Below are 288,358 nucleotides of genomic sequence, written 5' to 3' on the forward strand. Positions count from 1 at the left end.
TAGTCCAAAGGGAGCAGTGGCATCAAGGGATTGCTGTGTGGAGGCAGCAAGTGAAGGATTAAAGTGGCATGATGAGAGGAGGAGGGCAAAGGCTTGATTGTTTACAAGGCCCAGAAACAGCTTGGACACAAGGAGCTGCATCTGAACAAGGGCCTTTCTATTCCCCGCGGCTCTGTTTGTATAACTAGGTTACATCTGAAACCCAAACCCCAGGCCACCACACTGACAGCCACTGAGCTCCTAGCCTACCGCTTCTGCAATGGTGGGCTGAAATAAAAAAAAAAAGTAAAACAACGGCAAAAAGTGTACGAGTGGCACTCCAGCACTGCATTCTGTCAGGGCTCAAAAAATCGAGCTGTGTCTCTGAATCCCGAGGGAGCTGGGAGGGAGGACAGTGATTAAGCAGCCCAGTGATTAAGCAGCCACTTGGCCAGACTGAATGCTCATTTTGATTGGGCTGGAAGCTTGCAAAGGGTTCTGGGAAAGGCCGAGGAGAGGCTAGCACCATACCAAACGATAAAATACACTGGGGTGGGGGGAGGGGGAATTTCTTTCAAGCCCATTGTTGAAGACAATTGTTATAGAAAGTTACAGTACTAGGTACATTGGACAATTAATTTCTAGTAGAAATCTATAATAACCTGTGAAAATTCCAGTTCACAAATTTGAGATCACTTTTCAACAAATGGGTATTCGGGAGAATTCTGTTTAACACGCACAAGCCTTGTAAAGATGACAGCTGGCGAACCACATGCAGTTCCTGTACTGAAAGTGCAGTACGTGGGGTTTTAATGTGTATTCTTCCACATCTGTTTCTGTTCCAGGGAGAATGGCAATAGTGACAGAGACAGGAAACATTTGTTTTGAGATTGGGTGCTTTTTGTAAGGAAGTTATTCAGTTGTTACTTTTTTTGGCACATCACTGTAGTGCTCACTTTATGCACCTATTTTATATTCTTTGCAATCTGTAATATTGATTGTCTGTTATAATAACCAGAACATTGTGTCTCTTTCTTTTCCTTTCAGCATAATCCTTGAACTGTTCTTTATTGTTTGTTATACAGTATATTTAAATACAAATATTTATTATTTTATGTGCATCTCTTGGCCCATTTACTAATTCCTATCAAAGTCATAGCTGTAGATTAGTCACTGGTGGAGTGGTTAAGGCTCTGGACTTTGTAAATGGGTGGTTGCAGGTTCAAATCCTAGGAGAGCCACAGCTGTTGTCCCCTTGCTTAGGGGCTTCACAATTGGATCCCTCTAGCAAAACACCCACTGTCTAAATGGATGTAAATATGTAATCTTGAGTAAAATTAAGTTAAACACATTTGCATTTTGGAATCGAAGTGCAAGAGTTAATTTATTTGTGAAAAAGGAGGGAAAGTTGAAAGGATATGTGAAGGTCAAAGAGAGGAAGCCATAGGGTTTACTGAGAGCTCATGCTGACTGCTGACTTCATTGGAAGTAGCAATGAGTTTTGAAGCCAGGAACAAGAAACACAAGCAAGAGGTTACCATGGAAGTGTTATGCCACTGTGAACAGATGTATTGCTTGCTGAAGCTGATGTTAGACTTTATATCTCAGAAGGGGAGGAAAGCACTTATATAAAGTTATTTTGATGGATCCAGGATGTAAAGCACTCAGAAACATTCAACCAAGTACAAAATATTGCACTAATTAAGTGTGTGATATCCTGAGAGCAAGCTATTACATAAAAGAATATGGGACATTTATATGCCAAATATGCTTTTACTACTGTATATGCAGCAAAATAGCATTAATTAAAAACAAGGTGTTATAAAGTCTATTTTACTCAGTATTAAATGTTCTTACAGCTTTCAATACTAAACAGCTTGTTTAGGGATTTTTGACTATATTGAAAAAAGATAAATCTGTGGTTTAAAGACGTATTTAATTAAAATCAAGATGTTTTGAACATATTGTCTTGCTAATTTGTGTATAGCCAACACACAAACACAATCTATATCTTTCATAAATGATACCCATTACTGTACTTCTTGACTTAAAACATTTATCATTTATTTAATCTTTAACTTTTGTAAAAATAAAGAAAAAGTGCATTAGTTCATACCCACTAGGTAAAAAAAGTAAGACTATAGAGGCAGCAAGATAATTTAAATTTTTATTTGATCCTTCTGGATCAGTTTATTTTCCCATTTATGGCTATTTAATGTATATGCTCAGTAAAACCGGTTCTTAAAAAGGTAATGGGGCTGTACGCTGGTGCAGTAGTTTGTTTGCTTTGGTTTTTAAAAGCTGAGCTAATCTATGCAGTTCAGTGGTGATGAATACATGTCCATCATTAGACAGAGGTGGTTTTTCAGTCAATGGTAACAAGCAGCATTCACTCAAACACAGTCATGATGTCACCTCTCCAGAGTCCTATATACAGTAGATGTAGAGGAAAGGTACTGTAGGCATTCAGATCGAATCTGAAATTTTGTCTTGAGCTGTTTGGACTCAATATGCTGAGGCAATTATACCACTGAGTAGGAATGATTGTTTTTAGATGCCAGGGGATTTTCATCTTTGTCAGAACTGACCTTCGCCTGTTGAATTATACCAGTGCGCCTACAGGCATGATTCCTCCAGTACCGGGCAGGGGAACTCTCCTTAAAAACAAAACATCCCACAGCCCTGTTCTCCTGACACAAGACAGAGATTTAAGACAGCAAAGCAAGGCAATGACTGCCGCATAAAGGAAAATCACAATACTACGTTAATTACAAGGAGGCCACTATCGATCATTCCCCACAACTGACAGTTAAAATTCCTTCTTGGCTTAGCCGGCTTCCTCTGCCCTTCACAGTCCATAGCCTGCATTGAGCATTTGCAGTCCCAGAGCTTAGCCCCCAGCATCCACCCCATCACCGATAGAGTTACAATCGAAATCCTCCAAAAAAGGTAAAGAGAAATCAAGCCGTTTATCAGGATGGGGGCACGGAGGGGGAGAGAGGGAGAACCGGGCGGGATGTACGTGGGGGTGAGAGAATTTTATTTAATCTGGTGTTTTCATTAAACATAAAGCAAGAGATCAATAGGGAAACAGCAGGAGCATCAGCAAGGACCATGTAGGCAAGCCACTTGAGCAAAATAAATAAGTAAAATGGCCCTACTGCTGCACAGTGGTTTCAAAAGAGGAGAATTAAAGGCGTCTTGTTGACATGACAGCATTAGCCCTGTTTACCCAGTGCTTAGAATTAAGTAATCAAAGCAAATTGCCTTAGAGAAGCAGTTGAAATATTTACCTTGGGGGAATTGCTCTTTGCATTCAGGCTGTATTTGAGTGCTGAGTGTAAGTATTGTTTTTATCTCCTTCTTACTCTATCTGTTGTGCTAAGGAATGCATCATACAACACAATTATTTTAAATGTTGCTGAGATGGATTCTGGTTGTGTACACACTGTCAGTGTAAGTTTCAGAGAATAGTGTAACACTATGCTATTCGGAATCCATTGTTATGACAGTATCAGTATCAAAGAATGTCATTGTGCCAAATAATATATAGGCAAATTCAAGGCTTTAAACATGAACTATTTCAAGTACTACTAGTTCTGTTTAACACATCAGTACTGTAAGTCTTATGATAATCTAAAAATGAGATAGACAGAAAGACGAGGACAGAAGTATATTTTTCAAAAATATGTATTCACTGTTGAAACAGCCTACAGTTCACAACTAGCAACCCACTGAAGCTCAGCAGGTGTGAGCCTGGTCAGTACCTGGATGCTAAGGGAGTGTACTGGTGTACTTTGGCTACCACCACATCATCTAGGTGTGGGCTGCACATTGGTGGTGGTGGGATACCCATTACATTTTAAGTGTCCAGAAAAGCAATATGTAAGTATAAGGATTATTATATTATTATTAATTATTTGTTCTTAGAAATGATCAAATAACTGTACTTTTAGGAATAAGCTACAGTCTATGGGCAAACAGATATAAATGAATGTAAACACGTGCAGTGTGTTACATGCAGGTTGAAAAAACATTACCTTTAAACATAAAATGGGAAACGCCGAACCATTATTACTCAGAGTAAAATAGCTGTATAACATCAGAGGGCTGAAGCAGATTTCGAATTCTCAAGGATTAAGGACCCGACTGTGCCTTTCACAGCAGATGGACCTTATTATAGAAAGAAAAACAGAACAGGGGACTGATTTTAAACTAGGACCGTTCAGGCCCCTGGGAAGCTGTGGTCTGCAGGGATTTCTGAAATACAGGGGCACACCTATACAAAAACGACAGATTAGCTTCAGGGGCGCTACACAGCTGATTGCCAGTCTAAACCAGACAGAAAAGGTTCAGTGAAATGAAATTTCATTATGTACTCATGAGACTGAGAAATGAGGCACGGAGCTCTTTGCATTGTTCTCCGTCTGCTTGGCTTTATGCACTGAAGCGGTATTTTAGTCCAGCATGATCGCATCTTACTAATGTTTCTAGTGTGCAGTTTTCTGTGCCCTTGTCAACATTTTAGACATTATTACATTGCCAGGTCAACAGATAATGATGTATGACAGGGAGGACTAATCTGGGAAAAATCTGGGATTCACAGTTGCTGTCCAATGTGTTTGCATTTGGCAGAGGTGCTTATTTTAACAACTTGGGACCAAATTTAATTCTGAGCTGACAGAATGGGTGATTCTGTCATGAACAAACTAAACTTTTTAAAGTCTCTGCAGAAAAAGCAGCCTTTCAGGACAGCATATAGAGAAAATTCTTTAACATTCGAGAATCTGTGGACTTCTTGTTTTCACCATTGTACTGTATATCTATCCATTTTTCTAACCACTTTATCCAATACAGGGGTCACAGGGGAGCCAGAGCCTATCCCAGCAAGCAAAGCGCACAGGTCAGGAACACCCTAGATGGAATGCCAGTTCATCACAGGGCAGACACACAAACTCAAACACGCACACACCAGGGCAAATTCTCCCAGCAGCCATTTAACTTTCCAGCGTGCCTTTGGACTGTGAGAAACTAAAAAGAAACAAACTCCATGGAGATAGCACTTCAGGAGTTGAACCCAGGGTCTCAGCACTGTGAGGCATTAAACACCTCTCCCCACTGAGAGCTGATGTGTGGTGAGCTTTGTGGCGCACTATGGCTGCTGTCGCATCATCCAGGTGGGGCTGCACTCTGGTGGTGGTGGAGGGGAGTCCCCATTACCTGTAAAGCGCTTTAAGTGGAGTGTCCAGAAAAGCTCTATATAAGTGTAAGCAATTATTAAATTATTATTATTAAAGTAGAAAAATAAGTTCCAAATGATTAATTTTAGGCCTATAACTATGAGGAATAAAGAAGGAGCAGGTGGACAAATCTCAGTGCACTCTTATACAGACAAATCCAACCAGTAACCACTTAACAGCTGTTTACTTGTTTTGTAGCAGTGTGACAAAGGGCAGTGCTAGACTCCTGAAGCATGGCCTTTGAGGCCTATCATAGGACATTTGTACAGCATATAGTTTTATACCAAGTCTCTGTTCTTGTTATTTCTGTGTCATATACTGTTTACCATCATATTTTGTTGTGTACTTACCTCTTGTGGATCCCCAGTGTCACCGTGTGCTGGTCTATTCCACCATCTTGTATCAGATTACAGAGCTCGTCGACCCACCCCTTTAAATGGAGGTTCACCTGTCCATCAAGAGTTCCAGGGGCGGGGCTTATAGTACATAGAATGGCCTTGCTGGTGGAGTAGTTGCTGGTTAAGTTTTGTTCTATTGTTTGTTTGGTTTCTCTAATTAACCCTGTATCAATTTATTCCCTGATGGTACAGTGTTGTTTCTGCTTGGCTGACTACTTAATGCTGGGTTAGTTAGGCAGAAGCAGCATTTTATCCAGCAGAGAGAAATAAACTTAAAACATGAAGAACAGCCAAGTGAATTTGCAACATAAAAGACAGTGTTAAGAATAGCATTCTTTGATTGTAATTCATGATCATCAAGTTATTACATCAGAAAGGCTCTATCCTTAACTATATGTAAAGAACTTCAGGTGTATAAGCAGAATGGACAATAGAAAAAAAAATCAAAATATAATGAGAAAAAAGGGGTCTGATATAGTGGAGAAAAAAAAATGAAAACCTTAAAGTGACCCAATTCAGTAAATCCAGAATAGGTTTTTTTATTATTATTATTCCATTGACTTAATGCTGCATTGTTGAAAATATGACTCAAATAGAGTATACCGCCAAGCTCTCTCATACACAGGTAATGACATTATTATTGGTGTTGTAACTAGTAAGGTCCACATGGTATTGAAACTAATGACTCATACAGTTCATGCCATTTACTGGTTCTGGAAAAAAAAACTGAACAATACCTATGAATATGTAATGTAATAGTTCTAGATGTAATAGTTCTGGTTTCTGACCTTCGCATGAATTTTGATCTTAAAAAAACCCTTGTCATTAAAATTTTGTTTCAGGCATTATTTCCATCTCACTTGTTACAGTTCTATTTAAATGCACCCAGCAGCAAATCATCATGTAAAGAACCCATAACGTGGCAGAGTGGCTACTGGGGTGTTGTTCCTATATTGATGAATACTTCAGATTGCTATGGATTGCATTCCATATGAGCTTGTTGGCCTCCATGCGTAATTAAGTTCTGCATGGAAACATTTTTCAGACACTGCTAGGAAACTTGTTGTGCAGAGCATTTTGTGTAGAAAAGATTAATATGCTTAACAAGGCTTATGAAGCACTTGACAGACATAATTGTTTGTTGGTCAAAATGATTTAGGTGAATGGAATGCATGTTTAGAATGTATTTTATGTCAGTGTTCATGTTCTGCAATGTGCACACAGCATGTTAGCACTTTCCATGTCAAGCCCCCTTGATATCAAAGAACAGTCAAGTCTTATGCCAACAAAAATGGTGACCCGATGAATTGAAAAAACCTTTCCCAACAATCTTAATAATAATAATAATAATAATAATAATAATAATAATAATAATAAACTTTGTTTTATATACCGCCTTTAAAGGTGGCTTCTCAAAGAATAATCATGCCGGTTAAATAGAAACTTGGCAGACATCATCAACAGACAAAGCTGTATAAAATTTGCACCTGAATAATTGCTATGTTCATTTCTGCACCTGCAATGCATTATAAACTGTCCTCGGAAAAAAAAAAACAGTCTTGTGCTCCAAAAATGAAAAGTTAATTGATCAAACTTTATACTGTTCATACAGTATGATGCTAATACCACCAGAATGAACATATGTGGGAATAGAATTCCTGCACTTCCTTTGTCCTACGTACTATTTGTTCAATTAAAACAAATTCATGAGGAGAATACCATGGGCTTATGATTTACATTGATTCCTGAATAAACCACTGTGGCTGAGCAGCTGCCATTTAATTTTCACACCTCTAGCTATCGAATCTCTCGACCTGTTACCCACTTGAACCAGCTTCAGCCTACTGCAGCGGAAGTCGGCAAATTCCATGGAAAACCAAAGCTGTTTCTGATTCTTCTCCTCCCCTTTAAGCAGCTTGGTAAGTTATGGCCTCTTACACTACTTGCCAATGAGCCACATTATCTTCCTAACTGCCATTTTGTTTGGAAAATTAAAAATCAAAGTCAAAATCAACATTTCATCTCCGTGTTGCCATTTCCTTTCCCCTCAAACAAACTGCTAATGTCAAAATTTTTTTGTTCAATTTGTTTTAAAACTTGATAGGGTATCATTGTAATGTTTGTATGTTTCATTTTTGTTATAAGATCAAAGTAAGCAATTGGTGCGCACAGTGCTTAACAGAAATTTACTTAACCAAAAAAGCTTTTCACTCAACTCAACTCATTTATTTTACTTTGAGACCACGGTTTCAATACAGTGTGGAATACAGAAACATTTTGAACAGTTACACAGCCCTCAGATAAATCTTTCAACTTTTAAGGTCTAATATACAGTATACCACACAAAAGCCTCAACTATTACTAGGATATTAATGTTGATTGATAGAGATTGCCCATTTTAAAAGAGCATCTGAAAATATCATCATTCCCATCTTCGACTAATGTTTCCTGTGAATGTGATCTGGAGGTTAATTAGACAATAATTGCCATTTGAGTTGTAAATGGTTACAATAATTTTGCTTGAAGGACCGATAGGAAAATGTCACATTAACATGTAGTAAAACCATTATTTAATTAATCTGCCCTTTCACTGTGGGAATTTATGCCACCATCCTGACAATTGTCTAAAGCAGCAGAAACCGTGCCAGATTTAATGCCTTGGAACAAATCTTTTGTGCAGATGTAGCTGCTGTGTTAACATGTCATACTTAATTCACCATGCAATACAACATTAATGATATAAATATATACAGCCGCCGTTTGCTTGAGGGATGCATTGTGTTTAGGCCTTCATTGGTGTCAAAAATCAATTCTAGTCATACTAATCTGAATGCTGGTGCCTAAGTCCTAATGCCTAGATATGGTTTGTGACATTTTTAAATATAGTGTGCGTTCTGAAAATAAGCTGAATGTGATCACCAGTTTCTCACCTGTTGTTGTAAACAATGATCCTTATAGTAAAAATAAAATTGCATTTTGATTCTTCTTGTGAGTGCTTCTATTTATTTTCTGTTTTTTTTCTGCGTAGAAGTATTCTATTTTGTGATCAGATTTTAATTAGCTGAAATACAGGCACCTTTGCCTTGCAATCCATATCCATTGCTTCTGTTGTAGCGCAGCACTGCTCCTTGGCTTTACACAATTCTGTTCTTTCAAATGTTCCACCAGGGAAATATCCTTGGTTTCAGCATAATAAAGCTTGCTTAAAATATAAAAATCAGGGCTTTATTTTTTATTTTAAATAAAATATTTTAATTTCTATTTATTCCAGGGAAAAGGTAAAACAAGGCAAGAGTGATGCTGGCAACTTTTAAAATGCTTATCTCATTTTATTTTTAATAAGCTTCATTCTTCAGAAGCAAGAGTGAAACTCAAACCAAAGGACAGGAATAGAAACTACGTATAAATGCTTTTTAAACTTTCTTGCACTAAGGATTGTGAAAGTTTCAAATAAGCTACCCAGCCATCCCACAGAAGCTGAGATCTGGCATTTTTCATGAAACAGCTGGACAAAATCCTGGTATCAACAAGTGAGAGGAGCTTGTTCAGAACATTTCTTAGTTCAATAGTTTAAAATGGCTCTTCAAGCACTGCAACCAGAATGCATTATTTATCACTAACATTCCTGCTTATCACTTACCTTTCCAGTGTAAGTTGAACAAGTTGTTGGACAACTCCTGAACCTGCAGGCATGCCATCTCCATTTTCTGTATGTCCAGTCCAATACAGAAGGGCAGACACTCTCCAGCCTCATGCAAAATACAGCCCACTGAATCCAGGTTCACATAACATACAGTAGGTTATCAGGTTCACAAAACCAATAGGTTTTCCGCAACTGTAATACATGCCTAACTTTCTCAGCTAAAATGTCAAGATTTTTTTTTATTACCATAGCATTTAGATTTGGCTGATTTTCATACTGTGAGTGACATAGCAAGTATCTCTAATTTGGGGAATTTTTGTAAGCCAATGTTTCTACGGCGGTGAAGACTTCCTTTCAGGGTATTGATTGTTTAAGGTGCATGAAAGAGGAATGATTTGGAAGACTAGATTAATTCACTAAAGTACTCAGTACTATTTTGAACATTGTCTACATTTTAATTGTCAATACCATTAATCCAGCCTGTTATTTCAGTTCCATTACCTTCAATCTTTAAATGTCTGTCTTTCTGTATATTTCTAAATTACTGTACATATACAAACCCCAATACAGATGTGAGCAGTATTTATACAATTAATTATAAAATACTTATTAGGACATTGAAAAAAATCTTAAGATGCATTGAAGAATAAAATGTTTAAAATGTGAACATAATAATATTCACTTTGTTGAAAAAGATATTTCTTTTAATTCAACTTCATGATACCAGTAATTACTTTGAACTCGGCATTCATCAGATACAGACTTTCATTAAATTACATTGGTTCAGTATTTGATACTAATACAGTTAGGTTTCAATATTCCTCAGAAGGACTCTACTGAAAGGAAGTCTGAGGTGCTACAATGAACCTGCCTATAACATTGGCAAAGTAACAGAAAAATTATGAGAAAAGTTCTCAAAATGAAAGCAAAATCTGAAAATTTTCCTAGAACTTTCTGCATAATTTGTCACTTGGGAACAGAAAAAGATCCTGAACAATCAACATAACAAGGTTATTCAAAATGTGGACATTTTAATGCATGATAATGTCACTGTACCTACAGTAATATACTGTAGAAAACATTTAAGGCAGACAAATGACAGTCTTTTGGTGCCTCTTGAATACCCAAGACACCCATTTCTTTAATTAGATCGGTTTCTTTCTTAGCAGCCTCAAAATCATTTGATATTAGACTTGCAATTCAGTAGTTTAATTTTTTTAGTTTCTTCACTTACTGTACATCAAAACAGGTTATTTTAAGAGAAATGGGTGGTACCATAATCAAAATAAAAATCAAATCTTCCTTCATTAAGACAGTATGTCAAGTATTTTTTAAAGAAAAAAGCATTTGTATCTTGAAAGCACAGGCAAATATTTAATTCGTACTGGCAAAAATAGTCAAAATAAAGTTGCTTTTTATTACCTTCCTTTAATTATTTAGGTTGCCGTATTAAAAGCCTGATTAAAGGGGAAATTCTATATTGGGATTGCACAGATGGCTATTTTGGCAATTCAGTGTCTAATTATTATTTACCGGACAGAGCCCATTTCTCATTAAATTCTGCAAGGCATGCCAACTGAACAGGGCTGGTGTTTACTTCTGTTTCAAATACTTCAGTACTAAGCTTTTGTCAAAGACTGGACATTTTGTAAGTTGGGGCACGGGTCAGACAATAAATTGTCAATTATCTCGACACACTGCAGTCTCACTGTGGCAGTTCTTTCATTAAAATAAAAGCCAAAGCAAAAAAAGCTACTCATTAACCCCACAAGAGAGTGAAGGGAGCATTGGTGCTATCACCAAAAGTCATTTTAAATGGAGCAGCTTTGTAAAGGCATTTTCAGCTAGATCTACTTGGAATTCATTTATAATCTTTATTCAACATTCTCCGTTCATTAGTTCACAGTCTGTGCTCCCTTGTGTTGTATTATGAATGATAATGGAGTAGTAAATACATAAATCATTAATATATAAATATATCAGAAAAAAAACATCAGTATATTTTTTTTAGAGCCAGGCAGAGAAAAACTAACATTGGCATTAGGAAATGAAAACAAGAGAGGTCTTGAAGAGCTGTGATCTACATGTGTGCACCACCACAAAAAAGAATATGAATAGCATTGTGGGACTTTCTGGTTACAACATCGTGTTAGTCTTCCAATTCTTTAGCCTTTTAAACATTTCATGCTTTTTTCTATTTCCTACACGCCCTACAGAACACCAAAGTGGTTACTGTACATGTTGAGGTAGTGGGGGGTTTTTAAAGAACATACAAGCTCAAAGCAGATTTACTGCTTTTCTAAGGGTATCGCTATACAATACTTTCAAAATAATTTATAAATCGATGTGTGAAGCTTTGACTCACTTAAAATATTGTAATCATAACTGATTTTAATTCATTTTTTTCCCATTATTCCTGTTTGCAAAGACAGGAAGAAAGACCTAGTAAAAATATAGCTGGGAATAGACTCTTACACAGACAAAATACTGTTAGAGATAAAATGATATATTTCTTCTTTGGGTAGAAAATGTTCTATTTACAAAGTTATTTAGTCTGAAAATTGTTCCATCAAAAAAGGATCCAAGAAAAAGCTTTTCTGTTGCATTTCAACACCCATATGTTGAACATCAGTTCACTTCTATTTCCACGTGTGTTTTTTATGAATTGCACAAGGACTAAAGTCAATCTATAAGATGTAGTAAAAAATACATTGTCAAACCATTCTATGTGCATTTTATTTACAAGTTTTATACTTGAACAATATTACATTCTTAGAATCTACAATTCATCATCTGCATATTTTTAACATACTGTAATTGTAGTCAACAAATTTGCAAGGTTGGGAAATCTGAAGATTTTTCACTACAGCATGAACAGTAATAAAAACAAGTTGAATGATGTTTAGGAGAGAATAATGCAATGCCTTATTGATAAAACAAGGAAGCCGGCTCATATCACGTGAATGTGATTCTTATATTCAGTTCTTTAAGTTCCCCAAATATTAGCCATATTGTATTCTTCTTTGCTTAGTTATGATGAATGGGCCTTTGGCAGTTCCCATGGCAACAAGGTACAATTTAACGTTCTGCCATGTTGTCAGACTGAGGCACCTCCTATTATAGATTCAGTATAACCACTTTAAAAAGGACAGCCAGGTCCACCTCCTTATTCTGAAGGCATAAGGGTGAGTAAATAACAGTCCACCGAAGGCTATGCAATATCCTTTAAAACACTGTCATTTAGCCTTTCCATGTAGTTTCTTAGCTCTTTGGAATCCCCCAGGTCTATGTCTTGGCAAACCCATTTAATGTCATCATCCTGGGCCAAGATGATAGGATTAATGGACGGGCAGCCATCATCAGGTGGGATTGTAGTAAATGTTGTGAACTTCACGCGCTTTCTTTTCGTCGTGGGTGAATTTAACGACTCGCTTTTGTGGTCTTTTCCATTGGTACCACATCCAGAGTCGGCTGACCGATGCACTTGTCCCTGTACGTTTTTCTGAGCCGACCCACCATTCAGGAGATGGCTCCCTTCCTCAAAGCTGGCCCCTGTGTCAATCATGGTGGTGTGTTCATCCTGCTGTGGGGACATCCCAGGGGGATTCTCAAGAAGCTCTGTCTCATTCCCAAGCCAAACCCAGTCGTGGGCATGGTTCATGGTCTCCTGCCCTTCCATGGGAATTTGCTTGTGTCTGTACTTCAGGGCGTATGAGATACAGTTAATGAGGAATACCAGGATAGCCAGGCAGAACACTCCCAGCAAAGCATACATTCCTATCTCCAAATCGGTCAGGCCTCTCGGCGTTTGCACAAGATCACTGTCCTGCATGTCCTGGTTACGGGGAAGATCCACCTGTGCAGGGAAGTTAGAGAAGTCAATGGGAATGTTTTGGATTTGGCTTCCATCGTCTGAAAGCTTGTCACCATCTGATGTCCTGGTTATGGTGGTCCTGGTGGTTGTAGTAATCCTTCTCAGGAGACTGTCCTCCTGGTCAGAGATTGAACTCCCGTAATAATGCATGTCCATCCCCGTACGGTCCTGCACCGCTGGTTTTTGCCGCCGGTCGCTGGCACGGTTCTCCAGCTCCTCTCCATCCACTCCATAGTCACTGCTGCTCGCTTTGGAGCCACTGTCATTCTGGCCAAACTTCACCCTGACACTTCCACTGCCGGAGGCCAGCACGCTTCGCCGTTTCGACTTCTGGCAGGGCTCACAAATGGTCATTTCCACCTTCACCAGAACTCCCTGCCCTTCCCCTTCTGTGATAACCACGGGCCACTTCCACACAGAGTCCTGCTGGACAGACACCACTTTTTCATTCAGGGAAGCGGCTGTGAGGACAAAGTAGTCCGAATTGTAGATGTCTAGAGGCGCCATTGAGCCATCGCTAAACTGGATCCAAGCACTGATCACTGCTTCCTGTTGAGAAAATGAATAAAAAGTCACCACGGAGAACAAAGATTAATTCATTCTTTCATTCTTACAGGATGGGATTGTACAGACATGTCAAAGATTTAACAAAACATATAAAATGTATAAACTCTCAGGTTCTAGTATCATCACATTGCCTGTGGTCAACAGGCAATATTCATATTTTTAATCTTAAATAATCTAAAATAGCAGCCAGAGTAACAAACTGATTTCTAGCAATATGCGATGTGCACATTAGTGAAAACAGGTAACACACCAATTTTACTTGCATAACAATAATCAGTAATTATATGACAATAAGTGATTATCACTACTATTACACTAGTAAAAGAGCTCTAAACCAAACAAACTGAGTTGAATTTCTGAGAACGATTCTTTTTGACATTAAGTCATTTTAAATCTGGGCAGTACAGTGGCACAGTAGTTATGGTATATATAAAACCTTCATTTTCTCCCACAAATTTCCAGCTTAGCCTCTCTTTTGAGATCTCAATTAAAAGTACCAATGTAAAACCTCTTTTGTTTACTTACTGTATCTCCATCGCAACATCTATTATTCAGCATTTCTGTATCTGCTTCATTATTCTTATGTCAGTAGATTTGTTTCAAAGCCATTTCTAGACGTGACGGTATGAAAGCTGTTTATATCTTTCCATAACATTCTTTAAATAATGGATTAAAAAAAGACAGAGTGCAGTTTAAAGGGTAAGACTGAGCTTTGACAGCTGTCTCTGAAATAAAGAATTAGTTTTGAAACATGACTTTTTACTTACAAGCCAGTAGATGGTAAGTTTTCTGTCATCACATAGCTAGAATATGATCTATGTTGCATCCTGAGGGTGCACAACTCTATACCCTGCTCTTCTGTTTCAGCAAAGATGATGATGTCAGCGCACCGGCCTCTTCAGAGACAAACCTGTGAACCCACTCTTAGGACCATTTGTAAACTACAAAAATCATTGAGTTTAACAGAGTTTGTAGGATTATTGATCATATCATGTTAAAAACAAGCCTCAATTGTTTGCACACTAAATGTTTGCATGTTTGATCCCAGTGTAGGTCGATGCCTCTGCTATTCCTCTCCTTGTCCCTGTGGTTAATACTATTGGCTGAGTATCAGTGTTTGCGCAGTGAGGGCTCTGTTGTCAGTGCTATGCAGCTCTCAGTCAGTAACATGTCCCTCTCCTGTTTTTGGTCACATGTTTGTGTTTTGTTTAGAGTTTATTTTTAATTATGGCCCAAATGTCATAATAATTAGTAGTAATATTGCAAGAAAGAGACGTTTGCCTGCTCATATTACCATGTCAGCCATTTTCTCTTACACATTTGTATATTTTCCTTGATTTTATTGTACCGTCACTCACAAAATTTAATGCAGCAGCGGCCAATTGCATTTTGAAAAAACAAACCCAGTTTATCTGCTGGTACAATACCCTCAGTGGTGTATTTAAACTGAAACAACAGGGGGCATCACAATGCTGCACAAGGTTTTATACCTATCCTTGGTTCTAACAAAATTATACAGAGAGGGTTTAAAAAGAATGAAATGAGTATTAGATAGCTATTGTTATGTTTTTAATGCCTCTCAACATACATAACACCGCTCCATCTCCTCTGGGGTTTTTGCTACATGGTGCATAACAAAAACTGATGTTTAATTCAAAAGCACTGACAAGTTATGTCTGATCATATCGAACTGTCAAAAGGCATTTTTTATTTTTTTAATCATATTGATCATAATACAAGAGCTCAACTTGATGTTTTGAACATGTAGCTTTTCATTAGTAATAAAAATATCAAGAGCCTTAAAAATAATTTGTTTTTTCTGTCTTTAGAGAATCTACAGTAATCCACACTACGTATGCATCATACAGTACCTGGTCGTTCCCGGGAAAGCATGCTAAATAATCCAGGAGCAAAGACAATGTGAAGAGCACTTCCTACCTTTAAGAATATTTTTTTGAAGATTAATTTGTTCTCCGGAAGGTATTAAGATTTTACCAAATAATACTAATAGTGTTTACCTGTTTTATGTGTTTTTTTAAAATTGAAAGGAAATTGTCACATCATCTTGACTCTGTCTGATCTAACTATGTTTGTAATGTAGTAGTGAAGGGCAGAAATTCTGTGAGTCCAAACATCAAGGTCTATAATTCATAGAGATGCTCACTGCTTTCACCTACTTCAGACCAGCAGCATACCATGAATGCAGTGACTGAAATTAACCTCCAACTGGCTACTTTTTGCTTTTTTAACACAGAAAACTATTTTTCCGCAGCACAAAGCAGGCACGAATTTGGACTTTTTCTTTAAGATCCATTCCAGGAACATGTTGAATCAATTCTATTTTTTTGAAGGAATCTTTTTTCTTAAATAGGCCTTTTGGTATTAGAGAGATGTCAGGCGCATTCAGAGATGTGCTCAGACATTTAGCAAAGAAGGTCAAGTGCATTTATTTTTTGTAAATAATTCTTGTAACCATGTCAGGGTTCCGGGGCAAGATGCAAAGGGAATGCAGACATTTGAGCAGTGATCAAGAGTGTCAAAGTGATCTGCCTCTACTTTGGACACACAGAAGACATAATATTAACAATGCAGAAAAGCAGGACATTCTTAGCAGTGGAATTTTAATGCAAATAAGGATTTAAAAGCAAGCAAGCACCCTAAGCCTTTCTGCCTGTAATTTAACAGTTAACTCCCTAATATGCCATCTCTACAAATCCCATGGGCTTCATCAAGCAATACCCTTCATTCTATGACAGGGCCTTCTAGTTATGAGACAAGCGGGAGGAATTATTTCCTACTTATCTGCATAGTGGACACTCTTCTCAGGAAGATTGTGAAGATAAATGGGCTTTTAACTCTATCCTCCAGTGCCAGTCACAGACATAAAAAAGAACAACATGAGTTACTTAAGCTGAAAATCTTGTTTTCTTTGAACTTCAACACTGTGCTGCTTATCCTCCAGATTAAACTTTTCCCTTCATTCCGACCACCCTAAGAATACACTTTCCTTTAGAGTACAGCTCATCGTTGAAAGCTAATACTAAGTAGGTTAGCAAAGCAGTAAAAAAAAGAGGTAATCCATGTGATATTTTTGAGAACTACTCTTATTAATTTCTAGTATAATAATAATTCAGCAATGCAGGCGTTTGGGTACAGAACATATTCCAGAAAGAATTATTTTTACTTTTTAATCTCTCAAGGTCCCAGGTGGCACATTATGAGGTATAAAAATCAAGGAGTGGAGAATTTTGCTGAACCCCACAGATCTTTGTCATTCACAACACTTGGTTAGCTAAAATGCATTTTTAATTGTAATCCTTCCCACACCAGTTTATGTAAAATGCATAAAATGAAACCATGCATTATGGTGCTGAAACACCAACAATAAAACACAAAATTAGGTTATTTTTCCTGTAAAATTGCTCTTTGATTCTTGAACTACAGTTACCTTACAACTCTACAGGAAAGACACTTGGCAAGTGTTTATTACCAGAATTGGTCTTTTTTCAGTATGATAATGCACTGCAATGCTAGGGGCTGCGGTTACTTCAAAATCCTCAGATAAGAAAATAATGAAAAACAAAATAAAATTAAAATTGTTTCTGCTGGCTTGCAACTTTTAGTCTTCAAATTGCTGTCAACAAATTAAACTTAAAATAAAAAAAAGAAAAACTGTAAATTGTAGTGTCATTGCATGTCTGAACATTTGTTTGATGCTCCTTATGATTTACAATTTCTTACACTCATCCCCTGTCTACTGACTTGTGAGAACATGCTCTGTGCTTTCGAAAAACAAAGACATCCCATCTTGTTGGTAAAGACACTAAAGTTTACATTTTTTGTAAAAAGTTAAAGAAATCTGTGGTACTATTTCAAATAAAACTCATTATTCAATGGAATAACCTTCAAACAAGAAAGTTACGGGACGCAAGAACTGTGAGATTTTGATTCTGCGGGCAATGTGTACCTGTTTGGGGCTGTGCAGAAGTTCATGTGTGGTTGCCGTGGCGATGATGGCCCTGTTACTTCCTGGACTGAGCTGGAGGGAGAGGGAGAGCCCTGTGACCAGCTGCACCCCCAGCTCTGTGATGGCCACCTTGTCATCCAGCACCGTCACCGTCTTCTCCGCCAGGATGGAGTCTGACAGAGGGGACAGCACCTGCCAAGCAACAAACAGTGAAGGTTAACCTATTTCTAAAATGCTTTATTTAACCATATAAGTAAAAAGAGCACATACTGTACAGTATATGCATTTACGATGACCTGGATTGTATACATTTAACAGTAGAGAGCTTATTAGTGAAATATGTCTCAAGTGCCTCACTTCAAACAAGGGGTGTTTGAACTTCACTGCATCACTGTTCCCTTTTTCCTTTTTTGTTGATATTGGTATTTTTACTTTTTTTCCACCCTATTTTAATGGTTTCCTTTTGGTATGTACTTTACAGTATGTACAGTAGCACCGTATACATTGTTTGTAACTCATCTAGGGAAAAAAAACATTTCAATGTCTTAAATAACACTGTGGATGGTTATAAAACAAAGTCTGATCAATTTTATTGTCAGAGACTACATCATTTCTACAATTATACATGAAAATTCTCATACTTTCAGCTATTATCCACACATAAACATCACAGAAATCACACACACAAACACTTTACATCCAAATTACACATAATCTATGCTGTACATTATCTGCATTCAATACTTTACAATTTTCTATTCCGCCTGAAAAAGCCTAAATACTCATGTATGCCATTTTCATAGTTCCTAGAAATATCAGAAATAGTCTCACAAAAGTATTGTGATTGTCAATAAATCTACATTTATGAGGATATTTGCTCCAGCAAACAACTACCCTAAGCCATGTCTCAATAATAGAGCATTATTTATTCATTATCTCAGAATAATAACTTATTTTAATCAAAAGATCAATTTATCTCAGCGACCATGAATTACAAATGTACCCATCTTAGAAAATAAAAGGTCAGATGACAAACAAACAAATCTTTTTAGATCTAGCTTTGACAGAAGTATTTCAGATGTAAGACAGTACTCAAATGCTTTCCTTTCAGAAAAACAGAGCTGAACAATAAAAAGCAAAAGCTGTCTACACACAATGTAAGACAATTATTAAAATGTCATTGTAATATTCATAGCTGAGAATCTATGCCTCTCATTAAGCTTAAAATGTGAAACCAGTAAAAAATATAACTGATTAAATATCACATTGCTTTGCCATTGTGGTTGAACTGAATGTTTCCATCTCTAAGGCACCGAAGTAGACACATTTCCCCTGGTCTTTAGAAATGTGCACTGTGTCACGCACAGTTACTTTACAGACACTGAAAACAAAGTATGCTTTCAGATTTAAGTGTCTTATTGGTCTCTGAGCCTAGTGACAGTACTCCAAAATCTAACAAGGTAATCGAGGGCTTTTGCCAGCACTTGCTTTATTTCTTTTATAGGATTTTAATTTGTGTAATTTGGGATGCGATCGAGTTTCATTTGGCTGCTGCAGCTCACAACTGCTCCCAGTCTTGCCTGTCAATCAATACACAATTTTCTTATTAAATAAATTTTAGAGGCCTCTAAGAGAATTGTCAATACTTTAACCTCACAGCAGAAGGTAGAGAGAAAAACAGGCATTGTGAGCCATAGCCATTTTTATTAGTGATAAATTACTGTTATTTTCTTCTGTCGTTTTTTTGTGTTTTTTGGTTGAAGGCAGGAGGGGGTTATATGAAACAACAACATTCAGACAGGAACAGATGTGCTGAGAGGTAAAGTTATGTCTTCGAGGTAGACAAATGAATGACTGCATGCTGTCTGGGATGTAGATAGGTCTCACACAGGTATTAACAAGGAGCTGCAATTTCTCCAGTCAATCAAAAGAGACAAGTAAATGAAAGAACTCTATTCACGAGAAAAGACAGGTTTTCTGTCTTTCCTCAAGGGAAATCTTACATCTTCTGTCAAAAGACTCCTTTTAAATGAAATAGGTACATTACTGTGGCCTTGGCAGCAAGCAACATTTTAAAAATGTAAAAATCAATTGCTTCCTAAAAAAGCCTAATCCCTTTTGCTCTGCTGCAGGCACTGTAGCTTCTGGCTTAAACCTCAAAATGCATGAGCTTCACAAACAAATACTGTTTGGATTCTCTCAAAAGCCAGATCAGTCCTCCACTTTCACCATGCCATATGTCACCACATCTTTCACAGTGATAAGATTACCCAACACAAAAATAAACACTGGATTTGCAACAGGAGCTTCTGAATTTAGTCCCCCTTGTGTCCTACCTGGATGGTGGTCATGCCCACATCCATTCCCATGAGGATCCTCCCATCCTGGAGTTTCGCAATCTGAGGATCCTCCACCTTCAAGAAGTCTCTCACCAGGTCCGTGATGTCCATTTGCCAATCTGTGCCCAGCATGTAGGTCAGCTGACCACCTGGGTCAGCGGGCTCGGCTACAAAGTGTGTGAAGACGCGCACCATGGCATTCTGGTACTGCAGCATGCAGCCCTTTCCTTTCCTGTCATCCTCATCTTCATCGTCACTGTCCCGTGCTGACCTGCAACACAATCCACACACCACCTTTGGGTTGTTCTGACTTCAATGCAGAGCAATATTACTAATATTGATGGTATTATTTGGCGTAGCAGCAGTATTATGTGCATTTTTGCAGTAATAGCAGAGGGAGGAGGGTTATAGTAGCAATAGTAATATACATTTTATGAGCAAGATTAGTATATCGCCTTTTTAATATAGGTCTCTATATAAATTCTTCTGCCCATTTGTCAAACAGGAAAAGAGATGCTACACAACACAGTTAAAGTCCCCAAAGGACATTCTTCTCATTTTCAAGCCAGACAGAGGATTCAGTTAAACTAATTATTTGCTCACAATGACATTTAGGATTTATGTCTTTATGTCTTATGATCTTCACACAGCCGACAATTCATACAAGCTAGGGTACCAAAAAAATGGGGAACAAGCAAAAGTGTTAACGTTATGCAATTAATCAAGGAATTAGAGCAATTCGGTAGCAGGGGGCTCAGGTGGAGCACAAACTGGAAAGCACAGCACCCTGTAGGATGCTAGACACCTTTGATCTAAATCAAGTGATTAAATTTAGTTAAGAACAAACTGCTGTAATAAAGTATATATTCTAAAGGACAGTGTGGATAAGACTTCAGCATAATGTTAGAAATTAATAGATTCACTGCAACTACAAATATGAAGTATTTCAACATCATTCCTTTTTTGTGAGTAGGACTGCTTTCAAGTAATAAGACCGAGGACAATTTTTGCTTTCAGTTAAAGCTATTCACATTTTTGTGCTAAAAAAATAAACTCAAGAAATTCTCAGGCCTCGTCTAAATATTGTTCATCTAAACCGATACATCATCGCTGCTTTAGAGGCAAAACATGTTCTTTGCTAAAAGTTTAAATTACCACCCAGATACATCTTGTAGAAAGACTATGACATGCATCCTACAAACCACGAAACACTTTTTCAGACATAATCACTGCATTTCAGCTAAAAAGTCAATCAATCATTTTTTAAGGATGGTTACGATCTGAGATCCCAGGTATGAAAGAAAATTAAATTGACAGCCCCCATTAAGTTTAATGAGGAACAGCTACTCAAGCGGAAAACAGGAGAAGGTTAATATCATCGCTCTGACTTGTATAAAGACCATGCTACACAAAAGGCTAGGGCTAACGATTATGACATTTACAGCTTGTAAGTTCAAAAGGACATTGTAGTTTAGTGTGCAATGCTGTCAGTGTGCATTTTCAAAATAATGAAGCCTATTCCACTGAGAAGGACCTTTGAAAGCTTGTTGGATAAGCAATACATTCAAATTAAATGCAATCTTTTAGAACTCTATCTAAAAACAAGAGACTTAAGAAAAAGGAAGAGGGTCTGAGGTCGTACTGACAGGATGAAAGAAGGATTTGCCAATATGTTCATTTTGCACTCATATTGAGACATGGTCTTTGATGTCAAGGATCAGAAACAGATAACAACTTTGGAGAGGGTTGCAGGAGGATGAAGCAGGCTGATCTGGTTGAGGATAACTGAAACACAAAGGGGGGAGTTGGGGGGGTGGGGGGCTCTGCCTTGACTGCTTCATCCTTGATTCAGTATTGTCGAGACTGGTGTTACCGTATTTTCAAAGTAAAGGGAAAACAATGAAAAAATTACTCACAAATAATAATAAAAAAGCTACACATTTTGATTAATACATGACTTTGTGTTTTTTACAATAAGAATCTACTACCAAAATGTATGATACTGTTTATATACTGTACATTAATCAGACAAATACAGTCTATTCTGTGTGACTGCATAAAATCTACATTTCTGATTGCTGCCAGAATGGGTAATCAAGTCAAGACTAATGGAGAAGAAAATATACTCTAGCTGAAAGAGAAGACTCCAGAGCTCTGTAGCAGCAGTGAGCAGAGGTCACACTGGGGCACATAAAACAGTAGATCAGCTGGCCAGGGGCAATGAGATGGTATAAAATGGCCCCAGAGGGGCTGGATAACCAGTGCGAGCAGCATGTTTCAGGGGAACAGCTTTAGGAGATGATGTCTTTGAAAAGTAATTCTGTTGACATTTCAGTTTAAATCAAACAACAATTTATTCAACAAAATGTGGCAGAATACACATCTAAAATTAACATCTAAAATTAACAAAATTAACGTTGATTTAGTTTCATAAGGGATTCATTTTTATGTTTACCTTCCTGGGATTAATATTTTTGTAGGTCTTTATGGATTTTAACTATGTGCATTTATTGTAAATGTAAATCTGTAAGGTCACATAAAGAGGCAAAAATAATAGCAAAAGTCTATTTTAAAAACTTTCTGCATCCTAAAACAGGGCTGGTGGTACTGAAGGGCAAACTAATCTACAGTATTAAATGTCTTCCACAGATATGGAAGTAAATGATAGAAAAATATGCATTAGGAAGATGAAAAACAGCATTCCTGTTTTCGTATTCAAACTAGCTCTCTAAAGAAAAACTGTTATATTGCCATGTCTATCCAGTCTGCTACAGAGAAAAAAATGATGACAAGACATAAACCCTGAAAATAATTTATTCCCATATCCCTTAAGTAAAGAATTTAATTCCAACAACTGTAAAACATATCAGGTCAATATACCCAGGGAAAGACTAAGCACTACACTGCAAAGGGAATTCTGGCAGTTTCCTTACTCTGTGGCTTTGATCCATTTTTGAACATTTAGTAATCTGTTAAAAGAAACCAAGTCTCTACACCCCACATGCAATTGTAATAGCCCAAAGCAGCACATTTTACTGTCATGTTCTCTGGCTGATTTCAGACTGAGCACTGTGAAATACTGCCTGATGTCACTTAGAGCATTGTTGCTACTTACAAGGTCGTGCCTGTTATTCCCTGATAAATACTGTTGAGAGAAGACAAAAAAACAAGTCACTTTGTCTATATTGTCCCAAATGCAGACAGCAGACAAAACGAATGCTTTTAAAAAGCATCCAAAACATAGAATTATGTACGTACTTCAAGTACTGTATTTTCTCTTTAAAAAGTTTTGAATTGAAATGTTTTCAAAAGTTGCACTGGTATCAGCCAACACTTTTTCTAATTACAAATTAAGATCATAATTGAGCTGCTGGAGAAGCTGATCCTGTCTGGGGACAAAGCAGGAAAGGTAATGGGACTCACTTGGCAAGATCAGGTGTTGGAATACAACTGCCTCAACAACAATGTCAGACCCCAAACTGCCTTAATTATACTAGTGCTGCCAAAGGGTTATATCACACTACTGAACAAGATGTATGGTACCTTATATCAGCCTGTCATAGTGATATATGGCACAGGTAGCGGTTTTTTATTGTAATCCTCAGCTCAGCACTCCTCCCTAATACTTTCCTATAGAGTAACAAGACAGGTTTCAAAGGAAGAAAATCCTTTTCACAAGACAATGTGAAGCACATCTCTCTAGCCTCCTGGTGCCATCTATATCAGAAATGTCGAAACATTTTAGCTGAGCAGAGTACACACATGGCCAGGCCGTTGGTCAGTGGCTGGACGAACAGATTTTGGGTTGAGTTAAAAAAAAAGAAATGACTTATCGGACCACACCAGCAACATTGCTGTTATCTTTCAGCTTCATTGCTTTTTAAAAAAAAATAAATCTTTTTACCACTTGATTGACATGATTGGACAATCCTGAGTGGGACACTTCTGTTGTACCCTTGTGCTCTAGTAAATGCCCTATAAATGGAGCTCAATGGGAGAATGATGGCTATGGCTTATTACTGTATATGACATATTCCTTAACTAGTAAAATAATTAAGGTTATGTATGCGTCTCACAAGTGAGTAAAATTTTATGCCCACTTTGCACAAGCAAACAAAAGCCAGGTGAGGGTTAGGGGCACTCCTGTACCTCTGGCTTATTGTGTGCTAAATCAAGTTCAGGCTCATCCATCTCTCTAGCTGGGGATTTATCTGGATCCGGGCAAGACTGCTCAGGTGTGTACAAACAACTTAACAAACAACCATGTGCTTTGTAAATGCTCCCTTGGGGCTCCATGAAAATGAGACATTATGCAACGTGCCCGCTGTGAGGAATTGGAGAGAATTAAAACAGAATCATTTTCTTATACAGTATGTGAGTTTGTTCTGGATTGATAATGTGGCAAAGGCCTAGAGTTACAGCACTAAGTGAATGACCATGGGATAGCAGCAAGGACACAATAGAAGGACAGGTTTAATATCCCATTCTCAGGGCTGCTGTTGACCTACCTTTTGCTGGTGGAGATGGGCACCCTCCAGCCTTTGATCTGACTGAGCTCAGTGTCAGACACCTCTATCTGCAGGGGGAGGCGTGGGATCCAGACAGTCATTTCCAGCTGGGCGCTGAGGTAGCCATAGAAGAAGTTCACTGCAATCCTCACCTTCCCCCTCATCTCCTTCCCGTTCACAAAGACATAGTCACACCTGTCAGACACCTGAGCCGGGGAGAGAAGCAGAGCCTCAAGAAAATGACCAAGTAACAGAGTTAAGAGAGGAGAATGGAAAAAACAGAGTCACTGGACTGGTACTAAAAGGGAGTGAGAATCATCTCAGATTGCTAGTGTTGCTGCTAACTCAACAGCATGAATAGAGGTTAGAATTGCTGAGTAAGTGAAAAATCAGTACTTAGAACAGGAGGGCCATTGTAACAAAATTATCTGTGGGTGTATGAAACACCCTGCCAAAACCGCAATGTAGAACCTAATTCACAGAGATCTCTCTAGAAACAGATGGAAGAAATGCTTGCACATTATGTTTCTGTCATATAAATAGGCCTATTGGGACATATGTTCATTTTTACTTTTAGGCAAAATTGTACATCTTTTTTTTCTGTCTTTCTTTGAAGTTAAAAATATTAATTTATCTATTCTGTCAACTTGGGTTCTAGTTGGGGTATCAGTGGTCACTTGATTGGCAATTTGGGCATAACAAAATAAAAGACAGGACTTTACAAATGAAAATACAGTCTGAGTGGAAATAGCAATATCATACTGAATCAACCTTGAAAATGAAGTGTAATATTAAGGTCCATAAGTGTTATAAGTGGTAGGTGCCATGTAAAGCGATCAAAACACCATGCCAGTAATTCATGCTGTATTCCCTCTAGTTGACAGGCAGTCCATTGCAGCCTCATTCAACAGCCTTGGTACCCTACAGGGCATCAATGAATACTTCACACAGAGAACAACTGACAAACTGGCTGAGTGAATACCAGGGAAAATCTTCTTTCAGCGCTAGTGTAGACAAGGACAAGTACACAAACTAAAGATACTGTAAAAGAAATCCTGTATTCTAACATACACAGTCTCAGCTTTTGAAGCCTATTCTATTTAATATGATTTCAATATGATACACAGTGGTTTACATTGTCTCAAAAAAGCCTATCTTTGTCTGAAACAATTGTCAAGGAGAAGACATCTGTAACTGTGTGAGAAAACCAATTTTTCTAAAACTTTTTTTCAAAGTGGTCTTTGCCGTAACACAGGCTACATAATGTCTTAATGTGTCATTCTATTTTTCCTTTAAAATGGACGTGCCTTTGGGCAGATTGTTTCCATGATGAGACAAACACTTGATCCCTCATAATGTCTGAGACCATTAGCAATAAAATGGGTGTATTTCTTTACCAAACCAACTACCACTTGCTCGAGAGTAAAGCAGGGGAATTTTACTTTTGTCGGTCAGCCGGGATACTTGTGAGCTAACTGTAGTGCTTCTACTCTCACACATGATTCAGCTGTAACATTGTTCATGAACTCCCACACATGGACACCCCTTGGTCAGATCTCAGTCTTCCTTGGGGAAAGTTTTATCTCCATCGTTCTGAGTCTGTGATATGAATGCTGTGGAAAGGAAGATGGAGAAAATGGAAACTTTGCTTTATTAAAGGGTTTTTTAAAGCTTTACCTCTTTGCCATGGATCCTTCTAAGAACGTACTTACAACCACAAAGGAAAAAGATGAGTGGGAGGTTGCCTTGAAATCGGTAAAGCCTAGTCCCACAGCTAACAAGACAAACAACAGATGGGACAAGGCAAATGGCAACATCCTCACAAATATAGACTCACTAACAAAATACTGGAAACCATATGCTCAAAAATTTTCATTTCAGAGAAACACTCCAGCCTTCATTTGAGGTAACGATGCCTTGATTTAGCTTGTTGATACTGACTGATTTCCTTCCAGCTTTTACTGTTTAAATCAGCCTTCTTGAGGTGCTGGAGCCATTTAAACACACTTGTGAAGGGACCACAGACACAGCCACATGACCAAGAAATACATTTTGGAAGAAAAGCAGATCGAGCCTGACGGGCATATCTTTGCACAAAAAGTGCAAGTCTTGTACAGTACATAGCGTACACCTCCACCAAATTTTGGAGCAAGCTCAGCAACCAAGCAAACATTGGTTGTATTGAAATTGTACCAAATGTTTAATATTATCTCGAGAGAAGATTCTAAAAAGTATTATTAAGGGTTTTGTAAATATTGTATTGAAGAAAAAAAATAAACAATGTGTACCTCAAGTAAATTGTAAAAAATATATTTATTCAAGTTCATGGAAGTCTGACATGTTTGGTTGTTTAGCAAGATGTACTGTAGCTACTTTCCAGAGAGCAATAGCAATAGTTGTAGAACCGAATTTGCAATACACCAAAATGAGAAACACTACAAATAATAGTATGTAATGGTCTGATATTTTGATACATTAAGGTATGCATGGCTCACATGAAACACATTGAAATCTGGCCAACCATAAAAAAATAAGTCTGACACCTTATGGTGCGCCTTATTGTAATTCAGTAATGTGCTCCTTTAAATTGTTCTCTCAGCAAAGTGTTTTTACGAAGAACTGGAATGGACAAACTACATAAAAGTAGCTTGATTCAAGGGGAAAGGGGACAGAATGACAACTCTGTTTCCATGTGATTTATTTTATATTCAATGTGAAACAGGAAAGCAGTATTTTAGGATTTATTTCTGGAGCACATATTTGGAACAGAAGAACTACAGTAAATAAGTCAATGTAAATATGTTCATCATCTTTGGTATTAGAGACAGCCTAGGCACATTATCCAAAGTAAATATTTTAATGTACATTTAAAAAGCATATAAAGTAAACCTTTGCTTCTATTTTACATGAATCCCCAAATAATTCCCTGTTTACAAACTCCACCTTTAATGTGCCAGCAAATGATTGACCCTGCCTTCCTGGTTCCACAGTCCTGGAGGTTTTATCTGCAAACTGATTAAAACCTAGTAAATGTATTTTGACCAATTAAGTAAATAGATCAATCCAGTCATTTAAATAATGAATGGCATGTGAGTCAGCAGTCTTTGCAGTCCAATAAGAAGTTATTCACCCCTGTGTATTTTGGCTGTATCCCAAATATTAGCCATCCGTGTGGTATAATTAAACAAAAAAAAATATTCATACATGAACTTCTTTATCAAGAACAATGATTTAATGAAAATCTCAATCCTAAACATTACAAAATGCACTGCAGGTCAGCTGAGAGCTGACAATGTTTTTTAATACACATCCATACTGTAAATGTGCCTTAAAAAGGCAGTTTTAAAAAGAAGAAACCTCCTTTTCCTGCAGTATTCAATTTCTGATCATACTAATTCTTAGATATGCCTAGAAGATTTCTTTGAAGAAAAAAAGTGGGCTAGTTCAACATTAACTCAATCAAAACTCAGCCTTTGTCTTAACATGTAATTTGAAGAATTCTTTAAAGAAGAAATTGAGCTTGCTCAGTTATTAACACAGTCAAGCTCTATGTTTTTTCCTGAACAAGCAATCTTACCTCCCATCGTCTGACACCTTCTGAATGGGAAAGACTGACTTACTGCTCAAACACCTTCGAGGAGGAAAGTGATAGATGCTTCGGCTGATCATGGCATTTTGTAAATTCTTTCTGACCAGATGTGAAGGGCTAGTTAAGCTCTGTAGAGTCTTACTACAAGCCTTTTCCAAGTACCCGTTCAGACTTGATCCTTTCCCATATAGATTGGAGCTCCAACAAAAGCAGCCTGAAGCCAGCAATCATCTAAGTGGACTGCTTTCTAGAGATATCAGAAAGTCATTACCTGGAGTAGATATTTGGTATCTTTAGTATTAAGTAGACCTTGATACATTTCTCTACTTAATTGTTGACCTCAGACATCTACAATTAGGGTCCCCCTTACTTCTAACTTTCCCTTGCATAGTTGACATGACTGGTAAAGGGGGGATGCAGTTAAAACCAAGGTTACCAACTCTGTTCCTGGAGGGACATAGTTTATTGGGGTTCCAGTTTTAGTAATGATCCACAGATGATGTTCTAGAGAAAGGGTATTAGGGGAAATAGGGAAATTAGCTGAAAGGTAAAATGAACCTTTAACTGGACAAACATTATAGGGGACTTTTATGTTTCCCAACATTTAGAACTGGGGATTAAAAGCATTAATTCACTGGAAATACATATAATTTTAAAACAGGTGAATAATGTTTACTAAGCTAGAAATACATATTTAAACATGAATATGTTTAAATATGTATTTATAGCACAAACATATCATGAGTACATAAAGCAAGGTTACAAATACATAGTTCCTCCCAGGTATCTCATTTGGTTTACAGTAACTGATCTGAGAAATCCATTCAGGCACTCTTTGAAGTAAACCTTTCTTTCAACAACATGGCTTTCTAGTCGCTTCACAAAATGTAAAATGTTGGGTATCATTAAAGCTAAAGGTAGAAATTAATTTACATGCTGAAAAGAAGGAAAAACATGAGAACATTGTTTCAGCTTTGGTGTCATGTTTACGTGACAGTGGTAGGCTCCACAGCCAAAATATTGTTTTCATCTTTTTTGTCTTTTTAGCATGGAATTGACCTTTACTTATTCCTTTGAAGTTCACACTCAAATCATTAAAGTTAGTCACACACAAAAAAAACCTGCTCTGGATCTACATAATGCACCTCCAATTATAATTTGTGCCTTGGGAACAAAATGATTTCTGTTAGTCAGTCCATTATTTAGTGTGCATAGTCTAATATTAAGTTACTTTTAAATCTAATCAATTAAAACATGCTTTTCAAAATACAGTATTTCATCCATTACACATGCAGGCTGTTGCAGTTCATGTTAAGTATAAGCACCTTAATCAATAGCTCTAAGATGTGTCCTCTGATTTATTATTCTGTCAAATCGTTAATGGTAGAATTACAGTCAACATGAAGTAGAATTTCTTCACATGCATTTAACAGAGAAGTCAAGATGTTAAACAATCAAAATTACACTGTACCCAATGCCAGAAAATGTTATCCAGTTGAAAGGAAAAAAAAAATACAAACATCTGTGACATTCCAAGAGCTGAAAGATCTGTCTGGTTAATTAAATTGTACTGATGTGTGATAAGTTGTTTAAAAAATTCATTGCAACAGAACCCTCTTAGATTCACATCTCATTATATCACTGAACATGCATCAGGACTCCCCACTCTGAGCCAAGGAAAGATGTTCTCAACAGGCTAGAATACATTAAAATCTTTAAGACTGATTAACAAGCCATACGTCATTGTGGTAGTTTTCTGAGAATTAATTCCATGCTATGATATAGTATCCTAATCTATTCAGAATGCCTGCAATTTTCAATGAATAGCACTGCAGTATTACAAATAAAAAGGACTCTAAAAATTAAGCCAGAATTTTCTACATTGCTCCCACAATAGAGAAGGACATACTTTGCTTTAGCCTTGGAGTAGCTGTATTAATAATTTCTTTGTTGATCAATACTCTGATTTACAGAGACATTCCATTGACTACTCTGTTCTCAGAAATAGGAAAATCTACTTTAATAAAAGCATGAGAAAGGACAGGATAGGTATGACTCCACTCTGAGTTATAAACTCATTGTCATATCCATTCCTTAAGGTATCATAAATGTCTCTGTAAATCTCGTGTCGCATTAATCAGACACATTAAGCAGCTAACAGGAGAATACTTACCAAAGACATTAAGGCTGTCTCTGGAGCTGCCCTGGAAATTAATGACACACCAGACAGATACAATCAACACAAGATATGAGAGATAAGATTATAAAGCATGAAGGTGGGCCTGTCTATGTGTTAAACATAGAGTCAGCTTGACAGAAGCAATTAACCAGTCCACAGACTACATCAACTGAGCTAGTCACTTCGGTGGAGCAAACTTTTATTTCTCCTACTGACACACAGTTCTCCTGTCAGGGGATGTTCCCCAAGTTTTAAATACTCAGATGTGTATTTTGGTGCGCAGATGTTCTCAGATTTGTTGCAACTCCCAAAATCTGACACAAAAAAGCGGATACATTTAAGGGAAAAAAACAATGGTACTTTCTATTTCCTTACTTATTCATTTTCTTAATACTACTACCTCATTCTTTCAGCCAAGGAAGTCAAGTTCTGGCCTCAGCTTTGTTTCAGTTCAGCTCTCATATGTGTATTTTCATTATTTATTATTTTTATTATTTGGATGGCTTGAACAGCTTTTTCACACTTCCTAAAGCACTAATGATTTAAAATGGCATACAAAACCTGCTGGACTGAGGCCCTCCGGGACCAGGTTTGAACAATCCTACTATAAACAATCAATAACAACTGATAGTGTGTAGAATTTCCACAGCCTTCAGTCAAACATACATGCTATTGGGTCTTCCTTCCTTGTCAAATCAGCCAGAATCTAGGAAATTCTCTGCCTCTTGCATACGGTATATTTTGTGTAGTGGAAGGCACTGGTCAGATGTGAAATAAGTCAAATTATTTAAAAGTAGTAATCAAGATTTGCTGAGTTACAACCTTTGCCCCCTATTGTGTCCTTTTCAGTTTTTGGGGTGAGGGTCTGCTTCATATCTTTAATTTCTGGGGGGCTCCAATCATCTTCACTGTGAAGGGTGGGGTTCCCTGTTAGAAGAGCATTTGGAGGAGGGGGTCACCATCCTTTTTCCTGTCTTTGCCTTGACATTGCCATTGGTTAGTAATCCAATGAACACTCCACTACAGACATCCAGGTAGGTGCTTAACAGAAATCAAAATGCAAAACAGCCTGTGGCGGTGGGGGCTTGAAATATTTTTTTTTTCATCCATTCAGTAATTTCAAACTTCCTTTTAAAGTAATAAAATATCTCTTTCAAAATTCTAGCATCTGTTCGTAACTGAAACCCTTCGTGGCGCACATGGCTAACTGATATTTATTGGACTTGCTGTATGGAAGACTTGAAGACTTGTGGTAAAATACTTATCTCTGTAATCTATCTTCATCAGACTTTAATACAACCCCAAATATGAACCATAAACATGTATGGTAGTTTACTTATGTACACAAATATTAGCTTTAACTAAAAAAAACAAGAGAAAGTATAAAATGCTTTATAAATAAATACATAAAATTATAAATTGTGCATAGTGCTTATACCTACAGTACATGGTTTTTCACAGCATTGCAAAGGTATTGTTCAATTATTTCAAGTGTTGACCTCACAGAACTCAGGTTGGGTTAACATCGACTGACCCTAATGTTAAATAATTAATTCCTGTTTAATAGTTAAATTAAGTTTTATGGTGTTGCTTATTCAGTGCTTTATAGTACAAGCAGGAGTAACATAATTCTCACTGTACAAGCATAAGCAGTGAAAGTGTATGTCGGACAGTTCACCAAGCTATAAGGTCAAAGTATTACTTTCTGTACTATTAGTTGTTTCAGAGTACTGCATCTCTGACATGAAATCAGAAATAATGCTAAAAGAAATGTCAAAAAAATCTCTGTCTTACTATGAAATATCACAAATAGCTGAATATATACAAAACAATATGTAACTTTTCAGTCTCTCTCTTTATGCATGGATTCTTCATTTGTTTGGGTTATTGCAGTCTCCTGAATTGCCAAAATAATGGTTTACATTCTGTTTACAACACTCTTCATTATATACACAGTATTTATAATGTATTTAAAGAATTCAGATTAACTGTATTATAAACCATTTTGTATTGGCAAAATATTTTCTTCATTCCGAGTTTCTTTAGCTGTCTAAAAGGCTGATGAGAACAAATATTTCACATTCTGTTTTATTATCCACTGTCATGAAAATTGATTTTCCATGTGTCCTGTTTAAGGCGACTAGGAAGTGTCTTGTGTTAATTAGAGCATGCATACTCAATGTTGAAAATCTAAATAGCTAAGCCAGACATAACTTTCTGGTGACTTTTCTCCATTATTCTCACAGTTTTAGATATCATAAATGATTTATATTGCTCCCCATTCTGTCTTAATGATAAACAATAGATTTGTTCTCCAGAAGCCATGCTTATTATCTAATAGTTCAAGCTGGGGAGAACCTTAAAACGGCACACAATCTCTTGCAACTTTGTAATAAAATCTATCCACATTTAACAAAAACACTCAGATGCTTTGACATCAATATTTCATATGATTATAAAACAACAAATGATTTTCATTTCAACAATGAATTTGATTCACTTTAAAAGGTATGAGTTTTTCATATAGTGTAATACTAACTGCATAGAATACTGTATACAGGACCTGTTATACTTACAAATTATTTTAGTATGAGGGTATTCAAACCATAGTAAGCAATAAACGGCACTGTGTATTACCCAAAATAGATCTTAATTATATGCATTATTCCTTATAGATAGATAGATAAGACTTTATTGATCCCAAAGGGAAATTGATTAAATTGGTAGTAGGTTTATTGCTACAGTATGTTCTCACATTTTAAACAGAGCAATACTAAAGAATTGCTATCATTCTCCGTTCCATTTCTTACTTTTCACTTTCTGGAGTCTTGGGAGGAAGTAGGAAGTGCAACTAGCAAATTAGGAGGAAGTATTGTTTATTCTTGTAGCAGAAATGAAAGTCAAACGAGATGTTAATATTTGAAAAACAAAACTGAAACTAGTATTAAGATCAATATGACTGGATAGTTCCTCACCTTCTTAAAAGAACAGTGAAAAAGTAAAAATGGTTTTGTCAGTTTAGCCTGATATGAGAACCAATCTTACCACTTCACATTGGTTGACATACTGTATATTTTAGGCTAACTCCAATCAGCATGACTGCATAACAACTAAATAAAATGAGTAAACATGTGTGATACTAGAAGTCTGAGAACATACAGATGCAATAACTGTTTTAAATTTAGAATTGAAGTCAATTGCAGGAAATAGAAATCAATGTTACATGTAAAAAGCTTTTTTACACCTTGAAACCTTTTGAGTTGTCTGGAGTTAGAATGTTTGTTTAACCAAAGTCAAGCCGAAGTTCAGTTCTGATCACAGTGACACACAAAACCTCTTTGGGTATAGTTCTGAAATTAAAATACAGTGCTCCCAGCTACTGCATACAGTGCATACAGAAACATGAACACGAAATTTATTTGGTACCTAATCAAGTTACACTAAACTTTCACCAGTAGCACTGCATAAAGCATTGTTGTGACTTTGTTAGAAGCATATAAAAGCACAATCTGGACCAAACAACTAAGATGTGATCTTAAAAGAGTGAGAAATGAGCCAGGCATACTGTATATAGACTATGACTATGATGGTTTTTGAAACTTAGTGGAAAGAAGGGCATTTTGTCTGTACAAGACTTTTACTTGATTTTGGCTTTTATTGAAAATCCTTCTATCCTATGTGATTTAACACGCATTTCAGATGTTAAATAGAAAAAGAAAGCCTAGGTTTACCCGGCGAAGCCATCTTTTAGTGTTTGTGTTTGCAAGAGCCCACTACCATCTCCAGATCGCTGATAAAGAAAGACCTGGCTGGGCTTGTATAGAAAGCTCCATTGAAGAAGCTGGCGCCACCACACTGAAAATCATTCTGGGCTGCCTTCCAGTTCCAGCAGTCTCTTCACTTAATTGCTCTCTCGTGTGAACAGTGTTGGGTCAATCAGAATATTCACAGCATGCAGTGCTAGCTGAATAAATGGAGCTTCCTTGGTAAGCAGAGGAATAGCCATACACTGAGCATTAATAATGGATGCAGGATAATGTTCAGTGTTTAAAATGTTAAAGCTCAACAGCAGCAGGAAAGCATCAAGTGTGAATAGACCGTATTAGTCATTCACCAGTGAATTATCAGTCACCAGTGGAATAATAACTATGACAAACAGGATGGGATGAAGGAGGGTGAACGATGTGGGCTAGGACGTCTGGTCAATGAGACAAAGCATCAATGAAGTCCTAAAAGAATACTGAGATGCAAAGGAATACTGAACACAAATCTTTTTTAAAAAGACATACATATTTGAAGACCTTCTATTGCCTTAATGAACAGAAACAGCATTGAAAATAAAGTGTGCAACATAAATTCATATAGCATTCCTCTTTACCTTGAAAGTCATCACTCACAGGCTTTTCAATTTTGTTCATTTATGATTATGATTGAGAGGTTGTGGGATTAGATTGAAGAAGTAAACATACTACTTAAAGTAACCCTTTTAAAGAAACATTAATCTCAATTCTAAATAATAAAGGATAAGTTGGTACAATTAATTATTCAGGCTAAATGTCACTTGGTGTTTATTTAACAGGCAGCATCCTACCCCAAAGGATATTAATGTCAGTTTACATCAATAATCTGAGCCTGTCCTACAACAAACGAAGACAGAATCTGACAGCCCTGCAGAGCTTATTTGTATCTGACTCTCTTCTTTACCTTTCTGAACAGTGATCTTTAAATTCCCTCACTTCATGTGTGTTGACTTCTCTCCAAGGAGGAAGGAGTTAGCTTGAGTTCATCCACTCAGTAGTGTTTTAACTGAACAACCCACTAAAAGAGCTTGATTTCTAAAAGCAAACATAACGCTGTACATTCAAACTACCACAAGTACAAGATTAAGTTTGTTGTCTGAAATGTGAAATTATATAATACTAAAACCCTTGGTAGTATCAAAGCATCATGTGCTAAGCAGATAATGGATTTTGTTTATGTGCAAAAAACAGCATACTGAAATCCCAGTGGAAAACTGAAGCAACATAATGTTTTTCATTAACATCGAGGATAAAAACGTTGAAATACATTTTAGGAAATTGAGGTGGGAATTGTAAAAGCCTTATTCTCTCAAGTGCCATTAGGGGTGTTTTCTTCTAAAATAAGAAAAAAAACATCTACTAATGTATATAAAAATATTAAGCCTTTTCACACCTACCTCAAAAAAAATACCTACTCCATTTTTTTCCCAGCTCTATGGCAGCTACCGCTAATTTAACTGTGCTACTGTATGTTTAAGTTAACAATATGGATATAATTGATATGCAATTTTAAAAAGAACAATCAAATAACCAAATGCTACAGTACATTCCTACACCTAAAGGAATTTCTGCCCACTCAGGATAAGGTGTCCTTCGTTATTCTCCCAGTTCTACAGTACATTTGTCATGGAAACGGATAAGATCTATTGCAATTTATAGCACAAGTGAACAAATTTAGAAAGGATAACTTGTTTCACCTAAAAAAAGATCACAGAGCTCTAGTATACAGAAAAGGAAGAAAACAAAGGTGGAAGAATGAAAGCTATTGGCTTTACAATGTTGGCTACACCACTGCTTCTCCTGACATACAAGTACTGAGAAATGCAAATTGGAAGAGACAAAAAAGTGTCCCTTGTAGTGTCAGCTCCTTTTAAATGGCCTTTGCTGTGTCTATTCTGTGGTAATTCGCAACTCACCCAGCTGACAATGCAAAATGCCACGCAGAGATGGAAGACCATCATTCTCTTCTTTGAGTATCGAATTACTGCAGGAGCGGGTGCTTATTTTTTCCTTAGCATTTAATTTTGGCTTAATTAAAGACGTGTTACAGTGAGCACTGCAGACTGACTAGAAGTGACACTTCAAGAAGAAAAGAAACGACAACAGAAAGCCAATACATCAATCACCTTGCTAATTCTACTCACAGCTGATATGCAGTACTAAAAACTTAACTCCCTTTGTACTTGTAATACGTTTGACAGACTCATAAAATCTAGGGTTTTCTCTTCTTCTTTTTTAAGTTACATCATCAGACTGACACAGTGTATTGAAGTGTTCAGCAGATAATTAAATCCGTAAGGAATTAGAATATTCCTTTCTCAGAGCCTGTCACTTGCGTTGAAGTGGGGTTAATAGGGCAGCAAACTTTGTGAAATCTTAATTCTGTCTTGGTGGTTATTTCAAAAAGTTTTGCAGGAAAGCAAAGTTGAAAAGAAAGTGCCTTGCGGATACGTGCAGTAAATGAAATTCTATTCAGGTTTTTAAGAAAATGTAGAATTTTTAGAAAACTCGTCTATCTGAACAGAAGAAAAAACAAAAACAGGTTTTGCAGACTGACTGATGCCCCAGTTGGGAATCCCCGTCTCAGTGACGTTTTCTTCTAACCTTTGATATTTTTTACTTCTGTTGCACAGGCTGCAAACTCTTCTTTGGAGTGCACTATACGAACCTTCACCACATCCTCATCTGCAGAGTGACACTCCACAGATTCGGACACATCGGTCACCGCGCTGTCCTCTCCGACTGACACCACTTTCACCGGCACTGCCACCGTCTTCCCCGTCAGCACGGCCGTGTTCAGTATCTCTGTGTCCTGCAGGTAGAAGAGCAAAAGTCACCTATACATAAGGAATCCTAAAATTCAATATGAAAATGGACATTACAGCAAGCAAGATGAACTGATAAAGGGTGCGAAAAGGGCTGTGGAATACATGAGCATTAACAATAAAATAATTTGTGTCAAAACTAGAACCCAAAGCTAATGATTGAGATATTAATTGAAACTTAGGTATTTCTAGGTTTCTGAAAGGACTTATTTAGCAATGCTCGAGATTTAACTATGATTACTTACGCATTTTTTACCTTAACTTTGACATTAAGTATATTAATTTACTGAATCTACTGAGTAGGCTAGAATTTGGATAGAATAATTGGACTGGGTACAACCTTAGGCTTAAAAAGACAGATCCCCCTTAAAATGGGCACATATCAAAGTTTCAAGCAATTAACAATCTGGAGCTCACACTCTTATTTTCAGCATTTAAAACACAACTAAAAGTTCTGCTTACAACCGTGTGGTTTCCCTAATACTAACTAGCTTATGCTAGGTTCGAAATGTTCTTGGAGTCTTTTCAACACAATCCTCAATTTCAGTTAAAATCCACTTCTAGGACAGAAAATAATACTTTCCAAAGAACAAGATATTCTCTGGCTTTTGAAATTCGATTGAGTCGATTGAAAACTAGTAACCAATAGACTAAAGGGTCAAGATATTGTTTGAATCTGGGCAATTTTACAGTTTTTTTCTCGGGTTACTATAAGGATTCCTCAAAGAAATGATTGCATTTTTCTGTCAATACTACTACATGTAAAATGGTATTTTGGTCCTGCATTGCTAGTTTTCTAGGTATAGTATGAGGTCTAAGAGTATCCAGTACCCGAATGTGGACACATACTGTAAATTATAAGATGAAGTTAGGTACGGCACTGTATATCTAGGTTTTAGCCTACTGTATATCTAGGTTTTAGCCTAGATATACAGTAGTAGTGAGTCTAACAGGAGCTAGTAGCTTAATATGGACACATCAAAGTTTTAAGCAGAGATTAATCTTGACCTCATACAATCATCTTTTAAACACAACATCAACAATAATTTTCTTAACAACCTTCCTGTTTTCCTAACCCTAGCTCACCTCAGCTCTCACCTCAATGCCCTTTTAACACTCCAACTAATAATCTCTCCAGTCATTAAAAAAAATAAATTTAAAACGGAAATTATGAACTTCTCTTGCATTTCTTCTCTTCCACTCGATTTTTTTAAAGGCTTAAAACACAGTTTTCCTAATTGACTTCTGGTTATAGCAGCATAACATTAACCTACTGTACAGTATATCCTATACCCCAAATCTTACCTCAATGCCTTTTCAATACCACAGTTAATTTCAGCACAAAAATGAACTTGTATTTAAGGAGAGTAATACTTCCCAGGCACCCAGATATAGTCTGATGAAGTTATTTTTGAATACTATTGCAGGAATATGATTCCTACATGTTCACATTTGTGGCGCCCACCCCAGTTCCCTCTTAGTAACATATGAGTAAATATACAGATCACTGTAAGTAAAAATAAAACTTCTTATACTAGTTAAGTTCTACCTGAAAGAAAAGGACAGGGCCCTTAAGCAAGCTGATTAAGAAGACTATAATCCGTTTAGGGCTCAGGCCACGGTGAATGAGGAAATTACTATATTCAAGACCTCAGTGTCCTCTGGAAAACCAGCAAACATTAGCCTGTTCAATAGTGGCTGTCTTCGCCTGTCCATTAAAGCATAATAACAGTGTTAATTCACTGTGCTGGAAACAGAAAGCTGAGTATTTCAGTCAATAAACCAGAGTCCTTCGTCATCCATTACATTAGGCCCCCATCCACTGTCATCCTCATAACTATAAATAAAGAGAAGAGCACACGACTGATCTCCAAGCTTTCCTGTAGGGACTGACAAAACCTCACTTTCACAGAGCCTACAGAGGCAATGGTGGCCATGCCCTATGTACTGTACTGTTAAGTCAAAACAAATACAAGAAGGACTTTTTTTAGCACAGGTATATTTATAAGACGTATAAACCTGCTAATTTTCTTCAGGACTCAAGGACTGATTTTATATGATTAATCCACAGAGACAGCAGAAAAGCAAGCTTCTATAATTTCTTCCATAGTGTACTATTTTATGTTGAATTGATAGAGATCAACAATTGATAGAGATACTATACTACCATATATACTATGATAGAGTATAACTGAGAATAATGAACTCTAAGGAAGGATATTTAAAGTTTTGTCATTTCCCATGGTAAGCATAAGAGTCAACAATTGTACTTGTCAAAATCTGCCATGCACATGAACTACTCTATATAAGGTGTAACAAACTACCATAGCTGAGCCAAAACTTGACCCACCTGCCATGATATCACACTTATGCTAAAGAAAATTAGCATGAAGTTAGAGATTACAGATCTTTGTCTTGAAAATTAAGATTATAATATGATCATTTTCCTTCCTGCAAAGTGTGTTTTTAGGAAGAAGTAAGAAAAAAACTTTCAGCTGCCCTAAAATGTACCTGTCCCCAGAGAGAGATATACATTAAGCATTTAATTCATAAATCATTACTGTGCTTTCAAAGCCATCAGGATTGAATAGATTTTGTTTTAATTTTTAAAGCCTTTACATCTCTTTTGTTATGATAGGGTCAAAAATCAAGTTCTGTTAGCCAGTGGACAGACTATGGGGAATTCATTTCCATGAGACAGCGAAAGGGCACATCGTCTCATTGTAATGACAGAATAGACAATTAGGGCAATTAAGGCAGGCATGAGCAAGTTCCTATTGTCCTGAAAATTAACACAGAATCATTTAATTATGTAGACATTTCTGTTCATTACTTCTTGTCAATTAAACAGTCAAGTAGACTATGCAGTACTTCCATTATATGTATAAGACAAAGAGACGAGGTCAGCCTTTAATTATTTCATAGTGTTCTTTTGCACTCTTACTTTTGCAGAAATCTAGCTAACATTTAATTTTAAGCTATTATTTACGAAATTTCATGCTCTGTAATGTATCTGCAGTCTTTTGTCATTATTATTCCTTGCAATTCTATTAGAAAGTCAATTCCTAGTTTAAAACACCTCAGATAACCGTACAGTTTTGCAATAAGAGAATTTGGCCCGTTATTGCTGTTTGAGTGCACATTATTTCCAAAATGATAGACTACATCTATCCTTTTTATTTTTGGATACATTTTTCTAATTCCCAAATTATACTAATGGTAATTAGCTAATACAGAATCTTTGAATACCAATAATCCTGACAGGTATTCTGACAAGGACTAATCTGATATTCACCACCCTCTTTATACTGAAGCAAAATGTTTTGTTGATATTTATTAAAACGTAACCCACATATAAAATACCTTGAAAGCCATAAATGCAATTTCACAGTTTGTTTTTAGGTTTTTGATTCAAAATGGAGAACATGAATCGGTGGCTGAAATTGTCCCTTTAGTTTAATTTGGAAGGAGAGGCATCAAGTGCTCTCAGTCCTGCATTCTGTTCTGTGTTTCATAAATAGGCTCTGGTTTTCACGCTCCTCACTAAGGTAAAGGGCAGTCCTTGTGATCACAGATGGATGGTCAGAATCACATTGCATTATAATAAAATTCTTTATATATTGTTCAGCTGTCGAGATCTGTTTTTGCAAGGATAATGTTACGTTATATAGCATAATAAACGCATAATAAAGTACAAATTGAACCAATTTCTATTATGTTTATATTGGAATATAAAAAGAACAAATACAAAACAAATGAGCATTAAAATAGACTCTAAAATTTTAAATTTTGCATTTTAACTGAATGAATAACGTGTACTGTGCATGTGTAAGTGTAATATGCAATATTTTAGTAATTTTTATGTGGGCTGAACTGGGGCAAATTCCAGTCAACTTTATCAACATTGAAATAAAGTTTTGAATCTTGAATCCTGTTTTTTTTTTCATTACTTTCTTCAAAAAAGGGAACCCCTAAATACTAAGTACTGCGAAACATGGATGCCGGGAAATGTGTTTTCACAAGAGATTGAAAATGATTTCCATTTCCCCCCATTAATAAGATCAATAGAGGACTGCTCTTAAGTTCGAGTCCCAGATAAAGCATTCAGTCCACAGATTCTCTGATCCCGTTCTCCTAAGACTTGACATTTATTAGCATCTATTAAGTAGTCTTGGAAAATTGATGGGGGCAATCTTTAAAGATTAGAAAACCTTCAAAAAAAGCCTTCAGAGACATTTGGGAGAAAATTAATATTTTACCATTTTACAAGCCAAAAGATACCAATGAATCACAAATTCATTTATGTGCTCCTATTATGAAATACCTATTCATTATCTTTTACACTGAAACTATTATGTGCATTATAAAACTTCTTCATTTTATACAAAGGCACTAAGTCCATTTCCCTAAAGAGGGAATGAAAAAGCACTGAATTCCTGATTTACTGGGATTTCCCATTCCAAAGGGCATTTTATAGTACGTGACATGGTTAATGGTTCAGTCCTATAGCAAAGCCATGCTACAGTATGTAGTTTAAGTGACCCTGCCGGCAGAGAAATGCTGGAAATTATGGATCACGTTATGGAAGTAATAAGTCGATTAAGGATATAATTGCAAGGCTCACATGGCCTTCATAGCGTTAGACAAATGCTGCAATTAAAAGCCATGCTTGGACTGTTGGCATAGAGAAGCACAGCAAAAGTGAAGTTTGACACAGCCTAAGCACGGTGATTTCTAGCAGTGATTGAAAGTATAAGATATAAGTATAAGAGTACAAGAACAATAAGATAAGATCACTTTATTAGTCATATACAATTTCTTGCATTAGGATTTTTTCTTTTCACATACCCTTGCTCTCCATAAGATGCTCAGGCACACAAACAGGGAGAGAGAAGCCTTGGGTCAGAGCACAGGGTCAGCCATTTATCCACACCCCTGGAGCAGCTGGGGTTAAGGGCCTTGCTTAGTTAGGGGCCCAACGGAGTAGGATTCCTTGGCCAGCTGTGGGATTTGAAACAGCAACCTTCCAGCCACAGGTGCAGATCCTTTTCCCCAGAGCCACCAAACCGCCCACAAGGTCACACACAAATATATAGTGGCTTTCAGAATGCACTGCTGTAGTGTTTAGCCCGAATGGAAAGCAAAACCAAGGAAAAACAGCATAAAAAAGGTGTACCTTTGAAAGCACTTGGCAAGAGAAAGCACTTTTGTGATTTTTTTAAAATTCATTACTGTATATAATTTGCAAGTACTCAGTACCATGCTTCAATGCAGTTATTGTATTTCAGATTTATACCAATTACCATATGAAACGTTATTAGCAAGCAGGGACACCATGTTAGAACTATATCTGTCAAAATGCTGCAGATAGTGAATATTTTCACTTTATACATGTATATAGATATTCAATCCAGCTCATTCCCTAGACAAAAGTTAAGCTTAGGACCAGTAGATCTTTAGCAGTTGTGCATATTTAATTTCCCTTGCTAGTCTTGCCTTGATACACAGGGCCTCTAGCTCAGCCATCTTAGTTTCTAACACTAGAAGTTAAGATTCAGGACACACTATGAAGTGATGTACTCCAAAGCATAATATCTTTCGGTGTAATGCTTGAATCTAAAATTAAATAAGATTTATTGTGTCAGCACAAGTGATGTGCAGTGCATTAAAATCAATTGAAGCACAGGGCCGCACCCCAGCTGCTGTGTGCTAGCCTACACACCACCTATGAGCCAGTATACTTAGCCATCACAACATGAAAAGATGGTTCCTCTAGATGAGGACAAATGCCTACTGGTGGAATGTCAACTGGAGATATGTATTATTCAATCAATTAAAAAATGTGGAACAAATGCTAAATTCATTGACATATATTGTTCACATCTGTCTTTCTTCGCAAAGACCGTGACAGATGATGCAATGCACTTCATATACAGTAATTCACAAACATGAGCCTTTAGAAAAACCCCAAGATGCACACGATCAAGAATGAAGAAAGAAAGAAAGGAGAAATAGAAATGATTCTAAAAACAAGCATGCAAGAATACAATCAGATTTCAAGGCCAGTGATCCATCTAGATGAATAAGACATCATGTTGACCTAATGTAAGTAATCTCATCTCTGACAACGCTGTTTTTGTGTGTTTAACCCTGTATCGATCATGTGCACCCACGTAACCTACTGTCTAAAGGCCATTAACAAGATCCTCTATACTCCCATTAAAACATAATGGATCTGCCTTTATTACACTTAAATAAATGATATTAAAGCAAAATAACAATGTATGTGAACAAGGTTATATGCTTAACAATCAGGACATAAATGGAAAGACCAGAATACTAACAAACACTAAAAGTTTAGATGTTCTTCGCCAATTCTAGGTGAGTTTAATGATTGCTTTATTCTTATATCACTGTTAGGTTAAATAATGCATCAAACACAAAGGCAACCCTAGGAAGCATTATTCCTAGATGTCTGTACCTCATCTCTCTGTGTGTGATTGTTAAAAAGAACATTATGCAACTGAAATACTTCAGAAAAAGTATGATTTCCAAAATGAACGTTTTGAAAAAGAATGATTCTATCCTGCAGACACTATGCCATTTTAATTATACTGTAGTATACTGCCGAATTTATGCTCAGAACTGAATAGTAAAAGGCCCATTTTACACTTGTAATATAAAATTTTAAAATTGTGTGGCATACTGTAGGTATTATGATAATTCTACATAAACATTAATGCAAGAGAGGGCTTTTTGGCAGCATTCTTACAGCAGAAAGAATAATAACTAGCACAGTAGGAAACATGCAGGATTGTTGCTGAGTCTGTAAATGTACTCAAAGTCTGACTTGTTTAGACTACAATTTATTAACTGTAGCAGCTGTAGGATTTTCGATTTTCTTCTTAACTCTTCTTTGAAAAGTGCTTTAATTGGGAGAAACAGGTAGTGAAAAACAAGCAGAAAGAGGTACAGTAGAAAGATGATATACTACAATAGATCACTGCATGATAGCATGTTGAAATGCCAGAATCAATAACATGACTGAATGAAGTACTCTCTCCACTCTAAGTTGCAAAAATCTTTGTTGAGAAGAGGAAACACAATGCAAATGATGATGCAAAGGTTCCTAAGCAGCTATTTGGATTGTCATCTGTACTGTTGAGAACTTACATGTACATGGTGGAATTTGGTATTGCCCTCTAATGTCAACAGTAGCATTTTCATGACCAGCCCCTCCCCACCACCACTACCAGTGTCTTCCATACACCAAAATAAAAAAGGATAGATATAGACTATCATTTTGGAAATAATGTGCATTAGTACACTACAACAGAAACAAGTCCATTTTAGTCCTTACAATAGCATTTTTATTTAAAAAAGCCATTTTATTTTTTCTTAAAACAATGTATTTACTCCAGTGATACTATACGACAGAACAGTTAATGACAAATATTACAGAAAAAAAAAGGTTAAATTGTTATTCTGGGCAGAATCAATAAAGTTCTGATAATAAACTAATTCAAAGGGCTAGACATAATGTACGAATATCTATTGTAAATCATAGCAAACTGCTCTAATGGCTTCAAGCAAGCACTTAACCACTTCAAAAGAATGGCATGGATTCCATTTAAAGTCTATGGGACTTTGAAAAAGCAGTCACAGGGGACTATATCAGAAGCAATCAGATTCCACTGCTCCATTTTAGTTTGCAATTAATAGCCTTAACACCCTCAGCTTTGGAGACAGAAGGCATGTCTTAACCTCTGGTTGCACTTCCCATCTGCTTAGAACTGACCTTGCTCTTCCACCAGCCTCCCTCCGTTAACTTAAAAATACATACTGTAGCTCTACTGAACTGCGAAGACCAGCCAAAGACACTTGTCAACCTATTTAAATTCTGCAGCTCCTGTATTATTTTGTTTGGGAATGTAAAGGTGATGATTGTCATCTGCACTTACAGTACCAGTTCCCACAGATCTACATGATTCTGTTTCAGAAATTCCGCACAATTCTTTGTGGTTAATTGGCCTCATAGCGTGAGCTACAGTAGTTAAATGTCTACTGAGAGAAATGACTGAAAATGAGAATTTCTAAATCTGATTAGGAGGGATTAAACAAGGAAAGTAAACAACTGTCACACAAAGACCTGAAACCTATTGGCAGAACACCAAAACCTTAGATCCCTGTGTCATATTCTTACATTATTCACTGTTGTTTTTTAATTACTTTTTCTATATCTGTCACTCAATAACAAACAGAGTAGAAAAAATAGAATCCAGCAAAACACATCAGGAAAATCAAATATTAATGGTTCAAACAAGAAAACACAAATTATAAAAAAACCTATCCGGGCTGTAAACCTTAAGTAGGTTGTATTTTTTTAGCAAAATTATTATGAAAGTTACCACAGTTTTTTACAGTTTTTTGTATTGCAGTGCCATATGGTGGGTACTTAAAAAAAACATTAATACTTTTTTACTAACAGGTTACCAGCTCATGATTGTATCACATTCTAAGAAGACAAAAACTAAAATAAATGCAATGTACACATTTGATTATCCTTGAAATGGTATCATTTCACAGCATTTTAAGTGTACAATTAATTGACCAAGCCTAAAAACTGAAATATATTTCCACTGCTTTGCACAATACCAGGAACAGCACCAGTGTTGTCTTAAATAGAATAAAATACAAATAAAAAACAATTTCTAAACTCACTCTTACTTGTAGCTTAGTAATCTTTACTGTGTAATTTGATTATTACATTTGGGTCAAAGCAGAATGAGATCCACTACAGTCTCATCCCACTATGGTAAAGATGGACCTGAATTGACTGAAATTCCTTAATCTGCATGAGGAGATCGAATCAGATTTTGCCAAACTTTAATACAAGACAAGACAACTTGGAAAGACTCTTTGATCGCAAGCAGGATTCTGCTTACATCAGAACAGAGATGTTTCCATTATAAAATACAGTATATACAGAATAAGAAGAGTTAAAAAAAGAAGAAATTTTACTACAATGTATTTCTACTAAAATAAATAAAATACATTAATTTCTGTATATATTTCACGAACTACACCAATCAATCATGCCTGCCAAAACAGCTTCTGCAAAACAACTAAACATACACCTAAATTCTTTAGATTAGTGGTTATTTCAAATTCTGTCTGCATTTTTATACTAATAGAGTGTTTGCAAGAATATTTGTGATATAAGAAAAAAGGTGTTGAAAGAGTATCTGTTGCCTTTAACAATTTTTAAACATACAGTACGTTTAGATGGATAACTGGATGTAAGTTTCTAGTTTTGTAGCGTGCCCGTGTGTAACCTATTAAGGTATATCATTGTAAAATTTAAAAATTAAAAGAAAACATTTAAATTATAGTTATATAGTATATTTAAATTATTAACTTAAAGTCTTTGAATGTAAGACCCTGTTGATTTGTATGCTTTGGAAGTCAGAGAAAATTTAAGATACAACACTTAGGTGCAGGTACAGTAGGTACTGTAGTACGCAGCTCCAGGATTTGAAATTTATAATGTTCGCTGTTGAGGGAACATAAAAAAACTCAAGTAAAGAATACATGAAGAAACCCAATTTAATTCATAAGCCACATAACAGAACACTTGGATAGCTCCAATTTACACAGAATATTTTAAGGGCTCAGATAATAGGTTTGATATCTACAGATATAATTATAGTATGTAACCTTATGGTCTATGGACCACAATTTGAGACTTTCTGCTTCTGTGAATTGGTTCACTAATGTTTTAACATCGATTTTCAAATGTACTGTTCTTAAGTATAGTGATGTTGCTTGCTTTAAGAAAAATATAGCCTTCATTGAAGCCTGTATATATTTGTAATAACAAATTTGTATTTTTGTATAATTTAGGACTTGCCAGTAAATCATAAGTCCTGAAATTAGATATCATAAGACACAACACTACAAAATGAAATATGTCAGCAAGTTTCAGTCAAGCCATGAAACTGAAGAGCTATAATACTGCAGCATGATGGTCTTTGGAGAAAAATGATAAAAGTAACTATTATTTTCTTCTGGAAACAAAAAGATTTGTGCCATATTACATAATCGGAAAACACAATTAAGACCTTAATGGAAACAATAAAAACTGTTCTACAGGCAACTCTTAAAAATGGATTTACTAGAATCATCCTATTCTTTCCCTGGAAGAATGGTACTTAAATTGAGAATGTAGAGAGTAGGAAAGAAGACAGAAGACAACAGCTTTGTGTGGCCCATAAAGAGTGTGGAACATTAGTCTTTGATCACCAGCTTCATCTGCTTTATCACTTCTAAAGCATACTTAACAGCTAATGGCATTGTTTTTCACACGATACACAGAAGGAGAACACAGCTTGTCTCATTAAATGAGAACAGGAAAATAAAAACTGTAACAGGAAAAACAATACAGTGTTCTCAAAAGTATCAAAGCTGGATATCCATCTTGTGGTCTTGAAAAATCTTTTCTAATTCTTAGAAAACTGCATGCTTTCTGAAAGGTGTTCTGTGGTTGCTGCACTGCAAATTGCCAATGAGCTATTCAGAAAAAAGAAGGATTTTCAGCTACTGGAAGAAGAGCTACTGTATAAAAGCTGTGTGGTAGGACGTATGTGAGGGGGGGTATTCTGCATTTCACCATGTTGAAAAGGTCGTGTAGCGATGCTATGTTCAGCACTGATATCCCATCATATTTTCTGTGAGTCAATAATAAGAAAACTTTGATATACAGCACATTTCAAAAGCTTTGCTGAGAAAAATAAATAACATTATATAAAATAATGTTGTTTCCTGGGACAGTTATTTTATTTCAGTCCATAATCTAAAAAGGGAGCAACAGAAGAATTATAAAGATCTGAACTGATCATAGAGATTCCAGGAATCTAAACGACAGGGAAATTCACAGCAAATCAGAGGCTCCTTTAAGCTGCAGTACAGGTACTGAGAGAACACATAGGTGGTCTTAGGACTATTACTACAGACAGTAGTCCCTTTGTTCAAAAGGAATGTTCAAATAACATGTTTAGTTCAGAAGTAGATGCTGAATAAAAGATGACAAAGGACTGGCACTGGTATTAACTTCACAGGATAGAATCCTCATGATGCTTGTGAAAAATACACCAGCAATACTGTAGAGATCAGAGGGTCAGGGATGGAGGGACTATCCCTAGTGAATATAAACTAGAGTGGGTTTTACAGTGCTCTCTGGAGCACATCAAGGTCGGAACTGAGGAACGTGAGGGACATTCTAGAATGTCTCAAGGGTGGATGATTTTGCTCTTGGGGAGAATATAAATGCTGAACTGCAATGCATCACAACTCACTGCACACACAGGATAAAGACAAGACATGCTGTCCATAGCCTGAACTACAATGTACTCCTTCAAGTAAGGCTGAGTAGAGACTGATCAGATAGCAATATCCATTTAACCATTTCAGATGAAAAAGAGGTTCCCAGTGCTGTTCAAGGTTGACATGTGAGGGTTAAAACTATAAAGCCAGCAGCAATAGCATGTGATATGCTTCAACAGTTTCCTGATTTACTCTCAAGGTGTTTAAACCTGCAACCCAAGCCAGGTTTAGCCACATACTGGCCAATAAGTGCAATCTAAAGGTTTAAACCACTCACTGGAATAAGAACAACTTACTGCTGCACCTACAAATATAAAAAATCACTTTACAGAAACACTGCAGTGTTTATTTTGCAGCATTGATGCCTTATATGGAGATTAGCTGCAAGTCATCCCAAATAAAAGCATCAGTCAAACAAACAGAACATAAACTAATGAGCAGCACCATGCCAGGGATGTGTTGTATGGTTATTTCAGGAATGAAAACATTGATAGTGCATGAAAAAAATCAAAGGCAAACCAACAGGTTCAGACTCAGCTGCAAAAATCTAAAGAGGGCTGTTAGATTGTCATCTTTGCCTTAAAACATTGCGCTATCATTGTGATCAATTATCTAAAGATGTAAAACCCCTGGGTTACAGATTACTGTACAAGAATCATCCTCCATTGTTTCATTTTCCCCTCAAGCTTCTGTCAACTGTTTTTCTTCTGGACCTGTTGAAACAGGCACATTTCACCAGCTTTGCTGAGAAAAATATATACCTTGACAACAAAAAAAAACAGGTTGGTTGGTAGCCTTCAAATATATTTGGCCCTACTTTCACACTCATTTATGTAATAGCCAGGCAGAGATCTGTGAGTAATGGAATCAGACTGGAGGCATCTTGCCCTGTGGGCTGACAATGACTTAATGAGGCCATGATGTGCAGCAACAAATAAAGGAAACTGAATAAAGAGCTTCTGTCACTATGTGACAAGACATGATACTTGTGACATCGTTGGCAAAATAATGTCACCATCAATAAAGGAAGGCAAAGTTGATCAAGGAGAACACATTGAGCTCTTAAGTATTCTCCACTGTCTTGCAAACCATACCTTGCATCTCCTGCACAGCTCCCCACAAAACAACAGTTAACAAGGAGCTTATAGAAATCTTCAGCAAGTGCTTCCACCAAAATCAAATCAGAGACTGCAGGGGTACAGAAAACACTGTGTTTGCTCTCTGTAGAAATAGTTTTACAACTGGCTTATTCCAAACATTGTACTTAAAAAAGCCTTATTTTACAGACATATTTTTAAATGTCTACATGATGGTCTGATAGCTTCAGTTAACTGGTACAGGTTATCCTGATAATTCTGGCCCCTAGCCATGAAGATTAATGAATAATGCATCGTAATGGATCTGATACACATGATCTATATAATCATTTTTCCTACATCTGTTTTAACAATTGTATTTCATAAACAACTGGTTGTGACCCATAAACAATGTAATGGAATATATTAATTTCCATCAAACAAAGTAAGCAATTTATGTAGAACTATGAACGGAAGGCAATCCCATGGAATAAAATATATATTTTTTTGTTTAAAGTGAATTTGTGTACATTTCTATATATACAGTATGTAGTAGGAGTCACTAGTGTCAAATGGCAAGTTCAAAGTTACATTGCAACTAAGCAAGCCGACTTTTATGAATATAACTACTTCTGAGAACTTGTGTAGTGCTTTGTGTAACTTTACTCATCATTATGAGTAAGGTTAATTAAAAAAAAAACACCTTTAAGTGATTTTTCTTTAACTTTCATTTGTACTGAGAAAGGCCCCATGCTTTAAAGATAATTCTTCAAAGCAACCAGTGGCTCATTGATGCTTTAAATGAATTTCACTTACAGCATAACACACCTATTTTAACTTTGTTGGACTGCTGCATAGTAATTAACAAACCTGCTTTTTAAAAAAAAATCATAATTCATCAAATTCATTAAAAATAATTTATTCATTTCAGAATGTCTACAAAAGGCTGTACTAGTATATACAGTAGCATACTTCATGTACACTCTGATATGTATTTTTAAGAATACGAATGCATATTGACAGAAGGAAGGGAACCTGGCAGAGATAAAAAAAATAAGTTAATATGCATAGAAATAAACTGTGCATTCACTATATGTGTAGTTTTCCTCTTTTGTAGACATTAAAGGTGGACTTTAATCCTATTTTATCATGAAAGTCATTTTTCTTCAATCCAATTTGTATGTACTGAATTTATCATCCTTTAGCTACAGTTAAAAAAGAACTCAGAATAACGATGTGCTGGGTAATGTGTTTTTTCTGCTCTCATTTCATTTTGTCAGGATTCTAATGATGATAATAATAATGAAAGGACATTGGTCAGGCTTGCAGTATTTTGTGAGAGTGAAGATAATGGACAAACCCCCTACTAGGATGAAAAATAACATATGCCTTAAATTACCAACACTAACATCCATCCTCCAGTGGCCTAAAATACACCAGTCTGCTGTACTATATGTTAAATAAGCTGAGAAATGTCTGGGGAATAGAGTGATACTGCAATGAACGCTGTCACCTGTTGCCCTTCTGCACTGCACAAAGAGCTTGCTACTGCAGGCGCACAAATGCCATTTTCCCTTATCCATTTCTCTTTTTATTATTATTTTTTAAAGCAAGTGGGGCATGTGCAACACTGTGCTTGACTGGGAATGGGTTTAGCATGCTAAACAGTGCTGACTATCAACTCTGCCGCGTGCCAAGATGATAGGCTGACACTCGGGGAGAGCTGATTTCACAGTGTGTAACAGTTTCATTTAGTATGCACAAGGTCGTTTCAACTCATTTGTCATTTAACCCTTTGGGGTTAAGACGCACATTTTGCATCTGGAGATGGTAAATCCCCGGTGCATGTGCAATCTTCTTTTCCAAAAACAAAAAATTGAGACAAAAGATTTGAGAGCCTCGTGAATGAACATGATTCAGGTATGATCGAACCTGGAACAGCTTCAATAATATTAATTAATATTCTCATCATTACTGTGTTAAAGCCCTTCATAGCACTTTGACTTATGGATTCCTCTCCCGGTTTAAAAGGATTATACCAGGCCTGAAACTCAATTACCTTTTCAATCATGGCAAAAGACAATACGGCCTATTAGTCTAATTAGAAGTAATTATACATGAAAGCGTATGCTTAACCACAGCAATAACACATTTGTCTCAGCAGATGTCTGCAGTCTGTCTTCTGAAGTCTGCCTTGTGCTTTTCCAGCTTATCCGAACACTGAGAGGAAACCGTTTCTCATTGGCTTTCAGACCAGACCAAGTCTCTCAAGTTCCTTTCCCCTTGTCTTCCTCTAGCCTTGCCATCACTTCATATCAGCTGAGGGAAGAGAAACAGAAATGCCCGGAGGGCATTCCCAGAAAACAGCAGCTTGGCCTTTTATTAAAAAAAAATCTAATTGGGCAGACAGCACACATCACAGTTTAATGTAGCTATGTACTGTAGCCATGTATCTGTATTTACATATGTCTGTTGTTGACACGTTGAGTATCTTATTCTGTTTTCAGTTCTGCATTAATGTCTTTGCTTGTTTGCTCTTTAAATCTTAGATGATATTCCAGTGCTTACCATCAAGAACACTTGATCAGGATGTTGTGTGCTGTTATATAGGCCTATGTGTTCTGAATTGTGTACCCATGCTGTGCTCCTCTCCTAATGTACGTACTGTACTGTGCATTAAGCTCCTAGGAATATTTTCATGAGACTTACACATTATAGGCACATGTTTACATCATTCAACTGTTTAAATCCCCCCCCCCCCCAAAAAAAATGGAAAATGGCAAAATCATTAAGGTTACTCACGTGCAGAAAGAATTGAATGTCCTATTTATGGATACAAATTACGACCGTTTAAATTAGGTCGTAAAGCGAGACTACAATGAAAGCAGGCATGAGTCTGTTACAACTTTCAAAACCAAAGATGCCCATTAGCAGAACACTTTCCAGGTTGTTAGGTTGTTAGATATACTTCTTGAACAAGTGACAAGAAATCAAGCAACAAAAGGACCAGCAAATGAGGCAAAAAACTTAGACTTTGGGCTGCAGCGAACTGTCAGAATCCTTACCAGGAATAAGCGACTCACTGATAATGGATGGATATCCTGTTCTCTGTGGAAGAAACAAACTCGAACTGCACAGGGTAGTTAAAAAAGTGGCCAACCCTTTCAGTGTCTGCTCAAACCTATTTAAGATCTCATTTAAGATCTTGCTTAACTCTCTTTAAATATGCTTTCTAATCTTTTATTTAACTAGATAAGAAAATCGAGAACAAATCCTCATTAACGATGATGACCTGGAGAGGATCAATTTATACACCATATTTCTGCATTTTGCAGGAGCAATCTAAGTGAAATTCTTTGCCCCAGTGGTCCAGCACTCCACAAGAGGTTTGAACCTACGAGCTAGGCCCATGCCTAACCACATCTCCAACACTGCTGCTTGTCTGAGAAGCACAGCCACATTCAACACAAAATATATTTTTAATGACACTAATTTTAATTTATATTATCCAAACTAGATTTATTGCATAAAACAACTGTGTAAGAAGTATCTCAAATCCCTCAAAACCCATTTTGCACAGAACCATAGTGGTGCACTAGAGGAGAACTCTGTCGGCTCTTTCACATACTGGACATTACTTTGTTCCATTGGCAGAGAGTGATGGGAGACATCTATAAGGGCTCTTGCTTTAATGATTACTATTAAATTAACTATTAAATCACTTTCTACTTCAGCGTACCTGTATACGGTATATATATATTGCTTACACACTCACACACATACAGTATATAGGAAGACAGGAGAATTAAAAGAATGGCAGTATAGCACCAGGCAAGCCATGTGAGAACACAAACTGCTTCTGATGGAATGCATAGACCTGTGTTAGAATAGGAGGTGTTGCTGGGAATTCTCGGATGACTGGATGTACCATATGCTGGAGTTCAGAGGAACACCATGGGATAATTCTAGTCATCTACAGTACATTCCACTTTTTATAGGCCAGTTCTGTAATGATCTGTTATACTGAAATGCATTCATCAGTGTGCAAATGCATAATCATTCACCGTGCCAGTGATCTGAAAACATTGGCCAACATACTGTACAGATGTGCGATGCATCCATCCTTGAAAAAGTCTGCACCTTTCAACTCCTTCTAATGTACACCCACGAATCAGACAGTGCAGGGCAGCAGCACAGTTTCATTTGAAATTATTATTTTGAAATTGAAAGGTCAAATTCAGATTAATCTGATAACTGTGAAAAAAGTAAATAATTAAAAAATCTTAAATTATTATTTCATTACAAAATATTTTTGTTTCTAACATTTGCACAGAAATACTCAATGGGAATGCGCTCTCCTGGTAAATTCAGGCATCATAACCATGGGAATTATACAGTACATGAACGCTAGATGCTCACAGATTTTTGTACAGACCTCTAATTCATAGGAGGGGTGCACAAGAAAAATATCAGAAACAAAGGATTTGTGGTGAACTCTCAACTGTATGTGATCAAGATGTTCAAAGTAGTGCTTGAGAGCTTCAGTTCAAGCAGTCTCGGTTGCTGTACATTACCAGAGAACACAATGGTCTTTAATAACCAATGGTGTTTAACACACAGTCATTGCCTTGTGTGCTATGTTAAAAAGGACTGAAGCTTCTTAAATGCACAAAAGAAAAATAACATTTCAGGAGCAAGATAAGCTTAATATGAACCATTAGTACCAAGCACTTTTTAATGACAGTTTCTTATTAGTTTTAAGTTTTTTCAAATAATGGACCAGAACTACTGTACATTTCCTGCTTCCCCCTTCCCCTTCAGAGGTAGCCCATCAGAGATTCTACCAGGAGACCCTAAAATAAAATCAGACAGCTATATTAGAAGTCCAATGTTATAAGAAATCAGCAGCACCCAGACACTCCACCATCTCCCCACTGAAACCATGGAACCGCAGTGGATATAAATGATAATAAAGGCCACATTTGTTAGGCACTGGATCTATTCTACTAAACTGGCTCTTTCTCTCATATTGATGTACAGTATGGAACCTACTGTAGCATATTCACTGCTGTGGCTAAGTAAGATCATATTTATTTTTCACAGCTTTTAAAATAAAGTATTTAACCTGAAATAATAAAAAAAGACTCAAAATTATCTGCAAATATACTTAAACTGAGTTTCACATCTCTGGATTTCACATTTGTAGTGCAAGAGTCCCTTTGTTCACCTCCACTCCTTGAAATTACCCCTTTGTTCACATACATGCCTTGTTCTTCTTCATTTCCTCGGAGAGAGGAGATCTGGCCTGAACTCTCTGTTCTGCCTGCTCTTACAAGCAGCGATTGAACCAATGGTTTTCAATTTGCAGGGAAAAAGACTGTTTAAAGACCAAATTAAACTGAACCAAAATGAAATAATGCAAAAACAAATTCCAAACTACTAATTGAACCTTATATTGCAAAACAACATAATTTCACCATTATCGATAGCCACTTTATCCTACGGAGGGTCATGGCAAACTGAAGTCTATCCCAGAAGCAAAGAGCACAAGCTAGGACTACACTATGAACTGGATGCCTGTCCATTACAGAGTAGACACACATACACCTGTATGGGACATTTAGAGACATCAATCAACCTGGTCATGATGACATGTGAAGGTGGGAGATGGCAGGAAAACCCCATGCAAACACATAAAGAGTATGGAAACTTCACATAGAAGTCACCCTAGCTTAGAATCAAACCGAAACCCCAAGTGCTGTGAGGCAACATACTGAAAGAACGTTTTCTTTGTTAACCATGTGAGCACAATTGTGTTTTACAAAGCTTTGTTGATTAATGTAAATGATTGCTTTTTCATTTATGTGACTCAAAAATACTATTTATCTTACTGCTCTAGCTCTTCACTCAAGTGTTTGTTTTCATTAAATAATTGACTTGACCACAAACTATAGAATCCATTCTTTAATAGTAGATGAGTTATTATGTATCTTGGCAATTATTGAATAAGCCTCCTAATCAATTTGCTTCCTAATTCCTAAAAATCCATATTGTGAAATATGCATGATGATTTTACCATTTAACTAAACAGAATTAGTATTGATATGAAAATTCTGAGGTTGGGTATAAATAATAAATGTTAAGGCACACCGTCTCATTACATAGCCTCTATTAAAGGCTCCTTTTCAAAGCACAGACTGGCAAAGCACTGCCACAGTGATCATGATGTCAAAATACTAAAAAGAATGTGTTGCATTTGACACATAAGCAAATGAAAAAAAAGATGTAAAACACAGGCCTCAATATCTAACCATTTTCAATACATTTAACCAATTCTAGTAAGTAGTTTAATTAGTCAAAATAACTGGGGCAGAGCAGTGGCACTGCGGGTAAGGATCTGGGCCGGTGGCTGGAAGATTACTGGTTCGTATCCTGCGGGCGGCAGAGGAATCCTACTCTGTTGGGGCCCCTGAGCAAGGCCCTTAACCCCAGCTGCTCCAGGGGTGTTGTATAAATGGATGACCCTGTGCTCTGACCCCAAGCCTCTTTCTCCCTGCCTGTGTGTCTCTTGGAGAGCAAGCTGGGGTATGTGAACAGGCAAATTCCTAATGCAAGAAACTGTATATGGTTAACAAACATATCTTAGATACACATTTCATTTCCCGCAGACACTTTTGAGCTTTTAGAAAAGCTGCAGGATTCAAGCTCTCCAGGACCTTGGCCAGTCACCCGCTGTTGTCTGCTCTCTGTGTGTGAAGTATGGACTCACCATGGCCAGTGGAACAATAGCCCCCAGGTCCTTCTGTGCCAGGTGGATTTCCGTCTCAGCTTCTTCAGTCAGGGTCCTTGTGCCTGGATACTCCACTTGCCATGTCACAGGCCTGGTCCCTAAAGGGCCCAAGAAGCTGTCTACTTCCAGATCCACCTGCAACACTTTCTGGAATGCTCCTTCTGCCCTGAGGAAACAAAAGAAAAGAGAGCCATTGCTAATTACTGCACAAATGGACCTGGTCCAGAGCATCCCACATTTTAAGAGTTAATTCAAGGAAAGAAAAGACAACAAAACACTTAAAAAACATACAAAAAGAAAACACTCATAGATCATAGGCAGTTTCTTTTAATGGGTACTGTATAATAATAGCCCTTAGGCTTTTGCTTGGGGAAAACTTATTTGAGCACTTTGCCATGTTTATAATAACACAATTAAACTACACCATCAACAGTGTTCAGCAGAACTATATTAAGTCTGGTAAATGTAAAGCATCAATAAGAAAAATTCTCCATGACTCTCTGGAGCATGGAGTTTAAATATAGCCTAGAGGCACGAAAGGTCAGCCTTACATGTAAGCTACAGTATAAGAGAGGCCAAATGGCATAAGATCTATCAGTTCTGTCTGGTACATCAAACACATACTGTGAGTCTCAGCCGATAAATTCTTATTGACTGCTCCATGCCATACTGATGTTTAAGAGTGTTCAAGTTGATACAAAGGAGGTTAGAGAGCTTCCTCACTAAAGTCTAAAAAACATTTGCATTTCTTTTCTGCTAAAAGAGAGCAGTGTCAATTGGTTTGGAGCTTTTATTCCGGTTTACACCTCACAAAAATTGATTTACTTATTTTTTATATTAAGGCTGGGAATATTGTCACAGTGGATTGTGTTCAAATCCATGATGCTTAGATTTTCGGACCAATGTATTCAACTATCATAAACAAAACAGAAACAAGATACATGCTGGCTGATAAATGGTTTATAACAGAAGTGGGTTGTAACAGTACTATGTTTCTTACAATATACTGTACATTAGACACTCTACTTGCCCATAGCACACTTTGTCAAAACATATGCACTTGTAGATACGCCAAACAAAAGCCCTTCATTAAATTTCATGATACATTACACTTCAGAAACGCCAAACTGCTGTAAAAGAAAGTGTTAAAAAGTGTCCAGGCCAATAGTCAGACATCTGAAGAGATGGCAGATTCATTGAGCAACTCAGCTCAGTGCTCTCTAGTCATTCTTCATCTGGATAGACAACGAGGAGCTTTAGGTAGATCAAGGGCAAGTTTCCAATATGAGACAATATGAAATGCACCAGCCTTCCAGTCTACAAGGATCTCTGGATGTCTGTTTATGTCTGTATGGTCATTGAATGCAAACATCAAGTAAGACACTAGAGGCTTTAACCATCCAATAATGCTGGAAATTAAAATCAAACAAATGCAGGGAGGTAGGGAATGAATAAGAGTTCACCTTGGGGTTTGAAGTACAAGCTACGGTTACTGAGCATGTTTGTGCTTGTGTGCAGAGGCCCATGTCTTTATTTTTCTGGCCTGCGGACAGCGCTACTGAAATAAACAGCATCACTGTGATTAAGCACCCAATGAAAACCTTTAGGCTGTGCATTTCCTGGGAGAGTGGCCTCCTTTTTTTTTTTTAAACGCCACTCTTTGCTCCAGACCATTTTAAGTCTACTGTTTTATTAAAAATTATTTGTACAAATAAATGTAAGTTTATTTTTTCAGATAACATTAAATATAAAGCATTAATGCATTAAGTCAGAAGATAGGTAACCTAATAAAATAGTTCTTAAGGCTAAAACATATGCAGCATTTGTTTTATTTCTTACTCCATAATTGTTATGTACAGTACAGTATCTTACACTAAATCTTAATGCATAGAAAGATTTTAATGTGAATACAGAACAAAGCAGAAAATGACTCAAAAAAACAAAACAAATCTACGGTGTACTGAATATAGACCACACTCTGCCTGTGGAGTTTTTAGCTTGCTCTTGCATTGTGATGTGATGCCACACATGGTGGTGGTGGAGCACAGAGTTCTTGAACTTGCTAAATGAGAAGTAAAGTAATTTCAACCTTCAGGCAACTGGAAATTTAGAGCGACATTCCCCAGGATTGTGTGTGCAAACCTGCTGACCACCTGCACCTCCAAACCCATCAGAATCAACTCCTCTTAGACATGGGGTGAAGTACAATTCCCTCCCAGTGTGGTTACAGGGCATCTTACTACCTCAAGAGTCGTTACCCAGGCTGACAACGATCACAATGATGTAGCTTTTTTTCTCAAAGACTCCTGGACACTATCACGTTCCATTTTCAAGAGTAAATAGAAATGTGTGCTGTCCCAGGGTGCACTACTTTTTCAACAATCTAAGCCCATTACTGAACAGGCAGTACTCAGTGTGAATCAATATCTCACATGTAAAAGAGAAACAGGGTTTTTCACAAACCATTCTGAAGGGGGGAGGGGGGGGATTTTCAGAAGAATATTCCATATTTCAATATGTGGAGTCTTCCAAACACTATTTAAATTACATATAAGCTCCGGGTGCAAAGATACTTTTACATCAATGACTCACAATATAGAAATCTACAAACAGCTATATGCTTCATTCATAATAGATACCTTTTAATGTATTTTATTAGTTAAGTCAATGGGAATGATCAAATGCAAACCTTATCTTAAAATCAACCTTAAATTACAATAGAATTGATTCAAACCAGACACCAGAGGAGGTAATAATCCTCCATAACGCATAAAATCTGATTGTCTTAGCTCATTTAAAACAAGCCCTAGTAGAGTTACTTAAAGAATCAATATTCACAAATAAGGTTACATTCAGTTTTTCTGCATTGTTTTTGGCTCTTGGGAAAATAATACAACCAAATGGCATTTTTGTATTCTCAAAAACAAGTGCTTTGTGGTTTGCATTATTTATGTGACAGTAGTGATAAACACCCTTTGAGGCAGAAAATTGTTTACACTGCCCAAACTCAGGCAAAAAAAAAGAATCTGCCTACAGTCTACATTATATAGTTTTTACAATACCCCATTTTCAGGTTTCAAAGAGCTGGTGCTCATTACAGATTCAGACTGAGGCTCATTATGGAAAACATTAATAAGCAATATCCTGAAATCATCCCATAAAGTGTCTAATTCTTTTTAAAAGCATTTATGCTTGCCGAACTATTATTATTTATTTAAAACTAATGATGTGTTAGACTCAATGAAGCTTACAGTGTTCTTGCTTGCACTTATCCAGCTATTAATGCCAGGGATCCTTATGTTCATGATGGAAAAAATAATACACACAAAGCTAAAGTGTAATTTCATGTGCAACTAGTTAATCAACAGTGAAGGAAAAGTAAGCCTAACATTCAAGGAGTATTTGCAAGCGTTGAGTGAAAAGCCATAATCAGAAATATAGTATAAAGCTGATAATACAGAGACCTTCCTCCCATAATTCTCGCACTTCTGAGATGACGTACAGTATCTGTTGCATCTTCTTATAGAAATAATAAACTCCAGTGAGTCAGGCATGCAGTAAAAATCGTATTAGGATGAAACACTCTAGTTTAGGGGCATTTTGAATAATTCAATGTTGACACTATTATTAACGAACACAGGGCTTATTCTACACAAATTGGTCTTCTAGACTATGTAATTGCTGCCTGCACTGCCTTATAATTTGTTTAAGCTCATAATTTATGTTCTAGTGTAGGAATCTATCTAGAATATTATTGCTGGTGGCCCCCAATTAAGATCTATTTGAAATTCAATACAAGACAACCAAGAGGTCAGAAATGGTTTCGTTATTGGTCTCCATTCTCTTATGCATTAATCCAAGTGAATCCATGTGAGGCACAAGTTATTAGCCATTATGAATCTCATGGATCATGTAAAGCAAGGCTAACAGTCCTAAATTTCAGCAGTCTGTATGACTACTGGTATGCAACCATGAAACATTTTAATCCTTGATTTCTGCCTGTAAAGCAGCACAATAAAACCTGTGTAGCAAAAAGTTGAATTAGGAGAGTCAGATGACTTCAAATTTTCAGTACTCTACAGCAAATGACCTGGTGTGACCCCCTTACTTGAGTTGCACTGGCTTTTAACCTTCTTGCAGCAAAGCGTCACAAAAGGTAACAGTATAATTACTGTTGCAAAGAGTAAATTAGAAGTCAAATACTCCCTTGTTGTATCAGCAGTATTCCTCAGTAATGAAAACAGAATTAATTCCTAATGTCAGCTGCATCGTAATTGTGTACGGTGCTCCACTGTGACAAAAAGTGGTCCCAGTGTCAGCGCCGTATCAGGGTTGTTTCGGCTGCCTCAGACAGTTGTGAGTTATAGTGCAGATTAAGGTTAAGATTTTTAAACACTGCCAAAATCTGCTTCCATCTTCCCCCACGGTGTCAGGCTGCTCTGGTACGCTGTGAGCTGAGAGCAGGTTCTGCCACCTAGCTGCAGACGTGTGCACGCCAGGCTCAGCCATGGGGGTGTCTGGGCAGCAGAGGGCGCCCTTCTGTTGCTCTTCCCTCCGAGTGTCGAACACGGCAGCTTGTGCCCAGGATGAGGGTCTGACGAGACACTTCCTCCCAGCCGGCAGCCGGCCAACTGCTCCTGCTTAGCATACAGCAGCTATCATCTGAAAAATCCACCTTATTTGTTGAGGAGAAAAAAGGAGTTTATACAGTATCTACAGTGAATCTCGAGAAAGGGCACATGCACTGCACTAAATTACATGTTTTGGTTTCAGCTTGTTGAGGTAAATGGAGCATTCGATAGGAATGTTAAATTCTGGCATTAATGTAGTTAATAACCACAGCTGGTCCTCTGAAATGCATAAAAACAGATTTGTCTTTTCAGTAAAAGCTATTCATGCCAATAAATCACAATGCAATGAATGACATTCAGAGGTCATCTTTAATGAAGGCAGTCTTGTAAAACACATATAAGCAAAACAGTAAATTTCTGGCTGTCTTACATGAGAATTATGACGTGCAGGTTATATAAGAGCAGAACAAATGAGCTTTAGAAGAACTTAAATCTCTGGGAAATACTTTGTAGCTTAACAATTACTTGTTATTTCCAAACAGTTTCTCTATTACATGTACAATATCTTTCTGATGTGCATGTAAAATAACATTACAGAAGGTACACATAAGTTTGATGTCTGTCAAAGGAAGTGTTTTCATATCACAGCACAACTTACACTGCCTGGTTGCTGAGGCAGTCTGTCTACTGTCTAATAGACTCCATAGACAATGCTCTTTGAACAAAGACATCAAGTCAAGAAAGATATAAAAGGCTTTAATAACAAACATGAAAACAACTACCATTGGTACAGTAAGTATTTTTGGGAATATGTCCTTTTAAATGAGAATAAGAATAAGAAATAAGAATTATTTGAAGAAGAAATTAAGTTATACATTGAATAATGCAGATATAAAAGTGCAGATATACTGTAGTTCTCTGCCAGTTTACAAAACACAGAGTTCTAGAAGGGGATTCGAAGGCTGTTTAAAATATTTCCAAAATATTAAGCTCTGATGGGTAAAAGGAGAAAATGGTTCAAATTCAACAGGAAAACCTGTCAGGGGGTGACTATTAGTGATGTTACATCTATGCAATGCACGTAAGTATGGTAATAAACCCATCTTCTGGAAAGAATAAGACTGCAGGCAATGCACAAAGAAAAAAAACTACTGTGCACTCTATTGAGTAGAGGCTAGTGTATTAAGAATTCCCTCAATTCTATAGCGTTGAATTCAAAGTCAGTGAAATCATACACTGGACAAAGCAGGCAATATAGTAATTCTAAATAAAATGAGACATCCTGTGATCCCGTACCTCCTTTTGGGAGTACAGAATTTCCTTTGGAATATTCACATGGTAGATTTTGTATATGCTTTTTCTCCATCTGTTTTGTGACATGAGTATCCAGTGCTCTCCGTTCTTCAGCAGATGAGTAAAAATGAGTGGGACTGCTGTTCAGTCTCATTTTTCAGGATGAGCCTGGAGCTAATGGATCATTGGGTGCAAATGTACTAACTCAGTCTCAGCAATTAAGCTAGACAAAGCTGGAGGGCTTCTCATTTCAGCCCCTGTAGAGTCTAAAGTCAACTATGAAAGGGAACTGGAGGTTTTATGATTACCAAATGTAACTGAGGACCTTTGCATTTGGTGGTTTGTAATACAATTGGAGACCTACTGGTATCACAGAGGTGAAAGAAAAAAAAACCTTGTTTAATTTTGGTGTTCTCGGATGTGCTACAGAATGGGCACAGGGGAAATAAAGTAGATCTGTAACCGTGGCTGGTAGTGTATAGTTCACTGTGAGGAGAAGGGTAGTTAAGAGGATTCTCTGTCCTCTTGATTTAAAAACTGCTACCAGTTGAGGGATACAACCACACTCCACAATTAACCCTGCATGTAAGTAACAACTTATATTTTTGTCATTATATAGCAAATCCCTATAGAGTACAGGTATACAGAACCTGTAATGTAAAAAATATGTATGAAATAAAAATCAAATTGACTTCAATAGTATAACCTGAATGCAATTTTAATGTGTTTTTTAATCTATTTCTAGACACCAATTTCACAAAGAAAAGTAGTTTTTCTAAACTGTTTTTCCCAGCAATATCTCCAGGAAGATATATTGTATCTGTTTGTCTATGTTTGCTATCAGCTTTCATTTTAGAGAGCAATGTGGTGAGATTAAACGCTTGCAAGATAAGATGGGGTTTGATAAGCATTTTCTCTCCAATTGATCAGAAAAAGCTTGAATTAAAACAATTGTAAAAAAGCAGACCACAAAAGCAAATCTATGTATTCTGTCTCTAGTGAAATAAAAATTGTAGTTTTGAATGATATTTAATTAAGATGCTAAAAACGTTAACATTTACCTGAAATATTTAAAACGCCATTTGCAATATGCCAAATCCATGAGCCCAGTCTATAGCTATTGAGTTTAGGGAGGGAATTTCCCCTCAAGGCCTCTTGAAGAGACCGAATAAGAAAGATTTAAATGTCACAGAGAACAAACTGACAGAAAAAATAAACAATTTCACGACTGAGGTAATTTATTTCTTCCAGTCTTCTCCAGGGAAAGCCATAATTGAAACTGGCTCCATTGTCCTATTATCAGACCCAATGTTTCACTGTGACACTTTCATTTAATCATACAGAAAGATCCGATATGGCCTCTTCTGCTTTCTGTCTAGCACCGCTGGGGTTCACACAGAGCCACATATGGACGGGATTCTTGCAGCCTTGGCATTTGGACTGGTGCTATCTTTTCTCCAAGATCTTAAGGGCCCTACACACACATTTCAAAGTGTCTACTCCTGGCGGTTCAGCAGCTACTTAAGAACAAGGCACAAATGTCAAAAGAAATTCTCTTATCAACCAGGAAATCACATTAGGTGCTTCTTCTTTATCTTGGGCTTTCTTCTGATGTTGTTATTATTTTGTTTTGTTTTGTTTTTTTTGTCATTTCACTTCATTCAAGAACTATAAATCAAGCCCTGTTTCATAAACATTATTACAGGGAGCATGCAAAGAAACTGGTGCCCAATGCAGAACCACGTGCAGTTTTTATGGTTTACACGTGTACCCAGAAATCACCTGGTATACAGAAAGCTGAAAAGAAGCCAAGAGACAATGCCATGTGCAACATAATACTACCAGGCTGAAATCAATTGCAAAGAAAGAATAATCTAATTTTGAGCTCTATCAGAGCTTACCAACAACACCCTTAACAATTCTGAGCTTTACCGATTGAGATCGGTATTGAGGCTGCATGTAAACAAACACATATTATGGATAATTCAATACTGAATTTTATTTTTAGCACAAAGGTGGATTTCAATTTTTTTATGTCAAATGTAATTTTGAGTCTCAGCATCTACCAGTTCAACAATTGAATCTATCGCATATCATTTGACATTTTACTTTCCACATAAATTGCAATCATTTCATTCATGGACTAAAACATTGTGATTCATTTCAAATTATCCAGGCTACGCAGTTAGAGAGAAAGCCTAATCACCAGTGCTGATGATTACAATTAAATTTAATTGTAAAAGTTGATTTTGGCAAAACAATATGTTTAAAATTGCTAAATATTTCATTGCATTCACTTGATTTATTGAAATACATTTGTTTTTCAGTATTTTCAGTGTTCTTTTACAAAACTTACTGCAGAGGTACTCTCATTACATATCAACATGTATTTCACATAAACCAACTCCATGATATATGTTCGCATTTCATAATTAAAAAATAAATGAATTAATGTTAAATATATATAAAAAATACACAGTTAAGGTTTTTAGCTTTTAAAAAACTAGTGTGAAGATATTATTAAAAAATGCTCAACTCTATCAATATGCACTATAAGGAGCATATGTAAAATCAACTTTGAGAAAAGTCTAAAAATTATTGTAATCAAATATATCTAGAATGTATATATACACCTTTTAATAAGGTTGGAGCTATGAGTCAGGAAGTGACCTTCACTTCATGCAATCTGCATTATTTCTCCTCAGAAGAAGACACCCGGTTTCTAGTTCTGCAGATCTATTTTAGGGTCATAAGTATGCAAAATAAAAGGCCAATTACAAGCAACAGAATTATAGTCCCCCAGCTGAACCTGAATCTGTTATTCACACATTAAGCACAAAAGTCCTCTGAGGTGTTGGCATCCTGAACATGCCTTCAACTGTTCTGGAGATATTCTGCAGTAAGCCTGAGATTCTCCCTATTCAGGATATTGTTTTTCCCCTCAGTGGGATAAACACCTGAAAAGATGAGAAAAATTCAACTCATGAACTCATGAAATCCTCCAAGGTTAATAAAATGGAATTTTCTCATTTACAGACAAAACTGCCCCAAAAGACATCGCATTTATTCTTTCTTTTAAGTATTTGAATTAATCAAAAAATCCGCTTTGCTCTGATACGTTTGTTGGCTGTTTTCATGTGCTGTTGCAATTTTGTGTGCTGCGACAACAATAATATATTACTGAAATGGAATCAATTTTCGCCACAGTGCATTAATCGAAAAACAAACAACTCTGTGAGGTGAAAACAGGGAATCCTGGAGGTAATGACTGCTGAAGGCCTACTTAAACATCAGTTTGTTAAAGAATTTCATTTCAGAGGCCAAGGGTAGACTTTAGATGTCCATTATGTAGGACTTGTTCTCCCAATGTTCAGTGTGAGGTGGAAGCCCATCACAACAAAGTGCACTGTGCACCTGGGATCCTAAAGCTGAACAATGAGGGAGCAGGATGCCAATAGCCGATTTGGCTTTTAGGAGTTATGCTTTCAGGGTCACTTACAAACATAAACCAAAAGACAGATCATTTTCAAATACAGAAAATATATTTGAAAAGCAATTGTTTCTTAAGACTGGAGCAAAAGGAAGAAAGAAAAAATCCCAAGTAAAAATTCCCAGCAAAGCAGGCTGGGAAGGCGGACTCCTGAGCAGCTGAGGTCATTCTCCGATCCCCCAGTGCCTCCTCTCAATTGACAGGACCAACGTGGAAGAAGGACAAGCTTTAGCTTACCGTGCTCTCCAGAGCACCTCAATAGGGTTGTTGAACAAAAGTAGCAAGAGGCGTATTAAAAAAAAAAATCCCTCAGAAAGGATCGCATGCATAAAGAAAGAAGAAATTAATAATGATAAATGTCACTGGGTTGTTGTTAGCTGGTGGTTGAAATAGAACAGAGAAATAATTTGTGCTGTCAGGAGATGTTCAGCAATATGAAATAAAATAATGGCAAACTCCGGTGGGTAACATAAGGCTGAAAGCTATGCTTCTACAGAGACCACTGAATCTTGTGTAACTACTCCATGAACTTAAATCACGGCAATTAACCAAATGAAAAGTTACACAGATGCAATTTCTGTAGCTATTTAACAAATATGACAGAGTAATTTATTGTTGTTTTCTTAGAGGCATTCTGCTTCCGAGGTATAAACAGTGTGGTCTTTGCTTTTGATTGGACTGCTCTCAGCAAAGCAGGCAAGTAGCCCATTCACAATCCCTGAGTCAGAGAACCTCTGCTGCACTGGCACTCAGTTCACTCCAGCTTCACTTCAATCTTGTTCTTTGCCTGCACCACGGGAGATTAACGGCAGATGTTAAGGTGGATTTTAATAACAGCTGCTGTCTTAATGTGTTTTTTTTAACATGCAACAACATTGATTACACTTATTACAGGTGCAATGCTGGTGCATTCTCACGAGCATGTGTGTGGCCTTCTACTGTATGTGATTTATTAGGACTAAAACAGCGAGGTGAGAAGAAACCTGAGACTCCCATGTTCCTCTCCTGTACACAGGGCAATTGTCCTTTCAAACCTGCCTTGCATTCTTACAAAGGTCTGAAGAAGATTCTCCAGATTTTCAGAGTAGACGTGGCTCTGCAAAATTTGCTCATGGTGCATGTACAGTACCAAATAAAAGCCCCCATCCCCCCATGCAGGGACAGCCTCAAACGTTCAGATATAAGACGCGTCGACTGCGTTGGAGCCTCAGGGCTCAAGTACCCACAGCGCAAACGTGGCTGAGCATCCAATCCGAGGAGAGTCTGAGCACCCACAGGATTAGTGTTAAGGTTTCACGAATGTGTGGCTTAAGTGTGCTTATTTAAAAAACACAACACTTCTTTAGGTATGATGAAGAAGGGGCATTTCTTCATATACAATATGAATTCAATACTTTACTTTTGAATAACATTTGTGAAATTATTAGTGCAACAAATATTTTATCAACAATGACTTTTCCTTACTATTATCCTAAAAAACCGTGAACAGTCCTGATCCTGGAGGGCTGGTGTATCTGCGAGTTTATTTTCTAAGTCACCTGAGCTAAGTGAGTGCCAGGAGAAGTAGTTAAATCAGTCCCAGTAAACTGGTCACCAGCTGAACCACTAAACGGCTGAACCGAAGAAACTCGCTGAACCACTGCTCTAGCGTTCAGAGATGAGTGGGAATGAAAGGCACAGACACACTGGGCTTCCAGGAGAAAATTTGGAAACCCCTTCCCTAAAGCTACAGCGGGTCCTTTTCTGAAATAGGGAACATGCCCATCCTCCTACTGTTCTGCCATAAAACACAGACGCATTGATCAAGCAAGTCTGTTAATGATTGCCTGGGGCATCATTAGGTTTGGCAAAGGTAAATTACAATGGAGTCAACATCAAGGTTTATCTTACAGATACTGAATGAGTGCCTTGCCAGAGACTAGGGCTGGACAGAAGTGTAGGCATGTTCTAAAACTCATGTATTCACTTGAACACGTGTGTGGCCACACCAATGCAGAATTCACATGTGTGTTGTCATAGCAATAATCTTCACAAAGACACAGGGATATTTGTAACCAATCATTTTCAGCATGACAAAAGCTGTAAAATTCTATAAGAAAATGCAATTAAAATAATGACTAAGAACAGCCATCCTCTTTGATGAATATAAATGTCCTTATTAATTCTATTTTAAATACTCCACTGACCAAATATGACCCAGGGAATTTGCTGAATTTTGATACAGTGAAGATGTCTTACTGAAAAGGCTAAAATGATAAATCTGGCTACCTGTACAGTGCAGATAACTCCTTGCATTTATATAACATTTTTTTTTCATTTCAAAGGACCTCAGAATGCTTTACATATAGGAGGGGAACAATTTCATCGACCACTGAAGTGTGACACCAGCCTGGGTGATGCGCAGGGGCCATTATGTGCCTGCACTCCCACTGCAGATTAGAGAAGGTAGAAATTGTATTAAACCTGTTCAATTAGGGGGGGGACAATAAGAAGGCCGGATTTACAAACAGAGGGGTTTGGGATCTTTAATTGACCGAGTAATCAGGGCCTTGTTTTAATGTCTCATCAGAAGGACTGATGGTGGAGGAAGGATGCATGAGATGGAATGCAAAAAGAAAGGGATTTTTGTCTGATATATAATCATTCAAGAAACGACATTGGGAATGATTACAATTAAGAATATTTGGGACAAAAGTGGCTTACGTATGGTCATTTAATTCTTATTAAAGGTGGCAGGGTGGCAATGTAATTAGTATTGCTCCCTTGCCACTGTGGTGGGGCCCTGGGTTCAATTCCTGGGGTGCTGTCTGTGTGGGGTTTGTGTGTTTTCACCATGTTTGTGTGGATTTCCTCTGGGTGCTCTGGTTTCGTCTAACTGTCCAAAGACAGACTGGGAGGTTAATTGGCTATTGGGAAAATTGGACCTCATGTGGGTTAGATCTCAGAATCCTGGAAAACCGATTGCATTTATAACTAAGAAAGTCTATTTCTGGTTTAAAATACACTTCCTGGGTGCTGGGTTTGTCAGCTCTACTTCTAGGAACATTCCAGTTCTCTCCAGGAGTTTGGAAAGGAAATGGTTTGGTCCTGACGTCTGCGGATTACTCTTGTTTGAGGCATACTGTACAGTAGCTAACATTTCACAAAAAGCAAAGCTAGAATACGAAGTAGAGGGATGTGAGTGATGACATCCTTCTTCCTATCATTTCATTCAAGATCCCAAACTAATACCCACGATGGATGGCTTGTCTGGTGCCATTCATTTGGTCCACTTTTACACAACAGAAATAGGGAAAAACAATATTGTGTTGCAGCATCCAAAGAGGCCAGCTGCAAAAATGGTTGCTTAGGCAAAACAAATGATATGATGCTGCTTACAGATAAAAAATATATTTTTAGATTTACCAACTTAGTATTTTATAGATTGTTATATAATATTTCTGGTGTTTATTCCAGACTATAATATGCATCTCAACGTACTGATACCTAGCTGACACAGCTTAGAATGTCTGCATTTGCTCTAAATTCATGTGTGATTCACAGACATCACATCCCATCTCCTATGTTCATGTAGCGCACAAAGCTTTCTCTTGTGTAATTATTGTTTTAGTCCTTAAATAAATCAACATTGAGTATATCAAGAGCACATGAATTGTCAGAAAAAACAGTTTTACATCTCTTAATGACTGATTACTGATGGATATACAGAGTCAGAGTGAATTTGTACTGTGGATATCTTTCCTTAATTTCTCTAATTTGAATATAATAAGTCTGTAAGACTTTGTGTTCGTGTGACAAAATCAAGCACACATTTCAAAAATATTAAAAACACAAGAAACAAATAAAATTCCTGCAGAGCGTACTGAATATTACATTTATGATCTTTATTAAGAATGAAGCTTCTATTTTAACAACATATCCAATGGTCGCTTCCTGTGTCAGCCTAGAATTGGCACTCCCTACTTCCTGTCGGAAAGTGAGGACCAGTAACATACTGAGCCACTAAGAAGTTTTGATTTTCTCCCACCCAAACATTAACCAAACTCATATTTTCCTTAGTTTTAGAGGCATGACGTAATTAGGCACCAAAGTGGTGTGATTGCAGGTTTCAAAGCAAACAGCCAGCTCCAAAATAGCCATTAACAATAGATCTTGGTGTTCATTCACTGGGACAGACTAAGGAGAAGATTGCGTGTGGATTGCTATGGGGAAGTCTCCAACCATGAGGGAAAATGCAGTAACGAAGTGCACACAGGAGGGAGCATCAGTAGGGATTGTATGTGTCCACTGTTATAGGTACAGCCCCTTTCTTACATAATGATATCCCTATTGCAACTGAATGAGGAAATTGGGATTACAAAAGCAACAAATCCATCCATCCATTTTCTAACCAACTAACCATCCCATCAAGCAACAAGCAAAATGTGGGATACAAAGACATAAACACACACACACTCACACCAGGGCCATTTTTCACAGAAGCCAAGTAATCCACCACAGACACAAATATAAAAAGAATATAAACATCTCTTCATTAGTCAAGAGATGTAGATATCACGTTATGCATTACAGTTTTTTTAATGTATTCTTGAAATAAAAGCTCCCTGTATTCCATGCTTCCAACATGTTTAATGCTAATTTAATTTAAATACTTATTTCACTCTTAATTTGCAATAAAATGATAAAGATAGACAGTGCCACTACCTACATCTGTAAACATATATGCAGTATGTTCCTTGAGGTGTATTTTAATATCCAACTAAATTTATGTTAACTCAAGCAATTCTGTACTAAAAAACAGGATGAATTGAAATCCCATCTGTCATTTTCTTGTTTCATGTAAAATAGATCTGGCGATTACACTCCTGCACTGTAGTGGAATTAAAGCTCTATATTAATATTCATTAGATTCTTTTAAATTAATCATTTATTTTTCATCCTCCTATACTGTAACTCATCAGGAAAAGTCGGAGAGGTATTAATTATACTGTTATAATGAACCCTGGGCATAAACCTAAAGGGCTATGAGCACAAATGAAATAGTGTGTATTAAATACAACAAGAAAAGCATATTTATATTAAATATGTCATGCAATACTGGTCACCCAACAAACAAACTAAGGCCTACCAAACCTAGACAGTTTGGCAGCAATTCCTTTTCAATCATGTGAAAAAAAAAACTAAATCCAGGTAAGTCACTTACAGATATCACTAATCCAGAAAGAAAAATAACTGAAATTTGAATTGAACACTTATCACTCATCAACAAGCATCAGGCTCACACCAGAGAGCAAGACAGTTCTCTGCAGCTGGATCAAGAGTAGCTATAAATACTCAGCATGTTTGTAATTATATATATCCAATATATAAAGGTAGATTCTCTTTGACTGTTTAATAACAAGCTGTTGGACATGAAAAGACATCCTGACCTTCTCGTTTGTAGTCATGTGCTGTGAATGCTGTTGTCCATTCACAGGTTCTGAGAATGTGCTTGAGCTATGATCACACACCACATCCATGGAAATCCTTGCTCAAAATCTGGGGACAACATAATGTTTGATTGCCTGCTTCCTACATAATACTAAAAAATGCTCATGCTAAACCTAGTCTACTGATCATTTTGTGAAATTGCTAGCACTATTGACAGTGCTCCTGCTGCCCCTGATTTACCGTCACAGCGACAGACGCCTTCACCGACTTTGACACAAACGTGGGGAAGCGCTCACAACACATTTCACTCTCTGCCACTCACAGTTGGAACTTAAACAACTGCTTTGCGAACCGACTTTCATTTCCAGAAAATCTGGCAGAATATGCCTGCAAAGTCAATGAGAACAGTATTGAAATCAAGCCACTACCACCCTGGGGAGAAAGAGCAAGCTGTAATACAAAGGGGAGCCATACTGAAGTTTAGCACCACGTTTTGAATAAATTAACCACAGTAATGAAAGTAAAAATATGTCCCCCAAGCTGTTCTTTGAAAATGCAATGTTACAACAATGGCTTGATTGATAAACATTGTGATAGCTGGCTCAGACTCCTTAATACACATGCCTGTTGGACTGTACATTGCTGTCAAGCAACTGGTAAACAGTGAAGTTTCAAAAGAACAGCTAATCTAAATGTACTTATCTCATATTATCTTTAAATAAAAGATGAAAGGGAAGAAAGGGATTGCAAGGAAATAAAAGAATATCTGGAAACAATTCAGGACCTTGAAATATTAATGCAATTTTAAGGGCCTACTGTAATTTATTTAATGACTTATTAATGATGGAATTTAAGACAAAATTTGTTTTTAGTCTTTCAGTTCATCCAAATTAAAGAAAGAAATCAAGTACATTTCCTTAGTCTCAGAGTAAACAAATCAAATATTACCTGTAGTAATAACATTAAACATCTAATTTAATTTCAGTAAAGGATTAGAAAATAGAACACAAATAATATAAAATATAGTTATAAGAAGTATCTTCATACTTTTTTCTATTATCTGTCACAGTACTTACAACAACAACAATAATAATAATAGTCATATGAAATAAGAAGTTGCTTCTCTAATCAAATTCAGGGAGAAATTTAGGGAGGTCAAACTGTCCAAACCTAGATTGAAATAGAGCCAGGAAAGAGGAGTTAACAATCCTACACTTACAAACGGTGTCCAGAGATCATTAATGACCTAGTAGTCAGGACTTCAGTTTAAGGCCTTGAATTACGCCATCTCCCACAGCACGGTGTCTTCAGTCACCATACTGGAATATTTTTGCTGAGACTGTTCCTAATTCTGACTGCTTACACAAACATAAACATGCAAATACATCTTTTCACAAAATATTGCACTGTACAGAAAGAAAGCAGTGCTTGATGTTGTGGACACAGTCAAGAAATAATGTGCTTAATTTGGCTTTTGGGTTGACCAACAAAGAGTCAGATGTGCAAAATGGTCTCCAGTGACCACTCATTCATTATCTTTATTATATTTTAGTGTTCTTACATAACAGGACCTGTGGAAACCGAGCAAATGTTCTTTGTTCTCAGGGACTTTTAAGACTTCTTAGCTCAGAAAATAGATATGACACATGTAGCAACCTTGATTAAGGCTCATCTGTCTCTAAGGAAGAGAAAAAGTGATGCAAAGAAACTATCAATGTTCACCATGGAAATAGGGAAGAAGGTAAACTTCATTGGAAACCACAGGAGAATCTGTATATATCTCAGAAACAAAAACACACAACCATTCTTTCAACATGAAGCCAGATATGTGTAAACAAGAGATTTAAGATTTTTCTTTTTGAAAAAATGGGACAACTGCCAAAATAGAAAAATCTGACCTTTGATAGAATATATGAAACAGTGCAGGCTTAACTGAAGAGTTACTAATATTGCATACCGCCTACAAATTTAAAATACACACTTTCTGAGAATTAACGCAATTTCATCTCATTATACAGTATAAGCTGTGTACATCAATGCATTAAATACCTACACTGATGAATGTCTTAGTTCTCACACTTCAGTCAGAAAACTTGGCTTAATTAGCCCTTGAACTTTTTTCCCTACAGAAAAAAAGCATCATTTAAAAAAATAAGAATAGCTTTTTTATTTCCACTGTGATTAAGCTTGTCCACATCACTAAACCGATGCCTTAAGCACTTTCATTCCAGATTAAACAGTCAACTGGCTTCCAGCACTGTGAAAATCACTGCCAGCTTCCAGAGAGGAAAGTTAACATTACTGTCTGTTGACCACATCGCCAATGAATGATGGCCGGTCCTGGATTAATATTGATTAGTGTCTAAGAAGCCAATGATACCCATTACAGTCCCATGTGCAAACTGTAGTTTATCCCAGTAGTCACCAATATCTTCATGCTTCAGGACCCTAGATAGACTGGCAAAATATAGCCAGACTGCCAGTACCAGTACATTGAGTCATTTAATCATTCAGACATGATAGATATGGGGCCTAATGTAGTAGACACATAGCACAAAAACTTATTAACAGGCTTGCTGTAACACACTTTTGCATGAGGAAGATCTGAAAATAATTGACTCACTTTCTCTAAAACAGGTTACTTTTCTCCAAGCACACAGCCATGGGGCAGTTCACAACAAGGGCACTGGTTCTAGGCAGGACCCAGACCAAAGACGCACCCCACACACAAATCTGAAGTCAAACCATATACCATACTGGCTCTGTATCCAGCACAGCACCAAGGGGGTAGATGTACTAACCAAAGCATACAGGGCGGAAGCAGAGGTACTGTATCACGCTAGATAGTAAACTAGAAAGTAAAATCCACTGAGAACACCTTCTAATGTACAATGATACCCTGGAGACCCATTAATGCAGCAAGGCATTTAGTAGTATAGCATTTTGCTTCGCAGTACAACAGCATTGTCCCAGGCAGGATATGAACCCACAACACTCTGATCCAGAGTGCAGAACCCTAACCACTACAACACATGGATTAAGCTATTGAGTTTATACATGACGAAACAGTATCTGTAGATGGAGAGAATTTCACAGAAATGAAGAATAGTCAGTTTAGTGAGAAAAGACTGTAATGTACACCATTCAGGTTAATGTTTCAGCTACTCTATGTAAGCCAATGAAAAATTCCACATGATGACCTATTTGATTGAACTGCATGCTGCAACTTATTCTGTGCAGGATTACAAAGGAACGTTCCATCTGAAAACCCTTTGTACAAAAAACAAATGTAACCTGGAGTATGCAATTCACAAAACAGTGCTTTTTTAATCAATTAATATGATTCTCCTGTCGGTTGAGCCAAGCAAACAATAGAATTACACAGCACATGTATTTGGTAACACCTTTCAGGACTGTGATGTTTTTTCACCTCACTGTCAGAGATTTGCTAAGTTAGCAGTAAACTTAACATCATGCTACAGATTTGCTTACTCTTGCCTCTGGGTCTGAGACAGAGGAAGTCTGTCCCAGCGAGGTTAATGAGGTTTTATGCCAGAGTTAAATGTTTATTGGCAATAATGCTAGAGCGATTAGACCTGGAGCAGATTGGGTTCATTAATTTGAGCCACAGAAACTGAAATCAATGGTATTATATTAAATAACAACTTCCTGCTGGAAAATTATAATTAGAAATAAATAACCTAGCATTCTGGGTGGGATGGTTCCTCAAACAGGTTTTAGCCTGGGGGTAATTCTAAAGTACACAAAACGACCAGCAGAAGAAGAAAATGAGTAGCACCTCAAATATGTAGTAATTGCACCTAAAAGTAAACAATTACATTTAAAAAGAAAATTAAGTTGGTGCTCAGTGGAACAAAGAGGAACACATTTACCCAAAGGAATACACACTAATATTGCTTAATCTGGTTCCCTAACAACATAAAAGACATGATTGGATAAGGAATAACAAGATACAAACAACCAAAGAAAACCAAACAAATGTTAAATTTGTATCCTTTTTATTTTCTAATGTTATACAAGAAACATCTTCACATTGTTTTTATGGTTTTTCTTAATATATTGGTTAGCTTTTTAATTGTTGATTCTGAATTCTATTCTTCTCCAGTGTCACTGTGATTCACTGGAGCATCGTTTTAAGTGTAGTCTTATGTCCTATGTGTCCTATGCTCCCAGGATAGGCCACAGGTTCCAGAGACTCTTAAGAGGAATAAAAGGCTTCAGGTAAAGGGAAGGATAAAGGATCTCTGTTACAGTATATCTATTTTTGGTTGTGTGTCTGTGTTCTATTACCATCTACCCCAAACTAATTCTAAACCATGCATTTGTGCTTGTGTTTCTCATTTCTGGACGTTGAATTCAAGCACTGCATGGTGTCTACTATATCGAGCAAATGGTCTTATCCATCTCTTAGCTTTCTATTTTGCTAAGCACAGTTCGATAGCAAGATCTACAGCACGGATAGGGGAGGGCTGGGACGTGGGGGTTGTGGGACGAGGCGGTGTGGAGAACAGGTTACCATGTTACATAACTACATTGAATAATTCTGACCCGAAGATCAAATGCTACCATCATCAACACGTAGCTCAGTTCCAACACTTAGCGTAAGATTCCGCTCATATGTAACTGCCACAAATGTTGAATTTTTGTTCGCTCTTCCACCCAGCATATTTTAGGTTCAGACACAAAACTGGATATTTCAGAGCCTTTAACTCCACTGTCATAGCTTGAAAACTCCTGAAGCCCTCTGCCACATGAATAAGACTTCTCCGGGGTACATATGATAACGTTATACACAGAGTAATGTACATACTACAAGAACACTGCTTTTGGGGATTCAGCTGTGGCCTTCTAAGCTCTTCAACATTCGGCAGCCAACAGAGTCTCAGGGTCTCCTAACAACGCTACTTACTGTACCTTTCCTACGGCTGGAGACCTGAAGAACTTAAGTAGTTGCTTTGGCACAGCAATTTATTTACTAATAGACTCATAGAAAGGCAGTGATATAAAGCATGAAGCCAAATGAAAACTTGCTACAAAATATCACGCGCAAGGTAATTTTGGCAAAACTGTTCTCAAACGACTACTTCAGCACAATTTATGCTCCTTTCATATGTTCCTAACAAGCTAACACATTCATAAAATGTAATTCTTTAGCTTCACTTTGCATTATTTTTTAAATGGAAAAGTACTTAATCAGCTATTGTTGCTGACTAAAACTGTGCATGAACTGAATCACTTGTGCTCATTAGATGCAGCCACACATCTGAAACTACACTAACAGACAACTAAAGTCAGCAGCGGGGGTTCTTTTAGTCAACATAATGCCCGCCAGTTAATATCACCCACTTATCATCTTCACGCTTCTTAATTATTTCTCGTTAATATTTGATATTCTTTCTCTTTGCAAAATTTTATCTCCTAGAAGGAGGTCCTTTCATGTGGTTAGTGAAGGTTAAGAACACAGAAGCCTTTTTGTCAGGGGATTTCAGCAATTCACAAAGCCCACAGCATGCTCCCAGTTTAAAAATATATATCCACTATCCTCAATATTACTTCTCCTGTCTTTTTCCCGCACCACAGAAATATCTGGCAAACTTAGGAAAATAATGGATAACTCTGTTCTTAGCCTGAGATGTATACTTAGCAATTAATAAACCTATTACTTGTTCCTTTGCAGCCTACGCATGCTGACGCAGCTACCCACCTGAATTAACAATTCATTTGTGTTAGACTCTGCTATTAAATCTAGTTTTGGAGCAGTCTGTGCCCACAGAATAGTAAAAACATCCAAGAAAGGACAAGTGGACAACTACGATATTACAGTTGTCCAGCACTTACAGTACAGTTGAAGGTACTTATTTTTATGTCGGTCTTCCTTTGCGTATTTTATGATGGGACTTCTTAACCTTGCAAGGCATCATCAGAAATTGCTCTGACCACATGGCAGCTGTTGAGGTTTAACACTGAGCGGAGGGTGACATGCAGTGTATGTGACGTTTCATTTTGCACAGCCCAACCTGGCACACAGACCCTCCAGCCACTCAGTGGAGTGCAATGATGAAGCACAGCGCTCACTAGTCAACCCAGAAACACAGTGCACCTCCATCTCCTAAGTGATTAAATGCCAAGATCAGTAAATGGCTGTGAAATTGGTGCATAGTTGGAAACGAGAGGAGCATTTAGTGCTTAGGTATTTACTTTATTCCATCAGTAAGCTACCAGTTCTACTGGTTAACCTCTGTGGCCCAAAGTAATAGGGTGGGAATTCACTTTTCTTGACAGTGAATGAAGCTCTGTAATTCCAAGTACAGAGCCAGAGCCAAAAGTTCACTTTGAAGCTCTGCAACAGCCCCCATGTGTGATTCTAAGTGCCTTTTCAAGGAATAAAAAAAGAAGGTGCCTATACTTTCTAACCCAGGGACAGGCAAACCTGCAGGAAGCCAAAACGTGAGCATTGAGCACCGTGAAGCACGGTCACTAGGGTGGACACCTCACTAACCAAATCCCTAGAATATTTGTCCATCAACTTTATAATGGTTTAATTCAGGGAAAGTACCCAAACTCTGGATCAGTCTCCCAGACATACACAATTTCCCTGCTGTGTTGATCCTAAGCTAATGCAAGTACAAGATGCAATTAAGTACAAGTGCTAGACTGGGCACCTCATATTGCAATATTGCATTCACTGTTGTTGCGGAAGCTGAAATAAGATCTACCTAAATATAATTTTCAATACAGCTGCAATGAACCTTTCTCTCTGTTTTATGTGAAGAATCTAAATGTCTTTATGAAGTGTTTCATTTTACCAAGGGAAAAACAGCATAAGACTACAATTTTCATCTGCTTTTGATCAGGAGGTTGGAGTTCCCTTCCCTTCAAAATTCTTGTGAAGCTTAAAACTGCCATCATAAAAGCCAAAGACAGCAATGCTGAGAATAATACAGCAATGATGCTAATGAGGTTTACTGTGTCTTCATTTTTATCTCATTGTTATTATAATGACATTCATAGGGGGAACTCTGAAGGCCCGCATCGCTTTTTTATTTTCACAACCCTAGACAATAAGCCCTTTTGAAAATGCAAACCGTTTTGCAGCACTCTCGATAGCATTATTGCTCGGAGTGTGTGACTATTAGTGTGCAATATGAGGCCTTTTCACTTTTTATTGTCTTCCAGTAGAGTCTGATTTCCTCACACCCCCCACAAACCACTGCACTGTCACCTGGAGCTACTTGCCCTTTGTTTAAACAGGGTTTACAATTTCTATAATTTTATTTTTTTTAAATCCACCATTCACCATTCTTTATTGGAAGCTGTGCAGGAATGTCACCAGGGAACAGCTAGTAATAAATCAATTTATGAAATAAATGCATTATAAATAAACCCTGACAGGCCACTGCATATCAATTTTAAGTTTATTTTTTTTCTTCAGCAATCACATGCAAGGATGCTGTTATTTTCCTAGTCACGCAAACCATGCATGTTTGTGATTTTAGCTGAGTTTTTTTTTTAGAAAAATAAAGTAACGCTTTTCTCCTTGACAACGCGTTAAAACTACATAGCTGCTGGTAAAACGCTGCCAGGCCAAGAGATTACTCTCAGAAAGGCAGGATTCCTTGAAAATCACTCTCTCTCTAACCTCATAAACCCTTATAAAACCTTGAAGCCTACTTATTATACCCTACTCCCACAAAAAACAGTGAACAAGTTATGGATGGAAAATAGCTACCATTTTCGGTCAGAAGGTAAAAAAAATCAGTTTTGTTCTAGATAATAAAACATAATCCCAGTTATAGAATATCTACACCGCAATTTGAAAATCTCACCAAGATTACTTGAATTTATCTGTGGTCAAAGCAACCCAGGAAGGCTCACTTGCAATCAGGTGTACCACTGCACGGACTGTAATGCACTGAGATAGCTGTAATCAAGCACCAAGGCTGGACGAGATCTTGTGCTACATTTTTGTTCTCTATTCAGTTTTTTTTTTTTCATGCTGGCAAAGAAAAACATAATTTTACAAGCTTATATTTTAACACAGCAAAGCCTGGTCTAATGGACTAACAGGGAGGAAGGGGTGTCCATTACTGCTAAATGCCCATTAAGCCGACAGGATGTTTTTTCAGCACCTTTTTTATCATACATATTTCACGTGCCATAAATATACAGTGTAAAATACACTAAAGCAGACTGAATGAAACACAAACAACACCTCTCGTACTCAATTGATGTACCATTATAGGGTACCATTTATATTCCTGATTGCTAAACCTACACAGTATTTATTTTAACCTTCATTATTTGTGCATTTTACTGAGCTTTTTTGATGTATTGTTAGCATTTTAATGTATTTTTCTAACCGGCTGTTTTTCAAACATATGCTAAAACATACAAAACACACACAAGACACATCATAATCAATTCACCTTCCTTTATTTAAATTGTCCTATACTTTGTCCATTATTGCAGGGAAAGTCCATTGTTTCTTATTTTACAGACAACATTCCCATTTATCAGGATCTAACTCCCACATTAAATCCTGAGTCAACTAAAGAGAAGTATGTTAAACTGAGGGTTTACTATAATTCAATTTTATTATTCTTGGTAACTGGCACTGGTATTACTTTACTTAAAAACTATGCAAACTAATCAAAAGATAATTATAATACTAATCAAGTACATCCAGGTAGCACTTTTCGTCTCAAAGAATCACTAAGTGCTTTACAGATAGGATTGGACCCACAGGATCTACATGTACCATCAAAGTGCAGCTCTCATCTGGGTGACCAAGTGGTTGTCATTACATGCCATCAACTTTTAAACACAAACCAGGGGTCACCAAAGGAAACTACAGGAAATTGCATTTCAAACTGAGAGTTCTTTGCAGAAATCAACTGTACAGTATGTAGGCCATTAGGATGAAGCCAATAGCCTTGTGCTTGAGATCTTAAGATCAGGTGGCTACGAAAAACGAAAAATAGTAGAATGGCCCACCTTGCAAACAATAGCAAATTCTCTTATGTTCTTACATTTCAACATTATACAGCAGAACATATAGAATGCTGATGGAATCTAATACAGCCTAATAAGGTGGTAGAAAAGGATAGAGTGAAGGTTGTCTTTAGGCAGCAGGCATATCCCAAAACACCTTCCATGAGAGATACTGCCTTCATTTCTGTAAAGATCAGATCACTTTATTGGCCATATACAATTTCTTGTATTAGGAATTTGTCTTTTCACATACCCCAACTGTCAAGGAGACACACAGACAGGGAGAGAGAAGCCAGGGGTCAGATCGCAGGGTCAGCCATTTATACGGCGCCCCTGGAGCCATTGGGGTTAAGGGCCTTGCTCAGGGGCCCAACAGAGTAGGATTCCTCTGCCGGCCGCGGGATACGAACCGGCAACCTTCCAGCCACAGGCACAGATCCTTAGCCACAGAGCCACCGCCCCGCCAAGCAACCCTATTGATATCTCATACCAGAGTTATACTCAAGGCACTTTTGGCAAGTCTCCCATCCCAACAGTGTCAAGTCAAAGTGACTGGGTGATGTGTCAACCCCGAAGCACAAAATGTCCAAGAAAGTGCCACAGAAAAAGACATGACGACTAATTGTTCCAGTGAACATGTTACCTTTCTACAGATGAGAAAACTGCATAATTGCATAATAATTAACTTTTGCATAATTGTGACGACAGTCGTGGCTTAAATTAAAATAAGCATATGAACCTGTTTGGCTAAGCCTCTCCACTCTCGAGGGAATTACATTTGAAGAATATTAAATTAGACAGAACTCTATGTTCAGTTTGAAGCAGCTTTGCTTATGACTAATATTCTTTTTTATAAGCACAACTTAATGACTGGCTATTTCGAAGTGAATGAGTTTTGCCTTCTTTTCAAAGTATTATGTTATTACAATACAACTGTAATATGTACATTCTCTGGTACAAATGTGAGTCAGATAATTATTGCGTGGGCAGCTGCAGTGTATCAACCTGCCTCTGATAGTGGGACCTGATTGAGAATAAGTGAATTAAAACATCCTAGCATTTGTTATTAGACATATTTGCTTCGGTTTATTCCACTCGTTGTAGAGTTTATGCTCAGTTTATGTGTATTATTTTAGATTTCCATGTCTAGAAGTTACATTAATAGAAATTGATTTTTAACATCACTCAAGGTTAACACCCACTTGCAAAATGAAGACAGTAATGACAGAAAACTAGAACTGTGTTCAAATAATAACTGTTTTTCAAAACGTACCGTCCAGAAAATGAATGCCAGTAATTTAAGACAAACCAGTATACTGTAAACAGTAATGGATAACTAGCTATGTGAACAGCAGAATAACCATGAGATTGGTCACTTCCTGGCAGCTGCAAAAATTGGGGAAAGTGAGGGAGAATGATAACACAACATGAGTGGTTACACTAACATTAGAATTGTGACTTTTTTATCAAGTTTAAATTCATGTCTTGTGTAAGCTCGTATAAGACTTATGTCACAGTAAGAGAGGCTCGTGTCTGAGCTGAATTGACAGTACTGTATGTCTTGAGTCACAAGTCAACAGCTCTGTAGTCTGTTGGAATACAGATCCAAACCCATACTGCAGGCTCAGACACAACATCTTAGTGTTGTACAAGCTGCTGAAGCCAGACGTTTCACCCAGGTGGCTGCTGCACTTCAGTAGAGACAGAGAGGGCCCAACCCTGTACCTAAAGTGCTTTGGATCCTTCAGGATAAAAATCTAAAAGCACTACAATATCCAGTTATTACTTTTTTGTTCAGATCACACTTCTGTTCAATGTCACAGGCACATCTTATATTTTCTGGGCTACAGCTACCTTACTTTCAAGTTGTTGGTTTTTTTTTCATAACAGTGTCAGCAACAGTGACAAAAGAAGAAATTCTCCTTACAGCATTTTCTGGCTTGCTTTTTTTCCACCCATTTGAGCACTACAGCAGCGCCACTAGGGCATAACACACTCACAGGAAAAAGCAAAGCAAGCCACATTTAAAAATGAAAGGTAAGCCATCACAGAAAAGATCAGTCATCTCACTGAAAAAAAAAAGATCAAAATAGGAAGAAATGAACATTTTAACGTCTGTTAGTTCACTTTCTGATCGCATTATATTATTTAGTAATCTTACTAAAGCAAGTATACAACATGTATATCTGTTCTGGGTATCTTTAAGATTCATCTGTCTCTTGGTAGCTGCTCAATAAGTGTTGTGTAGCTGTAGCAGTTTCTGAAAGGCTTATCATTCAATAGAATACTGACCTGAAGGAATGTGATTTTGCATAAGTCTGTGGAAGTGGGACTAGTTCCTCTCAGTGCTTGAAGGATTAATGACCTAATGCTACTGAAAGAGAACCATCAGTTTATAGAAGGTCAGTGATCTAAATGAACCAGGTCCAGAAGCACTGCTTTTATACTAGACATAAGAGAAAGATCTGGTTATAGAGGGTAATGACCAGGGGGAAATAATTTTTATGCCTTGATTTTAATGGTCACCTCCATGCATTTTAATTCCATAAAGTGGTCTCTGAATGACACAATTTAGGTGTCACAAACTACGAATATAAATTTGATGAAGGATGCAAAGTACTATTTTAATTACATTTAAAACATTAAAAAGATCTCAGTTGAAAGCATTCTTGGTCATAAAACCCCCTTATAGAAAGAATAAATAACAGGGAAAATGCAAATAAGTCATCATTTAAAAGCATTAGGCTGCTGTGCTTGTTCTGAAAGAAGAAAAGAGATCATGTATTCATAAAAGGTGTGGATTCATGAGATGGTACAATCATTTAGGTACCAAGAATTAGCAAGGAAAATGCAGGATTGGTGAATAATGGCTGAAAGCATATCAATTCAATTTACATCATTGTAACTCCCCTGGAATAAAGTGCTCGGCAGTATTTAAATAAAATCATGTTTAATGAATAGAACAGCCATGCTAAGAACAAGCTATGTGATCGAGAGAAATGTCAAGACAGAAGAGCATTGCTTTTTTTTGTTCAAAACTTGTAGCTCGAGAACAATGAGTTTCCTATCTATCCACTGAACCTCTGACTGCTGTTGAATAACTATGATTCAGCATAATTCAAGTTTTGGTGACTACCATCACAGCTGTATGTGAGGAAAATGCCGCCTGATCCTCTCACGTGCCAAAGCAGAACATATACGTATACACAACTGAGGATTAAAATGAAAAATAAAATACCAGCTGCAGTGTTTATGCCAATCATTGATAGAGAACATAGGTCAACCATTACCATGGTCAAACTTCATTTTCACTCTGGCTTTTATCTATTCACAACCAGCAAGATTTGCTCTATAAGACAGATAACTTAGATATCTGAAAAAAAAAAACTTGGAAAAGCCTTCAGTTTTCTGCTGCAGTTAGCAAAAAGAGTAATGATCACGTGAAAAACCTTAATGCATCTGCCTTAGTACACATCTGCACTATGCACTTTTTACATAGTCTACCATTTTTTTGTCTCACTACCACATATTTATTTATTTTTCTACAAAATATGTATTGTTCTTGTTGTCTGCATTGCATGGTGTTGTCTGTTGGACTGTGGATGTGAGTAGTGAGTAGAGGTTATTGTCACATGCACAAGTGGACAATGTCCCAAGAGATGAACGTGATTAAGAACTCCAATGTACGTGTACATATGGCAATAAACTACTCTACTCTTTCTTAAATAAACTTCGTGGGATGCTAAAGCCAACAACATAATTTGTTTTTATCCACACTTCTGCCACTGCTGTATCAGAGGTTAACCAGCGTGCCATTTCTCACAAAGCTCAGCTCAATAAACAATGTTCACAGAGGCAGTTTTTTTTGTAAAGATAAGCAGTGAAAGAAACAATAAGCGCAAAGTTCTCTTCCAGAAGCGGTGTAAAAACCAAACTTTAATAAATCTGAGGTTAGCGGCAACAGCACTGAGGTAATAACCCCCTTGAATTTCCCCTGGTATAAAATGTAATAAACTGGAACATGAGACAAGGTGCAGGCTGCCCTGCCAGGGACCACAATCCAGTCAGTCCACGTGCGATCTCATCTTTCAACCCACCGTGGAAAAAAACAGAAACGAAGCCATTAAGCAGAGGAAAGGAGAAATGGGTGACAGTTCAACAGATGAGACAGCTGAGTCTAATCTTTCTGAAGGAGCTTCAGAAAAAAAAAGAAAGGAGAAAAAATAATATATATATATATCATGTATAGACTTAAGTTCAGCTTCTTAGGAGTCTTTATGAGCCATTGGTGACAGCTGGGGGATTAGAAACGAGCCCAGCAAACAGACCTGAACAGACAGGGATTAGATATAATATGTTGTCTGTTGAAGACCCCGATTCCCACGCTTAAATCAATAAAAAGCCTTGATATACAAGCAGTTCATGCTCAATGCGCTCATAATGTATTTACAAGATATTAGCCATTACCATAGTGACAGGTACTATAATGTTAAATGTCAGGAAGTACATCCCCTCATTATGACATTTTCAAATCATATGTCCTGCAGTACTCTTTCTACAGGATACAGCTGAACAACATATCGCAGCTGTCTGTCTTATTTTTGCCTTGCTTGTACTCATTGCATTCAGTCTTTTTTCAAGGATAAACTGTTGACTAAACCATGCTTAGAACTGTTATCATCCTTGAAACACTGACATTAGTGACAGCTTCAAATTCTAACAACACTCATGAAAAAAAGTTCAACCAACTGCAAGTAATCAAGCCATAATTTTGCTGAGCAATAACAAAACCCTAGTGCTAACCTGAAACACTCTATACTATTAACAGTATATATGTACAACCTGATGTATAATGTTTGTCACAAAACTGTATTACACAGAAAAACTTTGGACAAGCTTTTATCAGACTTGCTACAGGCTCTAAAGAGCTCACATGTTAATTTTAGAATCTGTCTATTCTGACAGACATTAACAGTTACAGTGTGTAGATATAACAAATGCAGAAGCACAGATAGGCTTAGAGACTCTGTGATGAGATTTTAATACATGCAAGTGAGATAGTGAACTGAGCTGAGAAATCAAGAGCATGAAATGTTTATTTCAACAGTTCATAAACACCAGGTGCAGTTTTTTCCTAAACACAACCTTAAGATTTATATGGCACGCAGAATGATGTGTATTTCTTTGCTAAGCTGTTAAAGTTAACCTTCCAGTTACTGAGAACACACCACAGCTCCACTAATGACTGACTCCTATCATATAATCATGAAAAGCTGCCATCTGGGGAAGACATTTCTTTAATGTAGTAAAATATCCAGAGGTAAAAATGACATGATTCGAAATGGAAAATGCTCATGTACAGTAGTGAGTCAAACAAGAAATTGACCGCAGAAAACACCCTGCTGGGAACGATAATACTTGTACACAAATCTCATTAGAAAGAACGACTTGGTTGCTAACGAAATTGAATTCTGCATTTATATTTATTTTAAACAAGACAGGAGCATGAAGGCTCTGGGCTTTGTAAAGAAAGTTTCCTTGCCCCTGTGCATGTCTCACTAATCCGTAAAATTACACCTGTCACTGGATGTTAGATTTATTAACACTATTTCCTGATCCATGGAAAAACTATTAAAACACACAAAGGCACAGGATCTCCAGTTAATTAACATCACAACCTTTTTCATTCTGGGAATCGGTTTCTTATTTATGAGATTAATTAAAGTATGTAAATACTGTTAGGAAATGACCAGAAGATTTAAAAGTACAGTAGTTACAAGCAGGGAGTAAATATATGTTAATACAGTATAGGGACAGCAGGGGTGCTGTGCTGTTAACCCTTCTGTACCAGAGCAAGAAAGAGAGATACATCAAGAAGCATTAACTTTCAATACATTGCTTTCTGATTACTGTATGTGTCATCCAAGTAAAGGCATGAGAGCGTGGTACTGCTAACTATATAACTGTATATATGCTCACATGTGCTTGCTGAGCACTTTAAAAAAAAGGAAAGTAACTTTCCTTCTAAAAGTTTATCAAAAAGATTACCCACAAAGATCTGTGAGTTCTGTGAAGAAATGCGCTCAATGTGTTTAAGGAGAACTACTCTCTTACCACCTGAGGAACAACATCAACTCAATGCCTGTCCAGGCAAAAGAGTACTGCTGTGCAATTTTATACTTGGATGATGGACAAGCAGTTGGCAAGCTCTGACCCTGGAGCTCATCCCTTGAATTGAAATGTACTACCCGGCACATGACATTGTTTGCTACCATTTTTTTCCCTAAATGAAGCCAAATGAAAAGGCACGTTTTTATTATAATTTCTTAACTAACTTCTTCTTGAAGCTCTATTCCGGAGATCGCATTTCTTCAAAAACGGTAATTGAGGACTCCGATAAGCCCCCACAGTCAGAAAACATCAAATAACACCGAACACCCTGCTACAAACATTTCACTCATTTTACCAGCTTGATTGCTGTCCAGCTCAGAGATGCTTGACAGCAGATGTTATGAAAGATTTTTTTTTTTTAGAAGTTAAGAACCCCGGGTAACGGATGCCTTTGACATGAGTTTCGTGCCTTGCTGAGAGCTTCTTCAGCAGCATGTCTGTGAATCATGTTTCCTGAGGAAGTGCCAAGTGACACTTTAATGAGCAATACTGCGCCTCCCTCACCCAGGGTTAAGTGGTCAAGCAGGTCCGAGCTTTTGCTTGAGGATGATTTTCTCTCCAGCCATGGGATTCTATCTGACCCTCTGGCATGGAAACAATTATGACATCATCAGGCTAGTTTCTCAGGCATCTGTTAGCTTAAGAAGGGCTGGATTGTGATCTAGTCCACTATTTAACTGACTGAACACCCAGTATTTCAAGCCTTTTTTTGCAAATAAAAAAAGTTAATAAGATTTTTCAAACACCTGTGGTACAGAGAGGGCTTTATACCTAACTATCCCTCAAGAAGAAAAGGCACAAAGGCAATGTTTTAAATTGAAACACATTTCCTTTGGCTTTCATGAAGGGTGAATTTGTATCATCTAGCATACTTAAGAAGATGAGTAGCTAAGAGCTGAATAAAATACCACTGCTAAAAAAGTCTTTTCAGGTCTTCCCTGAACAGCTGAGGTGTTGCAAGGTTGCCTGTAGAAGAATCAATCACACAGTGTTAAACACTACTAACAGATGCAGATTATTGATTTTACCATATTCACCAAAGAAGTAACCACATCCTCTGTATTTTTTTTGGGAAATATAACAAAGAAAGGAGAACAGAACAGCACAGTGCGTATGTCTTTGATATCATAACTGATAAGTCGTGAGGTCAGATCCCTGTTGCACACCCTAGTGTTGTAACTTTGAGTAAGTTACTTTATCCCAGTTTTCCCCACAGTTGCAAGATATTATTATTATTGTTGTTTTTTATTATAAAGCACCTTTCCAAACCCAAGGACACAGTACATAGTGATAAAGAAGACAAAATACAAAACAAAAAAGCAAAACAAAATGACAAAGGGACATACAGGATAAAGGGTAAAGCAGTCAGACACAGGCCCTCGTAAAAAGGTGAGTTTAGAGTAGGTTTAGAGTTGAAAACAGTCAAAGATGTTTTTTTCCTGATGAGTCAGTGGAAAGACTTTGTATAACAGTGGCTTCAAATCCCAGATGAAATACTGTTATTACACCCCTGAGTCAAATATTTCACTCAGATGGCTGCATTATAAAATGCCAACGATGTGTAAAGTAGAATAGATGGAAATTCACATTAAATAGCCAGCCTAATAATAATACAGTGTGGTTACCTAATATTACATTATTATTACATGGTTATGGTTTAACATTACAAGGAAACTTACCTTTCCAGTGGACTGTTTTCTTTCCTCCGGCAATGGAGAGTGATGACTCTATGTCCTTCGCTCCTTGTGTCCTGACTGACTGTCCATAACACTGGGTTACTGGACCGTGCTCCCAAAAAAGTTACCCCTTCTTTTAGCTTCACCCTGTTCAGAGAAACACAGACACCCAGTTTCAGGACAACGGCATTCCCAATCCGGGGAGCAACTTCCCAAACACTCATTTTTAATCTTGCACTACTTCCAAATCTCAGGCCTGCTATAAAAACAGGACTTCGAATAATTGTGTTCATCATCAATACTTTCGGCTCTTGCAGAACCGCAAATTAAAAATCCACTGTGTGATTTGAAACAAACATTGTATAAACTTTACATACAGGTTCTGTATTTGACTCAAGTAGAGAAAGAATATTATTGAAATATCTCACTCATTTTGGTAATCTGATTTAGAAATATTCTCCTTCCACAATGTAAAGTGTATTCTGCTGTTCTGGTAGTACTGTAGCTTTGAAATCAAATGCTAGATATTGGGAAATTAACAAACCATTTAACTGTTAACCCTCATCTGGGATTTAAGAATGAATTCCAAGAGCAGAAAAACAAAAACATCCTATGTGAACCTTTAAACTGGACCTCTCTCTTACTTAATTTGCTTCCTAACATTTTAGTGAACCTTTTTTTCTAAGAAAAGAATGAAGAAAGATTTTCTTTTTGTGAGGTCTTTTTGCATAATGTCTAAACTCAAGGTTGCATTTTATGGATAACGCTTGACCTTTTACTCCACTATCATTTTAGATACTTAGCCCCATGCTTTGTCATGTGTTACACAGGCTGCATTCTCACAGCGTTTCGGATAGCAGTGATCCTTTGAAAGCATCATCACAGAAAGCCTCACGCACGCTTTCATTAACATTGGAATTTCTGTTCATCATGTCATTGCAGAGGTTTGCTTTTCAAACTCGATAGTGGACCAAGGATTAAGGCCGTGTTGTCTCTGATTTTGCCAAATTTGTCTGTGATTTTGCTAAAAAGAAAACCTGTTTTTCCTGCCTCTTTCCCTGCTGACAACTGAAGAAGCAACCCAAAAGCTTGACAAGTGGTAGTAATGCCAGCCACCAGGCAAGCTAAAGCAGGCACAACCTGTGTGCGAATCAGCTGCATTCCAAACACTTGGCACTAAATATTAATAAGCAGGAGTGATGTGTTAAACAGGTATCTCACAGACATCTGCTAGCTGCTTTGCTGTTTATTATAACAGATGTACAGAATAAGTCTGTTGGCCTACATTATCTGTGGGTATAAAAGTTACAACTACAAAGTTACCACCTGCACCCTGGTATCCGATTTAGCAGGGTGGAACAGGTTGTATTCAATAAATATTAAGTCAGTCAGCAGGGTAGAGGAAATAATTATACAAGACTTAGATCTGTGATGTGTATGGGGTATTCTTGTGATTTGAGAAAGCAAATATACACAGCACTCTATTTCAGTCAGGTTAGTTTGCTAAATATAAAACCGGTGGCAGATTTTAGAAAGAGGGGGACATGTAGAATTGGGATTTGTGATGTTTGTAGAGTTCTGTAGATTTCAAATATAAAACAAGGATTACATCTTGTGCAAGAGGCAGATGGCGAGAGTGTAAATGGTCAACTCCTTTTTTTTATTTTGGTGTTTTTATGTTAAAGATAAAACTTATAACTGGAAACTAACTTCCAAAAGGATTTAATTCCCCCGATTGGTAAGGGTTGATTATGATGGAAAATAAGAAGTTTCTTTATTAAATTAGATATTTTTCCCCATACTTTTTTCTCATTTTGCATCAATGTTGTTTTGACTAACTTATAGACATTTCTCAAGGTCGGTGATTATAGGGCTTAATATCCAACCAATATGCTCATTATATATTGGCATTCACACACTGCTGCTGTTAAACAGTTAAGAAACAAATTCACCTTAAAGCTTTCAATTATGTTCCAGCTGAAGAGTTCTTAAGTACTATCATATCATAAGCAGGCACTGTGAAACTTTTAAGCTATGAGTTTCTCATCTGAATTGTCCTGGTATAATAAAAAAAGATTAAAATACATTTTATTTTAAGAGATGTTTTAATCATTAGATCCGATCAGATAACATGCCCCAAGCTAAAGATCTCCTAGCCTTTAATTGTTTCCTAGCCTCAAGTATTCCACCTGGTGCTTTTTGAAATTCACTGAAATAATGAGTGAATAGCTTCTTTCTTTTCAAGCATCTGATTCAACAGAAGTATCCATCTAATGATTTTAGATCAATTATGCTTATTCTTTTACTTATGCCTACCAAGCACATTTAAGCAACATTTCTCTGACATGTTAGATGTGCGTGATTAATCCCATGACACCAGGATTTGGAAGTTAAAGGTCTTGTCCCCAGGCTTGGCAAACCTTAACACCTCTAAGGAAAATATTTTATGTAAGCCGTGGGTAGACCACAGCTTCTGAATCGGAGAGACAGAACTCCTCACCTCTGAAAGGTGCCGTGCAATTCTACACTACTGTTATGTCTGAAGGCAGTGAGGAATTTAACACTGACACCCCTAGTGCAGGACATCAAAGAGTATCCTGCTCAGGAGCACAGGAAAGGCTTTCAGCACTGCTATGAGGTCGCCCTTGAACTCTGACCTCCTCCCTTCACAGCTCTTCAGTCAGCATGTCACTTTCATCAGAGACTTAATGAGATCCTCAGAGCCATGAAAAGTTTTCTGATTACTTTCAAGAACCTCAACACTCCCTTTTCTCCTCTCTTGCTATAACTTTCTTTTGTGAATGAAGAAATATGTAATATGTATGCATATATCATCAATCATGAGAAGCATTAAGTAACACAACAAATAAGCATTGGAACCAATAGCATTTAAGGGCATTTTTAATGGCTACCAGTGTGTTTACAATACAGTACATCTATTACATATCTTGCACATACTGTCATTTTAATATCTTTATCCCAAAAATTGGAAAGCCAGGTTTCTAAAATTTAAAGAAATACCAGAAACATAAGAAATTGTTCTACCAAATGACTACACAAGGCTTGCCAAATGGGTTTTCAAAATTAACAGAATCAGTCCACTACACTTTTGAAAATTAAAACCTCCATCTACCAGAAAGGAAGAGGACATATTTTCTCAGTTCTGACATGCATGATGCACAGAGTCCAAATGAAACTTGCTAACAGCAGAAATTTATGGGAAAAAGAACCAACAAAACATGCAGAAAAGGATGCAAGGGTTAATTAAACATTGCGACACTTGATATTAGATTATAGTGGTCAATAATTCTAAAAAGTACATTCAAGCCACCTACAGCATAATCCAATTTAAAAGGAGGTCTGTCTTCCAAAGCATCAATACATGGATGTAATATAATCCATTCTTAAGTAACCTCCACATTAATTAAATTATTATTTACGATCTCAAGACCACAGTAAGGGTCAACTGGCACACAAGCAATCTACCAAGATAAAAGAGGCTGGATTTCTGTAATTGATTATAATAATACAGATGGGTTGGTTTTATTTCACATTGTCTTTCAATACACACAAGCCCGAAGGTGGTATTTTTCCATCCCTGTTTCCAGGTATCTTGCTCTATTATATTCAAAGTAGATTTTTATACATAAGAAACTATGCTATAGAAAAATCTGTTAGAATAGTGAACCTTCAGATTACAGCAAGCACAAATTGGAAGTCTACTGTTATTAGAAATAATGCTTAATTAAAAGTAGAACTGCAGTTCTCCAGAGAACAGCAGAAATGAGTGTATTGATTTTGTACACTACCAGACTAGAAGTGTACTCCTTTGTTTCTGTGGTCTCACTTGGGCCAGCTGAAAACTTGTAGCAGCACTGAATGAACTAAGAGTAAGATTTTTCATGGTCATTTTAGGGTAGGAGCTCTCAGTCTTCTGAGTATATTCATTTTACGTTCTGCAGAAGGAAGTGGGATGAATATCTTGAACTATCTGTACATGAAGTGTTATTATACTTACAACAAATTTACAAATAAATGCATTGTTTTCTCTAACCAAGAAATAGAAAGAGAAACAGAATTTTGATTATTTTCAATAATATATACTGTATGCAACCCACAACAGCAACAAAGATTAAGTCTATACCTTTTATAGACATACAAATAAAAGACATTTGTGATTTATATTACAGAATATTACTGTACAGTATATTGTGTTACCTGTTATACACATTCATACTGATTAGTTGAATTTGTTTCTAATTTTATTTCAACAGGAATGGCTTATGCTTACACATAATGATGTTTTTTTTTTTCCCAGACCAGAAAAGGTAAGAGAACTCAATTAATATGGATTTAAAACCAACGGCCTCGTCCTGAAAAGGAAGTCTATGACATGGGAACAAAATAAAGTAAAATATACAGTCCATACATGCAATTAAAAAAATACAGTACAGATGATATAAAACAGAATTCTGCTTGGGGTGATTGACACAATCCATTCAAGTATATACAGTATGGTGACATAAAACTACACTGGTATATCTGTGCAAAGTGCAGAAATCAGGTTTAATCCACAGACAACATTACACATTAAAATCTGTTGAAACCTGCTTTCTCACTCTCCTCAGACAGGGTGAAGCAGTTGTGAATGCCGTCTAAATCTGACCACTTAGCCCTGGTCTATAGGGAACAACGAAGCCCCATCACAGCCGTTTCCTCAATAAATAATGACTACATAACTGGAAATGGAAAGCTGTCTCTCAATGGAACCGTGAGAAATAAATTTGTTCAGATGAAATCCAATAAGTAAGTGCCTGAGAGCGTTCCAATCATGAGCCGGCTTGTCCCCTTAGCGGAGACTTGCTCCTTTGGAGAACAGGGGGTCAGGACTCTCAGCCAGTGTGTTCCTGTTCATTAATCCGTCCAGCGCAGCATCGCAAATCAGCAGGCCCGGTGGGACGCGGGCCGCATCCTCATCAGGGCAAAATTTCGCACGCTTTCAGCTAAAGATGAAAAGCGCTGTTAGGAAATATGCCGAAGTGTTGCCGGGGAAGGAAGGGGGGGGGGGGCGTCTTTCAGCGTTTCATCAGAGGTTCTTAGGACTGATTTTGTGCACAGAAAATTGTTTCGGCCTCCCCAAAGCCCCCGGCAGCTGCTGCTTCGGCGTTGCTCCACGGAGCTGCGCTTGCCCTCCTTCGATCCCGCCAGAGAAAGAACTGCTGGCCACACTCATTTCCAGCGTTCGCTCCCATTTTCACTGGCCGCGGCTTCATGGAGCAGCTTTCTTGTCACTTGCTTTCTTCTATTTATTTACTTTTTCCCCAGGTGCAGGTGGCAGCTGAAAACCGTCAGGAGACGGGTAGGTGTGAGATACTGGATATCCATTCTGTCTCCACCTGCGGATTAACCGCGCAGCCTGGGCCCTTCAGGTTAATGGCAAGTGTGTTGGTACTGTATGAAGGGAGAGGCTGGGGACAGACTCTAAGTAGCTGAGGCAGAATAATTTCTGACTGGTGCTAAGAGAGGAGCTGCTCGGAACAAAGCTCTTCAGGGATGTAAGGCATGACAGCACCGAAGAATTCCCCCTTCCACGCCTTCCTGAGCTTCGGAAACTGCCTTTATTCGCTGAGGGACGAGGCCACGGCTCGGGCCCCTGCAGTTTGGCATCTCCATTGGCAGCTTGTTAAATCAATTTGTCGCCCTGTTTGTTTCTTGTTTCTCTTTGCAGATCAGGCCTTTCACAGAAGTGGAATGACCAAATAAGGAACCCAAGCTAATTAGAGGAGAGGGAATGTGCAAACCATTCAGGTGGGTTCACCAAACCACTGGCACGTCTTCGTGCTTCTTTGCTCTTCTTGTTTTAAAAATATAAGCAATTGTTAAAGGCAACATCTTAAGTGATGTATATGAGCAAAGAAATGTAGACTCCTGTAAGGTTTTAAAGTAAGGGACACTTTTAAATGTCCTTGTCTTTAAATACAATCGCTACTGTATGCGTTACGTATTCGTTAGCTACAACACTATTAAATCTCAAAATTGAGCTTTTAATTCTATTTTTTTTCTGAGCATGCAACAGATTTACCATTTAAAGAAAACCCCACGGAAATTGATCATCATAAAAGCAAAAAGAAGTCCACCTATTTCAGCAGCTATGCAACACAAAGGTACAGTTCAGCAAATGCACTGAACTTCAACGTGCTGGTTACATGTTATAAAATCACAAGCAAAAGGACAGTGATCAAGTTACTGAATCAATTTTACCTGATAACTGAGATAACTAAATTACTGCAAAAACACAATACAGCCAATTGCTTGTCTGGCACACCTCTTCCATGAGCTGGGCCTTAACATCCCAAAGTACAATGATTTTACAAATGACCCACTAACTACACAAACACAATACAGACAGGGAAATTAATTCAGATAAATAGCAGTATTATCTGCCTTGCTGTTGGTCTTATAAGTGGATCTACCATTTTAATGAGAAAGCTGATATATTGTGATTCTGAGTAAACATCAAAGACACTGTGACCCTGAATAGCTTCTTTCTATTTTAAAAATATACAGTGGGCTCCAGGCAACATATTGTTAGCTGTAATTGGAGGTGGGAGGATGGGTTACAAGTGTCTTCAAATGAGATGGGTGAATGTGTAGAGAGCCACACACAATAGTTTGGACAAGGTTTGCGTTTTGTGTTGGTTTTTATAAAGTGACAACTACTCCAGGTGGATGCTGCATATTGTGGTGGTGGAGGGGAGTCCCCATTACCTGTAAAGCGCTTTGAGTGGAGTGTTCAGAAAAGCGCTATATAAGTATAAGCAATAATTATTATTATTATTATTATTATTATTATTATTATTATTATTATTATTATTATTATTATTATTATTATTATTAAAAGGAAAAGCAAAAGGAAAAGTATACTCTATAAGCTCACTTCTGCATCTAACAGTGCAGAAATGCCACAATGGAGCTCTAAAAACATTTTAGAAGACCTTATGCACTGAGTGATTGAAAGAGCACATCATAATACGATTAGTTTTGACATTAACAATCATTACCTAAACATTTATCATCAACAAAAAAGAATTGGAAAAGTCACGTCATGTTTATGTTTACTCTAAATGCTGATTGCTGCTACCTCGCAGTACTGAGGCCCAGGAGTCCTGTGTTCAACTCCAGACCTGGGGTGCGTCTGTGTGGAGTAAGGAAAAATGGCCCTGGTCTGAGCGTGTACACGTTTGTGTGTCTGTGTGATGGACTGGTATCCTGCCCAGGGTGTGTCCTGCCTTGTAGTCGCTGCTTGCCATTTTAATTAAAAGACATCTTAAAAGACACATTATCAGGCCAGCTTATTATATTTTTCTTGTAAGTACACACTAAATAGAAACTAAACTTTCGCCTAGACCTGAGTCTGCAACTAAAGAATTCTTGGCTTCTGAGCTGTTTTTTGTTTTCAAAATTGTGAACTGAATACAACCAATCGAAAGGACAACCATACTGTTAAAATGTTCTGGCTGTATGTCAGAAAAAAAAAAACTATTCACTTCTTCCCCATCACAAATATGTGTATAAACATAGCTTAAGAAATATGCATTAAAATTGATATTTCTAGCACATTAATTTATCTCTTGTACTTGGAGGAAAGTGTAGCTGCTGTGTATCACTCTGTTTATAATAAAAGCATAATGAAAACTATTTACTAATGTGATTTTCTAAATAATTCATAAACACAGAAGCAATAATCAACTGCACTGTAATCAGAATAAACAGGTAACATTTAGTAGGGCTGTGAATTATTTCAACAGTGAATGAGAATTTAAAACCTTTCCCCTACTGAACATACTGTATACAGTACCAACGAGTAAACTTTGTACAGTGTTCACATCACATCATATATTCCACCTAGTACTTCCTTTGCTCTTTTCCTTTGTCTTTAATGAAATAATGAAAGTTATTTTTTATGTGTTCACATTAAAATTACAAAGATCTTTGTTACTGTGAAGTACTGTATGCAAGACAAAAAGAGAGCTTTTAAAACCTAATAAAAACTGCTTTGCATGTTTTAATGCAAATTTAGTTTTATTTTGCTCCATTAAGGAGTATGTGTTCTAATTCATTTTTATAAACTGAAAGCAATAAATGTAGGAAAGAGCAACCGTATTTAATATTCAAACATACCAACACACGGCATGAAGACTCTAGCACTGAATTTTGTGTGCATTGTCTGATTTCAGTTTCCTAAATGCATCATGATTTTTGATCACATGAGAAATTAGTACAATATCACATATTGTATATACAGTAGTACTTATACAGTATGCGGTATTTACATATTTCAGTGATACTCAACTCGAAGACTTTGAAGTACTTTGACACAACCACTTTAATTGCTATGATGATCCTGTTAATTACAAATTAAAACATTACACTCTTTGTTGCAGACATCTGTAAAGTAATGTGTGTCATCTGCTTTATTTGTGTCATATGTGTCATATGCATGCTCTTTGAAGAAATTGTTTTATAATAGCATTGCAATCTCTTAACCATAAACAGTAACAGCTTTTCTCTCTTCCTTTATTGTACCACTTTAATTCTGAGATATGCCCTGCATTTGGTAAACAATCTAACATCACTGAACACATAAAACACGTTCTCTTGCGTGTTATGCTGTTTTCTGCAGCGTTATACACACCACAGGGCAGGCGTTGTTAATCTGCAGGTGATGTTTGCATACCAGTAAACAAACCTATCAATTATTTTGGAGCCTATTTGAAAGTGAATGCAGTTTCACTGAGCTGTGAACAGCAGATAATGCTAGAATGCAAGTGACACTCTGAAACTAATTTGCTTTAAGTTTTTTGTGTCTGGACTGGCATAGTCAAACACATGACAATTATGCTGTGCAGATTTAGTTAGACTATTGTTCTGTTATGGCACAGCACAGCCTAATCTCTTTTGTGACAATTTGATCTTACGTTGTCTACTATCTGCTACTTGTACTTTGAACTAACAATTCTCATTCGTTTCTACCAAAAAGCTGCACTCAGTTACTAATATCAAATATCCTCTCTGTATACCGATACGTACATTACTTAATTGAAAACATATCCATATTGTAACAATTCCCATGATCCCTGTACAAGAACAAGTGTGATATTGCTGTGTGGAAGTGTGAAGGTTCGAATTGCATAGTACAGCAATTGCAATAGTGTTTCCTTTGCACAGGTATGCTCATCTGTTAATTAAATCCTTATTTAATTCGAAATTCTTTATTATATAAGCTTGCTAACAATTGCGCCAACATTTTTCACACAGCCGTTGTATTAACTATAACAACATGTATAAACTTTGGATAAATGGTTTCTGTTGAAGGCTTTACCAGATGAATGCAACTGTGTCTAGACAAGACAAGATGTCAAGAAAAAAAATTATAGACATTGCCTAAAACCATGTAAGCCAATGACACACACAGTAAGTAACCCAGAGCTGTGGAGTCAAAATTAACCCCTGCAAAGAGGAACTATATTACTGTAGATCAACTGGTTTTGTCAGCTTACGGGTAGCTAAATGATGCTTATTCATTTAGAGGTGCAGTGTGTGTTATTGACTGGAGAAATGCAGAATCTCTATGACAGCACTGAGTCTGGGGAAGATGACACTTGGTATTCCAAAGGGTTTTCAGCCCTTTTCTCCGCTGTCAGAGACTAAGTTTATTTATACCAATAGCTTCCTTTAAGCCCAATCACTTCCCTTACAGATCCCCCTCCCACTGCAGAATGGTTGAGAATTTGTAAAAGATAAGCATTGTCTAATGGAGCTGAATACAGACACTGCTCCAACAACAAGAGGATTTAACCGGAGACTCTAAGCACTAATGCCCAACACGTGATGGGAATTGCAGATAAACATACAACAGTAATAAACAGGCCACTATTACACAGAAACCACGAGCCCGGGGCTGTTCAACACTTGGAAAATTGCTTTTAATTATTGGATGGGGAGAAATAAACCCAGGCCGTGTGTTCAGAAGCATATGAAAAATCAAAAACCTTTCGCTTACTTCATGGAGGGTGCGCACTGAGTCTTTGAAAACGAACATGAAGCGTATGCAAACAAATTATGTAGCTATCGAAATGACATTAAAAGAATCCTTCCAGGACTCCCCCCAAACATGATTTTTATGGCACAGAACTTTCAAACAAAAAAGAACAATTAATTAAACAAAGCAGGGTGATTCCTGTCTAGAGAGGAGATTTAAAGGAGGAGGAGATCTGTGATAGCTAATCAACTCTTTATAAAGATCTCCCATGGATGACCTTTTTGGGATCATGAGAAGCATGTGGACCAGGTGGGAAATCTTCCTTCCTCCTGATCAAGCTCATGAATCAGTCCCGACCAGGAAGGGTGGTGAGATTGTCCAGGTAACAGTCAGAGCTGTGTTGAAACTCTGTCAGAAACTGAGTAAAAAGTTCTGCCTTGGCATTTCAATTCTGCAGACAGGACAGAGTTAATACTGAGATAACATAGCGTGAAACATTAAAGACTCTTCAGACTGACACTACGAGATTCCACAACCTATGTGCGATACTGATAATATTGAACTAGGTCTGTAGGGGAGAAAACCTTTGGGTGAAACAGAACAGTATCTCCTTGAAAGAGAAGTTCAGAGGTTTGATATAAATCCCCTGTTTGGAGCGAACCAGATGTAATTTTTAAAACCAGACAAGCTGACCTTTAAAAAAGACAAATGAAAGTAACCGGAACCACCTTCGGCACAAATCAGCACTGGTCTGTTTATATAATATATCTCACCCGCTAAAAATACATCCTGAAGACAATGCAGGTACTTTGTGATGACAGGATCAGTAAAAAAAAAACTGGTGTAACTGTATTTAAACATGAAGGCACTTTCAGGAAGCTACCTATGAAAGCACTGTTTGAGACAGAATGAATCTAAAGATAAATTCAGCCAGCTAGTTTTAACAAATAAGAAATTAAGCATCTTAAGGTCACGCAGGACATAAAAAATGAACTAAGAACAAACACTTAATAGGCATATTTCACAGAGAAGATTTTTATAAAGAAGAAAAATAATGTAGGAAATTTATTAAATCCCACTTCCTATGATAAAATCTAATTCTATTTATGAATTCAAATTGGTTTCTTTCTTCTGGATTTCAGTTATATTCATATGTTTAAACACTACACTGAATAACATTAATTCTCCCATTTGCAACATTTTCTAACCATATTATTTTAACTACACAAACAAAACCACATGCAGTACCATGTGTACAAACATCTCAGTTTTAAAGTTGAAGAAGGCAGGTGCCTCTTTTACTTGTTTAGTCTACATTTAAATGAAAATGTCTCTACACTTTCCGTTATTTGTCATTCTTTTGCCTTTTTGAAACAAATAAAAAGGATTTGACTAAGCAGCGGTGAGGTGCCACATTAAACACCCGATTTCACCTTAAAACTTACAGATAAAGAAAAGCAAAGAAAATGAAAGACAAGGAAAAGTGGTATTCTTCCATATTGAGCTCCACAGCTGTGGGGTTAAATAGGTTGAGTGGAAAACGACGGAAGTTTAATTTAATCACTCCAAATGCATTCAATTGTTGGCTTACGTGTTCTTGAACCTTAGTTTGTAGCGCCAAACCAGGTGAGAGACAAAATTATTTAAGCCTTTACATTTTTATTTACAGTATTCACTGAATTCCAGCTGGAAGAGATTTCTTATCCCTTACAGTGAGTGGTGTTAGCGTGCTGGCAGTCTCTGCTTTTCCAAGGGGCAAACAAGATTAGAAGGAAAATAAAGCCAATAATATGTTGCCAGCACTTTTAAATCATGGAAAAAAAACAGCTAAAAGCTTAAATGTGAAAGTATGTTTGAGACAATTAAAGCCTGTTTAATCTTCTCAAAATGAGAAAGGTGAGCATCAAGGGGCAAAAAAAAAGAAAGTTAATTTAAGTAATGAATTCAATATATTTCCTTTTATTATTATTCTTGGTAAATCCCCTGGGCTTTTTATCTATGCCATTTCATTCTGGCATTCTTGTGCACATTAAAGAAAAAGAAGAAAGAAAAAAAGATTAACATTGTTAGATTCTTAATCCCTGCCAAACTAATCCAATCACTACCCAAGCATTCTGAGTCTCTTCCTAACTCCAGTCATGAACCCTGACATGGATTAAAATTGAAGTCCCAATCCCAGCACTTCATTTCACAGGATCCAGAAGTTACCCCAGGCTGCCTATTACACGTGTATAATTAAGCCTCACATTGTACAAATATTTAATCAGAATAATAATGAAAATGGAGTACGCCTAACAAAGAAGGATATCTTGGCTTTACCAGTAGAATTTATTTTCAGATTTACAGTATGTAACTCACAAAGAGGCTGAACATTAATCCTTGCAGAGGTAAGTGAATCTAAACACTAGTGACTTAACAGTGGGGAAAATCAAAACCCTTCACTTCATGATCACAACAATCAAAAATAATATTTATTATATACTTGTAATGAAAAACAGACCTTCTAAAGATATTTGTTCTATGTAATTTATTGGAAAAAGTTAACTCAATAGAATTTTCATGCTATTGTTTCTTAAGGATAGGTATTCTTAAATATGTTCAATTAGAAATTGAAAGAATCTTTTGAACAGACTGAGAAGGTTTTAATTTTTTAGATACTGTCATGGACTGTGAGCAGAAGCTTTAACTGACTAAATCTAGGAATCCTTTAAAATATATCTTTAAAGCAATTATAATCTGAGCTGACAGCGTTGAAACAGACATAGTCTGATATGCGCTTGCTCCAATTAGTTCAGAATTAGAATGAAACTATTTAAGAGGGAACTGCCGCATTCACTGAAGATGAGTTTTAATTTGTGATGAAAAAGGCCATTTCCGGAAAACACTGAAGAAGACTCACACACAAGGTGAATCATTTACGATGTACCAAATTCCAGAGATGTTCTAGATATTTTTATAATCCAGGTACAGCCATGGTCACCCTTTGTTATTATCGTGAATGAGTATTTATGAGTGACCATTACCAACGTATTGGAACTACAGAAAATACTTCCACCTATGGTACAGTGGCTATCCCTGATAATGTTATAACTGCCTTTCAGTTACCCCTGAGGTGTCACATATAACAGATGTCTGTTTAAAATCCACTCGAACCAGGTCAGGAGAAATTAGATTTCTCCAAGCCGAAATCAGATTTTGACAGAATCAATGTTTTGGTTTGTTGTTTTGGTTTTCTTGCTCCAAAGAATGAACAGTCATCAATATACTCTCCGTACAAAAAGAAAACGGGCAACACCAATAGCTAAACTTTAAACTTTGAATATTTGTGGGCTTGTATTAAAATCTTAGACTCCAAGGGTAAACACGGTATCTCTGAAACAATCTAGAGCTTAAGTGTCAAAACAGGATAAGCTGCAAATCTCTGATATTGCTGCTGTTATCAAGAAATTTACCAAACCGAGATGGCAGAAGTCATGCGTTCTATCCCCAGGCAGGAAGATGAACTTGCAACAATATGGTAATGCACAAAACTTCACAGACACAGCACAATTTCATTGACCCAAAGAGCTTACTTAAACATCAAAGTGGCCAGATAAAGCCACTCAAATTAACCCAGGAGCAAGTACTGCAACATTTACAGCTGTGGATTCCTTGATAAATCGGGTGACATGCTGGTGCTGGAAGGACACTGAGCTGATTAAACTAACTGTACAAGATTAATTATCATTATTAAAATAGACCACAGGACTTTAGAGGAATCCTTTGAACATGTTCAGCAATTCCCCTTTGAGATAGTATTTGTGGTTTATCTTAGGAAAGACTACATCACTCAAGAACAAGATGGAGAAACATTAGCTTATAAACCCACTGTGGTTCCAGCATAAATGCTAGGGCTTGAAAGACTCACATCTATTGTGCACCAGCTGCAGCTATGATTGAGCTGTGTCCATGGGGTTCACCTTGTTGAGTATTTATTTCCATCCCTGCTGCTACTGGATGTGTCTAAAGAACGAGTTCCAACAGCAGTCCTCCCAAGCCACCTCAGAAATGAGCTCCAAAGAATGAACTGGTATCAAAGTCCCAGAAACTGTGTTAATTTAAGTAATGCATTTTCCTCTTAATGCATTTTGCTTATGATAACCTACTGTATATATGTGGTACTGCATACATTTATATGCTACAGTTGTGCCTGTTTGCCTCTTGTCTAAAAAACACATTTTGTTTAAAATAAAGATGAATATACTGGAGCAGACTAGATTTTTTCTTTAGTTTGTCTTTGTTTTGTGGTTTAATTTGCGACTGGATGTTCTCAACAAAGGTTACTGTACAATACGCCATTGTTGGTAAATAATAAAACAAAATACAAAAAAGAAAACTAAACAATGCTACTGAATACATTAGTTGTCATTCTAGTATGAGATACAGCTCACAGTGAAACATTTAAAATAGCAGATGAGGGCTATAGAGTCTCTCTTGGTAGGCAATTCACGCTCAAGGTGCCCATTTATTATCACAAATATCTCTTACATTGCAAGGGGTACTTGTGAGAATAAACAGGGGCAGGTTCAGGAGACATTCACCTCACCTGACAGTGACAAGTTCAGATATCACATGCAGTCACTGAGCTTTGCTTTTGAGAGTTGCATATTAACCACAGTGGGTCTTTTGTTTCTGCAATGTTCCTACCGTCATCCATGCAGCTCTTCTGCATTACCAGAATCCTGACTCAATAACAAGCTGATACTGAGAGCACTGGTTCATGCTTTGAAGGACAGTCCATTGTTCAAACATCCTGGATACCAGTGCAGTCCTCCACTTTGCTATACAATCTGATACCACGCAGCTGATATTGTTTTTTTGTGTGTCAGTGGCTTAGAAATAGGCACAAAGGCTTTTTATTCTGAGAGAAGAGACATGTCTACTTCTATTTTTTTGCTCTCTTTGGAGCTATTCTGTGAGTTGAAACAATGAGTGCTTGATTAGTACTAGACCCTCCTGAAAGGAGAGGTGAACTCAATATATGAGCTGAAAGCTGTGAGTGTTGTCTTCCATATTATAGGATATATTACCTCTTTGAATAATCTGAAGTCATCCTACCATGCAGATGAGCCAGGGACCACTCTTGATATATTGGCTGTCTTTCAGACATAGTGTTCTTTGTTTCTGACATTTTTTTTTAAACTGAAGATGCATTGTCATTCAACACGCTTATCATTGCTATTAATCTTCAACTTTTCCCAGCTACTGGAGAGAAAAGCCGTGATAATTGCTTTTTTTTGTCATTATTAATATGCCAAATATATGTGTCTACTGAAAAAGACACAGGTAAATAAACCTAGGTAAATATAAAGGTGATGTAGCAGAATACACAAAGAACCGCTATCCTTGTTAATATTTATCCAGGCTTTAACACAGGGTTAGAAGGCAGCTGTCCATATCCAACCCCATTCCTCTTTCTACTTTCATCTTAGAACATATTCTGGAAATGTTCTTGTACCTGAGTTGTAAACATGCAAGATCAATAATGACATTGACCAGGGTTATGCATTACCTTGTTTTAGCATCAAAGTGCAGTGTATTTTCCCAGAATGGTTAAAGCATACATATAGTTTAATAAAAAAAAGAAAGGCAGAAAAGATTGGCAAAAACACTATAAAAGAGTGAGCCATTCAAAATGTCAACACAGCCATAAAGAAAGCCCTGCCTCTTTCACACACAACTCTGAAATGGAAGAGATTAGATTTAAACGAAGGACATACAGTATATCCAATCCCTGTGTCGTACTTAAGAAATAAATTTCCTCTCCAAGCCAACACAGTGGAGTGCCTTTGTATACTTTTAAGTGCTCGACTCAACAGGAGCTGTATTAATGGAAAACAAGGTGCATAAAGCTGAGGCCATAACAAAGAAAGTCTCCGGAATATGAACAAAATTAATTCTTCACGGGGACAAGTGAATGCATTTATGTATGTAGGTGATAGATTAATTCTTTCAGCCTATGAAAGGCTTACTGTATATAGCCCTAGTACTGCTGCACTGTGAGAAAATGTAGCTACGCACAATTTAGTTTTCTCAAGTTATGGTGGTGCTCTAACTTAATCAGCAATCTGATTTAATGGGGAGGAAACAATGAAGCAATGACTGAAAGTTAATTTCACACACAAAAAAAAACTCCAGTTTAAAGATGAGAAGATTTGGCATTTCCAGGCTTTGATTAGTTTTCTTAAAGCTGCCCAATTTGGTATTACATTATATTTTTGCATCATCAGCAGGCCATGTAAATCAAAATAATTCTGTTAATTAAAGTACTTAAATATAAAAGTGTCCATCAATATAATCTAAGACCTTGAAAGAAATACCATACTTACTGGATTTGCTGTAATGCTACACTTTTCTATTGTTCTTTTAAATAGGCCTGAGGTACCAGTCTTCCGTGCACATTAAAAGAACACAGTGACAAAAAGATTTTCTCATGATGTATACAATGCATTTTTAATAAAACGGAAACAATCTATTAACCGTTAATAGAATACTTGTGCTTCAAAGTATCGCTGCATACCACTATAAAAGTCGTGCAGTGGTAAATGTTTTGTGAATATATTCTGAAGCCATTCTCATGTTTTAGTTAAATGTAAATGTCCAAGGCACCATTTTAAATGAAAAACTGAACATAGTCCTTAGAATCTATCTCTGGAATCTAGATTACAGATTCAATTAGGAGTCTGGTCTACAAATACATCAGGGACTTTCTGATAGCTGCAAGTGTAATCTTTACTGACTTAAGCTTGCTAGAATTTCATCCTAGTGCTCTTGGGTCTGATTCTCCCTTTTAACCTTGTATTATTTTATTAATTCAATTTTCTAGGTGCAAGTTATAGCAATTGTATTTAGTAACTTTAAACTTTTCAAAATAAAAAAGCCAATGTGCATACTTTTAATGCAGCCACCTTAACGATATTCTTCAAAATACAAGAGCCTCAATATGTTTAAAGAATCACCTGATCTATGCAGTGTAATAGTATTCTCAAGAGAATTTTGAATGAATACTTGCATTTTGCACAAATCTTCTTATGTTAAATCTATAGTATATGGCAGGTTTTAGCTTTTAAATCTATTGCATACAAACTTAATTCTCTAAAAATACAATTTCCTTGCTTAATTCCACATAAAAGTGATAAATACAGAGTATTTTATGAACATGAACAGTGATGGGCGTGTTTCCTTTATCACCCACAGCATACAGTGCAAAGCCATCTGGACATTACCATTTATAATAATTTCCCTGACATTTTATTCAATATCTCTTGAGTTCTACTTCAAAAAGAAAGCTCAAGGTTGTTCTGAAAATAGCACCTGTTTAAATGACATATGAAAAAGCTTGAAAAATATTTGCAGGCTTTATACTCTCATGAATCTGTGACAGACAAAAGCCTGATTTATAAGAATTTTGTTTAACACTCTTACTCCATTTAATGCACTTAATTAAAGACAGCAGTTTAAATAGGAAAGTACACAGTTAACTCGGGACTATCCAGACTTCGGCAGAAAATACTGAAAAAATGAAGCTGCTTCAAAGTTATACAGCTGTACAATTAGTGCATAACAGCTCAGGTCATGAGAAGAAATAAATATAAAATGCAGTTACATTGACAGGACATGAAAGGTGTCCAGGTTGCTCAAGCTGTAAAAGCAATCATTCAAAACATATATTTACACATACTGGCAAGACTATTGGTTCCAGTCTACACTGTTGTGATAAGCCATCGGCAAGTATTGGCTGAGCACCACTTCACTTAGATGGGCTTGAGTCACCCAGAGTACCCTTGATTTTGAGTGGCACAGTATCCTTTCTAACCTGTTGGGTGCCTATAAGCTTGTATTTTTTGTCAATGAGGGAAGCATCACTCCTCTAATCATTACTCAGTCCCCTGTAGGCACTGGGACTCACAGCTGGTGCCCCAGCTACAGTAAATGCATGAGTAAGTATGAGTATAGTGAAGTAGCCTGTTTCAAGATCAAACTAAACCCAAATCATAACCATACTCCTAACCTCATGTCTCTCCATAAAATCAACTATACTTACAATCACTGGATGAAATCCTTGGACAAAAATGTGTAACCCAAGGAGAGGAGCAGAATGGTTTCCCTTAATTAATACCCTAACTTCCTTATGAACTTTATTCTTTTAGGTTCTAAGCAGTATGCACTGAGGCTTTTATTCCAAAACGTTTCCCCTTTCCTTCTCAAGCATCAGAGGAAGGATTATAGCCACTGGGTACAATACATTGTTGTGGGTCCATTCCAGTGTGGCAAGCTTTACTGAGTCTCTAGTACTGCTGGAGGGTCATGAGGCATGGTCTGACCTTCCAGAAACAGGAATACAGTTAAAATCATGAAAAAGCAGACTTCCCTGCCTCTTTCATCAATAAATACATTTTTTGGAGTTCACTTCGAATACTGCACACACTCTGAGGCACAGTTTGTCAATCTCTGACACTGCTAAAATGATTTCCTACCTAAGGGTTTTTCTTGTAACAGTTGCAACAGCAGGGCAATTCAAGAAACAATTAGATACTGCCCAAGGGATTAGTGGTCTGCCAGCAGAGGACAAGCTCCATCTTGTAACTTGCTCATCTTTTCTTTTTTTCAAAATTTAATTCAGGGCTTATTTATTTTTGTTAACTTTGTCTCCAACATTAACAGAAGGTGAATTCAAGAAAACTGTCCTCAAGCAAAAGCGAAGGCTCTTTAGAATCCACACAAGGTTCTCCTTTGTGATCGTAAATTTCTCCTACAGCACTGATTCTTAAAAAGAAACAAAATCGTATTTATTTCAAGATGACTTAATGCTAAGTGAATAGTCACAAAAAGAGAACCCCACTCTGTTTCTGTCCTGTGTATTATAATTATGAATATAATTCATACACGTTATATCTGGGAGTGTTGTGTGTCGATGATCAGGATGAAGTCCCTTTTTCTAAACTGACTCACCAATGTTCATCGTGTCTTACCTAGCAATATATATTTTGCTTCTGTGAGCCATTTCAGACTGGAAAATACTCAATGCATTTTCCAATTAACAAATTAAGCCACCAATCACTGACTCTTCATGCATCACTGGTGTGAAAAGAAACTTTGGCAGCAGGATCTACAACAATCATTCCGCTGTTTTGATGTCTAAATAAGATAAAACATAAAAAATGTCTTCTGAAGATGTATATGCTGGTGTTTTTGGACTTTAATTCATGTGTTTCAATGACAACATACTGAGCTACTGGAGGTAAATATTGCAGACATCCTTCTAGAGACTGTGAGAGTGTTTGTTTTTGTTTTCTTCTTTTTTCCCCCCCAAAGATTTAGTTGCATATATCCCGGCACTATGTTCAGAAAAAGGAGCATTTTTTGTGACTGAAAAAATGCTGGTGTTTGATTTTCACCCAGATTGATATTTGTTTGGTTTCTGAAATTCTTTTCTCCTGAGCCTCCTGCTCTGGCTCTGAGGAATTATGATATGACCCACTTTTCACAACAGAAACACTAGCAAAGTTTGTGAAAAATAACTGCTCTAGCTGTTGTATAAAATTCCTCATTTCTTGAAATCTACAGTAGATTCCAAAACTCCATAACTTCCTGCTTCATCTTTTCAGTATTAAAAATATGCTTGACTTCCATCAGGCTGATGGCTGATGGATCAGGCTTTGGATCCGTGGATCTCCAGGACCCCTGAATACCTTTCATGATAAGTCCTCTAATACTTTCTCTGTAGAAAATGCAGAGTATTTGATCCCAGTATGCCAGTCATTCCTATAAAGGTAAGCATGTGCAGTGTACGTCTGTGGCATAAGAAGTTTTGGTCTCTGAGACTTTTTCAGTAGAAATTTTACAATTCTATATGCTATAAGATGTAGATAAACTGTACAGTAGGGCAAAGTCACTTTAAATTGTAGCTCCAACATTAATAATTCAGACACAAAAAAGATTTCTCATGGAAGGAGCACGTTAACGCGACTTTATCTTCAATAGACATTATTATTGTGTTTGCTTTAAATTTGATCTTTAACAGTTATGCACAGTGAGTCATTTGCAGCCTTTGGAATGAATAGTTATGACAAGTGTTTAAACCTGAAGAAGAGCACAAATTCTGTAGGAAGTGGCAATAGAAGAATTTGCATCCCTGTTACAGATGGACACCGCAACACTGAGCGCTTCAGTGAATTAGCACTCTAGCTGTTTCTTTGACAATGACCAGGCTCTGAACTGATAAGAGTTTGCTGGGCTAGAGGGAGTCTTATTCTCCAAAGCAGTGCTGGTGCCAGCTCAGGGATCACCGCTTGTTCCTCCTGCTCCCCTGCTGGTTTGCTCTCGCTGAGATGGCCATCTCCTGCAATCTGCAGAAAGTGTGATGGATGATGGGTGCAGTGTCTGCAAACAAGGCTCTTCAGAGGCTGTCAGCCCCGGTCTAACTGTCCATTTGTCTTCCACTTACCCAGCCCCAGACCAGAGACCCTGCACACTGATAGTTTTATTTTCCATTCATTGATGAATCTTTACCCTTTTTCCTGAAGGGAGAGCCTGTTATTTCTTCCAGAAAAAAAGAGAGGAACATACGGGGTCTACAAGATGGCTGAGCTATGACTATATTCTTACTTATTCTGCCTGCTCAATAATGCCACTGGAGGACGGTCTGTCAAGTTCAAACAGAGTTTGCACTTTAACATGCAAGACACCACAAAGGCAAAACTTTATTTTCGGTGTGGAGAGAATTAGGAGAATGAAGGCTTTAAAACAAGCAACACAGGAAGACAAAGAAAGTTAATTCAATTTTTGACATATTTCTCCTAACATATCCTATAAATTAAAAATCCTACTATCTCAGTGTATAAATGAATTTCAGGAAAACACATATTGCCTGACGCTGTACTGTATGTATGCTGTATGTAAAGTCAGGTCATTATTAGTCTGAGCTCTTGATCACGTGAGCTTCCGACTGATCAGCACACTGAAGAGTACTTAATACATAAAATAGTTTGCTTCAATACGCTTGATTGTCTCCAGACAATTTGTAGAATTGTATTTCTTGCTCCCTGTAAGAAAGATGGGCTATTGTGTGTGATACAGGGGATTCTGAGTGCCAGCTCAGGTATTCTGTATGTTTTAAGTTGTTGTGCAATGAGACAATGCCCTCACTAGTTGGGCACAATCTTTGAAACTCATGCATTAGCAAAATGATTTACAGACTTTTTCTGTCTGAATGCAGGTCTGTTGGAAAATGGTATAAACCGCCAAGAAACTGTTCCAAACATCAGCACAAATTCCTATGGCTGGAGTGGAACAATTGAAAAATATAGTCTACTGTAGACCCTCCCCATCCTATTCGGAGCAACCTGTCGTTAAGCTCAAATTCAGGCTGGAAAATAACATTAGCACAGGCTGGTGCCAGACAAGGAAAGAGGGATCAAGGCACTGGAGGAAAAAATACATTCTGAGGCAGCTTGCAGCAATCTATCTTAAAAATGGACTGAAGGTTGCAGAGGTACAGAAGGTTACAGAGGCAAGTAATCCTCCTTCCTGATTGCTGGGGGACAGAATTCCAAAATGTTACAGAGACATATTAATTTTAATTGTCTGATATAAACATAAGACATATCACTGATCTTTTAATGCATATTTAAGTAAAGTAATTTCTTGTTGAAGTTTTACAAAACAGAAAGACTGAGTTTAGCTCCTTGGGAGATTCCAATTCACTTAAACTTCTAGAGCAATAAAATAACTGACTTCCAATGGGGAAAGCACCACTATATATAACATACCGTACAGTATATATTACATATAAAGCTGTGTTGCCTGAGATGTGGGTTAACGCAAAGTTATCCTCTGTAAAAAAAAATAAAAAAACACTTTCCCCGAAACATTTCACAAGGAGAAACAGGATATGTTTCAAACCCAAAAGACTTTGACTAAGAAAAGGCTTTTGTGCCAGAATGGGACCAGACTGATATCCCTGAATGAAGATGTGGTTTCCGTTGCAAGTATTAATAAGTCTGTTTCTGAAATGAGGGCGATTACCAGCCCTGGTGTGTGAGTGTGTGCCCTGCGATGGACTGGCACCCCTTCCTTGGCGTACCCTGCCTTATGCCCATTGCTTGCCAGGATAGTCTCCAGCTCACCCACAGCTCTGTATTGGATGAATCAGTTAGAAAACGGATGGATGGTTGTCAACTAAATGTAATACAGTTTTGCTAAACTTGTTAAGGAGGTCATTTCTATGTATGTTGAGCACTTATGCATTCTAACATGTGATAGTTAAGCTGTTGTTATAAATGACTTCATGGTACAGCTGTACCTTTACAAAGTTTGTGTGTTTTCTGTTTTATTTTCATGTAACAATATATACCACTTTAGAAATTGATTGCAGGTGAAATAGATCCATCTGGGACAGACTCACAAATAATGGTGCTGAAAAATAAATCTCTTCCTAGAAAATTGCAATTATACCTTCCTGAAGCCTAATCAGTTTCGGGCAACTAGCAAGGTACATTTCTAGCCTGACAGAAGACCTTAAAAAACGTGAAACATCTCTTAAAAATGACCCTGTCTGTAAGTACTCAAGATCTGGAGCAATGATCGGCACATTCATGTGTTATAATGTTGACACGGTACAGAACTACGTTGAAAAACCCGTCTTGATTTACTCTCTCTGAGATTCTGAAATGAGATATGGATCTGAGTTGCATACTGGCTCCTGGTGCTTTATGAAATGCAACTGGAATCCAAAAGAAGGGAGTATAATCAGTGACTGGCTGCTATAAAGCAGTATCTATGGAAACCAGAAATGTAATGAATGAAGGCACAGCAGCATCTGCTTAGGTTAAATACTAAAATACATTATTTTAAAAAAATGGCACGAATCACTTGGCATGCACCTACGGTGTCACTGCTAGATTTTAATTACCTACACTATATACAATTTTGACTATTTCATATCAACTTAGGAGCAATTAACACATTTTTGGTATAATGGTGTAATGGTATTTAATATCCTTAAAAAAGGTAATCCTTGATTTGTTTGTTGAGTGCCTGACAATAGGGTTTCACAGAAGATTAAGACACTCATAATTGTTTTAACTAGAATTCAAATCCATTTTCTCAACCTGTGAACGGCCTCACCAAGAAATATGTCGCATTTTCACAAGTGCCAAACTGAAGCTTCAGTTCCCAGTTAAAGGTATTTCTGATATACTTTTTCTTAACACTGTCATTTATATTCAGCTGCAACTGTTGCTACGTGGTGAAAGCTGATTCATGTCTTCCAATTAGCTTCTTCTACCCTGCTACTTTTCTCATATTTCCTCTTTTGAAGTGACTGTGAAACTGGGTGAGATGATTGATAAAGAAAAGACAGGCCCCCAGCAGGGTAAGAGCACAGCAAATGACAGGGAATGTGTTTTTGTGAGACATCACCCTGCAAAAAAACTGGAGAGTACAGGTGACCTCATCAGCCCACCCAAACCATCATTTTGACATCTCAATGTGACAAACAACAATTCACGTGTGCAAATGTGTACTGTAAGTGCACATTCAACAGCCCCCCTAAAATTAAACCAGTCCAGCGCATTTCCAGTAAAAGGAGGAGAACCTTGTATGTACAGTATATTTGATGTATTATAAGATAGTTTGTGAAAACATTAAGATATTGCGGAAACATCCCTGCTGTTTTAGAAGCCTTGACAGTATCTAGATACTTCATACATGCAATTTGTTCTACACAACATTTCTCTGTATTCCTAATAATTTATAAATGGTTTGACATAAAAACATCTAAATTCTAGTGAAGCGCTTACCATCCCTAAGGGATTGTATCACCTAGTCTTATGTTTCAGAATACTGTACTTATTACAAATACGAAATCTAAATGTTCTTTTTGCACAAAAAAAAACATTTATACTTTTCTAAAAAAATACAGTATTACACAAAATACAGTATTACAAAACGTTATATGATATAAGTGGTGGAAAAGTTCATTTGAAATAAGTTACAAAAAGAAACATTATACCATGCTACTTACTGTATGTAGATAAGATTACACCCCAAAGATGACCTAGTACAGTGTGATCATCAGTTTTAGAATTTTATGAACAGAATAATTAGCTAAAACTGATTTGTTTCTTTGTGTAGTAATTCTAAGATATATGATAAGGAGAGATAGGGATAAAAGCCAACACCTATATCTACAGTTTCAGCAATTTCAAATCAAAGTCTTAAAATATGAGTACATCTCACTTTTTTATTTATTTCTTTTTGCAGTTAAATTAAATATACTGTAAAAGCTCTATAACTTGGGAGGCCACTACAAAATGTTTTGATAGGAAAAACATGCTTCAACCCTTGTACATCTTCTAAAACATAAAGGTAGCATTAAAAACATTACAATATGACCTCCATTCGCATGAGACATGCTATAATCTATAGCAGATGATCTTGAGCTCAAAATGTTTCATAAAATGTGTTACTAGGTCATTGACTAAAAAAATAAAATAGAAAATGAAAATCGGTTTTTGGTCCTCTGGTTTAACAGGGTTTTTCCCAAATAAACTGAATCAGAAGTAGGTCACAACAGAAAATAAAAAAATACTAGCTCATTGATAGATTGCCTTTGCTCTTCTAACAAAATACAGGACATGATGCTTAGATTAACGTCTTTCATTACAGGATGGTAAGTCTTTCATGACCTTGAACTAAAGCCAGGTTAAGAAAATCCAGATTTATACTACACATTCAGAGTTAAGGTTGATCAGCTTTAAGGATCTGATGTTTGAATGTCTAAAACCAATGTCAGGCAGGTCAAACTACAGATCACAAAGCTATGGCACAAACGTAACTAAGAATCCTGACATTTACGAATCAATAACAGATGGAACAGGGGAAGATTACCGATATCTGAATGAGAGGTTTCTGCAGCATGCTATGACCTTGTCCATTATAACATTACACATTACTAACATGCCTAATTCTTTCAAGAACCTGAATGTTCCTAGAGGAGATTATGAAGATAATAAATATTATGCAATTTGATAATGCTCCTAAAACATTAACTTAATTCACAGACCAGTACAAAGCAGTAAGGATTTGCTCTTAGTAAGACTAGAAATACTGTCATGGAATGTTGTTTTAAACTAATTTACATCACTCCATAGACTGTATAAATATTTAATTTTGTACAATCTCAATGAGTATCCCCTGCACTACCTAACAGAGTCAGTGAATAATCAGTACAGTGCAATTTAAAAGCTGAAGATAAAACCCTAGTCTAACACAAATCAGAATTCAAACAGGGCTTAATAGAGGTATGAATATAGGGGAGTATATCACTATATGTCCAAATTAAGAAAAAAAGCTGACCGTGATTTTGCAATTATTATATAGATAGAAGGTAGTGGAGAACATTTCACACAATTCTTACGTAATTTACCACTATTTTGTTTATTTTTCACTGTTGATTTATATTTTAATAACTAATTACTAAAATGTAGATGATTTGAAATCAAATCTTAACAAGGTGCCAACCCAGAGCAGTAGTCTAGTCAATTCTATGTAATGTTGCCAAGTCCTAATGACCTTGCCTTACTGCACTCAGGGTTTTCTCCAAGTGTTCCTACAATGCATTACTGAGAGATACCCGTTTGTGTTTCAGCACTGCATTAAGTATGAATTATCTTTGAATGGATGACATGTCAGCATGCTTAATTGGAATGATTGGTTCTGGCATCACGTATGTTAGCATTTTATTCATCAATGAACAAGAGATTCTTTTCTTTAACATTGGGCATGGAAGAAAAAGAAAAACACGTAGGAATGAGGAGGAGGAAGGTGAAAAGAGCACTGAGGAATAGAAGGGTGCATCCAGCAATAAATTTAGTAGTTTATATTGTTGAGCTCTACAATGCCCAAATGGATTTACTTCTTTCTTTGACTTTTATGTCTTGGCACTATTCATAGTTCCTTATTCCCTAACGTACCATCTTCTGTCTTTTTAAAAGATGACAGATGAAACTCTGGCTAAAATGGCCCCACTAGAAGAAGAATTGTAACAGTGCCAAATTGCACTTCAGGGCTGAGAGGGTACAATTATAAAAGAGTTGTGACACAACTTAAAACACCAGCATTTCGAGTACTTAAGAATTCACTTTTTTCTAAGCCAGAGAATGTCTGCTGGTTTCTGTGACACTCTAGAGCAAGCAAAGGCCGCATCACAAGATAATCATAATTCTGTCAGTCACACCACTTAACTTGTCGCCTAATTTGTTTCATTGATTCGATAAAATAAATCCACTGCCTATCACATTACTGAACTTGCAGTCCCAAAAATTAAAAAAAAAAATCATTAATGCTTTAAGAAAAATATATACAGTAGAAGTGGTGAAGGGCCAATTTATTGTGAAGAGTATTTATTTGCAGCCTGACAAGTCAGACAGCTATGGAGAAGCAGAATGCATAATGGGATATGAAAACTTCCATCAGAGTAATAGTCTACTTTCACCTGATTTTTTATCCACATTAACTGTACTGTACATCCTTTCATCCATTTTCTAACTGTTTTATCTAATATGGGATCATGGATAAGACAAAGCCTATCACATAGTCACCACAAGGAAACTTTTCCCAGGAGCCTGTTAACCTACCAATATGTCTTTGGACTTTGGGAGGAAACCAGAGCACCTGGAGGAAAACCATGCAAACATGGGGAGAACATACAGTACACACTCCATGCATACAGCACCCCAGAAATTGAACCCAGGGCCCCACCGCTGCTAACCAGCAACACTTACCACTGAGCCATTAATGGTGCCCCATTAACTGTTTAAAACAAGGTCTTAGAAATTTAACACAGGATCCACAGAGGAGCTCATTTTGCAAAGCCAGTTATTCAACCCAGTCCATCACTACAAGGCTCTAGGCTTGTCTATGTCACTGGCTGACCAGATTAGGGCTCATTCAAGGACCCGTTGGGAATAGGTAGTGGATTTGGGAATAGGTGAAGTCAGGTTGGACAGGGAATCCATAACTTGCACTCTGTCAGAGAGAGCTGCATCCCCCCTCAAATCAGTACAGATCAGTGGTCCAAACTATGGGGCGCGCAGTGGAAATTTGGAAGCAGACGATTGCAACAGGACCAGAAAATGTGGAGTTCACTCCTGTGCAGGAATTGGGTTCAAGGCAGTGAAGTAAACATAGCAAATTCTTCTTGTAACTTTGATGGTACAAAAAGAAAAATAATCAATTTCATCAAATGTTTAAAAGAATACAATGCAAAGCAGCAGTTTAGATGTCCTAGATGTGCGCTGAAGTGTCTAATCTTCTCAGAAAATTCTGCAATCAATATATTGAGTCAATTATATAATTAATATTCTAGAGGTCATAAGGCAAAGGAAGATATTGATGATAAAATTTCCCCAAAATGTAGGTGTCATTACTACTGATTACAATACAGAGATAAACTACTGCTCTAAGGCAAGGCATGTATTGCCATGGAAATGCTTTCTAACAAGAGGAATGCATTTCAGATTGTTGTCAGGATCTTGTAATGCCAGGATTATTTGATAACAAGACCTTAACGACATATTGGCCAGGGCATTGACTACTCTGTGATCCAATATGCCAGCCAACAAAAATTTAAGATCTTATTAAGCTAAAGTCCAATAGATGTGCTCAGCAGAAATCTCTAGTGTTTTGACACTTCATACCCTCTTTTGTGCTGCCCTGTTATTGAATACGTGAGGGGAATCAAACTGACAAAACTAGACAAATCCAAAAGAATGGTGAAAGATGTTAAACTTGCAGTTATTTAAAGTGTGTTTTTAACATAAAACACACTTTTTATGTTATGTGGGAGGTTGGGGGTTAGCGTTCAATAAATAAATAAGAGAAGTACAATCAGATGGAGTAGAAAAATCTCCCTCTACAAAACTCGATCTGACGATTCTCCTGAGCTGGAATCTGTCAGTACACACCGAAACTGCAAGAGGTTTTAAATGCTGTAGATCAGCTTATTCAGCATTATTTCCTCTGGGGAAAAAGCAAATAGTGTTTTGTTTCTAGGACTAAAAATGGTATCCATAAATTATCCATCAAACAAATTAGTTAAATCATGGAACCCACATACCACTGCTGCCATAGTACTGGATCAAACCAGAATTTTTGATCCATCTATTATTTGGCAGATGGCTTCCAGTGGTTAAATACAAGATACCCTCTGGCAGATAAAGATATGATCATGCAATGGGTTTGTAATTTAAAGTTTACAGCTGTCCAAAGTTTTGATTTAATCTGGCCATTAGATTTACAGCTTTAGAAAACAAATGATAGGAAAGAAATTGCACTGAACCAGGAATTCTTCAAACAGTGACTTTATTAATGATTCAAGTGCACATCAAGCTAATTTTGGGGGATAGCGATATTTTAATCAGCGCTCACAATAGACCTGCATCTTTCTAAAAAGACCTCATGGTATGGGACATCTATGGCAAATACAATATTATATTGTGAGCACTTCACACTTTCCAAGATAACACTGCGTGGTGCGATAAAGTGCATTAGTAAAGTGCACAACATGTTGTGCAACCTACAGTTACTGTCTCTCTTCCAAGACAACAGTATTTACTAATTTCTGATATTGCTATCATCGTATTTCTGGAAGAGAGTGGTCTTTGTGCCACTCTTTGTACAGCACAGAATTTCAGTAAGCTATTTCTGGTATAATTACTTACCCCCATACCGAAAACATAACTATCACTAATAGGAGCAGCAGATTTTCATGATTCTATTTTCAAAAAGTCTTCAAATAATGCATATTGATTTAAAGGAAAATGTTCTAAAAGACTTGAGTGGAGAGTAACATACGGCATGAGATTAATCTTGTTCTGAGAATGTTTTACATAAGGTCCTTTACAATACTCCTATATAGATACAGAATATTCTGTTAATCTCCCTATGAGTTATAACTTTACCTATGCAAGGCCACTGAAAATGTTAATTTTCTGGCTCAGAAATGTAGTTAAAACAGTTCAATTACAAAGCAAAAATGTATACATATTCTAGGCAGCCCATGTTGGCACATATGCCTTTATCAACCAAAAACTACAGTAGTCCTGCTACATGGTATCTGCTTTCCTGGCCTCCTGATGCAAAACAATCTGATTGGTGCATTTCACTATGGTTGTTTTTGGTTGTTTTTGTGTTTGGTTATTTTGGGGGGGAAAAATAAGCTAATAAACATAAAAAAGCTTAAAAACAGGAAATGTCTGAAAGGACAAAGGCTTTTCTGGAGTTTTCGGTGAAGTGGCATGAAGCCTCTGGATTCAAGAGGTTTTATTTTCGTTTAACTAAAAACGACTTTTTATTGATGGGAACAAATATGCATAAAAGGAATGTCTGTTTTGTATATTTTCCCCTCTTCCTGTAAAATTGTCTTGGAACATCAGATTCTTCCCCACCCCAGAATGCTACAGTCAATGAAAGGGGAGTGACTGAGAAGATGTGCTGCAACTCTTTCACGTGGATCTTCCGAAAGATTTCTCTGTTACCCCATTCCAAAGGCCAAAAGCACAACTTGTGGTTAAGTGGGAAAGAAATGAAAGCCCTCAGGGACAAAGGAGCAAAAGATCTAAAGAACTGACAGAGAGGGGAAGGAAATAAGAATGAAGTCGAAAGGGGCAATTCAGGAGGTTTTAACAATAAAGAAAGATCACAAGCTGTGAATGAAAATCAGAAAAAATGCAGATAAACACAAGGCTTAAAGAGACACATCTGCACTGAAGAAGACTAAACAATAGCTTAGATCTGCAGGAATGAGGAGCAGACACTATAACATTGGAGACAGCTCACTGAAACCTCACAGAATGTTGTAGCACTATATATTGATCGCAGTGATTCTGAAAGCAGAAGGCTATAAATCAGGCAGCTGTGGCATTCACATTTAGACAAGTTTTAAAAATATTCTTTTGAGGACATTTTCAAACAACTCCTACGTTTCCTTGAAATTAACCTACTCTCCGTCTCTCTCGTGCAAGCTAGATGAGAAAATGTTAAATGTCACCGACGCTCAGATTTTCAAATCAAGATTTCAGAGAAGCTCTTACAGACTTTTCAGGGGAAAGCAACAGGTTCAAAAGAAGGGCCACTCAAAAGGAAAAAAGAAAGGAGTGGTTTCTGCACAAATGTGTAATTTACGGGTGTTCCTATTTTAAATTTGAACCTGTGTTCAAACGTTTGAAAAATCAGAAAAATAAGTGGAAAAAGAAAATGGTTTGAAATAAAACCAAAGCTATGAGAACAAAGGTGAAGAGAGCTATAAGGACCAGAAATGTTTTCCTCTCAGGACCCTGGTAGCCCACATGTAAGTATACAGTACACAATCAGCCCGTCTTATCCTTAAATGTGCTGGGATTACTCCAAGAGTAAGAGGTGCCAGGTTTCTCCAGTAGACTGTGAGTGAGTCATTGCCCCAGCGTGCACCTGCTCTTCTGTCATCACGTTCTTTTGCGTATTCGTTTGGAGGCGTCCATCAGCTAGCATAATGAGCCGTAATAGCAGATAATGTGCTCACTGGTGCACTGGCTTTTAAAGACGAAGCAAATTGATTTTTTAGAACTGATAAAGCATTATGACATTAAATATATGTGTAGTATCTTTCTAAACATCCATCCCGATTAGTGGAAACGAAATGCCTGCTGGGCCGTGTCTATTTAGTTCTTAGCAGTAGCATATAAATTTAAAAGCATTTTGAGAGACCAGAGAAACAGCAGCTTCAATGCTTGAGGTAATAAAAGTGAGGTAACAAAGCATCCCAGATGGAAATTGTGGTTTCACATCAGGTGCATTGCTCCCTTCACAGAAAACTAGCATTTTACAGCAACATGGGTGAGATGCCCCTTTTAATACAATTTTAAACAATTTCTTATGTCTTTTGATTAATGTAATGGTCTATCATTAAGTCACAGCAAACATTTTTGGGACTGTTGAATTTCTAAAACACCATGTGACTTGTTGGGAGAGAATCAATGATGGATTTAAATTGAAGACTCCTCCGTTCTCAGAACAGTTGGTTCAGCAAAACGAGAATGTCACTTAGTTTATACAGTCTGAGTGAACCCACAGAACATCAGAGCTGGCAAAACTGCAGTCAAAACAGAAATTACCATGTCAGCAGCAAACACAGAGTGGAGATAAGTTGATTGTCAATACAAAAGCCACACACGTCTTTGTGTGGCAAACGAGCTTCAAAAAAGCAGTGTTTCCATATTTGCTCCCGGAACTTAGAAATGTAATGTGCTAAAGGATTAAGCTCACCTGTGTTCTAAGTAAAACCTTACAATCACAAAGCTCCACAGACGGTTCCAGTTTAAAAAAAGAGTTCTATTTTGCTGGTTTCACAATTTGCTTAATTTTGCTAATGTTTACTAAATTTACTTCAATTAAATGAAGATTACATTATTAGGGGAACACGAATTACTTCATGAGAAAATCTCTACTCTGTCAGATTAGCAAGAGAGAAATAATTGGTTTTGATGTTAATACCCTATCAGAACTATTTGTACTGTACTTCATTTGTGATAGACCGAGACATTAGCTACATCTACACAAGCCTATGATATATTTAAACAGCCATATAAGCAAACATTTACATTTTAATTTCAGGAGGTTAACAGAGTGGCCAGACATGTAAAAATTTTATACATCTGAACTGCCAAACAGCTAACAAAACATGCCAGCTGACTTTTGAGAGTACAGAAAGCTTCATAAGGCCCTAAATGATAAAATTATAGCTTAGACAACATCTACTTATAACATAATTATATAGTAAGACTGTGAACCTGGAAAAGTGTCCCAGCAGAGATTTCTCATTAGCCATATTTTATTGTGGCAATCCATTAAAAAGAACATTGTTTCACAGGCTGAGCATCCCGACCCAGTTGTCACAGGTTCGAGCCTGGGTTATACACTACTCCAATAATTAATTGCTTACACTTATATAGCGCTTTTCAGGACACTCCACTCAAAGTGCTTTAGAGGTAATGGGGATCCCCTCCACCACCACCAATGTGCAGCATCCACCTGGATGATGCGACGGCAGCCATAGTGTGCCAGAACGCTCACCACACACCAGCTCTCAGTGGGGAGGAGAGCAGAGTGATGAAGCCAGTTCAGAGATGGGGATTATTAGGAGGCCATGATTGGTAAGGGCCAGGGGGAAATTTGCCGAGGATGCTGGGGTAACACCTCTACTCTTTTCGAGAAACGCCCTGGGATTTTTAATGACCACAGAGAGTCAGGACCTCAGTTTGACATCTCATCGCCTTTTATTTTACAGTATAGTGTCCCCGTCATTATACTGGGGCGTTAGCACCCACACAGACCGCAGGGTGAGCGCCCCCTACTGGCCCTTCTAACACCTCTTCCAGCAGCAACCTTAGTTTTTCCCAGGAGTCTCCCCTCCAGGTACTGACCAGGCTCACACCTGCTGGGCTTCAGTGGGCTACTAGGAGTGTGTGAAGATACGAGTGACAAAAAACTGGGCAGGTCAGAGGAGCCTGTCTGCACCTTCTCACTCTCCCCATGTGGGTACAGGGGCAAGAGAATTGAATTCCAAACTAAGCAGCTATATGATAAAGAAGTAACTGGTGGCTCTAAATTATTTTAAAAAATAACATTGGTTGAAAACTGAAACATATTGCAATAAAAGCTAAGGTGAACCCACGTGTGAACAGCAGAATTAGCCCAGACAGGAGTGGAAATATAGGAATAATAAGAATTTTGAGATTTTATTAAAAAGTCACTTCCAAAGATATGGTCTTGATCTAGTTTTAATTTAGACCACAAAACAAGTCTGCAAGTACATTCTGATGACAATCTGAACAAGGTGCATCCTTAACATAGGAGTCAAGGAGTTTGTAAACACTGTATACGCAAAAATGTCAAACAAATTACCTTTGTCATGATCTTAATCTGAAATTTAATGGGCGCTAATTAACTAATTAGGAGATAATGCACAGCTAACATCGCCTAGCTTCTTGACAGTTACTAAAGGCATTTTGTTTCAGGAAAAGCTTTCTTTTCTATATGTCCTCCAGAAAAATATCCTTTTAAATGTGAATTCTAGCTTTCTTTATCATTTCATTTGCATACAAAACTGCCTAATTAGGAAGCATAATGAATTATCAACGACTTGTAACCGTCCTAATTACAGTTTTTCAAAGATTGCTGAAAACAAAATATGTTAATGAGTTGAGATTAGTATTATTTGCATATTAATGTGTACAATAATTCTCTGTTTATTCTCCAAGACCTAGATGTTCAATTTTTGTTTTCACTTTGCTTGTGTTTGTGCTGGGGAAGAGTTGTTTCTAAATTTAAAGGTTGAATTAACTATAAATGTGAGCTCTGTGTGAATATAACAAAAAACAAACGGCAAACTGCAACTTTTAAATATCACATGAAATAACACATCTTGCATGATAGGCAATCCTAAACCATTTTTTCTCAGATCACCCATTAAGTTACATGCTACATAGTGTAAGTAAAAACGAAGTCATGTTTAATTTAAACTTAAACCTAGTTTTAAGCACAAAAGACAGTAGCATCATTAAGAATGTTGGGCGTGCAGGAGATGTACAGAGTATACACTAATCTAACTAGTATTTAGATGTTGTGTGGCATCAGCTACACCAAAATAAACAATGCTCAGCCTACAGCAGGAAGTGAACGTTTTTTTTTACTTTTATATGGCTCAGGGAAACACAGAAAGACATCTCAAATATTATTGAGTGGAGTAGATGGCAGAGGTTGTCATTTACTTTTTTCACTGCTTTAATCGTTGGAGAAGAAGTTTGTATTTTGTAAAATGTGCTGGCTTTTTAGAAAATGTGTCCTGGTGTGTGTCCGTGTCTGTGTGGGCCCTGTGATGGACCGGTGCCTGTTCCATGCCAGGGTACATTTAGGCTCCCACACAACCCTAAATTGGAATAAATGTTAGAAATTGGATGGGTTGAAAGATAGATGGATGTTTGCTGGCCTCGGTTTAACTCTGAATAGATCTGCTTAGTCCCATAATTTGACACAGTTGTAAAAGTTAGCAGCTCCAAAAGCAAAGGTGGTTGTGTGCTCCTGCTCTGTTAAGAGTCCTATAGCACTCTGCTCATGGCTGCTGCCAAAATATTTTCACCTTAATATCCAAAAATCACAGAATGCCCAAGAAAAAAAACATAAATAATTATTCCTTTCAATCACCAAGCACTCTATCCTTTTAATTTTCCAAAAAAAGAAAGCAGAAAGCAAGTAAAAACCACTTCTTTAAAAGCCACTTGAAAAAAAATACTTGCATTCTTTCATGTTCAACAATATATTTCAATCACTGCAAAGTACAGAGGGCCCAAGGTAAGGCACACTAAGTTATATAATCAGCTTCATTGCCTTTGAACTATTGTTTAAAGCATGGTACAGACCATAACTGCATACCCTCTCACTTGAAACAATTTCATAATGTGCTTGCTTGTAAGTCGAAAATACATTGCAGTGAGACTCTGTTAGTGACGTACCATTCAAACAAAAGATCTCCATTATGGCCTGAGTGAGTTGACTAAAACTGAATAAATAAGGGTGGATACAAAAGTTCTGTTTTTCATGTCGTACAACAATTGGTTACGTAGAAACCTTTCCCCCGGGTCTATCACATATGCAAGTCCCCAAGATAACTTTGCAAACTTTGCGTTTTCCATCTTGCTCGTGCTGCAAGATAGTAGCAGGTCATCCAACAATAGAAAATGTTTTTCACTCTCATATTAATCTCAGTGCAGTGCCCATTTTTATAAACATGTATTCATAGGAGGCACAGCATTAAGAATTAATATGAGGGACAAATAAGATTGCTCTCCACAGGCAGCTTGTGATTACTTTACGTGACAGCCTGCATGGCATTGAATTAAACTACTAACTGTGAATAAGTTTCACACTTTGTTTAAGTGCTAATTAATTATTGATGATGAGATAAAGGGAATCTTTTTTTTCTTAAAAAAAAACACAGACAATCCGTTCCAGAAGGTAAAAATGAAAATAAAGAGATTTGTTTGGTAAAAATGTAAGAGTGATAGCAGTGTACCTGTGTAGCTGTTACTACAGCTAAAAACCTTTGCCTGTAAAATTCTCTTATTACATTTTATATATATTTTGTACCTGAAAAGTACAACAACAGATATTTAGCTGTTATAAATAACATTAAAATGATTAAATCCAAATTGTTATTTAGTGTTCATTAGCAATGATAAAGTTTTATTAAGCTAAGATGCATTCAGTGACAAGAAAAAAAAATATATTTAATTTCAAATACCACATTTATAATTGATAACATTTCCATCTTTTTAACCTCTTATGGGTTTACTTCTTTATCTTCTTAATTATTCCACAGATACATGATATAAACCTTGAAAGCCAACAAACGCACTGGCTTTGTCTGCCCTGTACTGAAATCGAAACAAATTGTATCATTTATAATTTAGCTTTGAAGTGGGAGCTGCATCTAAATGCATTGATTGCAGGTAAGCTCAGCTATTAGCTCACAACCTGAAGAAGGCTTAACAACTGAAACTTTGTGGGGGTTTTTATTGCTTCTATTTTTCAGCTTGGAATTAACCTTTATGTATTCCTCCACATTATGATTTAGTCTTAATTGAATGAATTAATATGTAAAACCCTCTGGGTCTATGTTTCAAGGAATGTGACAGTTTTGTGAATATTATAATGCAAGATAGACCGCTTGTGACCTGCTCTTCCAAAGCCAGACTGTTCAATTTAATGCTTAGATTTATTAACCTCGCCGACACCAGTTTCTGAAAGAAAAATGTTAAAGCATCCTTAATCAACATTATCTTCATTAGTATTGCAAAGACAGCTTCATAAGCTATTTGCATGAGCAAATTTGCTGCAGGAAAAAACCCAATAATCTTATTAGAATCTTTACCCCAAAGTGTTGGTATGGGGTTACAGATACCTAGTAACAATTTGCTTTTCACCAAAAAACAGTTTGACACAGTCTGCATAAAAGTCCAGAGGTGCATGTTATCAAATCTTCAATGTTCACCTAAGAAGTAGACTTAATTATTACAATACAAAAAAAGAAGGTCTTGACTCAAAATCCAGTCCTGACAAAAACATCCTCAGTAGCCTCTACATGCTGTATTTTATTCTTTTAAAAATGTATAGAAGCGTCACAAACTTTGTTTTATCATACACTGTTTTCCTTTTAAATGGTGGTTCATCTTCAAATTTTATTCTAATTTTGTGTAGGAGTGTTTTATTTGAGATAATTAAAAACTACTTTAATAGAAATGCACATTGTTTTTGCCTTTTGCAAAGTTAATGAGGACTATACTGCCAATTAAAAGATATGATGTACTCTGGAAAAAATTAAAAGAAAATAAATCAGACACTGCTTTAACAAACTTACTGCTAACCTCTCTCACAATAAGAAGAGGTGAAAAATTAACTTCAGCTGTAATTATCAATGTAACACTTGCAACATTCCAAAGGTTAAATAGCACAAAGCTTATAATTTGAGTTAATAAAAGCTTTTATAAGTAATTTTGGACAAAAGAAGACAAATTGGCTGAAAATAGAACATCCAATTTAACTGAGGTGCTGTAAATGAATTACTTTAAAAAGTATGGTATCATGTCACAGCACTAGTAAGAATATGAATTGGGTAGAATGAGAAATTAGAAAGAGAGAACATTTACCAACTGAAACTAGGAAAACCCAACCAGCAACGTCTATCTTTTTCTCATCTCAGACCACTGACACAGTTTTCTCAATTGTCCACAGTCTTCAACACCCTATTTGCTGGAACAGAAACGTCGCCTAAAAATTTTCAACAGCACACACATACAATGCCCCCCCACCACTTCTGAATCTCTCAGAGGGCATCATGCTTGTCCAGTAATCTCACAAATTTCTTCCATATAGATATGTCCAGTTATTTACACTGGAGAAACAGGAGTCCATTTCCAGGGCACATCACAGCAGTGATGCTCAAAGACCTCTCCAAGCTTATAGTCCATTTTTTACCTGTCCCCATCATAATCGCACTGACCACATTGTACGTGACCTTTTGCAGGGGTTTAAAGACACCTGTGCGGGGGCATCAGAACAAAATCATTATCAGACTGAGTCCCTCAGCACATTCGGCAGCACTCCACAATCATATTTCCGGATAGCTGAATTTCACAACTTCCCCTGTTAGCTCTCCCTCACATTCCCATCTAATTATCCTCATTTCACACACCTACTTCCCATTTCCTCACCTCCTTGTTTTGTTTGCCTCACCCCTCCTCTCCCTTTCATATTATTGTTCTTAGTCCACACTTGGAAAAGGCCTCACAGCTGATAAGGTATGTGTATGACTCTTTCTATTTCCAGGCTGGAATTAGCCTCTCCATTTTTCTTTGCAGATCACACACTGACACAGCTCCTGGTTCTAACCATTTTCAAAAATAAAATACAGTATCCCTTCTACTGAAAAATGCTCATATATCCTGTTTTGGTGTGTATGCCTTATTTCAAACAGCCTTATCTTGTTTTGTATTCTCAGTTTATGCTCTGCTAAGTTAAAGGAAAAAAATGACTCACAGGAAGTTTACAGCAAAGGCCTTGACATACTCTAATGGATTTAATCTAGTCCTTTCAAAACTGCAATTAATGTACCATTTTTAAAGAGGTATTTTATTTATTGTGTGTTTTGGAAACTTGTTCTTGTTCCTAGCCATTCTCTAAAGGTCCACTTTGGCAAAATTGCCTCTAAAAGAATATTAGAAAAGAAGGAGCTGATGCACACTCAGTCACACACAACCACATATAGGGCATGCAGAAATAATGCACTAATTAAATGCCGTTGATATAGATTACTTGTTTAAATTAGGAAATATTTAAACATCAGACACAAATTCATTCTTGTTATATTCAGTTATGATTCAAAATAAAGAAGACAGTATAACAGTCAGGGTTGAACCCTAGTATACAATTTACAAAACATATGAAGCCCATTTTATTGAAATATGATAACTATTTTCACTTCTCAAAATCATTCTGAACAGGATGTGTTGCCTTCAAAAACAAAACAGCTTGGTAAAGTTGACATTTTTCAAGATAAAAAATTAATATGTGATTATCTCAAGCGAATGTAGCTTTCCAAAATCAGAAAAACAGCAATAGTAATAAACACTCTTGCCTTGTGCTAAATTATAATTGAATTTGTAGCAGGTGTTAAGCAGGGTCTATTGATTGGTGCAAAGTAAAAATTCAGACTTGATAAATACAGTTTTCTGTATGGAAGAAAGATTTTGCTTGGGTGAATTAAGGGATCCATTCCATTTGAAGTCTCACCACTTGAGTGCATCAGAACAGCATGACACGCTTATCACCTGGTCACAAGCTGGAACAAGAAATTACAGACTCTTCCATATCAGCAGAATTCAGCTGCCCGGCAAAACCATTGATCCCAATGCCTTTCAGTTACGCCAGGAAAAGACTTAAAGCCAGCATCTCTGGAGTAAAGCCATTGAACTTTACATTACAGTGAAGGGTGTTACTATGTTTGTCAGCAGTGAGAAACTAGCACCAATGTTAGATGTTAACAAAACCTGTGCCTCAACACAGAGGATTTTATTTTAATTTATTTTTTGGGATTCAGCCCTGGGGGATAAGTCAGTGGTGACAAGTTCCAATGATTAGAAAAAACTACATATGCCACATTAGAGAGTCTAATACATAAAGCTAACAATGCATTCGCTTCAACCTGACAACGGGCATTTAACACAGTACATGACAGAGACTGCAAGCTCAGATGGGATGCCCCAGGCATTTTATCAGCTTCTTTGTGCTTAAAAGTGGTGTTGTTTTATTTTTCTACACCATGTAATGGGCTAGAGTTCGTTATCTTAATAAATCTATAAGAAAAATGTGTTTTGTAATTTACAAAATTTCCTTCTTGAATGCTGTATAATTAAACTAAATCAATAATCCTCAGATTTACAATATAGACATGTTTGTACAATCCAAATAATTTATTACTCCAGCTGAAATCAGTTTTTGGTAAGAACAATTAATCTCCAAAAGAGATTTTTCAGTCTGCAAAAGTAGTGATGATACACATTTAAAATAAATACATTAAGTAACCATATGAGAACTCTTAAATGTTCTTTACTAAAGGCAGTCAGACATGGTGCTGAACACTCTTAGAGCTACCTTTCAACCCTAAATTATTGATTTTGTGATTAAATTGAAACTTCAACCTAATTTCCCATCCACAATTTAAAACGTGACACTAATTGACATTATCAATATTTCCCAGTGTTGAATATGCACCAAGCTTTATTAATGATATCAATAAAGAACAGGTAACTATGTTTAGGTTATTGCAGATGTAACTAAATTCATTATTATATTATCAGCAATATAGTCTAAAAAATCACTCATTCATCTCTCTTTTTTGACCATCATTCTCATCATTCTCATTTCTCTTAATGACAACACTGAAGAACAAACTGTGATTGTTAATGCTTACTGTGCACGCATTATGACCTATAGTATAGACTTTTTTGGGCTTCCCAACTAAAAGTCAATACCAAAGTCTGGGTTTGGAATTTTCAATTGACAGGTAGATCAAACTGTTAATTTAATAATGATCTAAGTGAGGTTGTGGTCCTACAACAAGCTAATGGAAATTAATGAAAAATGAAACTGATAAACAGTATAGATGTATAACATGAGTTTTTTTTATTTATTTGACCACTATAGTCTTTCGCAACAGTGTTACTGTACTGTATGTTTGTACAGTAAATAGGGCCACTGATTTCTGCCAGGCTAAGCTACACACTATTTCAAGGACTTAAACGCAGGAATTGAAAAATGTTTATTCAATTTGACATGGTACCCTTTAGAGTGCATTGCAAGCTTTGACTGCATACTGTATTTGTGGTTTATTTTATGGATACTGTGTATCTAACACAGTCACAATGCGCAATTGAGGGTCCTTCTGTCATGAGACAGGGTTCGTGCTCTTGTTTCCATAAAGGAAAGTAAGTTTTTAGCCAAATGCCAAGGGCAACATTAGGCAATTAAGAGAGTTGGAGAGGTCAACCTTACAACCGGTGTGAAGCAGACCTGAGCAAATATATCATGTTAATATCTAAAAAGACAGGGAAACACTGAGAGCAAGATATTCTGGGGCAAGACAGCGGAGCCAAATCGTGGCAGCCAAATCGAAGAGGTTAAGCAGTTCGTAAAAATAGAGATGTGTTTTCAGGGGTCCCTGGGAAAACATGTCATCAGGCCCGACACTGTCACAGAGAGACATGAGAAGCCCTGCAGAACATCTGAGACCTAGAAGGAGGCCATTAACTTTGAGGCCAAGATGTTACTGGAGAGAGGCATAATGCTCTCTATTCGGCAAATAAAGCACCCAATCACTTGCACTTTAAAGAAAGAACTGATCCTTTGTCTGATTCTCCACTCCTTCCCCTAGAGGACTCAGCTAAAACAGCCCAGCCAGCTGTGACCTGCAACACCAAATCATCAAAATATAGATATATAGACATTTTTCACAGCCTCGTTTCCTTTTATACTTTATAAATCTGGATATTTCAGAAAACTGGAGTAATGGGAGTAGTCTGCATTATTGTTATATTTTCAATCATTATTTCTTACTTATTGTATATGTTTGAAAGTAGTCATGCGATACGAATTTACCACATTAATGGACATTGCTAACTAACAGAAGGCAAGTGCACAAAGAATAAGCAGACAATAGTAAAGAACCTGTCTACAATTTATCCAATCACGGTTTATTGTTGCATATTGAGCAGAGTGACAAATATAGACTAAATCTTTATGCAAAACAAAATGGAAAATCATCTTCTGACATGTCACGCAAGGTCTAAGTCTGAGTCACTAGAAAACGCAACCAATAGAGCCCGAGTTGTGGACTTACATCCCACAAGCCCTATTCAATTTGCAGGAGGACATATTAACAAGCTCTGGAATATAGTATGACATCTTAAATGTTCAAGGATAGTTTATGAGTACATTTGAAAAAGGTTTATCCTACTTAAATTACTAAAGTAACCATGCAATGGACATACCTAAAGTACTGTGTAACAACAGGAAAAAAGCTCTCCCAAAGTTTCATGCCCCAAAATACAAAACACTGCAGGTCTTGCTTAGAGAATCTGAAATCTTAAGACATTAAGAGTTAGATGAACTACAGGCAGAAGACAATTATCAAAGCTCATTTACATTTGCTCAGGTTGATGAATTAGCATGACCCTTTGTCATAGCATCTCTTATGGCTTATAAATGTTTTCACCCACTGTGATTAAGATCAGGCTTGTAGTCATTAAGCTAATGGAAATGCATTTTAATTAATTACATCCCCATTTGCATTGCATGTTAATTATCTAAATCACTTAGTTTCATCTGCACATTCTAATTATGACCTAAAACTCAGTGAATCAGATGATTTCCCTTAAATAAAGTCATTTGAGTCTTGAGTTGCACAGTCAGAGAGGTGTTGTGGAGCGGTGGCTCTGTGGCTAAGGATCTGTGCCTGTGACTGGAAGGTTGCCGGTTCAAATCCTGTGGCTGGCAGAGGAATCCTACTCCGTTGGGCTCCTGAGCAAGGCCCTTAACCCTAACTGCTCCAGGGGCGCTGTACAATGGCTGACCCTGCGCTCTGACCCCAAGCTTCTCTCCCTGTCTGTGTCTGTGTCTCCATGGAGAAAAGCTGGGGTATGCGAAAAGACGAATTCCTAATGCAAGAAATTGTATAGGGCTAATAAAGAAACATTACATTATTATTATGAAAACCAAAGTTTCTTCAGTATCATTCCTTTGCAGATTCACTCTAACTCAGTTAACCAAACTGCAATCAATAAATTGTTAGGAAATTCTGATGCACAATTTAACATTTACTAGAAAATATAGTAGAAATAGCTATACACATATTACCACAACTGAGAGAAAATGGTAGGCAATATGAATTATAAAATATTCTTGTGGAGAAGTCTACATAAAAGTGATCTTTTTATATTTCATACAGGAGGAATGAGGACACCTGTTAAGAAGGCTTGTAGTGTTGCATTTCAAAATAGATTTTTAATCTACTCTGTCATTCAGTTTCCTATCCCAATTTAAAGGATAAACTTCAAGAAGTTGTTTAAAATTGCTGTGTTATTTTGGATTGAACAGACTTTCATAGTCTTATATTTGGAAATGTATCCGTCACTTTTCAGACTTAAAGTGTTAGGACTCTGCTTCACCTCGAATAAGAAATAAAGTGAAAACCAACTGCTGTTGAAATTTTAGTTGCATGTTAAAAATGTTTTTAAAAAAAATCCTGGTTCTCAGTGGGATACCACTCCTCCGCACCTTGTGCTCTTTTTCCCTGTCACCCAGGCAAGGGTCAGAAAGCCGGGTGATCCCTACCTCAGAGTAAACATCTCCACAGGAGAAGCACTGGCGGCTGTCAGGAAAGCAGAAAAGGTATCTCTCTGCTTGACGGGCTTGGAAGGCACCAGAACCATGAAGTTACTATCCAGCCGCAGCTCCGACAGAGGCGGGGCCTGAGGCGTCTGGTGCAGTCGGACACTGCCGATCCTCCGCATCGGGGAGGTGGTGGAGGAGCCAAACAGACCGTCCTGCTCCGACCGGATGGAGTTCCCTTTCCTCGAATCCTCAATGCCACACGGACCACTCTCAGAGGACTGTATGACGTAGTAGAGCTCCACGGGTGCCCCTTCTGATTGATCCGAGGCCTTTTGGCGGCCAGGAACTACACTGGGCGGGTTGAACCAACTCACAAGGGGCTGCAGCTCGGCCACGCACAGTCCCAGCTCCCCCTTGAGTCTGCACGTGCCACGGACTTCTTGAGTCTCTCGGAAGGCAAACATCTTCACGCAGGGCAGCTTGTCTATAGTGCTGTAGTCATCCCAGTCTCGGCCTGCTATGTAAAACAAGACCTGCACTTTGGGCTTGCTGAAATAAATCTTGTCGTTGATGATGTAGGTCTGAACCTTCCAGTTAAAGGTGAACATTGATGAAGCAACAAAAGCACTGGGACTCTGCAGGAGTTCCAGAGAGACGGGCTGCTCCACTGACAGAGGTCCATAGCTGGCATTGATGGAGGGCATCCTCCTCGCTTGGTAAATGAAGAGGGGCTCTGTGCGTGACTGCAGGCTGGAGTTCCTCATGATATCCTGATTGGCTTCCTTGAGGAAGAAGGCAGACTCTGCATTGAGGATCTGATAGTTGACAGGGAGGTATGTGGGGGTGGAGGAAAACCTCTGGATTCCCTCCAGTACCCCACGGCTGTCTGCCACTGGAAGAGAAGTGAAAAATAAGAGCTCGGTCAGAAAGCGCGGGAATTGTATTCTTAAATTCAAGGAAATAAAGACTATCATTGTGAATAAAACAACAAAGAAGTCTACAAGTAATGAGGAAAGTGAGTACAGAACATGAGAATTTGTTACTGTAATTTTGGTCTAGTACCTGACCAACAGGTTATGTTGTCCAGAAATAAACAGCAATGGTTGCTTGAGTCAGATGTAAGTAAATAAATATTGTCAAATCTAATACTAATGTGATGCAGGATTGTCAAAATTAACCCACTCTTAACAGAAAACAGAGAATATATTACAGTACACAAATATATGTAAAAAAAGCATTTTTAAAAAGCATTTAAAATACAAAAAGGAGACAGTTGTCCCTTCAAACACAGCCTAAGGAAAAGAACCTGAGCACATACCATTTTCTGCTGGAGTTAATTTGGCAAAAACAGATTTTGGACAGGAAACATGTATTTCTTAAAAAAGAGAACCATTTACATTTTATATATGCTACTGAGAATTTAGATGAGATATTAGCACCTAATTCAATTACTCATAATTAGTGTTCTAAGTCTTCCTATAGTTCCCAATGGAATGTGTATGATACAGTACCTAGCTCCCATTACTATAAAACTATTAAGGCAGAACCTAAACTTGTGCAGAGCATACTGTACATCAAGACAGCTCAATACAATGGAACCCAAGCTTAAATGATTCCAAGGAATTGAATCACTTCTTCTTTTACAATGCTATAGTACAGTGAATGTTTTGTGTCATGTGGTTGGTATAGGAACATTGATGTCATGTCATGGCCATATGGCAGTGCTGAGAGGCAGTGATTTATGTCTGCTGATGTCAGGCTGTCATTCAGACATGAGAACAAAGCCTGTCCTCTGTGTGTCTCCTCACCTCTCAGGAGAGAGATACTTGTGAAATCAGCCATACAACCACAGGCAAAACACTGTAACAATGATAAAGAAAATCTAGATACCCTCCTGCAGTGTTTGACAGCGCTCTAATTGGAAAAGTTTATCCACTGATTTAATTGTATTGATTGCAAATGAGTACCTTCTTTCAGCTGAAGCTTCTCAAAATTGCTTAATTAATAAGGATAATTTATTCAGTGTGAAAGGAAATAGTACTAGTGAAAAAATATGGCCACTGGAATTCATGCTTAAAAAGCTTGTGTAAGCTTAAATACAGAGGTGCAATCAAGTATAATGTAAGGTACTGTTAGAACTTAAAGCAATTAGGGTGCTCTTAACGGTTTAATTCATAAAGGCCATTGTTCAGAGCACAGTTTTAAACCTGTAACCAAGATACTGTTACTCAGTGTGACCTACTGCACCATGTAAATCACTGACCAACCGCAATTGAAACTCTCAATTAGTTTTAGAGGACAAATCATGAAAGAACGTTATAAGAATATAAGAACAGCTACTAACAAGAGGAGGACATTCAGCCCATAGAAAGGATTTGGTAGTTAGTAACTCATTGACCCAATGATCGCACATAGCCACTTTTCAAACTATTGAAGAACTGACAGGGTGACAACAGTAAATATTGTATCTAAGCACTCCCTCCGACGGACCACTTCCTGTCCATCCTGCAGCGTTGTCATCACTCTTCCTGCGGATGCAGTGGGGCTGACAGTGAGGAAACTGGCTGACAGCTCAGAGGAGAGCATGCACAGACCTCGTCTCTGCCTCACTGGCACAGGGGCAGCAATGGTGAACTGACTAGTGGCTGGCAATCTTAATCTGGGAAGGTGAAATCAGGAGAATAGTGGAATATTCCAAGTAAAAAACAAGTATCCCGGTCTTCTAGACATGACTGGTTAAGCAATTTAGCAGAACAACTTCTAATTCTAATAGAATGTATTCAAGAGCATCACCATGTTAAACACTTCTAGGAAGTTCTATTAATTTTCCACTCTTTCTTTTTTTCGTTGTAAAATGCTGTTGTAATGGCTTATCAAAAAATCATGTTTTGTGTTGTTTACAGGTTAGGATTACATTTACCATTAAAGCTTGACAAGTTGTATCAATTTGTATGGATTTACACGTAAAAAAAGGAGAGACATTTCCATGTAGAAAGTGTGTTTTCAAACTTTTGATTTTTGACAATTTTGATAGGCATGCAGTGTTCACTGGCCCAATACGCAAATTTGGTCCAATTTTAGATGTTGAGGAAACAACACACCAAGACTTTTCCTGCATTTCAAATACTCCCCTAATCTCAGAAAATGCGTCACAAAATCTCTAGGTGTTGTCCAAACCCTAACCCTAGCTTGGCACTCCTATCACATATTTCAATAACCCGGCCTTAAAACACTACTTACTCCAAATTAGTCAGAAACAAGAAAAACATTTAAAATAGCCGTTTTAAAGTACTTTAAATGTATCTGCTAAGAATTTCTATTAATTGTCCGCTATTTTTTTTTGTTCTAATATGCTGCTGAAATGGCATGTAAACTATTCATGTTTTGTTCTGCTTACAGGTTACGATAAAAAGGTTAAACTTTGATAAGACTTATCAATCTGTATGAATTTAAATGTAATAAATGGGAGAGATACACATTTTATATTATTCATATTCAAATTATATTCAAGTCCAAAGCTCCATATTTGTTATATTTCTTATAATTAGGGGCTTCATTTTACTGTACTTCACACTGCATAACATGTTGTTGCTTGGCAAGCTGCAATAAAACACTCTGGTTTTTCCCAAATGGATTTTTTTTTCCTGAAAGGGCCTATTAAGATATACTACAGACCTAAGCCTTCTACTACATAAAGTAAAACTAATAATGGCCAATAGCTGTTTAAAAAAAAAAATCTTTCAGAAAATGTCTGCTATACGAATGCTTTTCTATAGAGTTTCTATGGTATATTTCTATAGCTACTATAGTATAATGATTTCTATATTGTGAATGTCTATGTGATACAGAACTTGATATATATAGGTATTATAAAAGGCAGCGCTCACAAAAAACTTTAAATACCATCCTGTCTATCCTTGTCATCTATTGCGAAGAAAAGCCCAGTAAGCAATTCTACTGATTATAATAAATATCTACTAATGCCAACCATCCACCGGAGTTTGTCACTGTACTATTGCTGGTCCCTGGTCCCGTACACCATGATTTGGAATGCTGCACTTCTTTCTCTCTTCCTGAGCAGGAGCAGACTGAAGAAAGTAGCAATCTTTAAAATAACTATTTATCCCACCAGTGGTCCTCTAGATGGGAGGTTAATTTCTGATTCTTCTGTGGAATTATATAAATAAATTGCAGCAACAAGCCCAGTAAAATGCCACAAATGAAGTGTACAGAACACACAATCACAGAGTAGGTACTGTGTTCTAGAAACATGAGAAAATGACACATTGTATTTATGGAAACTGGAAAAGAAGGTCTGTGGCGCAAACACAAAAAGGAAATCAACTGTAAATGCATGGACAATGCAAGTTACAGAGACACAGCTGGTGTAATGAACTAAACGGTCCCTCGTCATGGGGGATGAACTGCTCTAGATCACTACAGAAAAAGTCAAACCAGAGCCATTGTAAGGTCAATGTCAAAAACATCCACAATAGTTTATAATCACGCAGATCTGGAGTGTCCTAACTATGTCTCACTATTCAAGAACTTTCAGACGCGAGATGGAAGTAGGTCCTCCAATCTGTAAACCAAAACTGTGACATTTTGCACCTCAGTCATTGATTTACCTTTCAGTTTCTCCATTTTACCTTTCGCCTTATGGAGGCAGTGAATGAGTGGCAAAGCATACACTTATGACAAATAAGGCCCAGTCTTAATGCAAGGACAAGCCTGGGTTTGTACCGTTTCCATTCAGCATCTTTGGTGTTTCACAGCAACTTCATTATTCTTAACCCAGCAGAAAGCTAATAACTACTGCACCTTGCCAGCCCACACAGTTCCTCTTTAATAGGTCAGTCAAAAGCAATACTGAAGAACAATTGGCATGTCATTATATGAGGATGGGAGTCTGGACACACAGCTCCTGTCGTAGACACCTTTGCCTTCTTGTTTCCCTCATCCCCCCCAGAGATGTTTTGGGGAGATTTTCACCTTGGAATCTATCTGAGATGGTGGGGACCCACAGCAAATTGGACTTTTTCCTCACCTCTTCTACAGCAACAAAGAAAATTAAAGAATCTGATTCTCCTGCATTGGCAAAGATGGCCACTCACTGTAGGAAACAGATCACCGAACAACTGACACGATGGATGTGACCTCCAAATAATTCTTATATAGACTAGGCATATCTAGATATGTATAAATGTATCTATATCAAATATATAATTTATACAGTATATACACTATACTACTTTAATGGCAGTGGACCCCACCACTGCAACTCTGCAATAATGAACAGACATACAATTTGGTCTGGAATAGTGTACTAGGTTTTACTAGGCAGCTGTGCTGAAGGTGACTACAGTATATTCCTGTTAGAACTATTCAGGACATGAAAAGGGAAAGTCTCCTGGCATTTGTACCATCTCTCCTGAATTATATCGGACTTTTTGGCACCAATTAGGTTCTCTTTTCCTTAACTTCACATGCAGAGCCATTGAGGAGGGTTCTGTTTTGAGCAACATTAATATCACTGTTGTTTTTATTATTATAAGAAATAAATAAAGATCCTGCAGTTTGTGCCAGCTATCAGCATTGTCTCACCAATTCATTCAGACACAGGCTGTATGCTTGGTGAATTTACACCGACTGCAGGTCTATGTGACCAATTTAATTCACTATGATCAGACAGACTATATTAAAAGGCTCTGGCCTCTCATAACGTTTGCTATCTCTTCTCAATTGATGCAAAAAAGGGGTTTGATCAGCTTGGTATGCCTTCTGCAAGGACGCTAACATCCAACACATGTTCTTCCTAATTTGCCATTTCTAGAGTCACTCCTCAGAAAAGCTCACTTTCATCTTTGTTGCCTGCCTTGTCTTTGGAAAACCCTCGCTCAAACTGTAATATTTATCTAAGCAGATGATATATGTTTATCTATAGATAATATCTCCCAATTCTTCTGTCTTGCAATTTTCAAGAATTTCAGTGCTTTATAAAGGCACACGATAAAAATAATTGGTCCTAATCTGCATTACTGTCATTAGATTCTGCAGCAGAGAGATAGCTTGGTACTGTGATTTACTTTTCTTTGCATGCCAGCATGGTAAAATAATTCTAATAGCATTTTTAAATGACAGATTTTACTTGTATTCTCAATTCTCTTCTGAATCGTGTCTCCATTATAAAAATGATTTTGCTTCTCTGGATTTTCTGAGTTCTGATTGGCCTCACTCACCCCTTAGACTGAGAACGGACTGAAAGTCTCAAAATTAATGACCTACATCACGGTGTCCTTTTGAAAAAAGTGTGGTTTTGCCTCATAGATTTCAATCTCTGATTTATTGGTACCATCCTAATTTCTACAAGCCCTAAGCAGCAGTTATTATTGAAAAAAGGACTTCAGTGGTATGGAAGAGGTTATTTTATGGGATAATATTTGGGATAATACAAATTCTGCATCCCAAAAGCCTATTTTACAGAGTATTGGAATTTCTAGTCCTTTGTGTCGTGTCAGGGAGTACTGAGGGTACTTTGTAACATATTCAAGGAATAACCACCTCTGGATATGTCCAATGAACAAGTTTCTTTATTCATCCATCACTCTGTACTCTTCCTAGAATCTGCTCAGCTGGTACTACTGCTGCCAAAAGGCTGCGCGTTGAGCCTCTACATTCCCTCTCATGGCAACACTGGATCCTGGACTGTCCTCATATGATTTATTTGAAACTTTCAATCATTAAAAAAACACAGGGCCAGGGGGGAGACAGAGGAGGCTTGGAGTTACAACACTGCAGCTGGTTTACCAGTGTTTAGGGGTCCTTAAGTAGACACCTGGAGGGGAGTGCGGCACAGAAAGAGATTTCGTTTCATCCGTCCATTTTCTAACTGTGTTTGTCCAAGGGGGAGCTGGAGTTTATCCCATCAAGCAACAGACACAAGGCAGGACACAGTCAGGACAGGACGCCAATCCGTCACAGGGCACACACGGACAAACACAGACATGGACTCACACCAGGGCCAATTTTCCTGAAGCCAATTGACCTACCAGCATGTATTTGGATGGGGCTAAGAAACCAGGAGTTAACCCATGTGAACACAGGGGGGACGAACAAACTCCACACAGATAGACAGCTCCCCAGATCCAGAACTGAACCCAGAGCCTCAGTACTACAGGGAAGCAATGCTAAACAATGCACCACCATGCCACCTGGTTTCATCTGAGATCTTCTTGTATTTTGGTGCTGAAAAAAAAACAATAAAAGAAAAAAAATGCCGACTGAAATTAAAGACTTGCACTCTCTTGCATTTAGCCAAATTAATACTAAATAAAATATTCCGGCTTGCTGCCGATGACATGTACAGTACAAGGGCCAGGTGGAAAAAAAGGCATTGATTTTTTCAGTGCAATAAGTGGAAATCATGACAGACCATGCTGAGGAACACAAGACTAAACAATCAGTAAACGAAACAACCCGTTCTTTCCCCTGGTGGGGCTGATGCACCTGACTGCGCAATTCTTATCTCTCTCCGAAACGCAGAGGAACATGCTGTTGTAGCGCAATTTATTTTAATCACAAGGCAATTAGACTCTGGCTTTTTTCTTCTGGAATTTACACACATCATTAGGTCGTATAATAAACATGTACATAGACATGTTAACATGATTTTGTCATTCCTGGACCAAGAAATAAAAACCAAGCACTCACAAAAGACTAGTTTATCTGTTCAGGTATCTGTTCAGGTTTTACTGAAAATATTTATTTTTTGGGTGGGCTCATAAAAAAACCAAGCAGTACTGACATATGTTGTCTTGTGGCAGAAGATGTGAAATATCAAATGTTGCACTTTGTACCTCACTGTGTAGGAGATGCTATTAATTCTGAAGATCAAGAAATGCACCAATCCTTATGATTCTGTCCAAACTATGGGGAAAGCCTACATACAGTATGCTTAATGTGGGATGTTTTCCTAAGAAACACATGAAAACCAGTTGGTAAGAAGATTCTTTAGCAGCACAAGGTTAACAGCTACAGTAAGCAAAGAGTGTAGGAGAAGTGGTCACCGAATGACTACAGACACCTGTTCAGAGTTCAGATTTGACACCACAGTCTATAAATCGCTGGACAGGACTAGGGTAATGCAATTTGCACATTGTTGCCAGGTTCCCTAAATAGATTTAAGGATAAATTATCAATTGGATATGTTTGGGAAAGCTTCACTGCTTTTGCTTAGTTTCGAAAACTTTATTCAAGCTGGAAATAGAAATAGTTCAACGGAAACAAAAAAGAATTAGCGAGACATGTATTAGGCACATTATAATCACAGTTACAGGAAACATGGGTGATGAAAAGAAAAAATTAAAATTTGTTTAAAGGAAACACTTCCAATTAAAAATTGGAAAATACATAGACCATATTAAAATACAGTCACAAAGCCAGGAATATAACATGCTGGAAGCTTTTCAAATCTCTGATATGTTCAGTCCAATTTGCTGAGCAAACATCCACTTAACTGGCATCAGTAAACATAAAAGGTTACTGCAGCTGACATTACAATAAGACAACTATATCTCAATGAAAAATACACTTTTATTACCATCTTTTATTCTTAAAATCCAAGCTGGTTAGATTTAGAACCCTGTATTTTCCACATCAGTATTACTCAGGAATATGTGAGGAAGACTGTCTGTTAAACTTCGTGTTGCCAACGTGAAAAAAGTGGAAAATGCAAAGAAGTTGAATTTGAGCAATTACTGTACATCCTTCTGAAGATACTGATTCGTAAACGTGCTGAAAAGATACCGTGATAAAAACAAAGGCAACTTAAATTTCTAAGTGACACTAAGCATGATTTGGCTCTACTGTACAGTATACCGAGCTATCCAGGAGTCCAAACACTTCAAAAATCAATCCATTGCTATATTATTAGATCCATTATCCATCCTTATTCCTGATAAGGAATGCACTAAACCAGAGGCATGGGGTTTAAATCCTGGCCAGGGTGTCACAGCATCGCAGTTATATACTCACATCGACTATTCCGAGACTCCAATAACCCTACCATCTATTTAGGAGGTAGGCGAATTCCACAGCACATGGTGAAAACCCATGTGGCTTTGCGGTGAACATGCAACTCCCAGAAAAGCCACCCCAAGATGGAACCAAATCCATTGGTCAGTCAGACAACAATGTGCCCACCAAGTCACTGTACTGCCCATTTACAAACACCCTGCCTCAAATTCATCTGACAAAGGCTCTCAATGAAACAAACTGATAACGATAATGTGTAAGTTTGATGGCAACAGTAATGAGATGAGATGTGGTGACAAAACAGTGCTTACTAACATTTACATTTTCTAAAACAATTCAACCAACTCTGAAAAAGCATACTAACTTTTCATGTATCTATTATGACGAGCAGACAACCAGACAAATCCATGTACTGAAAGATCAAAATGCTGTATTTGGACAGGTTTATGAGGCCTTCATCGAATTAGCTACCTTTTTCTCATATTAACACTATAACTTTTATGTGATGTGATAATTTCATGTTCCTTTCATATTCACAAAAAACAATGCATAAAACAAAGCAGAATTATTTAGTCCAGGACAAATATGTTGGAGACTTGATCAAGAACACTCAAAACAAGCTAGTGAGATGAAAACTCAAGCCCAAACAATGCAAGAAGCATGTCAGTGAGCCTCATATTGCAAAGCAATGCTGTAAGTCAAACAAAAGATCATATTGTACCAATAACAGCCTTCAAAGCCCCTGACAAGAATGAAGAATGCTTTTACACTGCTGCACATCTGCTGAATTTTCTTTACATTTAAATGGATTAATAAAAAGGCAATGCAATGGTAATGGGTGGTATGACTGAAAAGAATAGGAAATTGGTCCCCCTTATCTGACTCATTTTCTGAGAAGCCTTTCCAAGATATTTTGAAAAATATTAGGTAGTTTCAGCAGCTCTAGAATCACCACAATGCAGTACTATATAATGGCACAGACTGACAGAAATACACACACAGAGACACACATACATTGCGAATATGTAAATGCAACTATTTCATGAGACTGAGTACAAGAAAGGAGTGTCACTATGCATTGTAGGTGACTAACTATAGTGGTACGCACGCTGTTCAGTAAGTAATTTGGTTTTATTTGTTATTCAGGTCACACCACAGCAAGTTGCAGTTCTCCATTCTTCTTTTGTTATGCAACGGCAGGCACATATATCTTGCAAAGATCAATAAGTTCAATTATTTTTCTCTTTAAAAAAATGGGTGGAAGAAACATTTAAAGTACAGGAAGATGGATGAGGCGCTCCAAATGTTTTTATGGACATTAGCAATAAGCCTTTCATCACTTGATGATGAGTTCTTCTTTTTTTTATACTACAGCTCATAACAGCACATCTCCAAATGGATCATATCACATATTAACTGTACTGTACATATGCTTACATTCAGAGCGTACTATTTAATTTCATCTTACAAACAGCCCACCGATTTCTATGCAAATTACAGTCTACATCAGAATAAGGGAATTGGTTTGAAGTTTATAACCTTCAAAAACTCAGCCCATCAGGTACAGATGAAAAAGAGGAGGGAATTCAGACAAAAGGCCAATGAAACTGCTTATTGACAATCAGCATCGGACAAACTGACACCCATACTGGTAAATAGCATGCTGATTATCACACAATGTAGCTTTAGACCTAAGAAATAAAAGTCATAACAAGAACGCATTCTGAAAACTAAAAGCATCCAAAAAACTGTCATACTCCTGCACAGTATAAAAGTACATTTTAAAACGCACATCAGTTTCTTTAGAACAATGAATAAGAATAATTGCTTGAACTTTTAGAACAGTTGTCCTATTCACATATTCATTTCAATATATTTTTATCCATTATCAATTCTTTTGCAGGTTAATTATTTATCAATTATTTTTTACTTCAAACATTCAAAAGAGGTTATTTAGGACCAAGCTGCCACTAGTTTGATTTGGAGTTCACGTCTCTGCTGAGAGAATCAACTTTTCAACTTGTCAATTCAATCTGAATGTAACTTTTATTTCCACATGGAGTAGGGCAATGACACAGTCTTATCATTACTTGTACAGTATCTCCTACTTAAGTGCTGCTACAAAACAGGAACTTATCTGCATAATGCACATTCGCTGCATTTGAAAATACATTAGTTTAAGATTTATTTGTAAGAGATTTATGGCAGACCTATAAGGCAAATTGTTAATTTTATACTAACAGCCAGTTGGAGAGATTTTCAATATCATTTGTGTACCCTGTTTCATTTACAGTAGTACTTGGTCTCACTCCATTGAAAGACATCCAGCAGTGAGGACACAATTATAAATCACAGTGCCTACTGTATCTTCTAATTAAAATAGAAACATGGGAGTGAAGTCAAAGAACTAAAGCCAGTTTTAGTGTTAAGAAAAAGGGAAATATTTTTGGGAAACAATTAGTAGTGTTTAATGCATCATTATAGTAATTATGTTTGGTCATTTTATCTTGTTTTTAACATAAATACATTGTTTTAAAAAATAAATAATATTTTTTAAAGTTAATATTCAGTCACTTATCATATTGCAATAACATTAAGTCTGAATTATTAACTTAAGACAAACTCTAATCTAGATCTATAATTAGATCTAATCAACTATCTCTGATTTTATTTATATATATCACCCTGAATCCCTTACTTATTTCTCAGTAGGTAAAACTGGACCAATAAGTTGGTTCATTCAAATAATTATAATTACATTATTTCAAGGGATGTCAGGAATGTAAATCAATTCCAGTATAAGATGAACAATTAATATTACAATCAAATTAAGCAGGTTTTTCAATTGAGGCAAAGCAAATGAGATATGCTTTACAGTCTAAATGGAAAAAAACATTTTTTTATGTTTTGATTAGTCTCTTTGTCTGAATTCAGTGTTTTTCCCATCTGGGACAAAATATTTAATTTTAATTTTAAATGTTATTTAATCCTTCCCTAAACAATCCACCCCCTATCTTTGTTTAGAATCCATTTTATTCTGGTGAGGGTCATGGAGGCAACATGTTGGCTAAACTGGATCAGACCATAACTTCCCTCAGCAACTCATATCAGCTCATCCTGGGGGCCAAGGTTTTCCCAGGTCCACCAGGAAATCCTACCTGGATACCAGGGTGTACAGCCATGAGCTCTCCTGCCCATGAACTGGGCCCAGAAGAGCTCCAAAGAGAACCTCCAGAGGGGAATCCTAACATGTGTCTGAACTGCTTGAGCGGATTCCTCTCAATCACAGGGAGTAGTGACTGAACTCCTAGGCCATCCTGGATCATTGAATGCCTCACTCTGTCCCAGGACGCCATGGAGAAACTTTGTTTCAACAGCATGTGCCAATGATCCCATCCTTGCAGTCAAGTTTCAAAGTTCATGACCTCAGATTAGGAGGGGAATAGGTAAAGTCCCATAAACCAGGTTTCTTGTTCTAGAATTCACCTCTAGCCTCACAACAACAGACCATATCCTACCTGCAGCCCACTGAATCACAGTAGAGCGGTTTGTGTGTGCCAATGAACAGGAGGACTACAGTCTGTCTTCTGGAAGTTAGTTGATGGACCTGTCTGAAATGAGGGTCTAGGCTAAACATCCATCCATCCATTTTCTAACAGCTTCTTCCAACATAGGGTCGCAGGGGACCCAGAGCCTATCCCAGAAAGCAGTGGATGCAAGGCAGGACACATCCTGGGTGGGACGCCACTCCATCACGGGGCACACACAAACACTCACACCAAGGCCAGTTTTTTCAGAAGCCAATTAGCCCACCAGTAGGTCTTTGAATTGTGTAGGGAAAACCAGAGCACACAAAAGAAACCCAGGCAAACAAGGGGAGAGCGTACAAACTCCACACAGATAGCACCCCAGGTCCAGAATGGAACCCAGGGCCCCACACAGCAAGGCAGCAATACTAACCATTGTACCACTGTGCCACCCTTGACTAAACATGATCCACCACAATCACACCAAAAACTGATACTTTGATCCACTCCTGGATCCAGGCCAGTTAAACTGGCAGACACATAACCATCTGAGCTCACCACCTGCAAGGCAAAGGGGCATTGTCAAGTCCTAGTAAGGCAGGAGGAGAGATGGATATAGCCTAAACAAAAATGGATTCGGAACTGTGAAAGCATACATTTTAAATGCACGATTGCAGATTTACTGCTAGAGTGTTCTGAAACCAGCGGGCTACAACAGTGATCAGTACGCACCGGCACTTCCACAGGTACAGTGGGTATAGAAAAAGTGTTCTTTTTTTATTTTTAAATGGCAGCCTTTGTCAACATTAGACTGCAGAGCCACACTGATCTGCGGGCAGCTGGCTATCTGCTTGATATTCTCTCTGTTATCCCCCCCAGCCTGGAGAGTGAGGACCCAGCTGACTGTCTTCTCAGGCTCCAAGAGCCCCAGTGATAGAGAGGAGAATGCAAACCCAGACAGAGCAAGTGCCACTTGTCACCTGTAAAGGCTCTTTGTACAATTACATGTCACTGGCAATCCAGCAAGGGTGCCAGCGAGGGCGAACTGAGAGACAAGGCTTGTTATGTCTGTCTGCCTGGATGAACTGAAGCAGCCCTATCTTGTGTGTTAATGATTTTTATTGTTCAAAGGCAGGGGCAGCCTCACCAGGTCCAACAAGGCCGCAGGTAGCTCACTGAAAGGAGAGGGGATCATGTCAAATGACAGGCGCTCAGTGTAGCACAGCATATCCACATTGGATGCCTCATTTACCGTGCAATGGCTAAAACTTCAGAACTTTATGTAATCCTATCTTACTTTTCTCACAGGGTTCATAATGCTCCCCGGCTTTCATCATTGAGCTCGCCGACCTCCGCTTTCATCTTCCTAGAACACCGCCTTCAAACAAAATACTCTCCCATTCTTCACGATGGATTTTGCTTAATATATGGATTTTAATCAGCTTCTGGTTGAACGTCAGTAGAGTAGATACTAAGCACAATAACACTCTCATATCACTTGAATCACTGAAAAGTATTAATGACTGTAATCAGCATCTTCATTTGCAGTCAGTATTCTTCCAGGCAAGTGCCCAGTGAAAAGAGTAATATGAGAAAGGACCAAAGTATAAGTAGAGAGCGCAATCAAGGAGGCCAGTTTCCCTACACTGCGTTCGTATTTACAATCTGTATAGCATGGAAAAGTTCACAGCAGCTTACAGAACACAATTTTATCAGGTGGAACCATTGGGTTGTTTGGTTTCTAATACAGTATCCACATAATCTTAGTACTGAATAAGATCACATTCAGCTGCTTCTTGGAAGACACCAGTATATATTGTCTTATTTTTGGTAGGATTTCTTAAATTGCCACCATGGTTGGATGGTTAAAGTATTAAAATTGAATTGGATTGACTTAAAACATAACAGCAATTTCACTGACGTGCCACAGTTTATTCACATATCACTATAATAATAATAATAATAATAATAATAATAATAATAATAATAATAATAATAATAATAACTCCTAACACTTCTATATTGCTTTTCTGGACACTCCACTGAAAGTGCTTTACAGATAATGGGGTCTCCCCTCCATTATCACAAATGGTCAGCACCACCTGGATGATAGTGCGCCAGTACACTCACCACACATCAGTGAGGAGGAGAGCAGAGTGATGAAGCCAATTCATAGATAGGGATTATTTGGAGGCCATGATTGGTAAAGGCCAGGGGGAGATTTGGCCAATAGTAGCTGCAGGCTCACTGCAAAGCAGCGACTCCTGCTACAAGTTTTAAATGTACATCACCTTAGGTTCCACTTCTGCATTTTGGTTCACGTTTTGCTGTTGTTTCTGAAGAAGTCCATTGAAAAGATTTCAGAAGACTGAAAAGATTCACTGTGTCAAAGTAGGACATTCCTTTAAGGCCAAGAATGCAGAGTGGTTACTCTTCTCTGTACTGATTCCAGAGCAGCAGCATGGTTTTGCAATGGGATGATCAATATTGCATGCAGGATCATAAAAGAGGTTTTACTAGTGCATTATACAGCTTAAGCATAAGATCTCAATATTTTTACTTTAAATCTTAACATTTTGTACACATTCTTAATTGTTTCTCCATAATGTCAAGAATGAGCGATAGTTTTTAGAGGCACCATTCACTTAGTGCCTGATTAAGACCACTTAACTGGTTCAATAAAGTCATAAAGAGTTTATTTTTTATGAGGAGCTTCTTCAATCTCTGCATTTCCCACCTTGCATTCCTAGTTATGTTTGTGCTATCTGCATGTAACACTCCAGAGTTGTCTAGATGAAATACAATCTGTCAGGTATTTGCCCACTTCTTGAATTTTGTCTTTCTGAATTTAATCGTAACTTGTAAAGTGTTTTCTAAACCTCCTATATTGATACCATTTGCAAAGATGACTACTAATGACACTAGAATATGATTTGGTCCTTTGACATCACTGATCTAAATCAGAAAGAATTGTGTTCCTAATACAAACTGCTGTGATACTACACTAATTCTATCACCCCTATTTAAAGATACAGTTGTACTGGAGACACTATTTTTAATGCAAGTTCTTATTTGGTGTTACAATCTATTAATACAAGCACTTAATCCACCAAATTTTGTTGGATAATTGCATATGGGTTTCTACATAGAATTACACAAATGTAATATTAACAACCCCAGTTTAACAGAATTGATTAATATCTTAGTTAAGTGGCTTCTGTCTTCATTTTTTGTAGTAATAATAAGAGTTTTCATAACTATGTCACAGACTTAATTTCGTTTCTTATATAATGATTTAAGTTGATCAACAATCATATATGGTCATAATACAGACATTATGCAGTGATATTTTTCTTTTTTTAACAAGTGACTATTTTCTTTCAAGCCATTCCAAACCACATAAGAGATATGCATTTAATGGTCTGATGAATAATACAACTGATGACATCAAATATATTCAAGAGCAAACTACTTACTATCTCCATAGGGATGGACTACTGTCATAGTTGATTTCAAAATCAGTTTTATAGTTAAAGTGAACTGACTGCAGAATAAACATTATATTTAATGAGATTGTTTTCGATGAGTAATATGATTAACTATGTGGATTCTCAGGTCCTTTATTAAACACTAGCTTTGCAAGAACTCATTTAAGCCCTGGGACTACAGAAATACTGCATACCGTATGGCTAATTATTGAAGCTTAATTCACTTGTAAGAAGCCTAAGAAAAACAATTAAAAGAGAATCAAGAATTATTTGTTACACTTTAAATCAGGAGTTGCAAATCCCCAGCACTTACCTTATAATTCATAATGCATTAACACTCACTGAATTATCACTAATCTAGCATAAACTGGCCCTAATGAATGAACTGCATTCTGTTATTCATAATAATAATTCCTTAATCGTACACGGCTCTTTCATTTCAGAGAATATGCATAACATATAGAAAAGGACCCAGTTTATCCACTGCAACTGAAGTACTGAACCCATCTGGATGTTGTACAGCAGCCATTTTATACCAGCAGCCCCACTACACAACAAAAGATTATTATTGAAAGATGAAGTATACTAATATATAAATGCTTTATCCATCCCTTTTCTAAACGTTTTACCCAATACAGTGTTGTGGGGAGGGGGGATGGAGGCGGAGTCTGTCCTGGCAAGCACACAGAGAGCACCCCGGGTCTGGAACTGAACCCTGGGCCCCAGGGCTGTGAGGTAGCAATGCCAACTACTGCACCACACTGTCAGCCTATAAATAATTGATCAAATCTATCATTTAATATAGTTTTATATCATTTGATTATGCTTAAGAGATTTTCATTTGCCTGCTCTAAACTTCTTATCACCAAATCATTTATGATATTTTATAAATGCAACAAATTTTAAAAGAGCTAGAAATGCAGAAGAACATATTTACTATCATGGTTTCATGCTTTACTGATCACACATTGGTTTTATTTATTTCACTCTACCAATTATATTAAGCAACATCTTCAGTGTAGGAAGACTGCAGTGCAAACAGAAAGCTCAGATTCTACTATAGATACACAACTGGAAATGCAGCCTTATTAATTACCAGCAGAAAACTACCATTTCAGTTATCCTATTCTTCTGCCTTTTACAGGAGTCTGCACTGACCAAGCATATGATTGTGAAGCTTGCACTACAGAATCATTTATCAGCATTTGCCAGACAGGAATGGCTCTGGGACTCTACTGCTGTGATAAAGAGAAATAAATGTAGCAGAGCTGGGAACATCACACACTGCACAGGTGCTGTAGATGTGTGCTGCTCTAGCAACAGTATATACCTTGTACAGTACTGTGCCATGCACACAACTGTCTGAAATTACTTTTTTTCTGGACACAAAGCATATTACTGGAACTCAGCAGGGGTACAAACTATCACATGGTTATTAGAGAATACCTTAAATACAGTAAGTGTTGGAACACAGATATCAAAACATTTCACGTGAACAGGGTAAAACTGATATACTAACAAAATGTGTGTTGATGACCCTAAAAGTCAGTTAAAACACAGTTTAACTTGATCCAGGACTGTTTGATTGGCATACTACACTGAACACACCTTTAACACAAAGTAATGCAAACACTCACTGTGAACATTTTGAAAGAGGAAGGAGAAAGTCTTCAGTGCTCTCTTTGTTGAGGGAGACAAGAAGAGAGGGCTGTGTCCTACTGTAAATGGCAAAATCTAAACCTGTCAAGAAGTACATCAGGTATAACTGGTCGAAAACAGCAGTCCCACAATGTGAGTGCATTTTCCCCTTGCTGCATGAATAACCACAAAATTCCAACTTCTACCATAAGAAGATCAGTCTGGAAAAGTTACAGCAGAAAAGACCTACCCCTGGGAATGATGCACAAAGAACATAAGAGTTAAGAAACCAAGAATAACGAGTGTCATAGTGTAAGATAAGACTGTCACACTCCTAACAGAACTTGAGATTCCACAGCAAAAAGGCATAGTGGGGTGGTCTGGAGCTTGTGTTGGGGATCACTGCATGTGAAAGGAAAAAAAATACAGTAGGTGAAAAAAAATTAAAAAGTAACTCCAATTAAATCTTTTCCAAGAGTGATAGAAAACCTATTACAGCCAAGTATTTTGAATGACAAGACATAAATTAAAAATCTCCGGTAAACAGAAATATGTTTATCTGTCTGAAGAATACTTGGGGTTTTTACACTGAGGGTAAATTTTGTAAGCAATACAAATTCCCTACACTGCTTCAACCCCCTCTGAAGAAAAACTGCTCAGCTTATTAATCTTTTCACATCATACCTTTCTGTACTGCAAAGCAATACCGTAAATCAGCTGAAATATGGGACCTCTTGCTGGGCAGTTCAAACCAGCTGGGTTTGTGATCACTCAGGGACATTTAAAAACCAAGCAGTGAGCCTTATACAGATTGAGTATTTAAGGGAAGAAAATTGTTTAGTCATCAAAATGGCGTTTAAGAAGAGGTAGCATACAGGAGTCATAAAATTAGATGTGTCAACCTTCCCGGAAACAGCCAAAATAGTGATGCTGCAACAGGCAAATATGCCAAGTTTTCTACTGTAGATTTTCACTCAAGTTATATTCAGGAAACTATGACTGCCAATTATAAAAGGCTCTAAAAACCGACTGAATGGCTTTATGTAGTTTAACAAATAGAGAAATCCCACCAGTGGGAACCAAAACAGCAGGACTGAGTCCTTCAAGCTACATTATGCCCTTATCCACCCTCAGACTGCTCACTATAAAACTGCTAGTTGACATAAGGGATCTCTGCAGTTTAATGGTGCGTTTTGTTCAGTTTAATTCCTCCTTCTCTAAAAGAAGATATATCAGGAGATGCCTTTAAAATACAGATATCCCAAAGTGTTCTTCAAGTGGATTTTAAAGCAGAAAAACTTTGTACAGTTGAAGTTAGATAACAAAGACGACAAACTGCCAGACAAATTAGATATCTCTTTAATCTTACCCTACTCTTACTGGGTTCTACAACTGGAGAAAACAACACCTTGGAAAACAGCTATGAGAACATGAGAGTGTTCAAATGATATGCCCCACAGCAGTGAGTTCCACAGGAAAAAAAAATGTAGTCAAAGTAAATGAAAATAATCATACAGGAAATTCCACAGCGTTTGCTTTACGGGAAGAAAATGTGGTTTTGATTTGGGCAGAAGACAATAAAATCCACCATGCTGTGAATCTCATCTTAAATAGCCCTGAAACAATACAAAGCAGCTCGTTGGAATGAAAATAAGAACATTTCTCTAAAAAGGAAAATGATGAGAATGAACAATGTTCGAGCAAGGATAGTGAAAATAAAACTGCCAAGACGAGATTCTTTTCAAAAACAATGTCTTGAGTTATTCTTCCACTTTGTGGGCAAATAGAAATAAAATTGCATTTCATCAATACATAAATATAAATATGGAGCTTGATAAGAAAAGCAATTTCAAAGCAGAGGCCTTATTGATTGCAGGTTTGAATCCAAGCTGTGTCACAACCTGAATGTGATTGAGTTTCTTGTGCCGAGTATCTTAAGAGGTGGATGGCTCATACTTTTCTTCATTGGTTCCGTGCGTGTGCAAGGGCTACAGCAGGGAACAAAGTTTCTTAAGAATCAGAGATGCCAAAAATAAATAAAATTATTTATTTAAACAGGTACTGTACATTTAATTATTGCTATGCCATGACTTCACTAAGGTTTCTGCAAACGCTGGAAGCAAAATAATTAGCAAATTAGAAGCCTTCCCACAGTCTGTGAAACTACAGTCCCATTCAGAGAAGTCCAGCTTGTCTCAAATAAAATATAATTGCTTTACATTGCCTCTGATTTTACTGAACTGCCCAAAAAAAGCTTTTTAGAGGTCCTTTTTTCTTTTCAGCCCTAAAACAAGACTCAACTATAGTCCTGAGTACTGGGCCCAGCTTTCCATTTAAAAAAATCATTTTTAACTTCTGCTTTCAATGAAATATTGGTATACTTTGTTCAAGGTCATTTCAGCTCCTGGTAATAAATTCAATTTTGGGACTACCTGGCAAAACCTTCTGCTGTATTGTACCGAAAGGGAACCTCAAGTGTTTTATAAGACATGTCCATTTATGTCACCACTGTATGACTTTGCAGAGTATGTTTCTCTTCCTCTGGGCACTTTTAACCTACTGGTGTTCAGATCAGGTTTCTTCATGTTCTAAGCACTAAAAATGTTTCTTACTGCAAAAACTTTGGCTCAACGTGGAATTGGCTCAGTACAGAAAGAACAGCATTGTTCCAATTCAACAACTATTAAACATGTCTCTTTTTTTAAAAAAATGCAAATACTAATAAAAAGAATAGATTGGTTGATTTTTAAAAAGCCTAGGGAAATGCAGCAAAAAAGAGACTTTTATTCACTTCACAGTTAAAAAAAGCGCTTTTGTTAAAGTCCCAGATGGGCTGGCCAGTGAGTCTGCTGTAAATCACTTGTTTAACCCAAAGGCTGTCACGACAAGAACTAACTGTAGATTCAAGTAGCTTTTTTTGATTTGGGGGGTTAAATAAAAGCCATTAATGTTGTTAAAAAAAACCAAAGAACCCATTTTTTACAGAAATGAAAGAAAATGCAGTTCTATCTGGTTCCCAATAAAGTTTCAAAGAGTGAAAAAAGGGAGGGGTTGTGGGAATGAATTATTTGCCCCGAGAGCTTTAAAACAGGCAAGGTTTTGTTTTCAAAGTCATCCTGTCAGATAGCTGAGAAGGAAGGTCAAGCAGAACAGTCTTTGAGGATGCATCCAGGCTACTGTGTTGATCTTTTCCCCCAATCTATTTCAATTTCTGCATAAAAAAATACAACTTATGTTCCCAGATTAAGTCAGTGCATTCAACTATTCACTTAGTGTTCATGTAGATGTCTCCAGTTAAACTTCTTCTAAGAAATGTGGCTCTATGTTTTGCAAGCTGCTACTGTTTATGCAAAATACTCTGGATAAAAGCAAATGGATAAGTAATTTTGTGCCACAGCATTTTCATAAAAAAAAACAATTCAGACAAATTTACACTTTTAATCAGCTCTTGACAGGGTGGTAAAAGTTAAGGACAGTGGGTAATCATCTCAAATTTTTCTATTACACAATCCAATTTGTTTCAAATTTTCCTTCAAAAAAAGGCATGTGCATAACGTAACAGTTTTATTTTCTGCTTCACACAGAGCACATTTGAAAAAAGTTTTGTTTCCTTCTTCAGATTTTAAAAAGGCAGAAAAATTGAAAGACGGAATAGCAGAACTGATTCAGAGGAGGACAATGAAGGAGGAGTCGGCACACTGGCTCATCACTGACATGAACAGTGATCACACTGATTTAACACAAGATTGTATCCATCTATCCAGTAACAGCGCAATGCAAAGATAAGCTTTCTTCCATAAGATGAGGTACCAGTTATAGCTCTTAGCTCAAGCATGGTCCTCTATTATATAATCAAGTGCCTATATTGGAGAGGAACAAAGAAAAATTCTTTGTGAAGCATGGATCGAACAGAAAGTTTTAATGAGGCTAGAGTGCAGTGGATCAGCAGCAGAGATGGAACTAGTATAATACTCTCCAAGGCTATCCCAAGTAACAGCTTCCTATATTTTGTCCTTTTATCAGCTCATTAAATTGCTCAAGTTAAACCCACAGGGAAGAGAACTGAGCTTTGTTTTCCTGCTGCCAACACAATGCAGCACTTTAGTTCTGCCTCCATGAGTCAGTATCAGTTTCTCCGCACACCAACACTCTCTTCCACAGGTCATTCAAATATCTGTTGGAAATTTGTTCCAGAAATGTCATTATTTCACTTTTCACAAGTTTCAACATGAAATACTCCTCGAGGAGAGTAGCAGTTCTACTGGCCACATCACAGCCATTTAATTTTGCGGTCTATCTCTGGAGAACTTTTACTGCGTTTTAGCAGGTAGAAAAATATTACAGGGTGATTTCTAACATTGATGAACTTCAAGCTGCACTCTGTACCATTGACTAAGACAGGTCTAAGTTCATTTATGAAATATGAGGATATTAATGACAGAAGAAATGTTACAGGCAAGTGTCATGTCTTTGCTACCTGGATGTAATACCTTGCATTTAACCCTAAGTGTCACTTCCCAGTGTCTACCCACATCTGCATGCTGTAAGTCTTTCCTATTGCTTGTTCAGCTGATACTGTTTTTGCATTTCCACCTATTAACTTTAAATTTGAGTTTTTCTGACAATGAGTCAAGATCACTGTTGCAAATTAGGAAGACCAGCTACTGTATCTATAAGGCTGATACCTATTCTATCCCCCCAATATCCTGGGCTAATAACTTGATTCTGAGGTAAAACCTCTTATCATTTTCCACACTATCATGCACGTCTACAAATTTACATTTGTTAATTAATCTCTCATGCAAAACTTTATCAAAAAACCTTCTGAATGTCCAAGTTCTTGCTACAGTTTTCATACAAAATGACATATCTATGGGACAAAATAGACTAAGTAAAATCTGAATTTTGTTTTTATTTCTGGTTTGCTTCCAGTGAAATAATAAGTCAAAAGAAGGGAATATTTTCATTCTATATTCTAAGGAATTGTTAGGAATTATAAAGCAAGTTTTTAGAAATGGAGTTTTAAGGATTTTAATATTTTGAAGAACTAATTTCTGCCCCTCATTTTTCATGCTCAACGCCTGTTCGATAAAGGTTGACTGCAATGAGATGTAAGAGGCATTTTTCTTCCTTTGTAAAACTGAAAATATTATGTGCTCTGAAACACGTATCTGAAATCCACTTGGCACAAGGACAAAAGAGGAATCATGAATCATGAAACAGCACTATTCTAAAAGTTTCTGATTGAGCAACAAATAAACTGCATAGACACAAAGATGAATTATTTGGCTTTTGGACATACCCATAAACCCTCTTTTCCATTTACAGGTCTATTCACCCATCCATTTTTCAATCACTTTCTCTAATTCAGGGCCGTGAGGTACAGTATACGATGGATGAGATACCAGTCCATCCTAGGGCACACACAGACAGGTACAGAGTCACATCTATGGCCAACCTTCCCAAAAGCCCGGTAACCTATAGTACATCTTTGGAAGTGAACACAAGGAAAACATGCAAACTCCACACAGTTAGCACGCTAGTCTAGAACTGAACCCAGGGCCCCAATGTCACAAGGCAGCAGCGCTAACCACTGCACCTCTGTTCCTGCACTGATAGTTCTGACCATTATTTCATTATCAAAACATGACATAACATTACTGTTTTTGAAGCAGAGGGGACAATTGTCCAAGGCCTTCTGGCCTTTTGTTGTCTTGTGTGAATTTTAAGCCTTTTCTGTGATTACTGGGTCATATTTCCTCAATGGAAAATCTTATGTGACTAGAGTTATGGACAAAATCTTAATGGCACAGAGAGATAAAATATGTAAGGCTGAAACACTTCTTTTCACCATAGGATCAACCTCATATAGCTCCCCTCCCCTTACATACTGTTTTGAAAATAATTTCATTCTAATTCTAATTGTGATTCTAAAAATGGTGAAAAATGCCTTTGGACATTTAAAAACTTTTCATCCTATATCTTAAAACGTGTTAGTCAGGCTGCACGACAACTACATTGTTTTGCATTTCTTGTTTTACATGTGATTAATTTGATCATTTAGTGGCTAGATCTAGACAAGGTTTGTTAGTGTCTTCCTTGAAAATTTTTTTATTAGTTCATCAGTAAATTCATGGTATTTTGGTAATCTACTTTAGCTCCATTTACATTAAGACTCAAATACTCTGAGTATTTTATATAAGAAATAATTACCTTTTTTGGAGGAAAATTACTCTGTCTGACAAAAGGCACATCTTGACATGCAGGTCAGGGCACTACCTATTACTGTTTTTTTAATGCCAATGGTTTACAACTGAGTGACAAGAGCACATTATTAATTCTCTCTGTTTTCACATTGCAAACTGGAGGCTTTTCTTCAGCTAAAAGCAGGATTTCTCTCTGGCTTACTTAGACTCCAACACTTTACACTTCTATCCCTGTGATGTTTTTTTGTAGGAAGATGAAATTGCCATGAATACTACATTACCACATTCTGCAGTAGCAATCGGAATGGACTGAATTGCTTCAGTCATTATAACTGTATGGGTCTGTGGTTCAATGGCATGAAAGCCTATAAAACAAATCCACACTTGAGCAATTCAGAAAAGAAAATGTAGCATTATCAGGTTGAAGACACTGTTGTTTGATGTGAAGTCAGGGTGTACTAGTCCAGAAATAAACCATAGCTGACAAGACCAAAACGAAGCATTAACAGGACAAAATGCTTTCCTTTATCAAGTATTGAAGGCCTAAAACAGGGATAGTAGTTATAATGCCAAGATATGTATGGACAACCATCAGCCAGTTAAACACTGAAATTCTGATTCACATTACAAACAGGATTAAAACAGTAAAAGGAATGAAAAGTCAGTAATTTATCATGATAGCTAGTATGCTTGAAGAAATAACCACGGAAATCTTCATTATTTGCTCTTGTGACCAAATTCGATGTTTCCCCGTGGAACATTTTGGAGAACATGCTCTGCACACCTCTGCTCATATCATCACAATGGGAACTGAAGATGGCAAACCGTAGCATTCCACCTGCCGAGTGATCTCCTCAGGAGTCGCAGCATCATTTCAAAAGCTACTTTATTTGAAGGGCGGGAGTCTGAGATTCCGCTGAGTTCCTTCAGTCACCGATGTCGGCTGGCTACCACACCATCCAATCGGCGATAGTTGCCTGGGAATGACACCGAGCCCACATTCTGAGAACATGACACGCCAGCAATTATTGAAAAAGAGCCGGTCTTCGCTTTAAGATGCGAGAACGTTTGAAACAGCCGAAGACAGAAATGCTTTCCTCAAAAAAGGACAATAATCTGCCGTGAGCTTCACAAGGCTGAGACTCTCCTACTTTCAAATCCTTTTATAACCATCTACCTCAATGCACCAATGCTGAACAAATCCATTTGCCAATGATGCTGAAAGTCCCTTAGATGTTACAATGTGTTCCTTAAAAAACAGCACCCAGAATGATGGGAAATACCCTTCTCTGGGGCATTTCATTAACTGCAGGTGCCCCCACAGCAAAATATTACCAAACAGCTCCCTGAACATTAAAGGTTCAATTCCAGATTCATAGCAAGCAAAACCCAAAACGACTCCATGCATTTAAAGTTCTCAGATACCTTTTAAATAAAATTAAAACTCCCCTATAGAATGACTTCATCTAAAAGCTAAATCAAATCTGACAGAGACAAGCGTTAAGGGCTCTACAAACTATAATCTTTTGAAAGCACTTTGTGTTAATTTCTTTACCGCTTGTTGGCTTTTCAAGGGATTAAAAAAGGAAAAAAGAATTAAACCCCTGCTGTGAGCTTGTTGTGAAGGCCAGAATCAAGTGTACATCAATTATTTCTTAGTAAATATTTCAGCACAGTTGAGGGATAAACAATGGCATGGCGGGTTTGTCTCATCCAGCTGGCAGGACTCTTAGTAAATACTGTCAAGTGGCAGTTTGATGGAAATACTATGCACTGACCTGAATGTGAATTTAACAGATTTTTGGAATAAAGTTGCTCATTAGCTCACAGTATCACTATCAAACCCTTAGTGAGTGGGATGTGTGCAACAACCAGTCAAGACCCCCACCCCCACTCCCCACCATGTACAGATGCCATCTTCTTTTCATATAATTGCAGCCATTTGTTAGATTGAATACCCAAGGGAACTATTTGTTTCCAAGATAGCTAGTATGTTAATTAGCCATGTGTTCATCTTCAACACATAACGATTGCATTAGGTGTCCTTTGATTTGAAGATTTTCTTTAAAATGTCTGCGTGGTTAGTAGATGCCTCTATATTAATATTAAGAGTACTAAACAGTCAACCAAATATTAAAAGAAAAAACATATTTCTAACCAGTAGGTTCTAAGTTTCATGACCTCATTATTCCACAACACACATATTTTGCGTGTTTTCATAGCAGAACAAAAGACATGGCAATTACTGGCTAATAAAAAGACAAACACCGACACTTCATACTGGACCTGACACATAAATGTGACACAAATGTCTTGCTTCATCAATGAATAATGAATAATTTAAATGATTAAAAATTAAGCATGAAAATAACTGGTGATTATGTGTTGAATAATGACTACTGTGTCAAATCCTCACATACGTAATGTAATCAACCACAATCATGTTGTTAACTATCATGTATGCTGAGCAAGTAATATAACATTAGGGTTAGGAGGTAAGCGTTAATGGCTGCAATGATGCATCTTATTGGGAATTATGATTGCGAAAGATACTGGCAAATAGTTTGACTCCTTCACAGGAAAAAAAAAACAATTTCCTTTCACTTTACAAACCATTCCTCAGCTCTCCCCAGCTCTCCTTAAAGAAGTCAAGTCTGCCTGTGTGCACGGATTTGCCAAAGAAACCCATCAGACCTGGCAGGCAAGAGGACAAATTCAAATCCTGTCAGTCCGTAGCTCAGTCCCAGGTCTCCTAACAGACCACAACATCCCTGGGATAATTAAAAGGAAATGGAGAGAAAATAAATCGGCCAGCTCAGGGAGGAGTACGGAGCAACAATTAAAGCATCCAGTGATGAAGGATGGTGTGTACTTTGGACAATCTCAGTCCAAATACAAAAGAACAATATTAATTAGCCATGTTAGTAAACACTGGGAATTAGTGAGTGCAGAACAGAAGAAAGCAACACTTGGCAAGAAAAAAAAAATGTTTATTGAATGCAGTATTTGGTTTGGCATTCACAGATTAGTATTTCTGTAGACCACAAAGATTAACTGAAGAAAGAGCTGGATTCTTTGATTTAATTCCCATTGCCACTGTCTTATTATTCTGTTCAGGATTTACTGTTTTGTCCTTCACCCCCTTTGCTGTTTTTTTTTTTTTTTAAAGAAATGTCAAGGCTAGTCATTTCAGTAGTCCATGGAAGAAAACGTTGAGAAAGATTTTTCTGCAAACCCCTAACAGACCTGTGCAGACTTTCATCTGTGCCATTCAATTAATCAGGCCCCTGAACAATTACCTCTACATAAAAGACAGCATTACAAAATGACAGTGGAAAATGTATGTAAGAAAAATTGCAGATCAGAATGGGACTTCTTTATCACAGTATCAGAATAAACTAATTTCGATCTAATTTTTAAGAATAACATGACAATCATAATCTAAAAAATGATCAGAAAATTGCCTTTTCCTTTTTTAAAAGAAACATTGCCATTTGACGTAATACTCTATCAGAGCAAAATTAATTCATATTCATTACATGGCATATCTGGTTTCTGTGAAATCAGACCCCACAGTTAACCATTTTTTAAAAGCCTGCAAGACAAGATAGTGGACAATCAAGGATCAAACAGGGACTTGTTAGGTCTGCCATGCAAAGGATGCAGTCAAGTGTAAGATATTCAAGGATGCCAGTTTCATTTCTCTCTAAATAGACATTAAAAGTTGCCAAGTTTTTGTTGAGCCAATAAGAAGACACTTCAACCGCAGGAGACTTGTTCGAATTGCTTCTCCACACAGAATGTCTTCTTACTTTAGGGAAAACACACAATACAAAACACTCCATGCAGATTCAGCACAAAAAAAAAACTGGTTCAAGGTGATAAAGTTAGACACCAACAGGAGATACAGCAACAGAAAATAAATTATGGAAAATATGCAATACATTTCTAAAGGTATATAGCTTTTGTCCAGGAGAGTGCAAAGCAATCATTGCCCTTTTGTACTGTACAAAAAAACTCCACTCTTAAAGATGGTTATGAGTTATCATCGTGAACTGGAATAACAAAGAAACATTTTTAAAAATCCAAAGACGGTGCACTGACTATTATTGTGTAGGTAAAAATGTAGGAGTAACCGCTGTTATTTGAAGAAAAACTCATTGGAAGGCAAAACAATCTGTGCCTTGATGTATTTTCGGCAAAGACATGAAAATGGAAAATAAAATAAAAAAGGAAACGTTACATACTCAGCACAATCAGCTACAAAGTTATCACCATGGGGAAATCTGGGTTTGCAGTCTGTATTAGAGCCTCTAATGAAAAATGACTTCCAAGTGTATAATTTTGAAACACTAATAAAAACAATGCCTAAATCTATGCATTTTCAAAAGCCACTTAGCCCAATACAAGATTGCTGTGAGCCACTGCCATCACCTGTGAGACAATGACTGCAAGAAAAAATGTATTACTAATTACATGCTGATTTATATAAGAAAATATATCGGTAAAATAAAACGCAAACTGAAAAATTCAGTTTTTCAAATGTTGTATATCTCCCAAAAACTAGCAATGTCCACGTTCTTGGCTTCCCCTGCACTATTGCACATGGCTCATTTTGTGAACTTCACTCTGCATCAATTTCCAGACTGCACCTTCACCTACACCACTTCACCTTAGAAGAATATTAAAAGAATTCTATTCTACATCTTTGAAAAAAACAATCCTAAAACCAATTTCTCTCACAGTCACATTAGCCATATATAGGAGTTACGTAAAGTGGAAGAAACTTTCTCTGGTCTATTCAAAGTCTGAAGATTCACTTCAGTTAATTAAGATTAAACAATAAAATTCTGAAAGCACCCACGCTGATTATACTTTAAGGCGCTCATTATCTTATCTCTGATTAGAAGCTAGCAAATGCGTTTGCAGTTGTTGAACATATGACAATATTCAGCAGCTCGGTTCTGCTTTTCAATTAAGAAGGAAATACAGAAGCTAACTGCCAAGACAGAGTTTGCATTTGGCTTCATGTCATTTTCATGATTGAAATATAATTATTGTTTTGGTTCAGAATTTTCTGTGTTTTTGTTGTTGCACCTGCCTAATGAAATAACCCATTTTTCCTCGCCTCTAACAAGGTAACTTTTTCCTTTTTCACCTCTGGTATGTATCAGCATAACTCCAAGTGCAACTGTGGACATTTTAATACATTCCCCTATAGTAACCTCACAGATGATGGTTCAGCCAATCAATGCAGTAAGAGCAGCTTGGAACAATGCTGTAGGCTGATTTAGTTGCTGGTTAGAAAGTGCCTGGGCTGCAATCCCCTGATATACAGTAACTGTAGAACATGAAAACCAGGTAACCCTAAACAATTCTCATCACCAACTAAAACATATGCAAGAAATGTTGAGACAATGAGACAAAATCTGTCCCATTGAAACACCTAGGGGCCTTTAATGACAAGCCACTGCAATTAAAAGAGATTTGACATGTGAAACAATTTGGAAGTCATGGTGATATGTTGAAAGAATTAGTTGTATCCCCTAGGTGTTCAGGAGAGGTTGGTGTAATTAAGATAAATCCATGTTCTTAGTTGTGTCAGTTTACTATAGCTGTAAAACTAGCAGACACAACAGGAATCCGGTGTATAACTAACAAGAATATAGAAATAAGCTGCATCTGCCCTTAAACCACTTTTGCCAGTTCTAAAACACTTTGAATGCTTGAAATAGGAGATATCAAAAGTGAGGTCTGTCAGTTGTGCATCCACGTACAGTATGCCGTTCTTGCATTAGCGCTAGATCAGGATTCTCATTGCTTTTCAAATCCCCAGATTCAGATCTGTAATCTACAGTATGTGCCAAATCCATCCCAACCCAGATAAAATACAGCTGGTTTTCCCTCTGCTTCTCTCCATCGTTTCTTTTCTGTTGCTGACAGTAAAGACTGCTGACTTCAGTCATTTTGTACACCTGAAAGGTGCAGAACTGTCTAATGACAGCATCATCAAATCCACTGGTGAAGAAATCAGCATTTGAACTGTTGGTGCTCACTGTTCTAGGAAGGAAAAAAAAGATCAAGATACATCTGCTCCTTTGCAAATACACACAAAAAATTCTAACAAATTCCTAACTTGAAAGCTACAAAACTGTTGCATGTTAATGTATCAAAATTAGAAATTGCACTGTCCAAACCAGCAACCGAGCAGGCCAAACGGCCAATGATTATTTTTAAAATTTCTTATATTCTCCAAATATTATGATGTGCTTACATTCTTAAGTTCTTGCCTGCTAAAAATTAAGCTTATAATTGGGTAGCTGCCAACTCTAAAGGTTTAGTCGATCCTGCTTTGCTGTCATTCACTCATGAGGTCTACAGAACAAAAAAACAAACCATGCATTCTCTCTTAGGGAACTACATTAATGATCCAATAAAAGCTCATGACAGGCCAGCTGTTGAGTGATTTTTATTAAGTTTGAAGGGGCCATGCCCCGTGATACTGACAAAAGTAACAAACTCGATGCGGTACAGTGGCTTTTTAAAACAACACTGGTTCAGTCCACAGCTCAAGAGGAACATTATTATCAAGGACAAGTAATTAAACAGGAAGGCAGCATTTTAAGAGAAAACAGCAGTCAGCACAAAGGAGATATGATTTAACACCCCTGCCTTGTAAAATTATATAGTAAACAGTTTAGCAATCATTTTATGTCGAACACAACATCACCACTCACACGAGGACTTCAAACAAGAAAGGTGATGAGGTATTAACCTCTTGTGTTTTTATGTCCCGATAAACATCATATCTTCTCGCTGGTCAACATTTGATTCCTCCATCACGATGCTGGCTGCCTCCAACACATCCCAGCATGGGCTGCTTCAACCATCATGTTTTACCTCCAATTCTCACAGTGGTAGCCCGAGAGGACAAAGGGGCGAAATTCTTCACACCAATTGAACAAGGCATAAAACCTTCCACAACACACATGAAACAGGGCATAAAGGGTACTTCCGCTGAGTGACACTTCTTCCAAGTGATGTTTTTAAGTTATACTTCACACAGGAGTGAGTAAAAGCTGTTCTCTAGGACAGAATAACCAATTATGCCTCCATGTTCTCTAAAGGGATCACTGAATAACACAAAATTGAATTATGTTTCAGAGACATCTCTAAATAGCTACAACTAGCATCCAGATATTTTGGAAATTAGGCTCAAAGAATCTAATACTACTTAAGAACATAAAGGTTTCAAGAGGAGGCCATTCAACCCATTGTTCAGTGGCTTGTCTTGTGGTGCCCAGCTTTACAAAGGTTATACTGAAGCCTCATTAACAATAAAAAAACATCTGAAGTCTCCAATAACCTGACACATAACCTGGCTTTCCAAATTTTTTTAAAGAACACTTTGGATCAGAGGGAGATGAAGGCTGAGCTGTATCGCACTTAATTTTTTCACGGTATTGAAAGGCACTACATTGGGGAACTTGCATATTGTATAGTAAATGGGTCTTGAAAACATGCCTGCACTGCCATTACAAGTGCTGACACAAACAGCATTTCTGATATATTTCAAACAGATGCTTTGGAAAAAAAACACCCAGGCCCATTAGATTATTAACTGTATGCGAAACCTAGAGTAAGCACCTGCAGTTCATAATATCCTTTACTTAAATGAAATGTAAAATAAATTTGAATTATGGAGATACGAACTGGGACTAAATTACAAGAATAAAGTTATTTTGCATACAATTAAAATTATGACTATGTAATTCAAATTTATGCACAATTTCCTGCTTTATGGTCTGGGCTTCTTTTCATTTAAATGCAATAAAGGCAAGAATTTAATCATTGTGTACGAACTATAGCAACATTACCTTTTACAATGCATCCACATACTGGACACATATTAAAAATATGTAATATTTCACTGTAATAGGCCGTCTCAGCATTTTCCCCCAAGTGGCTTCCTACAATAATAATGTTTTTTCATTTATTGGTATAATGAATAAAATATCTTTACTGGTGTGAACAGCTCTTCCAAAGGAACAACAGAAGAAACACTACCAAGAAGAAAAAAACATTCAGCTTGACATTATTATTTATCTGTTACTTAAAGATTCCAAAGCTTCTTTTCAGGAAATGCTAGAGAAAGTTAGATTAGCAAGCATTCATCAGATGATTCAGCTTTTTCAGTCATATTACATGTATTCTCTGAGAACTCTGAGTTAATGACCTGGATGTGTAAATCTCAAATACTTTAAATATTGACCCCATAAATAGGGTATTGATTTCAATATCTCGTATTCCTCTTCGCAAAACAACCTTAAACTCAAGGAACACTTGTAAGTGGAAAAGTAAAGGGAACCTTATTAATTGAACACGTATATAACTACTGTATATACACAAATAGTATACAACTGGAGCCATGAGACCCAAACAACAAGAACGTGCTTGTTGTTTATTTGCTCAAGATCTTCAGAATCTCCGTTTGAACTCTCCAGATCCTAGGAGTTTCAGCACCTTTTCTCTCACCGCTGTGACACAGCTGCCAGTGTAAAATCAGCAGAGCATGAAAAACCCAGCTCACTGCTGCAACCTCTGAAGCAGTACAAGAGGAATGAGGACCATGCACCCACACTCCCCCAACGCACTCTCTGCTCAGTTTGTTACCATTTGCCCAACTACATGCTCAGTGGTGTCCTACAGGGCAGTTAGAAAAGACCAGAAGGCAGAGAAACTACTGCAGTGGGTAGTCGTCCATGACTGCTTTAGATATCAATGGTAACTATGCACTGATGCTTGAGAAAGCCTGCTTGAACTGGCAGTGTTTAGATTGCAGAGCTCAATCGGCACTAGGAACTTGCATTTTCACTGCTTTAGCCACTGAGGTGCCCCTAAATAAAAGCACATTGTTTAGCAATGACCTTGACAATTCATGCCTTACTCAGCTCAGCGTGCACGATGATGTGTCACATAATCACGTAACAATGTCCTAATATATTCAAAATATAACTGGAAACAACAATAGAAGGATTTTGCAATTTATTTTATCGTGAAAATAATCCATTGTCCAGGATTTTCTTAACATGCTCTATAAAGAATTCTGTTACTCATAGAGATAAGAGAATGTCAGCACTTTTTTTAATCCCTTTTATATAAAAAGTCAAGTCCGAGGACAGTAAAGCTATAGAAGCTTTCTTTTATTCCCTGCCAGGACTTCATATCTAAAGTTAGACAAAGTGCGTATAGCCTGAGAAGGTGATTTAATCAGTGTGCTCACTTTTAGTCTCTTCTTCCATGAAAACATTGACTGCAATACATTCCCTTAACTTGGGCTGGAAGAAGCTGCAAAATAAACTTTATGGGTAATTTTGGATATAGAATGAGACAAATTGTCTAAAGATTCACAACAACTGTAACTGTAGAAAACAACTGTAATATAGGGAAAATTCCTTTGTTAAAGACTGGCTTCTTTCTAGGTTGAAAACTCGAAAGAATGTCACATAAGGTCATTTATAGACTGCCAATTACTGTGACAATGAACTACCCACCTGCACATTTAATGCCATGTTTCAATAACAATGCACACTATAATCTACAGCTGGATTTTTGCAGCTGGGACTTCTCCTTCAATAACCTGATGCATGAGCAGTATTCAAAGAGTATCTTCTACATTTTTTTCTGGTTCTAAGCAATTAAAAATAGAACAGTCTTCTGCCATGAGTAAGCACTGCATAGAATATAATGTTCCATTAATCTGATCAAAGCTCGAAATAGCTTTGTACAATCTGATCGGTTAAAATGGAAAATAGTTCAATGAGGATTGTTACTGGCCTGAAAATTAGCTGATAAAGAAGAAAAAGTGCCACTTATCTCTTACACCACTCTTTCTAAATGCTTGTTCGAATTACAATTACATTATCCTGAGTAAGGGCATTTGTCATCATAGTACTGTCTATACACTTCACATTACTATATAGTTACTTTAATCTTCTCGGATTTTTCAAATAAAATTAGGTACTGTATATATAATTAGATCAAAAATATTTCCACAAAATACTCAAAGACCTTTTTAGAAACAGAAAACACCCCATAACGCTATAGTAGATTCAAGGTTAAAAATCTCTATTTTCTGATTTCTAAAGCAGACTAAAATGCCGAAGAGATAGCACTCTTGGGCTCTGTAGTCTTTAAAACATTTAAAACATTTAAAATCTCTGTAATTTCTGCAAGGAAGCACAAAGAGTGACAGAAAATATTTTCTTAGCTCTCTGTGATCAAAGGCTGGTGTTCCTGAACATGACTTGTTTGCAGTCCTAGCAACACATCTACCCACGACAAGAAAAAAAGATCAGTACAGAATGAAACTAGTTCTGTTTTATTTCGCTCTCAATGACTGGTAGTTGAAAGACATCAGCGTGCTTCTCAGATAAGCCTGCCTGGATAGATATTCATCTTCCGAGATGCTGCAAGCTCCACAGGGCCTGACAGGAGAGCTAGAGCCCACTGGAAGAGCACTACAGCTCTTGGTGACATCACTGGGAGTGGCATCACTAGGGGGACAATCATGGGAGTTTCTGTAGGACTAAGAGCCAAGAGCCAAAAGCACACTGTTTTACCAATCCCAGACCTATTTGTGGGGCGCCAATAACTCTCTTATCTCCTGAACTATTGCTGTGTTGTCTTCTTTGTTGGTTATGTTTGTCTGTCTTTGCTGTATTGTTGTATTGGACAGTGCCATAGTGCACATTTCCCCCAAGGGATAATAAAGCACGAGCCAAACTGAGCAAATTCTAAACTGCTGCTTGGGGGAGGCTTGGGGGAAGCAATTAGGCCTTTGATACAGGTTTAATCTCCCCAACATCTGGGCCACAGAACCCAACCCGCACTCCAAGCAAAAGACTTTTACTGACCGAGTCAATCAGGACCCCTCAATCTTCTGGGTTTCCAAGTGGCTCAACTGGTAATGGCATTCGCCCCAGAGCAGGTAGAGCTTTATCATACTTGTGTCGAGAACGTGACCCTGGGTTAGGCCTCTAGCCTGCAATGACTGCGAATCCAGAAGTGGTGGTGCTGGTAAGGGCCTATGGGCCTAAGTGTTAAAAGGTGTTAAAATGCCTAATGTGTTAAAAGATGAAATGAAAAAGTTTTTTCTAGGACAGCTAGTCCAGTCCTGCATCCTAGACTTTAGGCTTCTGACTTGTGTTTCTTGCAAACCATGACTGGTTTGCAAACCACCACTCACTGGCACCCATCATCAGAAGGAGAGGTCAATGACCCCTGGTTGTTACTACATTTCCAGTGTTTATGCAGTACAGTGCCTTGTAAGAGTAAACTTGTATCAATATGAGTACACTTGAGTACGCATGTATGGTATGTGTGATTCACATGTCCCTGGACATGTCTCTGGTTGCAATAATGAGCTGTTATTAACATCTACAATCGTGAAAGAGAATCATTAGGATTTGGCTGTTTGACCACATGGACAGTAAAACTACCGTTTTCTGTTTCAAATTCTATATGAAAAACCTTTCCTATCTGGAACATGCCTATGAAACTCCCCGAATTCTACCAAAAAAAATAGGTATTAGATAACTTTGTTTATGCAATATTTGAAATATAATATCTATATATTATATATAATGTTATCATAGCTATATATCATGTGTTTAAGAATATAGATTAAAATATTTTAGGTGAGGAAAATTAGATTTTTAATGGGAATTTTAACAAGACTCCTGAAATAAGGGACTTATTATAATCATTATACTAGGCACAAGGCAGTTATTTTTCAGAAAGTGAAATTAAATTACATAACTACTGTAAGTAAACCCCAGTCCACCCACATTTGTGTGACAGCCCACTTAATCATGCAAATTAATTGATTAGCAATCATGCACCAATGTTAGTCCATTGTCATTACTACAAAACACTCAATTATATGTGCTCAATTTCTATTAGATTTAATTACTGGAGTTATAGGAGTATTATCAAGTCAGTTCAGATTAAAACCCCTCTTCTTTGTCACAACTGACCATTATTGCTTCTTACAGACTGCTTATTTCCTGAAAAACAACTTCATCTAACACTTTTCACATATGTACATTTCACTATTAAATTCACAAATGGTTAATGTTCACGAATTTGACTATGTAATATTACTGTTGGAAACATGCCACAGAAGAACAAGGTATATTCGTTTTTTTAAAACAACTGACAACTGAAGCTGTGGTCAGATGGTCTGAATGCATTTACATCAGTCTGACATTAAGTTTAAAAGACACAAATAAGATAATAATATTACACACTGTCTCTCAAGAGGAGTCTTTCAATGTTTTTCAACAGGCGGGATGCAAATGACTATGTACAGTGTGCAGTCCTTTATTGTTCATTTAATGAGGCTGACAGAAAGGACAGAAAAGGCTCACTCTGCATCACATAGCCCTTTCAGATTTTCCACGTGTTGCCAGAGCTTTCCAAGAACAAAACCAAGTGCTGTATGGAATATAAACGTAAACCACAAAATAAATCAAGTGAATAAATAAAGAACTGAATTTCTGTGAGTGACACTATTTTGCTTCTCTGAAGGCTTTTCACTATATCTACACAATCTGCACAGATGGAAAAACACCTACTCATAGGGCTCTTTCATATGACATTCATTAGCTAAACCCAGACTTATACATGCACGCCTACACATGATAACACAGACCCCCGCCACTGCATAGCGCCCGGCATCTCTCCCTCTTTCTGGCTACTAGTTTGACTGCCCTCTGACTGAACTCCTGGAGATCTTAATATAAATATATATTACGCGTTTCCCAAAAATGTTTCAAAAATATTTTCAGGTCATCAGATTACTTTCCCTTGCAGTGTTTCATTAAACACATTGTATACAGAAATACATTAAAAGGAATTCGTTCCCATTGGTAAAATGACAAAAAAGGCTTTTCACATATAACACTGCTTGCAGACCCAACCTTAGACACCTTAGACAAGGTGGCTCAAAAGATCTGAATATATACAAACCCGCAATGGACGATACTGGACGGCGCAGTGGACTATATTGCAGAGAACATGCAACTAATACAACAAAACACAACTAAATAGCCCCTTGAGGCTTCTCTCTAATTCCCAACCAACCCCAGACAGCCCTGTACAGACCAAAACATTACATTCATCTTTGTGAGAATGTGTCCTCTAAACCCTTCACTGATTATCTAATTAATTAACTAATCATCACCCAGTGTGTCTATTTACAACAATGGAGACCTTTAATGGTCTCTAGTAGTAGGCTGCTAGTAGCAGCCCCCTCAATAGACCATTCTGCTACAAACACCTTTTACAATCTGGAAATGTAATTTTAAATGTAATTTCTTATTAATTTTGTTTAAAGAAATCAACAATACTTTTTAAAATGTAGATGAGAATCATACTCAAACAATGAAAAGCTTAACAAATTTATATTAAAGCAGCTGCTAAATTAATCACAGGAGACTAGAGGACTGAACTCCAAATCACCCGTTGTCACTCTGGAGTCACTCCACTTATAGGACATATCTTTATGTCTTATCCCAAGGAGGAAACGCAACAAGCTCTTTTCCTCAACCTTACCTCTTTTAATGGAAGTCATTGATGAAACGTTATTAATTCTCTCTTAATATGGCTGATTTTACAGTTTTATCCACAGAGAATACTTCAAATGAATTTAACTGCCTCAGGCCATTCAAAATCGTGTTATGCGTTTTAATGCCCAAAACACTGACAAACAAATTCCTATCATACACAGTGCATTATCCAATATCAGCACCTCTGACTGCAGATATAGCTTCGTTTTAGATTACTGATGCCTTTTGAAGAGTGTCATCAGAGCTTAGCTGGGATACAAAACAAAGTTATACCTATTCAATATACATAATCCAGATTCTGCACAACAACACAGTATATTAGCTCAGGAAGCATGTTATTAAATTATCAGCTATTTTTTCATGAGAGGAAGGCTATGAGAATAAATGAGGCACTGGTTTGACTCCTGCTTCTGAAATCTTAATACCTTAAGAAATTTGCTTTTAAGATTCACAAAATGACTTCTACTGTACATGCCCATTGTTCAAGCATTATAAAGTACACAGTAAAAAGTGCTGATCGGGGGAAAAAAGGACAAAATTCACACCCTGTCTGGAGTCCCAGAACATTGATCAATTATATCCAATTAAAAATGACTTCATTTTAGTGAACAATTCAAATTCCATCACGTTTTTCATTATTCTTTTCCACCATAAAACTTTGATGACATTGAATAAGAACCGAAATATAGATACAAAGTAAATTCCTCAGCACAACTTTTCCTGATGTATTTTGAACCAGGAGGTTCTGTGGAAGGGCAGAGGCAATTTCAAATAGGTTACCTCCCAAATGCTGTGGCATAAGATGAATGAAATTAGCTCTGATTATTTTCAAACGAAACAATTCTACAGCTGAATGAAGAAATGTTTTCTGTTTGCAGAAGGCTGTTATGCAGTATATAAAATTCACAGTGCGATAATACTTCACCTTTTTTAATAAACAGACTACTTTCCTAACGGTATAATCCCAAAGGTACTGATCATATACGCACATAAAAGAATTGTAAGACCAGTGCAGGAAACTAAATACAGCTGCTTATTCCTATTGCCAAAGGGACATATTAAAATTTCACATGGTGAATCTTCATGTGTTCACAAGGCTAGATTTCAGTATGCATCACACCTCCAGCACTGCTGCAGAGCACCAAGGTGGTCAGTGCAATGATTAGTTGTAATGCCTCGATCTGAACATTTGAGGACTCCTGTAATAGCTGTACAGTATGTCCCTTATTGAATCCTCTGCAGGTCGTACAATTGCTTTATTGATATACAATGCATGATGTTCTCTCCTTTTGCTACCCTGAAGCTGCATAATTTCTGTATCACAATCAGGCCTTGAAAGAAAATGGTCGTCTGCTTAGTTAAAAAGACAATAAGCCCAGATCCATATCTACCTTGAGCACAGCATTGATGCAGAGGACATTACTTCACTTATAAAACTCACATACACAGTGGGAAAAAAAACAAATATCACTGCAGATATAATTGAAACGGTTCACTATTTTACTGAAATGAAAATCAGATTAAATTTTATCAAATCGAAACTGATGAAAATGATAGTGATTGACTACAGTTTATAAACACTTACTAGTTTATTTTAACTAAGAACAATTTCAAAACCCCTTCCCACATGTATTGTGCTCAAGGTTATTTCAGTTTTTATCTGCTTGAATCTAAATAGACTTGGAACCATTGTGTCTTCGTATTCATATTCAGGAAAAAAATCTTAATTGCTTCAAGTTCAAATTTTTTAAATAAACAGACTGAATGAGTCTTTTAGTAAAGATCTACAGAAAACAGGACTCTAACTCAAGTATTAACACAGTAATTTCAGCTACTTTTATTTACAAAAATGATGTACAACTAAGCTCCCTTTCCTTTTTTTTTATTAGTAGTATAACATTTTTAATTATTATCTTAATTTGCTACTAGAAACAAGTGCTACACATCACACGTCTACACAAAATGTGGTAGGTGGCTAAACAAATAAATCTTCTATTAATAGACACTACCTTGTTTGATAAGGCAGGTTAATTTCTGCCGACTACAGCTTTAAAAGAACTGTAGGTGCGCTTGTAAGAAATATATAAAAAACAAAGAACCATAATTAGGCTACACTGCAATTAAGTCATTTGAGAAATAACTGCATAAACAGCTGTAGCCTTACAAAAAATGTACAGGTGTTTCTACTGATAAGAGCCATTAGCCACTGCCACCACAGATTGCATGTGAATAAAATATTCAAGTTCCACAGTGGTAAAACACGACAAAATTATATTCACGTTCTTAATTCATCCTCAGGGAACTATGGTGTTTTTGCACTTGTGTTTTTTTTTTGTTTAACTAGCTCCAAACATGCGTATAGCTGCTTATAGTATCCACGGTGAAGACACCAAAACCCTCTTCCTACAACCTGACAGGCAGGGAAAGCAACACTAATGGCCAGCCTGTGGACAGGGCCTTAGTATGGCAGAGAGAAAAGAAGCTGCAGGACAGTACTGTTAAAGACAACGATGGGTTGTTTCAATACCTCCATAGCTACTGTACATTAACAGTCTACTGTTACACAGGACTCACCTGGCCCACCAGAATGCAGCAGTGGGGTGTTTCAGAATAATAAAGACTATCTGCCCAAGCACAGTCGTGCAGGTAAAACTTTCAATGTGGCTCACATAATCATATTTGGCCTAATTCTAACCATAACATTAACCTTAAACCTAAAAGTTACCACAACGGGTGTTATTCACATATTGCAGCTGAGAAAAATAAAGTGTCAATGATCTGAACCATACAGCAGTTGGGTGCACAGCTACTGTACCTCATCTGAGAATACCGAATGTATTATTATTTCGGTTAAGTCAACATTTCTCATACTTAATCCCCCACATTCCACATTCCAATAGGAAGGTTAAGTCACATAAAAACTCAGAAGGAACACCCTCGCATGATTAAGTTGATATTTTTACTCAATAGACTTCTGTATCAGAAGAGTGAGAGGAAATACAAAAGAAGCAAACTAAAATGTTTTTCTTCAGGAATTACCACAAATAATACTAGCTATAAATAACGTTAAATCTTCTCAATCTTCTAAACCACAAAAAAAAACTGCATTATGGAGATTATGAGAGAGAGAGGTCCCAATTAACTTCTGTACATTGATGGATGGCTGGTTTCAGATTCACAGCGAAACAAAGGGGATTTAACAGTTGTCTTTTAATCCATTTGCTTTGGACAGGTCTTCTTCCTGCAGGCAGCTTTTAAAGTGATTTTATCTTTCATTTCATGGAAGCATCTGGGGCAGCTACTGTACCAGCTGGTGTCTTTCCCCACGTTAGGATTTTCACAAACAGGCCAAAACACATTGTGTAAAAAATTCCATTGTGAAAGGGAAGTCAGTCATCAGTGTGCCAAAGAACTACAGACCACATGTGTTTGCCAACCCAAGATCTGACCGTTGCTTGCTGTGTACTGTTGAGTTTTGTACAATATAATAGGAATGTGTTATTTAGAGCAATCCTTGAGACACAAGCTAAAACAATGAGGACCATAAAAAAATTGAATAGATGGAATTACTACTTGCAAAACTGTCAAACATACAAAGGCCACATTTCAACCACCAGATGAGAAAGGAGGAAGCACTGACATACCCTTGCCTTTTTTTCTTCTTCATTTAAGCACATATAAATGATAGGCAACAACCCCGAGCAGAACTGTCATTGCAATGCAGTCTTCACCATTGGGGACACTTTATCCCAAAATCTCTACATGTTTGATATGAATGATATTCTTGAACACAACAAAAAAATCACACAGGCAAACTTGCATTGGCCTTGGGAAACACCTGCCCTTCTTAAAAAGTGAAAAAATAATTTCTAAAATCAAGAGGGAACGAGGACCAAAGGCGTACGACTTAGAATTTGGATATATTTCCACACTGGGGAGAAACAAAAAGCTGTTTAATTGCTGTTTATCACTGCTCCAATTCCCTTTTTTTTATTGAAATGAAAAGCCACACACCAACATACACACACACACACATGTGCACACACCATGCAGCAAGCCTCACAAAAAACTGCCTTCAGGCTGCCTTTCTCCATGCCAAGCTAGAATCAGTTCTCCCACAGCTTACAATTTCCTGCCAAAATGAAGGAAAATTACAGGCCTCCAAAAAGACAATGCCAACACAGGTATGAGAGAAATTGACCCATGGACAACAAGCTGGGTGTGTGAGATATCAAGGATATAATTTTAAGGGCTTTATCCAGAAGGTTATCAGTTACCTCACAGAGACATTATCAACATTTTATAGTTTGTGATTTAGTCTGTTGATCAGGATAAGAGCTGTGCTCATGGATTCACCTCTATAAGTCCTATTCATCATCACAATGGGGCAGCATGATGATGTGATTCAGGGTAATTTTTAAAAGCATAATCCTAACTTGTGCCACTTGTTGAGTTTAAAGGGGGGCTGATTCTTATATCATCATTATTTTCGGTCATTTGGTATACTTTTGCGCACAGGCCGTGCTGTCATAAAATGAAATAAGCAAGAGAACGAAATGAGAGGTCTTTTAGACATCTTCTATTGCAAAATGTATGAACAGTGATTTTTAAACCTAAAGGGCAGCAGCGTAGAGAAAGAGAAAGAGAAAGCTTGAGAACTAGAAAGAAAGACTGGGTACATTTAGGACTCACAAATGTACAGAACACTCCTCTTGAAGGAGCAGGCTTTGCTTCAGTCGAGATTATGAGCTCCAAACATCAAAAAGAAGAACCACATAACACAGCCTTCATTTCAGTTCTGATCCTACCTCACTTTTCTCTAGCTTCAGCTTATGTTTCATGTATTTGTTTCTAGGGAATTGTATCTTGGATACATCATGTTTATTATTTAATCATTTTCATTTTGCTGGTGCCTTTTCCCAAGACACCCTACAATTAATGATTTACAAGCATTAAATGGATATTGTTTTGGCCACCATATCCGTCAGATCTGGAATACTTACTAAACCAGTAAGAAATACGTTGAGAATACAGATTTAATTTGCCATTCATTAATACATTTTAAAAAGTTTCACAGTATAATTACAACCTACTCCCATAGAGTGAATCACTTAAATGTGGTCATAGGCTTACTCCCACTGTATTTCCCACAGATGTGTAGAAAATAGTAAGTAGGTGCCAGCAATTACCTTGCAATTACATGGTTGTAATGGATTGTGTTTAACATTGAATTATTCAGGGTCTGTGGATTATTCAGGGTCTGTTCAATTCCTGCTGGAATTAGGCACGTGCTTAATCTACAGTGGAAGAAAAGCTAGAAGATCCTTTTTTAGGCTGTACTTCTGGTACCTCCATGCACTTTCTATTTAAGGAACCTTAATGATAACATTTGTGTCTTTCTCTGGCTAATGGAGGAAACTATAACTAGAACAAAAAGTGCATGCAATTCCACAGTGCTAACAGCTCATGGAATATCCATCCATCCATTTCCCAACCACTTTATCCAGTACAGGGTCGGTGGGGGAGCTGGAGCCTATCCCAGCAAGCAACAGGAGCAAGGCAGGACATACCCTGGAAGGGAAACCAGTCTATCACAGGGCACACCATACACACCAGGGCCATTGTTCCCAGAAGCCAGTTAAACTACCAACATGTATTCGGACTGTGGGAGGAAACTGAAGCACTTGGCGATACTCCACCTGAACACAGGGAGAACATACTCCAGAACTCTACACAGACAGCACACCAGTTCTGGAACTCAACCCCAGCACTACAAGGCAGCAGTGCTAATCTCTGTGCCACTGTGCTGCCCAAGTGATTGTAACATTTGTCACATAAACCTGTAATCATATTTATATCTAAATATTTCCTAGTATTCTCAATCAAAAAGTTCAAAGAGGACTGAGACATGCTCAGTGAATCCTTAGCAACCTGTGTTTATAGTTCCAATCACCCCGTGGACCAAGCAGGAACCCAGCAGAGTTGCACATATTATATATATATTGCGTAAGCAGTAAGCATAACTGACCATCATTCTGAGTGCATTATAGTTTTATCATTTAGGGGCGAAGCAGTGGCTCTGTGGCCAAGGACACAAGTCTAATAGTGTTCAAGGAAAATGTATTAAAGCAACATCTTAGTGTCCCTAGAAGGCTTCTGTAAGAATCTTGCATTTTGGCTTAAGCCCAGGCTGTGGTGCTTCTCTGAGCCAAGATGGCTTCTAAGCAGGCAGGGATCCGCACCTGTGGCTGGAAGGTTTGCCTGTTCGAATCCCGCAGCCAGCAGAGGAATCCTACTCCATTGGGCCCCTGCGCAAGGCCCTTAACCCCAACTGCTCCAGGGGTGCTGTACAATGGCTGACCCTACTCTCTGTCCCCAAGCTTCTCTCTCCCTGTCTATGTCTCATGGAGAGCAAGCTGGAGTATGTGAAAAGACGAATTCCTAATGCAAGAAATCGTATAGGGCTAATAAAGTGATGTTATAGTAATTAAAAACAGCAATGTGTATATCTCGTTTCTTACAGAATGCAAAACTGCATTGTCCGTTAGGTTTTAAGAAGCAGTATTTCCACACGATCCTCTATATTTTTAAATTTTAAACAGCTGCAAATCAAATACAGATTAATTGCACTTCCCACTTATTAGTGATACAAAAACTGTGGCATAAGCAGTTTAATGCTTGGATGGATTGTGGACAGTGATAATGAAACCTGCAAATGTTCAGATTGTCACTGTCTTTTGCTTTGCTAACATAATCCTTAGATACAAACCTTCAAATCAATACTGAGAGAGGTTCTTTCCTAATACACAATCAGAATACCTGGGCAACCTACCAATACTTGAAGCAGAAATCTATAATGATTGTAAGGATTTTGAATAGGACCAGAAGGTGTACTACTTTTCCATCACAGATATTGTTGTCTGTTTGTTTTGCAGTTTTTGCTATTAGTAATGCCCCAATGTAGGGCATTAATAAATGTTCCAAGATAAAATATACAAGCTACTACAAACTAAATATCTAAAAATTACAAATAATTTGTTTTTATTTCTATTATACTGAAAGATTAGTTTAGCACTCAATCCTTCTTATTGGAGGAGCAAAAATGTACTCCCACAAATATTTTATTAGGTACACTAGGCAGGAACAGACTTTAAAATTGCTTTTCATTTATTTATAGTTTAATATACAGCATTAATTTGCAGAGTCAAAGTCTCATTAGTGTCTACAACCTTTCTCAAGGTGACTGCATATTACAAAACTAACATATTTCCACCAAATGTGACTGGAGTTAGCCAGAAATGTTCAAAAACTGGATATAGCACATTAACCTTGTTTCTGTTTTTCTGAAATATTAATGTGTATACAGGGCCGTAGCAATGAAAATTCACATATCTTATGTAAACCATTCAGTACACCTCAATGCTGAGCCTAAGTTAACACAGCAATGCCGTCCCTTGCAATAATAATATAAATAGAAAAACATGCATTTTTTTTACTACCACATAATAAAATCAGAAGAAAACATACATTATACAAATACTTTTGAAATCAGACTTAAATAAATAGGTGAATAAATAGTTCCACAGTCAGGGCACATCACAACAAAAGGCATTATAGTCATCTAATCTTGATGTAAAAAGGCATGCATCTTCTTCTCAGCATCAGAATAAAAAGAAAAATGCAGTTTTAGGAATGATAAAAGATTAGTTCTAATGATCAATTGACTAAATAGATTGTACACGCGTCAACTAGTATAAAATGCAGCACATACAACTACAAAAAATATTTAAAATTCAGTGCACAAATTTCATTACCTTGACATGTTCTACCACCCCATCCACACATTCATCCACCTACAGTACGTATATCAACTACTCTTCTATCAGGTGTTATATGACGCTAAATATAGCTACAGCTGGACAGCTTTCTTGCAAGAAAAAAATATGATTTCTTAGTACAAAACTCAAAAGTCTTACTCCTAGACAATAAACTGTTGAAAGTTCTCAAGATATCCACCAAGTTAACACAGCAGGTATTCCCAATATAATAATAAATTCTACCTATAAAAATACACATTTTGCATTTCAAGCAATGTAGTGTTGATAGTTCCAAATGAAAATGTCCTTGTCCTTAATCAAAGACAGGGGTTGTAAATTCTTGCAGAGGATGGTGATAGAGGATGGGGAAAGAATAGGAGCCTCCTTGGTTCCTGATCACAGAAACCTTTCTGCATGGCAAGCACTGGGATGGCTACAGCTCACACATCTCTTAGCTGCTTCCTGTCTGCTTCTAAGCAGTCTGAGACAAATGAGCAAACAAATGTACAAATAAACTACATTTCTAAATAGGACACTTCATACATTTTATGCTGAAGGAAGCAAAAATGATCATAAGTGGGGAAATGTGGACAGTTTATAACTGTGCATTGTGCATTCCAGATCCAAACTCATTTAAATGGGATTTAAAACAAATGGAAAAAAGGACCGGCAACCAGATCAGTGGAAAGGTAGCTGTCAAATAGTGTGATTAAACAGGTATTTGACTGATATTTGTTTTACATGTATGGTATTGGGATCCAAATCCTGTTTTGCTTTGTTTATGTTTGTACATACAATACTAGAATACAGCAGAAGGAACACAAGTTAGACTAATTAAGTAAAAGCCTGTAGAAAAAAAGAGCTCTCTTGTCATCTTATGGCTTTTACACTTAGATAAGTTTTAATCACATTACAGTCACAGCCCTAGGGGTCCTGACTAGATCACGATGAAATTAAAAACACAAGAAATGATCCGATCAACATACTAGAAAGAAATTTCCATTCCTTTCTCCTAGACCGTTAGCTTGTTTGCCTTGCAGCACTGGGGCCCTGGGTTCGATTCCGTACCTGGGATGCTATGTGCATGGCGATTGTATGTTCTCCTCATGCTCATGTGGGTTTCTTCCCACACTCAGAAATATACCGGTAGGTTAACTGGCTTTTGGGAAATTTAGACCTGGGCATGAATGTGTGTGTTTGTGTGTGTCTGCCCTGTGATGGACTTGTGTACCGTTCATGATGAACCCTACCTTGCACCCGGTATGTACCAAGATACAATCTGCAACCCTGAATTGGAAGAAGAAGTTACAAACTGGATACATTTGGAGACTTGTCCTTTTTTAAAAAAATAAAGGTTATTTACCTATTCTATTTTTCTTACTTTTTGTAAACATAAGCAACTTAAAGTAACAATGTTGACAATTTAACTCCTGTCTTCCCAGATGTAGGCTGTAAAATATTGCACATGACCATTCAATACAATTCTGCATTGTTTACTTAAAAATGTACATACTTTTAAATCACAGAATAAGAGAGAGAAGACCAACATCCAGACAGTGGGTAACGTGACAACACAGTTATTTTAATTGAGGAAGAAACTCAATTTTGAAAGTAAGGCCAAATTTTCCAAATGTTTTTCCATAAAGAAAATATTCTAGTCTTTACTCTTTTTTCACAAAAGCATTGCCTTTCTCCAACTTCAGCTGAAAAAAATCTATTCTGCAATAAAAGTCTTTGAAAATGATCCTGCACATTTTTATCATCCCCTGTTTTTCTCCCCCACAGTGTAACAACAAACATTGGTCTTTCGCCTGGTGTTTAAATTCATTTTTGAAAATATTATTACTGGAAAATGCAGCAGTTGCATTCTGCAATCTAAACTCAGGTTTCCTGGCAAAAACAAAAAATGACAAAAATAACTTAAAAGACATTCTCACTTCAGTTCAGGAATGGTCCCTTGACACAATCAAACCAATACTTGCAAAAACATTTCACACAGCAAGTGAGAATTCAAAGAAATCTTGTAATATCTGTATTGTCCTTCAAATTATTGTGATGTTTCAGATACACTACTGAGGCAACTGATGCAAAGGTATATGCAGGATGCTTTCAGACATTATATAAAAATACAGAAATAAGATGTTCACCTTCAGATCACACTGCAGCACAATTTAGAATAGTGTTTTTTTTATGAGAAAGCCACAGGCAGGACACTGTAAATAAGCAGATAATATGACTGAACTACACTTATTGCATTACTCGCTAAAAAAATAAAAATCATGAATTCTTTCCTTATCATTGGAAGCATTGTCAATGGTTAGAGGGTGGCTGATCGAATGTTTTTTTTTTTTCTGCACAATCTCAGAAGCTTGTGGGGATTCAGACTTGCACACTATATAAGCCCCATGCTAATGCCTTCCAAGTTATTAATCATTATATATATATTATAATTTTTGGACAACCCAGTGTTGTAGAACTGCAGGAATGAGGAAGGTATAATATTATGTGTATAATAAATATTATTGCATCTGTGAACATTACAATATCCTATATAAAGGTATATTTCATGCAAAGATGACAAAATTATCATTGAATTATATTGATTCAACCAATATGGAGCTGTCACTTCAAACAAATACCTAATCAAGAGACTTCTTACAGAAGTCAGTATGTGAATTGTTATATCTAATGAGTTACACCCTTTGCAATTAACATGACACAGAGACTGTGCGAGTTTCACATATTCATTCCTGATACATCTCAAAGACAAGAGGACCCTTTTTCATCAGGCACAAGGCATGTTCAAATCGGTGACTCGAGCTAAATGAAAGAGCAGTGTGCCAAAAGAGCAAAATTTCAACCGAAACTTGGTGCGAGTTCTTTGCTATCTGGGCAGCTGTACATTAGGATTCACAGCTGATGCACTGCCTTTCTTATCAGGCTGGGACCATTTATCTTCCTCACATTCACAAAGAGCTCAGGGTTATACTGTATGTATTCATTTTTCCCACCTATTTTCTGGAAGCAGCTGTGTGGCACCAAAACAGTTCTAATACCATTTGCAATCAATCGATAGCAGGGGGTCACAACAGTTGCTTTAGTTGCAGTATATTGAGCTGGCAAAACCTCAGATAATTCACACTTACTTGCAGACAACGCCAGAATTAGCTTTACATTACCCCCAAAACAGGACTCATCCTCCTAAACACCTTAACCAGTAAGAGGCGATTAAAACTTAGCTCCTTCCATTCATACAGTACTTAATAAGGAGTAGGGATACAAGAATCGCTTTAACAGAAAAGTAACTCCCACGTATATTGCAGAAAATTACGTTTTTATTTTATACCAATAAATGTAATGGACTTATTGTTTCAAATGGGCTTTGGTTTAATCACTAACCTGCTCATAAGACCATTATCTTAAAATTCCAAATCCGTAGTACATCATTCATTAACAACAGGCATTTTAGAGAGGCACGACTTGATCAGTGATATTATCACTATTTTGAAAGATTTAGAACTGCTTGGAAGAGAACAAGCGAATTCCACTGCAGCCTGAACCGAGGGTTGACGTATTCTACAAGACTGGCTGTGGTTTCACGCTCCAATACAAACCAGACAAGCGTGGGCTGTTTTAGTACAAGCCAAAGGTGTCGTATGTATTGAAATGGTATAGAAAACGCATACGGATGTTGCTTGTGAAAGGGTTTATAAACACAGATCAAAAAGTTTCATTCCAAAACAATACTGTGAAAATGTTTTAACACATCAAAACAAAAGCTCTTTTTTTCTACTCACCTCTGCAGAGCACAGCTAAGGTGAAGTGTAGCGTGCAGAAACGCAACATGTTTCTTTCTGCACGCTGGAAAACTTCCATTAGAACACGGACCTCTGAAATAACAAAGAAAATAAACTGGCTATTTCTTGCAGCTTCTCACATCCACAAGCCAGGTCGATCTCTCTAGTAGTGTCAAAGGAGTGTAGCAAAAGTGCATCCTGAAGTTCCTATTGTTCCTGCTAAACATATCCCCATTCTTCAGCAGGTTCACAGCTCCATTAAAACGTCTTATTATCCCAGTAGCGTTCAGGCATCGGAGAAGCCCTCTGACGCTGCCTTCCCCACTAACTTTCAAACACTGACTTCTTTTAAAAATGAAACGTGTTTTCAGATGGATTCTCCCTGCATGCTTATGTGTCCTCCATTATCAAGTTACCGACTTTTAAACCTGTTAATTGTCGAAGCGTGCCCTTTAAAAATTCGCACCAGTCTGTTGAGGGGTGTCAGTAAGAAGACTCGAGGGGCTCGGCACTTGCAATGTTTCACTTAGCAACTGTCAACACTTTTACTAAAAGCAGGCTTGATTTCGCAGTAGAAAACGGCGGTAAATCTCCCCTTTTTTGTCCTTAGGTATTTAGGATTTAGATTTCCCTCTAGAGCGGCACCGTGCTTTGTTCCCAAAAGGCTTTGTATCGTCCGGACTAGCAATCTTTCACCTCTCAAGCGTTTTCAATACCGCTTCACGCGTCGCAGTCCAAGATTTAAATCCACAGTACTCTCCGCACCACCGATCGACCCCTAACATTAGCTAGGGTACTTTTTCGCCCCCTTTTTTGAGATTCTAGTTTCTCGTGTCCAGTCAAAAACAGAACTTGTGTAGGGTCTGAATTCAATGTTGTGAAAGAGAGACCGTATCCTCTAGCATTACAGTAAATTTTAAATCACATATCAACGCATTTCTGAGTCAGTGGTTTTAAAATCTTGCTCCCCGTGGGTTTCTGTCCAGGTTTATGGCATGAGACATTAAATGTTTAACTTGTGTTTCAAAACGTTAAAGAATGAATGAACTTTTTAAAATCTTTCTTCAGAAACGTTCCACTTTTAAAAACATTGCTACGATACATTAATCTCCTAGATTATTTTGAACAAATACCGGGCGAATGGCTCTTTACATTTTGGGGGGAATGAATTTGGTCAGAAACTACCAGATGGTTACACACGAAATCCCAAAAGTTTATATAAAAAGCACGTATTCCTGTTTTGTGATGGGTTTTATTTTTCGCAGTTTCGTAGTTTAAATACTTAGAAACTTGCGTTTCTGGAGTTCATCAGGAACAAGCACCAAAAGTGAAGCAGGAGACAGGTTTTCCAAATAATTTCCTTCGGTTTTCCAGTGGAGCCTTGGTTGTTTTCATTCCTGATAAAGATACCGCTATTTTGTATCATCACTGCTCCATATTCTAATCCCTACACCAGCGCCAAGACGACAAATACACCCGCAGTTTCCACTGAAACACACATAGGCGACAGAGATCCGCATCCAGCCGTCCTGGATTGGCAAATACCAAACTAGAGGGCGTGTTTGAGGTGGGAGACCAATAGCACGACTGTCTGCTTTGCATCCGTTCACAAAACATTTTCACGGCTGTCTTGGAGAGAGCATCACGTTACAAATGACCAACATGTGAACAATGCTTATACATAAGAAATAAATAGTCAAACATTGTTGCCTGCAGGTTAAAGTAGTACTCAAAAACGATGGTAAAATGCTTGCAAAATGCATTATGCAGCTGTGTATATGAAACATTTCATTTGTTATTTAATTTTTGTGGGGCTAAGCATTGTCCTGAGAACATATTGCTCCACTTGCTACAGGATTTTCGCTTTGGCAAATATTTCTGTGGATCTTTACAAATGGCAAGGCAAATTCAGTAGCAGAAATCGGTGGCGGAGCCTTCGAAAGATGTAATTCTCTAAATCATTCAAATATACATTTATTGCTAAACATTACTTCTTTGACAATGAAATCTCTTCTGTGTTAACTGAGCACTAATCTCAGTCTCGCAAAGGATAATGAACGAGTATACTTAACACGCAGAGTGTCATGATGTAGTTCTACAATTCTATAGACTTGTATAGAGTGGCAGAAATAAGTGACTTCGCCTTGAGCTTTAAAGGGCAAACAAGTAACATTAATTACACTTAGGCCTAATAATCTGGGTCAAATGAATAAAATTGCGGGAACAGAGCATGCCGATAGGTGTCAACCACTGTAAAATATTCTACCACATTTTTCCTAAAAGGGTAATAATCTGATTGCTGTAGTTTTTTTTTTGTTATGATCACTAAACATTTCTAGCTAAACAATTACTTTACTGGAATGTAATATTCTAATCTAAATAGCAGAAATATTTCAGCCCCAGAAAGTACTTCTCTGGATGCTGGATGTTGGAGTTTTGTAGATGGCAGGTGTGAGGATCCTAAATGCGTTCAGTGTTTCTACAGTAGTTATTTTCGCTTTCTCTGATTTGCATATGCCCCTACAGCTCCTCAGAAGAAACGTTGAAATATCGTTTAAGTGGACGAGCGTACTAAACCACTGTACTGTAGCAGAGCTACAAACTGTGCATCATAAAAGGTCCAGATTTCTAGAGCCCCAAATAAAATCTTCTGTGTAACGCAATAGCAACATAAGACGTCAGACATAAACCTCTCTGACTTTTCTTTATGAATTATTTGTGAATCGTGCTACCTGAAGCGGAAACAAGAAAACACAACGACTGCTTTCCGTGTTGTGCCTCTAGCCCTCTCTTGTCCTGTAATTGTTCTCTCTGTCGGGTCAACGACAGGAAAATCATATTGGGATATCTTGGTTTAAGTGGGGGCATCTCCTTATCTTTGTTTAGTATGATATGTGAATAGGTTTAATAGGCTCTGCATCTGGAGCTTTTAACCCTCGAATGCTTCACCGGGTAGTGTGATCTCAGAGTTGAATGTAGCCATTGTACCGAAGTTGACATCCCTCCTCATATCAATGGTGCCATAACACCCGTTGCGACCAAGAGTCAGAACAGGGATCCGACCTGCTGGCCTGCCTCTTGCCGCAGTAAACGGGTTTCCCTTCGAGACCTCCCCATCCCAGTACTGACCAGGCCCGGCTTTGCGTGGTTTCTGCCATCTAACGAGATCAGGTTACAATAAAGAAATCGTGCCGTCAAAGCTTACTGTATTAGGCTACAATTGTTTTAGAGCGTTGTTAAAACTACGACTTGAGACAACACATGTATCCCTGCTTTCCAAGAACAAAACTTTATAATGAAAAACGTTCAAATTGTAGCCTACGTTTTCTGTGCAATTTGGGTTTTGTCCCGATTATTGCCTTCCGTTTAAAGCATACCACGGAATTACAAAGGTGGCTTTTGTTATAAGTACTACGACTGCGGCTGTTTGTTACTATAATCTACAATAATAGCTTCTTTTGCACACTTTAGTTTTACCTGCTCTTAAAAAAAACGTGGCGTAGACTAAAAACAACTTGCTTTCGGCTGCAGTAATAGCTGTGATTAATCATAACATTATCACAATCATTATTAATTATAGAACAGCTCTGTAACAATTTATAAATTGGTTTCATGTTCCAGTCTTCGGTTTAACGAACAAGGCAATTATTTTTAATTAAATATACTTTAATTTACCATTTGTAACTGAAGGAGCAATGTTAATGTGGTACAATTTCACTTTCACTTAAAGGATGTATCATAACAATTGTTTTTAATACCCAACTTACATAGTTCATAAATGTTGACACTAAACAAAAAACATCAAGAAAGGTACTTGGAAACAAATTCAACATTTTTTTCATGATAAAACAGTGACGGATTTTCCTCAATGAACTGAAAGACCTGAGACACAGTGCGTTCACACAGATGGCTGTGAAATTATTTTATTTAGCTGTAATTAAAAACACATCAACAACAACAACAACTCAAGGCAGAGAAAGCAAAACATGACATATGAAGTAAACATCTATCCTGGTTAAAGTTTTGAAACGCACTGCAGTGATACGCATTTTCCAGAGCAGCACTAGGTTACTGAATGTTGCATCAAAGAACAAAGATTCTGCGTCTTATTTTATATTTGTCGCAATCCGCAGCTTCGAATTTAAAAACAACTCAGCAAATAACCCTTAAACGGAAATTCATGTCATAAATTTCCTCTGGGCCTTTTACTCTGTCAGTGGAATGTTTTCGGTGGTCCCAACGAAGTCTGTCTCACTCGCATTTGAGTTATTGACGCGTCTCAGAAAATCAACACTGCCCCCTTGTGGATTCTGTTCTAAGAGACAGGGAACAATCCTAATGATCGCGAAATACTTTCGGCGAAATCCAGGCAGATGTGGAGGTGAAATATCCACAGCACTACCTCATCTCCCGTGGCAAATTGCAAATGACGTCTGCAGGCACGCAGCCGACTCGTATTACAGTGGTGATATCTACAAAAGGTCAATGCGGCGTGCGAGTACGGAAAGCAGCCATTTGTTAATACACAGAAAGGGCTGTCTTTGCTTTTCTTAAAACAACTGATTTTTTTAAACGTACTGTACTGTATCCTAATTCGGATATTTTCACCATTCCTGGAAAAACCTTATTAAAATAATGTATAGGTTTCTATTGAAATTACCCATTTCTCTGTATGTATAATTCGAATAGATACCGAGAGGTCACCTACAAGTGTTACTGCTACAGAATTCTTTAAGCTTTGTTTGTACTGCCTATACGAAAATATAATCACACTCCTAAACCACTCTTGGTTACTAATATTGTCCAAGCCTGTTTGTTAACATCAGATGACACAGATATCTGCAAACTTGATGAGAGATTAAGCTTTACACTGACTTTTTTCTTTTCTTTCACACATCCATCTTCTTCATCCATTTCAGGGTCAGGGAGCCTATCCCAGCAAGCAGCACGCACGAGGGCAGTCCATCGCAGGGACGGCACACCATGGCCAATTCTCCCAGAAGTCAATTAATCTACCAGCATGCTTTTGGAGTATGGGGGGAAACCCAACCCCCCAGAGGAAACCCCTGGCAACACAAAGAGAACATGCAAACTCCACACAGACAGCACCCCAGATCCAGAGCAGAACCCAGTGTAGCACAACAGCAATGCTAACCACTGTGCCACTGTGTTGCGTTCCTTTCACACATTTCCATCTCGAAACTGCTTTCTTTTTTTCTGCAGCCCGAAGGTATTCTCGGTGTATAACGTAGGTCTCTTTTCGCTTATTAAGATGACGGAAAATCTATTCCATTGCAATGTATAAGGCTGTCAACAATGGCAGGGTTTCCCCTCTAGCAACATAATGTGATCAGTAAAGATGACAGCATCACACAACTGGAGTAAAACACATTCTTAAGGTGAGCCCCAGCCACATCACTAAAACTTATTGGTGTACATATGGGCAAGTGCATCAGCCTTCTAGAATTTAAATAAGTATGCATACACACTTTCACGTGTACATGTGTTATGCAGGTTGTCAGTGAATTAGACAAGCGAAGTAAGGTGGGAAAGTAAAAAATATATACAGTGTATCATGTTACAGTTGGCTTAATCCCATTTAGAAAACACGTATCACATATACCCGATATACACATGTACCAAAGGTTGAAATCCGAAACATTTTTGATTGGCTTCATTCAAATGACAAATTGTCATTGTAAACTAAAACGTGCGTGGAAACTAAGTTAAAAATGAATGGTTGCATTATGTTATTGTAATCTCTGTAGACAAAATGGTATCTTACGTTTAGCACTTCCAAAATTCTTTGCTGAGCTGTACAAGAAGGAACTGAGACTTTGCTATATTGTATTTAAAAAGTAAATGCTTATAAAAATTTAGGATGAGGACTATTTTATAAGACTGTTGGAAAAAAAATATCCATCATACTGTGAGAAACCTTGCAAACACTGGCAATAAGATATGCAGAATTCTTTGCAAAGCAACAAACAACGGGAAACCAATATTTTCACAATACCGAACACACCTGTCAGAACTGAGAGCTGATAATGATCAAATGCATAGAAGTATCAAAACAGCAAGGGAGTATAGTACCTACTGTATATACAGTAACATACTGTAGGTGCACTGACGACATCTGAAAGAAACACAGAAGTGGTGATTCAGTTTTGCCTGAGCTTCTGCATGGCAATATGTGACCATCATTATACAGACAACAAATACACAGTTTCTTCTCAAGACTGCTTTTCATCAGCAATAATCCCCATGGAAATTATGTATTTGCAACTATTTACTGTAAGGAAAATGGAGAATAATTCCTCCTGTCAGTCCTGTTTGTTTGTCATTTATATTTGCATCATGGTTATTTAGACCAGACTAACTGTGCTGAGGTCTGATTGCCTATGAGTTGAACCTACATTAATGGAGAATACCAACAACACAAGAAGCAAAATTATGCAATCAGCTAAAGTTAACAACCCTTTCTCACACAGTTGTTTGTGGTATGTTTCCATTTTAATTTTGATTTTTCTTAAGAGGGTAATATTTCATAGTTGTAACCTTGGCGGTAAAGCACATTAAAGATAGAGGAAACATAGAACTGACTACAGACACATTGTTTCTTACAACAGTGATATTGGAATTCAACTTTATGAAATAGTTTTTTTGTAAAAGGCTTGTTTTTTAACGTTGTGATCATGAATCCAAACAATACTCACAGTGATACCTAATGGTGTATCTTCCACAGTGATTACATAGTTCCAAGAAGCTTGCGCCAGTAGTGTCAGCCAGTATGGCTGTATTCAAATTAAGAGCTAGAGACTGGGAATGCAGCCTGTAAATTCCCTGCAAATTGATTCATTGTCTTCAGTGTGATGCTTTATGGAGCCTGAAAGCATAACACAAACGGTGCCCCACCTGCTGAAACTGATAACCCTATTTATCAGGCCCGCTCGCCAGCCTGCCATCTCACTCCCCAGCTCTGTGGCCTTCCCAGTGCTTGCAGGAGGCTCTTGTTAATTGGTGTTCTCTGACAGGGATGGATAGGCCTGCTACTGTCCTGCTCCCTGCAACACACTTTCTCCCTCTCTGCTTCAGGAGGGGAAGGAATCTGAAGTCCTCAGAATGTAGGGTGCAGCAGGACATTGGGGTGCACTTGTACAGGAAGATCAGGTGTCAGCACTTTCAGTTGACATGGTACATTTGGCCTAGGGAGAAGTCCTGAGACCCCCTCATGTCACTAAAATAACACCCTGGTTACATTGTGGCCATTAGTATAAATAAACACAATGATTGTCAGTTAATGAATACCATTCGCCCCCTGTATTTCTCTTCAAGGCGTTTGCAGGCAATGTCAGAGAGAAAACTAGGAATACCTCAGTCTGACACCTACCGTTCCTGAAAATATCCAGCTAAGGGCTCCAAGCTCTCAAGTGACTAATGCAGTATGTACAGTAATGTCATTGATTCATCATCACCATATTTCTTTGTCAGGGTCAGTGAAATTTTTATTATACTGATCAATAAGATCATGTTTTCTGTATACCTTTTGCTGCCCTCAAATAAGAACACGGTGCAATTTTCTGAATTTTATATCAGTGTTTTTTTCACGTTCATAATATGTTTCACATGTTCATAATAATTTTTCACATGTTCATAATATTTGTAATTCAGGGATAGTCACTGTGTTAGATGTGTTTTTCAAGCTGGAAAATGGATTCCCAAAGAAATATAATCACAGATTCACGTGCAGGAAGGAGAACGGCGCTAATTTACTGGTGTAAATTATTCAAAACGGATCAGAAGATAAATATACTGCACAAACAAATCTGACACAAACCCAGTACTTAAAGTTTCATGAAAAGCAGGTGACTTGTCTAGACACTGAATCTGGGACAGATTCTTTAATAGGCTTATAACCACTCAACATTACACATGTTTTTGGATAAGTTTCAAAGGGTGCAGAACGTAATTTAAAACCCAGACCCATGTAGAAAACTAACGTGGACCAAAATATGGCTTAAGCCTTTGTTTCATTTTGTATTGCTTTTTGTATATAGCTTTTTAAGTGGCCTTACCCCCTCCGCTACATTCAACACACACCTCAAGGAAAGAAAGCAATGGAGTGCAATATTAAGTATGTGTTGCTTGGGCGCCTTAGAGTGCCTATCCTACACCACCTGGAGAAGGACAAAACCCACTATGTAAAAAGACCTGGCCCGTATTGCCTTGGGTTTGAGTACTCTTGAGAATACTCGGGAAGGACATACCTCAGGGCTGCGATACTATGCAATTTCCATGCAATCGAATTGCAGTCATGGATTGCAACATTACCCCATCATCATTGCAGCTTGCAATCAATCTGTATTGGATTGCATGGTGTCACAAGGTATCAGGCAGGGCTGTATTTTCTTGCAATCAGAAGCAGTTGCCGTGGACAAGTATCCATCAGTGAGCAAGGAGGAATTCTATGACAATCTCGCTCCTGTCACCAACAGCAGAGAATTTTAAATTGATGGGAAAGAGCCAAAAAGCCAATTTCCTGCTGTCCGCTGTACCTAGTTATTATTTTTTTTAAACATAACATGAAAGTGAAAATAATAAGTGATCAGTCCATTTAAATAACTCTAAAGGGCAATGCTACTGGAGACTGCAATATTTCATAGTGAGGTGGGCCTTCAGTTTGAAACATTTAACAAGGAGAAACTTTATTTAACAAATGTTTCATCTACAAATGTTTCACCTTTCGTATCGTTCAGTTCAATGAAAGGTGAATTCTTCCCACATTATCAAACTAGTAAAAGTACAAACCTAGTTTTAATCCAAGCTAAACACACCCCTAGACCAATAAACCAGTTATCCTTATCTTGAATTTAAGACATAAACCAGGCTTCTACTGTATAAGCTTCCAGAGATATTACAAAATGTTTGAGGGGACATAATTCCAGGTGAAAACTGACTCTCTTTCCAGAGGCAATGAAGTGTTAAGTACAATGTCATTGCTTACAACATCTTACATTCGGACTTGTAGTGAATGGTCTGCCATTATATGGTAAAATTGTAAAATGGATTTAAACGGGTAAAACTACATACCGTATTCACACTCTACTTGTTTAATTTCTTTTTGTTGTTTTATGTTTGCCGATCTAATTTCTCTTTCCGAGCACACTCTGGTCTACCACGTTTGTGCAAGTCCATCGCATACTAAAACATGGTATTTCACCATGCAACCAGATGCAATTGCAATTCATTTCAATTTAATTGCAACTGAATTGCATGGAAATTGAATAGCATATTACGACCTTTACACTATCAGAGCTATTACAGAATGAGATGCGCGCTGAAGCCCTGATTTGTAAAGGTTGGAAATAAGTTTGGAATGATTAATACCAGTTTTTGGGCAAAAAGCTTTTGCAGTTTTTCCAAATGAAGATAATCTATATTAATTAAACCTTTCCCTCAGGAAAATCTGCATTAAAGTATACCATTCTTTTTTATACCTGCGTTCAAGGGGCATTTCTGTTTCAAATTATTTGCTTTTGGAAAGCAGCAGGTCAATGTTTATTTACACACTAGATATTAGGCACCTATGAAACTGATTTTCTTTCAGTAGAAGCTAATATTAATTTAAATGGTGATACCAATGCATGCCAACAGTTTAAAATTGACCAAGACAAACAGGAACACGTTATTTAATTTGATCCCTTGGGCATCTATGTTCATAAACACCACGTGACTGGCATATATTAACAATTAAAAGATTACAGATCTACAGTATTTTCTTCAGTTTATAAATAGAACAGCACAAGGGTTCTCCAGTCTGGGGTACATAGGCTCCAGTTAAAAAGTGCTTTTAATGAAATTAATGATCTGTTAAACCAGGTTAAGTTGCATTCCATTAACATTAGTCAATAGAAAGACATTTAAATTGTGATGATATCTGTGAGAGAACAAGAGTGTTAAGGCTTTTTAATTAGCATACTCCCACTAGAACAAAACGAAAAAGACCATTCATCACCACCATCAGTATTAAAAAGAATAAACTGTAGACTCTAAGCCTGTTAGCACAGAGGGATTATGGCTCTTGCACTGTCGCTGGAATTAAATTGTTGCTAAGAGAGTATTCTCCAAACAGGGCATAACACAGAAACACACATTTCAAATTCAGATCATCTCTCTGATTTTATTTATTGCCTGTCATTTATTTTCTTGTTTCTTTTCTCTCTTTCTTCCACCGTTGGGCTTTTTTTTTCAGAGCTGTTGTCGGATCATTAACATTTATCAGTTCATATGGAAACCTTTTCCCTGACACTGGGTGATCAGCCTGGTCTTCTGAGTTCCACTCGACATCCCATTCGTTATCATTAAGGAACATACAGTAAGTTAATCCAAGAGAGGTCATCGTGGTTTAGTGTTAGAGCAAACATTAAAATAAATGATGCTGTAGCTTTTTACACCTGTGAGCTTTTGACGGAGATGACAGAATCAGATTTGACAAATGTATATGTGCTATAAATAAAACACTTTCACTCACTGTAGTTTTTTTTTCACTTGGTTTAAATAACAGAAAATCTAGAAACCTGGGATTTCATAAATCATTGTTTTCTGAAATAGCTCAGACATTTTTTTGCTCAAATGGAGAAAAATCATTTGCATCACAAAATGGATTATACCAGGGTAGAAAGAGCTGACAATGTATCAGGTGTCTTTGGATCACAGCAGCACATCAGTTAAGACACTGAGGAAGAAGGCCAGATTGTTAAACAGGAGTGCAGAATGGGAAGATGATGTGCAAATGGGAAAAATAAGCACCTCAAAGAAAGCTTCCGACCTGTAGTGAGTGGCATGAAGACAGCTCTTTTGAGAAACTAGATGAGGTTTACATTAAAGCCGTATGTCATTCCTGTTCAAATAAATAGGTTTATTAAGCTATGTCATGCAGTTTAAATCTAGTTAAAGAACTCCGGTTTTCCCTCTGGGTCTAACCCAGCAGGTACAGGTAATCCATTAAAGCCGTATGGAATCTGGCCCAGATTAAATAACTTTAAATTACAGGCATAACCAGTGCATGGCATAGCCACGCTAAGAGCCTAAAGTTTTCATTCGATGCAGACAGGGAATTGTTTCTCTTGTATTAGCTCAGTAATTAAAATGCCATCAGTTTTCAGAAGGAGGATTTGTCCTGCTTTGTTGGAGTTTTTCTTTCATTTTACAAAGGCTTAGAAGTGGATTAATGTACAGTTGACTATATGCTTGGGATAATTTCAACTATTCAAGACAAAAATTTAGATATAGTTTACCTCACTCTAGTGTATACAGTATATATATAGTATATGTGTGTCTCCCACTTACATATAGAAATTTCCATTTAGAGTACCATTATAAAAGTACTAATATTCTTGTTACTGTATGTCAGCAATACTTTTGTGGATAGCCTAAATGCTTAGGAAGTCCATTTTCAAGGACAATGCATCAAAGGCAGTTCACATGTTAATTCTAAAGGGTTTTAAGTTCTAATTCTAATGTAATACAGAATGAAAACTACATACGATAAATGTTTTTGTTTCCTTTAGTCAAAGAACCAGAAAAAGGGCTGTGTGGATGAGGTGGTTGTGATGGACAGGATTACAGTGTAATTGTTTGTTAAGAACAGACACAGGCTGCACAATGACAGTTAGCTCTTGAGTTATGGGTTTTATCCCAGAGAGGATGTTCTTTGTGTGGAGTTCTTCCCCTTGTTCACCTATTTTCTCCAGTTGCTGTGGTGCCTTCCATTCTTCCAAAGACATCCAGATAATGATAGAAAGAAAAAACTGGCATGTTTAACCATGTTAAGTTTCAAAAGAGGTTACAGTAGCAGGTGTGCAGCACTATAGCTATGAACTGAACAGGCATACGCAGCTTGTTTCATTGTGATCATGGAAGTGTGTAAATTTACAGAAATGACAAATGCTTAGTTTCAAAGATTTTGGTAATTTCATATTAAAATGTGATTGCAACTTTGAAACCAGACACTGCTTAGCTTTTTTTTATTTTGCTACACACTTTTATTACCTAATATGTCTTTTCCCAGGTTGAAATATTCCCGCTGAAGTACATAAGGGTTTATCTAGCTGGAAAAATGATTAATTAAAAAAAAAATCCATACAAATGCAATAACACTAACCCTATACTCTGTTACATAATAATTGCTATGATGTTTTGTACAATGGCTACTGTTGGACTCACAGATTAGCAGGTTTTATACAAAGCAAAATGGATTTAAAGAAAAGCCTAAACTGAATAAAGAAAGAATCCACAATGAGCTGTAATTGTCACTGGTGAAATTTGCCGTTTTAGGTTTCTAAATCTGTCTATTTCATTAAGCGTTATATAAAAGTAGAAAACCCTGACTGCATAAGCTAATTAATGCTGTACATGATCCAGTATTTTATTTGCATATTAGTGCCTATGGCAACTCATTTTGTTTCCCACATGGAAAAAACAAATCTATTATTTCCTTCAGTGGAGCATCATTAGGAGACTAAAACAGCATTGTCATGATGAAATTGCAGGTTTCAAGAGCCGTTCATGGGTTCCTACTCTCCTTCACTGCTTTCATCAATGAAAAGCACCAATGTTTCCCTTATCTTTCCCCCTAAATTCTAATCATCCACCCAACATGTTTGAATCTTCCTCAATTTTGTTTTTCTTTGGGCTGATATATTTTTCACTGCTTCATCGTTTTTCTTGTTTCCTTGCAGTTTTCAAATAAACTAAATTGTTTGCACTTGCAACTGAATATATAACGAAGAAGTTGCTTCTCAAAACAAAAACAACCAAATTAGCTCTTTTCATCAAGCCCACAATCATCTCATGATTCACAGTCACCCTATAAATGTGTAGTATATTTTAAACACCTACAGTATATAATCATCCAAACATTTCATCTGAATTCTCTTAAGTTCAGAACGAGAAAGTTTATTATGAAAAGAAATGGACAAAAGCTATGACAACTGAGACCTTGAGACTTGGGTGGATTTAAACTGATGCAATTAAAAAGAACTGGATCTTCACCACACATTGCAATCCCCTCCAATCAGTGTCCATCTTATTACCACTATAACCTTCTGAAACGAATGTGACAAAGTAATTAAGGAAAGTGTAAAAGGTAAAAAAAAAATCAGATGAAGATTACGGTGATAAGAACAGAAAGAGGAACAAAAATAGACAGGTCAGCATCCATCAAGATCAGTGTTGCTGTTAAGAAAGAAAAGGAAAAAAAGCAGATTTCACAAGTTTCAAATAGCTTCGACCTCCATTTAGTGTTTAGTCTCATGTGTTTTAAACACAGTGTTCTACACTAATTAAGTTGCAAAAGCAGTCTACAATTTAAATGAAGTCTATGAAAACTAGGAGTATTACAGCTTGAAACTGCTTATCCATCCATCCATATTATAACAGCTTGATCCCATTCGGATCACAGGGGAGCCAGAGCCTATCCTGGCAAGCAACAGGTGCAAGCTGGAATACACACTCACCAGTCTATCACCAGTCTATCACAGGACAGACATGAACAGACACTCACACCAGGGCCATTTTTAACAGTGACCAGTTAACCTACCAGCATGTGTTTGGACTGTGGGAGGAAACCAAAGCACCTGGAGGAAACCCACACAAATAGGCATAAACTCCACGCAGAGAGCACCCCAGGTCCAGAATTGAGCCCAGGAGCCCAGCACTGCGAGGTGGCAATGCCAACTACTGCAGCACCATGCCACTAAGACGTTTTTTTTATCTGCAAAAATATGAATGTGAAGAAGGATTTTAGAATTTCAAATAGTGTTGGACAGTGATCACATCATATCTGAGCAGCGGCAAAGACACCTTTTTCTTTGTATTATTGCCCGGCGACTACAATAGACCTTTCCGATATGTGTTCAGCAGCAAATTATATAAGACATAAAATTGCCTTTTTTTCTGCCATGAGATGATCCATAATTCGGTCTATCTCTGGTGAAGAACACCATCCAACAGTAGATGATGAAATCATAATGAAAGGTGCCGAGCCAGATGTAAAAAAGGAGGTTGATTTAGCATCAAGACTGTTGGCTAGTCAATGGGATTATATTAAATGTTTTGATGTGAAGTTGGAGTAAAACTAAGAAATGGTGTCAGATTCCATACATGTAAGCAATACCTTTAGACTTTGCTTTTATGTTTCTGAGTTCATGCATTCACCAGAGCATGGGAGTCCCGAAGTTATGCGACATTTATGGCTCTTGCAGATTATGTCTGCTTTTGAAGTGTTAATCAACACGGATTTTCAAGGGGTGAACTATCCGATTTCACCATGTAGTGCTCAAGCAGAAAATGCTGAAATGCTGAGTGGCTTCACTATTTTCTCATGTAAAGTCCCTTATGAGACACAAAGAATTCACAGTCAATACTCTTTCCTAAGCAGAATTACACCAAAAACTGAAATCCCTGAAAAGTAAAAATACTAAAATAATTAATTAAAATAATAAAACTATTTAAAAAAGATTTCAGGTGCAATACAAGTTTTAGAAGACAAACATGAAAACAGTTTTCTCATAAGAATATGTGTTTGAAGAATGCAAATGAGACAAAACCACTGTACACATTGATAATATCATTTTAAATATAATAATACTCAAAGTTACCAAAAGTCATGTAAATGCATTAATGACTGCAAAATTACACTTACATTGCTCTAATGTATTTTAATTAAATAAGATTTATCTGATCAGTAATACCAATTTGATTATCACCAAAAGCTTTTAATAATGTTAATTGGTCCCTACTAATCAAAAATGAAATTCATCTGCATACATTAGCAGTTTGTTCCTACTATAAAATGGAAAAAGGAATTAAATCTATACATATTGGCCTTCAACAGCTCTTGAAACAGACTATCTAAAAAGTCTGTAACAAATTAGCATTTTTAAAACACTAAATCCTTCTGACATCGCATACAGAGCGCACTTTATTCTAAAGAAAAATAAATAAGCTGATATAAATGCCATATCAGCCTTGGGCAGCCGACAGAAAGAAAAGCAAATTTCTCTTTCCATCAATGTGATAATCTTTTGTTAAGCATATTCATGAACCTGTTCCCTGACAGAACTAATTTGCCATTCTCCTGAGCACTCACGGAACCGTCTGGATAGGCACGTCAACGCATTCCAAATAAATAAATAAATCGTCAACAAGTTTAATTGCTAGAAATTTTAATTTATAATGTCATTTCAGTGGGGGGGGGGGAGGTCACAGGTGATATGAATAGAAGTGTTGTCAAAACACATCTTTAAAAAAAAGTGATTGAGTTACACAAACACCTTCAAAGATACTCATCTTCAAATGCTGTACAGCTTTCTTCCTTCCCGCCTGTTTACTTGTGAAGTGACTTTCAAACGTTTTCTCAAATTGCTATGCAAATATCATATGCAGCCCAAGCTGCAGAAGACTTTCAGTACATAATAACTATATACCCTGAGAGTGATGCTTGCTATAAACTGAGTCAGGCATGCAAAATAATAATTGTAATCCTGTCACCATAATTTACTAATCCCAAATGAACTACATCTTCAGAATGAACCATTTTCTGTCCTGATTCCTGTATTTACGCGAAAGTATATTTCGAAATGTGCCACCAATAACATGTCACAGATATTGCGTGCAACTGATAACTTAAACATTCTTAGTAATTTCTTTGAAAAAACTTCTTGCAGAGGGAATCTGAATGCAAGAAGAGCAAAACATTTAAACTGAAATACTCCCAGGGGAATTACAGCTCTGGTGTGTGATGTGCAATCAAGACAAGAAAAGTTAGCACTGGGTGCCAGTGCATCCTAACTACACAAGCTCAGAAGAAGTCTGCTGCAATGGGAGAACTGCAAAACAGAGCAGGCCTTCCCTTCAGTAACTCGGGAATGGGTACACTCTGCCCTTACAATCCCCTTTCAGAACTTCTCAGGAGCCAAATCATTATACTTAAAGGCTGACAGCAGCTACCTGAAGAGTGCTTTCCTTTTTGATCTGTGAAACCCTGGACAGGGTGGCAAGTTAATTCCACTAAGTTATTAGCGATGACAGATCTTTCACTGTACTCAGTTTGCCAGATGGATCTTTTCATCCATCTGCAAGGATGGATAACCAAAAAACCTAAAAAAATGTAATTATCTCTGATTTAAGCAGGTAGAGAATGAAAATGTGTGGAAATGTATAACTCTTATATAATTTAAATCCCAGTTTCCTTTGTGTTTGTTTTAAACATAACATTTTTGCTATGTTATATATTTCTATTGAGCTGTGCCCATCAGAGGTACCATATAGAATATTCCTGTTTTTTTAATTTTTATTTAAGTTTTGTAAGGCATACACTTATACCCAGCAGTCCTGGAGCTTGAGATTTCCAATATAAAATGGACTGGATTTAAAACAGATTTCATTTAGATTTCAGGTCTTTACTTTTACATTTACTAGAACGTACACATACAGGTATATTCGTTAAACAGATAATAAAAAGAGACTATAGTTTTCAAACACATCACATAATGTGCTACCACACATACTATTAGCGTGGATTTATGAAAAAACAAATAAGGAAATAAGAAAGATTGCCCAGTACCCAGCAGTCACATGGCATACAGTAGTTTTCCATTTTGTACTGGTATGATTATGACTAAAGTGAAGATTTTAAACTACGTTTGCCTTGACAAATTCTTTCACATCAGCTCCAGTGTCCCCTTGCTTGCTGGAGCAATAAGACCAGCAGGAAATGGAACAAGGACAGAATCACAGGGGATTAAATGAATTAGGGAAGCCATCTATGCTTGAGCATGAAGAAAAAGAGTTGTTTATTCTCGAGGGAGTTAAATTTCTGACCATTTTACAGAGGGAAATAAGTTCTTACCAGCTGCAAAATCTCTTCTTAAAATACAATTCTTCCAGAAGTGGCAGTGGCTCCACTGATGTTTTTTATCACTAGCATCACATATTTCCTCTTATTACAATTCAAATTATTAAAATTATCTGATTCTGTTTTTTATCAAACACATACCATCCTGCCATTTTTAGCCATTAGTCTTTTAATGAAATGTGGAGAGCCTCAGGAACAGGTGAATTGAAATATTCTTCCAGAGAGCTAATTGTGTCGGAGGGGAAAAAAAGAGAATAAAAATAACAATGCATTCAGTGCTACCTGTGAGACAAATAATGAACACCTGATTATGGAGAATAGCAAATGACACATGAAGAATAATGAACACCTGATTATGGAGAATAGCACATGACACATGAACAATAATGAACACCTGATTAGCAAGTTTCATTTTGGAAACTGTAAAAAATAAGAGTAAGTTACAGTACTATGCAAAATGTATTTTGTGCAATGAACTGAAATTCCCCATGCACGCAGAAGTGTCCTGAATGCAGAGCTGTAAAGAAAGTATATTTCATCCACTGATTTTCATTAAGAAAGCTCTCACTCGCAGGGTGCCTGGGAGGAAAGGTGCACAAATGTGTTGGAATGGCTTTTGTTGGGTGTAATATCCTTGTTGTTGGTCAATTATGAAATCAGAGTCTTCAAAAGTTAAAAACTTCAAGTACCAAATGATTTTTAATATTACGTATACTGTTACAAATGTCCCTTTTATTTCTGGAACATTTCACTATTCCCTTATTCTTTCAGAAATTCAATCAACCCTTTGAAAAAAACACACAAATTTAAAACCATTTCTTCATATAATCATTTACCAATATATTACTAAAATTTACATTGGAAGACCAATTAAGTGATTCTAGATAGACCTCACAAAGCTCTAGAAAGATCTGCTATCCACAGAATAGCTAGATTGGTTGGGTTATATTCAAAATGGGATTGATGCTGCCATTAGGGAGTGCATCCTAAAGTCTCAGAAGAAGAGTTCTAAGCTCCATAAAGCCTTTATTTAAAACAATGAACAAGAGCCCAGTTTATTTCTTGGTATCACTAGACCTCTGGTTACCTCTGGTGCTCATAATAATATTATTGCCCGTACAAAATTATACATTCTAAATTGATTTATAGAACTGCTCCATTTAAACAACAACATTCTTCAGGATTCCTAAATTTAATGATTCACTATTTCATTAATTCATTAAAAGGATCATGGAAAATTGATTGAAAGAATCAATTTCACAATTCTCCCACTCTTTAACACTGAATCTACTGTGCAAAACGATGGGCTGTAAATACAGAGTGGAAATGAACATTCTGAACAGAGCGCCAGCCTTCCGTTCCAGCTACTGATTTCACTTCCTGTCCTTACAGAAATACAACTGAATAACCCTTCTTCCCAGCATTCATTACTTTGCAACCTTCGACCAACCCACCACCTGGCTCCACTACTCTCCTGTCAAGTAATATGGATTGTCCAGATAAAATACAAATTTCATTCACTGAAATGGGTGTATTAGTGTGTGTATAAATGGATTTATGGAGGTTTGGATAATGACCAAAACAGTCGGAAACACAGCTATCCAATCGTTTCCAAACAAAAAAAACTGAAAGTTCAGTTTAGATTTTATAAATAAATAATTTACTATTTATTCGGATATATGCCTTAGCACAAGACTGAACATGTTAAGATCATCGAGTCTTAGTCTGAGGCAAATGTTTTGTCTCGTGTGAATAACCTGAGACGAAATATGAATCTCATGTGAAAAACATGTATTTTGGGGGATTTTAAAATATGAGTGTGTTGTCAGTATGTCCTTTTGGCAAAGTGTACAGTAGCTCCCCTCTTGCTTATTTAGAAATAAATAAAGCACAACACTCTGCCTGAACAAAAGCTGGCTGTGAGGGTCTGAAGTGAAGCACTTCCTAACCATAGATCAGTAGTTTTATATTCAAGTGTACTGTACTATTGAACAAGCACCTCTTCAACTAAAAAGAGCCAGATACTAATAGAGGAGACCTCAGATACTTACAAAGAAGATTGTGACCTAGGTAATTATTGCTTGCTTTCAGCAAATGGAACATTGTGAAAGGACTCCTACCTGTGTTACTGATGTTTCCTATCCGTACCCACCTAATTGAAGCAAAATATTTTTGAAAGATGCAACCTATTAAGCATCTAACATGTTATTGTTAATGTATACTGCTGCACACGGCTATTCTGAGTGCTCAATCTCAAATGTCAGGCTCATTACATGATCTGTGGAATGGGCTGTTTAATGCTTGACTTCTGTATACCCAGGCCTATATATTTTATGATTAATTAACCTGAAAAGCATTCAGTTGATTAAAAAAAAAACCTTTCTAATTGATAAATATAGTCTCTTTGAAAGACAACAAGAAGCTCTCGAAAAGCTCTTTAAAATGGAAACGACATGCAAATAGATGTGCTGCTCCATTCCCATTCATACGTTTATCAGCCTCTGTTCTTTGCTGCTTCATCTAAGCTTTGATGTCTTAATTTTGCCTACTGCCAATAAGGGGAGGGAAGGTTTTAGGATTAGTTTGCATCTACAAAAGCAATCCCATTTGGTACAGAAGTGTGCCTGGAATATATAGCAACTGTAAAACCCTACAATGACATAGCATGTATGGCAGAGAAGAACAGCCAAGAGGTTGGAGAAAACTTTTGTGCTGTCTTTTTCGTGTTAACAGTTTGAACTGAACAGCTTCATCGACGTACTGTAGCCCCAGGAGTTAAGCATGTAGAGAAAAACAGGACCAGCTTTTATCTGAACCTGAACTGTTCTTCTGTTGTCTGTCAAGATGAAATAGAAATAGCTAACACAAAGATGTAGCGCATTAAAAAAACAACACAACTTATTCTAAAACCATGTATCTTCTCTATTCATAGTTATACTAAACCTCTACTCATCAGAAAAAGTCAACAACTCAAGTGAGGAAAAATATAATGATATGTGTTGTATTTCATTATGGCTATATATTTTCATATTTTTAAAACAGTCTTTATGGATAAGGTGTTAAAGTATACAGAAGCCTCCAATGTATTCACATTTTACTGAATAGCTGCTCGATTCAGCATGCAAATCCACCTGTACTTTTCATATGTTTTGATATAAAATAAATTTGTGTATATAAAATAAAAAAGATATATTGTATGGCTGTGTATATATAATGAGAATGTGTCAAATATACAGTACAAACATTTCTGAAAGCATGATGTACAAATGTGTTCGTGCCTAAGCAATAAACATTTTAAACCTGCCTTCTCCCGTTCACTTTCAAAAACTCAAGGAGGCCCTTCCTGTGTCATAAGCTTCTTATAATTGTCACAAGCAGTACCTCTCCACTCCTCCATGCAGAGCCACTGCAGCAGTTCCAGCCACACTGCTGATCTGGTCTCTTCTGCCAACGCAATGCATTAGAGACAGTGATGGTCAATCAAGATCACTGATTGTTATGCTCTCTTAACCACTGGGACACTGAGTTTGATGCTTGCCTTTATATTGTTATCCTATCATCGGATCAGAAGCATCCGGTTTTGACTAAAACATCTTGGCCATATCCTGAGGCTACAGTTCAAGGTTTATTATGTCCAAAAACTCAGTTTGTGTTTCACCCTAACACACTGTGTCGTTCCAATTTTGCTTTGGAGTGAATTCGTTTCTATTTGACAACTAGAAGGCATTTTAGTTGCCATGGAACTCTGCCACCTACTCCAGACTCATCTTAGTCTTGAAAACACGGTCTCAGAAGTTTTTAACACTTCCCAGTGATTGCTCTTGCAGGTGAGATTGCCTCCTAAACCACTCTTCTGACAAAACAAAAGTCCTCTTCCTGGTAGGGAAGACATTCATTCATGCCTTGAACGTATTGATGATGAAGACTGTAGTTATAGTTGGTATTTCTTGAGGATTTTTAATGGCTTTTATTAGGTCAAAAGTATTTCACCTTAGATCTTTTAACAATTTGATAACCCCAAGATAACGTAGTGTTCCTTCGGTGTTCAGCTTCCTTTCACCCCCAGTAACATTTTCTTTCTGAAATAACCAAATGAAAAACATTTTAGAGTATTAAATCTACATAATTTATTGTCAACATATTTCTAGTATATGAATAAGAGTGAATAATAGAAATGCACCTGATAGGTTTTTGTGTTTATGCTTTTGATATATTTTGTACCTCCTTTACATACACTTGCATCACATTTTAACTTAGAAATGCTGACAATTTCTAAATTAGGTCCTGCCTTTTCTTTGCTAAGTCAACTTTTAGCTACAGGTCATTGAGGTTAGAAATATATGAGGAGGCAAATTTAGTGTCTACGTCGGCATCTGGAGAAGGGTTAAAAGGGTGAAACGGAAGCAGACACAAATGGCTTTATTCTTTAGAAGTAGCTTTTCCTTATGTGATTCATTGTGAGAAAAGCTTAAGCTGCACAGGAGTGGTCAATAGGGATGACACAGAAGCTTTTTCAGGAATAGCTGAAAACCACAATAGGTTCATCTCCAAGGAGTCATTTAAATGTCTGGAATGGGCGTGTCTTTCCTTTGATTCATGAAAGACTCTTTATCAAGCTATTATAAAGTATACAAAAAGCCTTCCCAGAGAATGCTACAGAAGATAGATTGCCTTCTTTGGATGCATCTCCTTTTACCTCATCAGAGAGTCCCAGAAGCAAACTGAATCAAGTTAATTGCTTAAAGAAATAAACAGGAAGCTTTATTTTGTGATCTTTCTGCTATGCTAAGTTGCAATGAATCTTAATGCAAAGACTGGCTATTTGTTTTAGAGAAAGTCCTATTAATCCCTTTCTCATTTGCGGTAAAACTTGTTAATAATATGTGGTCTACACAATATCTACTCATTGTACTGATTGAGAGAAGGTCTTGTCTTGTCTTGTCTTGTTTGTGTAAATTTAGTTTTCCACAAAACCTAAGATTTCTACAAATAACAGACTGTAATAAAACTAGGTAACTTCTCATGTCACAACTTAGCTACATGTCCAATTATTCTTGCTACAAATAAAAGAACTAGACAAAGCATTTTAATTCATTGGTTAAGGGCTGATTTTCAGCACGGCCAATCTAATGTCAATTAGAATTAAAACCAATTTGATAACCCCAAAATAACACAGTGCTAAAGTCCGATTAATCTGTTTCTTATTTGTGGTAAAACTTGTTAATCATATGTGGTCTACACATTATCTTCTCATTGTACTGATTGAGTGAATGTCTTGTCTGGTTTGTGTAAATTTAGTTCTATTCTTGCTAAACATAAGATACATTCAAGAAAGATCACTTTCTAAAGTCAATTAGAATTAAAATTTAAAATATTTTAACAGTTATTTGTCTAGCATCATAAAAACATCTTCCTTTTCTTAACATTTTGCAACAAAATGTAGGACATTTAAGAAATGAGAAAACATCAAGTTCACGGACTAGGTCTAGTTCAAAATTTCTACAGGAATTATCAAGAGCTGTCTTCTAGCAATGGTAAGGAAACTATCTCTTTTGTATTCCTCAAAGCTCATGTGGAAGTTCCATTACATTTCTTGCCAAGCCTATTTTACAACAGAAAAAAACATACTACAGAAAACAGTCTGTGCCTTACTTATTGTGTGCACTTAACTTAACTTAACTTAATTTAACTTAACTTAACTTAACTTAACAATAAAGAAATACTGGCAAAACTCTTGCTGGACAGCTTATTTAGTTGCACTTATTAAGGGGTGATTCGTATAACCCTGTTTTATTATTGTAATACTGTATTGTAAACATTTCTGAAAATACACCTTACTACTGATTAAATGCTGTCTTTTTGGAAAAAAACTATTTCTCTATATACACTATATAGTGTTGTTAAAGGTTGAATATTTTACTTTTAGATACTTTTAGAAAGTCCATACATAGCTACATATTTTACAGATCAAAATGGTCGGCAATAATTACAAAAGCTCTGCCAGTACGACCGCCAGTATAATCACTTGGGGAGATTACTACCTGCTGTAAGCAATCATGGTTATGAATAACTTTACAAAGCTTTGTGTTGCAACAAGCCATAGAAGGAACATCTTTGGCTTTGAGTCTGCTTTAATTAACTGTATGGGGAGTTATGTTACAGGGACTGCCTGTACTGCATGCCTTTGAAATACAGTGCACAAACAAATTCTGCATATCATAAGGGTGGAAATATGTTTTTATTGCATTGCTCATATTTATCCCTTGCTTTTGAAGAACAGTGTCAGAGGAAATGATATACAAATTAGGAATGTACTATCAGCTACCGTATTTCAATGTGGAAATATTTATTTGAATCCAGGTGTATCTAACACAATGCCTTTCAGCCTAATGAGAAAGGAGAAGGGAATTGGTACCTGACGTATTCTATAGTTGAGATTCAGGAATTACAAGCAGCTTCAACGTGGGCAAGTACTTTTAACAATAATCTATTACTAGGACTAAAATATAAAATATGAGTCTAAAAATAAAAAAACAAATCACATGTTCAAATTCGCAAAAGCCTTATTAGAACTAGCAGCTTATTGAAGAGATGTGATAAAGGTAATATTATAGTGATTAACATCTGCCTTCGACATGGTGTCTACTGTTAAAGTTACAGTCTAGCATCATGTGGCAATACAGGGTGTGATCTGCAATGCATACTTCGAACCAGGTTACAGACGCTGTCTTACAAGATTCTGGCCCATTCCTCTCATAAGGTCAGGAGAAACATGTGTCTGCTCATTAATCTCCAAGATCTATAGGAAACACATCATCCAAGCACATCAAACAAATGTTCAGTGTTGCTCAAGGCTGGCAACTAAAGCATCCATGACATAACTTGCATATTCTCATCTCACAAGAAGGCTGTCTTTGCCTGAGTTTTATGAGGGCATGTACTGCATTGTCCTTCTGGAATGGTATTGCATCAGATCAAATCTGCAGGAAGAAGGTCGGAGGATTTAATCAATGAGACATCAAGTTGCCTTGAGTCAGTACCAGTGGAGTTGTGTAGCATCTCGCCTCTCTTCCAAGCCATCAGTCTTGGACCATACTGGGCCGTACTCGCTTACATCCATCAGGGTCGCCTCAGAAGACCTTGACTCCTCTGAAGGTGCGTCCACGTGAGGTGGTATTCCAACACGCTCATGGTTTGTAGACACTGCTCAATGGATAATGGATTTTGTTTTTCTTTCTGAATTTTCACCCAACTAGAGGTTCATTAAATGACATCACTTCGTCTCCCGTTAACAGGACCTGGTGGGCATGATTGTGTCTGTGTGTTTGCCCCGCGGTGGACTGGTGTCCTGTCCAGGTTAGGGTGGGATAGGCTCCAGCTCCCCAGTGACCCTGTATTGGATAAAGTGGTTAGAAAATGAATGGATGGATGAAGTGTACCCCCGGCATTACTGATTAATTAGTTTTAAAAATGTCAACAACACTTAATCTACATAAGAAATCGGTAGACTTCTATTTTTAAAAACATACATGCAAAAACAAAGTTTTTTTAGATGTTCAGTATAATATACAAAGTGTGCAGTTTGCAGAATAAATATGTACTTGGATGTGTGAGCTAAAAATCCACAGGTTCTATTACAGTACCTCCATTAAATGAAGAATAACTTTTTCTCAAACATATTAGGTTACCAGCTAATGGAAATGGCATTAAAATGTCACAAGGTAATGCACCATCCAAGTAAAAAAAATGATTTCTTGCCTTTGAAGGATACACAGAACTGAAGGAATGCATTAAACAGGAGTTAGGTCCTGTCTTTCCCTCACTCTCTCACTACAAGTACCCAAAATTGATTTTGCAGTAAAAGAAAGATTGTGCCAGACAAGAAAGTGTTCCACTGAGTTTGAAATAAACTCATAAATCTACTGTCTGTGTGAAGAATAAAGTTTCAAAGTTAGCTATTTCAAGTCATAAATGAATACAGATCGTCTTAGCCAAAAACCTTTTGATTTCATTGTTTCCTTTGAAGGTTTAAGCTATCTGCTAAAAAAAGCCTTTCTTACTGTTCTGCTTTTGACATCAGGTAAAGCAGACTTAGCAAAAGGAAAGTTAATACACGCTGTATTTGACAGCAAAAATGTCTTTTTATGTGTATGTAAAACTGAATATCCATTAATAATCCATACAATCCACATTATTGCTCTTTGTCTATTGTATTTTTCTTTAACTGACCCAGATAGGTAGACATTTCTTGGAATCTCACAGTGACTGAATAAATATGGCTCAAGGAAGAAAATAGCAAATAACATAGAGCATATTTCAGTTCACACAGATATTCTGACTGGAGAAGCCTGACAATGTGAGGTTGGAACTGTAAATGAAAGATAGGCTAGGTGGAAAAACACTGTTTTTTAACCATTTATACCCATTAAACCCCAGAATTACAGGCCTGGAAAAACAGGCTGCCTCATAATTGTACATGTGGTTGAATACTTTTAAAACCTGAGAGTGGAAAAATATACCTTTTAGATGCCAGATACAAAGTGTTAATTCATGTGATTGTCACTCTTAGTATTACCATCAGCCTAAAGGCAAACGTGCCTTGGGAAATTCTGATGTTTTTTATTTTATTAATACCCACTTAAGGTTTGTTAAGGATGTTAACAGCAATCATAACAAATCTGCTATACATGCTGTAATAAATCAATAAATAGCTGCTGCAATAAAAATAACCCTTGTCCGTATTAGATTAAACAGAACACAGCCCACTCCCACTCTTAAAATACAACATTACTCCAAATACAGATTCTGATACTTTGTTCTTAACAACAGATTTTATGGGAAATAATTTCAACAAAAGATGCATCTGTATTCAACAGCAAATAAAAAAAACTCTGCTTTTCAAATTGATGCAAAAGCCTTGGATAGAAAATTAATCAAAAGTGGTTTTCTGCTCAGTTCATAATAGCCTTTGTCAAATCAGAACTACCTGTCATAGTGAATTTCTATTGTGTTACATTGGAGGAATTTGCCTTGATCGGATTGCCTGTTATTTTCAGTGAAAGTATCAGAGGGTTCTTTCAATGTGTAAACAGGATAATAAAGCTATTTGATACCTCAGGTTTTAACATGGTGCAGAACAAATATGCTATGAACATCTGAAAGTGATGAAAGTGTTATCCAATAATAAATGAAATGAAAAAAAGATGTACAATCTATTTGACTTAAGCCTGTAAGTAACCATGCATTGTTGTTGTTTTATAATCCATTCTAAAATATATTATTTCAAATAAAAAAACATCCAACACAGCACCTGGGCACCATAATGGAGAAAGCTACAACATTCTGCTTTTTTAACATGCGTCCCAGGAAGGAGACTGATACATTTTCAAACAGCTGCAAAAACATTCAAAACAAAAGAAACACATTAAGGAATGTGAGACCACGTGTATGAGTGAGGTTTTAATTTCCCTTTAATATGAACGACCTCCCAAGTGTCATGCATACATAGCCTTGACTCTGACCCAAAAGCAGTGCTACACCAAGTTCAAAATGACAATCAGGTAAGTTAATACTATACTAAAACCATTAAACTGCCAAACACCCACTCAAGGGGTACAGACTGAAAGGCTGACATTTCTACTGTTACAGTGTCAGTAACTACGGAGAATTAAAGGGGGGAAAGTGAACTGTGTGATTTTCTGCATTCACATTTGTATTAGAAACTGTTTTTATCCCTCTGAGCTGTTCCAGATTTGCTTTGTCTTCATGACATTTGTGTTTTATTAAAAGGCAGTTTTTTACAGTGATTCTGGGCTGCCTCATCAGGCAAGCTGTCACTCATAACATTGCACCAAATTGAAATCTGAAATATTAATTTAGAAAGAGAAAAAAATTGGTCTCAAAGACAAGTGTTGTTTATGTTCACCAGCAGAGACAAATGCAAGGCACATATTGCATTAATTAGGGGGATATTAGCATCAGAATATCTCTGATGCATTTCCATCACTTCTTTTTAAAGGTAATTTGCTTCATGTATTTGGTACAAAATACAAAAGGAAGCTCTTACATGAAGTACATTGGGAAGCCAAATACAAAAATGTACACTAATGCACTTGTCACCCAACTGTATGCATCATTAGGTGAAATGTGGTGACTCTAAGTAATAAACATGCAAAAAATGTCAAATAAAATTTAACTGTAACTGAAACAGAGTCCTTTGCAAAAAAACTATAATACATTCCGAGCCTTCTTGTGTCCCATATCACATCTCACAGCACAAGCCCTTTAGAGTATCTCTGACAGTTCTGCAACCATTTCTGAATTTCCTTGAAGGCCTATCTTTTCACTTAAGCTTTTAATGAATAATTGAGTTTACTCTTGTTTTTACTACAGTAGGTCATTTTCTTGTGATTTTCCTTTGTTCTCGTTGGTTTTACTGTATTACACGTGTACTGATATACAGCACTTTGCATTTCTTTAAATGCATCATTTATAAAACTGTGTTGTTGCTGTTGTTGAAGATATTGCTATGTTCCAAGGCAGGTTTGTGTTTCTTTCATGCTGTTTATTTAATTAATAGATAAATTAACCCTTACCAGAATAAGCAGATTGAAAATCTGTAGGTGTAAATTAAATCTTACAAAATCTGCCCATGAAAACACAATTCACGCAGAAGAAATGTTCCACAGAACATCCACCAAACCCATTTTAATCAAAAGTTGGTTTCTGATTCAAATGTAACACGCAGCTATAGCATGCATGAAATATTACTTTCATGAGTGTGTGTTTTGCACGGCAATTGCAATAATGAAACAAGTACAGTCATGCATTTTCCTAGGAACATATCTGCTATGATAAAGTCACTGCAATGAAAGGCAGAAAATGAAGTGTTTTGTTCTTTCCTTTTTTTCTGCTTTGACCTTCCAGTCAAAGTTTCTAGGTTTTCCCCCTCATGGTGGAGCACAAAGCTCAGGTGCTTTAACATTTTCCCAGCAGTCATGTCCTTCATCCTTAACCCTTCTAAACCCCCCTATGGTCTCGACAGCTGTACAGCCAGGCCATAACCACAAAATCCATCATCCCACTTCATTTTAGACACTCTATCTGATCTATGATAGTGCTAATAATAACTTCAACAAAAATACCTCAGCTTCCTAGGATGCAGGGCACACCTAGAGCCTTGAAGATTGCTCTTCCTGATTTGAACCCCATTAAAACTATATTTACTTATCATTTTCGTCCATGTCACAGCTTTGTTTGCCAGCGAATAGACTATGAGTCAAGGAACAATGTGACCTTCTGTGTCCAAAGTTACTGCAATGTTCCTCAAAGCTGGACTGAGTGGCAGCTGCTATGCATTAAGGGAGTAATGGTGCTTTTTCATTTTCATTCCCTGATCTCGTTAATGTACGCGGATGACCTTGCTAATCATGCACAACTAAAAATAGATCAAATCAGACAGATGGATAGAGGGTCATTCTTTAGAATCTAGTCCTGTGCCCCACGTACAGGAAACATGTACACTCTGCACAAAGATGGGTGATGAGGTGGAGAGACAGCTCAGACAGGGTAAGAAACCCTAGAGGGACAGTTTAGAGAGCCAATCACACTTTACAGTACGTGCATGTTTAGGGAACACAGAGGAGACCCCTGAAGACATGGTAGAGAATATTCTAACTCCACACAGACAGGAGTCCCGACCCAGAATCTAACCCACAACCCTGCTGCTTTCAGGCAACAGCAGTGATCACCATTACACACCACACATTAGATAGACTATATGCATTTTTATTCAACTGGCAGTCAAATGTTTAAATATTTACAATGAGAATAAATTTGCAGAGATTTTACTTAAAAACTTGTTGGGTGTTTTTTTTTTATGGAAAATGCACCCATTGTGTTCTCAGTAATGTCTTTTGAGATGGATAGCTGTCTCTGTAGGGTTAAGATCATGTGTTATTATAGTAATAGAACAGCATTTCTCTTAACTTAATATAGGTTTAATTGGTGTTTATTAAAGCAACTACTAATACTCAGGAGAGATGAGGCTAATTTAGAGTTAGGATTAATATCAACACATCTGTATGTATGAATGTATTGTCATTCTACATAGTTTTAAAATTATCATTAATAGAACCAATTATATCTTACATCTAACTTCTCATTCTAACTTTTGCGATTTTCATGTTGTAAAATCAAGGAGTGATGGATTTGGTTAAAAATTAATTCAATTAGCTTTATGTATAAATTAAAAATAGTAATTTCACACATAACAAGATGCACCAGTTATCGCTGGTACAACACGAGAGCCCATATTCACATTTTTAGGTATTAGTTTCAAGATCGATATAATTTAACAATTAAAAACAAAATTGGAAGCACGAGCATAATAATATAATGATCATAGACTTTACATTTCAAGTACAAAGCTGCATTCAGTACAAAGCATTACAAAGTACAAAGCAGAAGGTGTTTCCCCTACCTTAAATATACGATTAAAATTGTTCAAATACCATGTATTCATTACAGAAAGCAGCGGAGACAGTTATATTGCAAATAAAAAAAGTATTTATTTCGAAGAGTACGGGACATTGTGAATCGATAAAGACGTTAATAAAAACAAGCCGATGTAGTTATTTTGCAAATAAGTAAAGCATTTAAAAAATAGTTTCTCATTGACAGTAAACAAGCCGATCCACCTGGCGCTGCTGGCTTGGACAGCTCTCGGACCCGTGATTGGCTAAACCCCCGAACAGCTCGGGCCGCGATTGGGTGAAGAGTGAGAATCGACACTCTGATTGGGTAAAGCGCCACAGCGGAAGTTCTGTGTACCGTGTGTGCTGTATGAGCACGCTGGATACACAGTAACAGTAACACATCCATTGGTTTCCAATTACTGATCAATCTAAGAGAAGTCGCACTGAGGTTTAAACAGAATAGCAGACAAAGAATGTCATGGCATCCACAGTGCGTTCACGACTCCGATAGCATGTCACGATAGAAGTGCGCGCATCACGATCAATGGCGATACCCATTGCGACTGGCGCCACAATAAGTCCATATATTGCGATATGACATACCCCGACAAAACGCTCCCGCCCCCATGTCGCGACATGGAGCCCGCATATCGCGATATGATATACTCCAGCAAAAATGCCCCACCCCCATATCGCGACATGAAAGACCCTATATCGCGATATGGAAAAAACTGCCACGCCCATGTCGCGACATGAAGGCTGTATATCGCGATATGATATATCCCCGACAAAATGCCCCCACCCCCATGTCGCGACATGGAGCCCGCATATCGCGATATGACATACCCCGGCAAAAATGCCCCACCCCCATGTCGCGACATGAAAGACCCTATATCGCGATATTAAAAAACTACCACGCCCATGTCGCAACACGAAGGCTGTATATCGCGATATGACATACCCCCCCCCCCCCCCCGACAAAATGCCCCCACCCCCATGTCGCGACATTGAGTCCATAGGTTGCGATAGGACATACCCTGACAGGATCTGGGTATATCATGTCTTGATATGAGACCTTTGTTGCGACAGCAGTGCCAGGGTGGCATGGAAGCAAGGCGCCAGTCGTGATATACACTGCCGCGATATACATGCCTTATACATTAGGTCCCTTACATGACATGCTGCGGAGGTCTTGTCGCGATAGTATTCCTCAGTTACGCGTTTGGCAACAGCGTGTCACGGTAGGGAAAGAAAAGAAAAGCGTGCCTTAGATAATAAAAAGCATTTATCTTACAATCTCGGTGATTTTACATACATTACAACCACAGGTTTATATCATAGATAGTTAACTTGTTGGCATGCGTCACATCTAAGGCGGCTCATATGTTTATGGATATTGATTGTCTTTAAAATGTTAAGGGTACGAGCTAAACTGTAACACGCGCTTGAACTCGGCAGACGGGGCACAAACGTAGCACTAATGAATGAGGTGGGTTTCATAGTTTGTGCTGTCTGTAGGCGGGCCAACTTCAAGGAGCTCAGTGTGAACTACAGGGAGAATATCGCAAAACTGCGGCGCACAGATTTTTTACGCAATGTGGTGTACTAGAGCAAGCTGATACCGCTTGTTTTGGTTTTTTTTTAAGAAAGGCTGGATGCGACCTTCAGATCAACTGGTTACTAATACCCAAATGAGCTATCCAAGGCCTCTATCTCGTTTGTAATCTTTCTTGTGCTTAATTCTGTAACCGCCATCACCCGTTTCATTTATCGGGACATGTCGCTTGGCTTTTTCATAGCTCAGAGCTACGGATCAGTGAATGCTCCTTCAAAGAAAACGCCACCAGCACATTGTTCTGGAATCTACCGGCCTCCATCAAATGGAATATGGGCTGTAATTCATTCTGAGTGTCAGCTGAACCCATTACAGCACTAAGTTAAAATAATAAAAAAAAGATGATGTATAGCGTTGTCTTTCATTGCCTTGCTCTCTTAGATTAGAGCAACATTGTAAATACGTTTCTCGCTACGCTCGCGTTCCGTTTGGGAAGAAAAAAAGTAAAAGAAAATATTATTTTTGTAATATTCCAAGATGGTATATGTTCCATCCTTCAAGGGCTTGTAGATAATTTATTTCGGCAGCTGTAAGCTTTACTGCAGTGTTGAAAACAGTACGAGAGTTCCCTTTATGAGGGGGGACAGTGAGTGTGGAGGCGGCACTTGGAGTATCTATACCTGAACTGCTCTCTGAACATCACCATCATCGTCTTCACAGACAGAATGAATGGATCCCCAAAAAAGGCAATAAAGCCTGTTTCAGAACATTTAATACTGTAAACGAACTACTTTATAGTGGGTTCTCCACACTACTACCATTATGATTATGGACACTCCTGCTGAGATATGCTAGGTTTTGAGACAGTGACTGTAAATAGACACCTATATGACACATTATTACAAAGACGTGTTTTTATGAAGAGCAAGAGCAGCTAATGCTTGAGATACATAAAAAATATTGACTTTTTCATCACGGTCTTTGCTATGGGCTTGGAGTTCTGATAATACCTTCCACTAAATGCCTCCAAAATATCTCCCACTGGAGAAGAAGATAGGAAGAAACGTCTAGTCAGCTATTTTTCAGATATTTTGATTGGCGGTTCAGTCATTCTGATAGTGAGAATGGAAACGGATGATTTGCTTTTTTCATTGACTGTCTTTCTTATCAGGATGTGCGAGTCGTGACCTGCTTGGGGCGCTTTTAACTTTTTCTGACCTTTTTTTTCCTGTTAATAATGTGACCGCAGATGTTTTCCCTTTTTTTAATATGCGGTTAGCGAGAAAATTTTCTCCACCATGCCAAGTTGATAAGACCTACTACTTGCAATCAATAGGAAGTGGGAAAACCTCAGATATACAGCAGGTCCTCATTTGATTGCATTTTTATTGTGATCACCTTCACTGCGCCAAGGACACAGCAGTCCGATTATTGTTCACTGGAATACTGTACAAACTTGTTAGTGTTACGTTTAAGATGAAAGTGTACTGACTTTGGATTAATATTCCTGGCTTGGAAGAGAAGAGTAAACTACCTTTTTTTTTGTCTTGATGAGCCCCATGAGTCACAGTCACATGAGTCACATTCTGGAATCATAATTGAGTATATAATATAAGGTTTTAAGTTCTCAAGATCAGTTCACTGTTGATATGTGTACTATATAAAAGATAGCAACTTTCTGTCTGATTGTTCTACTTGTTAAATTTTCAATTGCACTTTTATTGAACCAGAAGGTCTTATGGACATAAAGCGTTAAGAGACCTGGCAGACAGAAGTGGACATGGTAGCAGAATTGTTACCCAATTGCTGTTTGGCCACGGTCCTTAGCCTGTTTTTGATTTTGGCCAGTGTGAACACTGCTCTGACAATGGGATCTTTTCTGTTCACAAAGTGATGGTACATATAGTATATCATGTTGCCTGCTTTAAATACCAGCGTATTTAAATTCACATGAAAAACATTTTTTTAAAATATTTTATCCAAGCATTTATTGAACATTGGCACCAATGTTGTTTTGAAACATATTCTAGCGAGTGAAATTAACATTTTTAAACCTAATAACTAAAACAAAATCATAGCCAAAATCCAACCTTGAACATAAGAAAGCCCATCACAGAGGCATTTTCCTCTTCTTAAGTAAATTTTAATGACTCAAACTTTGCTCGTGATCTTCCTCGTATTGCTGGTATTGGAAAAGTGAACATTAGAGAAGCTTCTATGAAAGTAAATGATTGTCTGATGGATTCCAGCTTTTCTTCTAGTAATCTGGTATTCAGAAGTTCGGGAGGCCACATCTGTCACTGAAGGAACAAATAAAAGTATTCATACATCTGGCTTCCTTCTACCTTGTGAAAAAGAGCTGGTGGCTCTGTTTTTCTGGCGATGGAGCAATCTCGACATCTGTATTGATAGATGGAGTCGAAATTTAATAAAAGCCCCATTTACCAACGGGGGTATGTTAGAATGTGATTGTCGTCCTTTTCTTTCCGTTTTCATCTGTACACACTTCAGTGAGGAATGCAAAGATAAACTGAACAATACGGAAGAATTTAAAAATTGTCAGAGGTTTGGTTTCTTATCAGTACTAAATTCACTACAGCCTTTTAGCTTATTTAAGGACACAAACATAACGGATTTCTATTTTTATTAATGCATTCAGACACATAAATACGGTTTCATAATGTTGTACAACAGTGTATTAATGTATTGATCTTAAATGTAAGGACTTTCAAAACAAGTAAGAGAAGTAGAATATTAGACAGTTATTAGATGATAAAAGTAATAATATCGATAGCTGTGAATACATATAGTACAAACAGGATGAATAAGAAACATCTTAAGAAAATTGTATTATTTAAACAAATATAATACAAAGAAAAGGTACACACATTAAATTTCAGTGCATGTACTCTTTTGTTTCGTTCATAGTCTTGGGAATATCAAATCTTCTTTTTTGATTCTCTTAGCAATTCTCAGCTAAAAACCTCATTCACAAGCAGGGTTTATAGAGTTTCCGGTACAGTATACTGGGTAGGTACAAAAACTCTATTTAAATAATGTTTTCAATTACAGGGCACAATAAAACTTATTTCACAAAAGGCAACAGTCTGTCTCTTCACAATTACTTTTGCTGCGAAATTCAATTAGTTCCCCAGCTCAAGGGCATGTTAGTACAGCAAGGACGTCAACTTACCTGCTTGGCATCCTTTTCAATTTCAACCAGCAGCTCTACATTTATCAATAATATTATAACCCTTGAGACTGAAAAACTATATTCCTAGGAGAAGTGGACAGGTAGTTTTGAATACGTCATCTTATTGTGCAGTGGCATGTTGAGTCTTATGAAAGTTGAAAGGAGAAAAAAAATGAACAAATGGAGCCAAGGTGTCCTCATGTCTTTTTGATGAAATGTCCACAAACCCCACCCCCCAAAACAAAATCAATAAACTGCTCAACTTGAATTTTAAAATTTCTCCTTCCTATGATTACATTTGGAATACCTAGTGCAGTGTAACAGCTCATTTATTTAAGAAATTCAAATGCCCACTTAAAATATATACGCTTCCTGTAAATACATGAACCAGAAAGGATTGTTGTGCATCTTTTCCTAATCACTTCTTTTCACATTAATCAACCTATTCAGCAAATATTTAAGATGTAATGAAGGACAGAGAAGAAACATTCTTCTACAAACATTTTTTAACTCACCTGGGCTTCCAATTGAATTGAACATTTAAAGAAAGCAAACATTCCTTTGGGGTGGCAAAGCAGCAATAGTCTGTGCTGTTACCTAATAGCTCTTGAGTCTTGGGTTTGGGCTTGGGACCCATCTGTGTGGAGTCTGCATGCTCTCCCCCGGTTTGTGTGGGTTTTTGTCAGGAGCTCTGGTTTCCACACACAATCCGAAGACACACCCTCATGGTTAATTGGAATATCTTAATTGTCCCCCACGTGTGTCTGTCTGTTGGGTGTAGTCCTGCCTAGGCTGCTGGGATAGAGGCCAGGTTGTCACAGCTCTCACCTGGAAGAAGAGACAATCTGATCGTGGGTAGACGATGAACCTGTTGCTTATTTAGCCCAATCCTTTTTTAAACACATTCAGATTTTAACTATTGCTGTGAGCTCCATCAAACAACGTCTGATGCTGAGTCATTTAAAATAGGACTTCAGTTTTACATCTCATCCAAAGAACAAAACTCAAAGTTGTTCCAAGTTACACGTACTGTGTAGGAACTCACCAGAAGGGAATTGTCAGGTAATGATTCCTTTGTCTAAACTTTGGACTGCTTTGCCTTCCTAGGCAGCTCAAGATATCGCACTTAAGGTTTCAATAAAGAGAAATCTGAAGGACACTAGCCCCTCAGGACCAGCATACAGAACGTTTAATCTAAAACATGTGACAGAACAATCATATAAAATGAAGGCAGTGAGAAGGCAACACACACAAAGCATGAAATCACTTTGCAAACCGTAAAATATGTTCAAACCTTGTGAGCACACTCAAATCAATTAGCTGATGCTGTAAAACGTCATCCTAAAGTGTTATATAAAATGTGTTGCCCGAGAGAACTGATAAAACAAGTATAACAGGAAGATCCTCAAGAGTCTCCACAAGGTACCTGCAAGGCTAAAAGAAAAACATTCAGTGGAGGATCAATTTCACAAGACTCATCTCCATCCATTTTCCCAGTCACCTCTCACCTCCCTTCCCCAACCACACACATACCCTCTTCACACAGTGCCTCTGCTCCTCCTCAGCCAGTTGATCATTTCCCTATTCATCATGATGGGGCGAAAGGGATTTTCTACACATCACCCTAAACTCAACTCACACATCTGTGCACCCATGAGTCAACCGTCAAGCCTCTTTTATTGTGTTCACTTTGTGCAGTGAACTCCATCTCAGACTGAGAGCCAGCTCCACAATGAGTTGTCACAAAAGGGCACTTTAAAAATACACTAGAAAAGATATACAGGAAGTCCAATCAAGTATTGTATTCAGTCAAAACTGAATGAATTACAGGAAAGTAACAAGTGACTGACAGAAGTCACAATTCAAAGCACTTAGCTTATGGTCTTTGCAGGAAGTCTTTGTAGTTTAAAGAAACCTTCTAAGAAAAGATTTCAAAGAAAACTTCTGAGATACAATATAAAGAGAAAGTAATTACTAGTCAAGATTTGGCAGCATATTCATCTAAGTATAAACATGAAAATGATTATAATAAGGCTAGGAGGCCATGAGAACAGTCAATTTCTCAAATGGTTAGAGTTATGAATGATTCAGTTATGAATAAGAACAAGTTCTTTAAATGTATAAAGCAATGTGATTTTCGGCTACATCTATTGTTTCTGTCCTCCATTTTTTCCAGGTAAAACGTCATCTGATTTCAATTACCATAGTTCCCCGTTATGATCCTGGGAATCGACTGCTGATAGGGATCAACTGATCTTAACTTTTAAGCTTTATCATTCTTTTTACTTCTAGGTAATTGAGTTAAAGTCTTAAATTAAACAAGCCCTGCCCTCTTCAGTTTTATCCAACACATACACAGGCACATGCAAGATATTATTTCACACTTTTGCTTTATTTTTGTGGTTTAAAATGTAGCTTAAAGCTTTAATGAGTGATATACTTTGACACACATCAACCAGAGCACACGCGGCATAATTAAAACGTTAAAAACACAAACGAAACTGCTAATTTTACATTAGATCAATCCTAGCATACAGTGTTAAACCATAGATACAAATCCAAAACAACCAGTTATACACTAATTCATTTGACTGGCTGATGGCCAGTATTAAACACCTTAACATAAAAAATGTAGGTTTAGTTTGGTTTAGTATGGATTAGAGTAGCTATAACAAAAACCTTACATAAGTGCTGAATCCCATATTTAACCTAGCAAAAGACCGCACTAAGCAGGATAAAGGACTTTTTTTTGTCTTATTCTCTTTATTTGCATGTTATTAAATGTGTGCCTGCCTACTGATTAAAGGCAAATTCGGCTTTTGATTGATTTTAATAAGAGATTAACCTCTTGAAAGATGCTCATACTGAAAAGCATTTTTGACCAAATGACCCATAATTTACTGAGCAACACTTTTTTCACTTTTTTTTGCATTACAGTACATTAATAGCTTTATTTTTAATAAATAACAGAAAAGGCTGCAGTGCTGGTATATTTAATAACCTTACTTCTAAGCTTGTTTTTTTAATATAACTAAGATAAGGATAATTCTACAAGTGAAGGAGGTCTAGTGATGACAAGGCAACAAGTCTTGCCATTGTCCTTAATGTAAGCAAAAGGCTGCCTTGAATAAATCTTGTTTTTCCACGTTAGATAACTTTAGAAATTACTTCTTAAGTCCCTTTTTCTACATAAATGAATCTTTCAAGGTCGTGTCACTTCAATCTCATAAATCATTTGCATGGTTGATGAAATTAAAAAAATCACATTTTCATTAAACAAACTGTGTTTCTAGCACCATCCTATGGTAAGTATGTGCAGCTTTCAGGTGGAAGCTGTAGGATAGCTTGCCCAATACATGATAGATTAGTAGAAGAATAAAGTATAACCCTCAAGCATCTTCCAGTTACATAAATGTTAAACAAGGAGGAAAAATTAGGAAATGTAAAAAGTGGAGCTTAATATGTTTTGGAAACTCTACAAGGATTTAATAAAGAACAGAATTAAACTCCAAAGAAGACAAAGCATTTTGTATGAAACAGATTATTAAATTATTACCCTGAACATTCTAAATGGGAAGTATATGAAAAACACTAATTGAATCCACAGAGCTGTTTCAACAGTAATAATAATATTTTTTTGTAGGATACACAAGGCATAAACACTTACTGTAGCCTCCAAATATATCTCCTTAATTGTCTGGTATGGTATGTCATCCTTTCAAAGTTTAATTACTTTTTCCAGTCAATATTTCAAATTTTTCCTTTATTATGCAGTGCAATGCAGTTTTTCCAAGGCTGCCTTTAAAGAGTAATAATTTCCCGTTTCCCCATTTTGTCGCAAAATCGTATTTCAAAGTGATTTTGCAAGAAAAATTAATCATCCAGACTTGTCTTGTGCCAGTTGTGAATTGGCAAAGAGAATTAAGTATTGTTTTTTCATAAAGACATCAGCAATTAAAAGCACACTAAAGCTAAAAGTGAACACAAGCCATTAGTGCTTATTGATTACATTAGTGCTTATTAAAGATCGCTGCCTGCTCTTTGATTAAAAACCCTTCAGCTGCACTTCTCAATGGATGGGAAGCTCTCAGGAGGGAATCATGTAGGAAGACTGGTCTTGACCTCCCACTTCTTAAACAATGACCATTCTTGTTCAAACACAGTACCAGAACAGGAGTAACTAGAACACTGCATGCCATAATTGTTTATCATCTGAGTTGATTTAAGTTGAAACAGAAGGTGTAACATGTACAGATGGGTGTACAGTATAATACTGGATACAGGGAAATATATTACTGGGTTACTGGGGATTGCTAAGGAGTACCCCAATTCTGGTCCTGGGGTATCACTGGATTTAACCAATGGGTCCATACAGCACTATGAATGCTTTTTATGGGAAAAATAATTTTAAACCCTGTTAAAACAGAGATCTGTTTGCTTTGTTTCTTTGAAATACAGTAAATCAAATAACAGTTTATTTGAGGTATAAAGTCCTGGGCAGTTGGAATTTAAACTGAAGACATTTACACCACTAACAGGACTAGGAAACTCCACTGGACCGGTAATGCTTAAGCACAATAAAAAAGGTAAAATATTTATGACATGGCCTATCAACATCCTGTCCTAAAGGGACTTTTAAATCAACTAAAGAACATCAGTAGGTGCTTATTGATACTGTGAATTAATTAAGCAACTCGCTGCTAAGGCAATCCAACAGATTCTACATCTCTGCAATATGTCCTAACAGGATTATTTCTGTGCAGACAAAACCTTTTTACCTTCTGCAGCATCCCAAGGATTAAAAGCATTTCGCACAGTGGACCCCAAATAGCACTATGCTATTTGGGGTCCAATTCTCTTTAGCCAGGGTGCTGGAGCAAAAAATGCTATTCCTTTCATCTTGTGTCACAGAGGTTATAAGCAGACCTACCTTCTTCCTATGCTTTGAATACCTTTTGCATTATAAAGCTTCAACACTGCACAATGTAGGGGACGGAGGGCTTTGGCACATGAGTTGTGCAGGGTGAGGTGATATTACTCTGATTATCCTTACAGCCAGCATGGTAATTGCCCAAACCAGCATGAGGTTGGTGGTTCTTGTCATACAGGTGTAACGCTTTAGAATTTGTGATTTATTTCCATCCAACCCCTCCCTCCTTTTCCTTGCTCAGCTCCCCATTGTAGTGACCTGACAGGCTTCATATTTATTTACTGCAAAGCCTGACATTGCTGGATGGGAGAGGGCTGCTCTGTGGACATCTCCTTATCTGTTCTCACAAGTGGCTCCTTTAGCTCAGTCATAACAGCACCAAGACTGGAGCTGCCAAGTGAAGTTACAGACACAAAATGTCATGCTTCTCCATTTCTCTTTGGTTAACTGCTAGATGACCACAGACCGGGGCCTCATGTTCATTTTTCCATTGCTTTTACGGTGCTTAGCTTTTCTATAGCATGCTCCTGAAAAGGCAGAAACTAAGGACCCTGCATACTTTTTGCATTTTTCTTTTATCAGCTGTAAAGATAACTTCCACACTTTCATGACCGTCTGCCTTAAACTACTTCATGTCAAAACCTTTTTTTATCCCACCCTTAGCTATAGCTCTGTACTCCACGTAGCCTGCAGTTCTCTGGGTTCTGATTTTTCATCTTTTCTACCTGCGTTATTCCAGAGGGATTTAATTGCACACTAATTTGGATCCCAATTTATGATATGTATGCACTGTGACTTTTTTTTAAGCCATTTATATTTAGTGCCTTTGAGGTTCCCCAAGATAGATACCACTGAGAAAGATGTAAAACCACAAGACGTTGTTCCCCAGTGAAGAGGATCATTTGTTTTAATGTGACTACTTTAGTTTCATACAATCTGCCTGACTGTAGCTGCCTCTTTTGGGAGAGGGATACATATTATTTTACACTGCCACCCACAATTTCTCTTACAGAACTCCTCTGTAAAAAAATCAGGCTGTCAGACATTAAGAAGATATTAGCCAAGGTTATGAGATTTAAAAGCACTACCTTCTTCTCATTTACACCACTTATAATAAGGCAACATTCTCAGGCAGAGAAATCCCAAACAAGTAAAATACATTTGAACTTCCTCTAATTCATCAATTGATTAAGTTCAGGGTAAAATTTAATCAAATGAAAACAGTCCCTTTCATTTAAAACACTTGTTGCAATTTGTTACACAGATACATTTAGTACTATAGCATCGCAAATCCCATTTTAAAAATGATACTGGAGTGCAATTTACAATAACATTGCACTTAAATTTTAGTGCTGACAGCTTCTGGTAATAATCAGTTAGACACTGGTGTTGCTGTTTTGGCACAAGAAGCTTGGAGACTGCAGAGACAAGAGTGTGTTTTCACAGGGATCAAGCACAGCATGTGTCACACTGCCTATTATTAAATTTGTCTGACAAGCAGTCACATGCCCCCGCCTGCCTGATATAGCTTCAGCAATAGATTAATTGAAAGCTGGGATCTGATGCACTTGGAGGCCTCAGACAGGTGTAAAAGAAAGAAAGGACTGTCTCTGAAAAATAAAAACAGCAAAAAAAAAAACCCCAATCAATCATGAACACTTGGCATAAATGCAGCCTGCAAATGACTGTGGTGATATGAGTGCCATGAGATTGCATCTACATCAAAAGGATTTAACACATCTATCCATCCCCACCGAGAACAATAGGTTATTGAACACCAGGGCGGAATGTGATTACAATAATGCTCTGCCTGAGAGTGATGAAATTAGAATTATTAATCAACCATTAATTAAAACGCACCACCTCATTACCTCAGAGATGCGCTCTACAGACTTTAGTGGGTACACTTGCGTTGTATGAATGCACTTTTAAATAAAGGCGCACTGCTAAAATGTTTCATGATGCACCACAAGAGTGCAGCTTAGGGATTTTATCATTGCATTTACCAGCTGCTCTCCATCCTGGAACAGAGTGGAGTGCCATGATTAAACTAACACAGACGATCCAAAGGTAGGGAACACTGAGCCACACTAACGCCTCATTTAATTACAAAGCTCTTACAGACCAGATTAAGCAAATATAGCAGAATTTTAAATAGGGTACAAACTAGCATTCAGTTGTTTTCTGCAAAGAACTTTGTTGCACTCTAATGTTTTATTAAAAAAATACTTAACTTTCACATACTGATGGATACAAAGTTTATTGTCTTTTCTAAACCTGAAATCCAACTACAGCTCTGAGTGACAGAAATGGAAGTTACTGCTTTTATTTTATTGCACTAAATGATGGCTTGACAGTTATGTGAAGGAGCTGACAACACATTATGTATATTGGGGATAGCATCCAAAGGGAGTTACTGAAATTGTTCATCACATAATTTCAGACTTTTAAAAGCTTGGTTCCTACTGGAAACTAGCACAAGATGTCCTGACGTTTTTTTTCTTTATTTCAACTTCCACCAAAGCATGGAAAACATAGATGCCTAAATGTCAAGATACCCAGCTCAAGAGATTTGTCACTCTATTGACTTCATGATTGAAGCTTTGCATCAAAAATGATTACATGTCAAAATCCATTTCCCTCCTTGAAAAGATGGCAACCACTTCCTGCGTTACCTACAGCTATTTTTTAAGTTCAACTGAGTTTTGTATTACCACTTTCTCCACGGGGTATGATCTCATTTTTGCTTTTTGGGCTTGTAATTTAAAACCCCAATCTTAAAATCCACCAGTTGTAACACAAAGTAGCTCATTATAGTCTGCACTTTTCTCAAAGTAGGCTAAACTAGGCTGATGCTAAGGAGCTCTGTCAATGTTCTTTTACATCAATCTTGTCTGGAACTGAAGTCTTACTGTGACCCTGATTTACATAACATTTCACATCCTCACCACAGTTTGCATCTGCAAAGCACAGCACACAGCTGCACATTCCTTCCTCCATTCTGCGTTCCAAAGCTTTTTCTGGACAAGGTCTGGGAAATCCATGCATCAGCCAGGAAACAACATCACATCAAACATCACCACTGATAAAGTCTGTCAAAGGGCTGCCAATTATTGCCCTCCAGAATGTCCCTATTGATGTAGATTTTATTTTCTTGAATGTAAATAGAAAATAATTGTACAATATTGTCACATTGAATCTTCTCAACTACTATCAGGGATGATATCACTGATACTGTTCTTTTCTAATAAATCTTCCTAAGTATACATCTTAATACAGCCTACCATAAATGCTCTCCGTTTCTTAATGCAATTCAAACAAACTACTGTAGGTAGAGAATGAAACATGGTCTAACAAACTCCTTCATGTAATGCTTTCTCCCAAACAAAACCTCTGCTCACATCATTATGGTACTTTTAACTACAAGAAACAAATGGGTAGATTTTGCTACAATATATCTTAACAATTTTATTTATGAAATGTCTAACACGTGGGGAATTGTTATTGCTGAATGTATTATTAAGCAAGTGGCTTTTGTTCAATGGTCCGGAGATGCAATTAATTCATTTTTTCACAACCAGCAGGAGACTAATACATAAATCTACACAAGGCCATTAGTGTATCCCTGCTGCTTGTGCAGAAACGTCCCCTTACCCTTTCATTTAACTGCCTGCTCTGAGATTGACTGTACTCTGCTGCCACCTACCCAAACAATACAGCATGGACCAAGGAGAAGGTGTGTACATATTTCCATACAGCCCAAATCTCAGAAAAGTAAAATATCCATCCAACCATTTCTAATCCCCTTATCCAGTACAGGGTCACAGGAGGCACCACAGGTGCAAGACACACATACACACAAACACAGATGCACACACACTCACACCAGGGCACATTTTCCCAGAAGCCCATTAACCTACCTGTATGTCTTTGGAGTGTGGGAGGAAAACGGAAACCCACACAAACTCCAAACAGACAGCACCCCAGGAGCCCCAGAGCTGTGAGGAGACATGGCCCAGTATTTTACAACAAAGGAAACAGAAAAGTCCTTCATTGTACACAACTAGATAAAATATGAGTATCAGAAACAGATAAGCCACATATGTGAGGAAACCTCATAAGTGACCTGTTAGAGAAAAATGTTGAGCCATACAAAATCAACAAAGCACACAACTTTCATGGAGAGCTGTGGAGGCTTGGGTAAAAAAAAAAGGTTCCTTCTGAGGAGCAGAAAGGATAGTAAAAAAACAAGCAGTTTTCTGTTTGTACAGTATATATATATAAGGACTGATGACATTATGTAAATTACATTGAAAAGCAAACATCCCACATATGGCATAAAGCTTATTCTTGACCTTAAAGTTCTTTCTTGTTGCTAAGACACAACCAAAAAGCTTTGGTTAATGCTATTTCCTTTGTACTACAAATAACAGAAGAGACTAGAAAGTAGACAGTGTCTAGCACAAAAGCCAAACATGGCCTATCTAGTACCACATATGAAAAACAAAGCAAAAACACACACAAAAAAAACAATCTTATCATTGCTTTTGCTCATGCACACTTGAGTTTATAAAAGCCACTTAACATTATTTTGCTAGTACAAATTTGCTTTGCTTCGGTTCACAAAATATTTAGGAGTCAACACTGTGTAATAAAAATCAGGCACTACTGACTCTTGCGTCATCGAGGTGCACAGGGAGAGAAAAGACAGAACAGCTGAGTAGGACCAAACATGTGGTGAGAAAAAGAGGAGCAGAGAGGCCAGGTGAGGACAAGAAGAAAGAGGTACAGGTGAGGACAAGGACCCTGTATCCAGGGAAACGGGAATCTGCACGTTGACATGGCCATACTAGGAGTCAAATTGTACTTTACTGCTGTGACAGCGAATTGGAAATAGAAGAACAACCGCAAATGTTAACTGGAATCAATTGTTCATATTCTGTTTCCTTGTAAAAAGAATTTAAAAGGTATTAGTATTACTCTTGTGATGCTTTTTTAAGGAATTAAAAAAGTCACTATAAAGGCTGTTGTTTAGTTACAAATGTTTTCACATTATATTTACACTTTTTAACATTACAACTCACATGTTTATCCGCCTACATGTCTAACTTTATAATTATCATTAATATTTACAGTTAGTTTGTAGTAAGGCAAATAATCAAATAAAATAGTAAAAATACAATATGGCTACCACAACAACACTGAAAGTGCAAAACAAGTGTCGCACAAAAGTAAAAAATAATGAAAGGGCAACTACATGCATGTTGACCAACTGTATACGGATTCCTTCACAGGTAAATTGGGATCACTTTATTGCTTTCAGCATAAAGCTTGACAGCTTTCAATCTCTACGTGCTCATACAAAAAAACTAAGCATTTATACTGCTATAAATATTAGATATACAATATAGATATCAAAACTTTTAAAAAATGTTTTCAGTTCCACTTCTCAGAATCCCGTATTTCCATAAGTATGTGTGCTTGCATACATTGCTCTACACCAAACCAATTCTGCATGTTTACATATTTTAAAATTAATCTGAAAATGTGAAATTCATTTAAATTTAAAGCTGACACAACTTCTCATTTTCTGCAGATACAGTCCTCTCTAGTATGTGCAAGAACACATACTCGATCCATTAAAACGTGTTCTATGATCTACTGGACACCATTAAAGCATGATCTATGATACCAAATCGAGATAATTAACCTCTTCAACTGTTTGTTTTCGGTTGTTGTAAGAACGGTTTTATATACAAACAATATGCACAAAATCTGATTTCTACAAACTAACACAACTAACTATAGCCAGGCGGCGCACTTACACTGGAAAGAGGCTGAGCACGTAATTCATGTTTCCGAACGCCTCCGTCACTTAGAGATGACGACATCAAAGCCCGTCGCACATTTTGCACGGCAACGCGGTAGTTTGGAACTGAGAGTTACAGTATCAAAGCTGGAGGCTTCTTAAACAAACGTAAGAGGTTAAAAAATTAATAGTGCAAATAAAGAGAGAAAGTGTTGTTTGTTTATTTTGTCGACTGTAAACGTTGAGCCGTAAACGCAACTGAAACCGATATTTGTGCTTGTGAAGTGCCAGTAACAACCTGAACACAAGTTTTTAAGGTCGTGCTGCTTTGCTCTACGCCAATAAGTGTTTTAAAATGTGTAATGCAGTTAAGTTTTTCATTTTGTTTTTATAAAGATGTTTTAAAACACGTCTATTAAATTGTTTGCTTGTATAACAATGGTTACGTTTAAATGTTTTAGTATAATCTTGGCTTTTCTCGTGGTATTTCACAGTGCACTGACAAATTACTCCGAGGAAAGAGCGTACGAATGAAATAATATTAATGTTTGTATTTTTTGTATTACTAACGTTTAAATTACGTATGGATACACAATCATTCGATATGCTTTCTCTTTATTGTACAGGACCTGAACAACGACATTGAGTACATTTCTTTTATTCAAATTCATCTAGCTGAACTTTGTGTCAGATATTACAGTTCATCGTCCTAAGAAATGGGACTGCATATAACCCATTTCAGTTCGTCCTCCTAAGAACAGTACTATATATAATGTATTGCAATTCTGGCTGTATAGACTTGAAGACATTTCTTATATTTAACTGATCATATTTTTCACTTACATTGTAGTGTGGTAAAAGTGTGTGGTTAATCTCAACTTCTCTGTATATTTTAGCAAACAGAACTCCATCAACCCTGTTCCCATGGCTGTTCCTCAATTACAGCAGCCCAGTTTCTTACTGGTTAGTATGAGTCGATGAGTTTTGTTTCCTTTGCAGTTGTAGGTAACTCTATACATGTTTCAGACAGTAGTGTATGTGTGCATGCAGCTGTCAGTTGTGTTTCAATGTTATGGTCGAATCTGCAAATGGACACAAGGTAAAGAAACATGTTAGAAACATGAAATTGTATATGATAAAAACATCCTGCATCTTAACACTGGGTGAAGTTAAGTTCTGTCTTTTGTTTGTTCCTTGTTTGCTACAAGGTGTGTGCATTTTATTAAGAGTGTGTACTGTGGTAAAGCCAGGAAGAGAAAACAAGGATGATTCACTTTTGGATTTAACTGAAGCACCTTCAGCTGTAAATCTGCCTTCAGGTTTCAGAGGTGGTGTAGAGCAGTGCACTGTCTTCAACCTGAAACATCTATGTGATTTTCAGAGGTAGCTGAGAAGCTAAAATATATTTTTTCTGCAGGCAAATCTGAAGGCAGATTGCATGAACAAGTCTCTTCTCCAGCAATGCCAAGAACTGGTGAAGATAATTGATGAGTATCCTGCCAAGGTTGAGTAGTCACTAAACTCTTTTATGGATATCTTGCATAAAATGAATGTGTGTAATTAGGGATGGCTTCAAGTACAGGGGAAGCATTTGGATAATTAAAGTGTTCCTTTCTGCAGTTTGGCCTGTCGATTCCTTTATGAAGTCTTTATTGTGGCATGAAGCCTTCTCTCTGTTAACAAAGAATGGGTCAGACAGCTGTTCCATATTACTCTAAAAATGTCACTACAGTTTACTGGGTAGGGTCTAGAAAAACAGGTGCAGAGCTCCATATGCCTCTAAAATAGTAGCATGAAGCACAGCATGCAGCAGTTGATAACCCAGTCGCTAACTGTACTCTAATCTGAACAGCTGTTGCGTTATTGTTACTTTTCTCTTGACTATAAAATAAAACAGACATTTTTCTGATGAGAGTTAAAAGTTGAGTTTAAAATCTGTGGTGGCGTTTCGTTTAGAATGTACATTACTACTAAAACAAATTATGTTTAAGTTTAATCAGTTGTTTTTAACCTCTCTGTTGGTGAGGAGGCTTCTAGGGAGACAGACACATTCTGTAGGGATGTGTGTCACAGGTGTAGTTGATGGGCAGTTTGTCTAATGATGTGTTGTATCTGGGCTCCACAGGAGCTGCACTTTATTTTTCCTTGGCTGGTGGAGACTGTCTTTGGAAGCTTGGATGGCGTCCTTGTGGGCTGGAATCTGCGATACCTCCAGGCCAAAGCAAATGAATACAATATAGTATTGGAGTTCCTTAATCCAAGGTAAACCTTTAGCACAAATCTTTATAGCTTCCACGGCTATAAAAGTGCTTCTTTTTATTCTTATTGAAAGCCTTTAAATTGCCTTGTATTTCAGTCATTAGCTAGTGTCTCATGTGTTTATTTGATATTCTATGATTTAATAATGCATATTGTTCATCTCACTTTTGAAGATTAGTTTTCATATTCCCACAGATGAAATCAAGAAAGAACCTATAGCAAGGCACTGGCTTGTAATCCTGCAAAATCATGTAATACTGTACTTTGCCACTCGGGGCTCTATATATACTGATGGAAAAGAGAAACGCAACATTTTCTGGAATGAGAATACTATAGTTATAGCTTATGTACTTTCACAAAAAGTTGTCCATTTGTTTAAAGCCCTGTGACCAACAATACAGCTTGTGCAGTGAGGCATTGCAATTTGCCAATTACACAAAAGCTCGTTAGGTGCACTTTTATCCAACAAGGTCCAGGTAGAACAATGCCTGATCAGGTCACCTTTAAAAAGGTCTTAATTCAAAGCTTGGGTTACTGCAAGAAAAAAGCCACACTTAGTTTTCTGTGCATTCCAGAATGCCTCGAATGCCACCAGAAGCCAGGGAGAGGGCCATTGGCATGCTGCAGGCAGGCCTGTCATGTGCCAGCTTTGCTAGACGCTATGGAGTGAGCCGCTCCACTGTGTCCCGACTGCAGAGAAGGTTTTAGCAGACCGGCAGGACAGACCGTCCAAGATCCGGTCACCCTCCACTGACCACACCAGAGCAGGACCGACACATCAGACTGGTCCACATGAGAGATCGTTTCAGATCTGCGACCCATACTGCTGCTGAAACTGCCGGCAGACACAATCCCCGCATCAGTGACAGGCTCCATGCTGCTGGCCTTAGAGCAAGACGACCTGTCAGAGACCCTCTGCTCACACCTCCTAGACTCACACCTGACTGGCTTGGGCCAGACAGAGGCTGTGATGGACTCGTCAGCAGTGGCATCAGGTCCTCTTCATGGATGAGTCACTCTTCAGCCTGTCCCACGCAGACGGGAGGCACAGAGTGTGGAGGAGGAGGTGTTGCGTTTCTTTTTTCCATCGGTATATATTGTGAGAATAAGACAGCTGTAAATTTTATTTAATATTTTGGTTTTGTCTTTATTGTGAGTTTGAACTTATCTATTTTCCAGTGGTCCAATGATGAAGCTCGTGTACAAGCTGCAAGCTGAGGAGTATAAATATGAGTTTTCAGTCAGTTATCTTCCTGTAAGTTCTTATAAACTCTATCATGACCGTGCCAAAAGATCTCTTGATACAAACCATGTAAACCAATCTAACCTATCCCATTCACTAAAAACATCAGTAGATATTAATCTTATTGTTACTTGTATTCCATTTTTAGAGCTGTCAATACCACTGTTAACATTTCCTTCTTATCTTAATAATGCACATCAAGAGATTGTGCTTATTTTGATTTTATTGCACTATACATGAGGTTAGTATTGGGGTGCTGTGGTTAGTATTCATTGGTGGAAGTGGAGGTTAGTAAAGTACAGAAAGAAGTGCTCTGAACCCCTCAGGGGTCTTAGCGGTCCTTATTGGTGGGCTGGCAAGGCTGGCCAGGGTCTAAAAACATAGACACCCCTGACGCACTGACTGTCGCTTAAGAGGTGGTGCGTTACAACTGGGGGCTGGGCCCGCAAGAGACAGCACTCAAGACTGTAGGGGGCCGCGTGAGTGTGAACAGGAAGAGAGAGAACTGAATAACAGGTGGTTGTCGCTAAGAAGGCTGATGGGTGATGGGCTCTCTTTTCTCACCCAGGGTCCAGTGAGAGCCTCCATCCAGGGAGGGGTCCTCCCAGATTGCCCGCTGTTCCACAACAAGCTGCAGTCCCCTCTGTCCGGCCTCCTGAGCCTCAGCCTGTCCCTCAGTATCCTTTCCAGAAAATGCATCGCCTGCTTCTGCTGTTTATAGGGTGCTCATCAAGAAGTTTCTTTCACCCATGGTTTTTGAGATTTGAATATATTTAGAGAAGGAACATGTCCTTACATATATTTTGTCCATAAATACACCTACTTCTTTACTGTGTATTTGGGAATATTAATTTTAAAAATTCTATTGTTTGCATGTCTTAATATATACTTCTCAAAGTGTAATTCTTATTTAAGATAGGGTGTCCACAAAATGTAAAATAATTATTGTTTTTGAAAGTACTAATTTACCCGATAAACCAGAAATTGAGAGTTTTATTTGGCTTTAACAGTTACATTTTAAGGGCTTTACTGAGTCATTTTGCTAATGCTACTTTTTTAGAAATGAAAACATCTTGGCTGATTGATAACGAAAATAATAGAACTAGAGACCATGAAAGGATAATTGTGTTTTGGTGTCTAATTCCTTAATAGCTGTCAGATCCATTTGAATACTATATGTTTTGTTTTGCTTCAAGCCTTATTACTCCAAAGGTAAGAGCAACTTTGTATAATTTTATATTAATGTAGTAATTTCTGTCAGTACACCTAAGATGCAGAATGATGGCTGGAGGGGATAATGAATCAAATGAGTCAAAATCCTCCTTTAAACTGAATTTTATTTCCAGCCATCTGTTAACACAAAGCCCCTTAATTCTGGGAATTTCCCAAGGAAGTCCAAAATCTATCCCTGGAGCACAGGGCTCAAGGCAGGACTCCACCCTGGATGGAATGCCAGTCCATCAAAGTGCATGTGTGTGCACAAGCAAACAGTGACAATACAGAGATGCCTAGTCAGCATGTCTTTGGACTGTACCAGGAAAGACACCCCGGGCAAAAACACACACAAATCGAGGGAAAACATGCAGTCTCCCCACAGGAAGTGCCCCGGGCTACCATCAAACGCGGGTCTAAATACCTGAGCCATATGCTACCTACCACTATGCTGCTGCCATTACAGTTTAATTTTTTTAAAAAATTGGAGCTCTTCATTTCTCCAGAAATACGTTGGGTGGCTGTGCTGTAGTAACAGTTGTGCACATATTTATAAGGATAGTGTTTGATCCACTATAGTCCTGTTATCACTCCATTGAACCATGTACGTTTCTGATCATGTTTTTCCGATGCTGGTAGCTTGACTTTCTTCCCGCTTCCTTCCAGAATTATCCAGTGGGGCAGCATGTCAACGCCTCGGACAGTGCTTATTTTGTCTTGGTTGACAACTACCTGAAGTACTTTTTGCCTACAGAGGGAAATGTGCCACCGTCCCCATTCTCAGATGTCAGAGGCACGGTGTCACCTCCTGCTCCCAGGTAATAAAACATTTAAATTGTGCCTCCATTAATTTAGATTTTAAAAAATCAATGGACATGGTTGTCTTCTTAATCTGAAATGAATCTTTTACAGGATTCATGTCAATAAACTGATTGTGTTTACGTTATCTGCTTGTAATTGTGAGTAGATTATTAAACTGAAATAATGTGTTTTTCATTCACCTGTCAGCCTGTTTTAATCTGTACATGCCTCTCTGTAGTGTGCTCATCACATTTTTTATCTCACCTTGTCATCGTAAACAAGGTCTTCTGTTTGGCTGTTCATTGTCCAGTGCAATCCCTTGCAGTTTAGGTTTGCTCCAATATGTGCTCTAATTCCTCCATTCCTGCAGTTCGCACTCTCTTTTTATCCCAGTCGTTGCTTTTTATTGTCCAGAATGAAATGTTCCACATCAGCTACCAATTTTTTTAGGCCATGCTGTTATCCAAAGCAACTTACATCTGTACAGCTGGGTGTTTTCCTGGAACAATTCAGGTGGATTGCCATGCTCACTGGTAGAACTCCAGTGCCTCCCCCTGGAATTTGAACCCACAGCCTTCCAGTTATGAGTCCAGAATCCTAACCACTGCTCCACACTGCTGCTCATATGTGTGTTTGTTAGTTTCTTTTAACTCTGCACTTGTGACTGGATGCTGTTGTATTTCAGGTCCCCCACAGTGCCATTTGCAGGCTATGGTGTCCACTACAGCAGCCTCCTGAAACGTCACATTTCGCACCAGCCCTCTGTAAATGCAGATCCAGCAGCACAGGAGATCTGGAGGTCTGAGACTCTTCTTCAGGTGCGTCTGCACTGCAATGTGAATTTCTTGACCTTTTACAAATATATACAGTGATTTATACGTGAGGGGTCTTTTAAGTCCGTTTGTTTCATTCCAAAGGATTTTAGATTTTTTTCTGCTAATTAGTTTACTTTTTAGGGGCTTTGAGAGCAGTATTTTTCTACCGTCGACAGAGAACTTCGCAACGTATGAAAAAAAAATCCATTAAGATGGACTGAGCAAGTACATTACACCGATAGTAGTCTCACTCCTTCATAAGAGCATGTGAAAAGTAAGAATTCTCTTTATTGGCTTTGTAATTTGGAAGTTTGAACTATTTCCCATTTGGAATCAAAAGCAGCCAATGCTTTACCCAGTCGAAAGCTAAAAACATGTCATAGGCCAATGAGATGCTGATGCTCAGGTGTCCTGAATGTCTTCCCTGCCAGGTGTTTGTGGAAATGTGGCTTCATCATTACTCCCTGGAGATGTACCAGAAGATGCAGTCCCCGCAGGTGAAGGTAAGAGCACAGGAGCCTGCTTCTTTGCCTCCTCACGCAGTGCTGTGGGTTTTTGCCTTTCACTCTTCAAGCACGTGAAGCTCAGTAATGAGTGAAGCTTGCATGCATCTTTTTGAATAGGAAAGAGCAGTTGGCTTCAGCCTCTTCTTTTCTCCTTTAACTCGTTTTCTATCCAGATCGCTAAGAAGCTATTCTGATTTTGAATTCTTCAAGAAGTACATCTGTTGGGATTTTTGTTTTTCATTCACGTTCAAGCATGCCTCAGTCCATCAATTGCTGTTCTTTTTTTAAGCATTTCTCTTCTACTAGAGTCTGTCATCAGTGTATCATTAAGATAAAAATCTCTTTAATCTTACAGAGTTCTCACTTATTAATTCTTATTCTCTTTATTTCTCATCTTTTACAAATCCAACAATTATTAATTATTAATAAAATTAAGACGATCAAAAATGAGGGCAATCTCTGTCATTTTAGTGTGCTGAGCTATGTTGATCTTTGTAGGCGGTAAACTGATGACAAGTCAGAATGTTTGATGAAACGGGTACTGTGAATCTGTAAATATTAGTCTTTAGATTTATGGGCAACAGTGGTGATATTGAATTGCGCCAATCCAGCATGAGAGCCTGGCAGTGCTGGTGCTTCAAATTGATTTCCATTGCATGGTGTCCCTATCAGTTGCTTTTTCTTCTGTTGTCATGTTATGTCTTCTTACTCATGTTGGCTGTTTATTGTTTGAAGCTGACTCCATGCTCCATTAGTCATTAAAAGACCCTAATTAATACAGTCGCTGTTCCCAACCATGTCCTTTCAGCTGATACACTGCATTTCAGAACTATTGCAGCACAACAGTGCATTAACTCTTGAATAAATAAGGGCCCTTCTCCCATTCAGTATGTCTTTTAAAGATATAATGTGTACACATTCATGCAGGTCAGCTACTGTGCCCTTAGTACCAGTATAGAGCGAGCAAAGTGAACCACTACTTCTGAAGTCTCAGAGGTGAAGAGAAAGTTTAGATTAACAATGACTGGTTTCAGCTGACTTTTCCATTCTGAACATGCTGCTGTGTGTCGCACTCTCAAATGAAGGCTGTTTCTCATCTTGTACTGGCCTCCACCATGCACACAGTGAGTGAGTTTAAGACAGCAATCAGCTGCTGAGAATATACTGTACCACAGTTACTACCACTAAGAGACATGCCGTGCGGCTCTCTTTTCAGTTGACCCGTTTATTCATGCTAGTTAGCACTTCTCCCATTTCTGAAACGTATTTCATGTTAGAATTCAAGAATGCAATAAATAGATCAGCCCCCAGTTGACAGTGTCCATAATTAGTAAGCAGTCCTTAGCGCAGGCCAGCGCTGTAAGAGACGTGAAAGTGGCGACTGCGTCTCCGATGTCCTGGCATACTATTTGTTTTGTCAATGTTTTTTTTCTCCTACCCCAACCCCCCCTTTTTTGTTTCCTTTTGATCTCTTTCAATTGCCTTCTACCTTCCTCTCTTTTCTCTCGTTCTCACCCTCCTCCTCCTCCTCTCTTCTCTTCCTTCTCTCTCTCTCTCTCTCTCCTCCCTCCCCCCGGTGTTGTTTTTTTTCTTTGTGCCGTTCCTCTCAGCTGGAGGTGCTCCAGTACCGTCTGGGTATTTCCAGTTTGCACTGCAGCACTCCCACCCCGCCCGGCTATGGGACCCTCCACACGTACCAAGTACTTTTATCTTTTCATTGTATTGTTGTGGGTTGATGAGCTAGTCTAAGGCAACTTAGGGGGGAAAAAACAAAAACGAATCAAAGATGGGGTTTGTGGGTGGCATTAAGCATCATTTGATTTTCTCTTCCAATGCATGCCTTGTGTTTATACACAGTAATGTCATTCTTTTTTATATGTTTTTTACCTGTGTATGTTGGCCATATTTTCTTTCCCCCCATTTCATCGTCTGTCTCAATAACATTCACTACCACAGCACTACAGAACTGGCCAAAAGTAGATCTTCATAGATATTTTGCACTACTCTATTTCTATTTTGATAGAAAGGAAGTTACCTTTTCGAGTTTTAACTACAAAGAGCTTCAAAGAAAGAGTTTAAAATATGGTTAAGTGGTCTTTATTGCTCTAATCAAAGTATGTACTACTTTGGTTTAAAATCTGCTTTAATCTGTTGTATTACATGTAAATTGTTTTTAATGCTTCTCTTTAGTTTTAGATCTTTTCTTAAATTTGTTTTACTATTCCTTGCACATTTAGGGTGATTTTGCTCTAATATTTTATTTTAAGAGCAATTAATGATTGATGCTGTCACTTCAGAATAGAAAATTGGATTATATTAACTAATTCTGAATTCTAGGCAAAACTCTTAATGAGCTTTTTAAAAACATTCTCGGGGAATCCCGTAGGATGCTGAAGTTATTTTTTTGCAAATATAATATACAGCATCTTACACTTTTATTAATACCCCCATTGAAATACGAACAAAAAATGTAATATAGTAGAATGAGTTACAGACTGGATATCTCCCACTTCAAGTCTTATTGTGTTGACTGTAATCAAAATGGTACTAAACTAAGAAAAGTAATATTTGTCTTAAATAATTGAATTCCAGGAAAATGAGTGTCACATTTTTTCACCAGGTTCCTTCTGTGTTCTAGCATGACAGTGATCCAAATTGTACATCCAAAGTGACAAAGGAATGTTTAACTGCACACAAAATGAATGTTACGACTGTCCGTCCTCAATTTCCAAATCGCAATCCAATTGAACATTTTGTGATTCTACCTGAAGATGACAGTTCACTAATGGAAAGCAGAGGACTTCTGTTTTTCATCATTGAGGCAATTTTCCTTCCGAAGTGCCAGAACTGCATAGCAAACTACAGGAGGTGTCTAGTCTGTGCAGTCCCTTCCTGAAGAGAATTTACAAAACACTAACCACAGCGGGGTGTGAATAAATCTAGCTCCCATGTTTCGTGGAATTCAACTAATTATTTATGGCGAATATGACTTTTATGCAGAATGTAAGCAAGAAACAATCCAATCTGTATATCTTATTTGATGTATATTGTTCCTGTTTCATAAAGGGTATGAATACATTTGGAGGGCACATTTGTGTGTGATCCTTTTGAAAACGAAGTGATCCACAGGGTGTTCTCATTTTTATCACAAGCTTTGAGAAACAAAACCATTTTACTTTTAACAGTACTTGTGCAATTAACATCTTTTGACAGCAGATAATATTCGCAGATATTTAATTAATTCAGTTAAGAATACACTAGGAGACAACTTACATGTCATGCTTCGTATTTAATTAATTGCAATTTTTCCCCTCCATCATGTGACCTGTTGTGATTTGCTCTGTTACAAGAGGAATCCCTGTGTATATAGAACAACATGTAACCGATTTTCTCCTGGGGGTGGAATTGTGGAATTTTAGGAGCCCTTCAGCCCTACAGAGGAGCACGTCTTGGTGGTGAGACTCCTAGTGAAACACCTCCATGCCTTCTCCAACAGTCTGAAGCCAGAGCAGATATCTTCCTCGCCCTCGACACACTCTCACACCAGCCCTCTGGAGGAGTTCAAGAGGTGGGTATTCATCTTTGGGTAGGTTCATCCAAGAATTCCCAACCACACTGCTGGGATCTGACCCACAGGGTCAGCATGGGGGAACAGATGGGAAATCCAGCAGTGTTGGCCAGTTAGATACCAGCCATGTGGCCCCAGGCATGGGTGGCTATGCAGTGTACAGTATATGCTCTGCACTACCCAAACACATGCAGGCCCAGATGGATTATGTACACTACGCCTTTCTGTGGGTTTTGTTCCAGTAATGGTTTATGCAACTAAAACGCAACTAAATGAGTATGATGAGGCAGAATGGCCCCCTTTAAACTGTAGTCGTTCTGATGTACGTTCGATTTTCATGTGTAACTTTGCCACTTCTTGTAAGCAATTCAGCTGCATAACTGAATAACTGAAAGTGGTTTTATCTGTCTCCAGAGTGGTGATCCCTCGGTTTGTGCAACAGAAGTTGTACGTTTTCCTGCAGCACTGCTTTGGTCACTGGCCCCTTGATGCTTCCTTTAGAGCAGTATGTATTTTTTTTATTATGAGTTCTGAAGTAATTATGCAGTGAACATGGATGACAAGAAGATGATTTTGGACTTTGTAAGATGTGACATATATACTCTTTTTCATCTCAAGTGCTTTCATTTTCTCCAAAGGTACTGGAAACGTGGTTAAGTTATATACAGCCATGGAGGTACACTACTGACAAGCAGAGCCCACAGGCGGATAATCAGAACCGAAGTGTACCTGACAAATGGTACGGTCCTTTCTATCTGACTGATATTTATATGTAGAAGAAAATCATTTTCTCCTTTTTGATTTGTTTGAAAACCACCATAGCCTTATTCTTGAAATACTAAGTGTTCTTTTTCTCTCGTATTTCCCTAAAGCAGGGGTGTTGGAGACTCCCATTAGTGGAGGACTGTGGTGCCTGCTGGTTTCCATTCCAGCAGACTTGCTTCAACTCATTACATTTATTTTTAGAGAAGATTTTGTACAGTTTATAGTTAAAACAATACTGTTGAGCCTTCAAGATACAGTAACCCCAGAGCCTTTAGGGTTATGTTGTATTTATCCATTTACTTTGTTAATTAGATCAATTAATTAGCTGAGAGTTTGGCTGGACAAAAAAGTCAGAAGACACTGCAGTTCCACACAAACAGAATTTGACACCCCTGATTTAAAGCAATGTCTTTTATACCAATTGTTCATCCTATTCTCCCTGAGAATGATCGATTAGTTGTTTTTTTTGTACCAGTTGCTAAATTGACAGATCTGTCAGTGGATATTTTGGGAGTTCCATAAATGAAAACAAACAGTTACAGGAAACCATCAATTTTATTTCATCGTATTTTCATTGTATTTTATATGTAAAAGTTAAGTTGTCCCCTATGAGGATGTAATGTGTTTGTACCTCAAATGATGCACATTATGTTGTACTGTATAACTTATCCCTTACAGAATTTCTAATCTGGTTTCCTTTGCTTTCTTGTTTTCCTTGTTTCTGTTACCAGGGCCTCATTTGTGCAGGAGAATCTGTTAATGTACACCAAACTGTTCCAGGGTTTTCTAAACCGAGCAGTGCGTACTGATCTGGTTAATGCCAAAAATGCTCTGATGCTCTTCAGGGTTTCAAAAGTCTTTGCACAACCTAACCTGTCAGAAATGATTCAGAAAGGTAAGGCACAAAAAAATAGATGGGTGTTTTTTTCTCAGCACTATGTTGTATACTGTAATTTCTGTGACTAAAGTTATTAGGTTATGATATGACAGGAATGGTTTAGGCAGTACGACGAAACATGGTTCCAATGAGAACCATGAAATACACTTCTTTAATTGTTACTGCTCTTCTGCCAGTGATAACTAAAAGGGATAGAATAGTGCTACAAATATGATTACAGTTTCTTCCCAGCCATGTTTAATTAGTTTTTTCTCCTCACCAGTATTGTAGCAAGGTGGTAGCACCTACCTTATTTTCTAAATTTTAAAAAACAACATTTTTTTGTTGTATATTCTTTAATCTGCCACCTCTGAAATTTGATCGGTCTTCCTTTGCATGTTATTGGTGTTTGATGCCTTCAGTAAAATGGTTTGTTAACCTATGGATTTGTTAGCATAGTCAAGGGAATTGAAAGGGCAAATGTGGCATTGGTGAAGCAGTAGGTAACACTCCTCTCTGTGGATCAGAATTTCCACATCAGTTCCAAAGTGCGAGTGTGTTTACAGGGGTTACTGTCCTTTGGAAGAGAGTGTAACCTACGTTTTTGGCTGCTTGGTCATTAATGATCCCATTGCACTGTTCATTACTCCTGGCTGAGTTCCTTGGTATTGGTATTGCTCAATGTGGCCTCCTTAATTAAGCTGGTGTTGTAAATTCTCAGACTTCTCTACCTGATCTGCTGTGTAGTGGGGCTGCTGATGTATTATTGTGGCCACACATCACCCTAGTGGGTGCCAGGGAAATTCTGGCCCTGGTCAGTGTGTGTCGGCAGGTTTTTACTCCAGCTTGGCACTTAAGTTCAATCAGCACATAATTAATTAAATGCAGCCAATTTAACAGAGACCTAGAAAACACACTGGCTGGTCTTCCAGAACAAGGATTGCATACCCCCCTGGCCTGCACAGTTCCTAGAAACAAAAGCAGACTTTTATTTCCAAGTCCAGCAGTGTTTAAAGTCATTTGTGCGGTTTCTGGGTGCACACGATTCCTAAAGACCCCATCTCTTTCAGGTTTGCTGCAGCCGTGCCAAAGACTTTCTGCCCCCTGCCAGCTAGTCTCTGGGACAGTAATCCAGAGGGGTGTCCCTTTTTTATTTCTTCAGGGGAGCAGCTGTTTCTGGAGCCGGAGCACGTCCTCCACCATCGCCAACACCGCCTCTTCATGACCCCCGGCCACGGTGGCAGTTTCCTGTCCTCGCGGCAGCCGGTCATCACAGACTCCGTCTTCAAGGTCAAGAGCCACGTGTACAGCCTGGAGGGGCAGGACTGCCAGTACAAGCAGATGTTTGGAGCCGAAGTGCGAAATTCGGTGAGTCACAAACCGAAGGGGATCCTGACTTGTGCCGGCTTGAGAACAACACATAAAGTACATTTTGTCTTTTCAAGATTTTTTCACTTTTATTCGATCTGTCACCTCAGATTGTTTCTAAATCAAGCAAAACGTATTCAGTGCTGATTCACAAAGGAAGAATACAGCACATTTTAAGATTATATCTCTTCCACAAATTACTTTAGGGGAAAAATCTGAAAGACTAGAATGTATGTGTAGTATGTAAACCAATAGGTTATAAGTAATGCAGTAGTTTTCTCTTGTGCTTCATTTTCAAATTCTAATATTATACTGTTTAGCAGAACAGATAAATAAGTGCAATCTTTTATTACTTTATGTGTTATTTTTCCAATAAAGATAACGCTTGTTCTTGTGTTTTTAACCTGTTCAGGTGTTAAAACTGGTCCAGCTAATAGCACAAGCCAGGCAAACGGCAAAATCCATATCGGCTCACACAGCAGAAGCAGCAGCCAATCAGTCCTTTCTCTCCTGGCTGGGGTTTGGCTCCTCAGATCCCAACGCGTCCTATACAGGCAGTGATGTGGATGATATGGGACTGGAAAGCATAAAGAAGACAGACGAGTACTTGGACAGAGTGCTGGACTACCTCCGTCAGATATTCCGGGTGGGTTTCTGAACGGCTCATGTGCAGTAAAAAGAGAAATGTACGTTCCCATTTAGATGCTGCTGAGATTGAAATTCAACATCTTTCCTTCACATATTCAAACGTGGACACTAACCACATGGTCAGGATACACCAATGTGGTGCTGTGTACCAGTTATCTTCCTTATAGTCCTAAAGAGCTTCCTCTTGTACCAACAGGAGCCCCATCATGAAGTTGCTGAGCTGCAGCTGGTTCAATAATAAATCCATGGGAAAATAATATACTGTAACTGCCTTTGATTTGATTTAATTGATTTGAAAGTGTAATAAATTCCTGTCCCCACATAGCTGAATACAGGACAGCTGTCCCAGATAATGGTGAACTATGTATCGACACAAGACGATTTTGGATCCAAGCAGCTTCCTGACTGTATACGGGGAGAGAATGGGCTGATCCTCACAGATCTGGGAAGGATGCAGGTAGGGAAGGATTCTGCTTCTCATTTTGGGCACGGAATGAAGAGTGCAAGTCTAAAAAATACAGAATTTACACTAGAGTTTCATGGGTCATGATAGTAAACGTCTCGAGTTTATTTTTATAAAGTGCCAATGTACTGAACTGATTCTTTTAAATATTAGTTTTTCTGCTTACATGGTCATGCCCTGGAGCATCTTCACTTATGAAAATGATTGACTCTAGAAAGAGTCCAGAACTGCACACCTTCATAAACCGTGGAATTTTGTCTTGAGCACAAACCTGCCCCGTGTTTTTACAGATTATTAATGGGCTGCGCAGGTTTGAGATCGACTACCAGGGGGACCCAGAGCTGCAGCCTATAAGAAGTTATGAAAGTGCAGTTTTAGTTCGTCTGCTGTTCAGGCTTTCCTCTCTAATTAATGAGCGGGTAAGTGTTGAAGCTGCCATTTGAGTAAGGTTTTTTTGTGAATAAGCATTTAAAGTAAGACATAAAACTAAGCCTTTTTTTACAAGTATTCTCATTTGTACTACGTACTGTACTTTGATAAGCAGGTAATTTTCTTAACATCTTTGTAGCTTTTTAAAGTTGACGCTTTCTGCGGTATTCCTCAGCACTGTATTAAAAACAAGTCAGTGCACGCCTGTGGTAGCAGTCGTGAAAGAGGGGCGAGTTCATTGCTGCGGGTGCCCGAGAAGGCCTTCTGCAGAACTGGGTGGCAGGCGGGGGCGGTCTGTGCGTGAGGTGCTGTAACGGAGAACCGGTGCAGTTTGCAGGAGAGATGGCCTCGCTGTGCTCCAGGCGGGACTTCCTGGGCCGGCTGAGCCGCTACTACTTGACTCGCCATCCCGTCCCGGGGAAGTCGACCCGGAGTCCGGCGACGCGCCACAGCCCGGAGTGGCAGACCCGGCCTCGGCTCAGCCTGCGGGGCCTCGGCAGCTACCGGACCCTCTGCGCCCTCCCCCTGCTCTACCTGCTCGCCTCGGTCGTCTGCTCCATGGGGCCGCTCTCGTTCGCCTTCTGCGTTTTACTGGCCTGTTGCCTGTACGGGGTTTTCATGACTCTGCTTGCTGACAAGATGAAAACCCAGTAGCGGCGGTTTTACCACTTGTATAAAATTCCGTGTCTTAGCGTTCTCCAAAGGGCTTTTTTTTATTATTTTGCCGATTACTTTTTTTTTAAAATTGTAAATAAAACATGAAAAAAAAATCACCTTTCGGGCTTTGCGCTCTCATGATTTCACATGACACGGTCCTGCTGTAATGAAAACCTCCAGCTCCTCAGATGGAATATTGTACATCTGGACTCGCCTTTTCCTGTGGATTACTTTCATCTCTAGAGAAAGGCAGCTGACAAATTCCTACATGTTTATACATACGGTAACCAAATCCAATTTTAAGTAAGTTGGTTTAACGCTTTTCAAGCCCCACAAAATTATAACACGCATTTTCGTTTTGATATTTAAAGTACCCCGATGCATGATAATATTTGTTGCAACGAAACTGAATATCTTTTTTTTTTCCTTGTTTAAAGTACAGCTTTTGTCTTCCGTTTTCTATATAATCCCGGTAATAAATATAAGGTAATCCTGCGCTGCGTTTGGGGCTGTGCAAGACGACACCATGCACATTGGACGGTGTATGCCTTTTTCTTTTCCTCTGGATATTTTGTGTGCGTCAGTCGAGAATGATATCGCAGGGTTTTGTCCGTGGAGGGCGTTAAAAGCCCAGTGTTGCGATGTGTTTCAGCAGCACGACTAGAAACCTCAAGACGCTCGGCCGTTTGAAGTGCGGCTGTCCTGTTGCCATAGCAACGTTTACACAAAAGGACCAGGAACTGAGCACAGGGACTGGAGCGCAGGACGCAGGTTTCATTAGCAATCGCACTAAAAACAATGTAAGATGGACGTTCAGTATTGCCGATTCTATCGCAAACATTTTTGTTAGAAAACAAATGGATCTGGCGGCTGGGCGTGTTGTTTTTTCGGAGCGGATCCAGCGGGTATCGGCAAGAGCGCGTCTGGGCTGATCCTTAAACTCTCTCCTTCACGTCATGTGCCTGCTGAACTGTGGCTTTAAAACGAGCGGAAAGCGATCTGTAACTCTGCTTGTTTTTGCTCCGCGACGGTGTTTACACTGTGTTTTTGCTGTGTGATTTAATTTTCGAGCGATCGAGCATCTTTTGGAAATGCGCTGAAAAGGCACCGTGCTGTGCGCCAGAACAACGATGATGCACTAAATCCGGATTTCCAGGTCACTCATTCACCGCAGAAACCTGTAGACTTGCCGGTCCATTTTTGACGCAATGTAATTTGTTTCAAGGCAAACAGAGTGTTTTAATCTTCTGAAAATCACAAAAAAATGCTTTAATGATATCGGTAATTGCGTTTTTGATTTGGGAGTACACGTTTAAGTAAATGTAGCCGACGCTCAAATATATATATCAAGTTTAAATCTAACAGCGCGACGTGAAATATGTTGTTTAAAGTAAGGTTAGGGAGACCGTCAGTCTGTTGTTCTGTGATCCACTCCCTGCTGTAAAATCTTTCTTGCTAAGACCTTCATATATAAGGCCTTTTAAATGTTCGCGGTGTTTAAAATATTTAATTCGAAGTCTTGTTAGGCAGTTTGACAATCTTTGTTCCAAACCTCTTGTGCTACCCCAGCCAGACGCCAGCTCCGATTTCGGTACTTATAGTCAGTCCATGTCGCTTTTTCGGACTAGAGTTGCGCTCCGTGGACCTATCGACGCTTTCGGCGCAGCCTTGTAAGTAGTCATGTCGAGTAGCAGTCTGCCTCCTCTGGGGAATCTCCCCCACTGGTCCCGCGTCGTGAGCCTCGATAAAGCTCGTTACCCACGCCCTTTCCCCCGCGACCGCTTGCAGCCGCAGCCCCGTCTCCTCCCCTCCTCGCCCGGCGGCATGGAGTCCGAGCCCCGGCGCGTCACGGCGCTGGAGCGGGACCTGCAGTTCCTGCAGCAGCAGCACACGGACACCCTGGGGAAACTGCATGCGGAGATCGAACAGCTGAGACGGGAAAATAAAGGTGAGGACAGGCTGGTGTCGTCCTGGCTGCTTTGTCTAGCGCAGAAATATACTCCGGTAAAACCCATAATGTATACTTAGTATCAGCCCTTAAAATGTTTAGGTCAAATGATGAATTCATATTTTAATTTTAAATGTCATATTTTCGCCATTTAAAAGTCTCCAAAAGAAACAATCATCTCTCTTTATACAAGAGTCGATCAGAATTTTATGGTGAAGTCTAAGGTTGTTTCTATACGTGTCTAGGACTCGAAATCTTTACGCGTAAAGGGTTGTATGGAATGTGATCGTAGGGCAGTAGTCCTAACTTTTCCTACATTAAGAAAATAGGGTAGTTTTGCTTTTTAATTTGTTTTAAGAACACAAAATCTGTCAAATGGGTAGCTATTAAATTATTTTCCCAACCGTACGTTAAAGGGATTTCGCTTTATTAACAGCAGTCGCAAAGTGATGAAGCGACAATTTGCTGACAGACGTGATATCCTAGAAATGGGTCGCCTGGAAACGGCAGGTTAGGATTAAGAAAATGAAAGGACATTGTTTTGCTGAGTGGAGTGCAAAGGGTATTGATTTACAGTCCCTTCTAGTTTCCTCTCCCCACCTAGAGTTTCCTATACGGTGCAGATCTGTATTTGCTATATTAAGGTATATACATATAGATGATGCTTTTGAGGTGGGCTGTGACACTTAGTTTTCACAAATAATAAACTTTTGATCTACCGAGGCTGCCTACTTTTAAAAATATTTTAAAATTTGCCCAACTTCTACAGCTCCTTTCATCATTCACAGTAAGAATGTTCTCTCCTGTTTTGTGGTAACAGATCTACAGTACAAGTTGATAATGGAGCCAAAACAGAGCAGAAAAGGTAAAACTGCAAATCATTCTAATTTTCTGAGATCTTCTGGAAGCAAATATTTCTATATTCTATAAATGGTGCAATTCTTTTGATATTTCATTTTCCATAAAGCATACATTTTAAATTTTTAAAGATGGGGGTGATAAACTTTAGATGAGTTTTACTGTGGATCAGAATATCAATACCCTTGCAGGGAGCAGCACAACCTCCAGTGCCAGTCAAAGTGGACACCGCCTCAGTCAGCAGCCATCAGGTGAGTGGGATTTCAAAACTGCTCTTCTAGAACCCCATGGGTGGCACCCTGTTTTATTGTAAAAAATTAGCTGCAGCTCTGGAAAAAAAATGCCTATGTAGTGCCTATGCACTATTTCATTCTGAATCGTTAAGATGATTTTGGATATCTGACGTGCTTCCTCCCAATCCTTGTCAGAATCCAGCTCCTCAGATATTTTTAAAGGGACTGCAATATAGTGTGTGTTAATGCAAGACTGCCATTTTCTCTGTTGATGACTTTTCTACAGTTATAGCCTCAGGTTCCTCTAGGAGAGGAAATGGGCAGCAGCAAGCAGATTGCCAAGAGAAGAAAGGCATGTTTATAGAACAGGCTGTGCACAAGTTGCAGTTACACAATACTCTTTCAGAGGACACCTTCCACAGGTAACTATAACCAGCAGATCCCTTGCCAACTTCCCCATTTTGTACAACAAACACACGGAGCTGAGATGGGCAACTAATTTTGGATAGGCAAGATCCAGATCGTCTTAGTTCTTGATCAGTTTCTACTTTAAAAATAGTGAAACCTGCTACCAAGCTTTTAAAAATCTGGGGTTGTCCATTCCTTTCAGAGAGGAACAGTCATTTTCTACAACACATAAAAAGCCCAGATTAAACTTAAACAACCTTACAGTACCCACCACTTACAAATTAAAATTGCACTATTACTGTAACCAGGGTATTTGTTCTTCTAATTGGAAACCATTAATCAAATCATGGTTTTAGAATGGTCAAAATGTTTTAACTGTTAAACATCTTTAACTTGTTTTTGTGGGTGGGCTTGCAAATGGGGAAAAAAAAAAGAAAAAAATTAAAATTAGGTTAAAAACGCTTGAAGAAAAGCAGACATGTATAAAGATTTCTGTACAGCACCTGTTGTAACATCTTTAAGCTTTGCATACTTTTAGAATATTCTCTGTTCAACACTGTAACAGTGAAAAATGTTTACAAATGGCACTCTGAGTATTTACTCTGCAAATAGCAGGTTAGTACCTGAAACTCTTTCTCGATACTGACAGCGGTACAGGAAGTGGTGGCGAGAATGAGGTTGCATGTGATGCCGCAGCATGTCCGGAAGAAGACTTGAAAGGGGGTCTCATTACATCGCTGCAGCCTCTGAGAATTCTCAGCAGTCCCTTGCAACCACCTCGGGCCCCCACCCTGCAGGAGTGCGAGGTCATCATCCGTCAGCTTTACAACGCCAACAGCCTCCAGTCTCAGGAGGTGGGCAACACACAACTCCTCTTCCTGTCTAACAAGAGCAGGCTAAAACGGCAGAAGCCTATTTCTAAAACATTCAACTTATAATTAGCCCAAGACAGCTTTCCTACAGTGAACACTCCAACTTATTCTGGAGCAGGAATTTGACAATCCGTTTCGAACACAGGCTCTACCATCAGTTTGAATCTAGTACATGCCATTTGTTTACTATGGCCAGGATTTCCTAAACAGCAATAAAACAATTGGTGCTCCTGGAGTAAAGTACAGATTAGGTCATTAGGGTCCTGCTGATTGGAAAACAGTGGAAAAAATTAAAGGGCTCATTGTGAATTTAAAATTGTTTTGCAATAGCTTGCTAAAAATGCTCAATGCTCTGCAACACTACCAATGATGATTTCTGCTTTCTTTCAGCTGTTACATTTGAAGTCTGTCCTGAAGGATATTATACTGAACAACAACAAAATTACTCCTGAAACTTACATTCTTACCAAGGCTTACTTGACAGGTACTTCCAGGTAAATCACAAAGTCGAACAGCCCAGTTAAATTTCCCAATTCAAGAAAATGAACTTCTACTTGCACATTTTCTGCTAATTATGCACTATTTTCTTTATTTTCCTCCAGTAGGACTGGAGAAACAGGAAGATTTCCAAAACTGTCACTTAAAACACTGCCAAAGAAAATGTAAGTGGAATAACTGGGTATCTCAGACTTTACAAATGTTTTCCCTGCTACATTTTCACCTGATATGAGCAGATCCCCACTATCAAAGACAAGCAGTGCTTATTTGCATACCTTTCAGTGTTACAACTGGGGAAGCCCCAAATGTAAAGCAAGGAAGTTGTCATCACAAGAAAGAAAAAATGACTTTGTACTTTTATTTTGTTTGCCTTATTTGGCCAATAACTTGAGACATTCTCAAAACCTCTGTGTCAATTAATTATAACTAGACTTGATACTGTTCATCATGTTGCATACTGTACTGAAACACTCGCCTTTTACTCTTAAGTAGATAATTGCTTATTTTAACCCGTGTAACTTACCAAAACATATGTTTTATATAGTTAAGCACATTTTTGAAATAACCATTGGCTCCTTAATTTTGATTAATTCATAGGCACACATACATAAAAAGACCAGCTAATTAACATTTACCACTTTACCAAATTGAGAAAACCTGCAACCCCTGATTAGACTAAGAAAGCAATTATCCGGTGTCAAAGTCAGCTTTGATCCATTAAGATTAAAGTGAGTGTTTTTTATACGGATTGTGTTTGCAGCAAAAATAAACGTCAGAGTACCAAGTCTAGTAATTGCATTATAGCTGCATATGAAACTGCAGAGATAAATAGTTGGCTGCTAGACCAAGTAACAAAAAATGGCTTTATAATTAAAATTAAACTTGGTGAATGAAGCATTTCCTCTCTGAAGCTCGGTATGTATTGGAATACAAGCTTTAGATTCTTCTAGCTACAGGTTGTTTTAAAAGAGGCATGCATTCATTTAAGTGTGTTCAGTCCAGGTTGAGGGTAGTAAATGCTTTTCCTTTCACTGTGCAAGGCCTGACGCCCAGCCTTCTGCAGCAGAGAGGGTGATGCTGCCAGCCCTGAAACAGTCTCTGGGAACCAGCTTTGCCGAGAGGCAGAAAAGAACACAAGCCATGCAGAAGAACCGCTTACGAAAAGTTGTAAACTAAAAGACAGCTGAACAAAACATGCTTAATTGTCTTTATGTTTTTTTAGCGGCACAATATACTTGTACAGAGCACTTAAAATCGGAATTGATATAAAGATAAAATCTGCTTGATTAACAGTCTAACTCTCAGCTTCAGGGATACATTAATTATTGTGTGTTGTCTACAGTATAATTGTGCATATAATCAGCAAACTCCCTCATAAAAAGGAATTAATTTGAAACTGAACCGTTTGAGAGAACAAATGGTTAAAACTAATCGAGTTCCTGTAGTATTTTGTTATAAACTGATAAGGGAATTATACTTAGCACTTTAGAAATTTGCCATTTATTTCACCAACTGCATTAATCTTCTCCAATTGCTTTGAATTACTGTAATTACTACCAATAATGTCACACATTGGAAGTCAATAATAATGAACAGGAACACTGTTTTCAGCCCTGGCCAAAGAGCTGTTTTAGTGAATGTAAAAAGTATTTTATAGGAACTAGTTCAAACAAAAATCCCATTCCACAGAGAAAAAAAAACAGTGAAGAAGACAATGAAGAGTATGACTGAAATATGGGAAGAAGCCATTCTACAGATGAAAATTGTTTTTCAAAAATGGGCAGAAACTGCTCTAAAGTGAAATGTGTTTAAGCAACTTAAATCTTAAGAGTAAATAAAAACCAAAGTAAATGTTATGGCCCTGGAAGAATTGTACAAAAGAAGTCGTTAACAGCTGAATACTCTGATGAATTCTAACTGTCTTTTCTACGGACTAGCTATTGATTTAATGCTTTTTAACATAGTGTTGCTTAGTCACTATTCCATAGTAGCCAGCAGAAAAAGCTGCGTGGGAGAGACATCAGCAGTACAGCACAACCGTTACTCAACTCCACAAAAAAGGTCCTTTTCCCATTTCATGTAGAGATGTAAAAACATTCCTCCTAAAATACACCGTCTCATATATTAAGAGATGGGTACACAAAAACAATCGCACCCCTGCACTTAGGAATAGGTATTTAAGTTAAGTAAATAACTGACAAAAAGGTTTATATAAAAATCTGAATACACACAGCAAACTGTAAAGCACTACATTTCCAATTGCTTCTTCTACAAGGAGTAATTTCTCTAGTCACTACAATGCCTCACCTACATTCACCAACGAGCTGACTGGTACGCACTTCCCCAGCCCTGGTCAATAAATCCTACTGGTCTTTATGAGCTGGTCTGGTTTGTGGAAGGTCTGGCTATACAAAACTAGGCTGCAGACAGGCATGCCTGCTTCACGCTCTGGGCCCATGTGTTCAGAAGCGCGGTGACAGAGTGCTTGTCAGGAAGCTGGAGCAGCTTGGAGGTCATGTTTCTGTGAACAGTTTGCAGGAAGGGGTTTGCATCTGCAAAGAGAAACGGTATTAAACGCAACCCCCACTGCAACATTAGTATTACAAGGTCATAACAGGAAGAGTGCTGTGAAACAAACTACAGAGTCCAATTACATTAAATAATGAGGATCAAGGCCTAGCAGTTATTGATCACATATGAAACCTTATTTTCATCAAGAACATGTCACCTACAAAGTCACAGTGAAACTGTGAAATAATATCTCTTTTTATTATAATGCAAGCAAATTCATTCTGTAAAACGCTTTGAGAAGCCACCAAGCTGTGATGATACAAGATCATTCCAGAGTGACGGAGATCTTTTTTTTTCCCCCACCCAGTTCATCTAAGATGTTAATTTATCCTTCACTCAACTGGTCAAAATCGCATTCTTTTCCACGTTTTTAGCCACTAAGCCAAATCCAACAAAACCTCCAGGACTGTAGGACTGCATGACTGGGATTATCTACTGTATATGTAGCAATGGGGAAAACTTCCTTTACCGTATTGCTGTGCATCATCTGCCCACTGTGGGCTCTGCTCAGGGTAGTCGGCTGGAATGCTTAGCTGAAGAGGCGGAACACTGGGAAGATGTTTATCATCTGGGCGAAAGAACAAAAAAGCTTTACAATTTTAAGCACACCGTAAGCAACACCTACAATTCTGCACACACAAATTAAATATAAAAAAATGTTTCTATTCGAAAAAACATTCTTAAACTCATCAAGAATATGGAATGTCAATTTTCCTTACCCAATTTACAGATGAGATGAACCGTCCCGTTATTGCTGCAATGGGAGGGGTCCAGATTGACCAGGAATTTGGAATTTAAGCGCGCCACTTCCCCTTGCAGGATATTAGGGATCGTCTGCTTCTCGTCGTCCTCGTATTTCCTCTTGCGAGTTGCAATCATTGGGCCCCTGTTTGCACGACAAGGTTCAGATCAGATTTGTAGATTAAAAGGTCTGGGAACAAAGATTACCCATATTAATACTACAAACACCTACAGATACAGCAAGATTTAAAAAAAATAAATTCCCTTCATGCTGTTTTTAAAAGCTTACTGGTGGTTTCAGGCAAGCAAAGCACATTCTCTTTAGTAGGAACTGTCATACAGCAACTCCTTATTCTTTGAGAGTCACAGGCTTTATAAGCATCTCATAAAAACATGACCTTAGCATGTCATTAATTCATTCAATGGAGTTCAGAAACAAGATTAAATGAAAGCCACAATTTCAGCTCTCTTCAAAATTAAATATTAACAATGCCATTTATACTGGAATCTCATCTGTTGCCAACTGATTTCAGTCAATAACCGTGCTGCGGCAAGGACCACTTTAAGCTAAAGAAGCTAAAAAAAATTAACGAGCACCAGAATTTAAAAGTGTGAGCAAAAAGGAAGGAAAACAAGGGTTCTCCTCAGAAGACACCAGAGATTCTCACATGATGGGAGGCCCGTGAATTGCAGTCATGGCGGGGGCAAATGTACGGTACAGTGAGTGGTTGAAGACCGGAGAGCGAATGTTGGCCATGACCACATCCAGCAGGGGCTGGCACAGGTACTGCTGTTTCGTGCTGGGCACCGGCGGGGGCGGCGGCGTGGGCTGGATCACGAAACAGAGGGGGGGAAAAAAAACCATTACAAATCTGCCGCACTACACCAAAAGGTTTGCACAAGACCAACACTGTGACACCTACCACAGCCATGTCATTTTTCAGTTTCTCCAGAGCGATTTCACACTTCTGTAGGGTTTTCAGTGGACAACTGCAAAAGATGTTAAGAAATTAAGGAGCTCTCCTAAAGGTATAGAAAAAAACATCCCCCAAAATACTAACACAAAATGTTGAAAAGCTTGAGTATTGTGGAGGCTCAAGCTTTTTACGGAACATTTAATCATAAGCATTGGGTGCAAATATTGATTATATTCAGCTCACTGCCTAAAGACACTATAGACAGAAAAAACAATAGTCTCAATACATACCGCTTAGAAGGGTCAGTCAAGATATCTAACAAACTCTTCATCTTACTGAGATCTTTCTTCCTATCTGCAGAAAACAGAAGGTTGAGATTCTGTAGATGCAGTACTCCAAAATATTTAGAGACAGTCAAACATTTTAAATTTCTGAAAACTGAAATTCTCTTACCTTCATTTTTGTCTATTTTATTTATCATTCTCCTCAGAGGCTCGATATATTTGGAGAGCTGTTTGAGTTTCTCAAGGTACTGCTGTTCTTCTGTCTGAGATGAGCTGGCAGGACTCATGACTGAATTGGGATTGCCTTCCGATGGAGACAAAAAAATTAATGAGTTCAACCACATAAATATGTTTTGAATGCTAGAACTGGCAAGGTCATGATTTTCATGCAGCCCTTTCATACAAAATGTCATTTTTAACATAGCTAATAGTTACAATGTTATCGGGAATACAGGTAATGGACAAAAAAATTAATAAAATTAGGTAAATGAGGGACACCAAGTTTATTGAAAGAAATGGCTTCCCTACAGGTGTGAAACAAATATTAAGCAAGTAATATCCCAGCTTAGGGTCAAATATAAAAATACCAGACAGCCCTAGAAGCTTGTAATTGTGGCCAGCATGACCTCAGCAACTTTGAAAGAGAGGTGATTGGTGTGGTATTAGGCGCTTCAGTGACCAAGACAGCTTAGCCTGCTGATGTTTCATGACCAACAGTGTTTAACATGATGTCAGCATGCAACTTTTAGGGAAAGACCACAACAGCAAAGGACAACAGTGGGCAGAAGCACATACTCCAAGATGATCTTTATGCATGAATTCAAAGTGCAAGACAAAAACAGACAAGTCTGCAGACTTGCAAATTTCAACCTACAGCATGAGTAGCCAGTTTAATCAAAAACAGACCACAGAGCACAACATAGAGTGGAACACCACAGAGAGGTCTGCCCTTTACTAACAGTACTACAGGCCTGCAGGTGCCAGGGAAGCAAGCATGCGTTCTGACCCAAGAGAGCCCTGGGTTGACTGATCTTAATTTTACCGCTAACAAATCCTGGGCACAGTTTGCTAAAGACATTACCCATGCTGAAACTCCGGGATTCATGGAGCCTTTTTGTAAAACATTTCAAGATTGTTAAAATCCCTGTCTGTCTGTTTATCAATTTCAGAGTAGGAAGGCCCCATTTTGTAACAGCACTCCCCTGGGAAGCAGCTATACCTGGTGTGTTCAGGGGGCCAGGTGAGGGAACGCCAAAGTTCTGTGGAGTGCGCGCTGTGACAGGGCTCTGAGAAGGCTGGGGTGAGGGGCTGGGCAGGAACCCCCCTGGTGATGGAGCTGGACCAGAACTAGAACACAAGCCCAAAAAAAGACCATAAGCTTCTGTCAGCACAGACAAAATCCGATCAGTTCACTTTATTTGTCATATGCACAAGTGTAATGAAATGCTTTCTTGCATGCATGCTCCAATACCAAAGACATTAAAAGAATCACCAAAATCACAGAACAGCAGCAGCAGCAACAACAATGTTAAATAACATACAACTTAAAACATCAGTGTGAGCCAGTGGTAGGGGTACAGTCCAGTAATCTGACAGGATGTGGGAAGAAACTGTCTCCGAATCTGATGAGGTATAATGTTGAATTTCAAGTGCACTTGTACTGTTTGTACAAAACACTGTAAAACTAAATTAAAAAATAGATCCTAAAACATTTAAACCTGCTGGTTTTCATTCCAGCTAAGCTCGGTTACCTAAATGAACCCCCCAGTGACGGAATAATAGGAATTTTTCCAGTTCCTCAGTTTCAGACGTTGCTTGTTAATGAAATGTACTTTTTAAGGAAAAACCTTGACATATTCCAGTCAAGCAACGTTTGAACTACAATTTAAATCAATACAGAGCTTGGCTGGAATGAAAAACTTCAGGTATGGGATACCCAGGAGCAGGGATGGGAATTCCCAGTCCAATGCATCACTTAGAACAAAATGGCATCCCAAACATTTCATTTTTACCAATTCTATGAAAACCAAACCTTCTGCTCTCAAAACATTCAAAATCCTGTTCTCGTAAAACAGATATCATGTATAACTGACTGCGTCCATGTTGTTAGCCTGTACATACAGAATATCCGTAATCCATAAATGTGCCCAAGACAGGACATGAGGAAAAAAGCATACAAGTGACCTTGACTTAAAGAAAATATTTCAGATCCGTCTCATTCCTCTTTTCGAAACTCCATTTGGCAATAAAGCCCCTGCACTGCTGTCATCAACATCGGTAAGGCAAGCTGGCAAAAGCCATGGTGCCTGTGCGTACCTGACGGAGTTGGGCTGAGACGAGGGGGGCTGCGGAGACGGCTGTGGCTGGGGGGGAGGAGGCATCGACTGGGGGGTTTGCACCTGCTGGACCGGCGAAGGCGACGACATCATGGTCATTCCGCCCTGGGTGGCACGGAAACAAAACACGGGAGGAGTCACTGGGCAGCACGGGCCACAGCGTTGTCCGAGGAAGAGCAGAGTCCAGCCACACCAGGGGACAGGAAACCGGCAAAGCTTTGCAGGAGAAGGCCGTGGTTTAAACCAAGCGAGGAGGAAAAGGGCTTCAAGAGCTCTCGGGTCAGCAGCATGCCTTGCAGCTTGAGCCGTTTCGCTGGACAAAGCGGACACAACAGAGCTTCTTTGAGGAAGAAAACAAAAACCATACCTCGTTTTCAAGAAAGTCAGCTAAATATTTACACACCACCCTCCAATTTACATGTTAATTTTATTCAGACAGCCTTGAGGCGAAAATGTTTCAGTCCTTAATGCAACCTTAAATGGGAGAAAAAGTGATCCACAAAGATAGGCACAAGTTCTGATACAAAAAATCACTCAAAGTCACCTTCATCAACAGTCTTTAACCACTATGCATTTTTATTGCAAAACTCAGCACAATCCTAAAACTGAAGCTCAATCAGCAGTGACAGGCCAATCATATGAACCACCCAAAGAACAGACCTGACTCCACAGCACCGTGCAATAGCTTTAACTGAACTTAAGGCAAAGGAGCTCTCTCACACCCAAGTCCAATTTTCAAACGGTAAGAAATCAATCCAAGTCAAACACTCACTCCATGGACTGGGGAAAGCACTGTAGGAAAGTAGCAAAGAAAACTTTTAATCCGAGAGGTGCTCTGCCAGAGCCAGGAAACCTAAAAGACTTTGTGGCATCCATGTGTCCTCACACAGATGTCTGGATGCTGCAGTGGACTCTGGTGTAAATACCTGTGGCATTTGCTGTCCTCCGAGACCAGAAGAGTTTGGAGGCAGTGTGGAGGCTGGGGAGACGCGGGGTAACCGGGGCTGTATCCCACCACGGACCATAGTAGCGGACATCATCTTGGAGGACAGAGGGACAACAGACATGTAATAGCAAAACAAGAAACGCAGTGCATCAGCAGGAATGGAAGAAAGCACATGCATGCATCGGTATGTCCTTTACATCACACACACAAAAAAAAAAAGTAGGCACGCTCATACTGTATGCACAGGTCTGAGAGGGATTTGATTAGTTAGTGAATATGAAGTGATGCTTGTTGTAGCTCCTGGGAAAAATGGCAGCTTTTTTGGTCATGACAAACTATGGATTCCCTGCACACGAGATTTCATGCAGTTAAATGCACAGGGATGCATTGTACTAAACCTGAGCATTCTCCTAAAGCTTTTATATTTAAAGATTTCTCATAAATCTGGGGAAAAGTATTTAACAACAGACTGTAAATGTCTCAAAGATGAGACATCCATTTCCTCTGGCGACTAAAGTTATTACAAGTAAACATTTAGATACTGTACTGTTAACTTTTATAACTTGAAGACTCACTAAAAATTCCACATTATCTTGGAAAAAATTAATTTACCTTCATTCAGATTTGTTGTGAAACCAAAAATGTTATAAAGTTACATTATGCAACTAAGTCACCTGTTCTGTGAATGACTAATAAAGCTTAAATGATCAGAATGATACGACTACCTTTTTTAAAAAACGTATGCATGTGCTTTTAGTTAAAAAAGAGCAACAACTAAAAAATAAAAAAAAGACAGGCCTACATCGGAATTAGTTTATATTAGCAACAAAAAATGCAGTGATCTTTTGCAAATTCCTGGCACTGAAAAGAGGCGATTAAACACAGGCAGGCATGCAGCAGCAGCATCAGGCATTGTTATACACACAAAAAATGAGAAAGATTCACATGAAGCAGAAATGCCATGAAGCGTGGCAGGAGAAATCCACTCGCTCCTCGTATGATCCAAAGAATCTCCACTTCCCATGTTCCTCAAGTGGGAAATGCAACGGTTTTAAGGCCCGAGAGACACTGCTGACAAAATACCTTGGACCAAAAACCCCTGCAAAGGCTTCAAGGGTAAGCTGAATCTCTTGAACTGGTACACTACTGCAACCCCTTCACAGGAGCATCCATGCCTGCACCACACAAGGTGAGCCACTGTAAATCTTCACCTAGATCTAGTGGTAAATTTGTCATTTTCAGGGGTGCAGCAGGAAAAACTAAATTGGATGAAGGAAACCGGGATCGCAGGATGAAGAGACAACTTTGCAGGGTCTCACTTCTCTCAGATCACGGTATCGGTTCAGTCACCAGCATGAAAAGCTGAAATTCGACTCCCGAAGAGAGGCCGCCCCGCCTTATAGTGATCAGTGTGAAACGGAGAGAACTTCCCATTCTTGTGAGCTCAGTTCATGGGAATACAAGGTGGAGATCAATACACGTGAGCTGGATTTCATCAAGAAAACAAACCCCCTTACATTCCAATTAAAATACTTCAAAGCGGAACTGCCATCATCTTTCTTTTATGTCCTCCACATCCCACAACATCCCAAAATTCCTTTCAGATTTACCCAGACAACAGATGACATTTTTTAGAACACTGAAAAAGGGGGTGGTATATTTTAAGCACTGCTTGGCTAACAGGAATTTTGCTCAGTCTTTTCGTTTCCACAAACCTCCCTTCCTGAGACTCCAACCCAACTACAAAACACATGGAAAGTGATTCATTTGTTTATTCAAACTGACCAACCCCCCAATAAAAGAAAGCACTGAAGCAATAGAGGACACTGCAGGTAATCACAATACACACTTCGGGGTGAAGGCTTAAACAGATGGGTCTGTCCATTGTTGAAACAGAGCTAGTCTGACAATGCTTTAAAAAAATGATACTTTCATCCTTACAGAAAAAGACAGAAATCATCTCCTCCTTTAATTTACAGTAGTACAGCACATGCTCAGAGTTGTCAACATTAGAACATAACTGCAGAATTTACATTGACTATACATCATGAAAGCAGAAATATACACGCTTTCAAATGAGAATGGCAATGTATTCAAACCAGCGTGATCGAGTTTCCAGCACTCTTATAAGATTCTTAAACATTCAATTTCAGCTAGGGATTCCTACAGATAATCTTGTAACCATGAGCAGTTTCCTAAAATAATAGTTGGGAGATTTTGTATGCCAAAGTATGCAAAAATGTCATGGCATCAACAAGAAAAACTGTGCAAAAATGGAAAAAAAAAACTGTTATAGACAGGAGTATTAGATTTCAGTTTTAAAGGTGGTGAAGAACTAAATACTTTAAAAATCTAGAAGTTCAAATGCTGTTTTAGTTTCAGGATTCTGAAGGGAGACTAAAATATTACAGAAAGTCATAACCGAAATATTGTTTGAATTGCAAAACTGAAAAAGTGAGTAACCTGTATATTTTTATCTCTGGTTACATGAAGAATTTCCCAAAAGAATTTAGAGGACAAATATTTTCTAGAAAGGTGGAAAGTTAGATGCTACCTCAAACGTAAAAAGTTTTTAATGCTACTTTAGAAAATGATAAGATTGCACCATAGTCATCATGTCAACAACAATATTTCATTTTGAGCTATGAAAACTAAGCATTACTCTTCTTAAAGAACCTCTAAAAAATGTCCATTGTTTGGCATACCTTTGTCCATCACTGTATCGGACACTCATGATTACCAACACAAACGAATACAAATATAAAATTCCTCATAAGAGAAGAGGGAGGGACACGAAATCAAAGAAGACAACTCAAGAACTACAATGCTGTATCCCTCTTGCCGCTTGCAGTGATGGGTACAGACGCATCATCACAAAGAAAAGCTAAACTGCTTTCACAGAGAGAAAGAAATCTAAAAAAACAGTTAAGTTTCTTTTGCCAACAAATCCATGTGTAACAAAATTAAAGCCAACAGTAACCCAATTAAACCATGCCGATAAACGAGCATGCATTCACCCAAGGCCTTCACCAGTCCAGTCCCATGTCTCCCTGGTTGCCCATCTTACCTGCCCAGGAGCTCCTGCTGTCAGCTGGGCCTGCACCACCTGCTGGGCCTGCTGTGCTGCCTGCTGCTGAGCTGCCTGTTGTGCCGCCACCGCCTGTTGCTGCTGCTGCTGCTGCTGTTGTTGTTGCTGCTGTTGCTGCTGTTGCTGCTGCTGCTGCTGCTGCTGCTGCTGTTGTTGTTGTTGCTGTTGCTGCTTGTGGGCCAGGGCTAAAGCCTGCTGCAGAACACGAGTGCAGAAATGGGGAGGGGGGAAAGTGTCAATGCAAAAGGTTATCCATAACCCTGAAAAGCTGGGTTTAAAAAAATCTGTAGGGAACTTGTCAACAGATCACATGTAGCTGCCTTGAAATAAATCCCTATGCAACCCACCGAGGACACAGGAAAAGGAACTCTGACTTCTACTAGGGGCATTGGTCAATGCAGCATTACTCAGCCCTATCCCAGCAATACCTTCAACAGTCATGGCTACAGATAGAGAGAACCTGATGCATCAAGGAAGCACAGACTATATATTTCTCAAAGCATCTCAAGACTTGAATTCTGGCCTCTGGGTTCAAATACTATGTTTATATTGAATGCATTATCCTACAGGTAGCATTCTAAAGGAAGCCTGATTTGCTAGGTGAAAGGTAAGAGGGGAACTAACATTTTTCCAACAATGTCTATGCTTAAGGCTGTAGTTCTGTTTACTTTCAAGCTTTCATCTGGATTTATAAAACCAGCTGGTCTTCTTAGAAATTTGTCAGTTGAGGACTAGAGAATGCTTGACCCCCTAATTCAGAAAACATCTTATAAAATAGCTTAGCCATCACTCACATTAAATGCTCTAAGCTTTACCTGCATGGCCTGAAGCTTTAGGTGATGCTGCTGATTTAGGGAACTCAGAGGGACCTGCTGCGCTTGTATCTGCCCCTGGGGAACCACGGCCTGTGGCTGGGACTGAGATGGCATCTGATTGGGCTGCTGCTGAGCAGCTTGCTGTTGTTGCTGTTGCTGCTGCTGCTGCTGTTGTTGTTGCTGTTGCTGCTGCTGCTGCTGTTGTTGCTGCTGCTGCTGTTGCTGCACCATTTGTTGCATCTGCTGCTGTAAGGATGGAGCCTGGGGCTGGTGCTGGGCCTGGTGCATAGACTGCTGCACCTGTTGCTGAGCCTGCTGCTGCTGCGCCGCCTGCTGTGGGAGTAGGTTTTAGAGAAGCAGAAGGAGGTAGAATAGACATGGCATCAGTGTAAGGCAACAATTTATCCCAAGAGTCAGCAAATTAAAAAGTAGAAAGCAGTGTACCAAACAGATCAACAAATCATTATTGAAAAACAAATAGGATGCAGGTAAAGAAAAGGCAATGACCTGCAAAGCACAGATTAAAAAGGATACCGGACAAGCCAAGAGAGAAAGAAAGGAATATTGAAATGTAAGACAACAGCAAAAGGAAGCTTTAAGGAAGTAAAACGTATCCAACACAAAGATGACAAATATTGCAGATGACTAAACGAGTACTTCACTCTGCTATTCATTTAGGAAGTAGATAGGCCCCTGGCAGAATAAGGACTTTATTAAACAATAATAATAATAAACAGTAATAGCACAGAAAAGGCAAACATGTTTGAGGTACTAGAACTCAAGATGCATCTCGAGGGCCTGAGGGCATCTTACCAATTGTACTCAAGGAAACAAGACATGTTATTCAAAAACAAGTCTTCCAACAGTCTCTCAGGTCAACGTACACACTGGAGAACAGCTAATGTAGGGCCCATCCCTAAAAAGGGAGACAACTATCCCAAGTCATGTCCCAGGCCCGGACTACCTGCTGCTGTTGGAGCTGCAACTGGGCTATCTGCTGCGGCTGCTGTTGCATTCTGGACTGAAGCATCTGCAAGGAGAGATTGCAGAAAAGGCAAAGTGCTTTAGATTATGTACAGAGTTTGTTTTGCAAAAAAATAATGTTAACTTTTACATTTATAAACAATAAATAACTAACTTTCTGTATATAGTTTTTTTCCTAAGCTTACCAAATGTACATTAACAGTCGCCAAAAAGGTTCATCTAAGTTGTCGATAGCCGAAGTCATGACACGTGTAACATACACAAGTCATGACACGTGTAACAATGACTAAATAGTGAGGTGAAGCAAAGTGTCAATTTTTACATAAAGGAACAAGTAAAGGTTTATTCCATGCTGAAAAGAGAAGAAAAGTAACAACGTTTCGGCTGTGAAGCCTGCTTCAGGTGTGTCATGTTTTATGTCAGTGTTTTATGTAGCCCATCCCAGTCTGAAAGCACTGAATGTTAGCTCACTCAGCCCTTCAGTCTCCTTTCCAGAAACAAAGACCATCTAGTTGTCTCATATGTGCACCATTGAACCATCCACTACACCACACCAGCTCACAGAAAAACACCACAGCGAAACAGTCCCTTGAGTTACCAGCAAATGGGGCAATACAAATGCAGAATGCCCAGATCAGCCTAACTCCTATGGCAAAGGGTGAATTGTATTATACCAGTGCTATGACAATCGTGGTCATGCTTGAAGACACTGTCCAATGTATTCAATCAGCTGTACTCCAAACAAGGAGTAAAGCTGAATAAAGAAAAGAGAAGGAAAGTACTCTCAGTGCAACAGGATTGAACTGGTAATGTAAGTAGGTAAACCCTCTTACCTGTTGTGATTGGTTTTGTTGTTGCTGCTGCTGGTTCTGCTGCTGAAGTTGTTGCTGTTGCAACTGCTGCTGTTGCATCTGCTGTATCTTGATCATTTGTTGCTGCTGCTGGTGGAGCTGCTGTTGCTGGTGCAGCTGCTGGGTTTGATACTGATGGAACTGCTGCTGCTGCATCTGCTGCATATGGATCTGGGTTGGGCCTGCAACAACACAGAGGGTGAATGACATGGCAACCACATGTGCAAACAAAAAAAAATGTATATACAAAAGTTAATCAAAACTGAAAGTGCTATCTAGTTTAGAATAGTTTAGTCTAGGACAGTTTCAAAGAGTGGCTCAAGCACCTTGTTAACCACTAACAGCACATCTGTCATGGTCAAACGGCTGCTCTTCTTCAGGATTTTTTTAATTCTCTTATGATGGGCAAAGTCCAGTCCAATCACAAAACAAGAATGATCTCAGCCACTGTTGTGGCCTCCTGGGTACTTGCAGGCATGTGACATTAAAAAGGGACTCAAAGGTGGGCAGGTTAGAGGAGTTTGATTGCACTCTCCTTCGTTTCCCGTGTGCAGTCACAGGGTTCAAAGCTGTTGCACACAATTGACTATTCCAAATCATGTATATAGAACACGAATGTTGTGATTGTATTAAATCTCAAAAGCAGTCTTTAGCTGGAGTATTTAGGTTTTAATTGCATTGTCTGAAACCCAGATTGTTTTGATATTGTACCTTGTACATATGAGTCATATGCTTTATGTACATGACCTTGCACTGTACCACCCCACGTCAAATCTACCTCTGAAACAGGATCATTTTAGCACCCTGGATAAACTACCGATACTCTTTTTGAAATGACAAAAACAGAAATAAATCACTTTGGATGTTCTGTATCTCCATGAATAGGAACATGTGTGCTTATAGAAATAAACAACACCTTGTATGCCATGAGGGGTCATTCCTGATGACCCCGGCTGTGGCTGCCCAGGCAGCATCTGGCCCAGGGCCGCCATTCCTTGAGGATGTGCTCCCAAGCCCATGCTGGCTGCCCCCCCTTGATTGCCACCAGTCAGGTTCTGGAGGGCATTCATGGGGTCTGCAAGAAAAGAGGAGGTCCATAAACGTTCCCCTGAATCTCTCCAAACAAAAACAAATACCAGCCACTGCAAAGCTGCAAGTACCTTTAGAACAGTGAAGCGCAATGGATGATACTGATCATACTGATCAATTGAATTAGTGAAGAAGCCTACTGCCTGACCATTAGCCTTCTGCTTCAGATCCACCATGGATCAGAAAAAACCTGGACCATTGTACTATTAGACCTCAACACACAGTCACATCACTATGCACCACCGCAGTCTAGTAAAAAATAAAATATTTATTTTCTTATCTACACTAAAAAATGAAATCCTACCACTACAACAAATTGCAACAAATTTGCAAACTTAGTGGGGAAAAAAGTTTATGAAGCGTGTACACATTTTGCTGATCTCACATGGTTTAGGTAAAGTAAGCTAATTAACACCTGACATCAACAGGTTTAATCAATCGAGTTCTTCTGTCATAATCATAGGCTAGTAACATGCCATAGCTGGAAACCTGGACAAGTTCATTGGTCTCTAAACAAAAATGATAAAACAACTTCCAAAATACAACATGCACTTTATTTTAATAAAAGCCCGCCCACAGAAATAGTGAAATATTTATTCTCATGCACAGTGCATCTTAAACTTACCAGGTCCTTGTGCCTTCTTATCTGGAAAACAAAATTAAAGGGGCATTAAGCTTATACACCTTAGTTCTCCCACCCCCAAACAAAAGCAGGAGTTTAAGGAGGCATAGACACTTATTTTAGCTTTAAGGCATATCTGCCCCATTCTTTTTTGTGACGTTGTACCCTCACACGCCCTGCGCCGGACTTCACCGCGCCTGTACCTATCTCGGCCTGCGCAGAAAACTCAACTCTGTCATTCTCAGAGCACACTTACACGAGGTCAGAAGACTTCCACTCTTGGCGGTGAAATTCATCAAAGAAAACTTGTATATACTTTGAAATGGGTGTTATTGCGTCTGTACGTGGGAATTTAGGCTGGGAGCAGGTAGCACAACAGGAAACCCAAAACAAATCGAAAGTGTCTCTTAAAGAAGCAGTAGCTGGACGGCCGCCAGCCTGTTCCGTGAACGCCTGTCACCAAGGCGCCCTCTAGTGGTCGGGAGGAGAGCTGCACTTCCTATCCGCCTCTCGCCAGTGTGAACGCGACATTCTAGACCCCTAACACGTACGTAATAGTACACTTCTTAGTATTAGTTAATAAAAGGAAACAAATACAATATAAATACAAAAGTATTGTCATATAGCAAGAGCTCAGCCGAACTATTCCTTCTTGATGTAGGGATTGTACCTACCTAATACACCAAGAAGAGGAGAAAACCATTTTGAAAGTTATTGTATTTATTCAAAAAAATCAATTGAGACAGGTGATTCTAACACTACAGAACACCAGGTCTAAAGCTAGTCGGGTCACACTCACACCTCCTTTTATCCCCAGATTCAGTGATGCAAACAAGACATTATACAATATCTTCTGTGTTTTTGCTTACACTACTGCTTTGCTAAAATAAACAATGTTCTTTCAAATACTAGTTATCAAATCCATTCAAGTTATTTATCGTAGTTACAAGAAAAGAAAAATAATCACAGAACCAACAGTTCGATCTTAATCGCAAAACAAAGTTAAAAAGAATGTGATGTACTTACGAATGTCTCGGAAGTGAATAATCAGCCTAGCTACTAGGGACAGGTATTCATCCTATTGGAAAGAATTTTATGATCAGTTATTACAGTTTCTTACAAAATATTTTTAAGATTCAATACAGGAAAAAAAATAAATACAAAATTCTAGTCCAACTAACCTGAGAAAAATGAGTGTCATGAAAACAGACCTTCCCCACTAGCAATTTGTTTGGCTCTGAAATACCTATAGTATATGACTGTACTAATGAATACATGAAAATCAGGTTTACAGGTCTGACACCTTCCTCTCATTTTTCTAACATACTTCCTTACTAGCAGTAATCAGGTGCTCTGGGTAGCTTTTTCCCATACATCAAGGTCCCTTTGGGTGGTCAATATTGTGCCAGAGACTGGCAACTTGCTCCTCGTCTGTATGTCTTTGTCTGTTTCGTGTTGTGGGCTCTTTGTATCCAGGTGGTGGTGGTGGTGGAGGGGAGTCCCCATTACCTGTAAAGCGCTCTGTGGAGTGGAGTGTCCAGGAAACAGCTATATAAGTGTAAGCAACTATTATTATTAATGATCATTTGTGGACCTTGGATCAAGATATTTTTATTAACATTTCATTGCACTAGTGCATGACAAAATAACTGAACTTTGTTGACTTCTCTTCTTAAGACTACTAATGTCATACGTTTTCAACCAATTCCAGCAATGTCTATTTTGTTTTATACTACCCTGACACAATATACTAAAATATTTCATGTAATATTCAATTTTAACATGACATCTCTTACTTTTTGATTCGGTGCAATTAATTAATGCAAGCTGTATATATATACACATCTTAACATCGCTCGCTTTTTTACTGTTTCCCTATATTGCCTAGATGAGGGAAAATCTCAGCGCAAATGCCAAAATCGTTTCCACAAGTGCCTTTGAGTTCAATATGCTGATGTTTTGACCACACTTTCCCCTTGAAAAGATAGAGGAGAATGAAAACCCGTTTCTGTGCAGCAGTGAAGTTAAACAGCAAGCGCCTTAAGTCCGCAGTCTTACTCACCCGCGACTTCGCCTTCATAAAGACATGATTTTCCATGTCGTTGCTGGTCTTGGCATGAGCGGTGCCTGCCTTCCTCATCGCATCTTCACTGCAACAGAACGATGCTTCAGAAACTTCCAATCTTAGCATTGTCATCTATATTTCTGAATTTGTTTCTGCACAACGATTAAAATATTTTAAGAAACTTGGCGACAGGTAAACGTCTGTGGCTCCACAACCATTGCAAGAATAAGACCCATTATCGCATATAACGAACGCGTTATGTGAAATTTTGGTTACGAGCACAAGTAAGCCTATCCTGTTACAAACTATCCTTTCGTCCGTTATGAGGTTTTTCCGTTTTTTTTTCCAGAGCAGCCACACAACATTCAGATACATTCAACTACCGTGGCTACCTTATCATTCAACGAACCCGAGTGTGAAAAATCGAGTTTTTACTGGGCACTTTTAATGGGAAATCGTAGTTAACGTAAACCAGAAAACCCTCTACTCAGGCAAATCAACTCCTGTAGCATAAATCGGGGCTTTGTGTCTGACGTCTTTTTTTTAACTCTTCCGTGCCTTCAACATGCTGGTTTTTCCCCCCGACCCCGGATCGTACGTTTTACACAAACCAAAACTAACAAGCTATGTTGTTAAGTACGTACACAGCTGCATCGATACAACGACCCGTTAAACCCGAGTGCCGCCCCCGGCCAAATCACAGCTCGCACCGCTGAACGCAGAGCAATCCACCGTGTCTCCCCGCCTCCAGCCGGCACGACGCTACACGCAGCACCGAGGCTGCATTTACGGCCTTGGCGTGCGACTCTCCCCCTCCTCCTCCTCGAACTCGGAGCCCGGTCTGTCACAGCCAGTGCCCCCATTTCTGACTTCGGGTACGCGCTGCCCAGACGGGGAAGCAAATCTTACATCTGTCCGACTACTTTCTGTCGGAAGGCGAGGCTCCTCCAGTCGCTATCCGGCCCCGGCACCTCCATGATCCGCCTCGCCTGTGTGAGACCAACAGGGCGCAATGCACTGTGGGACCCGAGCGCCACAAACCTGGAGTGGCCGGTTATTGCGAGGGGCTGCGTTCGCCACGCTTCTGCCCCGGCGAGCCTGGCTGCAGCCCTGAGTCAGCGGACACATCGCATCACACTTCGCAAGATGTACCACAGGGATGGGGGGGTGGGGAGAACATTTGTTTCTGGTAAATCATCTAGTAGTAATGGCGGGTGGGTATCCCTCTCACGAAAACAAAATTGTGTAACGTGACTCCCTCCTGTCGTGCTTGTTAGATGGAAATGCAATATTATTACATTTCACGGAAAAACGGGGGGCAATAAGACAAAATAACACCATTGATCTGTGCAAAAATGTAAACGTATTGGATGGTGTTCTGATTTGTAATGACCCCTGGCAGTGATTTGCTGTGTGTACTTTTCTTTTGATAACTTTTCTCTTCTGTATGACTCGAGGTTCAATAAAAGTTTGTGTGTTGTGTGTGTCCGGGGGGGGGGGGGGGCGGACAAATCTGCGCAGCTGCAACTGTATGGTGCAAGTGCTGGTTCTGGGATTTTTCTGGGATCAGAGGCACAATCAAATATTTCTGACACTGGAAACGAGCTGGTGCTGGTGCTGACCTCCCCCCGCCCTTGGAAGAGGTAGCCCAGGCCTGGGACTGGAAAATATTGTTCAACAACAAGCAGATAGAAAGATAATGAAAAGTATTAACTTCAAAAGCTGAAAACATGCCTTGATACTGTGAGCTTAAGGAATTCCTTATTACATTACAATACACCCTTGTCACAATGATGACGTTCCCATCACAACAACAGCATTTCAATCATTATATACTGCCCATTCAATTGGCATTTACTTCTTATAATTATAAGGCATGATATACAGTTTGTTAGCCTGTATACAATAATATATCCCCACAACTTTAGTGATGAAAAACACACCTTTCATTGGTGCTGTTGTATTGCCCGCCAATGCTTCTGAAAATAGCATAGCAAAATCAGCATAATATAAAGAACAGTTAAATAAGCCTTAATTGGACATGTCACGGGATATAATAAGGAAAAAACAATCTCAAGTAAAAGGACTTATAAGCAGTCCTGGCAGTTCCAGATTCTAGATTACACTTGCTCAGAATTACAAAGTAGTCATTGTAGCAATCAATGTATTAACATATCTATCTCTCTCTTCAGAAAGTATATTGTAAGTAGATTTTGGGGAATATATAATTTACAGCTCTAACAACCTAGACGGTTTTTTTTTTGTGACCTATGTATGCGTTTCCCAGCAATGCTCATTTCACGGCAGTTCGCAGGCGTTTCCCAGCACCTGCCAGAGGGGGCGCTGTAGCAGGCGCAGGGAGGGTTATCTCCGGCTCCAGACACTTGTCTTTGCCAGTGGGCGGCTCGTCGGTTGTTGTGAAGCCGCTTCTGCGCGGAGCTGCTGGTTGCGCAGAGAGTCGAGGCACAGCGAGGAGGAAAAGCAAGCGAAAGCGAAAAAACACTTCTTATGTATCCGCCGATCGCTGCAGTTTTAACCGAATCGGAAGCACTGACGTTGAAGATGAAAAGCGGGTTGCTGTCGTTTTTATGTTTTTCGTTTCCACATTAAAAAAATTTCGCAATTCTGGTGAGTTGCTCTGCGAGTCACGTGATACTGTTTTTTTGGGGGGCTGTCTCCGTGTTTTGGAAGTGGAAAAGCGGTAAAAAAACGAACAACTTATACGTTTCCTGTATTGTATGTTACTTTTTGAATAGGTTATGATTTCTCGGAAGTAGGGTTAAGTAGGGCGCTGCATTGTAAAGTATTTGAATATTATTTATGACCATGTACTAATTAGTTTAGGCTGTGTATTATGCACTGTTTGGTTTACGGGTATCTGCACTGAACAGTGTAATAATGGAGCGGTTTATTCCTTGTTTTAAATCTTTATTTAGAAGCTTGCGGTCACTTTTTAAAAATATATAGTCTTTATTATCCCCGAGGGTAAGTTGTTTTAATAACGTTGTATATCACGTTATGGTTTTGAAAAAAATGCCTGTTACAGATCAAAGCCGATTTCCTGGCGAAGGGTTAATCAATGTATATGCTTTCGCATTAAAAAATACCTTATAAAGTTTCGCCCTTTGAGGACTTAGGTACGCTGATAAGCGTGTGACTTGAAGGAGAGTCCTGGTAATCCACAATACTTGTTGCAGTCTCTAGGCTTGATTCTGGAGTTTCCCTTCTTCTCCAGGAAGCAGTAAAAGAAAACCCTGTGTTCAGAATCTCCTACCAGTTACTCTTTGGGCGTCACAGATCCAGTACATAAAGCTATGGCTACACGGAGATGCCCAGCGCTTGTTCCCCCTTGTGCCTTCGCCTGCAGGCACTCGTGTTGCTGGGCGTGAGATGATGTGAGCTGGACAGAGAGGGTGGCAGGCATGGCTGAAGACGGGGAGCTGGTTCAAGCCAGCAGGACGTCTCCGTCTCAGGGGCAGTGTAGCCGCAAGACCTACCACAGCAGTGCCCATTCCAAGAACCTGCTGGAGGGGCTGGTGGCACTTCGTCAGGGGGCCGTGCTGTTCGACGTGGTCCTGCTGGTGGAGGGCACGCCTCTCCAAGCGCACCGCATCCTCTTGGCCGCGTCCTGCGACTACTTCAGGTGAGGCCGCTTCTTGTGAGCCTGATGCTCTTCCTCAGTCATCCCGTTTTCACAGTCAGAGGTCCTTTTTTATTCATTTGACTGTTGTCCTGCAACCAAAGCTTCTGAGCATCTCTTTCTCAACCTTGCTTATAGCAGAAGCCTGTTTCTTCAGAACGGTTGGGAATTACTTGAAACTCTTGTAGAAGCAGGTTCTTCATTCTTATTTTGGCTGAAGCTTGTTGGTTACATGGTGGTCTGTGTAGAGGGACCACGTAGATCACTACAATAGCGTTACAAATCAGGGGTTAAGAAAACAGAGCAGGGTAATAAAATAATCAACAACCCCAAATGTCAAAAGCATACCTGAGGAGTTGGTGTGATTTGAGGCAAGTGCGTTCTGGCACGTGCTCTGGCAAAAGAGTAATAAATCGAATGTTTATTATTAAGAAATTAATACTTATTTAACAATTAACATCATTTACAAAAGGAGGTGCCATGTTTCTCAGTCTCAGAAAATCCAGACTGCTAATTAATCTAAAATTCTATTTAATGCTGAAACAAACCAATAAGAGAAATACCCTTTGTCCTAAATTAAATTAATACTCATCAGTGTTAAAACCCTTTCCTAAAATCTGAATGCCCCAAAGTTATTGGAAAATCTGTCTTTGTGTTCCAAAAGTGCATCACCAACTAGGACAGATCATTTTTAGCCTGAGGTTTCCACAAATAAATAAATCGTACTTCCCTACAATAAAGGAAGGAAAGCTCCTTTAAACAAGGCTTAAAGTACTTAGTGAGAACCTGGTCTCCGAGGGTGATCAGAGCGAGGTCCCCTTCTCACTCGCTGTTCCTCTTCTCTCCCCTCTTCCTCTCTTGCTCTCTATTCCTCTTCCTTTCTCTCTCTGTGGTTGAATGTTTTCACTTGATTGCGATTAACCAGAGTAATTGCTCAGAAGATTCCCTTTCTTCATTTGTGTGCACTGGCCTGGTAAGCTCAGCTTACTGCTGCCGAGTAAACCAGAACTCATTGTTTTCCATTGTTTGACCTCTCGAGCTGTAATAACAGGCATTGCTGAAAGTGCAGTGCCCATGCAGTCCGATTCCTGACTCTTGACACCGCTGGCCCTGTAGGGGAATGTTTGCTGGCGGGCTGCGTGAGATGCGTGAGAAGGAGATACAGGTCCATGGAGTGTCCTGCACAGCTATGTCCAAGCTCCTCGATTTCATCTACACCTCTGAGCTTGAGCTGGACGTGGACAATGTGCAGGAAGTCCTGTCAGCTGCTTGTCTTCTACAGGTGAGAATCCCAGACTCCCAGGGCCACCTGACACGGCCTGCTGCGGGCCATTCCTCTCTTGAGCTGTCTTAAATAAGCACATTCATAATAATTACATAGGGGGGTGGGGAGTGGCACAGTGGTTAGGTGCTGCCTAGCAGCTGTGGGGCCCATAGACCAACAACGTACTCTCACAGTTCAAAGACATACTGGTACAGCAGGTTGTTTGGCTTCTGGGAACATTGGCCCTGATGTGAGGAACTTTGGGTCTGTGTGCCTGCCCTGTGATGGACTGGCGTCCCGTTCAGGGTTCAGGGTGTTCAGGGTTCAGGGTTCCCCGTTCAGGGTGTACCCTGCCGTGTGCCTTTTGCTCACTGAGATAGGCTCTGGGACATTGAGTTGGGAAAAGTGGTTCGAAAATGGATGATGCAATAGATAATGATCAGATGATGGACCTCTGGTCCCTTATGCTTGTCTAAAAAGGTAGCTGCCCAAAGGAATTTGGGGGAAACAAAATTGATATTTTATAGGGATGTGAGGAAATCAATATGAGCTAGCTGAGCCAAGTGGACTCCTGTTTTTTAAAAAAAAACGTTTTTTTCTTTCAATCTTCATGCCTACAGTCACCTTTGATCTTCTTACTAAAGTTTTAGCTTGATAAATAATAAAATAATTCTGGAAGCTGAAATGAGATTAGGCAACAGTTCTATCCTCGACCACAGTCTTTCAGTCAAACTGCTCCATTGAATTCTTGGCTGTATGAATAGAGCTCCAGTTCATCTATGTAAATGACAATTGGTCACGTGTCTAACAAAATATGAAAATTATAAGAATAAGGCTTAGGTTATCATTTAGGTTGGACAGAGGTCTAAATTTGCTATGCTTTTTGCTGGATATCCTTGTAAGAATGGTTTTGGTGTGAAGTGTGGCATATTGCCCTTCAGTATGAAATATAGATCCATATGATGGACTGTATGTTTTGTTGTCTAAATACAACATTTTGTATTTTGCATGTTTACCCAAGTTAGAACACAGCTGTTTTTGAAGTGCTTGTCCATTGCTGCAGTGTGTGCTTCTGTTCCAGTTAAGGCTTATTTAAGAGACATTTTGCATCCAGTCAGATGATTGATTTGCATAACACCAAGTGTATCAAAATAATAGGGCTGATACAAAATCTCAACTTGTATACAATTGTACACAAATACATTCATAATTTGCCATTATATGCTTGTATGTACTCACATTTTTGGTATTTATACTAATTCTCCTCAGGGTTATTGAGCTTTTACACACATTTCAGAACCTGTTTGGTCACAGGACTTTGCAGCCAGTCTGTTTTTTTTACACTGTGTTGCATCTGTAGCAAAGCATCCTCACTATCTGTTACTGCAGTTCTGCCATTTCCTGTTCATTTAGAAACTCGCAGCTCCATCTGTCACAGAGCTGGCGTCGCAGACAGTTTAAACCACAACTTTATTATGTGCCACTCAGCTTTGAAAGATCCAGCTAACAGGCGAGGAATTGTAATGATTTTGTCAAGGTTTAAACTGTGAAAGCAAGATTGCTTGGGCTTTTTTACAGGACAACAATATTTATCATAGTTCTATATAATGCGAATGCAATGTTTTTAATTTTATTTTTTAATTCCTAGTTGTTTAATGAATCTGTATCGCCCTGCTGTTAGCTTGTATTGTTGATGTAAATCACATGGGCATTTGGCATTTTGCTGAACAGAGGCCATGTACAGAAAAAGCTGCCTGTCCCTGTTTTTGTCTTGTGCCTGATGTCTTGTTCGTGATCCTGTTTTTGTCCTGTGCCTGAGTGCTAGATGCAAGACGTGATTGGCTTCTGCTGTGATTTCCTCTTCTCCTGGTTGGACAAAGACAACATCTTGGAGGTATACAAGCTGGCAGACCTCTTTGGCCTGAGCCAACTGAGTGCGAAGGTGGACGCCTACATCTTAAAGAACATCCAGACCTTCTCCAGGACCGCGGCCTATCGCCAGCTGCCACAGGAAAAAGTGTTCAGCATTCTGTCAAGCAATGATCTGGAGGTCAACTCTGAGAACGAAGTGTACGAGGCTGCACTGCACTACCATTACACTCCTGAGCAAGTGGAAATGGATCAGGTGTGCCTGCAGGTAAGCAGAACGGCCACGCTTTATCTTTTTCTGTGTTGCATTGTTTCTGCTTCTATTTAACATGCTTTGGAGCTGCAGGTATTTAGAGCAAGCAGAAGCATATCAGGACAGTACGGCATTAGGGGCGAGGGTGTGAGATAAGGAATAGGGGGACACAGCCTGATGCCATGGCTTTTGGAAACATTTTAGCTGCTTCACACCTACTTTTGGTGAGGCTCCTCTCTTTTGCCACATTATTGACTCAGGCAGTCTATTAGGAACCCTGAGGTCCTTAAGCGAACCGGCAGGGTGGTTTGCTCGCGGATCGCTGAAAAGAGGTGTCCGTGACATGGCCGGTCTTCTGTGCGCAGGACCCCCTGAAGATGATGGAGGCGGTGCGCTTCTGCCTGATGGAGCGGCAGATCCTGCAGCGGCTTCACGACCGGCTGAAGCGCTGCCCCCTGCGGGACACCCTGGCCGCCGCCCTGCAGTACCACAAGCAGGAGGTGTGGCAGCCTGTGATGCAGAGCTCCCTGACGCAGCTGCGCTCCCACTTCCGGTGCATCGTGGGCTTCGGGGGCATGCGCTCCTCGCACTCGGAGACGCTCAGCAACGAGGTCAAGTTCCTGAACCCCGTCGCGGGGGAGTGGAGGGACCTGACCACCACCAAGTCCGCGCGCATGTCCAACCAGGGCATCGCCGTCCTCAACAACTTCGTCTATCTCATCGGAGGGGATAACAACACCGGGGGCTTCCGCGCCGAGACCCGGTGCTGGAGGTGAGAGTGGCGGCTCGTTTTTGCCAAACTGTGTTGATGTCTGCTAAGAAAGATCTCTTTATTCTGTTTCCACTCGGGTCATGAGGCTTAAAAAAACAAAAAGGGTTAATGACCAGGGATACCGTCTGTCCAGGTTCTACATGACTATTCTCTTTTGAGGCGGCTGTCCTGGGGGATCTCTTATACTGTACTTCTCAGGACATTAAATGTCCTGTATTTTTGTGGAATCCCCAATACGGAGTTTAACATGTCTTAACAACATTGTTTTAATCACGTCATTCTCCCCTCTTTCTGAATTGTTGTTCTGCTGTCCATGAGGTCTCGCAAGCTCCTTTGTTCCTCTGTGCACATTTATTACCATAATGCAATTGCTTGACTATAGACTGCAGCCAGAGCCAAATAAATGTACCAGACAACATCACAGTAAGCAAGCATATTCTCTTGCCAAGTTCAGAACAGTATTAGGCGAGGTAGTGGAGTGAAATTCTAAGGATTTGTTAGATGGCATTTACGCATGGATAAATGGATGACTTAACAGGTGATGATGTAATGTTTCGTCTCCAATTACAAAAATAAGGCGTTAATATAGCATTGCATTAAAAGAACTAAAACAATCGCAAGTCACAGACCTTTACTTATTTAGGAAAAGAGGTAATCTGAAGCTACAGCCAGAAAATCGGCTAAATGTTGGTAACAACTATTAAGTGCAGACAATTTTACACTGGGTCCTTAACCAGCTTTTTTGTGTAACGGGTTTGGTGTCCCACGTTTTTGTAAGTTAGATTTGGCAACCCCTTGAATGGGTATTGTTTTTGTATTTTGTAGTTGACCTACAATGACCACTCAGTTGACAAAGCAAGTACATTTCAGCTGCCCTAGACAGTTGTACATAGTGAAATCAACACTGGTGCTTGATCAATCGATGAAAACATTTGTTACGAAAGGACTCCACAGAAGAGGAGAGACTCCTACAAACTTTGTTACAGCACTTCCTGCTTATAACACTGCCTTGTTTATAATGAATCTACAGGGATGTGTTCTTGTCTGACGATTGTGATGTCTATTGAGTGATGTTTTTACTCCTCAACCCTGGCTATAATGACCATGACTAACCTTGCTGTGTGCAGGCTACAGACATGGCATCAATAGTGACAGGAAGAAATCGAGATGTGGGAGCCAGCTGTTCAAATAATGGTCAGGAGTGTTGTGAAACAGTTCCTGCTCTGCAGGATTTCTTCAAGGCTGTAAACTAGACTCTACACTGAACTCATTTGCTGTTAGTATTATTTTTCTGAGGCTATATACCTCCACATGAGCCATCAGATTAATGAAAACGATTTAATCATTTTATGTTTCACTTGATACGTTTAGAAATGAAACGTATAAAATCAACCAAATAAGCTTTGTGATTTTTTTTTATTCTTTAACTTGAGGATTTTAAGAAAAGCCTTTGGCTATATTGAACTCAAATGCTTTAAGTGTAGAGCCCACTCTTTTTAAGAACGCAGGCTTTTGTCTGATGCTGCTGATCTGTTTGAGTTTGTTAAACACGAGAGTGTGTGCATTCTAAGACAGTAAGCACAAGCTTACTTTTACTTGCTGTGGTGGGGAAGGTATAAAATTAAGTTTTAATTCCGCACGGCTTGGCCTCCAGAAAAGTATTGCAGGAATGTGTCTGATTAGGATTTGTTTTTGTGTGTGTGTGTGTGTGTTGTGTGCGCTCTCCGCTGAGCGGGTGTTGTATCCCGGTGACCCTGGGCTCGCCCTCTCGCCCAGGTACGACCCCTGCCATGACAGCTGGGTGAGTATCCAGCCCCTGCAGCAGCAGCACGCTGACCATTGCGTGTGCGTGGTGGGCGCGTACCTGTACGCCATCGGGGGGAGGGACTACAGAGACGAGCTCAAAGCCGTGGAGCGCTACGACCCACACAGCAACACCTGGGAGTACGTCGCCCCCCTGAGACATGAGGTGACCTGACATCCTTGAGCTGCCCTTTTCCATATGGGTGTTGTGTGTTTTCAGGGCTCGCCTTTTTTTTTTTCTCCCCCCTCAAGTGTTTTATTTAAGGAATTTTGGAAATGTTAACAAGACTAACAATAAATAAGAAACCTAAAAATGACACAGAATACATAAAAACGCAGAAAAAAAACAAAAAGCAGCAGCCAGACAAAGAACAAACAGCTAAAACCTGCTGATGCCTTTTGACAGATTTCTTGTTGCAATAAGAATAGAGTCAAAATCTATGATAAAAGTAATCGCAGAATGATTGGCAATCCAGGATGTGTACAAGGCTCTGTCTTTTTTAAAAAAAATCAAGAAAGGGACTCCAGATCCTAGGGAAATGAACCCTCTCCGTTGTAACTGTGGAAATGGTCTCTCAGAACAGGGCACAGCGACAGATTTCCATTCTTTTAGAATATTTGTTGGCCACAGCCATACCGAACATCACTACTTATTGTTCTTCCTTTTAGTTAGTTTGAGGGTGAGCTCTGAACAACCAAAGAGAGCTAGTTTGGGATGGCTCACCTTATTTTAAATGAAAGAATGAATTTCTGACCAAGTGACTGACCATTTGTCTCTCTGTGCTGAGAATACATATGAGGAAAGACAACCGCAAGGAAATGGCAGCAAGTGCTAGTAATCCTCAACTTCGTAATGCAAAAACTGAAGAAAATGTTCTCAGTTGTTTACACACAGATCCACTAGAGGGTGATGATGTTACAGAAATCTCCTTTAGCTTTCCAGGTTTCTGGTCATGTCTGAGACATTGCCACCCTGATACAAGTTAAACGATTTAGAAAGTTCCAGAAAGGATCCGTTTGCAGGAAATATTTGGATCGTACACCGTTAAATACAAGCTTCTGTCTTTTAACCTTTGTAGTTCTTATTTTATTACATCTTTCTTTCAAAATTTTGTTTAAAGGGGTAATTATAGGTCATAATAAACGATAAGTAGTACATTTATTACACATCTAAATTAGAATATTTTGGAGCACTACTGACTCCCTCCAGAGAAGGATAACTCAAATATGTAGTCTTTTTGTGTGTCTGTGGGGGTTATTAAGATGCTTTTAGAAACTAAGAAGGTAATTTCCAAGAGTTATAATTGTTCATTTAAAATGAATAAGTGAATTTGATATACATATATTGCAGCTTTAAAAGGTTTATATAATCTATTAAATTGGAACTTAAGTACCAATTTCTCAGACTAGTTATTAAATCTCGGTAACAAAATAAATTCATTGACGGCTACAGAAAAAAATGACAAATGTTCAATTAAGCACAAAATCATGATCTTTGTGAAAGTACTGTAAGTCACCATGTTGTCCCAAACACCTGGTCTTGCCAGAGGAGGGAGAGAGAGTTCCCACAAACTGTGGTATGATGCAGCCCTTCCTGCTAGCTATAATGACTAACTGAATGCGATGTACGAGCAAATTAAGAATGGCTTATGCAGCAGATATTTCACCACAGAAAGTTTCCAGTGTAATCTGCGTGCAGATCAAGTAAGTTCCTTGTATCTGAAAAACTGTGTTGAAGTAGAGAGCAATGTTTCTATTGGATTAAAAGACAATTATTTGCAAACCTGCCTCTTTACAATGTAATAGGGCCACTTCATGCCAATGGAAGGTTTTGCTTCATTCTGAATCACGGAATATGGCGCTACACGTACCAGGACATTTCAAAAGGCACTGTGTCCATTTTTATTGTGGTTAGAAATGCGCTCATCGGTGCTGATTCTTTCTAACCGCAAAATATAAAACTAATGTTGTAGTTCCCCTTTAATATTTCTTCTGAACATAAACATACTCCTGTCATTTCAAAGGCTTGATCTTCCTGAATGGACCGCATCCATTTTTGGATGTGACCACCCGTTCAGGAGTCAAGTAACAGGAAAAACAAAAAACTCATTATTAATATTTCATTTAGTTACAAGTATCAATCAGTGATTGCTGGTTTTCTTTATTGGGAATGTAGATGTTCTAAGCGGCTACATAATTAGATTGGCTCTATCAGCACCAGAAGTCATAAGGTCTTTCTCTGCTGTATGTTTGTTCATTGAAAAAGGACTGTATTAACATTTATCAGAACAAAACATCTTTGCAACCTAACAAGTAAGGAAAGTTGATTAATAATAGGTTTATATGACCCATTTAAATGTTACTTATTTGAAAACGAATAACTTATATTTCTAGATTTGTCTACACGAGTGTTATGACAAGTTGATTTTTTTGCAACTATGGTAAGAATGCAACACAAGGTGTTGAGCCTTACGTTCTCAACATTCTTGTCAGAATTTGTGATTTTGATGTGGTTACAGTCTGTCGGCTTCTGGGCATGACACTTTAGTTTTATGTGGTTGGGAGTTGTCACTGCTGCAAGTGCTCAGTCTAATTGAACGAGTGCCTGCAGCCGTACTGGAATAGTTTTGGTTTCCCACAACAGTTTCATGTCCTTGGTGCACAAATCGGCCACCTACAGGAGCGTCTTCCTCGGGCACCGTATGGCTCATAAGCCCGAGCATCGAGATGTTGCACTGTGCCGCCTGCTCCATTTTGTGCTCTTGTGTCTTGCGTCGAATGCAGTGCACGTCTGTCAGCACCTTTGACGTGATGGTGCACTGGGGTTCTGTGGCCTGTCCAGGTTTATGCCCATGCTGGAGCAGTGCTGGATGGGAAGATGTACATCGGCTGCGGGCGAAGGGGACCTGCCTACCTGAAGGAGACCTGGTGCTATGACCCTGGGGCCAACCAGTGGGAGAGCCGGGCAGACGGCCCCTTGGGACGCGCTTGGCACGGCATGGCGGCGGCGAACGGCAGGGTGTACGTCATCGGGGGCAGCAACGACGACAGGGGCTACCGCCGCGACGTCTTGAAGGTGCCTGCGCCTTTTCCTTGAGTCCAGTATGAAATGCCTTCTCCAGACGCGAGCCTGCTCTCGGATATGCGGGAAAATATGTGAATATATCGGAGAACAAAAGATCATTTGTGGTGGCGAGAAATGGAAGAAGAATGAGCGAAATCTTAGCTGATTGTAAAGATAATTAAGATGCATGTACCTGGTGGTTTTTGAAGCTATGCAGGATTCAGTTCCCCTGAAGCGAGATTCTAGAATGCAGACATAGAAAAAATTATATACGTAATTATAATCCATCGATTTCTTCACCTGCTTTATCTAGTACAGAGTTGTGGGAGACACCATGGATGTGATGCCAGTCCATCACTGGGCCTCACAAACACACATCCATACCTACAACAGGGCCGGTTTTGGTACAGAAGCCAATTAACCTGTCGGTATCTTTGGACTGTGGGAGGAAACCAGAGCACCCAGAGGAAACTCGCATGAACACGGGGAGAACACGCAAACTCCTCAGACAGCACCCCACAAATTGAACCCAGGGCCCCAGTGCTGTGAGGCAGCAGTACTAACCACTGCGCCCCAATACCGGTCTATATAGCTCTCAGCTCAATAGAACTTTTTGAATGCATTTTTGAAGCAAAGTTTGAATTGAGAAGCTTTGGAAGTTATTCTTTTCTGTGTTCGCATGTTCTGGAAGTGAATTCCAGGGCAACAACGAGCGTCTCTGCTGCACAGCAACTTGAGATGGTCTTGTGAAGCAAGCAAGCATTCTTGTCTTGTTCATGGACCTGTCTTATCTGTGTACAGGTTTATTCAAAGTACAGGAGCAAGCATGAGGTATCCATGGCGTGGGCTCAGCAGAGCGGGTACTCTTGAGAGGTGAAATGGTTAAAAACCGCAATGAGAGGAGAGTAGAGTATGACTGGTTTCGCTGTCTGGCGAAAGCACAAGCTATAACGCTACTCTTGCTGCAGGTGGCTTGTTACAACCCTGAGACTGACAACTGGTCAACAGTGAGTCCTCTGCCCTCTGGCCACGGAGAGCCTGGCGTTGTGGTGCTGGACAGCCGGATATATGTTGTGGGCGGCCGCTCGCATAACAAGAACAGCCGCATGGATTATGTCCACGTGTATGACCCCAAGACCGACCGCTGGGAGGCCGGGCCCCCCTTTGAGGACCGAATCTCTGGCTTGGCGACCTGCGTCCTCCTGCTGCCCCGCTCCGTCGTCACGGAGACGGACAGCTGCCCCTCAGAGCATCGCGGGATGAAAAACATCTGGGAGGACGTCCTGAGTCTGGAGGACTTTGAGGTTTCGGACAACTCCAGCGAGGACTGAGTCAAACCGTGCTTTCTTTTCGAAAGCCACTCGGAGATGAAAGGGGTTTCCAGGGTTGATCGAAGCACTTTGGCGTTCTTTCTCGCATGACACGGTGAAAATCTTTTTGGTTGCATTTATGAGCCACCTATCAGCTTCATCAATATTGCGCCGACATAACAAAAAATAGCCAGCTGAAAATGAATGTAATAAACCAAGAGCCAAGCTTTCTGTTTTGTTCAGATTATGAAAACCTTGCAAACTGCTAAAGATCTAAGTTAAGTTGATTACATCTGGTTCATGAATTTGTCCAGTCAGGTATTTCCTAGGAATTAGAGGATGCATGAAACAGGAGACTACAGCCCCCATGATCATGTTTGCTGTGCTCCTGCTGCAATTTTTAGTAGATATTCAATTGCTTTTTATACGGGTGTTCTACGGAAGTGGTCCTTAATGCCCATTTGTGTTTTAATTCTTGCTGTTTATGAGGAGACAACCAACTGATGGTCAAGACAGTTCAAGCGTGGCTTCGAACTGTTCCTCCAGATATCGGCATCTACAGCACAGAATACACAGCAAAGCAGGCTGGTATAAAACTGGTACTTTTAAATGTGAATCTAAAAATTAATATTCAAATTGTAATGAATTATATAAAAGTGTCTGCAGCATTAAGTATCAAAATAACATCTTCTAGAGTTTGCAGATGGATTTTCTTAAGCCTATTGTAGGATTGACATAATTACATTCAAGTACAGGGTTATCACCTAGTTGCCAGAGTCATTGTTCTACTGTATTGGAATTTTGTACACAAGTAAACTTAACAGGTCTGAAGGATAACATGATAAAATACATGAAAGAGGTTTATTACAAAATAGACTCTTTTTGCTAACGCAGGAAAAATGTATTTTGTCACACACTTCATGTCTTCTTATTTTGTTCTTTGTTTCTCTGTTGTTCTGGTTAATGATTTACAAGTATCTAAGTTAGCATGCAAGAACATTTTATAATTCAGACTTGTACCCCAGTATCTACTTATGTGCAATATGAAAAAAGTGAAGGAGCCATTATGTAAGCTTGTAAAAAAGACCTCTTCGTAACAAATCTTTACACACATTTCTACCTAGTGAGATTATTGGGCAGAAACTAAAATATTAATGTAAAGAATATAGGCCTTCGCTTCACAGTCTCTTCTGTAATTCCTCCTTTGAGACAGCTTCCCTCTTGTCAAAAGGTGATTCCCGGATGACACTGGATTCTTGCTCAGGCCAGAGTGACTGCTAGCTGAAGGATGATTACAGAAGTGAATCTATTTAAAAAAAGACTCCATTCTAAACAAGTAGAGAGGACTGCCTGTTTTCATTGGTGTCGCTTCAGTGAAACTAACCTCTTTGTGCCTTGTGCGTTGACATAGAATGGGACAAAACGCTACTAGAATAACTTACACTCCATATTTGAATTGATTGAGTCTTCTGAGGACCGTGTATGGGTCTACCACAAATTATCAGATGAACCATGTTTGTCTCAGGTTCTGGCTTAATTTCATATCATTGACATTTCAGAACCTACCAGGATTATGTGACGATCTCATATAATGTTCTGCTCTTTCCAGTTTTTAAGTGACTGATTTTTCTACGTAGAAAAACAGTTTTTTTGCATTGGTTCTTCAGATTTCTGTTTCACGCATGGAAGGTTTAAAATAAAAAAAAAAGCTGTTTCCTTTTAAATGCACATTATCTTTCTGTGGAGGGTCAATAAATACTGTACAACAGCTTTAACCAAAATGGACGTTGTGTGTTTTTTCTAGTAGACTAAATTTCTGTGTTGTGGATAATCTGACATTTCCAGTGTGTACTGTATGTGACTAATGACTCATTCTTACACGCATATCTTTAGATGAGCTGTGTACCTATAGTGTATTACAGAGGCAGATAAAGGCGGCTGCATGTTAAATGTTCACAGAAATAATAGTTAATTGCTTAAGTGTCTGAGTCATTAGTTGTTTAAACAAGATTGCTGACAACAACATGCAGCCGTCATCAGAGAATTCTTAAAATAGATTTTGTTTCACCAGGAAAGTCTGGGGATTGATTTTTAAACTGCCTGCTTCCTGTTACCAAACAGAATCTTCCCATACAGTAAAATTATGTAACCAGTTTCCTCTACCCAGCAGAATGCTTACGATGATACAATCTCAGTTTCTGGCAGCGGCAATGAACTGCACTGGTCAAATCAGATTCTGAATGCCAGAGCCAAATAGTAACTGTAAAGAGGATTATGCATTTGTGTGATAATTGGTTAGAACTGTCACAACAATGGGCTCTGCACCAAGAAGCTTTATGGGCTGTTAATGTTAGGGTTCAAGTCAAGAAGACATTCTGTACCTTTTTTCTTCCAGAATCACTTTATTCCCTGACTGCTTTACACTTATTGCTGCTTTATAGATTTTAGTGTAGCTGCAGTAGTCATTCCACTACAGAAGGGAGCGTCCCATTGTTAAGTGATATAAGAACAAATGATGCTGTCGGAGAGGTTTGACTAACTGTTGTGTATCCATGTTGTGTGCAAATGACAAATAAACTTATTTTAATATCCTTATACAATACCTGCTTATATAGTGGTTGTACCCTAGGTGATGAGGGGATCTAATCCTGTTATTTTGTATCATCTTAAAAAAACATGGTTGGGTCACTTGTGGGAGTCTGGAACAACCTTTCCTGTAGTTTCCACTTTTGTCCTCTGGCTAATGTTTCACTGTTTACTCCATGGAAGAATGACATCTGAAGATTTTCAAAACTCGAATCATGTTTCTTTGGTCAAGACGAAAAAGCACTTTTTAGCCTGCCAGAGTGGGACAGTACTTTGCCATTCATATGCTCTATCTGTATAAATTATGAATATTTTTTTATCAAAAAGGATTCTAACAAGTTATACAAAACCTGCTGCTTCCAAATCAATGTTGACTGCACTGTAGAATTAAATTTCCATTCAGATGACCCTCTGGTGTAGTTCTTATGGTTTTCATTACCTTTCATGTAGTCGGATTTAAGATTCATTGGTCTGTGATGCCTTGGTTTGATTTTGTCACTTTTTTCATGGATGAGTGCTGCATCCCATCTCTAGAGACTGCAGTGAGAGCTTTGTTAATGGACTATGAATAGCATCTCTTGTTTCCTTAAGTAGGAGTAGTAGAACACTGAAGATGTATCTTAATTGTTTCTAGTAGCTGTAACATGCCTGCATTTCTATGCTAATGCTGTTTAGTATGCGGTTTTGTCTCTTCTCATCCTGAGGTATGTTGTCTATTTCTTCCTTGGTGAAACCTGAGTGAAATATTAATTTATCAGTCATTTTGTCTTTAATTATCTAAGTGTTTCCCAATTTTATCCCTGAGACACTTCACCTTGAACTTCTCCTTTGCTATTGAAATACAGAAAAAAATGTAGGCATGAGGGAGTTCTGTCGTGCTCAGCGGGAAGAAGGAAGAAGTATTATGTTTATATGTGCGTGCTACATTTTTTAATTTTTATCTCCAGAGCCTCTCACCCACTTATCATGGATGGCATTAGCACAGATTTCCACAGGGAAACAATCTAGGTTACGGCCTACTTTTTTTTTTACAAATTCTGCCCCATGATCAGGTGAAACTCAAAACTAGTGTAATATATACTATATATAACTCCTCATACCTAACTTGCAAACTGCTAATTGTTAGGGGTAGAAAACTATTAAGGGTTTAATTAAGAATCTACAAGTCAAACTAAAAAAGAGTCCTACAGGTACTCATGTCACAAGGATCAACACGGCCAAGACCTGCATCATGAAAAAGTCTCATTTCAGTTTTGTGAAAAGGATTTAAGTGGAAAAACTGTCCCCATCCTCAATATTCTATTAAAAGTATAAAAAAAACTTTTTTTTTATTTCAGTGCTTGCAAATGATTCTTGAAACAGCAGATACACTCTATTGTATTCCCATTATTGACATTGACACATTATAATTCCACGGGAATTTAAAAATAATATATTGTTACAGAATTTTAAAGGTGTTTATTTCAGATTACAACTGTGTAATGAATCACACGTGAATTTGCAATTGTTCAATAAAGTGTTACTTATCTTTACAGGGGTGTTGGATAAACTTGGTTTAAAATAAGAGTGTAGCCACAAAAACCTCTCTTAATGATAGAAGGAGCACTGGTGATGGGTTTCTGTTTGTATAGGGATATAGCTTCTTTACAGGTCTTTAAAGCTACATATTTTAAAAATGTAAAACTTCACAGTATTTCTGCAGCTTCATTATTTTGTGTGATTCTTATAAAAGTGTTTTGTGTACTCTGATGTTTTATCATGTCATTTTACATTTAATATTTTTACTGCAAATACAAACATATATTTCAGTTTTCAAGATGTTTTATAAATGTTTTTAAATAAAATTAACTTATGTGATTAAAATCAGTTGTGTAGTTCAGTGCATTTCCACTATAGTGAATGAAAGCATGTATTTCAAATACTGTACATTTTGGAAAGAAAATCTGAGTTAATATAAGTAGGTACTTTAATATCTAAAAACCATATTAAAGTCTGAAGCAGATCAATACTCTGGCTTGACAAAAAGTGATGATCTGAAGACACTAATGTGAGAAGATTAGTACTGTATAAATTCACCCTCTTTTATTATATAAAGAGGCAGGCTTATTCTTTTCACCCTGGAGCATTAAAAGATTAAAATACATACAGAATCAATCCACGTTGTCATTTTAGAGCAAACACAGCCCTTCTGTTTATAGCTTGTCATGTTGCAACATCCTCTTTTATAATCGATGTTCATCTAAATTAAAAATATATCTTTCTTACTCAAACATTATGCTTTTAGAAAGATTGAAATGTAAGCTAATTTGTGTATTAATGCAAAAAGCATCTTTATATGTTACGCATGCAATGCGTGGCATATTATTGCTAAAGTACACTCTTCCAAAATTGTAAGTAATATTAAATTTCCATTTTTGCACATCGATAATTTGCACTCGTCCTCTCTCTCAGGGAGTTATGTGAGAAATTGGCACGCGTCCGCCAATACGAACCAGTGGGTGCAAAACCATTTATATTCGTCCAGACTGGGTCTCTGTGAAAAGCTAGGCCGCGTTCCAGTGGCTTTTTATGCAACCCGGACACTCAAAGCCTGTTTTTCCAGCCTCGTAGGAAAAGTGAATTCTTCCAACCCCTTCTTTGAATTCCCAGCACAGATGAGGAAATGGGGATCTCTGGCTTTAGGCCACAGTGTTATGCTGGAGCTCTCTCAACAAACAACTGACATTCTCTGTCAATCCCCTTCATCAGCGACGCACTTAGGAGGGGTTTCGGTATGTCTCCTGCATCCCAATGCCGAGGCACTCATTTCTGAACACAATTACACTGCAACTGTGGAGACCTGTGCTCTGGATAACCGTCCTGCCAATGTCTCCAAGGCAGGGAACAAAATCTCCACAAAAGCCATCTTCACAGAGTTCTTCACAAGAAATGAAATGTCTTACACGATTCAAATCTAATGTTTATAGAGCTCCAAACTGTGTGAGATGTTGGTAGTGGATGTTTTGCTTTTAAAAATACCTTTAGGATGTGGCAGATTTCTGCGGTCTGGCTGGCAGGTTTAAACAGGGAGTGGAAACCTCAAAGTCTGTCCCTATATGTATATGCTAAAGGAAAAAAATAATTATTTGCATTTGCATGTGTGTAGTGTGCTGGTCATTTCTGCTTGTATTTTCACAACCCCCAAAATATGAACGGTAAAGGCATTAAAGTGGACGTTTTTTTTCATGCTGTCGCTGTAAATGTACTGATGTACTGTATAAACTGCCGCCATAAAGCTGTCTTTGGCGTTAGCACTTATTTGAACAATTTTTAAGAGATGGTTATCACCAACGTGCATGCTCAATGGTGCGATTGCACAATGCCCGCAGATGAGCGCCAGGGGGTCGAGCAGTTCCCCGGAGGGGTGAGAAACCTACTACAGGCCAGCGGTGCAGCGTCGTACAGAACCGTTGCCTGCGCATTTCATAAATTCTGTCAAATCTAAGCGAGACGATGTGCGTTTACGTCTCAAGATACCGACATTGCGCCTTTTAATGTTCTGATTAAACGTAGGTGCCCCCTTACAAGACACGTCGTGGCCCGATTTAAGTGGTTTGGCTTGGCTGACTTTGGTCTACAAACTGCGAGACGATTTTTTTGGGGGGGTTGTTTTTATTTATTTTTTTCCGGCGAGGATGGTGCCTTTTTATAATGTCTGCTTTTGAAAGGACCCCGCTGTAGACCTAAAAAGCAGCAACAACAACAAACAAACACGGGAAAAAAAAAACAACAACCCGCGACCGATCACGACGGCTCCGCACGGGCGCTCGAGCCTGCCCCCCCTCTCTCCGCTTCCTCTTTGGTGCGCGAGGAGGCAGAAGCCGCGTCACCTGCGCGCGGGGTAGAGCTGGGAGCGCGCGGACCCGCCCTCCCCGCCGCCATTTCTGAGTCGGGCTGTGTGAGGCAGGCAGGCGGATTCCTGTATCAACAGGGTGAAGTGGGGGAGCCGCGAAAACGTACCTGAGTAAGGGCCTACCCGCGTTCGTCCGTTTTGTGTGGGGTTTTTTTTTTGTTTTAAAAAAAAATCCGAAAGCGTCGAGATCCGCTGCCGAGTGGGGGGGGGGATTGGTGACACCCGAGAGGCTGGAGACGGGCTGTTCTGCAGCACAATTCATTTTGCTTTTCGGGAGACGTGCGCGAAGGCCGCCATTTTCGTCAGCCTGCTTTTGGAAACTCTGTACCGGAGTCGAGAGAGAGAGAGACAGAGAGAGACCCCCCAGCCTTGTTGTTCCCCCACCCTCCCTCCGTCTCGGGAGCTGATTATTGCCGGCAAATCTGCGGGGTTGAGCCGGGGCCGTAGTCGTAACGCCGTTGAGCAAGATGGGGGACAGTTCGGTACAATAATATTTCCCGTTAGTTCAACGGACTGGCAGCGGCGGCTGAAGAACATTGTTTCGGCAGATGGTTGAGCGCTTCTTAAAGAGCTGCCAGAAAGCGGGCGCTCCTTCCTGCTGCTTGGGCCCTTTTCTAGGTCGTTGACATAGCGGGCGGTGGAAAAAGGCGGCATTATAATGTGTCCAAGTCGGCCTCGTAGCTAGAGCTCTCTTGTGAAACGTCAGGGAGGAAATCGGCGTTGCCGGTCGGGGCTGCCATCGTTTTAAAACTTCGTGCCGCGATCGGGGTGGGTGAAAACTCGCCCTTGAGCTCTCAACGAAACTAGGCGTTTCCAACCCACCCCCCCAAAAAAAAAAAACCGGACGTTTTTTATTGATTTTTTTTGTTCTTAATCATTTGGATCCCGTCTCGAGTCCGCCCCGCCATGTCCAACGCGCGGTTCGACCCCTCGGACCGGTCCAGTTGGTATTTCGGGCCGGTGTCGCGGCAGGAGGCGCAGAACAGACTGCAGGGGCAGAGGCACGGCATGTTCCTGGTGCGGGACTCCTCGACGTGCCCGGGGGACTACGTGCTGTCGGTGTCCGAGAACTCCAAGGTGTCCCACTACATCATCAACTCGCTGCCCAACAAGAAGTTCAAGATCGGCGACCAGGAGTTCGAGCACCTGCCGGCCCTGCTGGAGTTTTACAAAATCCATTACCTGGACACCACGACGCTGATCGAGCCGGCTCCGAGGTGGGTGCCATCGGGTTGGGGTCTGCGGCTGCAGCGAGGAGGAGGAGGAGGAGGGTGAACGCATTTGTGTGCGGGCTGTGAACTTCGATTTCCTGTTTTTCTTTTTATTATCTGTTGAGGGGGTTTAGTGTTGGTTTTTGTGTGTGTCTGTGTGTAAACCTAGTGCTTTGCCTGGAAGCCTTTCTGGTCAGTTCTTCCCCTTACTTGCTCTCGGGTGCTCAACTTCCGTTTTATTTTGAATCGAGAGGCGAGAAGGAACTATCGCCCTTTCAGGCTCGCTTGCTGGACGGGCTCGTTAATGTGGTCTTTGATCTTCTACCCCCCCCCCCCCCCCCCGCCAGAAATAAAAGAAATAAGATTGCATTGTTTGGGGGATATGCTGAAGATGGACCAAGAATAAAACTACTGTTCGCTCACTAGAATAGTGTGATATTGGGTTGAACGCGAGCTCTCAAATTTAGTGAGAAGTGCTTGGTTTGCTTGAGGGGGTTTAGGTTTTGTCGGAAACATTGGGGGAACTTTTAGCTTGTATATCTGTAAATAAGGAAAGGATACCAGGAAATCGGCGAAGCTGGTGTTGTGACAGCAACTAGTATTACATGTTGCAGACAGAAACCCCATGAGATATATTACTTTGTGGGCTCCTCTTGTTTCTCTTACCTGTTACTCTGTAGTTCGAAGTCAGTCTTATTTCAAATAACCTGTTAGAGGCAGTGCAGAACATTATGAAGAGTCCTTAGGTGACATGACCAGTTGGGGTTTCATTTTCAAATTGTCTGCTCAATTTGAAAATGAGCACTTTGGGGCTTTATTTTGAGACTTTTAACTTTGTTTTCTTAGCTTTTATGCACTTTAGCAATTAAACAAGCATAGATCTGTTTTAAGAAATAATAAATGATTGGTCAAGACCAGGTGGAAATTGTGCCAGAACACCAGGGTTAACACCCCTGCTCTTCAAGGAATGCCCTGGGGTTTTTAATCCCCTTGGTTTGTATTAAACAAAGCCGCAGGAATTATTTCTAGAGCAGTTTTCTACCATTTTGTAAAATCTTTGTTCCGATGGTACCATTGAAGAGACGAAACTGTTAATTGAGTTGCTTTGTGTTCCCGACGGTTGTTTTTGGGTTGAAGTGGGTCATGTGTGCGTTGCTCTTTTCAGATACCCAAATCCGTCTGTTGGGACCAGTCCCGCGCCCGTGGGACAGCCCGAGGAGAATCTGGAGTATGTTCGGACTCTGTATGACTTCACCGGGAGCGATGCCGAGGACTTGCCCTTCAAGAAGGGGGAGATCTTGGTTATCTTGGAGAAACCCGAGGAGCAGTGGTGGAGCGCCAGGAACAAGGAGGGACGAGTGGGCATGATCCCTGTGCCTTACGTAGAGAAGCTGGTTAGACCATCGCCACATCAGCACCAGTTCCATGGCAACAGGAATTCAAACAGCTATGGCATCCCTGAGCCTGCCCACGCCTACGCCCAGCCTCAGACACCCTCCCCTCTCCCCCCTACCACCCCAGGCGCAGTCATCAACCCCTTGCCCTCCACACAGAATGGACCTGTAATGGCTAAAGCCATCCAGAAACGTGTGCCTTGTGCTTATGACAAGACTGCCCTGGCACTAGAGGTAGGATCTGCATTTCTCTGTTCTTAATGATGTACCCCGTTCTTAATGAACTTATTTTCACCCATAACAATTTGACATTGCTCTTGCTGCTAATTGCACCACTTTTCATGAATCTTTGCCTTTTCTGCTTTGTTTTGATGTATAACATCTATGTCATGTTTGATATTAAACTTGAGTGTGGACTGTGATTGCACTGATTTCAGCCATGCTGTAAACTACGTACAGTTTTAAGGCTTCAACTATTAAAATGACAGCAAAGTCTAATTAGGGAAAGCTTTAACATGTTCCATTTAGAGTGTTAGTTTGGATTTTTTTTCTTTTCTTTTCACTAGCTCCATTTGTGTTCATTCCCCTGAGCGAATGTGCAAATTAGGTTGCTGTTCACGATAATGAAAATGCACTCAGAAATAGAAGGTGTAATTGGGTGCAAAAAGACCGACACATCATTGCTCATGCTATTCAGGGGATAAACTCGAGAATCTAATTTGGTGGAAATAAATGATCTTCATGTGCACGTCTAAAATTACTATATACCTTTATATATTAAACAGCTAGCATGGATGCAGCTGTCTTGTAAGTGGAAAGTCATTTATCTGAGCATTCTTCAGTGCACTTCGTGAACAGATTATAATACACTGCACTCTAAGAAACTACGATCTTCTTGTGCTGTTCATTCATCCATGTTGGATACAGCACAATTCTAGTCTAACATGACAGAGAACCTGAATTAGATGATTAAGACAGTTTCGCAAACTTTTTTCACATTTATGGTGCGACTCTAATCAAATCTCCAAAACATATTAACAGCACAATTCTTGATCTTTTTATGTCTCTTCTTCAAAAGAAGAGATTAAAGAGATTTTTTTTAAGACAGCCTCACCCTTAGCATTCAGTGGAAGCTGTACTTGGCAAGCAAGGGAGAAAATATCTGTAGGGTATAGCTTCACCTGGAGAAATACCAGAGAATGGGTGTGGGGAGCAGATTGAGAAAGCACAATATTGTATTTGTGCTAGTTTCCCCCGAGGACATGAATTTTTTCAGCAAATGTGCATGGTGGAAATTGCTCATCCTGTTGACAGGTATTCAGACAGACCCAGTAGCTGTCTATAGGGACGTTAGTTGGTGGTGCCATACCCATGCTTTTGAGCTGTAAAGTCACTTTATATATAGGGAATCTTAAATATAGGTGATGATATAAATGCTGTCTTGTTGATTACAAGATAGAACTGTTTTGCAGACTTTTGTATTTGGGAAGTTGGGTATTAAAGGTAATAATGAGTATTTAGAAGTGTTATTTTGTAACAGCAGCTGAAAATGTAAGCATTATTAAGAATGGTGGTATCGGAGTCATACAGGAGACATTCAGTCATTGTAGGCAAAATATCAACATAATGTAAGGGGGGTGCCATTTTTCTTACTTGCGATGATCCTCCTCCGTATTCACATTTTAATTATCTGAGCTGTATTTTTTTAGCATAGATTGTTCTAATCTTGGGATTTCTGTTAGGCTCAGAATGGAACAGGAGTTTATCAGTGTTTTGGCAGAATGGAGTTCATTCATGGAGGAGCAGTTAAAAATATGAATCCCCTCAATGCTCTACTAAGATTGAGTGGGTCCAAAAACACTGTTTAACAAATGCTTCGATAGTGCATACTCACATTTTACTCTTCCATCTATAACTATTAGTATTTTGTTAAGCATTCTGTTTGAAATATCTGTAATGACCCCTTAGAAGGTTTGTTTAGTCTTTTCTATTCATTGATTGATCCCTGCTTGGAGGTACAGTTACTTTGTGTCTTTATTTAGCTATGTATTCTTAATAATGGGCAGCAGTATCCTCTGGAAAAGTGTTTTGATCAGTAGGTTTTCATGATGACTTTCAATTTAGCATTGAATATTTGTGATCTGATTTGATGGCAATACTTAGGGACAGTATTGCCAAGAAAAGTCTAAATTCCATCTGAGAACTGATACAGTATATGTTTGTTTGAAAGGTAATGCCCTTTTAGGTTTGAAACTCAGTTACATAATCTCAGCTATTGTGACTAGCTAGGCCTGGTAGAGCCTCTAGCACAGCAGTGTAGTGCTTTACTATCCTATCACTAGATAGAGAACACTATAGTAAAAGTGAATATATCAAGTAATTTATGATGTTTGTGTGCTAATAGGTTAGTTGTTGGTGGACTGCTGAGGTTATGAAAGTGTTTTTGAAACATGGATAGTTTTGATTCATTCTTCTTAGCTGAAAGATAGTCTCATGAAAATGTGACCACAGACATTCAGATGGTGAAATAGAAATGTTGAGAAATAAGACTTTTCTTGGATAACTCCTATGTTTTAGATCTAGATATTGTAATGCTTGAAGACGTCATGTATTTGTTTAATTTTGAAGACTTTATTTAAATCAGTGTATGCTGTATTAATCTGTGATTGAATGTGATTTTCATGTCTCTCTAAACCAGTTAGAAATAGGCAATCTTTTTGATCCTAATTACAAAAAATAGATTAGGTTAGATATCAAGAGTCACAGATCCCTCAGATTATGTATTTGTCTTGATTTAACCAGTTCCAATCGCTTTTCTTTTTACCATATCTCAGAAATAAGAGATGGCGATTAGGGACTTTTAAAAAAAAAAATCTCAACATGTTAACCTTTTGTATGGGAAAGTGTAATTGAATGTGAACCGCAGAGGATAATGAAATTCCACAGTTTGTGTGGTCTTGGGTAGCTTGAATACTTTCGGCAGCTGATGTTTTGTTGCTAAACTTGGATGCAAGATAATGCCATTTTGGAAATGTTTATTTTAGAGAGTTTTTTTTATGACACAGGATGACTGGGAAGTTGCACGTGCTTAAATTAGAATTTTGGTTTGGTTTCCCTTGCAGTTTCGATTGCATGGGCGTAAGATTTAGTTTGTCAACTTCTAAAATGTTTGGTTTGACAG

At 38.2% G+C, this 288,358-nt stretch overlaps 6 protein-coding genes and 1 long non-coding RNA gene across 15 annotated transcripts in view; 4 read left to right on the forward strand and 3 right to left on the reverse strand.

Annotated features, from left to right (window-relative positions):
- Positions 1–11,984: 11,984 nt before the first annotated feature.
- Positions 11,985–180,983, reverse strand: si:dkeyp-14d3.1 (transmembrane protein 132C). Its single transcript, XM_069182184.1, has 9 exons — positions 179,502–180,983; positions 130,365–131,256; positions 87,803–87,946; positions 56,136–56,322; positions 36,752–36,895; positions 24,516–24,721; positions 20,005–20,278; positions 17,669–17,860; positions 11,985–13,683 (listed from the first exon to the last, which is right to left on the reverse strand). Exons 1-9 carry the CDS (start codon positions 179,578–179,580, stop codon positions 12,472–12,474), a joined length of 3,330 nt encoding a protein of 1,109 aa, XP_069038285.1. The 5' UTR covers positions 179,581–180,983; the 3' UTR covers positions 11,985–12,471.
- A 31,457-nt stretch (positions 180,984–212,440) lies between these two features.
- Positions 212,441–224,459, reverse strand: LOC138224505 (uncharacterized). The gene is made up of 4 exons (XR_011183007.1): positions 224,399–224,459; positions 222,494–222,571; positions 214,159–214,471; positions 212,441–212,750 (listed from the first exon to the last, which is right to left on the reverse strand). It is a non-coding gene; the product is annotated as an uncharacterized lncRNA (long non-coding RNA).
- Positions 224,460–224,465: 6 nt separating this feature from the next.
- smpd4 (sphingomyelin phosphodiesterase 4) lies at positions 224,466–240,109 on the forward strand. 2 transcript variants are annotated; one of them, XM_015366229.2, is made up of 20 exons: positions 224,466–224,550; positions 225,279–225,345; positions 225,800–225,886; positions 226,508–226,644; positions 227,821–227,896; positions 228,453–228,561; positions 229,044–229,096; positions 229,763–229,914; positions 230,583–230,715; positions 231,144–231,215; positions 232,829–232,918; positions 234,638–234,786; positions 235,201–235,291; positions 235,425–235,525; positions 236,283–236,446; positions 237,591–237,796; positions 238,209–238,442; positions 238,770–238,901; positions 239,198–239,326; positions 239,667–240,109. In XM_015366229.2, exons 2-20 carry the CDS (start codon positions 225,307–225,309, stop codon positions 239,988–239,990), a joined length of 2,478 nt encoding a protein of 825 aa, XP_015221715.2. In that variant the 5' UTR covers positions 224,466–224,550; positions 225,279–225,306; the 3' UTR covers positions 239,991–240,109. The 2 variants fall into 2 exon arrangements, with proteins under 2 accessions (XP_015221715.2, XP_015221716.2); XM_015366230.2 differs by lacking the exon at positions 232,829–232,918 and having other exon boundaries at positions 224,467–224,550.
- A 371-nt stretch (positions 240,110–240,480) lies between these two features.
- ccdc74b (coiled-coil domain containing 74B) lies at positions 240,481–246,108 on the forward strand. 5 transcript variants are annotated; one of them, XM_006640400.3, is made up of 10 exons: positions 240,481–240,793; positions 241,622–241,663; positions 241,782–241,941; positions 242,762–242,806; positions 242,991–243,050; positions 243,319–243,454; positions 244,090–244,294; positions 244,703–244,806; positions 244,918–244,974; positions 245,851–246,108. In XM_006640400.3, exons 1-10 carry the CDS (start codon positions 240,635–240,637, stop codon positions 245,984–245,986), a joined length of 1,104 nt encoding a protein of 367 aa, XP_006640463.3. In that variant the 5' UTR covers positions 240,481–240,634; the 3' UTR covers positions 245,987–246,108. The 5 variants fall into 5 exon arrangements, with proteins under 5 accessions (XP_006640463.3, XP_015221721.2, XP_015221722.2 ...); XM_015366235.2 differs by having other exon boundaries at positions 240,483–240,793; positions 244,915–244,974; XM_015366237.2 differs by lacking the exon at positions 240,481–240,793 and adding an exon at positions 241,070–241,149 and having other exon boundaries at positions 244,915–244,974.
- Positions 245,155–263,286, reverse strand: med15 (mediator complex subunit 15). Of its 4 annotated transcripts, none has more exons than XM_015366232.2 (19): positions 263,029–263,286; positions 262,117–262,204; positions 261,081–261,132; positions 260,058–260,078; positions 259,260–259,418; positions 258,326–258,525; positions 257,473–257,538; positions 256,509–256,838; positions 255,673–255,888; positions 252,586–252,699; positions 251,640–251,764; positions 250,543–250,670; positions 249,493–249,627; positions 249,330–249,393; positions 249,046–249,112; positions 248,791–248,951; positions 248,101–248,267; positions 247,851–247,949; positions 245,155–247,362 (listed from the first exon to the last, which is right to left on the reverse strand). In XM_015366232.2, exons 1-19 carry the CDS (start codon positions 263,094–263,096, stop codon positions 247,226–247,228), a joined length of 2,397 nt encoding a protein of 798 aa, XP_015221718.1. In that variant the 5' UTR covers positions 263,097–263,286; the 3' UTR covers positions 245,155–247,225. The 4 variants fall into 4 exon arrangements, with proteins under 4 accessions (XP_015221718.1, XP_015221717.1, XP_015221719.1 ...); XM_015366231.2 differs by having other exon boundaries at positions 256,509–256,841; positions 263,029–263,285; XM_015366233.2 differs by lacking the exon at positions 252,586–252,699 and having other exon boundaries at positions 256,509–256,841.
- Positions 263,287–264,525: 1,239 nt separating this feature from the next.
- klhl22 (kelch-like family member 22) lies at positions 264,526–277,875 on the forward strand. Its single transcript, XM_006640401.3, has 8 exons — positions 264,526–264,747; positions 265,487–265,762; positions 266,876–267,041; positions 268,849–269,160; positions 269,511–269,917; positions 271,694–271,886; positions 274,563–274,796; positions 275,753–277,875. Exons 2-8 carry the CDS (start codon positions 265,542–265,544, stop codon positions 276,113–276,115), a joined length of 1,896 nt encoding a protein of 631 aa, XP_006640464.2. The 5' UTR covers positions 264,526–264,747; positions 265,487–265,541; the 3' UTR covers positions 276,116–277,875.
- A 4,678-nt stretch (positions 277,876–282,553) lies between these two features.
- The window catches only part of crkl (v-crk avian sarcoma virus CT10 oncogene homolog-like), a 9,323-nt gene continuing 3,518 nt past the window's right edge, over positions 282,554–288,358 (forward strand). The window contains exons 1-2 of the mRNA XM_006640253.3: positions 282,554–283,789; positions 284,949–285,411. Of these exons, the coding sequence (XP_006640316.1) occupies positions 283,479–283,789; positions 284,949–285,411 (774 nt within the window). The 5' untranslated portion in view covers positions 282,554–283,478. The remainder of the gene's footprint in view (positions 283,790–284,948; positions 285,412–288,358) is intronic.

Source organism: Lepisosteus oculatus, chromosome 22, assembly GCF_040954835.1.
Source record: "Lepisosteus oculatus isolate fLepOcu1 chromosome 22, fLepOcu1.hap2, whole genome shotgun sequence".
Classification (NCBI taxonomy): Eukaryota; Metazoa; Chordata; class Actinopteri; order Semionotiformes; family Lepisosteidae; genus Lepisosteus; species Lepisosteus oculatus.

Coding starts and splice junctions, on each gene's coding strand:
- si:dkeyp-14d3.1 (XM_069182184.1), bottom strand. CDS start 179,580: ATGGAAGTTTTCCAGCGTGCAGAAAGAAACATGTTGCGTTTCTGCACG. Junction 56,323..87,802: donor GAAAACAGTCCACTGGAAAG/GTAAGTTTCCTT, acceptor TTGTTTCCTCAG/GGCAGAAGGAGCATTCCAGA. Junction 24,722..36,751: donor CAGATGAGGATGTGGTGAAG/GTTCGTATAGTG, acceptor TCCCCGGCTCAG/GTGTCTGACAGGTGTGACTA.
- smpd4 (XM_015366229.2), top strand. CDS start 225,307: ATGGCTGTTCCTCAATTACAGCAGCCCAGTTTCTTACTG. Junction 234,787..235,200: donor CCTCTGGAGGAGTTCAAGAG/GTGGGTATTCAT, acceptor ATCTGTCTCCAG/AGTGGTGATCCCTCGGTTTG. Junction 238,902..239,197: donor CAGATCTGGGAAGGATGCAG/GTAGGGAAGGAT, acceptor GTGTTTTTACAG/ATTATTAATGGGCTGCGCAG.
- ccdc74b (XM_015366235.2), top strand. CDS start 240,635: ATGTGTTTCAGCAGCACGACTAGAAACCTCAAGACGCTCGGCCGTTTG. Junction 241,664..241,781: donor GACGCTTTCGGCGCAGCCTT/GTAAGTAGTCAT, acceptor GACCGCTTGCAG/CCGCAGCCCCGTCTCCTCCC. Junction 243,051..243,318: donor CCTCAGTCAGCAGCCATCAG/GTGAGTGGGATT, acceptor ACTTTTCTACAG/TTATAGCCTCAGGTTCCTCT.
- med15 (XM_015366231.2), bottom strand. CDS start 263,096: ATGGAGGTGCCGGGGCCGGATAGCGACTGGAGGAGCCTCGCCTTCCGA. Junction 247,950..248,100: donor TCATCTCATCTGTAAATTGG/GTAAGGAAAATT, acceptor TCTTTCGCCCAG/ATGATAAACATCTTCCCAGT. Junction 247,363..247,850: donor AGATGATGCACAGCAATACG/GTAAAGGAAGTT, acceptor TTCTCTTTGCAG/ATGCAAACCCCTTCCTGCAA.
- klhl22 (XM_006640401.3), top strand. CDS start 265,542: ATGGCTGAAGACGGGGAGCTGGTTCAAGCCAGCAGGACGTCTCCGTCT. Junction 265,763..266,875: donor GCGTCCTGCGACTACTTCAG/GTGAGGCCGCTT, acceptor CTGGCCCTGTAG/GGGAATGTTTGCTGGCGGGC. Junction 269,161..269,510: donor TGGATCAGGTGTGCCTGCAG/GTAAGCAGAACG, acceptor TTCTGTGCGCAG/GACCCCCTGAAGATGATGGA.